This window comes from Myotis daubentonii, chromosome 15 (genome assembly GCF_963259705.1).
Source record: "Myotis daubentonii chromosome 15, mMyoDau2.1, whole genome shotgun sequence".
In the NCBI taxonomy this organism is placed as follows: Eukaryota; Metazoa; Chordata; class Mammalia; order Chiroptera; family Vespertilionidae; genus Myotis; species Myotis daubentonii.
Window position 1 is genome coordinate 41,030,670 of NC_081854.1, and position 288,358 is coordinate 41,319,027.

The following is a 288,358-nucleotide window of genomic DNA, read 5'->3' on the forward strand; positions in this document are numbered from 1 at the left end:
GGTTCTTCTTCCAAAATAGCCTTAAGAGACAATGATTAAAAGGACAAGAGGGAGATTTTACCTCAAACAGGCCATCTAAAGACCATTTCAAGAAATTGGAATTTCAAGAAGTTTAGAACAATTTGGAGCAAATAATGATAATATATTAAGTTAAAAAGATGTGGTAAATAACATTTATGTTCATATTTCAATTTTGTAAAACAATATAAACTGTCCATATGTACATTTAATATATCCTATCTAATAAAAGAAAAACATGGTAATTAGCCGTACATCCGCTACCCTTCCCATTGGCTAATCAGGGCGATATGCAAATTAACTGCCAGCCAAGATGGTGGCCGGCAGCCAGGCTACTGACACGAAGAGGAGGCTTGCTTGCTTCAGTGACGGAGGACTCCAATGTTCCCCACCTGCCGCTGCTGGGCTCTGAGCTGCTAAGAAACATTGTTACAAATATAGAAGCTAAACAAAACCCCAGAAACCTGTTTTCAGTCAGCCGGGATCTCAGAGCTGGAGTCGCAACAAAGTTTCAAATACAGAAAGTAAACAAAGGCAGCAGGTCGTTATCTCCCGAGGGGTCCCAGACTGTGAGAGGGCACAAGTGGGGCTGAGGGACACCCCGCACCTCCCGCCCCACCAATGCACAAATTTTTGTGCACCGGGCCTCTAGTATATCTATATATCTATATCTATATCTATATCTATATCTATATCTATATGTATATCTATATCTATATATTTTATGACTTCACAGAGAGGAAGGGAGAGGGAGAGAAAGAGGGAAAGGAACTTCAATGATGAGAGAGAATCATTGATAGGCTGCCTCCTGCACGTCCCACACTGGGGATAAAGCCCCCCACCCGGGCATGTGCCCTGACTGGGAATTGAACTGTGGCCTTCTGGTTCATAGGTCCACGTTCAACCACTGAGCCACGCCATTAATCATGGAGTAATAATCCCATTTCCAACTCCAGTCCGTCTGCCTCTCCTACACCAGGCAGCTTCGGAGGGCTTTGGGCCACTGGGAGTTTGTGGACTTGGGGAAAGTACTTGGCAGCCAGCTCACAGGACCCTGCAGGAACTTCTTGAGCCCCTGTGAGAGGTCAACTCTGGCCCATATAGAGGACTGCATCTGGGAACCCTGGAAGCAAAGGAGCTGAACAGGTAGGCTGAGTGGGGGCATCACCTGAAGAAATGAAAAGCAGTGGTTACCAAGAGAAATGGGAAATGGGTGTTGGGAAGGCCATGACTAAATCTACTATGGGAAGCAGTCATTTAATAATATATATATATTTATTGATTTCAGAGAGGAAGGGAGAGGGAGAGAAACATCAATGATGAGAGAATCATTGATTGGCTGCCTCCTGCACACCCTCTACTGGGGATCGAGCCCACAACCCGGGCATGTGCCCTTGACTGGAAATGAACCTGGGACCCTTCAGTCCATAGGCGGATGGACACTCCATCCATGGAGCCAAACCAGCTAGGGCTAGTGTCCCTTTGAAAGTAACAGACCAAGTTTTTCTCTCTGCCAAATTCTTAGCACATTGGCAGCTTTTCTTATCTTCAAAAGCCAATTTGGTTTTTGGCAAATGATGTATAAAAGGGCCACAGAGTAAAGTGTTATCAGTCAGAAGCTTCAGCAATTGTCAGCGCCTACTAATGTCGTTTCATATCTGTTCCTGTCACCTTTCCTGTCCCTCCGTGCCATGGGAATGTCCTGAAGCAAATCTCAGACATCATATTCTATCCATAACACTTCAGTATGTATCTTTTTTTCTTTTTTAAAAAATATATTTTATTGATTTTTTACAGAGAGGAAGGGAGAGGAATAGAGAGTTAGAAACATCGATGAGAGAGAAGCATCGATCAGCTGCCTCCTGCACCCCCGCTACTGGGGATGTGTCCGCAACCCAGGTACATGCCCCCGACCGGAATCGAACCTGGGACCCTTGAGTCCACAGGCCGACGCTCTATCCACTGAGCCAAACCTGTTAGGGCCAGTATGTATCTTTAAAAGATAAAAATTCTTTTGTGAAGCACAACCATAAAACTTATTACTTTAAACAATAATTTAAAAATATTCAATTAGTACATTCAGGCCTCCATACTTGTGGGTTCTGCATCTGGAGAATCAACCAACCGTAGGTCAAAAATATTCAGAAGAAAAGCATTATTTTTTGCTCATGTATACTATGTATTTAGGCATTGTGTCTGTACTGAAACTTTATTTTGTTATTCCCTGAACAATATAGCATAACAACTATTTACATAGTATTTACATGTACTAGGTATTATAAGAAATCTAGAGATGACCTAAGGCATATGAGAGGATGTGCATATATTATATGCAAATACTGTGTTATTTTATATAAGGGGCTTGAGCACTGTTGGTTTTGGTATCTTAGAAACAATCCCCCACCAGGTACCGAGGGATGGGGATCCAATGTCCACACATTGAATTTATTGCTACGCCTCTAGAGTAGAGACTAGAGGGCCTTTCTTAGTGCCTGACTCTCAACTCCACATCTTTGAACTGGAGTTCATTATACATTTCTTGACCCAGAGCATCATACAGTTTGTCATCGTTCATAGCTCATCCTTACCTACCTTTATTTTCTGATTTAAGAAGATTGGATTTGCTACCTCTTCTCTTACCCCAGCTCCGGTTGCAGCCAGTGTGGCTGCTGCCTGTTAAGAGCTCACTGAATTCTGCACCCTCTTTAAGTTTTGTTTCTGTATCCACCTCATCAGCCCCCATTCCAGAGTTGTTTGTTGACCAATCGAATTTAGAACTCCAAGTAAAACGTTAGCAGTGTTCTCTGGTCAAGTTTCTTATTCCCTTTTTAAAAAAATTACACTTGGCATTCAGTATTATTGTATTAGTTTCCAGTGTACAGCATAGTGGTTAGACATTTATATCATTTATGAAGTAATACCCCTGATGATTCTAGTACCCACCTGATACCATACATAATTATTACAATATTATTGACTGTGTTCCCCATGCTGTACTTTTCATCCCCATGACTGTTTTGTAGCTACCGATTTGTACTTCTTAATCCCTTCACCTTTATCACCCAGCATTAAAGGTTCTCATTCTTATTGATGTTTTTCAGGTCGCCATTGAGAACTAGCCAGTGAGAAATTAAGCAAGTGTCTCTCATGATAAGTTTTCAGTTGAAAAGCCAGGACTATAATTCAGGACTACATTCCATTCTATTACTAGGTCAGAAACAGGCAATACGTGACTTGGACGCTGGTGTTTGGTATATATCTTAGTTGTCTCAAGTGGATGTCCTGTCTACTCTAACTTCTTACCTTCTACTCTCCTATTTCTTCATACCTATAGGTGAGAGATCACTGCGGGGAGGGGGGAGGGGGCTGGGAAAGAGCTCATTTACACACATACTGTGGTGCAACAAATGGATTGTGACACCTGCATATCTTGAACACAAAAGTATCTTCACAGTCATTGTTCACTTGGTATATAAAATGCTAACATCCTTTGGCTTGTTGGAGTGGGCCTTGGGGCTTTCGGGTAAAGGTATTGTTTAAAGTAACCGGCATTATTTCCCTTACTATTGAGCAACCTAAAGATGTAGATTACTGTGGCCTCTCAGCTCAGTTAGCCCATTTCTATTGTTGACTTGTCTTTGTCTTATAGAAATGTTTGCAGCTTTTATTACATTTGAAATAACCTATTCTGCAAACTACTAAATGGAAACAATTTATAAACTTGCCTAATCCTCTGTATAAGGTAGCTTTAACAATTCTATATACTTCTTTAAAAACAGAATGCAAGCTAGAATCTAAATTATGGCATTCTATCTTGAAGCATTATTATTTTCCGAGGGGTGACTATAAAAAGATGACTATCTTTTTCCCCTCTCCCTTATAGATTCTGATGGTCTTTTTTCTTTTTAAGTTGATTTTTAGACAGAGAGGAAGGGAGAGGGAGAGAGAGGAAGAGAGAGATCAAAACATCGATAAAAGAGAGACACATCTATTGGCTGCCTCCTACATGCCCCCTACCGGGGATCGGGCCGCAACCCAGGCATGTGCACTGGCCGGGAATTGAACTGGCAATCTTGCAGTGCACGGGATGATGCCCAACCCACTGAACCACACCAGCCAGGGCTCTGACGATCTTTTAAGACTTTGTCAGTAGGAACCTTCTGTGTGATCTTGGGAGTGCAATTGGAAATATCCCAAAGGCGTAAGCCAGCCATGCCTTTCTCAGCTCATAAAGCAGAGAGGACATAGCATCCAGTCTAACCTTTCCAAGTGATATTTATGCATCTCAATCCCACCGGGATTTTGCAAACTCTCAGAGGTTCCATGGCTGGTTAGGGTCTGGCCAAGCTGGGCAACCAGGGCTGAGCTAATATAATCAAGCCTGGAAGTAAAATTTCATTTTCAATTTATTTGTGAGAGCATTATTGTAGGCCGCTTCCAGTATAAAATCGCACTGTGGTAGGCAGAAGAGTGGCCCTCCAAAAATGTGTCCATCCTAATTCCAGGAACCTGTGAATATGTTGCCTTACGTGGTGTCTTAGTCTGTTCTGGCTGCTGTAACAAAATTCCATAGTTTGGATGACCTATACACACAGAAATTTGTTTTTTATAATTCTGAAGGCTGGGAAGTCCAAGACCAAGGTGCTGGCAGTCAGAGAACTTGCTTCCTGGCCCAAAGACAGCTGGCTTCTTGCTGTGTCCTCACGTGGTGGAGGGAGCGAGGGAACTCTTTAAAAAATTTTTTAAAATTGATTTCAGAGAGAGGAAGAGAGAGAAACATCAATGATGAGAGAGAATCATTGATTAGCTGCCTCCTGCACACCCCCTACTGGGGATCAAGCCTGCAACTCAGGCATGTGCCCTGAATGGGAATCGCACCCGGACCTCCTGGTTCATGAGTCGATGCTCAACCACTGAGCCACACCATCTGGGCGTGAGGGAGCTCTTAATTCGTGAGGGCTCCCCTCTCATTACCTAATCACCTCCCAGAGGCCCCATCTCCTAATACCATCACGTTGGGCATTAGGTTTCAACATATGAATTTGGGAAGGGGACGCAAACATTCAGCCTATAGCACATGGTAAGAGAGATTTCACAGATGTTGCTAAATTAAGCACCTTGAGATGGGGAGATTACCCTGGATTAACCATGGTGGGCCCAGTGTCATCACAGGAGTCCTTAGGCGAGGGATGGAGGAGGGTCAGAAGCAGAGGAGACAGAGTGTGAAACCTGGTGTTGGAGTGGTGTGCTTTGAAGATGGAGGAAGGGGCCATAAGCTAAGGAATAGGGGCAGCCTCTAGAACAGTGGTTCTCAACCTGTGGGTCGCGACCCCTTTGGGGATCAAATAACCCTTTCACAGGGGTCGCCTAAGACCATCGGAAAACACATATATAATTACATATTGTTTTTGTGATTAATCACTATGCTTTAATTATGTTCAATTTGCAACAATGAAAGTACATCCTGCATATCAGATGTTTACATTACGATTCATAACAGTAGCAAAATGACAGTTATGAAGTAGCAACGAAAATAATTTTATGTTTGGGGGTCACCGCAACATGAGGAACTGTATTAAAGGGTCGCGGCATTAGGAAGGTTGAGAACCACTGCTTCTAGAAGTTGGACAAAGCAAGGAAATAGCTTCTTCCTTAGAGGATTCAGAGTAGACATTGATTTTAGCCCAAAAGACCTATTTTGGACTTCTGAACCTCCAAAATTTTAAGGTAACCAATTTGTATAGTGGTGAGCAAACATGCATGCATACATACATACATATATACATACATACATAAATAGCATTGTTGTAGGTTCTTCCCCAGGCCCAGGAAATATATTGGTAGATTAAGGCAGGAACAAGAAGCAAAGAGTCCTGAATTCCACAGAAGGTGAATATCCTGCTTGACTGTAGCCTGGCCAGCTGTTGGAAGAATAAGTTGTCCTGGCCAGTTTGGCTCCTGTGGACTAAAGAGTCATGGGATCGATTCCTGGTCAAGGGCATGTACCTGGGCTACAGGTTCTGCCATTATCCAAGGCCCCCTGTCTGAGGCGCATGCAGGAGGCAATCAATCAACGTGTCTCTCTCAAATCAATGTTTTCAATGTTTCTGTCTCTCTCTCCCCCTCCTCTGTCCCTTGTACTCGCTCTAAAATTAATGGGGAAAATATCCTCAGGTGAGGATTTAAATTAATGACCAAAGAAGTGTGAAACAAGGAAAATTTTTCAAAAGCTAGAACTGTGGCCAGGATTTCTGGTCATGCAGACAAGCAGTTCATAAGGCAAAAGTGACAATCCTGCTTTAGGAAAATGATGACAATATACCTCAAGGTTTACTTTCTTGTGGATGGAGTAAGCCTTCGTTAATTCTTTCAAACTATCACTCTTTTTAACTCTCCGGCTCTTTTAAAGTCGATACTCTAGGTTTAAATAAATCTATTGTGAGAAATCATAAAATAAATGAAATGATAATAACTGAATGTAATTAAGAAAAAAAACCTGGACTATTCTCCACATGGAAGCAAAAACTCCTGTTAAAAGGAAATATGGGTCAACCAATTTGTTTGACTCTACTAGTTCTAGCTAGAAATGCTTTTCAAAAACTAATTAGGTATGCATTTTGACTTTTCTGTAGGCTGTTCTTGGCTCCAGCTACATCGTTAGGAAGACTGGAGCAATCTCCTCAGTGAACTGAGACCGCCTCCTTCCTGGGGTTATTTTGTACCAGCAGTGCTATTGGCAGTATTCCATTCCAGTATGTTAAATGTTATTCCTTTTGTGGTATATGGGGTTTCTATTGTGCATTGTCTTCAAGCTCCATGGGATGCAGGGAGTGGCTTGCTCACACTTAGCTCAGTAACAAAGGGCTGCTCATATTGATGAGAACTGGGGAATGCCATGTGGGCTCTGGAGACAAACTGGTTCAAATCCCAGCTCTGCCACTTTCTACCTGTGTTCCCTGTGGCATGTTACTTAGCCTCTCTGTGCCTTCCTTTCCTTATCTGTAAAGTGGGGGCAATAACAGCGCCCACTTCATAGGGTGGTTGTGAAGATTAAAATTAGTTCATTAATGTCCAGAATAGGCAAATACAGAGACAGATAGTAGAGTAACGGCTTCTAGGTGCTGGTGTGCTTGGGGAGAAAATGAAAAGTGATTACTAATGGGGACAGGGTTTCCTTTTGGGGTGATGCAAATGTCCTAAATTTGAGTGTGGTGATAGTCGCACAGCTCTGTGAATGTACTAAAAACCATTGAATTGTAGATTTTGAATGGATGAATTATACGGTATGTGAATTATATCTTAACTAGAGGCCCGGTGCACAAAATTCATGTACTGGGGGGGGGGGCATCTCTCAGCCCAGCCTGCACCCTCTCTCAGTCTGGGAGCCCTTGGGGGATGTCTAACTGGGAGCAGGCCTAAGCCAACAGTCGGACATCCTTAGCACTGCAACGGAGGAGGGAGAGGCTCCCGCCACTGCTGCTGCGCTCGCCAGCCGTGAGCCCGGTTTCTGGCTGAGCGGGGCCCTCCCCTCCCCTGTGGGAGTGCACTGACCACCAGGGGGCAGCTCCTGTGTTGAGCGTCTGCCTCCTGGTGGTCAGTGCACATCATAGCGACCAGCCATTCCACCATTTGGTCTATTTGCATATTAGCCTTTTATTATATAGGATAAAGTGGTATAAAAATGAGTCACATAAAATGCTTAGAACATTGTCTACACAAAGTAAGAGCATTATAAATGTTAGTTGTTATTATTATTATTATTATTATTATTATTATTATCACTAGAATGTGTCTCCCACTGAGCTTATTAGAGTCTATTCTGCCATTACCCAAGCCATACACTGTCCTTTCTAAGGCTCCTTTGGGTCCCTGACTTGTGTCTCTTGGTTCTTGTATTAGAGTTCTCCAGAGGAAGAGAGCCTATATCTATAATGCAGACCTATTCATAACAAAATAAGGAGGAAATAATCATGGCACTTATGGTCCTCACTTCTGTAACTGGTTACATGGTTGTAGCTGGTATTAATAACTACCTTCTACCACCCATTGTGTATTCCCTTTGCCTTCAGTAAGCACCTCAACTGGTCATGGTTCTTTACCTGGCAGGTGACTCAAACCTTCTTCCTGAAGGGTCTGGGTCAGTGGTCAACCTGCCTGGACTGGATTGTTGTTCTCCTTTGACCTTGATCATGGGACATGGTAATATAAAGAAACACTCTGCGGGATTGCAGACATTCTCTTCCTTTTGTTCCCTGTGGAATGGCAGTCCCGTTTCCCTTTGGTGGTCAGGATCAAACACCCAACATTGTAACTCCTTTGCCCATGGATTCAGAGGTATGAGGAGGCCAGAGTGGCTGGTGGCAGGCTTAACTTCCCATTCAGTGGAATCATTGTTGTGTCTCCTGGTAGGAGCATTTTTTTTCCCTCTGAAACTAAGACTTCTAGGCCAGCAAAGTATAAGATTGTGGGGACAGGAAGCACAGATGTTGCTGGTAGGTCACTTGGGGTAAAAGCGGGTGGAGCCACTCCCACCCATTTCCACTGTATGGTTCCTGGATCAGTGAATCCAGGCTATTGGAGAGACAGCACCATATATTAGACACTGACTCAGAGCATATATAGCCTTCTGGAGAACCTTGCCCTAGCCCTACAAGGCATAGCCATCTAGCTGGTACTGTAACTGAGTCTTTTAAAGAGACTGCTCCAGGATGGTGGGGAACATTGGTATGACCAGTGAATTTCATGAACGTGCTCCATTGCTGCACTTCTTTTGTTGTGAAGTGATCAGAAGCAATGCTGTGTGGAACACCATGACGGTGGATAAGATATTCTGTAAGCCCATGGATGGTGGATTTGGCAGAAGCATTGCATGTAAGGAAGGCAAGTCTGTATCCGCAGTAACTGCCTGTTGCAGTTAATGACAAAACGCTGCCCCTTCCAGGATGGAAGTGGTCCAATGTAATCAACCTGCCACCAGATGGTTGGCTGAGCACCCAGACAGAGAATAGTTTATATCCAGGGCTGGCAGATTGGGCACTTGGCAGTGACTGTGGCCAGGTCAGCCTTGTTGAGTAGTTCATGTTACTGAGCCCATCCATAAACTCCATCCTTGCCACCGTGGCCACTTTGTTCATTAGCCCATTGGGTGATGACAGGAGTGGGCGGGGAAACGGGCTGACTGGTAACCACAGAATGGGCCACTGGCTCCACTTGATTATCACATCAAGGAGGCTCTGCTCAGGTCACTCTTGGTGAACATTCATATGAGACACAAATATCTTCATATTTTTGATCAGAGAGGTCCATCTACATACCTTTTCCCCCAGATTTCTTTGCTACCAATTTTCTTTTTTAAATGTATTTTTATTGATTTCAGAGAGGAAGGGAGAGGGAGAGAAAGATAGAAACATCAATGATGACAATCATCGATGGGCTGCCTCCTGCATGCCCCACACTGGGCATGGAGCCTGCAACCCAGGCATGTGCCCTGACTGGGAATCGATCTGTGGCCTCCTGATTCATTGACTGATGCTCAACCACTGAGCCATGCCAGATGGGCACTACCAATTTCCAATCATGTTCCTTATAAATCTGTGACTATCCACCCAAACCATGACTACAGACTGTGAATTGATATGTAATTTCACGTATGGTGATTCCTCCTTCCAAGGAATATAAACAACCAGATGAACTGCCTGAAGTTCTGACCACTGGAAGGACTTCCTTCCATCATTATCTTTCTGGAATGTCCCAGAAGGGGATTGTTGCTGCAGCTGTCCACTCTCAGGTAGTACCTGCATATCATACAGAACCATCTGCAACGGAGGCCTGAGTCTTTTCTTCCTCTGTCAACTGGTTACAGGGCTCTCCCCACAAAGTCATAGATGCTGCCTGGGAAAGAGAAGGCAATGTGGTAGGAGTGGGGACCCTGGGCATTTGGGCCACTTCATCATGGGACGTGCCTTCAGGGCCTGTGTCGGCTGATCACACATATACACTTCCGTTTGATGACGAAGTGTCGCTGTGCACCCAACTTAATCGCTTGGTGGGCCACACACCCAGTGTATGATGGGAAGCTCAGAGTGCCTGGTAACTTGATGGCCCATGGTCATGTTCAAGTCTCTACTAAGGCCCAGTAGCAGACTAAGAGCTATTTTTCAAAATAACAGTAGTTACCTATGGATGATAGCGGGGTCTTGCTCCAAAATCCGAAAGGTGTTGTGATTCACCCTTCCTCCACCTTTTCGTTATATTTGGGCCTCAGCAGATTAGATGATGCGCACCCACAGTGGTGAGGGTGATCTTCTTTCCTCAGTCTACTGATTCAAATGCTGATTGCTTCCAGAAACGCCCTCATAAGCATACCCTTAAATGATGTCTTACCAGCTATCTGAGCATTCCTTAGCCCAGATAAATTGATGTATAAATCCCACGTGGTAACCATTGGCCACATGTGGCTGTTTAAATTAAAATTTAAAATTCTGTTTCTAAGTCACACTCACTCTATTTCAGGTGCTCAATAGCTAGTGGCTACCATGTTGAAAAGCACAGATATTGAACATTTCCATCCAGTGGCCAGTGTTGCTTTGGAGACTAAAACCAAGGCATGAAAACATGGTCGGACTTCACAGAGATCACAGGACAAGCCTGTGGAACCAGAATCTTAATCTCAGAATATTTGACAGTGGCAAAATGACAGAGGGCCAAGGAAGGGGTGTAGTGTTTTTAAAACTTCAGCTGGCCTCCTTGGATCCATATTTTATTATGTGCATGCAATTCCATTTCCTCCCCAGCATTGTGATTCTCAAAAGCTTCCTGCACAGCTTCCTTCTCATGTGGAGGATCCCAATTTTCCTTATGAAGTTGCTAAACCTTCTGAGAATCTGATGCAAGTATTATGACCAGTCTCTACCCAACCCAATTCCTTTTTCTATGAATTAAATGAAGTACTGGAGAAAAGATGTGAAGATATGATTATAGTTTATAGCTCTCCATTAAGCAAAGATCACTTATCTGTTTCCACAGACAAATAAAGTTCAAATGAATCCATTTTCTGGAAAGATGGGAATAGATGTAGCCCGTAGTTCTGAGTTTTGTGTGAGTGAGAATCAACTTTACAGCCAATTCTGATAGCACTCACATGGCTCTATCCTATATAATAAAAGAGAAAAATGGTAATTGGCGTACGACAATACCCTTTTCATTGGCTAATCAGGGCTATATGCAAATTAACTGCCAACTAAGATCGGCAGTTAACTGCCAACAAAATGGCGGTTAATTTGCATATGTAGGCACAATGCAGGGAGGCGAAAGGGAAAGCAGGAAGAAGCCCCCTGCCACTGACAGTGATCGGAAACCCAGGGGGGAGCTAAGAGCTGGGGGCAGGGCAAAGGCGGCCCCAGGGCCGCCTTTGCCCTGCCCCCCAGCCATGATCGGAGAATCAGGTGCCTTTTCCGCCCTGGCCAGTGATAGCAGGAAGTAGGGGTGGAGCCAGCGATGGGAGCTGGGCACGGTGGAAGCTGGCAGTCCCAGGAGCTAGGGGCCCCTTGCCTGGGCCTAAAGCGAAGCTCACGATCATGGGGCCGCTGCAGCTGCGGGTCCCTGCTGCCCGGGCTGGACGCCTCAGCCAGAGGCGTCCTGCAGGGGCAGGGGCGGAGCCCGCGCGATCACAGCGCCCCCCGCTGCCACTGCAGGTCCCTGCTGCCCGGGCCCGACGCCTAGGCCAGAGGCGTCAGGCCTGGGCAAGGGGCCGATCCTGCGATTGGAGGGTGAAGGGGGTCAACGCCTGAGGGCTCCCAGTATGTGAGAGGGGGCAGGCTGGGCTGAGGGACACTCCCCCCACACACACACCCAGTGCACGAATTTCGTGCACCGGGCCCCTAGTATTATAATAATTATTGCTAACATTTACTGGGGTGTTACTGTGTATCAGGCACTTTGCTAACTGCTTTGTATGCTTTATTTAATGACTAGTCGCCAGGTGCACAGATTCATGCACATTGAAAGGAAATCAGAAGAAATATTTTAATATTGCTATTCGCCCTTTCTCTGTAATAGAAGATTCAACCAAATTCACAATCACCAATGACAGATTGAAACACACGCATGCGATTGGCGCCATGTAGATCACGCAGGCAGAACAAAGGGTAAAATATATTAACTGCAGAAGTGTTTGACTATATTCTGTGCAGTGAGAAAACCTGAAGTCATTTTCAAGGTCCACCATTTCTTACTTCTTTGCAGTTGGGTCAAGTTTCTAAACATTCTAAATCTTCGTTTTCTGGCTAATGAAAAGAAAATAGGATTCCACCAAATCGCCTATCTACCTGCTGCAGGACTTGTGAGGATCAAATGAGATGAGGCACAGGAAAATGCTTCACAGACATTTGGTTAAAGTGTGAAATGTTTGCCCCTGGCTATAAAGCACATCGTGGTCCTGGGCTGAAGAAACTGCAAGGAGGCTAGTTCTCGCTAGGGAGAGGAAGCTGGGCATTGCTACGTGATGTCATCACCCAGTGCCCACAGCGACCATTTCTGGGCTGGGCTGGGCTGGGCAGTTGGCCGCATTTTGTGCCATGGGGTCTCGGCAGCATCGGCTGTGATTTGGTGGGGTGTCGCTCCAGGGTGGTGGTGGGGCCTGTGTCCCACTTGGGGGAAGCCGAGTGTTGCTTTGTGGGCGCCAGGTCCGCGGTGCCAGTGAGCAGCATGGCAGCTCCTGCATTGAGTGTCTGCCCCTTGGTGGTCAGTGCACATCACAGTGTCCAGTCGGATGGTTGTACACTTAGCATATTAGCCTTTGATATATAGAGATAATCCTCCAAAGAGATTATTGTTATTAACGTCCCTTTACAAGTGAGGAGGCAACTAGAGGTTACACCTAGCAGAACAAGATTTAACTTCAGTTCATCTGACTCCAGAGCTTATGCTCGGAACCTTGGCACTGTACTTTATCTTGATTATGTCCCTGGCATTGTATTTATTATTCTGTTGGGTTTGACCTATTTCTTATGTGTCTCCTTCAAGACTGGGAACTTCTAAAGTTCAGTGCCTTACTTACTGAAATGTGTAGTTGTTTTGGGTTTCCAAGGTCCTTCCTATTTTTGAGCTCCCTCCTCCCGTGCCATTGTGTAAGTTTAATTTCCCTCGTAGAAACATAAAAGTGCAAGAACAACTCTTTCCCTCTCTTGAGCCACCAGAGCATGAACTAGGACCTGGCTTAGCAATTACTTTTCTCATGTGGGGCAGGCACAGAAGATCAAGCTAGCAACACGAAGATGGTGAGATGGTTAGACCTTGTTCATGGTGATGGTGGTGTCCAGCAGTGGCCTATGGTGGAAGTGGTAGGAACATCCACAGCTGCCCTGTTACCTGTCCATTTTCTAAGCCAAATTCTCCTGCCTCCTGTCTATTTTTTCTTCCAGAATATTCTCTTTTTGAGCAGTAGAGTTGTTTCTACTGCTTGCAACCAAAAGTCATGACTAACACAGTCATCTTTGAATCCCTAAAAGAATGGGACAGTACATTAATAAGTGTTTATTGAATGAATGAATATCATAAGTGAATATCATAGAAGGATGGAATAAAAGGGAGGAGCAGGATAAGACTGAATATAAGAATCATGGAAAGTGAGGTGGGGAGGACTATTTCCCATTTGAATATTCCTCCTTTTAACTTGCCAGGTTATACTAGTTGTAATGTAGAAGCTCTGACAAAGACAAGGCACAGGACATGAAGTGTCATTCTTAAAAGTGCAGTTAGGAAAGAAAAACCCTCTACTTAAGTCTGAGGTGCAAGCCTTCAACTTTCTCTGAATCTTCCTATAAATTCCACTATGAGTCTCATCAACAACTGCTTTCAAACACAGTAACTCTGACCACCTCCAGGTCTCCAGTTACCCAGCTCACATGGTGACATCCTTGCAGAAACTTGCCCTGTGTCCTGTCTCCTGCAACTTTGAAGAAGAGCAAGGATTAGTGTGGCTTCACCTTTTGTGAGTCATGCCAAGACATTAGAAAAGGATTTGAAAGGCTTTCGTTCAGGCAGTCATCAAGAAGTATTTTATACAAGAAGTAGTCTATAAAATTAAGCCTCATTGATATGATACTCCAGAAGGCCTCCAAGAGAACATTGACTTCATGCCAAATACAAATGAATGAATGGAGCAGTGTGTGCAAGAATGCAAGAAAATTGTTGAAAATTTGTATAGAAAAATGTTCATCTCTATGGCAACACATCAAAACAGTTAATTAGCATTATTCTTATGCATTAAAAGAAGTTGTTCTTTTCTTGAATAATTATTTGATGGTCTAAACCTAGTTGGACTTTCTTAATTTGGTTCTACACCCTGTTACACGTGTATCAGTCAGGGATTCCTAGGAGATGGCAGACACTCAAGATTCTGCCTGCTCTTTATGATTTAAAAGACAACTGCATAAAGCAATTATCATAAATCTGTATTGATGTGCACATAATTTATAAAGATGTAATCTGTGTAACAATAATAGCACAAAGGAAGGAGACAAACTATATAGAAGCAAAGATTTGTGTGTTATTGAAATTAAGGTGTATTAATCAGAGCTAGATTCTTTAGCATAAGATGTTAATTGTAGTTCCCAGAACAAACACTAAAGTAATAATAATAATTCAAAAATACAGTAAAACTAATGACAAAGGAATTAAAATGGCACACTAGAAAACAGGGTTGTGTTTGAAGAAGAGTTAGCAGACCAGGAAGCTTGGAAAGAGAAACTTGGGGAAGACTAATTATTTAATTATATTTGGGGCATTTTCAGGTATTATTCTTTAAATATTCTTTTTGCTCTTTTTCTCTCCTTTTCTTCTGGGACTCCCATTATGCAGTGTGGGAAGATAAAATTAGAGATGTGGGTGGGATCTTAATGATCATGCAAAGCCCTGTAAGCTATTAAGCGATGGCAAGTAGTTTGAAACCTGTTCAAAGGGCAGAAATACAGTGAGTTCTCTCCTTCCCTTCTTCCTTTCTTCCCTCCTCCTCTCCCTCCCTCTCTTTGTCTTTATCTTTCAAATGTTTGATTATGATGTGTCTTGGTTTGAGTACTTTTCTGTTTACTCTTCTGGAGTTTGTTGAGTTTCTTGGATATGTAAATTAAGTTTTAAATCAAATTTGGGATATTTTCAGCCATTATTCTTCAAATATTCTTTTTGCTTCTTTTTAATTTCTTCTGGGACTCCCATTATGCATATGTTGGCACACTTAATGGTGACTCAGAGGCCTCTGAGGCTCTAATCATTTTTCTTTCTCTTCTTCCAACTGGATAATCTCAGTTGACCTATCTTCATGTTCTCTGATTTTTTTTCTTCTTCCTGTTCAATTATGTTGTTAAACCTTTCTAGTGAAACTTTCATTGCAATTATTGTGCTTTTCAACTCTAGAATTTGTATTTTGTTCTCTTTTTTAAAAAATAAATTCTATCTTTTGATGTTTTCTATTTGGTTAGGTAGCATTTTCAAACTTTAGTTCTCTTTTTAGTTCTTTATAAATGTTTCATTTCATTATTTGAACATGTTGAAAATAGCTGATTTAAAGTCTTTGTCTAGTAAGTCCATTGTCTGGGCTTCTTCCAGAACCATTTCTATTGATTGCTTTTTTCTTATATATGGACACTTTATATAATTTAATACAGTAAGTCTGGAAATAAGACCCCCTCCACACTCTCCCACCATGATTTGTTGTTCTTACTGCTTGCTATTATTGGTTTTGTTGTTTAGTGTCCTTTCTGAAGCATTTCTGTAAAGTGTATTCTTTGGTCATGCTGGACCATTGAGGTCTCTGCTTGGTTTGCTTAGTGTCAACTAATTATTAGACGGAGATTTTCTTTAATTCCTAGAACCAATAAGTCTTTGTCAAAGGGCCGTGTGTGCCTGTAGAGGCTTGCTTTCAATACTCAACTGCAGTTGATAACTCCATCTTAGTCTTCACTCCCTACTTGTGCAGAGCTTTACGGTCATCCAGAGGTGAGAATTTAGGACTTTATCATGTCGTTATTGAGCATGCACACAACCCAACACATGTATGGCTGTCGAAAGGCCCAAGAATGTATTGGAGCTTGTCACAGTGTTATGAAAATCTCGGAACCTGGCTTTTCCTTTTAAGCTCTTTTAAAAATAAAGCATAGTTTGCCCCAGCTGTTGTTCACTACCTCAAGCAACCATGAAATTAAACAATTGTCTATAAATGTTTTTGACAAATGTCCCTGAGGAAAAGGTTTTTGTTTGTTTGTTTTGTTTTTTTAATGGGTGAACTCCAAGTCAGATGAAATAAAGACAACCTTGCAAGTGTCTTCCAGGGAACCATTATACAGGTCAAATCATGAGAATTCTCTGGGAAGGTGGCTTTGAAGGAGTCCAACCCAAACCCTTCTGCTGGCTGCCAAACTACTGTATTTCTCCATGATTTCAGGCTGTTGGTTTTCAAGGTTACCGTAGAAGTGGAAAGAGAGGGTTAGGACTAGGGCAAGTTAAAATGGCATAATGCTGCCAAGATGTGGACACTTTTCTTGAATAAATACTCTCTGGATTGCTGCAAGATATTAGCTATCTTACAGAATTCTGAAAAAGTTTGCCAGTTTTCTAATTGTGTTATGGAGGAGAGAATCTTTGGAAGTTCTGTAGATTCATGAGCCTACTTTAAAGGTAGTGAATCACCATCTCAGAGGATAGGGGCAAACGTGTATATTTTTAGAAGCATCTCAAAGTGATTCTTACCAAACCGTAAAATTTGAGAAACCACTTCTTCAAAACTGTTGCTTGACCACCACATTTTAAAATCAGCCATATTGAGCGGGTAAAACAGTGGAATTTACATATCAGAAATTTTATTTCTAAAAAATATTTATTGTTGAAAGTATTACATATGTCCCCCTTTCTCCCCCCCGCCCCCCATTTACCTCATCTATTCCACCCCTGCCCCTTGCCCAGCCCTTCACCACACTATTGTCTGTGTCATGGGTTATGCATATATATACATATAAGTTCTTTGTGATACCAGAAATTTTAAGGACTTCAGAACCTGCAACTAAGGATCATATCATTTTTTTCTTGCATTCTCCTCTCCAAAAGAGAATAGAAAACCTCCCTAATCTTAGGGAGCCCATGTCCAAATAGTATAGAAGTTGCCATAAGAGCTTAATGCTCTTACTTTCTATAAAGTAGCTATTTTTGCAACTCCCTGTGTGCTACTAGAGAAGATGGAAGGTAATGTGGTTTAAAGAGTTTTAGCCTTTGTGAGAACCATTTAAATAACATTGCAAAACATGGGTAGAAGTTTAAAACAGCCATTTCCTGTTCTAATCCCTGCTTGAAAAATCAACCTGCGTAACTAGAAATAATAAATCAAATTAATGAAGACATAAATTATGGTCTTTTACTTCTGAACTAAAGGCGGATAGATGGATGGAATTGAGCTCACACCCGATTTCTTAATAATGCATTAAGCAGTGGGGAGAATACAGTTGGCCAAAATGAATGCCTACTTACAGCTCAGTCTTTACTAATGCAGCCTGGAGAGTATACAGGTAAACAGTTTTCAAAAAGACTCATAATAAGAACCTGTTTTACAAGGTGGGTATGGGGATTGAGATGGCCCTGTGGAAGCTTTTTAGGAGTACAGCTCTGCCTAAGGCTTCCTGGCCTGGCTCTTTTGCTCAGTAGCTAGGCAGCTTTGGGTCCAGTTTATTAACATTTCTTTTTTTTAAATAAGTAAATAAATATTTTTTATTGATTTCAGAGAGGAAGGGAGAGGGAGAGAGAGAAACATCAATGAGAGAGAATGTTAACATTTCTAACCCTCAGTTTCCTCATGTGGAAAGTGAACATCAACGTGTTGAATAATTTATAGGGCTTCTGTGAAGATTAATACAATAGTCCAAGTGAAGCTCTTAGTATAATGCCTGGCATGCCCTAGGTATGAAGCATGCATTATGGACTGATTATAGTTATTATTATTATTATGGTGATATGGATAGAAAGTACTTAGCTTAGTGGCTACTGTGCAGATGCCCTAAATCTGTGTGGCACAATATGGTAGCTGCTGGCCACATGTGGCTACTAGAAATGTGGCTGGCCCAAATTAAGGTGTGCTGAGAGCCCTGGCTGGTGTGGCTCAGTTGGTTGGAGTGTCATCCCATACACCAAAAAGTCAAAGGTTCAATTCTAGAAGAAGAAGAAGAAGAAGAAGGAGAAGGAGGAGAAGGAGAAGGAGAAGGAGGGGGAGGGGGAGGGGAGGGAGAGGGGGAGGGGAAGGGGAGGGGGAGGGGGAAGACAAAGATGTGCTGAGAGTGTAAAACACACATTGTATTTCGAAGGAATAAAATATCTCATTAAAGGTTTCTATAATGATGGAATATTATCTCAATAATATTTTGGGTATATTAGACTAAATTAAAAATATTATTAAAATTAATTTCACCTGTTTCTTTTTCTCTTCTTAAATGAGGGTTTTAGAAAGCTTAAGCCCTGACCGGTTTGGCTCAGTTAATAGAGCGTTGGCCTGCAGACTCAAGGGTCCCAGGTTTGATTCTGGTCAAGGGCATGTACCTTGGTTGTAGGCACATCCCCAGTGGGGAGTGTGCGGGAGGCAGCTGATCGATGTTTCTCTCTCATCGATGTTTCTAAATCTGTATCCCTCTCCCTTCCTCTCTGTAAAAAATCAGTGGAATATATATATATTTTTAAAAGCTTAAGTTTTCATAGGTGGCTTGGGTTAGTGGCTTCCACATAATTTCCTATAAAACATACCTTATTTGGCTTACATTTAACCAATTTATTGAATGTCTACTCTAAACCAGGCTATTTGGAAACGAATGTACGAACTACACATGAAAGAGAGCCGTGCCCAAGGCTTCAGGGAGGAGGTGGGATCTGAGCTGGTATTCACTCTCTCCAGCCATCAGCAGGGGAGTCAAGGGTCAGCTTTACTTCGTTCAGAACCTTGAATCACATTTTAAAACATGGAAGACATCATCGTACATCTCTACCCTATGTAAACCTGACAGCCAGACAGATCAAGGTAAGGAGATGCTGATATCTGAACCTTAATCTTAATATTTGGCTTCATGTGCTTATTATTTGTCATATAGTGAGTAATAGGTAAACAGTGATGGAAAAGTTGTTTGCCTTTTCACCTCTGGGGACAATTCAATTATTGGTTAAGTATAAGTGGGCTTGTTTAAGTAGGTTTTGTACGTGATACGATCTTTTTTTAAAAAATATTTTTATTTATTTCGGAGAGAAAGGGAGAGGGAGAGAGACATAGAAACATCAATGATAGGAGAGAATCATTGATCGGCTGCCTCCTGCACGCCCCCTACTGGGGATCGAGGCTGCAACCTGGGCATGTGCCCTGACTGGTAAGGGAACAGTAACCTCCTGGTTCGTAGGTCGATATTCAGCCTTTGAGCCACACCGGTTGGGCTGGCTTTTTATTTGCAGTTTGGAGGCTCAGAGTTTTCAGGGTAGAATTGGAGGCTGGGCATGGAAGCCAGCTGCCTCCAAGCCTCTGATTTTGCAGCACTGCCCTGTTCATGCTGATGTCATGTTTCCCTATCACCCTGGACTTGCCAACCCATGTATAATAATAAAAGCATAATATGCTAATTAGGCCAGATAGCTGAACAACCTTCCAGACATCATTCCAGATATCCTTCCGGATGAAGCCGCGGCAGTGGGGGCCGAGGCAGAGGTGGTTAGAGGGCAATCAGGCAGGCAGGCGAGCAGTTAGGGGTGATCGGGCAGGCAAGCAGGCAGTTAGGAGCCAGCGGTCCCAGATTTTGAGAGAGATGTCCGACTGCCAGTTCAGGCCTGATCCTGCAGGAATTCCTGTGGGATTGGGCCTAAACCGGCAGTTGGACATCCCCCGGTGGGTCCCGGATTGCGAGAGGGTACAGGCCGGGCTGAGGGCCCCCCTACCTGCTGTGCACAAATTTCATGCACCGGGCCTCTAGTTTTGTTAATAGAGAACAATACACACACTCTTGGAGCAGAGAGAGAAGATGGATTATGCTGAATTGATTTCCCAGACTAAATTTAACTTCGTAATTTCTTCAATCCTGATAAAGCCAGAGGTTTTCTATAGTTAAAAGATACTCTTCCCACTTGCCAGTGGAAGAAGGAGAGGTGGTCCTTGAGGACAGCAAGGCACATGGAGTCGTGACTGTGGTCAGCAGTGGAGCCGGCAGGGTGGGAGGAACGATGCTTCCATGCCATCAAGTTGGTTCAAATCTTGTCATTTGTGTTCAGGGTGGGACTCAGGTTGGGAAGCCCCCAGGGTTACAAGTCAGTCACACAACAAACCCTCTCTCTCATCCCCATCCAAACTGAATCCAAACCCTAAGCCAGCCTCAAAATAGACTTGGTCTCAGAATATTCTTGATCATTGATTCTTCCCAATATTCCTTTCCCGCCCTCATCCTACTCCTCCTGAACTAACTGGCTCCTCAGGGCACATTGCCTAGATGAGTTTTACTAAAATGTGTGATATTAATAAGTACTAACAGGATTGAGCACAGTTAACTGGGTGTCTTTATTGCCGTATTTCTCAGAACTTTAAATAAGCATTTTGACTCTCTAGGAGGGAAACATTGTAGTTGCTCAGGCTATTTGAGCATAACACGTCTTATTGATCATCTTACAGGACTGGTGTTGGGCAGAACACTCTTATTGGAATGGTTTTTCCAGAAGCAGGGCCTGAAATGGTTGATTCTTATTAAGAAGTTTTAAGCGGTGAGGAAAGAGAATGAGCCAAGCCAAGACGTGGGTTCGGATTAAGGCTAGTCTCCGCCTGATCTCAGGGGAACTCTGAAATGTGAAATGTATCACAGAGGTTGTCCCCCACACATACCCAGAGGCATGGGGACGAGACTGTCACACTCCCACACTCATCAGTCATTGGTTTAAGACCGCACCGCCCTCTGACGACACTGCATCACTTTACAGGCCTCTCTGGGCAAGGCAGCCATGGTCAGCCAAGGGCTGGAAAAGGGTGTAGGTGTGAGCAGTTAGCAACCAACATCCAGGAGCTGGAGGACAGGTGCCCTGGCCCAGTTAGGAGATCTGCTACAGTCACTCTAGGGAAAACCTATGCCAAGCCCCAGTTCTTCCCATGGCTTCTCCGCAAGGTTGCACGAGAATCAGACCAGTTTGGGGAGCACCAGACATTATTCAGTTGGCCATTCCCACTCCCCATCTCCATTATCTCTAAGACAGAGGTAAGCGGTTTTAGAGATAACTTATCACAATGAAGGGGAAATTCCATCTTGAAGATGTAAGACTATGAAGTCAGAATGAAAGGTTCTCATCTGTGCGAATGCATATATAGGAGAGAGGAGATTTCTTAGGGAAATGGGTTTTGAGACCCCTGGGGGAAAATGGGCTTTCTTGGTTTAGAAGGAACAGGTGGGGAAGATAGAAAAATTCCCATGCCCCTCAGTCCTTTTTATTTTAAAATAATCCTATACGTACAGAATTTGTTTTGTGCAAGAATAGCACAAAACCCTTTTTCCTGAGCCATTTGAGAGTAAGTTGTCAACACAATGCCCCTATCACTCCCAAATAATTTAGTGCTTCCTATAAGCAAGACAATTCATTGTATACTTATAGCACAACAATCAGAAAATAAACATTGATTCATTACTACCATCTAATACACAGACCCCATTTGAGTTTTGCAAACTATCCCAATGTTCTTTTAATTTATATATATATGTAAATATATAATGTGTGTGTATAATGTGTGATATATATATATATATATATATGTATATATATATATATATTATATACTAGAGGCCCAATGCATGAAATTTGTGCAAGAGTAGGCCTTCCTTCCTCCGGCTGCTGGCACTGGCTTCCCTCTGGCACCCAGGACCCAGGCTTCCCTTGCAGCCCCGGCTTCTTCTGGAAGGTTGTCCAGTCAAATTAGCATATTATGCTTTTAATATATATACTAGTGGCCTATTGCAGGAAGATTCCTGCAAGAATAGGGCTTCCTGAGACCGGAGCGAAGCAGAGAAGGGGCGGGCCTCACTCCTGTCTCCGCTGCCCCTCTTGCTTCCCTCCCATCTCTGCCGCCTGCTTGCTTCTCCGCAGCTTCACTCCCTTCTGCAGCGCTTGGCTTCCTTCTATGCTGTCTTCAATCTTCGCTCCGTGCCTGCTTATGCAAATTAACCCCATCTTTGCTGGGCTAATTTGCATACTCGCTCTGATTGGCTGGTGAGTGTAGCGGAGGGATGGTCAATTTGCATGTTTCTCTTTTATTAGAGAGTGTGTGTATGTGTATGTGTATATATATATATATATACACATACATACACACACATATATACATACTATATATTATTACCCTCTGTGCCTCCAGCTCATGTTTGGGGCCCAAGCCCAAGGTCTCTGGGGAATCCTGGGGCCTGAGCCATTTCAGTGCATGGATGATGTGTGGCCCTTCCTCCCGTAGCCTTTATAAGCTTTGGCTATTGTCACATAGAGGCTATTGCAGAATCTTAGGCAGCTGCTGTTAGGCTTCAACATGTTTGTCCTGGCAGAAATTTGGGGAGTAAAAATGGGGGATTTTCTGCCCAACTCTGGCCAAGGGAATTGGCCGAGGTGGCCGAATGGGCCTGGCTGTGCCTTCTCCTCAGAGGTCTGGGCCGCAGCCCCCAGAGCCCTTCCCATAAGCTTTGAGGTTCTCTCCCATTTGTTCTCCCAGCCTTTGGAATGGGTGTTGCTTCTTGAGGTTACACTGTCTGTGTTATGTCAGGTTTCCCTTTTCACCTTTTTATTCCTCCAGTACTTGTTGAATTCCCTACGTTGAATTCTCTGTTAAAATAACTACTGTGGTTGCTGTTTTCCTGAATGGATCCTGACTGCCACTCTTGCTAAAGATTGTAATGCTTCTTGGAGCTCAGAACAAGTGAGATAGGTTGGAATAAAGATCATATGCAAAAAAAAAAAAAAAAAGTAAAAAAAATGGAGTGAATCAAGCCAGGCTTGATTGTCATGGGAGAGAAAATCTACACCTGGATTGTGGGGAGCATCTGGAAGACTTGCTGTCTCTTCCTCATTTCCGCATACCTGTGTCTCTGTGCATCACCTTCCTTAGGCCTCGCCAGACTTAGGTTACCCTACCAGATTGGGTGAGTGTGTGTGTGTGTGTGTGTGTGTGTGTGTGTGTGTGTGTGTGTAGGGAGTGGGGGTGATGGCTTCAACATTACTAACCTGCCCTTCATCCCTGGGCTCCCATAGAGAACCATTTCCTTTCTGTAGGTGTCTTGTCAGAGAAGATTACTTGACCCAAATTTCTAGGTCACCAACAGCTTAAAAGAGACACCCACTGGTTCTGGCAAGCTCACTTTCAATAGAAAGTCCATCAGAAAGTAAATATTTGCAGCTGCATCCCTGGTGGAGGTGGAAATTGAAATTCAGGGTTCTGTTAACACCTCTCTTCCTTTCTCACTCACATGACCTTCACTCCAGAGTGCTTATGGCACACCTTGCAGTGGGAGGTTGGGCCTTCACTTCACGGACGTGTGACCTGTGTCGTTGCACAGGCCCTCATACTTGGTTTAATGCTCAGCTGACGCCATCTTGAAGTTCATGATAATTTTTCTTTTCAACAGGGGGCCCTGCGTTTTGTATTGGGGCCCAGTGCAAAATGAAAGCACTATGTGATGGGAAGTGGTCTCTGGTGACCTCATTTCCTATTCTTCTCCCCTCTGCTGTCCTGTGCTTTGTCTGCTTCAGCTGTATGGCTTCCTTCTGGAAACACACCAGATGTATCGCCACCTTTGTGCTTTCAGAAACCCTCTTCCCTCTGCTGTCCTCCTGGCTCAGTTCCTCCCTTTGTCAGGGTTGGCTCAAAGGTTGTTTTCTTAGGGCGGTCTACCGTGAGCACCTCAAAATTTCAACTCTACACCCATATAAACTAGACTTCCATCATTTTGGTGACTTAGCAAGGCTCTGGGGAGTCCCGGCCTGTTTTGGGGAGGTCTTCCTTACTGCACCCGCCCCCCCTCCCCCAAGCTGGTCCTCCAGGCTCAAATGGGGATGTGCATGTGGAAGATGGACCTTTGGCTCTGCCCCTAATGAGTGGTGAGATGCTGGACATTTATTTCCTCCTGTGTCTCAATGTCTGGAAACCAGATGGGCATGCCTGGATGGTATTTTAGGCTCCTGCCAATCTCCACTTATTCTCAGAATGACTCCTGCATCCCTGGGAGCCTGAGTTACACCTTTGCCCAGGGGTGCTCATAGCCAGTCTCTTAGGGTGAAGGCTGAGGAAGCACCGAACATTGAAGCTGGGGCAGAACAGGAAACTGGCTACCAGTTCTGGCGGGGCTGGAGCTACCTGTGTGGGATATAAGGCACTCAGCTTAAATGCCTCCCATCTTCACCACCTCGGTTTTTGCTAAGGGTTTCTTAACCTCGGTCTACAGAATTCATGGAGTCATTAAACGTGTTTGAGAAAATAATGAAGTCTATATTCTTATTAAATAGCCTAAGTGGTATTTAGGGTTGTTTTTGAATGATGGATATAGGCAACACATAAAGCATGATAGTATTAACAGTACCAATAGAAACTGAAGACATTTTCATGTCATATTGCAGTCATTGCAAGAGAGCTAGAGAAGTCGCTGGTGCCTGTCAATTTTTCAACTTACTAGACCTTGTTATTTATTCCTAGATATTTTACTCATTAGAAAACATTACTCCGAAAAGAGCACCACAACTTCACCAGGCTTCTTCCAAAGGCACCTGTGTACAAAAAAGGTGAAGAATCCTGTAAGGGTCATGTTCATTTCCTGGTGTTCTGGGATTTGGTTTTGAAGGGGAATGTGACTGACTTCCTTGTGCCTGGAGCCTCGCCCTCTACAGGCCCCTTAGGCAGGGCTGTGACAGGGGCAGGCGAGCGGCCTGGTCCAGGGTGCAAGGTGGCCACCTGCGCCCCAGCCCACCATTCTCCCGCGGGGAGCACGAGTCCGCCACCCAGTGGTGAAGGACGGAGAGCGCGGGTTCTGCATCCATGCAGCGCTCCCAGGACCTCAAAGGCTGATTATTCCCCCCAACTCCCATTTAAATTTCTTCCCTTGCATCTCCCTCCAGGCGCCAGCATGCATTCCCCCCTACCCCCCTTCCCGCTCCCGGCTCTTTTCAGATGATGCTGGGATGCAGCCCAAGGTCACTGGGCAGAGAGAGTTACCTTTCTAACCAGGCACATGTGCCCAAACCTTCCGGTCCCAGGAGGCTTTCATAGGGGTGGTGACACCCACCTGCTTTCTTATCTCTAAGCCCTGTCAGAACTACCCTCATGAATTTTGCCATACCATTATTATTTAAATATGCAGTGACTTATTTTAATGGGCTCACGGTTTTAAAAAATAGAAATAAATGCATATAAAAAGAAAACTTAACATCATTCTCCCCAACGTATATGGTGACTATAAATAAAATAACAACAAAGACAAAACAGTTACATTGTTGTCAATACATTCTAATTAGGCTTTGGTTCACTGCCAAAGGCTCCCATCTCCAGCAAAAGGTTAAAGGCTTTCTCTTTGACCTAAGCAGTAGGATGGGGGTGGGGTGAAATTAACAAGGAAGGAACTTACGCAGGGTGGCATTCTGCTACTATTACCGTAAGGTCCTCCTAGCTTTGGGGGTACCCTGAAGGAGGGAGCAGAGCGGATGGTGGCATCTCAGCATTCAGCAGCAGCGCCCCAGGGACTGGCCGTGCAGACCAGGTCCTGGGCTAGGCGCTCTCCGTGCTGGAGGAATGGGTTATTCCTAGGCTGTATGGTTGATGGGCATTTTGGAGCGCTTCTTCTTTCCCCACGTGGACCCGCGAGTCCGCGTCCTGGGCTGTGTTCCCTGGATGTGTGGCTCAGGGAAACTACAGAGATGGGTGAGATAGCAGACAGGAGGGGCCGTCTCCTTGCTCAGCAGGACCCTGCCTGGGGTTTGGACCAGGATTCAGCCCTCAGGACTCCATGTTGCTCCATTCAAGACTGACTTACCCATGGGCTTTCCAAAGGAGAGGAAGAGTTTGAATATGGACCTTGTAGAGCTGGGGTGGCCTCAGGTACTGATGAGAATGTGTGTGTGCGCGCGTGCACGTGTGTGTGTGTGTGTGTGTATGTGCGTGTGTGTGTGTGTGTGTGCGTGTGCACGAGCGCGCGCAACTGCAGGCCGCTCGGCACATAAGGACTCTGTCCGAACTCTAACATGGCTTCCAGCAGCATGAGGCATGTCCCTGGGATGACCCCAGTGTGCCTCACTGCGCACCCCCCCCCCCCGCCCCCCCACACACACTCTACTCCCTCACCTCTAAAATGTCTGCCTGAGAAAGCTCGAGGATGCCAGGAAATTTTGCTGCTTGTTCTAGGCCCTCCCGGCCACCCTTTCTTAGAGCCTTTACTGAAAAGGGCTTACAATTGTGAGTCCTTCCTCTGTCCCTTGGAGATGTATAGTATCTCCCACATCTTAGGAGTGTCTTTCCCAAGGACCTGAAAGCCATTCCTATTAGGAAGGATAGGGCCGCTACCTCCCAGTCTCTGAGAGAGGCTAGAACCCTAACTTTCATAATTGCCAGCTAACCCACACAGCTGGCCCAGTCAGCACTTACACTGACCAACCCTTTGTCATTTTTACTTGAGTCCTCACTCCCTTTCCTCCCTTTAAAACACCAAGTCACGCCCAAGCCGGCTTGGCTCAGTGGATAGAGCATCAGCTTGCGGACTGAAGGGTCCTGGGTTTGATTCTGGCCAAGGGCAAATGCCTGAGTTGTGGGATCAATCCCCATTGGGGGGGGTGCAGGAGGCAGCCAATTGGTGATTCTCTCTCATCATTGATGTTTCTATCTCTCCTCCCTTCCTCTCTGAAATCAATAAAGAAATTTAAAAAAAATTAAAAAAAACACCAAGTCACATCTGCACAAAATCAGAAAGGAGCTCAGTTCTTTCCTCTACTGTCAGTAGTTACTGAGTAAAATCTGTTTTTATGGACTTAACTAGCATCCAGCTTTATTTATTTGTAATACTGTGTATAACTATATAGCAAGATATTTATGTCAGTGTCCCTACTGTGTGGTATGGACTCTCGGTAGAATGTGTGGACAGATCTCCAGAAAGCTATCCTGAACTCTAGAAATAGATCACAAAGCCCCTGTTTCCTGATAGTCCATCAGGAGATTCTCTTTGTAGGCAAGGAAATGTATATTCTGCATTCAAATCAGTTTAATAACATTCCTGGAGGCCCTGTTCTGTGTCAGGCACTGGAAAGGGCTACTTTATGCACAGATTTTATGCATAGATGAGGGCTTGTCTCTGGCCAAAGTAACCATCATACATGTATATAAACATAGCATGTTTGACAAACATTCCTAGCAGGCGGCTGTAGAGACGATTGCCCAGTTGGTTGGCAATTGACTACAGCACCAATACTAACCTGCCCCTCCCTATTGACCCCAACATCCATCATTACTTGTGGCCTTGCCTCATACTTTATTGAGAAAGTAGAGGAGTCAGACAATGACAATATGTCCATGCTGTCGAAACATCAGCTTATATCTGTGCCAGACTCTCTCTGCCATGGATAAGTCATCCTTACTCCTAATATAGGCCATCCCCCTCCATTTGTGTAAAATATGTGTATAATTGTTTTGTTGGGCCTATAACACAGAGAAATATAAGATATGTGACAATAACAGTACGAAGGAGGTAGATAGAACCAAAGTTGCATTGGAGAACGGCAATGATACCAGATGGTAATTGGAATACATAGGAACAAATAAAGAGAATTGGAAATGATAAATAAGAAATTTAATATAACTCTGTAAATATATACTTTCCTTTCTTTGCTTAGTTTCTTTAATAGACAAAATTATATATACCGTATTAATTATAACTGTATTGTTGGGCTTGAAAGGCATATAGATGTATTTAGTATCACAATGACAGCACAAAAAGTAGGAAGAGTGAATAGAATAAGATTAAAGTGAATAGAATAAGATAAAACAAAAAAGCCAAGAAAAGTAATGGACAACATAAAGTAAAATAGCATTTCATTTTAACTATATCAAGAATAACATTAAATGTGAGTGGAGTAAACAATTCAATGATTAGGCTGTTATTATTAAACTGGATTTAAAAACCACACAAGATTCATTTATAGTCTGTCTACAAGATACACATTTTATATTAAAAAATACAAATAGATTAAAAGTCAAAGGATAGAAAGATATGTATCATGTAAACAGCAATTGAAGAAAGCGGGAGTGGCTATACTAATATCAAATAAAATACATTTTAAAAAAATATATTTTATTGATTTGTTACAGAGAAGAAGGGAGAGGGATAGAGAGTTAGAAACATTGATGAGAGAGAAACATCGTTCAGCTACCTCCTGCACACTCCCTACTGGGGATGTGCCTGCAACCAAGGTACATGCCCTTGACTGGAATCGAACCCAGGATCCTTCAGTCCGCAGGCCGACGCTCTAGCCACTGAGCCAAACCGGTCAGGGCTAAAATAGATTTTTTAAAAATATATTTAATTGATATTTTACAGAGAGGAAGGGAGAGGGACAGAGAGTTAGAAACATCGATGAGAGAGAAACATCGATCAGCTGCCTCCTGCACACCCACTACTGGGGATGTGCCCGCAACCAAGGTACATGCCTTTGACCGGAATCAAACCTGGGACCCTACAGTCCACAGGCCAATGTTCTATCCACTGAGCCAAACCGGCCAGGGCAAATAGATTTTTTTTTTTAATATATTTTATTGATTTTTTACAGAGAGGAAGGGAGAGAGATAGACAGTCAGAAACATTGATGGGAGAGAAACATCGATCAGCTGCCTCCTGCACATCTCCCACTGGGGATGTGCCCGCAACCCAGGTACATGCCCTTGACCGGAATCGAACCCGGGACCCCTCAGTCCGCAGGCCGACGCTCTATCCACTGAGCCAAACCGGTCTCGGCAGCAAATAGATTTTTAAATTAACATTTTACTAGCAACAAAGAAGGACATTTTGTAATATTAAATGGGTAAACCTATCAGGAAGATATAAGATTATGCACCTAATAATAGAGCCTAAAAGTAAATAGAGCAAACACTGGAAAAATTGAAGGAGAAAATAACAATTTAACAATAATAGTTGGAATCTTTTGTATTCCGCTTTCAATAATAGAACAACTAGGCAACCACAAGCAAATAGAAGACTTGAGGACATTATAAACCAGCTAGACTTTACAGACATATCTAAAACACTCCACTTCACATAGCTGACTACTTATTTTTCTCAAGGGAATATGGAATAATCTCCAGGATGGACCACATGCCAGACCATGAAACAAGTCTCAATAAGTTCAAAATACTCAAATTAACACAAGGATTGCTCTTCAATCACAATGGACTAAAGTTAGAAATTAATAGCAGAATGCTATCTGGGATATTCACAAATATGTAAAAATTAAACAGTACTTCTAAGTAACTAATGGACCAAAGAAGTAATCACAAGGGGAATTAGGAAGTATTTTGAAATGAATGAGAATGAAAACATAGCATCCCAAAACTTATGGGATGTATAAAAGCAGTACTTAAAAGGGAATTTATAGCTATTACTACTTATATTTATTTACTTACTTTTTGTTTTGTTAATCCTCACCTGAGGATATTTTTTCCATTGATTTTTAGACAGAGTGGAAGGAAGGGGTAGAAACAGAGAGAGAGAAACATCAACCTCACATCAATTGGTTGTCTCCTGAGCCTGCAACCGAAGTACGTGCCTTTGACCAGAATCGAACCTGGGACCTTTCAGTCTGAGGGCTGATGCTCTATCCACTGAGCCAAACTGGCCAGGGCTCTTATTACTTATATTTAAAAGAAGAAAGATCTCAAACCAATAACTTAACCTAGACCAGTGGTTCTCAACCTTCCTAATGCCACAACCCTTTAATACAGTTCCTCATGTTGTGGTGACCCCCAACCATAAAATTATTTTCGTTGCTACTTCATAACTGTAATTTTGCTACTGTGAACAATATGTAATTATATATGTGATTTCCGATAGTCTTAGGCGACCCCTGTGAAAGGGTCGTTCGACCCCCAAAGGGGTCGCGACCCATAGGTTGAGAACCGCTGACCTAGACCTTAAGAAACTCCAAAAAGAATAGCAAACTAAGCCCAAAACAAGCAGAGAAAGGGAAATATTGCCCTGGTCAATGTGGCTCAGTGGCAGGAGGCAACCAATCAATGTGTTTCTCTCACATCTATGTTGTTGTTTTTCTCTCTCTCTCCCACTCTTCCACTCTCTAAAAAATAATCAATGGAAAAAATATCTTTGGGTAAGGATTAGCAAAAAAGAAGAAGAAAATATTAAGGATTAGAATAAAAAGGAATGAAAAAGAGAATTGAAAAACAATAGAGAAAATAAAATCAAAAGTTGATTCTTTGAAAAACTCAACAAAATAGATAAAACTTTTAGCTAGACTGAAGATGGAGGAAAGGAGAGGAAAAGGGGGGGCGGGAGAGAGAGAAAGGGAGAGAGAGAGGGACTTCAAATTACAAAAATCAATAATGAAAGTGGGCCCTAACTGGTTTGGCTCAGTGGATAGAGCGTCGGCCTGTGGACTGAAGGGTCCCAGGTTCGATTCCGGTCAAGGGCATGTACCTTGGTTGCGGGCACATCCCCAGTAGGAGGTGTGCAGGAAGCAGCTGATGGATGTTTCTCTCTCATCGATGTTTCTAACTCTCTATTCCTCTCCCTTCCTCTCTGTAAAAAAATCAATAAAATATATTTTAAAAAAAAGAAAGTGGGAACATTACTATGATCTTATAGAGAACAAGTATTTGCCAACAAATTAGAGAATTTATTTGAAAGGGCACATTTCTAGAAAGACACAAATTACTAAAACTGATTCAAGAAGGAATAGAAAATGTGAATAGACACTGAATACTAATTTCAAAAACCACCCACAAAGGAAAGCCCAGACCCAGATTTACTGGTAAATTCTACCAGACAGTTAGAGAAGAGTTTATATCAATTCTTTGCAATTTATCCAAAAAATAGAAGGGAGGGAACACTTCTCAACTCAGTATATGAGGCCACTATTTCTCTGATATCCAAAACAAACACATTCGAAGAAAACTACAGACCAATATCTTTTATGAATATATAAACAAAATCCTTAACAAAATACTAGCAATTCAAGTCCAACAGCATATAAAAAAGATTATACAACATGATCAAGTAGGATTAATTCTAGGAATGCAAGATTCATTTGATATTTGAAAATGATAATGTAATAGAATAAAGGGAAAAAACACAAATTTTCAGTAATTGCAGAATGTGAATTTGAAAAAATTCAATACCATTCATGACAAAAACATTCAACAAAGTAGGACTAGAAGGGAATTTCATCCTAACATAGGACATCTAGGAAAAACTCATAGCTAACATCATACTTAGTGCAACACTGAAAGTTTTACCCCTAAGATTAGGAACAAGACACGCATGTCTGCTCTCACCACTTTAATTCAACAGTGAATCGTAGGCACTAATCAGGGCAGTTAGGCAAGAAATGGAGATAAAAGGCATCCAGAACAGAAAGGAAGAAGTAAAACTATCTCTATTTGCAGATGGTGACTTTGTATATAGAAAATCCTAAGGAATTCACTTTAAAAACTATTTGAACTAATAAATAAGTTCCAAACAGTTGTACAATACAAGATCAATGTACAAAAGTCAATTGTATTTCTATGCACCAATGGTGAAGAATCTGAAAATAAAATTCCATTTAAAATAGTAACAAAAGATGCCGAAACTGGTTTGGCTCAGTGGATAGAGCATCAGCCTGCGGACTGAAGGGTCCCAGGTTCGATTCTGGTCAAGGGCATGTACCTTGGTTGCGGGCACAACCCCAGTAGGAGATGTGCAGGAGGCAGCTGATCGATGTTTCTCTCTCATCGATGTTTCTAACTCTCTATCTCTCTCCCTTCCTCTCTGTAAAAAATCAATAAAATATATTTAAAATAAAATAAAATAGTACCAAAAGAAATAAAATACTTCAGAACAAATATAACAAAACGTGCAGAACTTATATTTAAAAAATAACAAAATATTTTCAAAAGAAATTAGAGACCTAAAATTTGGAAAAATATCCCAAGATATTCTGAAAAATATCAGGAAACCCAATATTGTTTAGACCACAGTACTCCCTGTTATGGACTGAATGTGTCCTCCTGTCCTCCAATCCATATGTTGAAGCCCTAACCCTCAATGTGATGGCAATGGAGATAAGGCTTTTGGGAGTTAATTGAGGTTAGATGAGGTTATGAGGGTGGGGCCCTGGTCTGATGGCATTAGTGCCCTTATAAGAGACACCAAAGAGCTTGCTCTCTCTTGGTGAACACATGAAGAAGTCATGTGAGCACACAGAAATGGCAACCTTCTACAAACCAAGAGAAGAATTTTCAGAATGAAACTTACCTTGACAGCACCTTAATCTTGGACTTCCCATCCTCCAGAACTATGAGAAATAAATGTCTGGTTTTTAAGCCACACAATCTATGATATCTTGTTATGGTAGCCTGAACAAACTATTGTACTCCCCAAACTGATCTATAGAGTCAATGCAATCCCTATCAAAATAGCAGTTGACTTCTTGGAAGAAGTTGAGAAGTTAATCCTAAAATTCATCTGGGAATTTCAAGGACCCAGAATAATGAAAACAACCTTGAAAAAAGAATAAAGTTGGAAGACTAACAAAGTTCCTACTTTTTGTGCTATTACTGTTGTACATATTACATCTACGGACTTCAAAACTGACTGTAGAACTAAATGAATCGAGATGGTGTGGTACTAGTATAAGGATAGACCTATATAGATCAATGGTCTACAGTGGGTGTCCAGAAACAAACCCTTACATTTGTGGTAAATTGATTTTTGACAAGGCTGCCAAGACCATTCAGTGGGGGGAAAGAATAGTCTTTTCAGAAAATGGTTCTGGAAATCATGCAAAAGAATGAAGTTTGATCTCTACTTCACACCATATACAAAAATTAACTCAAAATGAATCAAATACCTACATGTGAAAGCTAAAATTATAAAATTCTTAGAAGAGAACAAAGGAGTATATCTTTATGGCATTGGATTAGGCCGATTGTTCCTTATCTATGACATCAAATACTCAAGCATCAGAAGAAAAAACATATAAATTAGACAATATGAAAATGGAAAACTCTTATGCCTCACAGGACACCACCAAGAAAGTGAAAAGACAACTCACAGAATAAGATAAAAAGTATCCAGAATATATAAAGAACTCTTGCAACTCAATAATAAAAAGACAAATAGCCAAATCTAAAAATGAGCAAACAATCTGAGTAGACATTTTTCCAACGAAAATATACAAATGGCCGATAAGCACATAGTACGGATGTATTTTCCTTTTCCATATTTATAACCAGCTCTTCCAGCAACAAGTGAGGAATGGTAAGTAAGGTCTTTCTGCTGATTTGCAAGCCACCTCTATCATACACCAAATTTCCTTCCAGTCGTGGATTTGTTCCTGGGCTTTTTGTTCTGTTGCATCCGTCCATTTGTCTCTCCTTGCGCTGATATTTCCTTGATTAGCCCTCAGGGGAATGTAGAGCAAAACCGCAATGAGATACCACTTCAACCACTAGGATGGCTATAATTAAACAAACAAAAACCAGCTAATAACAGGTGTTGGTGGGAGGTAGAGAAACTAGAACCCTTATACACTTCTGGTGGGAATGTAAAACAGTGCAGCCACTTTGGGAAACTGCCTGATAGTTCCTCAAAAAGTTAAATATAGAATTACCATAATTCCACTCCTAGGTATTGAGATTAAAATATGTGTCCACACAAAAACTTGTACATGGATGTTCATAGTAGTATTATTCATAATAGCCAAAAGTTGAAACTTAAAAATTAGCCTGCTATCTTTGGTCAAACATTTGATTAACTCGTCCCTAATACTGTGGCAGGACCAGATCAAATTATTTCGAGGGCCTAATATGGCCTGCGAACCAGACGTTCCCCAACTCTGATAAATGGAAAAAGACTCACAGCCGAAAGGCTTTTAAAGGATTACACTGATACATAACAAGACAAATGCAAATAAAGACTACATATAACCAAAATATATATATACATAAAAAGACTACATAATTTCTCTCCCATCCAATGGGCAAGCATTCTAAAGTTTGACTACACACTCTGCGGACTCTCATATATTGCTGGTGGGAGTGCAGAAGGGCACTACCTCTGTGGAATGGCATTTAGTCCTACCTAACACAATTATAAATGCATTTACCTCTTAACCCAACAATTTCATTTTTAGGAATTTATCCTGAACGCTCTCATCATCATCTATAATAATAAAAGCATAATATGCTAATTAGACTGGATGTCCTTCCAGATGAAGCTGGGGCTGCGAGGGAAGCCTGGGTCCTGGGAGCCAGAGGGAAGCCAGTGCCGGCAGCCAGGGGAAGGAAGGCCTACTCTTGCACAAATTTTGTGCATCGGGCCTCTAGTATGAAAATAATATGCCTCTGATGACCCATTCTGGGATATTTTGTAAATGCAAAATACTGGTGATAATCTGAACAGACACAGGTGGGGTGAAGACGAGAGACATCTCAGAGGTAGAATGAACAGCTGATTGGTTTGGGGAGTGTGGGAGAGGAGAAATACAAGAGGGTTCCGAGGTTCCTCTCTGAGTATTTAAAGTTTCATGATGTCACTGCAGATACAGGAGCCACTGGTTTTATGGGCAAGATACTGGATTTGGGCTTGGCATGCTGGCAGGTAGGAGGCTCACATGTGGCCAGAAATACTTCTTTATTTTTTATTTTTTAATATACTTTATTGATTTTTTACAGAGAGGAAGGGAGAGAGATAGAGAGTTAGAAACATCGATGTGAGAGAAACATCGATCAGCTGCCTCCTGCAAATCTCCTACTGGGGATGTGCCCACAACCAAGGTACATGCCCTTGACTGGAATCGAACCTGGGACCCTTCAGTCCACAGGCCGACGCTCTATCCACTGAGCCAAACCGGTTTCGGCAGAAATACTTCTTTAGAGTGGCGAGAAGTTAGGAGATGGAGCTATGGATTCAGAATCCAACCATGGGAAAGAATGAGACGGGTCCACCTTGTGAAATATCTGCACCTCAGAGGTAGTGGGGAAAAGAAAAGATGCCAATGGTGGGGGGAGAGGGGAAGAAGATGCTGTCCAGGAGGCTGGCAAAGAATTAGGAGTGTGAATGTCAGGGAAGGGCCCGAATCCACAGGGGGTTGTGTTCAACAGCCAAGAGTGAGAATGGAACAAGAGCTGCCATCATTAAGATGCCGCTGGACATGCCCTAGCCAGTTTGGCTCAATGGATAGAGCATTGGCCCATGGACTGAAAGGTCCTGGGTTCAATTCTGATCAAGGGCGTGTACCTCGGATGCAGGTTGCAGGAGGCAACCAATCAATGTGTCACTCTCGCATCGATGTTTCTATCTCTGTCTCTCCCCTTCCCTTCCACTCTCTCTCAAAATCAATGGAAAAAATATCCTCGGGTGAGGATTAACAAAAAAACAAACAAACAAACAAAAAAGATGCTGGTGGACGTACTCACATCTATGCACTGGGGCCAACTCAGGTCTGCAGCAGGTGAGCGGAGAGGCCCCCACCTCTCTGCAAGGCCCCGAGACTCCACGGCTCCAGCTGCCCTTGCTCCCTTTCCATCTTTGATCTGGGGGGTGAGCGTGGGAACATGGAGGTGGGTGGTGTGGATGGGACCTGGTGGACAGGGAGAAAAACTCCAGCCTCAAACACCAACTGTGTTCTAGAAATTGTGCAGATGTACCAAAAGAGTGGATGGGACCCTGACCCCCAAGCAAATACCTTGGGATTGTTAGAGCCATCTATACCAATTCCAAATGTATATATTCCCTCTGCTCTCTGCACTTGGCACCATAGCAGTTTGGAAAGTTTTGTGTTTAGTTTTGTTTTTGTAATGAATACAAATACTCTCCAGCTTCACATGCTGTTTTTTCCTTTCCCTTTGTGGGGAGCATATGGATGGTCTCTTCTCTTTCCTTGGTGTCCCCGCTCAGGAGAGCGTGGGTACTTGGCCAAGATGAAGGCAATGAAGGTCACCCTCCACACTGCAGTTTGGTCTCTAGCATCAAGCACTGAGGAGTTTCTCGATGACCCCCAACCACTCACCCCCATCCTACCTGTCTAGACGCACCGCACCCAGCAGATTTGTTCAAACGTTATTCCACTCACCTTGAATAACTCAGGCCCAGTGGTAGCAAGGCCAACTTAGGATTCAGAACCCCAAGCAAGTTATTGTCCTCGTATATAATTGGCCCCTTTGCCCTGAGTGCTTTATCTGAAATGGCCAAGCATGGACTTCTAGATTCAGTTGTGAGCAGCTGGTCTCCACCAGATCCAGCAACAGGGCATTGAGTGATAAGATGGCACTGAGGGAAGGCTGGGGCCACGGACACCTGTCTTTCCATCCATGAGGCCCGAACAGGGGAGCCTGCCTATAGCCATATCCATCATCCTGGCCATAGCCATAATATGTCACCACCAGCAACTCCCACTACACTCATGCGCGGGGCCAGTCAGCCCACAAGGTGCTTTTTTATGGGCTCTCATTTGGGTTACACAACAGCCCTTGAGGCAGCCAGGCCAGGGTTTTTTAAATCCCTATTTTACACAGAAAGAAGCCAGATTCAAAATAGGCAAAAGATGGAAACAACCCACGTGTCTATCCACTTTTGAAGGAATAAAGAAAATGTGCTATATCTGTACAGTGGAATATTACTAAACCTTCCAAAGGAATAAAATACGGACACATGCTACAACATGGAGGAACCTCCAAAACCATGCTAAGTAAAGGAAAGCAGACACACAAGGTCACATCCTCTATGATTCCATTTATATGAAATATTGGGACTAGGCCAATCCATGGAGACAGAGAGCAGATCACTGGTTACTGGGGCTGGAGTTGGGATGGGGATCAGAAGGCAATGGGGAGTGAGTGCTAATGGTATGGAGTTCCCTTTTGGGTGATGAAAATGTTTTGGTAGAGGTGATGGTTGCACAAAATTGTGAATGTACAAAATGCCACTGAGTTGTACATTTCAAAATGATTAAAATGATACATTTTATGTTATCAAACAAAAAGAAGCTCATAGAGACAGACAACAGAATGGTAGTCACCAAAGGGGATGGGGTGAGGGGGGCTAATTGGGTAAAGGGGGGTCAAATATATGATAATGGAAGGAAACTAGACTTTTGGTGGTAAGCATGCAGATATAGAATTATGCTGTACACCTGAAATTTATATAATATTACTATGCAATGTTTCCTCAGTAAAAAATCAAAAACTAGATGCTGTGGGACATTTATTCTTTTTAAACATTGAACCACATGAATGCACTACTTATTCATATTACTTGTGTGTTTTTTTGTTTTTTTTATATATTTCTTTATTGATTTCAGAGAGGAAGGGAGAGGGAGAGAGAGATAGAAACACCAATGATGAGAGAGAATCATTGATCGGCTGCCTCCTGCACACCCCTCACTGGGGATTGAGCCTGCAACCCAGGCATGTGCCCTTTTCCGGAATTGAACCCAGACCCCTCAGTCCGCAGGCTGACGCTCTATTAACTGAGCCAAGCCGGCCAGGGCCATATTACTTGTTTAATAATTAAACAAAAAAAATCTTGAGAAAGCAAAGAAAAGAAGCTGATGTTCACTAGCTAAAGAAATTTGCTAAGTCCCCAATGTTAGGACACACAGTAGATTCAGGACTTCTGACTCAAAAACCAATGCTTCCACCACTGGTAACCACAAAGCTGATCTCTTTTTCTATGAGTTTGGGCTTTTTCTTAGATTTCACATATAAGTGAGATCAAGCAGCCAACAAACAAACAAGAAAACCACACAAAAAATAAAAAATAAACCCAGGGTTTGTCCCACAATGAACGAGGTACATATTCAATAACATGAAGAAGAAAAAGATACATATTACCTTCAGATTTCCTAATACAGGTAAAATATTTAATGTTCAAAAGAGTGTTTAAAATGTAAGCATGTATGTATGTTTTCTGTGTGTGCATGTATGCTTGAGGGGAATTTGTGTTTCTACTTACTGGTATAATTATTAGTAAATATCTGTGTGCTAAGTGCTGGAGATCCAAACTTACACCAGAAACATCTCCTACCCTCAAGCACTTCCAGTCTAGTTAAGGAGGGAGGGTGACGGGACTGGGCACCATATGCTGAGGCAATAAATGCGATGTTATAGGCAATAAAGGAATCAGAGAAGATTGAGGTGGCCCTTGAACCTAGGGGTCAGGCCTGCCAGGCAGAGAGATATAAGGATCTTTCCATCGGAAGGAAAGGGGTGAGTTTGAAGAGGTAGTTAGGGTCGGCATCCCAGGTTCAATTTGGATCTCATCATTATTGCAAGAGAGAACCTCTGACAGTTTTGGAAGGCAGCTATGCTCACCACTATACCACCAACGCTAGAACCTCTGACAGTTTTGAACAGGGTGATGACATGTGCTAAACTGAGTTTCAGTTCTTCCGTGGTGTTGAAGACAGATGGAAAAAAGTGGAGCTGAAGGAAGAGAGATTGTTAGGCCATTGCACTAGTCTAAGCATGAGGGGAACATCTGAATTAGAGAGTGGAGTTTTATTTCAACAAACATGTGTTAAGCACTAACTATGTGTCAGAAGCTCTCTTGCCTTACCAACATATCAAGATTTATTATAAAGCTACTAGAGGCCCAGTGCACAAATTCATGCACAGGTGGGATTCCTCGGCCTGGCCGGCAATCGAGGCCCATCAGGGTCATCTCACTCAGTCCCAATCAGCCGATTGGGGCCGGCTGGGGGGAGGGACCGAGGGCGGTTGGCCGGCTGTGGGAAGTTGGCTGTGGGAGCACACTGACCACCAGGGGACAGCTCCTGCATTGAGCATCTGCCCCCTGGTGGTCAGTGTGCATCATAGCGACTGGTCAACTGGTCATTCGGTCAACGGGTTGTAACAGTCACTTAGGCTTTTATATATATAGGTAATAGAAAAACAATGTAATATTGGCAAAGAAAGAGACAAACCCAATCTTCACAACAGTATAGATGCCCCAAAACTCATATAACTATACATTTAAAAGGCCAAATTTTACTGTATATAAATTATATGTCCATAAAAGAACAGAATGACTTTATGTGTGGAGGGTCTATTTCTGGACTCTATTTTGTCCCATTAATCTATTTGTTGGTTTTTCTGTGAGGACCACACTGTCTTGAATATGTAGTTTTCTATGTATTAACTTGTGAAGTCAGGAAGTGTAAGTCCTGCAACTTTGTTGTTTCTCAATATTGCTTTGAACAGTCTAGGTCCTTTATATTTCCATATAAATTTTAGAAGTCATTCATCAATTTCTTTTCTTTTTGGTGAGAATATTTAAGTTATAATTTCTTAGTAACTTTCAATTACATAATAGCTTATCAATTTCTTTAAAAACTCTCAACAAACCTAGTGATATAATAATTGAGATTGTGTTGAATTTATAGATTAATTGGAAGATTTGAGGTCTTAATATTGAGTCATCTAATCCATGACCTTGGAACTTGATATAGCCATGAACTCTTTATTTATATATTCTTTAATTTCTCAGCTAGACATCTTGGATGTTTCACATTTATTTTCACATGTTATGCTTTTGACATTATTATAAGTGGATTAAAATTTTTCATTTCCTTTGCCCTGGCCAATGTGGCTCAGTTGGTTGAGCGTCATCCCATGCACTAAAGGGTCACTGGTTCAATTCCTAGTCAGGGCACATGCCCAGGTTGAGGGTTTGATCTCCTGCCTGTGGGAGGCAGCTGATAAATGTTTCTTTCTCACCTCTCTCTCTCTCTCTCTCTCCTGCTCCCTTCCTCACTCTCTAAAATCAATAAAATACATATTTAAAATAAAATTTTTATTTTCCATTTGTTTGCTGCTAGTAATTAAAATACAACTGGCTTTTGTAGTTTGACCTTGGATCCTGTGAACTTGCTACATTCACTTATTAGTTCTAGTTGCTTTCAAATTATTTGAGATTTTTCTATGTAAATAGTCATATAATCTGTAAGTCGAGACTATTTTAAGCCTTTGATTCTTCTCTGTATGCCTTTCATTTCTTTTGTTTTGCCTTGCATCACTGGTAGGACCTCTGATACAATGTTGAATGTAAGTGATGAGAATGGGTGTCTGCCTTGTTTCCAGACTTAGGGCTAGGGATGTTCATACATCTTTCATGGGGTGTAAAACAGTATAGCCACTTAGAAGTTGATTTACAGTACAGTTTCTTGTAAATGGGATACTTGCATATCTTATGACCCAACAACTGCAAACCTAGGTATATAGGCTATAGAAACTTTTCTTCATATAGGCTAAAGAATTAAAAATAGCAAGTTAATTGTTGCACACTATACACACCATTCTTGTTGTTTTCCGTTTACAATGTTCTGGAGGTTATTCCTATCAGTACACATAAATCGATCTCATTCTTTCTTATGGCTACATAGTATTTAACTGTCTGAATACACCATTTAGTCCTCCCTAATGAGGAATATTTGGGTTGCTTCTAGTCTATAAACAAGATTGCCATTAATGTTTTATGCATACACCTTTATATAGTGTATCTTTTAAAATATACATATATTTTTTATTGATTTCAGAGCGAAAGGGAGATGAAGAGCAAGAGAGAGAGAGAGAGAGAGAGAGAGAGAGAGAAAGAAACATCAGTGATGACAGAGAATCATCAACCAGGGATCAAGCCCACAACCCGGGCATGTGCCCTGACTGGGAATCGAACCGTAACCTCCTATTCATAGATCGACGCTCAACCACTGAGCCATGCCAGCCGGGCTGTACTGTATCTTTAATATCAAATATGAAATGACGTATGGCAAGAAATGTATTACAATCCTGAATCAATAGCTAAATTGCTTGGTTGACTTGAGACAATGGGAGTTTAAGGCAATGGTGAGAAATCCAAATGGGGGTGTCCCACAGATACTGTCAGCAGGAAGAACCTGAGGTGTCTACAGGTGTGTGTTTGACTGCTTTTGCGCATGCAAGGTATTTGGAACAGAGTAGGTGTGGAATTGGTGTAAGGGTGACTATGTATTTGCCATTTCACCTAAGGCTTCCAGGCCTGTTGGGAAGCAGTTCCATAGCAGATGCATAAACTGAGCCCAACTCTTGCCTACTCCCTGAGGGTGAGCCAGGAGAGGCCTGGAAGGGAGAGAAGGGAGAGACAGCTCTCCTGACTTTGGGCATTGCTGATGTCCCCCACAGCACTGGCCCCAGGAGAGCATAAACAAGGGTGGCCCTGAAAATACCCTTTCCTGACAGACTAAGGCCAGCCTCGGTACCAGGGTCCTTTGATTACAAATCACGAGGGCAAGGGAGATCTCCGATTGCTGGGCAAGTAATGATGCGTGCACTTCTTCCCTCTTATAAATAAAACTGGAGAGCACACCATTTTCCCTTCCATCTAGCATAACCAGCGGGCTTTTCTCCTTTTTGGTCCTTATTTTCCCTTGTGTAATGGAGACGGCATCCTCTGTTCTCTCCTGAGGGGTGAGTGAGGCCAGAGTGAGAGGCAGGTGAGGCAGGAGTCCTGGGTACAAAACCCAAGGGCATGCCAACCACCCTCCCCCTCCGTAATCAAGATAAAGAATATTTTAATGCAGGATTTTAAAAATTCAAAATTAATGCAAAAAAATCATAATGAATAAAATCCCAAAACTTTATATATTAAAAACAAGATCTCACCCCTCACTTTCACCATCCTGCCTCACTCACCTCACTAGTCCCAAATCCAATAAAAGTTTATTTGCAGAAACAGGTAGCTAGCCTGCAGGCTGTGGTTTGCCAATATGATTTTTTTTAAAAAAAGAAATGATTTATAATATATATTTTCATTGTGGTAAAATATACATATTACAGAGTTTACCATTTTAATCATTTTAAAATTTACAGTCCAGTGGCATTAAGTACATTCCGTGTTGTGCAACAACGATTTTTTAAATATTACGTTAAAATGTTATCTATTGCCCTGGCTGGTGTGGCGCAGCTGATTGGATCTTCCTCCCGCGCACTGAAGGTCGCCTTGGATTCTCGGTCAGGGCACAAAGCTAGGATGCAGGTTCGACTGCATGCGGAAGGCAACCCATCCATGTTTCTTTCTTTCTGTCTCTGTCTCTCTCTCTCTTTCCGTTCCTCTCTCTCTAAAATCAGTGGAAAACATATCCTCGGGTGAGGATTTTTTAAAAAGTTATAGATTGTCATTACCGAGTGCGGAAGCATCCTCATAAATTTTGCGCCGGATGCCAGTGCCTCACTCGCCTTACTCTATCTAGCCTTCGCCCTGACTCCGGCCTCCCCGCCTCCTCCCGGAGCCCGAGGATGGAAAACTGCAATTTTCTCCCATAGAGCAACAGCAGAAGAGTTATCCCAGCGGCGATCAGGCCACCGAGAACGTCCGTCCAGTCACCGGAGACAGGAAGACTTGCGCCGTCCGTAGGTGCCCGCCCTCTTGGCTCTCCTCCTGCGACGGGGCACACCTGGCGGGCGCGCCCTCTACCTGCGCGCAGGACCACGGGGCAGGCGGCCGGCAGCGCCGGGCCCGCCCCGCTCGGGTCTAAGGCTTCCTGCGGGCCAATGGGGACGGGGGCCTCTCTGGCTCGGGCCGTGTCCCACGGAGTGGCCAATGGGAGCGCGACATGCAAATGAGCAGGTGCGGTGGCGGCCGGCCCGTCAGGGCGTCCGCGGCTCGGGGCATGTTAGAGGCGCGCTGGCGGCCGCCGAGCAGACGCCCGGGCTTCGAGCTGCGAGCTCCGGTCTCCCGCCATGGTCCCCGCTCCGCCCCCCGCCGCCTCCTTCTCACCCGCCGAGGTCCAGCAGCGCCTGGCGGCCGGCGCTTGCTGGGTCCGCTGCGGGGCTCGCCTCTACGACCTCACCGGCTTCTTGCGGCAGCACCCGGGGGGCGAGCAGCTGCTGCGGGCGCGGGCCGGCCAGGATGTTAGCAACGACCTGGACGGGCCTCCGCACCGGCACTCGGCCAACGCGCGCCGCTGGCTCGAGCAGTACTACGTGGGCGAGCTGCAAGGAGACCCCCAGGTACGGCGGGGCCCGGGGTCACAGACCCCTCCCCCCTCGTCTGTCCTCCCCCAACTCTCCGCTCCCGGCCAGCAAGCCCCGTTCACCTGCCCTCTAGGAGGACTCAAGGTGACAACCTCCGCCCTCACCTCTGCTTCTCCTCCCTTCTCTCCAGCAAGCAAGTCAATGCCCCTGACCTCCTCGCCAGGAGTTTGCCCTTCCTCTCCAGCCCTAAAACCCTGACCCTCTTCCATCTGCTGCTTCCCCACCACCCAATGACCCCCGCCTTCCTATCTGTTCTTCCCGCAGCCTCTGCCATCTGACAGTTTGGACCACCTTTTCTCAGCCACTCGTCTGCCCAGTCTTTCCTTCCTATTCCCTTATTGGCCTCTCCCTGTTTGCAGCTGCTCTTTATTTCTGTTTGAATAATAGCTTCCAAGCTTACCTGGTCTCCCTTCCCCATCTCACCCGACTCCTGCTCCTAAACTGCACAGATTAGCTACCCTTCTCAGCTAGTCGGGATTCCCTGGTGCTGCCCCAGTCTTGCTCTAGGCCTCCTCTGGGTGGGTGGAAAGGTCAGAGCAGTGGCTTGGGCGGACTGTGTCCTCCCACCCCTCAAACTTCCCTTCATTCCTTGTCTTGCCTACTGGTTTGGGTGTTCAAAAGGGTGAAATGAAAGGGCTAAGCCAGTTTGCCGGGGAGAAGGGATTAGCTCTTTGCGCTGCATGCTGCTGTGCAGTACAGGTTCGTGATGGTAATTAAGCTTCTAAGTGAGCCGGGAGTAGATTTTATTATTCCCATTTTAGGATGCGGAAACTGAGGCTTCAGGTGGCTCTGTAATTTATCCAAGGCCAAATAGCTAGGTATCTGATTCCAAAAAGTGTATCTGATTCCAAAATTGATACTGCCTCCATTCCAGGGCTCCAGGCAGGCTCAGGCCAGAGGTCAAGCTGATCCCCTGGGCCTTCTCCAGGCCTGGCTGTAGGACTGGTGACATCATGCTTAGACCACCGTGCTTGGACATAGAGCAGTAGTTGTTCCCTCCTTCTAGCTCTTGCTTTCAAGATGGCCCCAGCAAGTGCTTTTAGATCTTTGGATGAAAGGACTTGCCTCTCACCGTTCCAGGTGGCTCCTCACTGAGCCATGTTGCCTAATTTTTCAATCATCTATTCACTCACTCACTTGATCCCTTAATAGTTGGCAGCACTGAGTGAGGCACTGGGGAGGCACCAATGGGTAAAACCAATACCAGTCTTTGTGGAGCTAACAGGCTAATGAGGAGGAGGAGGTATGTACTAATTGCACAGTGATTATTTAATTACCTGATGCAAGCAGATAATGAATCTGGAGGGGAGGGGCTCAAGGAGAGCTTTCTTGAGAAAGTGACATTTACACTGAGAGGTGAAGTGTGATGGGAAAAGCATTCCAGCCAGAGGGAACAGCACATGTGAAGGCTCTGAAGGGTAAGGCCCTGGCATAGTTAAGGGACAGAAATAAAATTAATGTGACTAAAGCTGATGGGCAAGGAGATAGAAGTGGGAGGAGGCCAGAGATCAGCTGGAGCCACATTCTTCTAGGCTGTGGTCTTGGAACTTGATTCTAATAACAATGAGAAGCCAGGGAAGGGATTCAAGCATGGGCGTGGCATGGTCAGATTTGCATCTTTGGAAGAACACCGTGGCTGCAGTGCCAGAAGAAATGGAGGGAGCCCAAGTAGTGTGCGGAGACCAGGCAGGGGGCTGCTGCATAGCCCGAGGTGAGAGGTCATGGTAGCTGCCACTGTGGAGGCTGTGACTGAAGGGAGAGGGGGTTTGAATTTGGGAGATTTCATAGGTACAGTGCCAGGAGTTGGCATTCTGCAGTGGGAGCCCAATTTAATCTTGGAAGTTGATGTTTAGTGCCAGGTCATGCTGAAGGGGCAGAAGGTTTAGCCATAGATATCACTAAACCTGAGTGCAGGAAATGAGAGGTTGGAACCAGAGGACTAGAGGCTTCTGGGCTTGTGATGGCACATGGGAGCCACCCTACGTTGTAGCTGTGTCTACAAACAGGCGCCTTAGGGTGCGGCTTCTCCTCCCTGTACCATCATGAGCATCACTCCTGGCCAGCTGCCCTAGACGGCTCCACCTTCCAGCTCTGCTGACTTGATTTTGCTTTGCTTTTGCTCAGAGAATACTGAGTCCAAATTTGTTTCCTACCCCTGCACTTGCCTCAAGAGCCCCACTGTGTCCATGTTGCAGGCATCCTTATATCTGCCCCAACCTGAGGATGTGGGAAGGAAACTAAAAACTAACAACACACAAACCTGTGGCCCAAACTTGACCAACAGCCATATGCACCCAATTCTCCAGATGCTGTCAGCTTCTGTTACAGATGTCTATTCTAGAAACTAGTATAGGGTTGTCTTTAAATTGAGGGAGAGAGGTAATTCGAGGAGAAATCTTTCAGGGAGAAGCCCTCTTCTCAAGGCCTGAGTGGAGACAAGACATTTCTGTTCTGTCTAGCTAAGCCCTTCTAGAAACCTCCTTGCCTTCTATACCTCCCTTTGCTCCTTCTGCTGGACCAGGAGGTGAGAGCCCAGCTCCTGTAATGTGAGGACCAAGAGGGGTGTTGATGGGGAAGGGGAGTGTCATGAACCCACTCTGTTGTTTGGGGCTCATTTCTGATTGCTGCCCCTCTAGAGGTCTTTGGGGGGAAGCTTCCTGGAGCTCTATGAAATCTCCAGGGAGAAGGCCTGGCCCCATTGGTTTCCCCTGTTCCCTACTTTGCCACACCCATCTGTGTACATACTTACACACACATTCACACTCACACGCAGGCACACACACAAAACAAGTCAAACTCGTTTGAGCCAGCATACTGTGGGGATGAGACAAGGTCTGCTGTTGTCTTGACCTTGGACTGGAGAAAGCGAAGCTGCCCACCATGAGCAAGTGAGAGGTCCTCTTCTCACCTTGGCCTTCCAGGGCCAGTAGGGTGTTTTCCCAGCTGAAGCTCACGTTGTCAGTGGGGCATGAAGTTCATTTACTGAGCTGAAACGCATTTAAAAAAAAAAAAAAAGAAAGAAAGAGGAAAGGAAAAAACTTTAGGTCCAAACCTCCCAAGACCATATGCACTGTTTCCCAGATTTGAGTCAGCCATGAATCACGGTTCCCATTTTTTCTGAATTGGCATACCACTTGAACTATTTATTTAATATTTATCAGTAACTAGACTCACCTTTTAGCTTACCATTTAGTCATTGTAGGCAATACCATCAGTGAAATCACAGTTTTTACGCACTTTAAAATAAATATTGACCTATTAAAATAAGAAATGCTTGTCCTCGCCCTAACCGGTTTGGCTCAGTGGGTAGAGCGTCGGCCTGCGGACTGACAGGTCCCAGGTTCGATTCCGGTCAAGGGCATGTACCTTGGTTGCGGGCACATCCCCGGTGGGAGGTGTGCAGGAGGCAGCTGACTGATGTTTCTCTCCTATCGATGTTTCTAACTCTCTATCTCTCTCCCTTCCTCTCTGTAAAAAATCAATAAAATATATTTTTTAAAAAAGAAATGCTTGTCCTCATACCCCTCTAAAATCATCTTGGGCACCATCAGTGGAGTATATATCACACTTTGGAAAATACGGAGCAGAGCTTCTTTTTTAAAAAATATTTTTTTAATTTCAGAGAGGAAGGAAGAGGGAGAGAGAGATAGAAACATCAATGATGAGAGAGAATCATTGATTGGCTGCCTCTTGTACACTCCCCACTAGGGATCGAGCCCACAACCCGGGCATGTGCCCTTGACCGGAATCGAACCTGGGACCCTTTAGTCCACAGGTCAACGCTCTATCCACTGAGCCAAACCAGCTAGGGCTGGAGCAGAGCTTCTTTTGTGGATCATTTCCTGACATTGATGAAAGAGATGAAGTTGTGTTTAAGAAGGCACAGGTTGTGCATTTTTCTGGTGAGAGAGCTACAGCTTTCATCACAGTCCAGCCAGAATCCTTCCCTCACCAGAAGCTGGCCCCCAAGAGGATAGTGCCTGGGAAAGGGCGTCTCACACTTCCCCATCTCACACACACCTGGAGCGTCTTCCCCTGGGCAAACATCTGACCACACCCCAGATAAAGCCCTCTGTTTGAGAAGAGCTGGAGGGAGGCCAGCCTCAGCTCCCCACCACTGCTGTTGGCTTCCTCATGATGTCTCTGAGTGCCATGGCCGAAGCCCACAGGGTGCATCCACCTCTGAGTGGCTGAGAAGTCCACAGATTCTGCCAGGCTTTCGGGTCTGCCATCCACAGCTTCAGGGCTACATGAGGATGGATGATAGGGAGTGGATCTAAGTGAAGGAAGACTCGGGGTTCCCACCCCACCCCGGGCTCCAGAACATCTTGAGCACAACCCAACTTGGAAAGCTCGTCTGAGCTGAGAATTCAGTTTTCAAAAAATGAGGCTTGGGGAACTTGCCAAACTGCCCCCACCTGCAGAGCACTGAGGACGTGAGAAGTCTGCTAATGGAAGGGGCTTGAGATTTGCTTCCCCTCTAAGAGGCCTTCTCCATTGAGCCTGCCTGTCCAATCAGCCATCGCCACCCTTTGGTACCTGCCAGGGACTTCTCAGCTCTGGCTTGCTGTGGTGCCAGGCGAGTCTCGTCTGGAGGACGAGCCTCGGGCCAGCGGGTAGAGCATCCAGGGACCCAGGTAAACACAGGCTTCAAGAGTGCTGCCTGGTGTCACCTCAGAATTCAGTGAAAAGGGGGCTTCGAGACCCAGATTGGGGGGAAGATCAGAAATTAGGATTCTCTGAGGGAAATAAAAAGAAACAAACAAGAATCCCAGAAATACCCGAGAGTCGTTATCTTTGGGAATATTCCAAGGGAAAAACCCAAACTGATACCTGAGCAGCACCCATCATCTTCCCTTCGTGTGTTTTTTTTCCTTAAGACACACACTCATCGTTGTCCACATGCTGTCTTCATTCACTTAGCCAGTGGTTCTCAACCTTGGTTGCACATTAGAATCACCTGGGAATCCTTTTAAAATCCTGATTTCTGGGCCTCATCCTTCGGAAATTCTGTTTCTTTGTTATGGGGTGGGGCCACAACATTAGTAACAAAGAAACAGAATTGCCGGAGAACGAGGCCCAGAAATCAGGACTTTAAAAAGATTCCCAGGTGATTCCAATGTGCAGCCAAGGTTGAGAACCACTGACTTAGACAAACGGGTAACAAGCACCCTGTTCCTCTGAAACCTACTCTGGTGCTGAAAGCGCCCTTAGCAGAGTCATTAGGACCTTCACCTCACTAAACCTGGTAGTCAGTTCTCACCTTTTCTCACCTGGCCTGGCAGCAGCTCTTGGCATGGTGGTCACTCCTTGATACACTTGCCTCACTTGGCTCCTGGACACCACAACCTTTTGGTTTTGTGCCCGCACTAGTTTTCTGTCGCTGCTCTAACAAATTACCACAAACTCAGTGGCTTAACCCAAATGTGTTGTCTTACAGTTCTGGAGGTCAGAAGTAAAAAATGAGTTGGCAGGGCAGCCTTCCTTCTGGAGACTCTAGGGAAGAATCTGTGTTCTTGCCTTTTCCAGCTTTGAGAGGCTGCCCATTTTCCTTGGCTCATGGCCCCAGCCAGCAGTCGCATCACTGGGACCTCTCTGCTCTCCGACTCTGACTGTCCTGCCTCCATCTTTCAGTTTTAAGGACCTTCGTGGGTACACTGAGCCCACCCAGATAATCCAAGATAATCTCCCCATCTCAAGGTCCTCACCTTAATCACGCCTGCAAAGTCTCTTTTACTATCTATGTGAAAGGCAACATATTCCCAGGTTCCAGGGACTGAGACACAGACTTTGGCGGGGTGCATCATTCCACCTACCTCACCGCCAATACTCCTGCTCATTACTCCTCAGTCGCCATCGCTACTTTCTCGCTCTTCATTTCTAAGAAAAGTGCACAAAGCTAAGATGGAAGCACATGGTGTATGCTCTGCTGTACAGCTTCTTTCACTTGATACTATGGGAGATCCTGAGGTTTCTTTACTCTTGACAGAAACAGTCTCCATTGCCTGTTCTGTCCTAGATAATTCACAGGCTATAGAAGGGAGGAATGGGGATAACTGGAAAGAGCAGAGCCCATGGGTTGGCCAGACCACATGCTGACCTTCGTGAGCCTTCTTAGTCTTCCCTCCAGGACATCTCTCCATTCCTATCCTAGTTTGGTCAGAGCACCATTATGCCCATTGTGGCAGCAACCCCTTAGGTAGGTCTCTTCCTGCCAATGCCTCCTGCACCCCACTGCCTGTGAACTTTTCTAGAGAACGTGGTTATGTTACTGCAGTACTCCTAAGTCTTCAATGGCTCCCCATTGCCACATCCTGTAAGTTGAGTTGAAATGCTATTTCTTCCACAGATCCCTGCCTTATCTCTCCATCTAGAACTGGTTTTTCTCCTCCCAAATTCTCAAAGCACTTTACCTGTACCCACAATTATAGCGTTCATAATGTTCTTCCTCATTTATTGTATTTTCACTATGTGTCTTATCTTCTCTATTAACATAAATTCCCGAAAGACTAGAATTGTCTGATTCATCTGGTTTTCTCTAGGACACACTAGCACACTGGTGCATGCCAACAGGAACTAATAAATGTTTGAATAAAAGAATTAAAGGGCTGCTTGGAAAACAGGTGTGTGCATGACTGAAAAGGAAAGTGGTAATATTGGCACACACAAGATACTTCAAGAAGTAAAATATAAAAGTATCTAGTTCCTTCTTCGTTAAAAGGGTTGGGAGTTGATGGAAAGGATGGGAGGCCATCAATCGAGTCACTCATTTCTGCCTTTGCCCTCAGTTACTTGCCGTCAGAGAGAGAGTTGGCAAAACATCTTCCACACCAGGCTGCTGCAGTTTACTCCTGCCCATGGAGAAGGGTAGAAGTGAAGTTAACCAAAGAAAATACCAATCGAGAGCCCTCATTGCTCTCAGAGCTGTGACCAGTCCCCTTGTGGCTGTCCGTTGCTGGATGCAAAGGCAGGAGCCGGGTTGCCTGACTTCCTGCTCTCTTTACTCCTTCCTGTGTCTTTTCATGCGAATCTCTCTATAGCATGTAGTCTTAGAACAGACCAACCTTCTCCAATTGCCACTCATCTAAGATGGGCAGAAGGCTTCTAATGTCCGTTCTCCACACCTGCTCTTGCTCACCAATGGAAAAAGAGCTTGGTCAGAAAAATAAAATTGGAGAACAACAAACTTGATGCTAGCAATACTTAGAAAGTTTAGCATTGAGAAATAGAAACCTCAGACTCGGTATGTTTTGTCATGAAGCATTGCCCCAAAACATACTTATCCAAATACTTTGTTTTCTTACCTTGATAGTATATTGCCAGGTAGTTAAGTAGCAGTACCAGATAAGCAAATTAGGGGGAATTCGTTTTAATATATTTGAACTCCAATGCATACAGAATGTCTTAAAGTCCTATTATAGGAAAACTGATAGCCAGAAATCCTGTTAATGCAAATCCATGTGACTACACACTTAGAGTGAATTACACAGTCTATACAAACTTGATTGATAATTGCCTAAGTGAATTAGTCATAATTTCTCCTTTAAAAGGAATAGAATTTAAAAGGAGTAGAATTCTAGTTCTCTACATTTTTTCTGTGGACAGTAAAACCTTATTTTAAAATGGAAAAGTTGGTTTTATTAATGTTTAATAAGTATACATTGCTTATTATTGCATGATGCTCAGATTTCCCATTGGAAAATGGAATCAGTGAATGTAGGGATCTCTAAGAAGGGCTAGTTTTAGTTTCATAGATTCCAAATGTTAATAATCTATAATAACCTACTTAGTCACTAATAAGTAGTCTTATGTAATAATCAAAGTCTATGAAATGGGCATCATTTATCCACAAAGATTAAAGGAAGACCTCAAATTTTAAAGTCAATTCAAGGCCCAACTTGGAGACTGGCTGCCACAGAGGAATGGGCTGATTAAATACAGCTTCCATGATCCTGTATCCATCACTGTAAACCAGGGAAAAGGCCAGACCAACTTGATTTAGTGCAGTGATGGCGAACTTATGACACGCGTGTCAGAGGTGACACCCGAACTCATTTTTTTGGTTGATTTTTCTTTGTTAAGTGGCATTTAGATATATAAAATAAATATAAAAAAATATGTCTTTGTTTTACTATGGTTGCAAATATCAAAAAATTTCTATATGTGACTCGGCACCAGAGTTAAGTTGGGGTTTTTCAAAATGCTGACACACCGAGCTCAAAAGGTTCGCCATCACTGGTTTAGTGGTTGCTTTCTCTTGTCCCAGGCAAGACCCTTTCGTGCGCCCCACGTAATGACTTGTGTGGGTTGGAGACAGGGTGCCATAAAATATTCAGTTGTTCCTTGAACCTAAGTGGTAAAGTCCTTGACTCTCAAGATAAAAGGTCATTTAGAGTGAATCTGCTTTAAATAAAGACCAAAATGTTATAGAAAATGGAGCAGTGGGGTGGAAGAAGGAAATTGATTATCTTTAAAAAGGAAACTAAAACTTCTTTTTTGTTTTTGTTTATTTTACTGTGGCAGCAAAATTCAGATTACAATTGCACGCCAATTCATAGTTGAGCAAATAATGAATCAAGTAGTGTTTTTGTGCACTTGTGGTTTTTCTGATAAAATTGTATAAAGCATAATGTAACATTCTCAACTTCTCATTGGCTATTCATAGCCTGATCATAAAGATTAGCAAGAGTAATCCAGCCGACATGGCTCAGTGGTTGAGTGTCTACCTATGAACCAGGAGGTCACAGTTCGATTCCTGGTCAGGGCACATGCCCTGGTTGGGGGCTCAATCCCCAATAGGGGGCTTGCAGTAGGCAGCTGATCAATAATTCTCTCTCATCATTGATGTTTCTCTCTCTCTCTCCCTCTCCCTTCTTGTCTGAAATCAATAAAAAAAAAATTTTTTTTTTAAAGATGAGCAAGAGCAGTTAAGGCCTAAGGGTCTCTCTTAATCCTTTGATAAACAGGTCATTGTCTTTGAAGGCTCTCCTTGGTGACTGCCTGTATTTCCGTTTTAACTTTGCCAGATCCTTATTTGGCAATGAAGTTGTGAGTAAAACAGTTTTCTATAGCTCTCACTGACTTCAGAAAATTTTCTGTATTTTTGCATTGATTTTCAGTTGTACTTTACAGTCTGTTTGCATTTTGTTGCATTGATAGCTGCCCCAACACTTTGCCTCGGTGGACTGAGGGGACTTGTTTGAGTAGGAATGAATAGCTGCATGCGAAGGTGATTTTTGCTGTCCTTTGCAACTCAAATCTTAAAGGACTCAGATCCAAGAACACTTGGATAGCAATAAGCCCTGGACAACTAGTAGTAACACACCCAAGTTTGTATAGCCATTAACATTTTACAAGTATTTTCCCATATATTTCTATTTTGAACCCTTAAAGTAGGTGGGGTAGATGTCAGTTCTCCCATTTAATAGATGAGGAAAACAGTAGCTCTGGGAGATCCTGGAATTTGAGTCTCTGGGTGCCCACTATTTCCATTGCATACCCATTAGGGATGAATCTTAGGCATGAGATTAAACCATCAGGTCTTTTGCTTCTTGATTTATTATCACTCTTTACATATAAAGGATGTTTGTATATCCTTTTCCCCATCATATGTATCACTATCTGTCCTCCAGTTTTCATTTATCTTTTGACTTCTTTAATGTTTTTCCCTCCATGTAAACCTTTAAATTTTCCATGTAGAAAAAGATACCAAGCTTTATCATTCTTAGAAAGACCACCTCTAGTTTAAGAATGTTATACATTATAGCCGAAACCGGTTTGGCTCAGTGGATAGAGTGTCGGCCTGCGGACTGAAAGGTCCTGGGTTCGATTCCGGTCAAGGGCATGTACCTGGGTTGCGGGCACATCCCCAGTAGGAGATGTGCAGGAGGCGGCTGATCGATGTTTCTCTCTCATCGATGTTTCTAACTCTCTATCTCTCTCCCTTCCTCTCTGTAAAAAATCAATAAAATATATTTTTTAAAAAAAGAATGTTATACATTAAAAACAAAATATTTTCATATACTAATAGTTTTATGCTTAATGTTTTATTGTTTGTTTGTGTTTTTTTTTTATGTTTACTTTGAATTTATTTATTATTATTTTTTTTTATTGCTTAAAGTATTACAAAGGGTATTACATATGTATCCATTTTATCCCCCCGCCCTAGACAGTCTATTGTTTGTTTTTGCTCAAATGTTTTGCCTATCTATGATTTTTTTGGTATAAGGAACAAAATAGAGATTATTTTAGGTTTATATTTTTCCAAATGACCAACTGGTTATCCCAGTAGATTTATGAAATATTCTATTTTCCCCACTGATTTAAAAAAACACACACACACCCCAAAACACTTTCTCACACATCAATCGTGCACAGATATATTTTGGTCTATTTTTGGACTCTACTCCTTCCCAATGAAATACTCATTTTTAAAAAATTAGGTTCCGGCCATTAGGTTTTTCTCCTGTTCCATTCCAGCCAGGATTCTGCTCCCATCTGCTGCGTGAGAGAAAGTAAAGGGCGGCACAGGAGCTGAGTGTCATTTCAGGGCCATGTTGCTGGCCTTGGGGAAACACAGAGAGTGACTTTCAGGGCTGAGGCTGCCTGCATGCCATGACCCTGCGGTCCTGTGGCTGGAACAGGGAGGAAGCAGCTCAGGGAAGCCCACGCAGGCGACAGGCCCCGGTCAGCACGCTCATGGGAGGGTCCGAAGTGGGTGTCCAAGCGGTCATGGAATGGTAGGGATTTCAGCCGGGAATGCGGGCATGGGGAGGGGTGAGGAGGGAGCGTTTGGAAGCAGCCTTGCTGCTGGCATTCAGCATGCAGCGGGTCCTGTGTACCTTTCCTGCACTGTGTCCACAGCCTGTGGTTGGAGGAGGGGCCTGCAGGTCAAGTTCTCTGTGTGTGTGTGAACAGCCGGAGGCTAAGAGAGCAGGGAAACAGCCGTGTCTGCTAACAGGGAACCTGCCACCTCTCTTGCAAAGCCCTGCAAATCTCAAACTTCTTGTTCCTCTGGCCAAGGGAACTGCAAACTTATCCCCTCAGCTTCCTTTCATCATAATGGCATGAGCAGCTTATTAAAACAGATCCTTGAGACCTGCTGGCATGATGAAAATGTCCTGCATCTTGATTTGGACATTGGCTATCAGGAAGTATATAACTGTCAAAACTTATCAAACTATATACACTGGAGAATAGTAATTTTTCCCCCATCACGATTATCCCCTCGATGCCCAGATCCACTCCCAAACCCCCTCCACCCATGAAGACTGTAATTTTTTAAAATATATTTTATTGATATTTAACAGAAAGGAAGGGAGAGGGATAGAGAGTTAGAAACATCGATGAGAGAGAAACATCGATCAGCTGCCTCCTGCACATCTCCCACCGAGGATGTGCCCACAACCAAGGTACTTGCCCTTGACTGGAATCGAACCTGGGACCTTTCAGTCCGCAGGCCAACGGTCTATCCACTGAGCCAAACCAGTTAGGGCAAGACTGTAATTGTTAAAGGGTGTCCCAAAATTCACGCAAGAAGTAATTTTGATAGAAAACACAGGTTTCTAATTAAAAAGTGTACATTTTTGATTGATTCATAAAATATATAGTATAGGGTTATCTACGGAATAGGATATCGGGTAAATGGCCTCCACGGCTTTGCTGGCACATACGCACTCTTTTGTTATTGCCTGAGCAGCCGCATTTTCGAAGAATGGTCCGATGATGCCTCCAGCCCAAACTCCGCACCAAACGGTGACACATTGTGGATGCATTTGTTTCTCAACAATCACTCGTGGATTTTCTGAACCCCAAATGTGACAATTTTGTCAATTAACCAAGCCATCAAGATGAAAATGAGCCTCATCGAAATTCAGCCACATTTATGCAAAACGGCCATGGAAAATTTCAACAAAAGAGTGTGTATGTGCCAGCAAAGCAAGGAGGCCATTTACCCAATATGCTATTCCATACATAACCCTATACTGTATACTTTATGAATCAATAAAAAATTTACAATTTTTAATTGTAAACCTGTGTTTTCTATCAAAATTACTTCTTGCGTGCATTTTGGGACACCCTTTATGATATGAAAATTATACCCATTTTTTTAAATGAAAGCAAACACATTTAATACATATTAGTAATCACTCTTAAGGATGTGACCTCATGACTACTAGAGTTAGATGCTGGTATACACAAATCTTTAGAGATTTCTTTTAAAAAGTAGTCGAATGTGAATGTTAGAACGTGATGTCGGGGATACAGGTATTCAAGGCGAGGTTCTTTCAGCTTGACTGTATGTTTAAACTTTTTCATAATAAAACGTGGGTGGGAATACCAAGTCGTTACATGGTGGACATCACTCACAGATATGTTCTCAAAGGATGAGTGGAAAAATAAAGTCAAGCAAAGCCACAGCACTGTGAAAGGGTATGTGCAACACGGCATCACATTTCCTGTGATACTGATTTGTTTCCTAGAGCAGCTGTAACCAAGTACCAGGAACTGGGTGGCTTAAAGCAACAGAACTCTGTTCTCTCGCAGGTCTAGAGTCTAGAAGTCTGGACTGAAGCTGTCAATAGGGTTGGTTGCTCCTGGGCTCTGAGGGAGAATCTGTTCCTTTAACAGGGCCAGCCATCCTTGGCTCATAGATACAGCACTTCCGTCTCTGCCTCCAGCTTCACGAAGGTGCCCTGGGAGCTGTGTTATGTTTCCAAAAAAAAAAAAAAAAAGACAAAAAACGACTCTAATAGCCACATAGATTCCAATATTGAAGACGGTGTGAAACGTTTGATGTTTCACTTAAGTGGGAAAAAACACATGTAACTAAACTGAAGAATTAATTCGAATAAGGATTGATATGTTATATGTGTGTAAATAGATTCTTGGGAACCTCCCCGAACCAGTAAGATCAGAATCTCTGGAAGCAAGACCCCAGAAATCTGTGTCTTGAACAAGCACTCTGTGGGACGCAGCAGCACACAGAGTTTACAGTCCATTGTTCTAGAAGCTAAGGGCAGAGGGAAACGGAGATGGAAACTGGAGGCACCCAGAGTGGCTCGGTGGTCAGGTCTCTGGAGATTTCTAAAGGTCAGAGTCCCAGTGTGGGGCTGGGGGCAGAGCAGGTGTGCACGGCACTGAATGGGTAGCCCCCTTGTCTCTCCCCGCCCCCCACCTGCAAGAGGAGGAGCCTGGGTCTAGCTCTGGGTCTGGCTCTGTCTCATTGGCTGTGTGACCTTGTGTGAGTCATTTAACCTCTCCCAGTTTTGGTTTCCTTCTTCTCTGCGGGGTTTTGTGTGGCTACAGTGAGATCCGTAAAACAGAACATGTGTAGCTTACGCTGAAACAGGATAATTACAAGCCCCTTCAGCCCCAGCTTCTGTTAAGAAAAGGTAGACTCCTGTTAGGTGGTGAGGATGGGTGTTTTCATCACATCCATGTGCTCAGACCCTCTTGGACTCAGTGGTGACATTCCAGTTCCTCAGAGTTGCCCGGTCCCCAGCCTGGGCAGGCGGAGTCTGCATCGACCGGCTGCCCTCATTCCATCTTCACCTGGATAAATGCAGCCCTGGGGACACTCACCCTGGTCAGGGACAGACAGTCTCCAACAATGAGGCTGGCAGAGACACAAGTGGTGCCAGGGGCGTGCAGGGCTGCCACCTTCTCCCCACTGTTCCTCTCTCCATTCAGCTGCAAACATAGTGGGTGCCTCTTCATGCCCAAACTGCTGTTGGTGCTGGGGATAAAACGAAAATTGGTCACTGCCCTCATGGGGCACACCTGTCAGTGGAGGGAGGGAGACAGATGGGACAGCTGCAGGTGGTATATATACATATATATATATATTGTCTGTGTGCATATCCTATCTAATAAAAGAGAAACATGGTAATTGGCGTACGACCGCTACCCTTCCCATTGGCTAATCAGGGCAATATGCAAATTAACTGTCAGCCAAGATGGCGGCCGGCAGCCAGGCAGCTTGAAACTAACATGAGGCTTGCTTGCTTCAGTGACGGAGGACTCCAGGAGGACTCCAACGTTCCCCGCCTGCCGCTGCAGGCCTCTGAGCTGCAAGCAACTATGTAACAAACATAGAAGCTAAACAAAACCCCAGACACCTGCCAGGCTTCAGCCAGCAGAATCGCAACATTGTAAACAAAGGCCAGAAACCTACTTTCAGCAGTGGAGGCCTAAGAGCTGGAGCCAAGCCTCAAAGCTAAAGCTGGCCCAGAATAAATAAAAAAAATAGAAAAAAAGGAGCAGTTGGGAGCTTCAGTCACCCCCAGCCTGAAAACAGCCCTCAGCTCCTCACCCAGACTGGCCAGGCACCCCAGTGGGGACCCCCACCCTGAAGGGTGTGTGACCAGCTGCAAACAGCCATCATCCCCTCACCCAGGCTGGCCAGGCACCCCAGTGGGGACCCCCACCCTGATCCAGGACACCCTTCAGGGCAAACCAGCTGGCACCCACCCATGCACCAGGCCTCTACCCTATATGGTAAAAGGGTAATATGCCTCCCGGCACCGGGATTAGCGTGACAGGGGGCAGAGCCCAAACCCCCTGATCGCCCTGCGGCTCTGTGTGTGACAGGGTGCAGCGCCCCAACCCCCTGATCGGCCCTGCTCTGTGTGTGACAGGGTGCAGCGCCCCCCCCCCCCCCCCGCAACGGGCCCTGCTCTGTGTGTGACGGGGTAGAGCCATAACCTCCCCATCGGCCCTGCCCTGAGTGTGAGAGTGGTGGCACCAACCCCCTGATCGGCCCTGCTCTGTGGGTAATAGAGGGCAGCGCCCCAACCCCCTGATGGGCCTTGCTCTGTGCGTGGCAGGGGGCTGCGCCCCAACCCCCTGATTGGTCCTGCTCTGTGCGTGACAGGGTTCAGAGCCCCAACCCCCCTGATGGGCCCTGCTCTGTGAGTGACAGGGGGAAATGCCCCAACCCCCTGATTGGCCCTGCTTTGTGTATGACAGGGGGCGGCGCCCCAACTCCCCAATCGGCCCTGCTCTGAGCCCGACCAGGGGCTGCACCTAGGGATTGGGCCTGCCCTCTGCCACCCGGGAGCACGCCTAAGCCAGCAGGTCGTTATCTCCCGAGGGGTCCCAGACTGCGAGAGGGCACAGGCTGGGCTGAGGGCCCCCCCTCCCCCCCGAGTGCACAAATTTTTGTGCACCGGGCCTCTAGTATTATATATAACAGAATAGATCATATATATTAGAATAGGGGGCTGTGACAGAGTGGCTTAATCTAATGGATGAAAAAGAGCTATCATAGAACTGGGTGAGAAACATTCCAGTTAGAGGGAACAGGAAATGCAAAGGCTCTGGATATGGCATCGGAAATCCCAAAGGAGGCTCTGGTATTATTGGAGGCTGGGGTTAGGGGAGCATGGCGTGGGTGAAGTGTGGCGGTAAGCAGAAGCCCTGCCTCAGTCGGGCCCATGGGTCATTGCGGGGGGGAGGGGGGATTTTATTCTGAGGATGGGTTGGAGGATTTTAAGTGGAAGGCTGACAAAGTTAATCTATATTTTTAGTTCGTTCTGGCTGCCATGTGGAGGGTACATTGAAGGGGGTCAGGGTGGAAGTAGGACGAGAACTAAGAGGCCATTACTCTTGTCCAGGTAGGAGGTAGCCTGGATGGGTGGCCATAGGGATGGAAAGAAGTGGATTGAAGTTGGAAATGTCTTGGAGGTAGAACCAACTTGCCAATGGATTAGATGTTGGGAATAAGGGAAAGAGATATTGTGATGCCAGAGTTTTGACCTGAGCAAGCTGATTTATGGAAATGATGAATACTGGGTTGAGAGCCCAGGTTTGGAATGGGGCAATGTTTGCTGCAGCCACATTAGGTTTGAGATACAATGAAACACCCAGGTAGAGATTTCAAATAGGGGTTGAATATATGAGTCTAGAGCTATGGTTTCCAATATGGTAGCCACTAGAAACATGCAGCTATTTAAATTCAATTAAAGTTAAATAAAATAAAATTCAGTTCCTCCGTCATACTAGCCCAGTGATGGTGAACCTATGACACGCGTGTCAGAGGTGACACCCGAACTCATTTTTTTGGTTGAGTTTTCTTTGTTAAATGGCATTTAAATATATAAAATAAATATCAAAAATATAAGTCTTTGTTTTACTATGGTTGCAAATATCAAAAAATTTCTATATGTGACACGGCACCAGAGTTAAGTTAGGGTTTTTCAAAATGCTGACACGCCGAGCTCAAAAGGTTCGCCATCACTGCACTAGCCACATTCCAAGCGCTTAGTAGACACACGTGACAAGTGACTACTCTATTGGGCAGCACAGATAAGAACATGCCCATCATTGCAGGGAGTTCTGTTGCACAGTGATGGTCTAGAGCCGTGGCCCAGCGTCACAAAGCATTTCTCTCTGGAATAACGCATCCTCATTGGGTGGCTCTGGTCCCGGCGGCTGGTGTCCCTGTGTCATTCACGACACTGATGTCATTCACACTGGCTCCTTCTTTTCCTCTCTGCTTGCCCACACCAGATGGTGTGCTCAGTGATGTCCCTGACCTGTGGCCATGTCAGAGAGGCTCTGACCACCCGGAAGGACACTTGTCCTGGGTTTGTTCAAGGACATCCTTCCCTGGAGCCGACGCTTATTACAGTGACAAGTATAAACATGGGTTGAATGAGGATCCAACGTAGGGATAGGCCAGGGGTGGGGAACCTTTGTTCTGCCAAGGATCATTTGGATATTTATAACATCATTCGCTTGATATAATTCACTGACTATAAATTTATGTGGCCATGAAATAAAGCTCCTACATTTATTGGATTTTGAGTCCTGCCTGCGGTTGCCTTGGCAGGGCCAGACCAAATGATTTCGTGGGCTGGACATTCCCAGCCCCTGCTCTTGGCAATAGCTCACAGGAGACACCAGTTTTAGGGCTAGCTCTGTAGACTTGGCTAGTTTAAGAAATGGGCAATGGGTGTGGAAGTTTGTCAGGTTAAATAAGAGTGGGAAACAAGGCACAGGCTTAGAGTCCAGCCACCTTGTCTTCTAGAACTAACCATGCACTGAGGCCAGCCAGTCAACTGCTATGAGCAGAAACATCCCCAACTATTTCTTTTTCAATCCTCACCTGATGATTTTTAAATTTTTATTGCTTTGATGGGGGGGGGGCATCAATGTTAGAGAGAAACCTTGATCGTTTGCCTCCCGTACATGCCTTGACTGGGGATTGAACCCACAACCTAGGTATGTGCCCTGACTGGGAATCAAACCTGCCACATTTCGGTGTAGACGGCACTCCAACCAACTGAGCCACTGGCCAGGGCTCCATCCTCAACTATTAATGGGAGAAAATTCCATGTCTTGGCAGGGGGAGGGGGAATTGATTGAGTCCATGTTTCTGAATCAGTATTAGTAGGTGTAGGACAGGTTGTCTTTGTTGTTATTATTGTTTTTGTTATTGTCCAGTGACTTATATTGTTTTTGACTATATAGTCATTTGTCATTTTGTAAACAATGATGAAAACAATTATTTTTCTTTTTTTAAGTTATGAGAGTATAAAAGGAAAATTTAGGAATACTGTTTCTGGAATAGTGGCAGATGAGGTCATTTGTCAATCAATGGCCTTGTTTTTCCTTTAAAGAACAGCAAAATACAGTATTTTGAGGGTAATTCTTCCAAATTGGAGTGTTACGTGATCGACCTGAAATGTATTTTATTATGAAGGCTGGGTCAGGGAAGAGACCATCTATTTCAGGTGGCTTAAGTGTCTTTTTCTGTGGATAGCACATTCCATAAGCCTACCTGTGGTGCCTTGAGGTCTAAGTCCTGAGAGACCACCATCTGGAAGTGCCCCATCAACTCCACAAAAGGATCAATCCTGAGGAACTCGTTTCCTGCATGCTGCTGCGGCTGCTCATCAGCATTGAAACTCTGGTCCCACCCCTCCTACCACTGCATTGCCAGGTGGGACAGGAAGGCAGGACCCAGGAGGTGAGCCCCAGAGAGCTCCCCATGTCCACCAGACCAAGCCCAGGTCACCCCCCAACCCGGGGCTCCCAGATGGGATTGACCCCTCAGGCTGCTCCAAATCCCAGAGTCCGGCATTCATTGGAAAAAAAGCCATGTGTCCCCTTGGCCCTTGGTGGCCTCCTGGAAATGGTGCCCTCATGTGAGGTTAGACTCAGCAGTGGCTCTCAACCTTCCTAATGCTGCGACCCTTTCATACAGTTCCTCATGTTGTGGCGACCCCCAATTTCATTGTTACAAACTGAACATAATTAAAGCATCGTGATTAATCACAAAAACAATATGTAATTATATATGTTTTCCGATGGTCTTAGGCGACCCCTGTGAAAGGGTCGTTCGACCCCCAAAGGGGTCGCGACCCACAGGTTGAGAACCGCTGGGTTAGAGGCTGGAGAGGAAAGGACGGGTGTGGATGCAGATGGCCGGTCCATGGCAGGATCTGAGAGAGAATCACATCAACAGTCTGAAACGGTGTGGGCGCACTCTGGCGAGTTTTGAGTAATAATGTATTTTCAATCCACCGGCCCCCTTTTCTGATGTCCGGGATCCCCCACCTCTGCTGGCTTCTACTTCCGGTGACAAGGTTGCTGGTGATGTCATCCAGGGGGGCTCATTCCATGAGTCGAAGCAATGTCAGTTCCAAGGCAAACCGGGGTCAGGGCCCCAAGACTGGCCTTCTTGTCCCGCTCCCGCATCCCCTGGGTGGGAGAGGGTGGTCACGCTTTGCCTCTCTTCTTCCTGCCGCGAGTACTGGGATGGAGGCTGGCAGAGCTAGGAGCCTTGTAGCGACGGCGGGCAGGCGAGGAGTGGCTGTGCTTTGGGGACTCTGTGGCTTGTCAGTTGCCGCATATGGCTTTTGTCTTTTTGTTTGTTTTGCGCACAGGTTTTATTTTAAATGTTTTAAGGATAGTATAGGCCACAGGACCTGGCTGGGCCTGGCTTCTGATTTGGACCTCGTCAGGCAGCGGGCGGCTTATTGGAAACGGAAGCAAGCAGCTCCTGCTGTCTTCATTGAACCCCAAATTCCTGGCTGCGGACAACAGCCAGCTCTGAGGAGTTTGCTCCGTGGGGGCCTCAGCGGTGGGCTTCACACAGAGGCTTCTGGCCAAGGAAGGTTCTAGGGGCAGCTGTGGCTCCAGCACCATCCTCCTCCTGCTCCTTCCCACCTGCCCAGGTCCTGTGCCACCCAGGCGTCCAGGACACCCAGAGTCCCCACCTTCTTCTGGGCCACCATGGGCTGGGGGCAGCTGGACGCGGGGCCTGGGGCCCCATCTCATTTCAGAAAAGGGGTTTTCAGGCCAAACCCAGGCTTCGGCATAAAAGGCCATCTGTCCATCCCTCGGTGCCCAGCCCTGGCTCTCCCAAACAACATTCCTTTATGCTGGCTCCCCCGCCCCCCGCAGCCCCCGCCCCCCAGCACACTGCCTCCTTTCACCGCCTCTGTGGTCCGCTTGTTTGTTTGCCTTGCAGAGTGCAGGCTCTCTGTTGTTCTTCTCTTTTCTCTCCCCCTCATGTACCCTCCAAGCAAGCCCTCTGTGGGGACACAGGGTGTGGGCACTGGAGGGGGGCTGGGGTCTAAGGCAGAGTCCAGGCCTGGGGCTTGGAGTACCTGGTGGTCCTCCAGAGGGGGCGGCGGAGGGCGCAGGAGGTCTCAGCGGGGACAGCACTGGAAGGCGCTTCCTGTCTGGCTCTCCCAGCCATCATCTGAGAGTCCTTGAATTAGTGACTTGGTCCCCTGTGCCTCAGTTTCCCCATCTGTGGAACCCCTTGGGGAGAATTGTGTTGATATCATTGAGATGCCAGGGTGGTAATGACACTCACCAGGGAGGTGGCACTTTGTCCCAGGAGCCACATGGCTGGAACCAGGGGGTACAAAGTAGGCCAGGAGGCTAAAGAGGGCTGCGGTTTGCCTGACCCCCCAGTTCAGCCTGCCTCCCACACACATGGGGAAAACTGGGGAGGGACTACTCAGGCCCTGCAGAAGTGGGGCAAGGCCACCTTGGCTCCAGGACAGGAGATAGTGGGCTGGAGAGGGCGGTCCTGGATGCCCCCTTCAGGAGCTGCCTCTGCAGGCCTGGTAGGATGGCTGTCCTGATGAGCAGGCCCCAGTTTCTGACACCCCTCAGCCTCCCAGGAGAGGGAATCCTGTCCCCACATCTCCCTGGATGCCTCCCGTGGCTGAATTCCTTCTCCCTCTGCTGCCCTGTCTTAATCCCCGGGGAGACTGGGTCAGGCCTGGGTTAGTTTGTAGGGCTGCCATAACAAAGAGCCCCTAATTGGGTATCTTAGGCATCAGAAATGTCTGGAGGTGAGAAGTCTGAGACGAAGGTGTAGACAGGGTTGGTTCCTCTGGGCTGCGAACCAGGATCTCTTCCAGGCCTCTCCCTTCCCTCCCCCCTCATTGGGCTGCTCTGCTAGAAATCCCTGGCATTTCTTGGCTTGTAGCTGCATCACCAACCTCTGCCTTCATCTTCACATGCCTTCTGTGTGTGTCTGTGTCTACATGTCCCCTTTTTATACAGACACCAGTCACACTGGGTTAGGGCCCATCCTCATGACCTCATCTAACCAATTACATCGGCAATGACCCTATTTCCAAACGAGGCCACGGCATGAGGTATGGGGGTTAGGACGTCCACAGATGGATTTGGAGGGGAGGCCTCTACACTGGGAAGTGAGACCCTGGAGGTAGCTTCTTTGGAGCATGGCCTGCGTCTCCACTGCGATTCCTTCCCCTTCGTGGATTTTGTCTCCTTTCCGGACACCCCAAGGGGACGAGACCCAGTAAAACCAGCAGCCGCCACCCACTTCTGCTCCCTGGCCCCCTGCTTGTCTTGAAGCCAATCCTCTCTGCTAGACTGGAGGGAGGAGGAGGCCTGGGGTCCCCCTTCATTGGACCTCCTGGGGCTCTGGTCCTCCTGGTACCGGCCTGTCACCCCCCACCCTCACCCCCCAAGCATCTGGGTACAGCTGACCCTGCAGCCTGGTTGGCCCATGTGGGTGCAGTCTGGGATTCCATCTTTGTTTCTCTGTACCAACATCTCTAGAGAAAAAGTACTTTGTGGTTTTGTTTGTTTTTGTTTCTTGGTGCCTCATGCGTTAAGGAAAATGAATGTGAGCATCTCTCCTTGTGGAGATGAAGACTATGCCTACATGTTTGCTATGCAAACAAAATGGGTCCATATTAGGCACCACACCCCACCTGCCTCACTCATTGGTGTCACCCGCCCAACCTCTGGGGACAGAGCAGGAACTTGGGGTGCCCCTGCCAGAGAGAAGCGCCTTCTCGTTCCAAGAGGAAGATCCTCAGGGGGCGCAGCATGTTGGTAATGGAGCTTGGCCAAAAGCTTTGTTCTGAATTGCAGCATCTAAGACTAGACCCTGACCTTGGACTCTTCCCCTGACTCAGGCGGCCCTGAGTGACAGGAGTGTTCCATGGACTGGCTGAGCCTCAGGGAGCCGGTGGGGAACAGCTCCTGGGTGCTCTGAGTTTGGGTGTGAGGGTACTGAACACAGTGTGAGAGAGGCGTGCGGGGGCCGGAGCCAGGAGAAGGGGCGGTGGTGGTAGCAGAGCCATCTCCACGAGAGGAGAGCAGGGCCTTGGCTCATCTGAGAGGAAATAATACCACGTGACCAGCCAGGCGCTGGCATTGTGCAGGGAGAAGCCACAGTTGGCGTTCCTGTCTCTCTGGCTTGTCTCCCTGCGGCTTGGGCTGTGGCTGGGGTGGGGGTGGGGGTACCTAAGGAGATCAACATGCCTTCCTCGCTGCCCCCACCTCGTGGCCCAGCATGTCTGGTGGTTCTCAGTGCTGAATGGGCAGCGCCTGCTTCCCATCCTCCCTCTCTCTCCTGGTACACACAGGCATCGGCAGCTCTCCTCCGACCTGTCCTGCCCACACTTTGGGGGCCTCTCTGGGGCTGGGTCCCCAGAGGTTAAACAGGCCACCATCTGCTCCTTAATGATAATTCAGCAAGTATTTGAGTGCTGATCTTGTGCAGCTCCTGGGGACCTCACAGCGGGGCCTCTGCCCTCACGGAGCTGCTACTCCAGCTTGGGAGACACTCCCAGGGAAACGTGTAAGATGCTTTCAGCCTGAGCGCTATCCACTCACCACAATCCTCCAAACAGCCACATGCCAGACCACACAAGGGCTTCTAGCCAAGCCCCAGCCTTCCTTCCCAGAGTGGAGGGGCCAGAGGGCCCAGGGCAAGGAGGGGTCTTCATCTCTGTTTTTTTTATTGGTGTTGTTTTTTTGGGGGGTTTTTTTTTGCCCCAGAACAGGCTTCTGTCCCTCATGTGGACCCTCTAAGACAGTGGTTCTCAACCTTCTGGCCCTTTAAATACAGTTCCTCATGTTGTGACCCCAACCATAAAATTATTTTTGTTGCTACTTCATAACTGTAATGTTGCTACTGTTATGAACCGTAATGTAAATATCTGATATGCAGGATGGTCTTAGGCGACCCCTGTGAAAGGGTCGTTCGACCGCCAAAGGGGTCACGACCCACAGGTTGAGAACCGCTGCTCTAAGAAAACCGCCGCCTGACACAGGTGGGTTGGACACCCATGAACACTTGGGCTGGCCATTCTTGTGAAAGCCAGTGTGTCTGACCACAGGATTATTCACTTCCCTCACCATGTGAGACTTATTCATCTGAAGGCATCACCCGGATTGATTCTCAAACACTGGAAAAGAGCACACGTCGTCTTCGCTTTCTGATGCTTTCTGGGTTTTAAAGCTCCCTGTGGCTTGCTTCCAGGGTCAGGAGAGTCTTTTAAATAATGCATTGTGGAAGTTTCCAAGAAACTTTTTTCCAAGTTTAAAGTTGGAGTAGTACCCTGGTTCCCAGGAATGACCTTTACACACGTCTGATTCATGCATGGTGTTTGCTTGTGGAATTCAAGGGTGAGCCTGGCTCAACTATAAAATAAACACTGGGGTGTAGAAGCCTGGAAAACGTGGCCCAGATCCTGCGACTCCCAGGAGGACTTGGCTCCTGAGACTCCAGGTTCAGAGATGAGCAGCCCCTGAGTGGGAATGGGAGACCTTCTTCAGGAGGGTCTTTGTCCCATCTGCATAGGGGGAAGGTGGTTGGGCCTTTAGAAAGCTCACAACTAGACGCAAGAAAAATAGTCAATGGAAGACGCGTCAGAGGACACTTCCTGGTACCTGAAGGCAGTTCTGCTAATGGCAGCGCCGGCATGCTGCCTGCCCTCGCTCTCCTTGAAGTCTCCTCCTGCATTGGAGTGTGTGCAGTCATGTGACGAACAGCCTGGGCTTCTGCCAGGGCGGGGTGTAGTCCCCATGAGGCCACCCCAAAAGCACCTTGTTTATATGGTCAGTCTGGGGATTTATTTGCCAAAAGCCTGTCACCCATGACATTACTGCCTGGTGGCTCCAGGACTTTTAAATTGTGATTAAACCGGGGCAGCAGCAGGAGGGAGGAGAAGGACGGGAGAAAGTGACCCCGACTTGCCTCTCTTTCTCCCCTCTGTTCCTCGGGGGGCAGCGCCCCAATGGTGTTGGTTCACAAATACACAAAAATGTTTGCGTGAGAATGTTTACTTGCACATGGTTCACTACAGAGGGGAAATGAAACAGCCTAGGTGTTCATCAATAGGGGATTGGTGTCCAGTCGGCAAAGCTCAGTGGTTAACTTCTGGACCAGGAGGTCACGGTTTGATTCCCGGGCAGGGCACATGCCCAGGTTTCAGGCTCGATCCCCAGTTGGGGGCGTGCAGGAGGCAGCCGATTCTTTCTCATCATTGATGTTTCTCTCTCTCTCTCTCCCTCTCCCTTCCTCTCTGAAATAAATGAACAATATTAAAAAAAAAAAAAAAGACTTTTAAAAAGAAAGTGACAACTGTCTTGAGAGCATCCCTGACTGCTCTGTTCCGGGGATGGCAGCCTGCGAGCCGCCCCCCGCCCTCCACGTCCCTCACACCACCTGGAAACTTTCCAGTTGAAGGAAAAAACGCTCAAAAGTATTGTTTCCATTTTTTAGCCAACATCTCTCTGCAACGCTGGATTTTTAGTCATTTATAAAGTAAAACCTTAGAACTGGAACAAAGGGAAGGTTTGATCTACTTTCTGTTACCCCTGGATTAGAGATGAAAGATGTGCCAGAGGACTCCAACCACCTGGAACCAAAAATAAACAATTATGTACAACTCATAGTCACAGAAGAAAATGTTAGAGAGTGTAATTCTTTTACATTAGTATTTTTAAGTAGAATCTTTTAAAAAAAATGTCAATGTAGAGTTGCCAACTGCCCTTCCTTGGGAAGGACCAACTTTTACTCTGAAAGTATGCGTTTCCTACCTATTTGGTATTAAAATTTCCTTTTATTTTTTTTAATCCTTACCCTAAGACATTTTTCATTGATGTTGAGAGAGAGAGAGAGACAGACAGACAGACAGACAGACAGACATCAACAGGTTGCTTCCTATACACCCCCCAACCAGGGATTGAACCCAAAACTTAGGTATGTGCCCTGACCACAAATCAAACCCACAACCTTTCATTGTACAGGACAGCCCTCCAACCAAACGAGCCACACTGGCCAGGGTGAAATTTCCTTTCTTTTATGAAATGCTGCTGATGGTAATTAGGAAATATTTTTATTTGGCAAAATAAAATGCCTGCAATCGCTTATCAGTCTAACGTACTTTTCGTCCTACTCGTGCCTGTTCTGGGGACTTGGCCAAAGGGCACTGAGAATATATGGCCCAAATTATTGGAATTTTGACCCTTGTTCCTGGACACTGTCCTCTCCAGCCCAGAGGGATGTTCTAAGTCGGCGTGTTCAGTATCCTGGGCCACCACTCTCCTCTAAGCAAACGCGCCCACCCATTTGTTTTCTGTTTCCAAGAAGGGCCAAGCCCCAGCAGCCCAGCCCACAGCACTGCAGGAGTCCCTGGCTATCTTGCAAAGGTCTAGCACTGAAACATGGTCCACTCGGGGAAATACGAATGGAGCATTTCATAGCATCAGGAGCCCCTTCTAGGCACCTGGGAAAAGGACACAGTAGTTTCCCACCCTATTGGAATCCGTAATGCCATTGGACAAACGGGATAACTACCCAAACGTCCAAAGACGACAAGAGGCAGGAAATCATAAACACCAACTGTCGCCATGAGACACGCGGGGAGTATGGTTTTCTGAAAGTTAGAAAATAAAGAGATGTGTCTGGCCAGCATGGTTCGGGAAGAAGCGCACAGTGGTTGAGAGAATATTCTGGAGTCTAACCTCTCACTAGCTATGGCACTGCCCCAGGCATAGGTCTCCTCATCTCTCAAGGGTAATAATCTTGCCTCCTTCAGACAGTTGTTCTGAAGATTAAAGGGCTGGATGCGGAGTAAGCATCCGTGAATATTGGGGATGTGCCCAAAACCGCTGTCATCCTCCTGGACGGGGTGACATTTGAGAAGGGAAATGCAAGGCATGTTTAGAAGGTGGAAAACCTTTGCTGCTGGCTAGAGGGAAATGTTGCAGTTAATCCAAAGGCTTAACAGGAAAGGCGTTTGGAAATGCAGGGGAAAGACTTTACACAGAGGAGGCTACAGGGAGCCGGGCTTCCTGTCCCTGCAAACCCCCCTTGCTGATCCCATTTCTCAGGCTTTCTCTGCTTCCCAGGGGCCACTGCCTCCCGTTCATCACCACCCGGGTGTCCCAATCTTCCTTGCACATCTCTTGTGGCCCTCCAGGGAGCAGGCCCTCGGGGGCACACAGCTCTCCACAGCACGCCAGCAGCCGCCGTCCGTGAAGTAAGCTTCAGCTGGCCATGTGCTAAGAGGGCCAATGGGAGCTCAGTTCCCATGGCCTGAAATGTGGCCTTTCAGGCCAGCCCATCTAGCACTGGTCCCATCACACCCGCTGGTCACACCTGCTTTGGAAGAGGAACATGGACCACCCACTGTGCTTAGAGACCCTGGTATGTCCTAACAGAGTCTTGGGGAAAAGCAGATGGCAGAGGGTGGGCGTCTCGGCTGCCCGCAAATATGTACAGTCCTGCAGATGAAGGAGAAAGCGCCTGTGTGGTCCTAGAGCAGTGGTTCTCAACCTTCCTAATGCCGCGACCCTTTAATACAGTTCCTCATGTTGTGGTGACCCCCAGCCATAAAATTATTTTCGTTGCTAATTCATCACTGTTATGAATCATAATGTAAATATCTGATATGCAGGATGTATTTTCATTGTTTCAAATTGAACATAATTAAAGCCTAGTTATTAATCACAACAACAATATGTAATTATATATGTGTTTTCTGATGGTCTTAGGCGACCCCTGTGAAAGGGTTGTTCGACCCCCAAAGGGGACGCTACCCACAGGTTGGCGACCCACAGGTGAGAACCGCTGTCCTAGAGGGAAAGAACCAGGAGTGGTCCCTGCAAACCCGAGGCCGACAGCCGAGCCAAGGACTAATGCTCTCAGAACACAGTCAGACTGGAGGGAGCGGATGAGTGGGCTGCACGGATGGGTGCTGTGCCCCGTGCCAGAGGCGACCACCTTTTCTGCTGCTTCCAGGGATTAGTTTAGGTGGATGTACCCCAAATAGCTCTGTGTCTGCCACTCAGGGGTGTCTGGAAAGTGTAGCTCAGACAAAACCATGAAAAGATAAGGCACGTGAGGACCCCTTCCCTGCAGGCCCCAAAGTGAGCCTTCCGTCTTGTTGAGATGGTGGAGTTGCAGTAAGTGGGGTTGTGGGCACAGAGGGGTTGGATCACCCAACTTAAGAAAGGGGAAAATAACTATTCAGAAGGGAAGGAGAATCAAGAACTCAGTGATCGGGGGCACCCTGGGGTATTCTGAGGGTAGGACACAACTAGAAGTGGCAAGATTATTATATGACATTTATTTTGGACGCTGAGGGAGTTTCATTGTCTGATATACTATAAAGTTCTTCTTTGTCCTTAAGAGATCATCAGAGATACTTTTTTTAAAGAATGCAGTTTTTAGCACAGGGACACAGACGAAAAATACTGAGATAGCCCTGGCCAATGTTGCAAAGTGGTTAGAGCATCATCCCAAGAACTGAAGGGTCTCAGTTTGATTTCTGGTCAAGGGCACGTACCTGAGTTGCAGGTCCACTCCCTGCCCCTGATTGGGGCATGCTCAGGAGGCAACCAGTCGATGTGTCTTTCTCACATTAATGTCTCTCTCTCCCTTCCTCCCTCTCTACTACTCTCTGAAAAGCAATGAAAAAAATATTCTCAGGTGAGGATTAAAAGTAAAAATAATACCAGACCAAGGCAAGACCATGCAAGCTGCCTTGATTTGGGTTACTGATGAGTTTCCCTAGGAAATGCCAGTATCACTGTCACCATCAGGTTCTCTTGGTTCATCTGAAAGCAAAAATGTAAGAATCATGACAATAGACACCCCACTGGCTGCTCCTGGGTTCTTGCCGATATTCAGCTTCCAGGGCCTCGTCCGTGGCCACCAGCATCACGGTGTCCTTCGGTCACAGGGACTCAGAGGGCAGGCCCCCGGCAAATGGTCTCCCCACCCTTCCTGCGACGAAGCATGAGTTTTAGCTACGTGCCAGCCTGCCCTCTCCAGCCTCACCCGGTGACATCAGAGCCAGCTGGGACCATGTGATTTTCCTAGCGCATTCTGTTACCTTCTGACTTTGCCTCTTTGCCGCTGTGATTTAACCTTGAGCCCATTTGGGCACCCCTCTGCCAGTTTCACCGTGTGTGGCTACTGACCCACACATGGGAGTTCCTGGAGGGAACCGTGTCCCTCGCTCTCTGCTGCCTCTCTTTCCTGTGGGCACATGGACCTCGCTGGCCCAGCCTGTGACCCATGGGCTCTGTGGAATTACCAGGGAGGGTAGTCACTGGGCGTGGCACAGTGAGCCCGCCGGTGATTTCCTGTGACTCCCTCTGCCTGACACCTGCCACGGGCAGGAGGGAGGCTGGCAGGGACCTTCTTGCCCAGAACACTCCCCCTAATAGCTCATTTTCCTACAGTCTCTCTGCTGCTGCTCCCACCCCCACCCCCACCACTGGATCTTTCTGCCTCTTGTTTTTGCAGAAATTATTATTTTTTTTAAGGAGAAGAAAAATGTAGAGAATAATACCACGCACATCATTGTCTACCGTGTTCAAAATGTTCTCAGTACTATCCTTGGTCTCTGTCCACCCTGCCCCACCATAGGCTCTCACCACTCCTGGCTGCCTGAACGTGGGGCAGCTGAGCTCTCTGCCCTCACCCACTGTGAGTCATCACCTAATCACCGCGTCCCTCCTCTCCCCAGGGTTCCATGGAGAACGGGGCTGCAGTCTCTGCGGACACACAGAAGACAGACCCAGCGATGGAGCCAAAGCTCAAAGTGGTAGACTGGGACAAGGTAACTGGCACAAGATGGGGTGGAATGGTGATGGGGGGCTCCCCTGGCCGAGGAGAGGGTGTGTGGAGCCAAATGCTGTAGTTATTTGTGACGCTTGCCCAGAAGGATGAGGCCGGGAAGCAGATGCCCACTGCGTACAAGCATCGCCTGGGTAGCACGTGTGACCAAGTCTGTGACGGGCGCAGGAGAACTGTGCACGAGGAGGTTTGTGCAGAGCCAAGCCCAAGCGCCCATGGGAGGGTCCCCATGGACCCCTGACACCGAGAAGGGCACAGTGCAGGGTCAGCAGGCCCAGACAGCCAGCTTGACCGGTGCCCAGGCAGAGCTGCCCAGGCACCAGCAATCACTCGCAAGGGTCACCGGGGGACCTGCTGGGGCGGCTGGGGCGGCGGGGGCCGAGCGAACTACCTGCGCTGTTCGTCTGCAGAGCCCGACACCAAACCTCCCTTGGTGTTCAGAGGCCAGCATCTCGGGGGGTTAGGCAGGCCCCCTTTGTTGGTCCCAGGTGGAAGGAACCTCTCCATGTTCTGGGGGCGGGGGAGGGGGGAGGGGGGGTAGGAGAAGCAGTGTGGCCTGGGGGCCCTGCAGGGAACCAGATGTAGGAGCCATTTCCCTCCAGCCTAGGTCATAGGACTGACCCAATGTCATTTTGCCATTTCTTCCTGGAAAAGACACAAGTGGGTTATCCATACATGTCCCTGCTTGTGTTGGACCCCAGGTGAGAGACAAGCAGGACAGGCCCCTGAGCCAGGCTGCTCACAGTCTGGTGGAGGGACAGACCCTCCCCCACCATGTCAACAGTTAGCACAACTTGGGGAGTTTCGAGAAGCATGCCCCAGGGACACAAAGCTTACTGTTTGCCGGGCCCCTTTGGCCAGGACTCCTGAGGCCCTGACTCCAGCAACTCGGGGATGGTGCCTGTCACAGGGGAATTGCACCGCCTTTGAGGGAGCCGTCAGCCCACAGCAAGGACATGCGTGTGTGCTCTGTGGGAAGGGCTGGGACAGGTTGTTCCATGCCCATCCCCTTCCAGGGGCCTGTAACCAAAAGGGAAAGAGAAGACCGGAGAGGAGAAGGCTAGCCGACCCGAGACAGCAGGCCCCCAGGGAGCTCGCTGGAACCTGGTGGGCTGGCTCTGAGCCCCAGGTTGGCCACAGGTGCTCAGTGCCCAGGCCAGGGCTGAGGCTGGGGGTCTTGCTACAAACGGCTGACTTCTCTGGAAGTTTGGGGACTTGGGCTGGCTCTGCATGTGGGCAGGACGGAGGGGAAGACAGCCAGCTTGAATGGTACAGAGACCCCAAAGCGGTGGAGTCAGGACCTCACCCTGGGAGAGGAGGAACTTCAGGGGGAGATGAGGAGGGTGGGGCTGAGGGCAGGACAGAGAAGGCGCAGCAGCGGCAGTCAGCCCAGGGCTCAAGGCCAGGGGGCGGGACTAAAAGGAGCCATGAAGAGGGATCCTTGGCACCAGCATCTGTGGGCTTGGAAAGAAAATACTTTCCTGAGGGAACTGAGCGGGGTTGGATCAGTATCCTGCTGCGGAGAAGGATCCTCCCAGTTGACCTGGGCTGCAGGTCCAAGGCTGACCCCAGCCCCGTCACTGCAGGGGGTTTGGGTGGGTGGGGATCAAGGCCACCCAGCCTGTTCCACCATCACCTGTACCCCGACCTGAGCTGAGCGAATGAGGGGCCCTCCCCTCCCCCTCTTCCCCCAGGGCCTGCTCCTGGCTCCTTGCCAGCATGTTCAGACAGGTCGCACCTGACTCACCTTCCCCGCCTCTGTCATTCTTTCACACACCTTCTGTCTTCCTCCCATCTGGGCTGAGAGAGAGGGGCAAGGGCTGGACCAGGAGAGGGTAAGGAGAACCACCCTAGCAAGGAGCTCCCAGTCCCCCCAAGAGACCCAGGCTGGGGAGCTGGGCTTCCCAGGAAGAGGGAACAGTGCTTTCCTTGCCTTTTTTTTTTTTTTTTTTAACTCATCTACCTCTAGGGCAAAGGGATTTGCCAAAGTTAACCCTTCCTGTTTTGCATTCAAGGGGAGCGCCTCTGGCACTGCTGAGGAAGGGAGCCTTGGGCTCCCATGGCCACACCTCCCCTAGGAGGTGGGACAGGGTGGGACAGGGTGGGCCATGCTGGAAAGAGGCAGAGGACCTGGGGTGCTGGGGCACAGGGAGGAGTTACAGCAGAAGGGCCAGGAAACCAGCCCAGGGGCCCCCCACCTTGCTTAGAGGTGTGGTATAGTCTGATTTTCAGGTTCTGCATAGAAGGTTATTGGAACCATTTCTTTTTTAAAAATATATTTTTTATTGATTTCAGAGAGGAAGGGAGAGGGAGAGAGAGGAAAAAAAAATCAATCATGAGAATCATTGATCGGCTGCCTCCTGCACACCCCCTACTGGGGATCGAGCCCACAACCTGGTAGGGAATCGAACCCTGATCTCCTGGTTCATGGGTCAAAGTTGAACCATGGAGCCACATCAGTTGGGCAGTTAGAACCATTTCTAAGTTATCCCTCTGATCACTCAGGCAGGCAGGATCCAGGCTTCCTTGTAGGGTGAGAATCCAGGTTCTAGCCCCTCACCCTGCACGACAGCCCACACGTCTCCCCGTTTTCTGGAGCCCAGCCTGCCTGGGGCTTGCCCAGTACAGGTGGCAGGAGCTTCCCACTGTTCCCGCTCTGGACACACCTGTCCCATTTGTCCCACCCGCTCTTCTCACTGCCTCACTGTGTCAGGCGCAGAGGCCCCCCCCCGCCCCCCCCCCCCGCAGCCATCTGCCCACCTTGGGGGCCAGCTTTCTGATGCCAGATGAAACGGGTGTGATTTAAAGTGTTGGCGGAAGTCCCTGCCCAAATCCCTCTGGGCAGCAGAGTTAGGGCCGAATGAGCATTCCTTTTACTGAGCTCTTACCGTGTGCCCGACACTGCAGGCCTAGCACTTTAAACTTATGATCCAGTTATCTAATTTAATCCTGAAGAGATAAGATCTTCAGACCCCAATTTAACAGTGAGGGGGAGCTTCAGTCTCCTGCCCAAAGTCACTCTGCGGGTACATTTAGCACAGCCAGTGCCTGCGGCTGAGCCCCTCCCCTGCGGGTGCCCCTCCACGTGTCCTGCCCACCTTGAGGCCTGTGCTCGGGAGAGAGGGTGGCAGAGGGAGGGAGGAGGCTGAGCAGGTCCCGGGAGGGAGTTGTCTCCAAAGCTTTGCACATCCTCTTCCCCTCCCCTCCCCGCAGGCTAAGCCAGACTCCAGCAGAACCTGCCCTCCCTCCACTGGGTGGAAGCCACTCTCTTCCCTTAAGAGACAGGTAGCCGAAACTGGTTTGGCTCAGTGGATAGAGCGTCGGCCTGCGGCCTGAAAGGTCCCAGGTCCGATTCCGGTCAAGGGCATGTACCTGGGTTGTGGGCACATCCCCAGTAGGAGATGTGCAGGAGGCAGCTGGTCGATATTTCTAACTCTCTATCTCTCTCCCTTCCTCTCTGTAAAAATATTTAAAAAAAAAAAAGACAGGTAGACTCATCAGGCCAGGTGTGTCACAAAGCAAAATGCAGCCGTGGGCTCTCCAAGTCCCCTTGCCATGCGCGCGTGCACACACCCCTTAGCATAGGGCTGCTCCAAGTGTCCCCGGAGCCTGGCCGATGTTGATATTGGCCGCTTGGGTGAACCTTTTGGGACCCTCAGTTAGTCACTTCTCAGGAAAATAGCCCCTGGATCTGCACAAGGGCCCTCTTGGCCTGTCCACCTCTGGGCAGCCCTGGCTCACCTCCCAGCATCACCCCTCCATGTCACCTTGGCCTCCTTTCTCCCCTTGACCTGCCCCAGAAGGATGCCCGTCTACCTGGCTGCCTGGAGGGATCCACAGCAACCTCCCCAAGACTGTCCTTGCTGGGCCAGGGTGTTGAGTTTTCTCCCTGTTTGCTCCCTGGCCTAGAGACCCTGCCCCCTCTGCCAAAGAGCTCAGGAGTGCTCAAAAAATACCCCCGCACCTCCTCCAGGGAGAAACCAGGTAGGAGGGCTGGGCACGGCTCTCTGATCGGCTCTCTGATCCTGCGAGGGCGGTGGACGGGGCAGGCTCAAGTCGGAGATGCCACTGGGTGACCATAGGCAGCTATGTTCTATTTCTCCCTCAGCAAGTGGGAGGACGTTATTCCCCTCCCAACAGTGTGGGGTTGTCAGGAGGACCTGGGCGAGGGTACACAGGGTATCAGAAAGCCAGCGGCCAGTGCAAGACCAGCCCACTTCTCTTTAGGATTGGGGGCCGCGGGGGCGGGGCTGGGGGGCTGGGGGGGGAGAGTGGGGTGGCAGAGCCCCTTTGCTGTTCTGTCCCAAGCACTGAGGTCACACTGGCATTCTGCATGGTATGTGGCGATCCTCCCTCGAAGGGGGCTTTGACCCCTTCACCCCCTGCTCCCGGCCACTCTCAGCTCCCTGAACCCTCAAAGGGGGAGCCTGAGGCCTCCTCCCAGCTACCCCATCGCCTGGGTACAGGGAGGAGGACCCTGGTCCAGAACCACCTCTGTAGACTTGAACGTAGGCGCTTCCAGTTAGAGGAGCCACCTCTGCTAGGCCACCACGGGCCCCCATGGACCCCCACACTGAACACCCCTGCTGGGTCCCTCACAGCCTCTGTGCTGGCTGACTCTCACCGCAGGGTCCTGAGCCAGCTGACAGGCCTGCCGGTTCTGGGTTACGATGCACTGAGGTGCAGGTCCCACCTCCAGCATCTGCAGCTGTCTCCTCATCTGTAAAGTGGGGTCATTGCAGGCCCTAGTTCTCCTCATCATGGCTCACAAAGGAGAGTGGCCGTGAAGTCTGAGCCCAGGGGGCTGTGACCAGGATGCAGGACACTATGTCCTGGGATTCCTATCCAGCTCCTTGTCCTCACTCCCCTCCCCACCAACCCCCACAGGTTGGAAGCCCATCGCAGCCTTCCTGGCTCAGAAAGCTGCCCGGAGCTGTGAGCTCTGGGGTCTGGGCGGGCATTTCTCTAAACAATTGCCTCAGCCTGCGACTGTGGTCGTGGGAGGAGCTGCTGGCACGGAGCAGCTGCCCCCTCTCCCTGCATGTGCCCCTTCTGCAGAGCAGCAGGTCCCAGCTCCTGCTCCTGCTCTGGGGCTGCCCCCGGAAAGTGCTCTGTGCCACCTGGCTCCGTGCTCCCCAGGACGAGGGGCACCTGGGAAAGGGGGAGAGCGAGGGAGGCCCCCTCCCCAGCCTGGCAGCACGCATGCCCTTCCACCCACCCTCTGGGCGGCAGGCTGCCCTTTCCCCCTGCCTGGCCCTGCTGCAGCTGCATTCCTGGCATAGCCGGGAGAGGCCAAGGCCCTCCCCCTCCCTTTGGGGCAGGGACAGAGCTGGGTGGGGGAGGGGAATGGGACACACACAGTTGGCACTAGGTGCTTTAACCAAACTCTCCCTGGACTTGCATGTGTTTGGGGGGGCCCAGCCTGTTGCTTGGGGCCTAGCAGTTCACCAAAAGACCCCTCACCCTCATCTATGCAGCCCTGCTCTAGCTGGGCAACCCTGAGTGAATCGCTTGCCCTCTCTGAGCAACGGCCCCACAGCTGTGTAAAGGAAGATTTGCTGTTGTGAGGGAGCTATGGAAGCCCCAATGGCTGAGAACTGGAGGTGTGACCTATTCAGACCCCGCCCACCCCCCAGCATCTGACCTCCTACAGGGGCTGTCAGACCTTTGCGGATGCCTTTGATGCCTCCCCAGCCCCACAAGCCTTAGGAAGTAGGGGTGGGAAGAGGGCAGGACCAGGCATCAGCTTGGGAGGAAGAGAGCCATTTGTGGGAGGGCTAGCCAAGGGGTCCTCTGCCAGGAAGTGAAATTTACCCCGAGGCCCTTCCCACTCATGGGATCTGAGCTGTCGTTTTTTGCATCCTCCCTTCCCATGATGAGTTTCCAGCCAGCCGCCACGTTGGAAATGACCAGCAAGTGAGAGATGTTGAGCATATTAGCACCCCGCTGAGACTTCCTCTTCAATAATCAGAACTGGAAGGGAATTGAGAAAAGACACCCATCAGTACTTGTACCGTCTAAGCAGGTTGAGCACACAGTGAATGCCCCAGCTCCTGGGAGACTGTGTGGAAGGGGAGGGGAGAAAGGGGGCTCCCACTTCAGGGCCAACCAGCCCCCTCCCAAGAATCACGTAGGCCCCCTGGGCCTCAGCATCCTCATCCATAAAATGGGGAAGAGTCAGTAGGTGGACTTCTCTACTTACATGGAAGCTCATTTTACTTCCCCTGGAATAGTGGGCTGAGGCTACCGTGGTAGAAGTACAGGTGTTGGCCTTTGGGGACGGAGGGAGATGTTTGCAGAGTAAGAGTGAGCCTTCTGGGGAGTCTTCCAGGGTGGTGCTTTAGCCCCCGGAGTGCGGTGGCCCTTCATGGGCACCAAGAGCGCTATCTCACAGAAATGCACCGGGGGCTAGACACGGAGCCTGGGTCTGAGGCCCTCCAAGGCCAGCGAGCTGGTCAGGCAGCCTCCAGACCAACTCTAGGCTGTGAGTCCGCCATCTGTATGGTGACTGCCTACTGGTCTGTTCAGGGAGGATCCAAAGTCATGTACAAAGGTCAGATGGACAGCAGGGCATCAACGGAAAGGCCCTGTGTTCCAAGGGGCAGGGGGCCCGGGGGTGGTGCTGGCTCTGTTCCCACCACCCCTGTATACAAGCTCTTCTAGCTTCAGCTCTCCACACCTGCTCTTCCTCCTGTTCTGTTTCCTTTACAGTAGGGTGGAAGTTCCAGGCTGGAGTCCCTGTTTGCTGCCTGCCTAGACATTTTTTCCTGGGTCTCAACTGAATCAAGCTTATGAATCCTATGCTGTTTCTACTCTCTATAAAATGAGGGCAAATTGAATCAACAGGTGAAAATTTGCCCAAACCACAGCAAGGCTCAGACAGAGGCCTGACAGGCCGCACGCACCCCTGTTCAATAGCTGGAAGCATTCATTGTCTAAGGCAGTTAATTCGAGTTAAGTGTACAAATGAAAGCCAGGCATGGAGTGCCACGTGTGACATACAAAAGTAGAACATACGAAAACCCGGGTTTTCATTTGAGAAAGATGGTAATAAGTTAAGGATGTGTATTGTCATCTGTAGAGTAACAATGCGGGGCGGGGGAGGGGGGGCACAAAAGGGCATAGCTAAAAAGTCAATAGAGGAGATAATATAGAATATTTTTAAATACTTCATTAATACAAACAAGGCAAAAAAAGAAGAATAGAGGAGACAAACAGAAAACAAATAGCAAAATGGTGGTACTACCGCACATTAAATAAAAATGGATTAAACACTTCAAATAAAAGGCAGAGATTAACTAGATTAAAAAAAAAAAAAATCAAGACCCAAGAGCTACACATTAAATGTAAAGATGTACATAGTTTGAAAGTAAAAGGATGGTGGGGGTGATAAGGACACATATGTAATACCTGAATCAATAATAATAATAAATAAAAAAAAGGTAAAAGAATGGGGAACGATAGACCGTGCCAACCAAGCATAAGGAAGCCTGGTGTGGCTCTATTAAGATTCAGGACAAGGAGTATTACCAGGGACCAAGATGGCTGCTTCCCAATGATTACGGGGCCAATTCATCAGAGAGACATACCTGGGTAACCTGGGGCAAGTTCCTCTGCTTCAGTCTCCCCATCTGCAAGATGACAGTAATGACAGTGCTTGCCTAGTTAGAGGTATGTTGAAGATCAAATAATTAGGTGTTTAGAGTCATGCCTGCATGTAAGAATTGCTCTGAGTGTTAGCTCTCAATGGTGTTGCAATTGGGGCAAAACCTCAAATTCTCCCCATGACCCTGGCCTCCCTTCTTTTGAGGTGGGGCTCTGTAGGCTGCATAAGATAATGTGTAAACATAGAGCAATAGCTGGTTCCTCCAGTTTTTTGTGTGTGTTTTTTTCCTGGTGGTGGTGGTGGTGGTGCTGGGTATGTGTGTGTAGAGACCTGAGACAGAGGAATGGAAGGAATGAGACAGCAGGCACCCAGTAAATCCATTTCCTGTTAGACCCAGGGGAAAAAGTCAAGGAGATATGGGGACTGGGTAAAGTCAAGCGACTCAGTGGGGTTTGGATGGCTGCCTTGTTTAATGGGTGCTGGATGGGATGCTTCTGGGCTGACCAGAGTCCTCTTACAGCCTGGGAAGCAGGGAGACAGCCAGCACCCTGGAACTGCCAAGTTCACATAACAGGAAACCACAACCATCTTTGGGCCTTTTCCTCTAGCTGCAGGCACAGAGAGACCGATCAGCGACCTGCCCTGTTTGCCCAAGAGCCCTACGTCCCCGCTCCAAGGCTGTGATGGCAGGGCTAGCTTCGCCTCCAGCGGGGCTGAAAGCTTTGGTGGGGGGGCCTGTGCAAGGATGAGAGTCCAGCCGCAGATAAGGAAGGCAGGTGGCAGAATCACGGTTGCCTCTTTCTCCCGGGCTCTGGGCTCTTCCTCTGTGCATCTCCTTCTCCTCTCCTTTTCTTCCCTGACACCACCCCCTTCTCACCCGCAGTAGCCACCTAACTGCCTTGCGCTGGAGATCTGTTGACATCCACTATGTGCCAGACACAGAAGATATTCTGCCCTCTCTCTCTTACGGGTGGTGGGCACATCGGCTTTAGGACAAGAGAGCTGAGGGGCTCTGAGAGGCCCAGGATCCCACAGCTGATAAATGGCAGAGCCAGGCTTTGAAAGTGGCCCCTCGCTACAACTTCACTGTCCTTTACTGGTTTTGGTTTCCTGATTTTGGTTCAGGTTAATCTACAATACATTGACTCATCATAAATCTTCAAGGGCTTCCCATTGCCTAGAACTGCAGCTTCCAAACTTGTTGATCTTATATCCCTATAAGTAAAACATTTAGAGCACATGTTCCATTATATTTCCATTTTAGTTATGTATAAATTATTTGTATGTGCTAATGTACTAGTAAATGATGTGCATTGCCCAGGCCAACACCAAGAAGAATGCCTCTGGTAGAGGAGAAAGCCTATGGTAGTACAGAATGTATTGGCTCCTGTACTTGCAGTGTCCTGGGCAGGCCTTCAAGCTTCAGGCATGGATGAATCTGGATGCTCAGGTGTCATCACCTGGATTTGGTGTCTTTAGATCCCAGATTGGCCACCTTCTGGATTAACTGAGTCCTCAGGCAGGCTCATACCCGCCAACTTAGCCACTCCAGCAGGAAGAGAGAGTGTCTGATGGCTTATTGCGCCAGCTTAGGTCATGAGCCTGTCCTGGATCTCATTTCTCTGGCCGGGAGCTGAGATGAGTGGCTTGGTTAAGTCCTGAATCACTAAAGCGAGAGGGCAGGTAACCTTATACCGACCACATGAGGTAAAGGATGGTGACTGTGATACTATAACCAGGAGACGGGAGCATGAATGTGTGCAGGTGTGACTATCAAGTGTCCGCTGACTTTGTCTCCTGCAGGACTTGGTAGACTGGCAGAAGCCCCTGCTGTGGCAGGTAGGCCACTTGGGCGAGAAGTACGATGAGTGGGTCCACCAGCCGGTGACCAGGCCCATCCGCCTCTTCTACTCAGACTTCATCGAGGCCCTCACCAAGACTGTCTGGTGAGCCCCGCACTGAGCCCATGGAGGGCTGTCCCTCTCTCCTGAGGGTATCAGGCAGATACAATAGGGGAGGGGGCATTCTCCCCCAATCCCAGCCCAGAGCTGTACTATAGGTTCTTGGGGATAGTGGAACATGCCGTAGGTATAATCCATTCCTATGCGTGGTTTGTTCATTGAGTGAGTGGCACACTGACATACAGCCAGAAACCAGTCTGAATGCCACCCCTGTTCTATTCCAGATTCCTACGAAGGGTTTCCAGCCTCTAATGCCCATGGGAACAATTTTGCCTGCAATTAGCTCCTTTGCCACAAGAGGTCAGCATCTATTCAGCTGCACAGAGTCTGTAGCCACAGGGACACAGTTCTTTTCTGCCAATAACTCATTTCAGAGACTCACGCAGATAGACTCATGGCCTTCCTTCTGTTTTCTCCTTCCCACCCGCCCCAGCAGTGCCCCTTTGACCCCAGGTCTCCACATGCTGTCTACGCGTGCTTTGGTACCATATCATCCCCCCTCTAGTGAAAAGGTGTGTTGGAAAAGCTGGCCCCGGCGAGCCCCTGAGCATGTCTGTCTCTCACCCTGGTGGCCCTCCTGCAGGTACAGCGTCCCCGTCATCTGGATGCCCCTGATGCTGTACCTCAGTTGGTCCCACTACCGAACCCTCGCCCAGGGCGATGTCCGACTCTTCGCTTCCTTCACCACAGGTAACGTTGGTCCCTCCCTAATCTGCTCCCATGGCTCCTGGAGGTGGGAGACCTTGGTGTTCCTTTTGGCACTAGGTCTCTGCAAAGACAGAACCCAAAACCACATCACAGTCATTGTGAAGTGAGACCTTTCTGTAGAAACAGTCTTCCAAAGAAAAACGTTGTCAGACTCCCTCAGCCCCAATCCTGAGTGGATTATAAGGAGACGAAAAAAAGAGGAGGAAGAGATGGAGGAGGAGGAGGAGGAGGAGGAGGAGGAGGAGGAGGAAGAGGAAGAAGAAGAGGAGGAGGAGGAGAACAGCAATGCATTAGCAAAAACTAAATAAAATCATTTGTCAGGAGACAGCAATAAAAAAAGAGGTTTATCACTGAGTCTAATACTAGAAAAGGTATGATCTGGGATTGTCAAGAAACTAAATGAAATCATTCACCACGTGGCACAGCTAAGAGCTAGACTCAGAATGGCCCGTGAACACAGCACAGCTTAGAACCTGGAAGAGAAAGATCTGGGAATGTCCTGCAGTATCTCCTGAGCAAAGGTCCAGGCAACAGAACCCCTGACTTGGAGTCACAGCCCCACTGACCTCTAATGAGCATTTTCTACGTGCCAAGCCTGGTGCCTTCCAGGGACCATCTTGGTTAACCCTCCCAACAGCCTCATGAGAAAGGGACTATCATCATGCCCTTTCGAGGTGAGGCAATGGAGCCTCAGAGAAGTCAGACAAGCAACTCGGGCTCATGTGGCTAGGATGTAGATGCCAGGTGTCCCCCAGCTCCAGGGATCAGGGGACAGAGAGCAGGGCTGTCAATGAGCCCAGGGGACTGAGTCTCTCAGGGCAGCCATGGGTTTGGGTGCGGCCACTTCTCTCAGCTTGCCTCCCAAGCTTGCCGCCTCCCTTGGGCCTCCAGGTCCATGCCGCCTGCCCTGGTGGTCTGATGTCCTAGCACAGCCTGCCTCAGGGTGGTGGCGGGAGGCTCAGATGGAGGCCAGGAGAGGGTTCAGGCAGGAGAAGGGTACTGGGGTAGCTCAGGTGGGCTTTCCTTTCCCAATCACGTGTAATGTTCCTGACGCTGAGCCCTTGGAGCGCCCCCTCTCTGCCAGAGGCAGGTTCCTTCTGCCCTCACTCTGAGCTTCTCTCCTGCCCATGGCTCCTGGGAGTGGCAAGCAGAGGACCTGAATGGTGTAGATGAGAGGGGCCACGGCCACAGTGATGGGAGCCTCCGTTTTCCTGCCTGGACCAGGATGTGGTAGGGGATGAACAAGATGCAGCAAGTTCCCCAGAGCCCAGAGCTGCTCCCGGTCACCAAGGGTTAACACGCACGCCCCGAGAGCCAAGGTTACCCTTTTCTGCCCACGCTGAATAGCTCAGGCACAGCACAGGGCTTGTTGCTCAGAAAGCCTGCTCACTGAATCGCCCACTGTCCACCCAGGGTTCCCTAACAATCAGCAACAGTGGCAGAGCCGGCAGGGCTGGCGGCCGGAGGGGGAAGGGGCTGCCGGAGCCTTGGCCCAGGTCCCTCTGCAGGATTCCTCTAGAGATGCCACTCGGTACCAGCTCCGGGGCAGATGCGCCAACAGGGATGATGCTGGGGTGAGGGCGTGGGCGGAGACTTGACCTATAGGAGGAGGCTCTTCTGCATGACAGGGAGGGTGATCTGAGGGCTTGGTCAGAACTGCAGGCCTCTGCAGAGAGCTGAGATGTGCTGTTTAATAAAGGTCCAGTGTAGAGCCCATGACCATGATGGCAGTGTAAGATATGTGTCCACAGGCCTCCCTTACCTCCCTGCTCGCCAGGCAAGGCAGAGAAAGTAAGAGCCACAGAGCTAGGCAAGGGGCGGCTGACAGGTCCCCACACAGCTGCTGGGCAAGGGGAGCGCTAGCATCCATCCGTGCAGGGAGCCGAGAAGCAGTGGAGGCTGAGCAGAGCCACCAGCTCACGGCTGAAATTCCTAGATGTGTGCATGAATGTGTTTGGAAAAGCAGAGGGGCTCTGCAGTTCAGGATGTGCCCAAGTGCGGTGCCTGGAAGCAGGTTAAGTGAGTGGTAGGCCAGAACCACATGGCATGGGTGGGGATGGGGGCCTCCAGGAGGATTGTGTGGGGAGGGAGCCCAAATAAGGTCAAGATAAAAGTCTGTGGCCAGTTGGTGTGTTTCTCTCCTCCTCCTCCTCCTCTCTCCTTCCCTTCCTTCCACTCTCTCTAAAAGTTAATGGGAAAAATATCCGGGGGTGAGGATCAACGACAACAAAAAAGAAATGAACAAAATGGAGAAAGGAAATAAGAGCCTCAAGGACTGCAGGCTGGCATGAGAGGGTGGGTGTTGGGAACCTCACACTGGACAGGTACATCTCCAGTCTTCTCACCTCCGTGCTAATCATCTTCAGTTTTTTTCACATCTTCCCCATATGCTATGATTTCAAGTCGTGCCCATTGAAATTTCTCTGTGTGTTTTCCTGTCCCTCTTGCTCTCCAGTCCATGGTGGTTCACATTTTCCATCAATGACTGCCCAGCTCTTCTGGCTTAATTGGGATCATTCTTCCCTCTCCCCCATGCCACCAAGGCAAGGGGTCTTCTCAGGGGTCTTAGCCATCTGGACTTAGTTACAGCAAAACGTCACAGACTGGGTGACTTATAAACAGCAGAAATGTGTTGCTCCCAGATCTAGAAGCTGGGAGTTCAGATCAGGGTGCCAGCCTGGTCAGGTAAGTGTCCTCTTCCAGGTTATAGTCTTCTTGTGACCTCACATGGACAAAAGCGACAGGAAGCTCTGTGGGCCCTCTTTATTTCTTTTTTCTTTTTATCCTCAACCAGGATATGCTTAGAGAGAGGAAGAGAAAGAGAAAGAGAGAGAAACATTGATGTGAGAGAGACATTGATTGGTTGCTTCCCATACATGCCCTGACCAGGTCGAACTCACAACCCAGGTATGTGCCCTGACTGGGGATTGAACCGGCAACATACCTTTCAGCACACAGGATGATGCTCAACCAACTGAGCCACTCCAGCTGGGCTGTGGGCCCTCTTTTATAAGGGCACTAATCCTATTCATGAGGGCTTCACCCTCATGAGCTAATCACCCTCCAAAGGCTCCACCTCTTAATACCATCACTTTGGGGGTTAGCTTTCAACATAAAAATTTTGAAGAGACACATTCAGATCATAGTACCAGGCCCATGTCCATCACCAGCCACAGATGCTCCTCTTAGTCCCCGTAAGGAAGATCTCAGATCTCTGGTCAGTGACCCCATTGTTCCCTGAGAGGACCCCTCCAAGGCCAGCATAGGTCCTCATGGCCTCCTTCCCATTTGGACCCAAGAGCCCCAGCAGTGTGGCCTGACCCCATAGCTGCTGGACAGAGGCCTGCAGGTCCCAAGGTGATGGGGGCGGGGGGTGGGGGTGAGACGGACGTCTAGAGCCGCCAGGCATTGTTGCCTGCTGGGGCCATCCGCCCTGACCTTCCTCTCTCTTGCCGCCCTGCAGAGTACTCGGTAGCCATGCCTAAGTCCGTGTTCCCGGGCCTCTTTGTGCTGGGGATGCTCCTCTGGAGCCTAACAGAGTACCTCCTCCACCGCTTCCTGTTCCACATGAAGCCCCCCAGCAACAGCTATTACCTCATCACGCTGCACTTCATCATGCACGGCCAGCACCACAAGGTGAGCTCCCACCCGGGGCCTTGCAGCTCTCCCCGATTCACAGGAGCTGCCCATCTCTCTGGGAGTCGGGCTAGGAACAAGGGACAGCAGGGCATTTGCTGTTGCTCGGAGGAAGGACTGGGGCCTAACCTGGACCGGACATGGACAGAGTGTGCGTGTGTGTCTGTGCCGTCATCACCGACACCGGGCACTCTGCAGGCACCTTCCGTGGGCCATCTGTAACCCTCACAGCAACTCGTTCGTTCACTCGACGAGTGTTCACCGTGTGCTCACTCTGCGCCAGGCACTGCTCTAGACACCACTGAACAAAGGAGTCAACAACCACTGCCCGTGTGGAGCTTCCTTCTTCCCGTTCCACAGAGCAGCCAACGGGCTTGGGGAAATTAGGAAACTAGGAACTCACCCAAGGCCACACCTGTCACTGCCAGGATCTTGTGCCTCCTTCTGTGGATTCCAGAGTCTGTGCTCTCGACCACCCACCACACTGGGGCTCTTCAAGGCCAATATCATGGCCCCCGTGGCAGGGACTGGAAGCCAGGTCTGCCCAGAGGAAGTTGCAGCCCACTGTCCCCACCCCGTGCTGTTCTCAGCCTGTCCCGGGTGCCCATCTCTTCCTCCTTCTCTCCCTCCTTCTCTCCCTCCCTCCCAGAGCTGGCTCTCCAGCATACTGCTGGTCCTGCTGCTCCCGGTCTGCGGGAGAGAGACCCTTATCGGCATATCACTCTATGACTGTTACCTGCCCTTTCCCTTTTCTTCCAGTCCAGAGAGGGTCTGTCTTTCTCAGAATCCTCACCAGCAGTCACACAAATCTAACCTCTATACCAGGCCCTTGGCTTTTAAAGCTCCAGAGCCTAAGGCCTATTTCTCTTATTGTTAAATGTGACAACACCCCCTTGGAACAAAGAAGAGCCTCTGTTAGGAAGAAGGGTGGGGAGAAAGTATGCTAACACTTCCGGCATCACCCCACCATGTGAATCCACATTAGCCTCCCAGACAGCATCAGGCCCTGGTCTAAGTGCCCCAACTGGTCATCGGAGGTGGGGCTCCTCTCTAGCATCTAACAAATTCCAGAGCCAAAGTGGCCCCTTGAGTATAAAGCGGGACTCGAAACCGTGAACATCCTGCCCACATCACATCCACGCCCGTGTTCCTGCGCAGTGTTCCAGGTCCTAGCCTGGCTTGGAAACCGGGAACAGGACAGTCTCTCTAGGACTCCCTGGCATAGTGGCCTGCCTTCCCCAAAGCCACTGAGAGTGCCAAGTCGACCCATGATAATCACTGCCCCGCCCTGGGACAGCGGGGGGGGGGGGGGGGGGGCCTGCTCCGCCCCATGCCCCGTGGGGAAGTCTCTGTTGTGGCTACAGGCCGGCCCCCAGCTGCATTCTGACACTGAGCCCTCCATCCACAGGCACCCTTCGATGAGTCCCGCCTGGTCTTCCCCCCTGCGCCAGCTTCGCTGGTGATTGCCTTCTTCTACACAGCCTTGCAGCTCCTCCTGCCCGAGGCGGTGGGGGGCACTGTGTTTGCGGGCGGCCTTCTGGGCTACGTCCTCTACGACATGACCCATTACTACTTGCACTTCGGCTCGCCGCACAAGGGCTCCTACCTGTACAGCATGAAGGCCCATCACGTCAAGCATCACTTTGCACATCAGAAGTCAGGTAAGGCTCAGCCAACACCTCCCAGTCTCACTCGCTTCATCACTTGCTTATTTGACAGCTACCACTAAGCCTCTACCGGGGCCAGGCACTGTTCTGGGTTCTGGGGATCCACAGACAGCAAGGCAAGCCTGGGGCTCCCATCCTGCTCTCTGGTGTGGGGGGCAGAGCAGAGACAAACAAGGAAATCACTCAATAGTAAAAGAGCACTTCAGACCACGATAAGTGCCACAAAGAAAGTAAAGCAAGATGATGTTAGAGGAACCATATAAGTCAGGGCAGGGGCCCAGCTCTGTCTAATAAAATATGCAAGTCACAGATGTGATTTTTAAATTTCTAGTGGCCACATGAGCCAGTAAAAATACATGGGTGAAATTAATTTTAATAGCATATTTTATGAAGCCAAATACAACCACAACATTATCATGTCAACATATACTCAATGTAAAATATTGTTAATGAGATATTTTACTTTTCTTTTTTTCTTATGTTAAGTCTTCTATGTCCAGGGTGTATCGTGCACTTACAGCACATCTCAATTCAGGTGCTAAATTTTCATTGGAAATATTTAATCTGTGTTTAAAGTTTATAAAATTTACAGTAAAGATTTTAAAATATATATTTTATTGATTTTTTACAGAGAGGAAGGGAGAGGGATAGAGAGTTAGAAACATCCATTAGAGCCCTAACCGGTTTGGCTCAGTGGATAGAGCGTCAGCCTGCGGACCCACGGGTCCCAGGTTCGATTCCGGTCAAGGGCATGTACCTTGGTTGCAGGCACATCCCCAGTTGGGGGTGTGCAGGAGGCGGCTGATCGATGTTTCTCTCTCATTGATGTTTCTAACTCTCTCTCTCCCTTCCTCTCTGTAAAAAAATCAATAAAATATATTAAAAAAAAAAAAAAAGAAACATCCATTAGAGAGAAATATCCATCAGCTGCCTCCTGCACACCCCCTACTGGGGATGTGCCCACAACCAAGGTACATGCCCTTGACCGGAATCGAACCTGGGACTCTTCAGTCCATAGGCTGACACTCTAGCCACTGAGCCAAACTGGTCAGGGCTACAATAAAAATTTAAAAAAATAGATTCACATACCTGAATTGCTCTGATATGCTTGAAAGATTTCCAGTAATTGAACTGAGTATACATTTTTGTTTTTGTTTTTGTTTTTTAAATACATTGTTATTGATTTCAGAGAGGAAGGAGAGGGAGAGAGAAAAACATCAATGATGAGAGAGAATCATTGATCGGCTGCCTCCCGCACGCCCTCTACTGGGGATCGAGCCTGCAACCCAGGCATGTGCCCTTGACCAGAATTAAACCCGGGACCCTTTAGTCCGCAGGCCAATGCTCTATCCACTGAACCAAACCGGCTAGGGCAAGTATACATTTTTAAATTGAAATGTAAGTTAATTAAAATTAAGTGAAATTGAAAATCTAGTCCCTTTGTAGCTCTAGCCACATTTCCAGTGCTGAGCAGTCACGTGGGCTAGCGGCCACCGTGTTGGCTGGCAGAGCACTAGGTCACGTGGTCCAGGCAGACGTCACTGCGGAGATGTCGTTAGAGCTGAGACCTAAATCAAAAGGAGCCAGCACCCAACATCTGGGGAAAGAGCATCTCAGGGTGACAGGTGCAAAGCCCTGAAGCAGGAACAGACCTGGCATCTTCACAGAGAAGGAGGCGGCCGAGGCAGGCAGGGGCCAGGCTCTCCCAGGAAGTCCTGGAGATAAAGGATTTGGGTTTAGACTACAGGCATCCTTGGGAAACTGGTACCCTGCTCTGACTTCTGCCAGGATGGCCCTGAGAGTTGGGAAGGCCAGCGGGGACAGATGTGAAAATCTTCCCCGGCTCCCTTTCCAAGCAGATTTCTGCCCCTCCTTGGACAGTGCCTCACCTTCTCCCTATTCGTCTCCCTCTCTAGGATTTGGCATCAGCACTAAATTTTGGGATTACATTTTCCACACTCTTATGCCGGAAGAACCCCACCTGAAGATCCAGTGACAATTCCCTGCCCCACTGTGGCCCCTGTCCCACCCCCGCCCCATCCAGACCCTGCAAGAAGGTTTGCCTGGCCAGGCAGGATGGGCTTTGTCCGGCTCTTGGGCTTGGTGAAGGGTGCTGGGGAGACCCTAAAGACTGAGGCTTCCCTCCCGACCCACCACGGGAGGGTCACGTCCACTTGGTGGCCACATGGTCCTCAGGGACTAGCTCTTTCCTGCAGCATCCCAGCCTTCCCACCGGCACCTCTGCCCAGAATCGGCCCACAGGACTGCTTGAGGACCTGGCCAAGGGGAATGACGGCAACGGACCCCTGTGACTTCCGGGCAGGTCTGTGATCCACCTGTGTCTTAGCACCTCGGGCTTCCTGGGAGCCACCCCCACAGCAAAGAGTGGGGTCTGCAGGGCCTCTGCCCTAGTCTCCCCACCTTCCCTCCCCGGGGGCGGTTTGATGGCTCTGGCTTTCTCCCGATGAGTGGAGAACACTGAGGTGGACGAAGGGCTCTCACAGGAAGAGACAGCATGATGCCTCCCACAGGCCATCCCGGACCCCAGGGCAGTGCCTCCGTCCACTGCCAATCACAGATGCCAGCTGTACCGCCAGGTGCCTCAGGCCGAGACACAGGCCCGGCCCTCACCTGCCTGTGCAGACGGGCCGAGGCTAGCTGGCATTGGGCTCAAGGCTGGCGGGAGCCTGGGCCCCTTTCTTTAGGAACCACCAGCTGCTCTAGCCATCTCCCTGCCTCCAGAATCACAAAGCTTTGCTCCAAGGTCAGCTAAAGAGGCCTCTCTATGCGGGGGAGCCCCACCCCATTCCCAGCCATTCTTGACCTCCATCTGGCACAGGTGGGCCCCTGCCCCCCACTCAGGACCCTTCCAGCCAGTGCCTCCTTAGGCCAAGAAGGAGCCTTTATTCGGTGCCTTATCTCCCTCCCCATTGGCTTCCCTAGCCAGCAGATGAGGTTCCAGCCCCTTTTTCCTCATAACCAAAACCCTCACTGCTCATGAGAGGGTCTTATTTATAAACTATATAAATGCTCAAGTAGCTGCTCAGATCGCCCTTTCTAATTCTATGTGTTGAGCTTATGTAAACCTTTGGTCCTATTTTTGTTCCCTTCTTACCCACAAACCATTACTACTTGAAACGTTTAAAAAACTCGATGAGCATAAAGGCTAAAGAGAAGCAGTTTGACCGCTCCTGTGATTTGTACTGTTTACTGCGGAGTTATTTAAAGATTTTGGAATAAATATACAAACTACAGTTGTGAAATAAAGGTGTAAATAAATTGTATATTTTGAAAAATAAAGACATTTAAAAAGAAATGAGCGGTTGCTGCTACTTGGTGTTCATTCGCCAGACTCCATCACGGAAGGTGGGGGGTGGGTACGGTCCGTCCAGCAAGGAGGGGTGTTTACCCTTGACCAGGTTGTGTAGACTTGCTGACCATGGTGATAATAAAAAGCTGAGCAACTCTTATTTTCTGACTTGGTTTTATTCCTGTTTTAAAATGATCTGCAGACAGCCTTCCCCCTTACTGCCTGCCCATGGGGTGGGCTTTTGGGGCGTGGGGGGGGGGGTGTCACCCCCATCAACCGCCTTGGCACAGCACTGGGGAGACGTCCCTCTGGAACTTATCAGACCCCAACTGAGATTCGGTTGGCTTTCCTACAACAAAGGAGGAAAACTCTAGCAACCAGCGCCCACGGTGGGAGCTAGAACATCAGGCCGGCTCGGTCTAGGTGAAACAGATTCTCAGGATGTCTTCCCACCCGGCACATCAGAGCCACCTGTGGAATCTGTTAGCCTACAGATACAAGGTTGCCACACTCAGAGTCTGGTTCAGCGGGCCCGGTGGAGGTGGGCTCTGGATTTTCCTCCCCCAGGATGCGGAAGCAGAAGTGGGAGCAGAGGCAGAGGCAGAGGCAGATGTGAACTGATGTTGGCGAGGTTCTGGCAACATGGAGGGAACCCCCAGCCTCGCTGCCTCTCCCTGCTCCGACAGCCACATGGTGGCTTTGTCCCTGCAACTCCCAGCCTGGAGATAAAGGCCACCGGTCTGAGCCAGCCATCACTCAAGCTCCTGGAATCTATGCCTGGAACCAGGCTGCTCAAGGAGCAGAAGTCACAACCCCCATTTCCAGGCACTGGAAACCTGACTGTGGAGCATCACACCCAGGGGGAAGGAAGGAGGAAAAGGGAGGAGCAAAGGAAGAGATCCGTGAGTTGTAAATATGCAACTCCACCAGAGAAGAGTCTACGTTGAGCAAAAATGTAATTGGGGAAAAAAACTTATTGAAAAGAAACTAGTAACAAATGGCAAAAATCTAAGTGAGCTTGTAACATGGCAATCAGAAGATTTGGGAGGGGGGAATAGTATGAAACCTCACACACACACACACACACACACACACACACACAACTAAGCCAACCTAAATGAAGGTCCACTCAGTGCACCCTTGGATGGATTCCCCCAGAGCGTCCTGTTGAGCCCACAGTAACGCTCCAGGGGGTTCCACAGGCCTGTGGAAGAGAGTGAACTCCACCTTACAGGAGAGACGACTATAGGAAGTGCCACAGAGCCCTTCATCTCAAGCCAGTTGGCAACCATAGTGCGGTCCATACTCTGTGACCATCTGGTAGAGTTAGAGAATTTTTATCAGCAAGTGCAAGAGACATAAGAATCAAAGATTAGATGCTAAAGCAAGCATGGGATATTATCAAAATGCCAACGCATCTAGCATGATGGGAAAGCCTGAAACTTAGGGCACAGGATTATGTTTATTTCTGTGGTGGGAGAAGACACAAAAACCATCAAGAAAGTTGAATGCTCCCTAAGGCAAAGGCCATTTAAATTCTGATCGGTGTAAAGTGACTCTCAATGATCCTCAGCAATTTACCTTACCTGGTTCCCCAGCAACTACCAGCTGCCCTGGCAGAGGACAGGCCCATCGCCATTGCACACATTTCTTTCTGGCATTGTACTTCCAGACATGCTTGCTGTCTTTGAGCGTTTCCTGGCTGACCTGAAGAACTGCCCTCTTAACTGGACTTTGTTCCGCTTCTCCATTGGCTCTGGCCTCCGATCTCTGCCTTTGAACTTTGTACGATTTCTTATTGTGCCAGCACCGTGCCCAACTTGTAACAGGCGCCAATAAATATTAGTCTTGCCTCTGATCTCTGGCAATTTTACATTATTGGGTCTTTGCTTCTCCACCTGTTCCCTGGCCTCTGCTGCCCTCTGGTGATAGCAGGAGGCTCTGCCCTCTTGTAACTGCCCTCATAGTGACTGTTTGGGGATCAGATGGCTGTGATTGTAAAATTCCAGCACTTTTCCACCTGACCTGTCTCTTGACTTACTGTTTTGTCTCATCTACAGTTTAGGCTTCTAAGAGGAAGCTGAGATTGGGTATATGAACTTTCCAGTTCTAACTTTCTATAACAAAATAATGGCTGCAAAAGATTGACTGGATCTTCTTTACAGTGAGGTAATAACAGCACCATGAGTAAAATTGATCTATTAAAGATGCTATAGGATGGATGTGAGATTTGGAAAATGCTAGGACTGTCATCTTCACTCCACTTCAGACACCGTATAAGCTGGTACTGGGGGGGAAAAAAGAAGAAATGGTAAGAAAAAGAAGAAAAGAATCTTGTTTTGGCAAAAGTATAAAGTGGGGATCATGTCTTCATTCAGGTTCCCTAAAAAGCAAAACCTAGAATGGGAACGTGGATGCAGGTAGTTTATTTGGGAGGCAATTGCAGAAATAAGGAGTGTGTGATTGGGAAGGATTAGAAAGGAAAGCAGGGCAGCCATGTAAGAATGAAGATGTCAGGTTCCCCTACAGACTCTGCAGGGGCATCCTGAGAAGCAGACAGAGACCTGCCAGAATGGTCCACCCAAAAGACAAAAGCCTGGAACATCTGTCCACCAGCTTCCTCTCCTGTGAGTTGAGGGTTGTCTTCATGGGTGTCAACTGCCTCCTCACTTACGGGCTGCCCTGGCTTTGACAAAGGTCCTGGAGCAAGAGCAGAAAGATGGATGTGTGCAACTGAAACGGATGCAGTCAGCACAAGCTCACGTGAGCTTGCTAGGAACCACGCACCAGAACTATGGCTGAAATTAAAGCAGAACCGTCCATCACACCTGAGGTGAAGACCAGAGATAGACAGAAGGGATATGACAAGGATCATCAGATGTGTCTGCTACACACCCTGCAGTTCTATATCCTCAAGGTAAGACCAAACCAGAAATAACCCACCTGCCAGGGCACTGCAAGTAAGATTGCCTGCAGGGAGCAGAGAAAGGCTCTTTGGAGGACATAGAACCACCATAGCCCTCATGGAGGTCTAAGGCCTGAGCTCATGCAAACTGGTTAGTCTGAAACACCTTGAGTCAAAAATTTGCTATAGCCTGGCTGGCATGCCCCAGTGACCGGCTGCTTCCTGCACGCCCCACACTGGGGATCAAGCCCACAACCCAGGCATGTGCCCTTGACCGGAATCAAACTTGGGATCCTTCAGTCCACAGGTGTCGGCTAGAGTCACAGGGCTCTCAGAAGAAGCATTTACAAATGTTTGTGGAGAAATGCAACTTCAATCCAGCCCTCAAAATATTCCCATGGATAAGATTCCAAGGGCTATATGCTTACAATAAAAATAAAACAAAAAATAAAATAAAACACAAGGAAAGAAGGCACCCTGAGTAAAAGCTGATGGAAACAACATGCAACAGAAAAGCACCCACAAAGACATCAGATATTGAAATTATGAGATATGCTAGATATCTTCCATTTGTTCTCCAGATTCATTCTCCATCTTTCCCCATCCCGCTCAGTGCTCTGTGAGGCTGATCTGTGTGTCCTTTGGCTCATTGGCTGCCGGTTCTACACGTACAGGCACTGGTAAGAGGTTGGCGGGATGGAAGAGTGTGAGGGGGGTCCAGGTGTTTATTCCCAGAGCTCCTTGATTTCTTTCAGCAATGTTTTCTGTGCAGGTCTTTTCACCGACTTACATTAATTCCTGAGTGTTTTGTTCTTTTGGCTGCTATTGTAAATGGAATTGTTTTCTTAATTTCTTTTTTGTACTTTTCATTGCTGGTGTGTAGAAACATTACTCATTTTTGTGTGTTAATCATATATCTTGCAACTCTGCTGAATTCATTTATTAACTACAATAAAAACTTTTATGGTTTATCGCATTTTCTTCATACAAAATTATGGCATTCGCTAACAGATATTTTAATTTCTTATCTAATTTGGATGTCTTTTTTTTTTCTTGACTAATTAATTGCTCTGGCTAGAACTTTCAGTAAATGTTGAATAGCAGTGGTGACCATGTGCAAGCATCCTGTCTTGTTCCTGATCTTAGGGGAAAGCTTTTGGTCTTTCACCATTAGGTATGATGTTAGTTGAGGGTGTTTCATAAATGTCCTTTATCATTTGAAGACGTTGCTTTCTATTCCTGGTTTTCTGCATGTTTTCATCATGAAAGGGTGTTGAATTTTGTCAAATGCTTTTTCTACATCAACTGAGATGATTATATGGGTTTTTTCTTTGTTCTATTAATGTGATCTATTACATTGATTTCACATGTTGAGCCACCCTTGCATTCCTGGGGAAAAATGCCATTTGATCACGGTGTATAAACCTTTCATATTTTAGGATTCGGTTTTTTAGTATTTTTTTTAGGACTTTTGCATCTATATTTGTCACTGATACTGGTTTGTGGTTTTCCTTCTTGTGGCATCTTTGTCTGGCTCTGGTATCAGGGTAATGCTGGCCTGACAAAATGGGTTAGAAAGCTTCTCTCCTTTTCTCTTTTTGGAAGAGTTTGAGAGGATTGGTATCAATTCATTTTAAAATGTTTGGTAAAATTCACCGTGAAGCCATCTGGCCTGGACTTCTCTTTGTTAGGAGGGTTTTGATTACTAGTTCAATGTCTTTACTTGTTATGGGTCTGTTCAGACTTTCTATTTCTTCTTGATTCGATTAGGTAATTTGTGTCTAGAAATTTGTCTATCTCATTTAGGTTGGCATAAGATTGTTCACTGTATTCTCTTTATAATCCTTTTTATTTCTTTTTTTATTGTGGAAAGAACACTTAACATGAGATCTACCCGCTTGACAAGTCTTTTTTAAAATATATTTTTATTGATTTCAGAGAGGAAGGGAGAGGGAGAGAAAGAAACATCAATGATGAGAGAGAACCATTCATTGGCTGCCTCCTGCACACCCCCTGCTGGGGACCGAGCCCACAACCCGGGCATGTGCCCTTGACTGGAATCGAACCTGGGACCCTTCAGTCTGCAGGCTGATGCTCTTTCCACTGAGCCAAACCAGCTAGGGCCAACTCTTTAAATGTACAGTATATTATTGTTGACTATACATACAATGTTGTACAGCAGATTTCAAGAGCTTATTCATTGTGCTTGGCTTTATGCCCATTGATTAGTAACTTCCTGTTTTCTCCCCATTCCACTTTTCTTCCTGGCAACGCCCATTCCACTTTTTAAAAAATATATATATTTTTATTGATTTTAGAGAGGAAGGGAGAGGGATAGAGATAGAAACATCAATGATGAGAATCATTGATCGGCTGCCTCCCGCACACCCCCTACTGGGGATCGAGCCCACAACCCAGGTACGCGTCCTTGGCTGGAATCGAACCTGGGAGCCTACAGTCCTCAGGCCGGTGCTCTATCCACTGAGCCAAACTGGCTAGGGCACATTCCACTTTTTGATTCTATGAATTTGACTGTTCTAGATACCTTATATAAGTGGGTCATACAGTATTTTCTTGATTGGTTTATTTTATTTAGCATAATGTCCTCAAGTTTCATCCATGTTATTGCATATTGCAGAATTTCCTTCTTTTTAAAGGCTGAATAGTATTCCATTATATGTATAGGCCACACTTTCTTGATCATTTCATCTGCAATGGATGTTTAGATTGCTTTCACATCTTAGCTATCTTGAACAGCACTAAAGTGAAAATGGGATGCCGGGAGCCGGTCCATCCTTGCTGTTTCAAGGGACCTGGCATATATGGCATACTGTTCTTTTTTTTTTATTATTTTTTTATTTTTTAATCTTTATTGTTCAGATTATTACATTTGTTCCTCTTTTTCCCCCCCCATAACTCCCCTCCTCTCAGTTCCCGCCCCACCCTCCGCCCTCACTCCCCACCCACTGTCCTCATCCATAGGTGCACGATTTTTGTCCAGTCTCTTCCCGAATCTACCACACCCCTTTCCCCCTCAAGAATAGTCAGTCCATTCCCTTTCTATGTTCCTGATTCTATTATAATCACCAGTTCATTCTGTTCATCAGATTATTTATTCACTTGATTCTTAGATTCACTTTTTGATAGATGCATATTTGTTGTTCATAATTTGTATCTTTACCTTTTTCTTCCTCTTCCTCTTCTTAAAGGATACCTTTCAGCATTTCATATAATCCGGGTTTGGTGGTGATGAACTCCTTTAGCTTTTCCTTATCTGTGAAGCTCTTTATCTGACCTTCTATTCTGAATGATAGCTTTGCTGGATAAAGTAATCGTGGTTGTAGGTTCTTGGTATTCATCACTTTGAATATTTCTTGCCATTCCCTTCTGGCCTGCAAAGTTTCTGTTGAGAAATCAGCTGACAGTCGTATGGGTATTCCCTTGTAGGTAGCTGGGTTTCTTTCTCTTGCTGCTTTTAAGATTTTCTCTTTGTCTTTTGCTCTTGGCATTTTAATTATGATGTGTCTTGGTGTGGTCCTCTTTGGATTCCTTTTGTTTGGGGTTCTCCGCGCTTCTTGGACCTGTAAGTCCATTTCTTTCACCAGGTGGGGGAAGTTTTCTGTCATTATTTCTTCAAATAGGTTTTTAATATCTTGGTCTCTCTCATCTTCTGGCACCCCTATAATTCTGATGTTGGTACGCTTGAAGCTGTCCCAGAGGCTCCTTACACTATCCTCGCATTTTTGGATTCTTTTTTCATTTTGCTTTTCCCATTGGGTGTTTTTTGCTTCCTCGCATTTCAAATCATTGACTTGATTCTTGGGCTCCTCTGGTCTGCTGTCGGGAGTCTGTATAATATTCGTTATTTCAGTTCGTGTATGCTTAATTTCTAGTTGGTTCCCCAATATAACATCGAGGGTCTCATTAGATTTCTTGAGGATCTCACAACATTTATCGGCGGTCTCACCAGTCTTTTCGAGGGCCTTACTAAGTTTATCGGCAGCTTCTAGACAGTTCTTAAGAGACCTTAAAAGTGTGGTTCTGAACTCAATATCCTCCATTGACAGTTTTGTCCTGTTTCTTTGTCTCCGCATTTTTTATGCTTTCTTGGTACACCCTCTAGTGGTCTTTGTGTGCAGTCTTGTTGCCTTTAAGCCTTGATTGATGTCGGCAATACCGGGGGTGAGTTGACCCCCAGGCTAACTGGCTATGAGAGTCCGCTGGGTCTGCAGTGGGAGGGCTTCTGTGCTGGATCTCTAAGGCGGTGCTAATCTAGCCTTTGCCTGAGGCTATCCGGCAAATGGTTCTGCGCAGGGCTTGGGCGGGGCGGGTCCCAGGGGATCTACAGGGCGGGCCGGAGCGAGCAGTTATGGCTGCTCTCAGTTCCTTCCCCAGGGGCTCTGCCTCTCAGAGTCCCAGCAATGGCTGCAAACCTCGGAGAGAAAGCTGCCTTCAAGTTCCGACCGAAGCCAGACAGTCCCGCTTCTCCCGTTTGAGTCTTGCTCCCCAGAGACTCGCCCGGATCTGGAGCTCAGAGTCTGAAACTCCCTCCCAATTGAAAACAACAACCGCGCCCTCTGCCACCAGCCCGCTCCGCGCGCGCACTCCGCACCTGAGTATTTCACTTCAGCACTGCGCCTCCTCTGAGTCTGGGTATGATATTCTCTTTCCTCCTAGTTGTAGAATTTCCACTCAGCCAGCCTTCCTGTGGTTTTGGATGATGTCCGTTCTGTCCTTTAGTTATATCTCTGAAGTGGTTGTTCGAGGCAGCGATCTCCTACGTTAACCTACGCCGCCATCTTGGTTTCTCTGATGGCATACTGTTCTTAATATGTTTGCTCACCTTCTTGGCACTATGTGTTTTAACCAAGGTCACCTCTCTGAGAAAGGTTGTTTCCCCAGGTAGGGATTTTCCCCTGAAGTTAGGGAGGGAATAAAACCCCTTAACTAAGTGCCAGGCGGGTAATTAATCACTTTAACTACGAACAATCATGCTTAAGCTACATAATCTTTACTCCCTGGAATGGAGATAAACACCCTAACCTTTGGAATAGAGATTGATAAGATTGGAATCAACTGGTATAAATACAGATGTAACAAGACAACAGGAGACAGAACCTAGACACAGAACCTACACAGAACCTAGAGACAGAACCTAGCGAGAGAACATGGCAAAAGATCCTGGACAGAAACTGGCCACAGAACCTAGAGACAGAAGAACTTCGCTGGAGAGAACATGGCAAAAGATCCTGGACAGAAACTGGCCACAGAACCTAGAGACAGAACCTAGCGAGAGAACATGGCAAAAGATCCTGGACAGAACCTGGCTACAGAACTTGGTTGGAGAACCTAGACAGAACCTGGCTGGAGAACCTAGCGAGAGAACATGGCTACAGAACCTGGCTGGAGATCCTAGACAGAACTTGGCTGGAGAACTGGCTACAGAACCTGGCTGGAGACCCTGACAAGAGAACCCGGCTATGATGATCACCTGAACGCTGCCTCTGTGTCATTCCTTCTTTGCCGACTCCGTCCACACCTTTGGAGACCCCTGGACCTGCTGGGGTTGGACCCCAGCAATGGGAGTGCTAGCTCTTTGAGATCCTAATTTCAATTATTTTGGATAAATACCCAATAGAACTACTACATTATAATGTAGTTCTACATTTAATTTTTCAGAGAAACCTCTATACTGTTTTCTACAGTGACTGCACCATTTTGCATTTCCACCAATAGGGTTCAAGGGTTCCAATTTCTACACATCTTCACTAATACTTGCTGTCTTTTGGTTTTGTGGTATGTGGGGTTTTTATAACTGCCATCCTGACAGGTGTGAGATGATATTTCATATACCTGTTGGTCACTTGTATGTCTCCTTGGAAAAGGTGTTTATTCAAGTTCTTTATTAAAAAATATATTTTATTGATTTTTTTACAGAGAGGAAGGGAGAGGGATAGAGAGTTAGAAACACTGATGAGAGAGAAACATCAATCAGCTGCCTCTTGCACACCCCTTACTGGGGATGTGCCCGCAACCAAGGTACATGCCCTTGACCAGAATCGAACCTGGGACCCTTCAGTCTGCAGACCAACGCTCTATCCACTGAGCCAAACTGGTTAGGGCTATTCAAGTTCTTAACCCATTTTTAAAAAATCTGGTTATTAGCTCTATCTGGTTTGGTTCAGTGGTTAGAATGTCAGCCCTCAGACTAAAGGGTCGTGGGTTCAATTCTGGTCAAGGGCACGTACCTCGGTTGCAGGCTCCAGGCCGGCCCCCAGTTGGGGCACTTGCAGGAGGCAACCAGTCGATGTGTCTCTCTTATGTCGATGTTTCTCTCCCCCAGCCACCTTTCACTCTCACTAAAAAAATAAATGGGAAAAATACCCACAAGTGAGGATTATTTTTAAAAATATGGTTATTAGGTTTTTGGTGTGTGTGTGTGTGTGTGTGTGTGTGTGTGTTTTACTGTTGAGTTGTAGGAGCTTCTTATATATTTTGGGGATTAACCCTTAATCAGATATGTAGTTTGAAAATATTTTCTTCCATTTCATAGGTTACCTTTTCACTCTATTGATTGTTTCTTTCGCTGTGCCAAAGCTTTTTAGTTTGATATAATCCTACTTGTTTGTTTTTGTTAACTGCGCTCTTGGCGCCATATTCATGAGGTCATGGTCCAGACCAGTGTCCCAAAGCTTCAAAAGTCTTATAGTTTCAGGTCTCTTGTTTAAGTCTTTAATCCATTTTTAGTTGATTTTATATATATATATATATATATATATATATATATATATATATATATATATATTATTGATTTCAGAGAGGAAAGGAGATGGAGAGAGAGATAGAAACTCAATGATGAGAGAGAATCATTGACTGGTTGCCTCTTGCACATCCCACACTGGGGATCGAGCCCACAACCTGGGAATGTGGCCTGACCAGGAATTGAACTGTGACCTCCTGGTTCATAGGTCGATGCTCAACCACTGAGCCATGCTGACCAGGCCAACTTAAATTTCTTTTTCTATGTGGATATCCAGTTTACCCAACACAATTTGTTGAAGAGACTATCCTTGCCCCAGTGTGTATTCTTGGCACCCTGGTTGAAGATCAGTTGATCATGCAAGTGCGGATTTCTTTGTGAGCTCTCTATTCCATTGGTCTATATGTGGGCCTTTATGGCCAGTGCCATAATGTTTTTATTACTATGGTTATCTATAATAATAAAAGCATAATATGCAAATCGACTGAATGCCCGAACAGCTGAACGACCATCCGGATGGCCATTCGGACGATCACACTATGACACCCACTGGTGCCAGGCCAGGCAAGGTGGGTGCAATGCGATTGGTCAGGGGCCCGGCCATCACCCAATGATTGCCCTGCAGATGGAGGCCCAGGCCACTGTCCGACGGGGTGATCAATCAGGGGGCTCCATGATCACCCCAAAGAGGGAGACCCAATGCTGTGGTGGGTGGGCGGAGCCTCCCTCTGCAGGGGCAATCCATCATGGAGCCCCAGCTGGGTGGGCGGGGCCTACCTCTTTGGGGCCATCGATCGAGGGGCTCCTGGACTGTGAGAGGGCACAGGCTGAGCTGAGGGACGCCTCCCCCCCCCCCCCCCCGCACCACCACTACCAGTGCACAAATTTCTTGCACCGGGCCTCTAGTGTAATATATTTTGAAATCAGAAAGTGTTATACCTCCAGTTTTGTTGTTCTTTTTCAAGAGTGGTTTGTCTATTCACACATGGTCTTTTGTGGTTCCATATTTAACTTCAGTATTGTTTTTCTATCTCTGTAAAAAATGACATTGGGATTTTGATAGGGATTGTATCGAATCTCTAGATTGCTTTTGGAAGTATGGACATTTTAACAATATTAAATCTTCTAATCCATGAACAAGGGGTGTCTTTCCATTTGTTTGTGTCTTGTTTAATTTTCTTCATTGATGGTTTGTAGTTTTCAGTGTTCAATTCTTTCACCACCTTAGTTAATTTATTCCTAAGTATTTTATTCTTTTTGGTGCTATTGTAAATTGAATTGTTTTTCTGATTTCCTTTTCAGATAGTTTGTTGTTAGTGAATAGAAACATACTGGTTCTTTGTATGTCAATTTTGTATACTGCAACTTCACTGAATTTGTTTATGAGCTTGTGTGTTTGTTGTTGTTGTTGTTTTTTAACGGAGTCTATATAGAAGATCTTGTCACCTATAACAGACACAACTTTACTCCTCCTTTTTCCACCTGGATATCTTGCCTAATTGCTCTGGCTAGGACCCCCATCACTATGTTGAACAGAAGTTGGGAGGGTGGGCACCTTGCCTTATTCTTGATCTTGGAGGAAGAGTTTTCAGTTTTACATCATTGAGTATAACGTTAGCTGTGGGCATGTCATATAGGTTCTTTATTATGTTTAGACAGTTTCCTCCTGCTCCTAGTTTGTTGAGAGTTTTGTCACAAAGGAGTGTTAAGTCTTGTGAAGTGCTCTTTCTGCATCCTGTGTCCTAGTTACAGTACCTCTCTGGGACGCTATATTCCTTCCTGAATCCCCAGCCCCAGGCAAGGGCCTGTCACCAGTGAGAACAGCAGACCCTCAAATAACATAGACTTGTTCGATGTGGTTTTGTTATAACATGGATGTGAAGAAAAGAAAAGAAAAAGATAACACTTTATAGCCAGGGCCACTGTCTGTGTGGAGTTTGCACGTCTCCCCATGTCTGCAGGGCTTTTCTCTGGGGCCTCCAGTTTCCTCCCACATTCCAAAGATGTGCCCGTGAGGTGAGTTGGTGAGTCTACGTTGTCCCTGTCTGAGGTCTGAGTGAGTGTGGTGTGTGTGTGTGTGTGTGTGTGTGTGTGTGTGTGATGAAAGCACTTCCTGGCATCCTGTCCAGGTGGGTCCTACCTTGCGCCCTGAGCTGCGGGGAGAGGCTTCAGCCACCCAGCCCTGAACTGGGATGAGCAGGTTGGAAAATACAATCCTATCTGGTTTTTTTAGTCTTTCTTACACGTACATGTTCACATTTTTTCCAATGTTTACTGTAAGTGTTTGGGGTGTTTATTAGAAGTTTGGTGATGTTTTTGTGACCAGAAATATGCTGTAGAAACTTAACTCTTGTGCATACCATGTAGCCTATGGTCAAATTGGTTTCCTCATATGAGGTTCCCCTTTAAGTCAGTCCAAGAACCTACAGGGAGCCTTCAGTGAGGACTTAGTGTGTTCTAGAAATAGTTGCCGAGTGAATGCAGGAAGGAGGGGGAGGGTGGAAAGCGCAGGAGGAAACTGCCAGGAGGAAGGGAGGAGACTCCGCTCTGAACTTTCTAGAAAGGGGCTCTAGGATCCAGGGCACCTGAGCCGTGGGCTCAGACTTGAAAAGCTCCCGGGCTGGTCAGACTTCACTGTCCACGTGCCAGCCTTGGGGCGGTGGCCTCTGGAGGGCGCAGGACCGAACGGTTCAGGCACAACCCCAACCCCAACGACAGACAGTCCTGAGGCGGGAAGAGGGAGCGGGAGCGCAGAGCGGGAGCGCAGAGCACGGAGCCCCGGAGGGAAGCGGGCACAGGGACTCGGGACTCCCTGGTGGCCTCACGTCCACTGACTTCTCCGCTGGGCATAGGCAGCCCCTGCTTGGCTGGAGCGGGCCTCCTGGACTGTGCACCGGGCAGAGTGGACGCCTTCGGGAGGGACAAGGGTGAGTCTGGTGTGGTCTCCGGGCGCGGTCCGCCTTGCGGGGCCAGGGGGCTGCGGTGGGGTCCCTGGGCGGGGAGGGGAGATGGGGGAGTAACGGAGGGTGGTGTGGCCCACTGTTCGATTTCCCCGGAACTCGGGTCCGGGTTAGTTTCATTTCCTGCGCTCTGATGGTAGAGCTGCCCGCGCGCGGGTCTCTAAATGACTCACTGCTTTCTGCCAAAGAAGAGGTGGAATGGATGGGGGTCGGAGGGGCCTGGGAACCCGCTCAGAGGAGCCGTGCAAGGAGCCCTAGTAGACAGTGGAACTCCAGGCTGCCTGCGGGTGAATTGCCTAAGAAGCCTACTGAGTGATAATGCCCTCATCAGGAAAGGATGTCTGATACCTCTTTATTTTATTATTTTATTTTATTTATTTTGAGGAGAAAAGGAAATGCCATTAGATTACTTATGGATTTATATTGTTATGCCACTTAAAGATTTTTTCGCTTTTAAAAATAGTAAATTTTCCCTCTCCTTGTTAGCAGCTTTCCATATTATAAATAGCACTGCAATGAACATCTTAGTATATATCTTTCTATACACAGACAAGCTTTTCTACAGCATAAGTTCCTAGAAATTCACACTGTTGAGTCAAAAATATGTATATACTTCTATTCCCTCTTATCCTTTTGATATCTTTATCAATAGTTAATAAGCCCTAAGCAGTTTCAGTTATTGCAGTTTTTAATAGATTTGCATCTTGTAGGTAAGTCCTCTTATTTATTTGTTTTTAAAAATCTGGTTATTCCTACCAATTTCCTCTTTGAAATTAACTTTAGGATCATTTTGTTTCAATACCAAACTATACCATTGGGAGTTTTATTGGAATTGCTTTAAATTGGGTTTAAATTGGGGAAGGATTGTCTGGCTTGTCATTTCTAATCTTCACAGCCAGAGATATAACAGTTCTCTCCATTTTTTTTTAAGCTTTGTTTTGTGTGATTTTCTTCATACCACATCATCACTTCTGTAAAATGTATTGTTTTAAATTGTCACTTTTATGAGTAAGGTATTTCCCCATTATCTTTTTTTAAAAATATATTTTATTGATTTTTTTACAGAGAGGAAGGGAGAGAGATAGAGAGCTAGAAACATCAATGAGAGAGAAACATCGATCCGCTGCCTCCTGCACATCTCCCACTGGGGATGTGCCCGCAACCCAGGTTCATGCCCTTTACCGGAATCGAACCTGGGACCCTTCAGTCTGCAGGCCGACGCTCTATCCACTGAGCCAAACCGGTTTCGGCCCCATTATCTTTTCTGATTAATTATTGTGGAGATACAGCTTTTTTTATGAAGCTGGTAATAGGATAATTGGAGCTTGAAGCTATGAAACTGAAATCTGCAAGATTCCTTGAGCAACACTTTCACATCTGGACCAGAGAAAAGTGTAAAGCTCATTGCCCTCATGGGTGCCAAGAAATGGCTTTGAAGGCATTTGCTTAGCAACTGGGAGTAGCTGGGTAGTATGCAATCCACTGAGTCTTTTTAGACATGCCTTAATACTGTCACTTCCCTTGCCAGGTCCATATAACTTTAAGGCAAGAAAAACAAAAGTGTACCCACTGGTTGCTCAGTTGGTTTCACTTCTGCTTGTTTTTCACTCATCACTTTAAAGCCAGATTTGGGTGTCAAGCCAATGCAGTTCTCCAAACTGTTATCTGATCTTTAACATGGTGAAAATAGGTGTCCCACCTATTTCTTGGAGCTGCTGAGATTAACTGTTTAAAAGTACTTTGGAAACCATTACCATGGTCTTGTACTTATTTAAGTGCAACTTCCCTGAGCCTAAGTATCTCCAACTATAAAACAGTGAACTCATGGTTCCAAAGTTCGTAGCATATACTAACTGAATAGGGAGATTTGTGATCATTGTTATTATCATCACTCATTACTGAAACAGGTTGCCTTTAGTTACAAGTACAGCAAGCATGATTCAAACTGGCTTAAATAATAAGAAAGGTCATTGGTTCATGAAACATGTAATTGAGAAATGGGGTAGACTTCAGGGTCAGTTCAAACCTTTGCATTTTCTTTCCTTTTCTTTGCATTCTGTCATTTGTAGGTTGCTCATCCCAAGGCTTTAGGATTGGGGCTCCATGCTTTCTCACTCATTCACCCATATTCAGTTGAAAGAGAGAGGGAGGGGAAGAGAAATTAAGAGTTAGAAGCTGGCTTCCTGGGCTGTTTTAGGGGATCCAGGAATCTCCCCAGCAACCATTCCCCTCCACTCAAGTTAGCCCGCGTGCCCAATTTTGAATCAATCACTGTGAAAGGCTATTAGGAATTACCTGATGGCTTAGAGCACGTTTTCTCAACCCCAGCACTATTGACCTTTTGGGCTGGATAATTCTTTGCTGTGGAGGGGTTGTCCTATGCATTATAGCACCCTAACATCTACCCACCAGATGTAAGTAGCAATCACATTGCCAGAAGTCCTCTGGAGGCAAAATCACCTTTGGTTGAGAACCACTGGCTTAGATACATCAGGTTTCACCTCTAGAACCAGAAGTGGGGCCAGCTCCCTACACACTCACTGCTGAATGGGGGAGGAGCAATAAAATCTGGGCAGTAATAGGAAGTAGGAAAACGGGTGCTGTGAGGGCAACACCGATGTTCACCAGGATTCCTTTGTCCCTGGGAAACCCCTGAGTCTTTAGTGCAAATGCCTCTGAGGGAGCGGCACTTACATAATGAAGTCATGGGTGCATAGACAATGGGTAGGCTATAACAAATGCACGGCTTTCTAAAAACGCAGCAGAGAGAGCTGGGGACGAGCACTAGGGAGACAGGGATGCTCAAGCATTGGGAAAAGAGATAGAAAGGGAAAGCTGAGATTGACAGAAGCCAAGTTCTGTTACAATCCTGAGTATCTTTGGCCAACTGTGGCCACGGTTGCAAATTGGGGCTTCATGGGCAATAATATCCAGTTGGCAGACATGTTTTATTTGACCCACACAGTTGGACTGCACATTTTTTTACTTGGTTGCAAGATTTTATATTTTTTAAAGTTGATTTGAGAGAGAGAGAGAGAGAGAGAGAGAGAAATATCTATTTGTTGTCCCACTTATTTATGCATTCATTGGTTGCTTCTTGTGTGTGCCCTGCCAGGAGATCGAACCTGCAACTTGATGTATTGGCACGACGCTCTAACCAACTGAGCTACCTGGCCAGGGTTGGTTGCAAGATTTTAAACTGAGAGATTTAACATAAAAATCCAGATTTCTGTCTGCTCTTTCTTTTTTAAAAATATATTTTATTGATTTTTTTACAGAGAGGAAGGGAGAGGGATAGAGAGTTAGAAACATCCATGAGAGAGAAACATCGATCAGCTGCCTCCTGCACACCCCCTACTGGGGATGTGCCTGCAACCAAGGTACATGCCCTTGGCCGGAATCAAACCTGGGACCCTTCAGTCCGCAGGCCGACGCTCTATCCACTGAGCCAAACCGGTTAGGGCTCTGTCTGCTCTTTCAAAACTGGAAGATCTTCCACCACTGGACCATTTATCCTTGCTGGCTAACCCTTGCCTTCTTTAGACAGGGCCTGAGCTTTCCAACCCACCATCCTATCGTCACCCCTATACTTTGGCAGGATATTTTTGTTAGAATAGGCTAAACTGATATAATGACCAGACACCAAAATATAATGGCTCAAACACAATAGAAGTTTATTCCTCATTCACTTAACAGTCCGTGGCAGATGGTCCAGGTCTGTGAGCAGCCCTCCTCTAAGTGATGAATCGGGGATCCAGGATTCTTCCTTCTTGAGATTCTACCTTCTTTCTCGGGACTCCAACACCCCTAGGGCTGTGTCATCCTATGCATCCAGCTGATAGTGTGTAGAGGAGACAAACCCGCCTCAGCCCAAAGTAGCACATATCATATCCACTCTCACCCCATGGACGAGAACTAGTCATATGGCCACATCAAGCCTCTAGGAAGGCTGGGAGATATAGTCCTAGGTGAGCCGACACTTCCCAGCCACAGCTCTGTTATTATGGAAGGGCAGAACAGATATTGGTGGACGTCAAGCCATCTCTACCTCATATGAAATTGTGGGGAGAATTCTTCAGCCATTTAAATCACAGACACCCCGGAGGTTCCTGTAGCCCAGTCGTAAATATGCAGGAGATTTCTGGGACTTGAACAGATTGCATCAGTTTCTTCCAGGTATGGATATATTGAAGAACGTCATCTCCTGGGCCCAGTATGTGTACGAACTATGTGAAAAGATGCAACACTGCGAGGGACAGTACAAACGTCTAAGGAACCGCATCCACGGCCTGCTGCAGCCTCTGCAAGAGCTCCAGACCCAAGGAGAGGAGAATCTGTCCCCTGGGATCATCACTGCCCTGAACAATTTCCAGGCTGCCCTCGAGGAAGCCAAGAAGAAGATAGATAAGTTTAGCAATAAGTCCTTTCTCCATAAGTTTCTAAACTCAGGGAAGAACAAAGAACTCTTTACAGATGTGAACAATAGGCTGAACGATGTCTACCAGGAGCTCTCACTGGCGCTTCAGGTGTATCAGGGGGTGTCTATTTCAAGCATCAGCAAAGAAGCCTGGAAAAAAGAGGATCAGCAGGATGCAGAGGAAGATTGGCGAGTCTTCCAGACTCTAACTGGTAAGGCTTCTGTTGTCATGGGGAGTAAATGGGGGCATTTTAGTCTCGTTTCGATTTACCAGAGAAGCAGGAAGGCTGAAGAGGTTTGAGCAGATGTCATTCATGTGACTCAGAGCTCCTAGCATCCATGGGCCCAGATATGGCGGGCGGCGGGGGACCTGGTGAAATTTGGGCAAGCCGGAGTAGGAGAGAGGTTGGGGGTGTTGATACTAATGTCTTCTTTGCTTCTTCATTCTCTTTGATGTAATACCTAGAATTCCAGAAGCTAATTCCTTCCAGCCTTACTTTTTCCAGGACCTTCTGTTAATATGTAAATTATCAGGAGGAAGAACTAACTAATTAACTAAGCAAACATGAATTGAGGATAGTCACGTGCCACTCAATGGCAGGGATACATTCAAAGAAATGTGTCATTCGGCGATTTCAGCGATGTGGGAACATCAGAGCGCACTTACACAAACCTAGATTGTCTAGCCTACTACACACCTGGGCTATACATTATAACCTATTGCTCCTAGGCCACAAGCCTGTACAACATTCGACTGTACAAACCAACAAAAGATTAAGTCAAGAGAATAGAATGCAATCAGGAGACATAGTAAACACGAGATATATGAGGTTGCTGCTGGCATAATATTGCATATGGTTTCACAGTAAAATTTTTATAAGTAGAAAGAGTACACTCTAAAATGACAATAAAAAGGATAGTATTGTAAATACATAACCCAGTAACCTAGTCACTTATTATCAAGTATTATGTACTGTACATAATTGTATGTGCTATACTTTTATATGACTAGCAAGGTAGTAGGTTTGCTGAGACCAGCATCACCACAAACACCTAAGTAATCACTGTGGGACATCACTCGGTGATAGGAATTTTTCCGCTCCATTATAAGCTTATGGCCCACCATCATATATGCAGTCCATCACTGAACTCAACATTATGAAGCACACAACTGTACCTACTGTATGCCAGCTAGTGTTCTACGTTTCTGAGACATAACACAGAGAAAAATAGACAAAATCTCTGCCCCCTTAAAACATAAAGTCTGCAGATAGAGGTCTAAGTCATTTTATTTAAAAGCAATGAAAGCCATAAGCAGGGCAATGAAATAGAAAGTGACAGCGGGTGCAGACTGAGTGTTCAGGGAAAGCTTCTCTAACCGGTGGCATTGGAATGGACGCCTTGAATAATGAGAAGGAGCAAGCCATATGAAGATGAGGGAGAGGAGCATTCCCAGCAGAGAAAACAGGAGATGCAGAGGCCCTGAGATGGGGAATAAATGGAACAACCAGAAGGAACAACCAGAAGGCAGGATGGCTTTGGTGGGGTAGACATGGAAGAGAGAGTAGTATGAGATGGATGTGGAGAAGGAGGCCGGAAGATACAGGAGCAAGGTCATACAGGGCCATGAAGGCATGAAAAGAAATGTAGATTTTATTCTGAGTCATAGGAGCCAGGAAGGGGAGGTCTTAAACGTGGGCCTGTCATGATTTGACTTGTATTAAAGAACATCACTTGGGCTGCCATGTGGCGATGGACTGTAATGATACGTATTAGTCAGTTGCTATACTAATACTGCAATAACAAACCACCCCAAAACTCAGAGGCTTGAAACAATAGTCATTCCTTCTCCTGCTCACAGATCTGTGGGTCCATTTGGAATTCTTCTGATCTCAGGGGCCTTGGCTGGGCTGGGCTCCAGGTAGCAGGTCTAATTTGGGTCTGTTTAACGTGTCTCATTCTGTAGCCAAGGTTGTAGGAGCAGTGAGTACTTAGAGAATGTTCTTTTGGCAGAATTGCAAGAAGGCAAGCTCCACAGTACCAGCACCTTGTCCACTCTACTTTTGTCCACTAATATTCAAAGCCATTGATATAGCCAAGCCCAACATGAAGGAACAGGGAAATACAGTGTGCCTGCTATGAAGCTATAGTGGTGTGGATGTATAAGACTATTACATAGGAGTGAAGAATTGGGACCAATCATTCAACATACCCCAGAGGGCAAGAGTGGAAATGTGAGCCTAGTTAAGAGCCACTTTGAGACTAGGTAAAAAATGATGGTGGCTTGAACTAGAGTGGCCCTTGAACTTGGTGGACTTTAGTGGAGGACAAGGCCTTAGGGATGAAACATGGGCTAGGTTGGAATAGGGGAGACAGTGGGGCCAGGGCCACCAGAAGAGGGAACAGAGCAGAAGGACAGAAACAAATGTGGCCTTGTTACCCCTTTGCAGATCCTGGTGATAGGAATTCTAAACTCTTCCCTTTTGTAAGGATTGTGGGTGGAGAGAGAGGAAGTGAGGAGAGGGTAAAGGACATTTGAATGAACCTTCTGGGCACTGGAGACCAGCAAAATAACTGTTCTGCCACCTTGATGTGGAAGGTGGTCCATCCCCAATCAGGTCAGCAGGGGACACTCAACCAGGACAAACTGCGCCTAGAAGAGACCTGTGGGCAAAATGGGTTCTTTTCTGGACGAGGGAAAGTGAGACACCTGTAATCCTCCAAGCAAACACCCAACAAAGAAAAACAGAATCAGGGGTTGGGGGCCAGGGGAAAGAGGTGTGTGCAGGGGCCAATCCAGCTGAAAGACAGGACTGGCCCCCAGCCTTCCTAATCTTCAGCGCTCATTGGCCCACTTCCTGGGAAAGGTGGGGGGCATGTTGGTGTCATCAACTTGGAGGACAGGATTTACTTTCTGCTCTTGCTTTTCAGTTGTTTTTTTTTTATTGCTTAAAATATTACAAAGAGTAGTATATTTGTCTCCTTTTTTCCCCCCTTGACTTTCCCCCAGCCTCCCCTACCCCCCAGTGTCTTATGTCCATTGGTTATGCTTAAATGCATGCATACAAGTCCTTTGGTTGATCTCTTCCCCCCCCCCCCCCCCCGCCCCAACCCTCCCCAGCCTTCCTGCTATAGTTTGACAGTCTGTTTAATGCTGCTCTGCCTCTGTATCTATTTTTGTTCATCAGCTTATAATGGTCTTTATTATTCATAAATGAGTGAGGCTTTTCAGTTTTTAAAAACACTTTTATCAAGTAATACATTCACAAGGTACAAAAAGGGCCCAGCATGAGAAGTAAATGTCCTTCTCACCCTTGACCTCAAAGGAACTGTTTCCTTCCCAGACATAATCTTCTTTACCAGTTCGTTGAATAGCCTCCCAGATATTTAAGGATATAGATTTTTTTTTTATCACTGTTACACTATCAATAGCATCCTAAACACACTGTTCTGCTTCTTGCTTTTCTCATTAAATCTTGAATATTCATCCATATTAATTTTCATAGAGTTGCCTCGTATTCGTTGGTATACATGGGCCAGATTTATTTATTCATTCATTTATTTTAAAATATATTTTATTGATTTTTTTACAGAGAGGAAGGGAGAGGGATAGAGAATTAGAAACATTGATGAGAGAGAGAGAAACATCAATCAGCTGCCTCCTGCATACCCCCTACTGGGGATGTTGCCCGCAACCAAGGTATATGCCCTTGACCGGAATCGAACCTGAGACCTTTCAGTCCGCAGGCCAACGCTCCACTGAGCCAAACCGGTTATGGTGGGCCAGATATATTTAAACAACTCCCTATTGATGAACATTTGAGTTGTATCCAGTTTTTCACAATTGTAAGTAGTCCTGCCTTAAGCATCTTCGCATATATTTCAGGATATCTTTAGGAACAATTCCTATAAGTGGGTCAAAAAATATGAGCACTTTACTTTTTTTTTTCTTTTTTTTTTTACAGTTGTCCCCAGCCTCCTCCCCTCCCCCTGGCACTTAAAATTTTGATAGAGATTGCCAGATTGTCCTCTACAGAGGTTAGATCAATATCATTCCTACCAACTATGTATGAGATTGTGGTTCTCCACACTTTTCTTCATTAGCTTTAGCACTGAAGGTCCTATCAGTTTTTAAATGTATTTCTGATTATATAAATAATGATAGATGAGATTATGCTATGGTGTAAAAAAAACAAACAAACCACACAACAGTGTCTCAAAGAAAGAAAACTTTATTTCTTATTTAGGCAAAGTCCAGGAGACTCCGAGGTAGCAGCTGTCCTTTCCAGGAACTTTCAAGGTTATGGCACTTTCGCATTGACACAAACTTCCTTCGCATTTCTTTCACTTCATTTCTTAGTCAAAGCGAGTGACACGGCCATGCTTCAAGGCATTCACTATGTGCTTAGAAGTAGAAAGACAAGCCCTAACCAGTTTGGCTCAGTGGATAGAGCGTCGGCCTGCAGACTCAAGGGTCCCAGGTTCGATTCTGGCCAAGGGCATGTACCTTGGTTGCAGGCACATCCCTAGTGGGGGGTGTGCAGGAGGCAGCTGATCGATGTTTCTAACTCTCTATCCCTGTCCCTTTCTCTCTATAAAAAAATCAACAAAATGTATTTTTTTTAAAAAAAAGAAGTAGAAAGATGAATATTCGTGAGCAGTGGTAGTAATCCCTACTGCAATGAAGATGGTAAGTTAAAGAACATGGGACCTCCGTGTGCTTTTAATTCGCATTTCTATTTTTGAGTATTTGCTACTCTTTTTTCCAGCAGGAAGTGACATTATCGAAGCTTTCGTGGAGCAAGTGAAAAATGCAGTGGAAGAAATCATGAGGCGCCGTGAGTTACCTGTGACCCGCTGCTTCTGACTGCCCCCAAACCAAAGTCATTTGTTCAGTAGGAACTCCAGTCTTCCCCCACCCCACCACTACCCATTTTCTAGGCTGGATGGTTGGAAACAGCCCACAGGTTTGCGGAGGTGCTCATAACTTAGCCCAGGCTTCTTTCTGTCCATGGAGTAGCATTTGAAGGGAACTTCTTAACCCTCAAGATACCTTTTAGTACCAGTCTAAGTGCTGACAACTGCCTCTAGATCAGGGGTTCTCAACCTGTGGGTCAAGACCCCTTTGGGGATCTAACGACCTTTTCACAGGGGTCGCCTAAGACCATTGGAAAACACATATATAATTACATATTGTTTTTGTGATTAATCACTAGGCTTTAATTATGTTCAATTTGTAACAATGAAAATACACCCTGCATATCAGATATTTACATTACGATTCATAACAGTAGCAAAATTACAGCTATGAAGTAGCAACGAAAATAATTTTATGGTGGGGGGTCACCACAACATGAGGAACTGTATTAAAGGTTCGCGGCATTAGGAAGGTTGAGAACCACTGCTCTAGATAGTATCAAAGCTTCTTTTGCTGAATTCCCAAGAACAAATGCAAATCAAATTTAGAATACTCATTCATCACTCATTTGACCAATCTGTATCTGCTGTCAGAGCCTTGTACGTAGAGCCAAGTCAGATGCAGAGAAAGACCCTGCCTTAGGGGAGCTCACAGCCACAGGGTAGGAGGGAGGGAGAGGAAAGAGAGTCGTGTGAACACATACCAGCAGTGGAGTCACTCAGCTTGAACTATGTATCTCACTATTAGAGCTGAAATGACTAAACAAGATGCTAAATGTTCAAGTGCCGAGCTCACGTGGCAGTAGGAGTAGGAAGGGCTCCCAAACGAGAGAGACGGATTGAGATGGAGGTTTAGGCTGGAGAGACAGACAGGAACTTGAAGAAGAGGGGCAGGAAGTGCATGACACATTTTTGTTAACCATCCAGCTGTGTCTCTACTGGTCACTCAGAGGCTCTGGAGCCTCTTCCCCAGGCTGAGTGAGCCAGAAGGTCCCGCCAGGGCCAGCTTTGGGTCATGGCGTAAGGCTTCCCACTTACATTGTTTGCAGAGACACCTCTTCCCTTAGGACACCTTCCTCAGCTCATTGACTCTATTTCCTTCTGTCCTACGGTCAGAATTACAGACATCAATAAAGGCGGTCCTCGCATATAAAATCAAGGAGATTAAGAAGGAGGAGCTTTCTGATTGGATCTCTCTAAAGAAAAATGAGTTCAGCGAAGTTTTTAAAGGAAAATATTACCACTCTCCAGTGGCCATAAAAGTATTCAACAACGTCCAGACCAGAAACCCTGGGTAAGAGCTTTGGTATAGTTACTATCTCATGTATCATTTCACTTCCTCTCTAAAACTCCCCAGGGAGAGAGGCGTATTGTCTCCATTGGGTGGGAGAATGGGGCCCCAAAGGGTGAAATGACTTGCCCTCTACTCTTAAGGAGCAGAGCCTAGACTTTAAGTGCATGTCTTCCAACCTCAATTCTAGAAACTTCTCTCTTTTATTCATACATTTAGTTATTTAAAAATTTGTATTCCCTTCCATTCCTATTTCTCAGTTCCCCATCCCCTCCACAGGCAATAAAGTGTGTTTTGTTTGTAGGTGTTCTTGTAAAATGTATGTTGTTGTTATGTGTGCGTGCATCTTTTATTTTCACAAGCGGTCATGTTATATGTCTGTTGCCTACTGTTCTTACCTTTTCCACTCAGCATCAGGGAACTAGTATTGTACTTGTGGCCCTTTCCTTCTGACTGCTGTCTGCGGTGTAGACCCACATTTTACCTATTTTTCCAGTGATGGAACCCAACCTGTTTCCAACGTTCCCCCGCCAAAAATAATGCCACCATAAGTACCCCTTTAGGGACCTGTACGAGAATTTCTTTGGGCTGTGTTGCCAGGAGGGGACTCAATGGGTCATGCGGATATGAAATTGACTAAGTACTACCAGAATGGGTTGCAGGTGCCTATACTCTCTCCAGCAATGTGTGAGAGCTCTAGAGTTACATATCTCTACCAACTCTTAGTGTTATCCAGCTTTCTCGTTTTTCTCATGCTTATGCTTATAAAGTAACATCCTATCGCTATTTTGATTTGCATTTCTGTTTACTAATGAATTTGAACATTTATTCATATGGCTTTTAGCTATGTGGGTTTCCACTTCTCTATATTGCCCTTCTTTCTGTCACGGTTGCTGTTTTTGTCACGTCCGTTTGTAGAAGATAAACATGTATATTGTGGCAATTAATCATTTCTAAGTTTGAGATATTGCAAAGGTCTTCTCTCATCATATTGTCTATACTTTAATTTTGCCAGTGGTGTCCATCAACAGACATCTTAAATTTCGATGTTATTAATTCTACCAAAATGTTACCTTATTATGTATTTGTGCTCTTGAGGTGCCCTTCCATTCCCCTAGGCATTCCAGATTTCTTCTATTAACTGAGTTTTATTTCTCACATTAGGCTTTAATTCTCCTGGAATCCACCTTTGATATTATGTAAGGCCTAGCTTTATTTTTTATCTATACAATGAATCCATTTTCTCTACACCAGCTATTAAATGTTTTTCCCCATTGACTGTGGTGCCACATTTGTTGGATGTTAAGTTTCTATTTAGACATGGATCTGGCTCTAACCTCTCTATTACATTCCACTGGTCAATTTTTCTTTGCACCAATCACACCGTTTTGTTTTTATGATGACTTTTTAGTAATTCTCAGTATCTAGTAAGGTAACTCCCTCCATCTTGGCTCTTCTTTCTCAGGTTGACTAAGCTAAATAAATATCACATTCCTCAACATACACATTGAGATTTTGATTGGGATAGTATTTTTAATAACTTTAGTGAAACATCATTTACATACCATAAGATTCACCCATTTAAAGTGTATAACTTAATGGCTTTTAATATATTTACAGAGTTGTACAACCATTGCCATAAAGTGATTTTTAGGACATTTGCATCATCCCACAAGGAAACCCTAGACCCTTTACCAGTCACTCCCCATATACTGCTACCCCCACCTTCTCTAGCCCTAGGCACCTACTAATCTACTTTCTGTCTCTATGGATGTGTGTGTTCTGGATATTGCACACATGGAATGATACGATATGTGGCCTTTTGTGTTTGACTCCTTTCACTTAGCGTGATCTTTTCAAGGTAAATCTATGTTGTAGCATGTATCGTGCATGCTAATTCTACTGCTAAACACTGCCATCAGTGGCCAAGCTCATCTCACCCCAGGATGCTGACAATCCCCCACACATGCACAGATGGCCCCTACACTAAATGTTCTCAGAGGGACCCTCCCATCTTGAAATCTTAATTGTTCCTTTCATCCTCATAGAACAGTGAGGCATGTTTTCAATAATGAGGTCACAACCATGAAGAAATTTGATTCTCCTAACATCCTGCGTATATTTGGGATTTGCATTGATGAAACAGGTACGGAGTGCTTCTGGGGTTGGGCCTTCTTTTGGTGGTCTGTCATATATCTTATAATGCATTGCATTTTTAAAGAAGAGCTGGAAGGGTGGGATCTACACAGTGTTATTATGATCAGTGTTCGTTTTTCTGCATCCCAAGATGTAGGTTCCCATATCCTTTCAGGAAACAAGGACTTGAATTTGGCTTCATCCTGAGGGCTGATTTACACTAATGTGGCCACCTCCTTTTCTCCCAGTCTACTGGGGCTCTTGTTCAGATACTGGCCTGAGTGATGGAAGCATCTTGTTGCAATAAAACATGATAAAGCTGACTGATCAGTATAAGGAATCTACCCTGGATCATCATTAGTGTAGATCAAACCCAAGACTCAATTAACCTGCCCCTTGACCAAGAGCCTCATGCGTCAGATTCTTTTTCATTTTAATTTTTTAATGTGGCTGCATTTTCCCTCATAGCATGGCCTCTCCTGTGGGTTATGCATTGTTGCTCTTGCTTACAGAGGGGACAGAGCAACCCCTTTAAGTGTTTTATTCCCCTTTAGACGTTTCTCTACAGCCTCCCTCAACTAAAGGAAAATTTCCAGTGATATCTGGTCTCCTGGGTGATGGCTGAGGTGACTGACTCATTCTTTGTGTGTCGGTTCTTGCATCTGAGGGTGTGAACAAAACAGAGCCTGCCCTCTGGGATCTGGACTTGAGTAGGGGAGACATTACTCAAATAACAAGAGAATGTATAATTACGACATGCCAAATACTATGAAGAAGAGGTATGGGAACTCTGTGGGTATCTGACCCATTCAGTGAGGTCAGGATGCAAACTGTGTGAGATGGGGAGAGCGTGGGGGAAAAGCAGTGCAGCGCTGATTTCTGTGTCTGTAGAGATAGGGGGAGATGGGCTGCAGAGCAGGACCTCTGAGTGGGGCTGATCTTCTTTCCATCAGTGACCCCACCTCAATTCTCCATTGTCATGGAGTACTGTGAGCTCGGGACCCTCCGGGAACTGCTGGATCAGAAAAAGGATCTCACATTGGCTGAACGCATTGTCCTGGCCGTGGGGGCAGCCAGTGGCTTATACAGGTACCATATGGGTTGAAAGGATGCTGAGAAGAACAGAATGAGTCCTCCTTCCCTACTGATATCCCAGAGAGGATGAGAGAACAGGCCAGAAGCCCAAAATAGTCTCCCCTTCCTTAAGTTTTTGTTGTTGTTAATCCTCACCCGAGGATATTTTTCCATTGATTTTTAGAAAAAGTGGGAGGGGGAGAGACAGAGAGCGAGAAACATCGATGTGAAAGCGACACATCAATTGGTTGCCTCCAGCCCTCGCCCTGACCAGGGATCGAGCCCACAACTGAGGTACAAGGGGGAGAGGCACGGTACTGACCAGCCTCCTTGTTCCGGTAATAACTGTCAAGCCGCCCGGGAAGGTCTTGCGAAGGTCACTAACGCTCCCTGCCTCTGGTCACATCAGGCTGCACCGGTCCGAAGCCCCTGAGCTGCATAGAAACATCAGCAGCAGGAGCTTCCTAGTAACTAACAACTACCAAGTGAAGGTGAGTGTGGCCTTCCAGGGCGCTCTTTGAGTTCAACCTTGGTGACTGTTTGGTGCCGGGAGAGGGACACCTGTTGCCCAGAAAAGCTGTGCCTGCTTGTTTCTCTGCCTTAACTCTGCCTTAGAACTGAACTCATAACCCTTTCCTTGCCTGGACAGCTTTCCGGGTGCCCACCATAGGTCAGACTCAATCCTGCCTGTTAGGATGCCTGTCTTCACTCACCACCTGCTTAGCAGGGATGGGCTAAGAGTCATTTCCCTTATTTTTATAAGAGACTGGGACCAAATGATCTTTAAAATATGTTTTTATTGATTTCAGAGAGAGAGGAAGGGAGAGGGAGAGAGAGAGATAGAAACATTGATGAAAGAGAAACACTGATCGGCTGCCTCCTGCACACCCCCTATTGGGGATCGAGCCTGTACCTGGGCATGTGTCCTGACCAGGAACTGAACCAGCCACCTCCTGATGCATAAGAGGAGGCCCAACCAACTGAGCCACACTGGCTGGGCGAGAGTCATTTCCCTTTAGATTCCTGGACACCACTTCTACATCCCCCCAGTACCCACCAGGGGATCTTCTCAGGCCCAACTAGGCATTCAGACTTACAGGACTGACATAGGCCACACTTGGCATTTGGAGTCACTTAGAAGGGTATCATGCAGGAAACGTAGCTTACCAGCACAGCAGCGTCAAATCTTTCTCTCCAGTGGAGTCCCCACAGCTGTCCCACAGTCACCCAGGAGGTGTTCTCTTTGCCCTGCCCCAGGTGCTAGAGAAAGAGGCTCCCCTCGGGTGGGTGTGGGGTCCTCTAGCCTTAGAAGCCTCATGACCCTCGGAAGTCATATTATAACAACTTCTGAGGCACATCTTCAAGTGTCCCCATGGAGGCATGCCAGTTATAAGATTCACCACATGCCCTAACCAGTTTGGCTCAGTGGATAGAGCGTCGGCCTGCGGACTGAAAGGTCCCAGGTTCGATTCCGGCCAAGGGCATGTACCTTGGTTGTGGGCACATCTCCAGTAGGAGGTGTGCAGGAGGCAGCTGATCAATGTTCCTCTCTCATCGATGTTTCTAGCTCTCTATCCCTCTCCCTTCCTCTCTGTGAAAAATCAATAAAATGTATTTTTTTAAAAAAAGATTCACCACAAATCCCAGCATCCCTATCAGCTCTTTATAGTCTGCATACCCTGTCAATAAGCTTTACCAATCAGTGATCATTTTTTGTCATCAACATATTACATAAGAGCATAGGTGACAGTCTGCTTTTATCAGGTTCCCAAGAGAATGGAGCTAAAAAGTCGGATTCTAATAAGGAAGAGAAAGGGTTTAACTCAATGTCCATAATTCCCAAATGCTAAAAGAATATTTTCTTTGTCATCCACAGATGGCTTTCTTTCTTCCAGCATTATGAGTTTCAGAGACAGTCCCCCCAAAACAGAAGATAGTTCTTTTCTGCCATTCCTCCTCATCAGTGTGATATAAGTGCTCCCAAAACACCATGACTGTATCACTCAGGGTCCTCATCCCGCCGGACTGTAACATGTGTTCTTCAGCCTTTCCTCTCTGGCATCTAGCATGGTGACAGGTGTCAGAGGATGTTAGTGCTCAGTAAACATGTAATGGAAAGGGGATGAGCCTGGCCAGTGTTGCTCAGTGGTTGAGCGGGGACCCATGAACCAAGAGGTCACTGGTTCGATTCCCAGTCCAGGTACATGCCTGGGTTGCAGGCTCAATCCCCAGTGGGGTGTGTGCAGGAGGCAGCCGATCCATGTTTCTCTGTCATTGATATTTCTACCTCTCTATTCCTCTTCCATCCTCTCTCTCTAAAAAAAGTCAATGAAAACGTATTTTTTAAAAAGGGTGGTGGATAAGCCCTCTACGTGTCTTATCCTTGCATATCTAGCCAAGTTTGGGGGTGGCACACCTCTGCACACTGATGGCACTAATGACAGGTGTACATGGAGAAGGGAGACTATCTGCTCCCATTAATCGCGTTGTGGCTTCTTTAAGAGCATGGCATTGGCCATGCAGGGTCAATGGGGGGAACTCAGAGTTGTCATGTAAAATCCACAGTAACAGGCTGGCTGTTCCATAGGGTCAGATCAACAGAGAGGGTGCCCTATGTCATTTTTCCAACTGCTTCTGAGAGAAAACAAGCCATGTGGTAGCTCTATGCACCTCTTCCACCCTCACTTAGTGGAGTTAAGTCCTCAACTGAGAAAGCACTGCATCTAATACAGTGAGACTAGAACAGCTACAACTTACCAAGTCTTACAAGTGCTTTATAACCATTATCTCAGGTAATCCTCATTGTCCCATTTTATAGAGAAGAAACCTTTGTGTTTCTCTTGGTCAATACACCATAATAAATTAAACCCATAATGCCAGCCAGTATGGTAGCCACAGAGAGAAGACATCACTGGAAATACAATTCAAAGGTAAAAGACTCTCCCCGACAATCATGTGTAGTACCAAGCCCTTGCCCACTACTCCCAACCCAAGATCGTGTTGTTTCTTTCTATCTCTAATTCAACTTTCTATCTAGCTTTCAGGATTTGAGTTGAGCAAAACACAGACTTCCATCGGCAGAACAACTAAGAGAAAAAAAGAAGGGAGAGTCAATTCCACAGCATATATCTCACCTCAGATACTGGAAAACCCGTACAATAAATATGACATAGCCGCTGAAATATACAGGTATGTTCATGTTCTTGCTCAGACTCTAACTCAGATGAACAGGACAGGAAAGCCCAAGTCAAACTCCACATCCAAACACCATCATACCTCTACTCTGTTGAATGGAATTGGGTGGCAATCAAAAAAATTCACTGAAGTTTCTAGAAATGGCTAAGAGGTCTGGGAAAACAGGAACATTCTGATTGTTCAGCTTCTTGGTTTTCTTTCAGCTTTGGAATTGTCCTCTGGGAAATCGTCACTGGGAAGACCCCGTTTGAAGGTAACCAGGGTGAAGGTTGGCTCAGATGGTGCTGGGATTGGGTCCTTTTCCAGAAGACTAGAAATTCCCCATCAGTGCTGTCCTGGGTGTTTTGTTCTCCAATGTGGGCACTGCCTGGGCTGGTCATTGAAGTCATTGGAAGCTCTTGTTTCTTCAGTACTTAAAGTCCCTAAGTCTGATGCCAGCAATCCTCATCCAGAGAGATGTGTGAGTGCCAGAGCAATATTTCAGCCTCTCATCCTCTTGTTTCCATGCCAGGCTGTGATTCTGGGAAGATCCGCCAGCTGGTAGCTAAAGACAAGCACCAGGAGCCACTGGGTGAAGACTGCCCTTCACAGTTGCAGGAGATCATTGATAGTTGTCGGGCTTTCGAGCCCTCCAGGCGGCCCTCTATTAAGGGTAAGGTCCTCTCTGATCCGAACAATGTGAGCCGCATGTGTTAGTTCACATTTGTGAAAGATTTCCTTTATGGTTCACAAGCAAGGGTGATTTTGCCCCTCGGGGGACATTTGGCAATGTCTAGAGACATTTTTTGGTTGTTACAACTCAGGGACGATGGGTGGGGTAGATCATACTACTGGCATCTAGTAGATAGATGCTACTCAACATCCTACAATACAGAGGACAGCCTCCTACAACAAAGAATTCTACAGCCCAAATATCAATAGTACAGGACTTCAGAAACTCTGTGTTAAGGGATGGTGTTTAGTCTAAAGTGGGTTGGGGAGGTAGATTATTCCAGCTTATATTCACTATATTCATATTCTCTCATTCTCTCTCCTCTCTCTCTCTCTCTCTCTCTCTCATTCTCTCTCCTCTCTCTCTCTCTCTCTCTCTCTCTCTCCTCCCCCTTCCTTCTTTCCTTCTTCCCTCTTCTAGGCTCCCTTGCAACTCAGGGTCAGCCTGGTATTAGAGAATCTAAAACTGAGACTAATTCGGACTAAGATGGGAGTTTACCCCTCCTTTGTATTTGAGAAGCTACTTGTATTTGAGAAGTTGACCAAGTAAGAAGGAACATCATATCACTAAGGCATGAATGCAGATGGTGGTTTAGGCTCCATCCAGCCAGACCAAAGGGAGTGCAGTTTATGCACTGTTGTGCAGTGTAGAGACATCTTTGTGCTTCTAGCTTGGCTTTCAGCACCCTTTTATTGTCTAACTTTCTGCTCATTCATTCACAGAAATCTCAGAGAAGCTGTCTATCTTTTACAAAGCTGTGGACTGAAACAGAAACTAAGGAGTCGCTGGACAAGAAACTGGAAGAGGCGAAAGCTGGGCATCTTTCTCTCTCCTGTCCTCAGCATGAAGTTATTTATGGATTCAGGGAAGCAGCACTTCTCTGTTACAAAGAGAAAACAGTTCCCAGTCATGCAGAGCACATCCCCCTCCAAACGATATTGTCAAAAGTATGTCTCTGATAGTAACTGTGATAGATGTTTTACAAAAACGTATCTCTCTCTGTATGGACACCTCTTAGCACTGTGACTTTGCAGCTCCTCCCATGGCAAAGTGGAATCTACACATGAAACTAATATATTATTGTATGTCAATTATATTTCAATTGAAAAGAAATACCCTCTCTTACAAACTGAAAGGTTTATAGATAATGCAATGATATATCTGGAGTTTAATTTAAAATAATTCAGGGGGAGGGAAAATAATCTTACCTAATAAACATGTAAATTGACTGTTCCTCCGCTATGCTCACAATCAGGAGAGTATGCAAATTAACCCAACAAAGATGGCAGTTAATTTGCATACATAGGTGCGAAACGGCAGAGTGGGACGGAGCAGCGAAGACTGAAGGTGGCTCCGGCCAGAGTGAAGGCCTGGGTCCCGGGTGCCGGAGAAAAACCGGTGCCAGCAGCCAGGGGAAGGGAAGGCCTATTGCATGAATCTCTTCATGCAACAGGCCTCTAGTTATAAAGAAAAAAGTAAAATAAGATTAGCTCTGAGTTGCTAGTTGAATCTGGATAATGGGTACATATGGGTGAATATGCTTAAAACTTTCCACAATAAAATGATTTTTTAAAAGGGGGAAAAAATAAAACCTACTTCTCCACTCCTTGAATCTAGGCTGGTATTGCGACTGGCTTTGGCCAATAAAAGGTGGAAGCGATGGTGTGCCCATTCCAAACCTAGGCTTCAAGAGGCCTTATACACTTCCACTCCCTCTCTTGGACCCTGATCCAGACATGAACCGGGCTACTATGCTGGAGAATGAGAGCTACATGGAGCAGAGACAACCTAACCCAGCTGGCCCAGTCAACACCAGAAGAACCACACAGCTGAACCAGACCAAACTGTCCATTCAGCCCTAGCCAGTTTGGCTCAGTGGATAGAGCGTCAACCTGCGGACTGAAAGGTCCCAGGTTCGATTCCGGTCAAGGGCACATGCCCGGGTTGCAGGTCCTGGTAGGGGGTGTGCAGAAGGCAGCCAATCTGATTCTCACCAATGATGTTTCTCTCTCTCCTTTCCTCTCTGAAATCGATAAAAATATTTTGTTTTTAAAAACTGCCCATTCACAAAATTATGATCTAAATAAATTATTGTTGTCTTAAGCCACTAAGTTTTGGGATGATTTGTTACACAATGGTAGTAACTAAGCAAACACTGTTCAGTCTTCCTCTTGACCATTGAACAAAATACAAACTCCCCATTTGGGTACCCATGGCCTGTATCTCTGACCCTAACCTTGCTTCCTATATGAAGTTCCAGAGTTCTACCAGATACTGCAAACTCTAATGCCTATAGTGTCTCAGAGGAAACCCCCATGAGTGTGCTAGCCTGAAGCGGAGTTCGGTGAACAGACGAGCATTGTTCAGGACAGCCGCTGCTCACTTCAGTGTTTCCAGAGCTTTCCAATTTGTCAAAAGAAGCTGAATATTCAGATTTCTCTGTAAGTTGTCATATTTTTAAATGTTGGCATCTCATCAAAAATTATTTTAATGCCATATAGGGCAAACAAAATATGTTCGTCTGGGAACTCCCATATTTTAATCTCTGCTAGATTCAAACCTGTGTCTCCTGAACCTGGTCCTCTTGTTCTGGAATTTTATACTTTTGCTCATGGTGAATGCTTTACAAAGCATACACTAACCCTACCTCTAAATACCTGCCCCCCCCCAAAAAAAACCCCCACAAAACTCATCCCAATTCATTCAACACCAAATGCGTGGGCTGTTGTTCCAATCACTGAGGAAACACAATAAACAAAATAAATTTGGAGCTTATATTCTAGTAATCTCTGGAGGGGGGGAAGATATGGCTAATTTCTTTTGTATATTTTACTATTCTTTTAAAACTAGAGCATCTATAATAAAAAAGCATAATATGCTAATTAGACCAGACATCCTTCCAGACAACCTTCTGGATGAAGCCACAGCGGCGGGGGCCGAGGCAGAGGCAGCCGCTGCAGCAGTGGGGGCCAAGCCCCTTGCATGAATTTCGTGCATCAGGCCTCTAGTCCTATATAATAAAAGGCTAATCTGCAAATAGACCGAACAACGGAACAACCGAATAACCAGTTGCTATGACATGCGCTGGCCACCAGGGGGCGCATGTGGACAATGGTGGGCATCGGCCATGGCGGGATGGTAGAGCAGGTGAGTGGGGGCGCCAGACCAAGGTGGGGTGCCAGTCGCTGTCATTGGAGCGAGCCTCTGGTTGTTACTAAAAATTCTTTGCTCCTGTGCCCTGCAGTCCTGCCTGGCACTTGCACCTGCTGCTGGTGCCAGAGACACTGCTCACATCCACTGCTGGTGCCAGACCCACTTGCACCCGCAGCCAGCACCGGAGCCACTGCTTGTACCCGCTGCTAGCACCTGGAGCCAATCCCAATCGCTTGGCTGCTGGCCCCAATTGCCCCTGAGTGCTTCTCCACCTCCCCCTGCTCCTGAGGGGTGATCAGGGCAGCAGCCATCGCTTGCACCCACTGATGGTGCCAGCCCCACTCACACCCACTGCTGGCACTGGCCCCAATCACTCCACCATTACACGGTTGCAAGCGGGGCCAGCGCCATCAGCATATGGGAGCGATGAGGGCAGGAGCAGGGCTGCCAACAGACAGGGGACCAGGGGCTGCTGCCAGAGGGGCCAGGTGGGGGTGCGTAGGATGGGCCAAGACCCACCCCTATGCCCACCACTGCCTTGCGGCCCACAGTTCCTTTCAAGGTGCACGAATTCGTGCACTGTGCCCCAAGTGATTTTATAAATTAAAAATGTAGAATAAACGTGGGCGGGTTGAGCATTTAAAATTATTTTTTTTAGAGTTTTTCTTTAGGTTCTATATTCATCTTTAAAATCCTTTGTTGTCTTTACTGTAGGGCTTACAACGAAAATTCTCCCTTATAGATTAGTTATTTGTACTCTGGCAGACCTACAGGCAGAAGTGGATTTATTGTGAAACTAATAAAGCTTAATCTCCAGGGTCCTTCACTTTGCACAGAATATCTTCCAAGGCCCTGTAATTCATTCCCCCCCCCCACACACACACACCATTTATTTATGAGAATTTTCAAATACACAGAAAAATCAGTATAATTATACTCTGGACAACTATATGCCAACCACCTAAAATCTACAGCTAACGATTTACTATATTTAGTTTATCACATACTTATCCATCTATCCGTGACTCTCTCTATCCATTAATCCATCCTAGTTTTTTATGCATTTGAAAGAAAATTTCAAATATCAGTACACTTCATTCCAAAACACATCAGCATTTATATTAAACTTAAGTTTAATATTTGTTTATGGGGCTTAGGGGGATAAGCAAACATTTCTATGTTGTGAAATGCACAAATCTTAAATATACCATTCAATGAGTTTTGACAAATGCATACACATGAATAATCCAAACCCCATCAAAATAATGAACATCATCATAATAATAAACCATACACATTTAAAGTGTGCAATTTGCCCTAACCGGTTTGGCTCAGTGGATAGAGCGTCAGCCTGCGGACTGAAAGGTCCCAAATTCGATTCCGGTCAAGGGCATGTACCTTGGTTGCGTGCACATCCCCAGTAGGAGGCGTGCAGGAAGCAGCTGATCGATGTTTCTAACTCTTTCTCCCTCTCTGTAAAAAATCAATAAAATATATGAAGCCCTAACCGGTTTGGCTCAGTGGATCGAGCATCGGACTGCGGACTCAAGGGTCCCAGGTTCGATTCTGGTCAGGGGCGTGTGCCTTGGTTGCGGGCACATCCCCAGTGGGGGGCGTGCAGGAGGGAGCTGATCTATGTTTCTCCCTCATCGATGTTTCTAACTCTCTACCCCTCTCCCTTCCTCTCTGTAAAAAATCAATAAAATATATATTTAAAAAAAATTAAAAAAATATATGAAAAAAATAAAGTGTGCAATTTGATGTTTTTTATGTAGATACCACCACAATCAAGATAATGAACATATCCATCAAGTCCTAAAGTTTTCTCATGCTCCTTTATAATCACTCCCTTCCACTCCTGATTGGTCACCATGGAGCAGTTCTGATTGGACAGGGCAGGTCTTAGGCGCTCCCTCACAGTCACCTAGGAAGACTTAGAAAGCAGAGCCTAGTGCCAGCAGCTCTGCTTGGTATACGGAGCACATGAGAAGCCCCTGCCAGCAAACAGTGGCTCAGCTCTTATTATTTGTAAAATGTGGGCCCTTGGTTGATCATGGGAATCCATCTCAGCAGATATATTCCTTCTCGTGATTCACATCCAATGAATCTTCTTAGGTTCCACCAGCCAATAGAAAGGTTGGTATTTTTCACCCATAAAGCTTGGAATTTCACTCCTAAAGGGAACACAGCCAACACATTTCTTTCTAACTATATGTAACCTTTGAAAATTGGAGACAAGACTATATATTTCTGGCTTTGTTTGTTCTCTTCCTCTGAACATGGCCATTAGGTGGACATGAATGAATATGCTTTCGGAACCATCTAGTAACATTCTGTAGAGTTTTCACTAAGCAGCCGTTTGTGTTGCACACATTTCTTTAGCCATGCGCTATATTACCTATTCATTTTTTCATTGCTATATTACCTATTCATTTTTTCATTTAAAATCGTTTCAAAGAATATTCAGTATTTTACAATGTGCCTATGTATCCATTAACATGGGAAGTCACTCAGATATATTTTAAGATTAAAACAGAATCCCATCTTTCTAAATTTAACCAGATGAAGATTTTAAACAAACTTTATGATGACTTCTCTGGATAGAGTTTTCCTTTTTTTGCCTCTATAATTTTCTAATTAAAAAAAAATGTTCTAATTGTTTTACATTGAACAAGCAACTTACATTAAGTGAGAATGACTCAAAATGTCTTACACTCAACTCTGTAACTTAATGTGTTTGCGAAAGAAAAATCCTTTCTCCTGGAGTAGCCAGGCTAAAAGCTATAGCAAGAAAAGGGGGAAAAGGAAAAAAAATGCTAATGCTGGTTTTGCAGGAGAAAAACATTGTAATTATTTGTATTGGCCAAGATTTTCACTTATGCTCTCGTCTGCTACCAATTCCACTGAAAATTGGCAGCCGAGTAAATAAAATTCTGGCAATGTGCAGTCTGTGCCCAGGTTTAGATTTTAGCGAGATTTCATCTTTCAGGGAGATGTTTGAAAAATATTAGCTGTTTAAGTGATGTGACAATAGTTTAGTAGCAGGCAATTTACTGCAGTGATTTGGGATTGAAGATATCAGGTAAGCAAATCCGCATGCGCTCTCCAAACCCAAGAGAGAATATATACGAACGGGATGGGGGGGGAGGGGAATATTTTGAAATTATTGTTATTAGTTACCAGTCTTTGGATAAAGACAGCTCCTTTACTAAACAGGGAGAAGCAGCAGGAGCCACAGTTTTAATATTGTCATCTTCTCCTCAAAATGTACCGAGAAACTTTTTTCCTACAACTTTTCTTCCGCCAGAAAGTTCAAATAAAGAGCGGCAAGAGCCTTCCTCCAGCGCGTTTGAGGGCTGGACACGTGGGGACGGGCCATAGCTTTTAACCAATTGGACGAGGCCTCCTCGCGCGCGGTCCCGTCCGTTGGCGAAGGACCAGCCAATGAGAGCGCCGCTCTTTTACCCAGCGGCGACCAAAGGAAGAAGAAGAGAGGGTATTGGTCGACGGCCGGGACTGCTGCCCAATAGGAGAAAGCCCCGCCCACGATTTAGGCGGGCAGCTTGAGCGGCTGAGGCGGGGAGGTTGGAATCGGGAGACGTGAGTTCTGCGGAAGAAACGGACTGCGGCGGACTCGCGAGCCCGACCGCGTCTTTCCGGCTGCAGGTGAGGAGGGCGTTTACCTCTCCCCGGGCCTTGCGCTTCTGTCTCCGGGATAACATCCGAGCTTGGTCTCTGGATGCGGAACGTTGGGGCGCCCCAGTGGAACCCCGCGCCCTGAGAAGGTTCGGGCGCTCTCCGCGGCCCCAACCGTCAGGGCCAAGACGCCGGAATCCCGGCTGTTGCGGGGTTTCTGAGAGGCCCTCGGTCGGGGTGGGGGCGGGGAAGACAGGAAGTTCGAGCGGTCCCGGAAGTTACCGAGTTCGGAGGCGAGTTCGCTGCAGGCCGGAGTCTCCCCAGCCCGTCTCCCGGGAGCCGAGCCTGAAACTCTTGGGTTGCAAATAATTGTTCTCGGTTTGAGCGCCGGTTAGTTGCGTCACTTCCGAGGTGACTGAAGAACCTGATTTTTAGTTTTTTTTAGCTTAGCCTCACAGCAACACTGCGGCGTACATACTTTTATTATTATTTTACAGGCGAACTAGTGAGGGGAAACCCGCCTAAGGTCCCACCGGTAGAGTAGGTGTCGGAGCAAGGATCTGAGCCAAGGTCGGCCTGCCGGCCTGACTCCCTGGCGCCGCTTCTTGTTTTGTTAATTGGGTGCCATCTCGTCCCGGCTAGTTGTGGACACGAATTGAAATCTGAGTTACAAAGCTTGGTAAGATGACTAGTGGGAGGTTAACATTTTAAACTCCCAACTCTGATGGCACAAGTAAATAGGCTTTTGCTCTAGGCCAGAGGTTTTCAGCTGGTGTGTGTGTGTGTGTCAAGGATTTTTAAAGGATGCAGTACTTGACTATTTAGTCAGGGCACTGGCCTTTTTTCCCCTTAGATTGTCAAATTTATTTTTTCTAAATATATTTTTATTTTATTTCAGAGAGGAAGGGAGAGACACCAATAAGAGAGGATCATTGATCCGCTGCCTCCTGCACACCCCATACTGGGGAATCGAACCATGACCTCCTGGTTCATAGGTCGATGCTTAACCACTGAGCCATGCCGGCTGGGCTAGATTGTCAAGTTAAAAAAAAGTGACAATGGTCAACACAACATAGGGGTGTACATATTCTTGAGAATTAGTGTTGTGGGGTTTTTTTTCCTATATATACCCGTAAGTGGAATCCCTGGGTTATAAGGCGGTTCCTTTTTTTTATTTTTTTGAGGTGCCTCCATACTGTTTTCCATAGTGGATACACTCATCTGCCTCTCATGCTGATTTAAGTCTTTCTGGCTTAAACCTCCCGTTTTCCCACAGCATAGTGTGGAATCAGCTTGCTTCTTGAGGCACATAATCCCCTCTCTTGAGTTTCATCTTTTCAGCCCTACCCCATCACTTTGGGGGAACTGCACTTTTCTAAGTTATCTGTCAGCTCCACATTGCTAAATCTAATGACCATCTTTTCCCCTTAGTAGCAGTGGACACACTTGAGCATTATCTCCCTGAAACATTCTTTTAAGAAATGCTATAACTCTTATCCTTTTCATGTTAGCGTCTATAGTTTTAGTCCTTGGCCTGCTTTTCTTCTGTCTCTCTTCCTTCTTAGATCATTTAATCTCTCTCATGTCTCTTCTGAGGATTCTCAAAGCTATCTACTTTTTTGTCAATACTCACCCAAGGATATTTTTTTCCATTGACTTTTTAGAGAGTGGAAGGGAAGGGGAGAGATGAACATTGATGTGAAAGAGACACATTAGTTGCCTCCCACACACACCCTGACCAGAGCCACCAGGAATCCTTCAGTCCTAGGACTGACTCCTGGGACTGATGCTCTAACCACTAAGCAAACTGGTTAGGGCTTTTTTTAGAGAGAGAGAAAGCGATCCTTGCCTCCTGCATGCCCCCTACTGGGGGCGGGGGGGGGGGGGGGCGCAAGCCCAAAACCTGGGCATGTGCCCTGACTGGGAATGGAATCTTCAACCTCTTGGTGCATGGGATGACGCTCAACCATACTGGCAGGGCAAAGCTGTCCACTCTTGTCCAAGCCTTTGTAACCATTTGTTTACACTCCCATTGTAGCTTATAAACTAGTCACCTGGTTTGCAATCTTGCTTCCCTAAAGCCCATTCCTAACACAAGAAGAAGTTCTCTAACAAGACCTTCAGCGATAGTGTCCTGCCCCATCAGGCTCATCCCATGTTGTCTGCTCTTCCTTACTGTACTCGTTACACTTGTCTGCCTGGTTTCTCAAATGCACCAAATCCATGCTTGCCAGGGACCTGTGTACTGATTTCCTTCTGATACTTCCTTGGCTCTTATATGGCCAACTTCGTTTAATCCTTTACTCCTCAGCTGAGTTCTATTCTTTCTGAGAGGCTTTCTCTTACTATTGTGTCTGAAATTATGCTTTTTGTCTCCGACTCTCAAAACCAAATATCACAACGTCTAATTTTCACATTCTCCCATTTTCTAGAATGTAAACTCTGTTATACAGCGTCTTGTCTGTGGGGTGTCTACGTAACAATGCTTAATAAATATTTGTTAAATGGAATTAGAGATGGGAAACAATGAAAAGGATGGAGTAAATGAAGGTTACTTAACCTTTTTGGAGAAATTAAGTAATTTCCACTTAGTAATTGAATTAATTTGGTAAATGTCCATATTCAGGTCATGACAAAGAACCGCAAGAGGTCTGGGATATTACTTTCAGACTCAGTAGTTCAATCCCCTTATTTCTATTTAAGAAGATCGTACTATGGTCACATGACTTCATGTTTTCAAAGGATGACCTGGACAACTGGTTGTGCTTGTTATGGGGGGAAAAAGTGGATGATTACCAAAACACCTCTGACTTAACTAAAATCTTCTCAGTTTTGCCAAGAATGATCTTAAATAGAATTCTACAAAACTAGATATGATTATATCAACTATATGACATGTTTTATCTATTTTTACTAATACCTTTTACAAATACTGCTTCCTCAGTGATGGCTCAAGAAGTAATGGAATATGATGTTCAGATGCAGTTAGATCATAATGCTCTAGGACAACTTGCTCCAGCTGAACTTGTCAGCAGCCTACAGGGACCACCCTTACTTCAGCCTGCTCCTGCTGAAGTGGTCAGCAGCCAAGAGGGACCACATCTGCTGCAGCCTGCTCCTGCTGAAGTGGTCAGCAGCCAAGAGGGACCACGTCTGCTGCAGCCTGCTCCTGCTGATGTGGTCAGCAGCCAAGGGGAACCACACCTGCTGCAGCCTGCTCCACAGGTGTCCATTGACCTGACAGAGGAAGTGGGAGAAGAGAATGTGGAGAACATCAATCCAGGAACTTCAGAGGAGCATAGGCAGGAATCTGATGCTAACCCTACCATCCGAGTGTCTTCATTGCACACAATGAGCAACTTCATTAATGGGCTACAGAGACTTCATGGCATGCTAGAATTCCTGAGACCCCCTTCAGACTACAATGTGGGGCCAGTAAGAGCCAGAAGGAGGAGAGGGACTGCTTCACGCAGAGCGAGAACCGGAGGGTCTCAGAGGACGGACAGTGCCAGGTAAATAATAATGTGTGGACTATGGGATTAGTACCAGATTGGGAATTTTGAACTTGGGCTCTAGTCATAACTCCAGTACTGCTTAAGATAAGATAGGCATTGTGACTTTTGGCAAGTCAGGTAACTTTGCTGAATCCCTATTTTCTCACAGGTCAGATGAAACTAAAAGTGTTTGCTTTATTTACCTAACAAAGTAATTGAGAGGGTATGTTATACTTAATTTTTTTTCTCTTATCTTTTTTTTATCCTTAGCTGAGGACATGATTTTAGAGAGAGAAAAAGGGTGTGGGGGGGAGAAAGAAACATGGGTCAGTTGCCTTTCCAATGTGCCCCAACCGGAGATGGAACCTGCAAGCCCTTTATGTGTCCTGGCCGGGGTTTGAACCAGCGACCTTTTAGTGCACAGGACAGTGTTTAACCAACTGAGCCACTCTGGCCAGGCAAGGGATAAGTTATACTCAAATGCTTTGAAAACTGATGGTAGTTTATTGGCAATGACTTCTGTAGAGGCTGTTTTTTCTTTAGATCATTTGCATCTTGTATATAAATGTGTGTGTGTGTGTGTGTGCGTGTGTGTGTATTTCTTAATTTGCAAGTTCACTCCACTCACCCAATATCCATTGTTTATTGGCACTCTACATAGTGGTGAAGGCTAGATTTAGAGAATCCTTGTGAAAAGGAGAATGTGAATTAAGAGCTTATCTGACGGAGTGGGAAGCATTCCATTCCTCCTCACCTGACACTATGTTGAAGAGTTGAAAATTTTTTTTTCATAGTTTTTGGTTTGAATTTACCTCTTGAAGGGCTAAGCTGTCAAGTCTTGACAGGATTATTATAAAGAATAACAATTGTTGCCAAACCGGTTTGGCTCAGTGGATAGAGAGAGCGTCGGCCTGCGGACTGAAGGGTCCCAGGTTCGTTTCTGGTCAGGGGCATGTGCCTTGGTTGCGGGCACATCCCCAGTGGGGAGTGTGCAGGAGGCAGCTGATTGATGTTTCTCTCTCATCGATGTTTCTAACTCTCTATCCCTCTCCCTTCTCTATAAAAAAATCAATAAAATATTGGGGGGAAAAAGAAAAAGGAAAAAAAAAAGAATAACAATTGTTTATGTCTTACCTCTTTTTAAAGTCCCCCTGCTTTATTTGAAAGACTTTCTTTCATATTTGGTCTTTTAAATATTTTCATGTTTAAAGAGGTTGAATTCATTTTGTGGAGTCCAAGAATTTTTGTTCAAGGTCTCATAGCTACCACACAGAAGTAGAGCTGGTAATGAACCTGGATTGGGCTCATTTTCTACATAGATATAGAGGGAGCTTAATACTTTTGTCTTAACACTATGAGAATAGTGAGATGGTACTAAAAAATAGTGGCTAGGGCCTAGGCCATCTATTTTTACAAATGAGGAAGCTGATGGGATAACTTGTGATTTGTCTGAGGTAACTCTGGAATTGGGATTGTGCCTTCAGGATTCAGCATCCTTTTCCATGGATCCTGCTGATTACTGAAGCAGGGCCTGCTATTAATGTGGTTCCAGTCTCTGTAGGGCCTGGTCACTTCTGGATGTGACCCATCAAAGATGGTGGGTGTCTAGTTCTGTATTAAAGAAGAGTTACAAATGCATCCAACTCTGTTATTTTAAGGTGTCATTCTTTCAGATTATGAAGGCAAAAATAAGACTTCACACAGTTGTGTGACAGGTGACAGTACCTGGTAGTGCAGTTTGGGGCCTCTGCTGAAGTGAGTAAATGGGTTGAGACTTGGGAGTGTTGTCCCCAGGGACTGGCTCACCAAGAGGCCTCTCACAGTATTCTTCAGCCTTGGCTGTTCATACACTCAGTTGAGTGATTTCTCTTGGTCGGGGACACTTGTGTTAACCACCTCACAGAATGACACTTATAAACCAGGTGCCAGTTTACAGAGAGAAATAGAAACTCTACAGAGAATAAATTATCTTGTTGGTATGTTCAGCATGATTCTCCTAGAAGGTATTTACACACACAAGTCAAACAATAATTAGAAAATTGCCAACATATGTAGAATCTGTGCTCAGGTTACAGAATTTAGATGCTGAAAGATATTAATCAAACTATTTGACTGACAGTCACATGTTTGTCTCCATAAAGTGGAATAAACCTAAAAGGCCAAAGACTGTATAGTTCAGTGTAAAGAACATGGATTCTGGAGCCAGATAAATGTGCATTAAAACTTTTTTGCCATTTTGATTAACTATTGTACTGGAGGTTCCAGGTTAGGCAGCGAGAGAGAGACAGACAGACACACACACACACACACACACACACAGACACTAGATTACAGAAACAAGGCATTTGTATTAGAAAGAAATGCCCTGGCTGGTTTGGCTCAGTGGATAGACCATCAGCCTGTGGACTGAAGGGACCCGGATTCAATTGTGGTCAAGGGTACATGCCTGGGTTGCGGGATCAATCCCCAGTAGGGGATGTGCAAGAAGCAGCCAATCAATGATTCTCTCTCATCATTGATGTTTCTCTCTCTCCCTCACCCTTCCTCTCTGAAATCAATAAAAATAAGAAAAAAATATTTTTTTAAATAAACAATACTATAGCTATTTGCAGATGATATAATCCTTGTATTTATCATCAAGTTGTGAAAAAAGCCAGACCCAAGAGGCCACATATTATATGGTCCTATTCAAGAAAATACAGAATAAGCAAATCCATAGAAACAAAGTTAATTAGTGGTGCCACAGGCTGCGGGGGAAGGAGAAAAGAAAATGACTGCTTATGGGTACACAGTTCATTTTAGAATCTTGTGGTTATGCTAAAAATCACTGGTTCTCAAATTGTGAATCAAAGGCTTCACAATTGCTACTACTCATTTTAATTTATTCACATTTCTTATAAGGGTGAATCTTCTATCTATGGAATGGGTTACCAAATGTTTATTTTGTTCCATTTAATCATCCATTTTTTTAATAGAAGGCCCTAGTTAGTCAAATTTTACCAATCCTATGAGAAATCAAAAGTTTTCTATATGAGCAATCTCCAATAATGGTTTCTGGGTAATAATATACCTTAATGCTATAAAAACAGTTATTAAAACTTAAAGTAGGTCACCTTTCACTAATACTTTGTGATTATTAGCTTGGTAGTATGTTCTAAAGTTCAGAACATCTTTTAGGTTTTTAATATCAAATGTCATTATTAATGGGGTGGAGTATGGCTTGCTACCTTGGAAACAAGGAAAACAGATATAAAAGTGGTTACAGTTAAAACTCAGTCAGCCAGAATGAATTGGAATGTTAAATCTGCTCCCAAACTCTCCTTATCTTGAGTTCTTTTTTGATATGTTGTGTTTTTAACCTTAACCAGATATTAAGCTTGAGAAGAAAAATAATCCTAAAGTATAAAAAGCCAGGGGCCGTCATGACCGAAATAACCAGACGGACAACTGAACAGCAGGCTGCGTGGGGTGACCAGGCCAGCAAGGGGGTTAATGAGGGGCGACCAGACGACTGAACAGCAGGTTGCTGGGGCAACCAGGCCGGCAGGGGGGTTAGGGAGGGGCAACCAAATGACTGAACAGTAGGTTGTATGGGGCGACCAGGCCAGCAGGGGGGTTAGTGAGGGACAACTGAACAGCAGGCTGTATGGGGCAACCAGGTCAGCAGGCAGAGGCGGTTAGAGGTGATTAGGCTGATGGGGGATGGGGCAGTAAGGGGCAGGCAGGCAGGCAGGCAAGTGAGCAGTTAGGAGCCAGCAGTCCCGGATTGTGAGAGGGATATGATCGGGCCTAAACTGGCAGACATCCCCTGAGGGTTCCGGGATTGGAGAGGGTGCAGGCTGGGCTGAGGTAACATACACACACTGCACGAATTTTGTGCACCGGGCCTCCAGTCCTATATAATAAAAGCCTAATATGCTAAGTGTCTAGTCGTCCAGTTGTCCGTTCAACTAATCAAAGCGTAATATGCTAAGGCTGCTCAACCGCTCACTATGACATACACTGACCACCAGGGAGCATATAGTGGACCAGTAGGTTAGCTTGCTGCTGGGGTTTGGCCAATCGGGACTGAGCAAGATGGGCCAGACATGCCCTGGAGCCCTCCTGCGGTCCTTCCCCAGCTGGCGAACCTCCTGCATCCCTCCCTGGTCCCCATTGTGCACCAGTGGGGTCCCTCGGCCTGGCCTGGGCCCTCTTGCAATCCAGGACCCCTCAGGGGATGTCAGCTGGTTTCGGCCCTTTGGCAGAATGATCGGTCACTAAGACACACACAGACCACAAGGGGGCAGATGCTCAAGGCAGGAGCTGCCCCCTGATGGTCCCACAGGTGGAGAACCGCTCAGACAGAAGCCTGACTCCATGTCCCCTGAGGGCTCCTGGACTGCGAGAGGGCCCTGGCCAGGCTGAGGGACTGCGCACGCGCCCCCCCCCCAGACCCCCCCAGTGCACAAATTTCGTGTACTGGGCCTCTAGTGTCTAAAAATAAGAGCTGAAACAATGACTGAAGCCAGACTTCATTCTGTATCCCAAAAGACCTGATCTGCCTAACTGTAGCAGCAGAATCCATGAGACCATATTTGACCAACAGGGCCCTTTTTCTTCATGCCCATTTTCTCTTCCCAACCCCCTAATATTGACAGATTGCTGAGTCATATCCTTTAAAAGGTATTAACACATGGCCAAAGGGGCCAGTAAAGTAGAATTAGCTTTTAGTAGAAGAGTCAGGCTCCAGTGTGGGCTAATATAATTAAGTGGAAGAAAGTATACAGACCAGCCATCATCTGCCTAATTCTGCTATTTTGTTCAAAGGAAGCATTTAAGGGCCTGGAGATGGGTTCAAATGACTAGGATTTACCTCCAAATTACATTGGGTTATTTTTATGATGGTGGTCTATTGTACATTCTGTTGCCTTTCTTTGTAAATAGGTCCAGAGCACCACCGTTGGATGCTTACTTTCAAGTGAGCAGGAGCCAACCTTCTTTGCCAACTACTTCTCATGATTCAGGGGCTAGCAATCCTGTATCTGAAGACTTGCAGGTACCAAGTAGTTCTGATTCTGACAATGAAAGTTCCATAGAGTATGAAGAGGTGGTTGTGCAGGTAGAACCTGAAGCTGCCATTTTGGAAGGTGAGTGTTTATCCAGGTTTGGATTCACAAGGCTAATATATAGAAAGCTTAGACTCCAGCCCGGGTTGGTGTGGCTAAGTGGTTAGAGCATTGGCCCGTGTACCGAAGGGTCTCCAGTTCAATTCCCAGTTAAGGGCACATACCTGGTTTGCAGTTTGCACCCCTGGCTCTGATCATGGCACCTGTGGGAGGCAAGCGATTGATGTTTCTCTCTGTCTCTCCCCCTCCTTCCTTTCCACACTCTCTAAAAATCAATGGAAAAAATACCCTCCAGTGAGGATTAACAAAAAATGCTCAGACTTCAAAAGGCTAGAGTCTCTGGATACGTGTTTTGATACTTTTTCTTTTTCCCCGCAAATGCAATAGATTTCTGCTTTATAGTGCTGCTTTCACTGGCCATAGTTATATAGAGAGGATTTGATCTGACTTGCAATTTAATATGATTTGTGACCCAGTGAATCATTTATTTTGTAATCACATTTTATATTCCCTTTCATTTTCTTAGACATCTGAGAAGGAAGTAGATGTTTGTTTGTTTGTTTGTAAAGAAAAGCTTTGTAAATTTAGCACCCTATCTAGTCTTCTACTTTTTAAGTCCTAGTATAATGTTATGTATTGTGCAAGTGGAACTTTGTTTAGCAACTGGTGGGCAGAGACCCCAAGATCATAGGTCTTGCTTACATTTAAACCCTCTGATACCCGAGATTGTGGGCTTTTCCCACTAAATGGAACCAGGGCCTTTTGGAGAAATGGCTTTCCAGGTCTGGGATAGGAATCTCAAATATGAGTCTAGGGCAGTGGTTTTCAACCTTCCTAATGCCGTGACCCTTTAATATAGTTCCTTATGTTGTGGTGATGCCCAGCTTCATTGTTACAAATTGAACATAATTAAAGCATAGTGATTAATCATAAAAACAATATGTAATTATATGTGTGTTTTCTGATGATCTTAGGCGACTCCTGTGAAAGGGTCATTCGACCCCCAAAGGGATCGTGACCCACAGGTTGAGAACCACTGGTCTAGGGCATTTTATTAGGCTAGAAAGCAAGGAGACAATCTAAGTCTCATAGAGATATGTCATAAGAACAACCTAGAAAGGGTTCTTAGTAACCTAAAATAAAATAGGACAGTTTGAGCATCAGAAAGAATAATGAGTGTGTATTTGGATTTAAATAGGTTGAAATGCATTAAATCGATGAAAATATATAAGTTCATAATTATGTATTTTTTAAAAATCTCATTTATTACCCTGGACAGGTAGTTAGTTCAGTTGGTTGGAGTGTTGTCCCAATATACCAAGGTTGGCAGTTCCATCCCTGGTCAGGGCACATATAAGAATCAACCAATGAATGTATAAATAAGTGGGACAACAAATTGATGTTTCTCTCTCTCAAAAAAAAAAATCAATAAAAACAAACTCGTTTATCAGTCATTTTATTTTAATAAATTATAAGAGCCCTAACTCATTAGTCTGAAAGCTGAAAAATAAAGGAGTAAATATTTATCCTACCTTTCCTTGTGTGAACTGTATTCAGTAAAACCAAATAATTGATGAAGGAAGTTTTAGGGTTGTTGTTTTTAAAGACTTTCTTTTAGAGTAATTTAAAAGAAAGGTTCACAACAAAACAGAGCAAGATACAGAGATTTCTCATATACCCTCTATCTCTGCACATGCATTGCCTGACTCTCCATTATCAGCATCATTCACCAGAATAATGCATTTGTTATACATCATAATTACTTGAAGTCCATAGTTTACTTTAGGGTTCACTTTTGGTGTTATACACTTTATGGGTTTGGACAACCATCATTATAATATACAGAGCATTTTCACTGCCCTTAAAACTCTGTCATTTTATCCCTCCCACCCACGCCAAAGAAAGATTTTTAAAATAGAAGAATTACCACTCTAGCTGGTTTGGCTCAGTGGATAGAGCCAACCTGCAGACTGAAAGGTCCCGGGTTTGCCCAGGGTTATGGGCTCGATCCCCAATAGGGGCGTGCAGGACGCAGCCGATCAATGATTCTCTCTCATCATTGATGTTTCTATCTCTCTCTCTCCCTGTCCCTTCCTCTCTGAAATCAATTAAGATATATTTATAAATAAATAAATAGAAGAATTATCTAGTAATAGCAGAAATGAAGGGGGTCGGGGGTCATTTTGTGGCTCCTAATAAAACAGTGTATTCTGGTAAAGATCATTAGTGGATCCTAAAGTCATTAGGGTTAAAGGTTAATGGAATTCTTTTATAGGGACCAAGCTAAAATCTCCAGAACTAATGTGCCTCTTGATATGCTATAGTCAGAAATATCTACACCACTAAGAAGTATTGTTGCAAAACAAAAAACATGAATTTATTTAAGACTAGATATAATAACTAATTCACACAGTTTACAGAAAGGAGTAGAGGAACAAGGTAAGCAGTATCTCAAAGATGCAGTCATTCAAATCTAAAATGTATGACATTTGGGACATCTACAAAAATACCTAAATGTATATGAAAATCTAGTTTTGTAAAGGGAAAAATCTCAAATCAGTGGGGATAAGAGACTTAAATTCTTGTTAAAACTGGATATCTAACTGAAAAACAATAAAAGTGGATTCATTCCTTATACTATAAACCAGGATATAGTAAATGGATTGGAGACCTAAGGTAAAAAATGAAATCATTTTGGTATTAGAAGAGTATATGAGTGATAAAATCCAGGAGTAAGGAGTACTTCAAAATCTAGAAGCAATCCAAGAAAAATTACATGAAAAATAACTAAAAATTAAAAATCACCATTAATGAAGGTGTGAAAGATTGATGAAGACCCTGATAGTTTAGGGGTCGGACTGACAACACCTGAAGCCAATTGAGCCTCCTGATGTGCTATAATCAGATGCACAACCTAAGAAGTATCTTGCTGCCCCTCCTCTTCCCCAAAAACCAGAATTGAATCTGCTGAAGCCGCTGCATCTGTCAGTTTATAGGAAATGTAGGCAGAGCCCCAAGGAAACAGCCAAATCCAGGATGTAGCACTTTTTATAAGACAAATGACCAAATTCCCCCAATATATAAGTGACAAGGAGGGGATAAAAATGAGTAAAGGAAAATTGTTATGAAGGAAAAACAAAGACTTAGAGACATATAACAATCAAGCTCATTTTGGAAACCTTGTTTAAATCCTGGTTGGAATAAATTCACTGTAGTAAATACGGTTGGGAAATTTTGAATATGAACTGAGTGCCTGGGTATTAAAGGTATTAATGGGTTAGTGTTAATTTTATGAGCTACAATAATAATGTTATGTAAAAGTAAATCCTTACCAGTTAGTGTTACAAAAGTTTTTACAAGTGAAATGATATTTAAGAGTTTGTTATTAAGTATTCCAAAAGAAAATAGGGCTAAGCTGGAAAAAGATTATAAAAATAACTGATTATTTTGAAATGGGGTGATGGGTACCTATGGATAGTTAAGCTGTTCTATTTTTTATATATGTTAGAAAATATCTAAAATAAGTGGGGGGAAATTCACTGATGCTGCTTGGGAAAATTGTTATCCCTTTTACACTAACACTACCAATTAGAAATGGTGAGTTCAGCCTCTCCTACCGTCTGATACCTTATGACACATGTCTTCTTTTGTTATTACCTATTCTATTTCTGGAAACAACTTGGCAGAACAACCAGGAGGTGTTTCAGCAGAGCAAGAAGTTATATGTAGTGGTGGAAGAGACACATTCCCCAAGCAGGTAATAATGAACTTTTTTTGAAATGAAAAGGAGACTGCAGGCTAAAATGAAAAACTTGCAGGCTTTATAGGCAGGAGATGTAGGAGTAGATCTTATCTAAGTTAGTCATTTGTGTGACTTCTTTCTCTTAGTTTTAAAAAAGGGTTAGTGGGTGGGGGGTGAAGATGTGAGGGTAACTTGTCCTGCCTAACTAACAAAGTTAAGTATCAGTTAAAATAATATATAGGAATGTAGTTTATGAACTATCTGGCAGAAGGTGATAACTATGTGATAAGCAATTTTTAATTTAAAAAATAACAAATTATTGTACTTAAGTTATTTACATCAATTGTGGACTTGGCCAATCCCAAAACATCATTGATCTACTTTTTGCAAATTTGTGTATGGTCTCTGTTTTTATTTCTTCCCTCTAGAAAAAAAATTTTATGTATATGTCAATTTATGTGTAAAAATGTTTTAAATTTACCCAAATGGGATTATATTATATCTTGTTTTTATTCTTTTTCCCATCAACTACATTTTGGAGAGCTTTCTATTAGCACATAAAGTTAAACCTTATTTTTATTAATCCCATCTAATAAAGAGTTGATACGCAAATTGACCATCACTTCAACACAAGATGGTCGGCTGGGAAGGGCAGTTGGGGGGGCCAGGCCAGCAGGGGAGGGCAGTTGGGGGTGATCAGGCTGGCAGGGGAGCAGTTAGGCGTCGATCAGGCTGGCAGGGGAGTGGTTAGGGCCAATCAGGCAGGCAGGCGAGCGGTTGGGAGCCAGCAGTACTGGGTTGTGAGAGGGATGTCCCAGATTGGAGAGGGTGCAGGCTGGACTGAGGGACACACACCTTCCCTTCCCCCCTCCCCCACACACGAATTTTGTACACCAGACCTCTAGTAACTTAATAATAGTGTTCCATCATATAAATAAAATTTTAGTTAACTCTTCCCTTGTCATGTATACTATGATCATTCCCTTTTCATTCTTTTTTGTTTATTTATATCCTCACTCAAGGATATACATATTGATTTTGAGAGAGGGCAAGCGGAGGTGGGGGTGGTGGGACTTGAGGGGTGACTTTGATGTAGGTGCCCTGACTATGAATCGAACCCAAAACCTTTCAGTATACAGGTTGATGCCCCAACCAACTGAGCCACACTGGCCAAAGGCTCTTTCTAATATAAATCATGCTGCACTGAACATCCTTGTAGAAATGTGTTGGCAAATTTTATGTCTGTATTCATGACATATATTCCTAGCAGAGAGATTGCTATATCAAAAGAAAAATATGTATTTTAGTTTTAATAGATAATGCCAAATTGCCCTCTGGAAAATTTGTGCCAAGTTTCTACTTGCAGCAATAATATGTAAGCATGCCCATTTCTCCCTCATTCTCAACAGTGCTTGGTGTCATCAGACATTAATTTATACCACTTAATAGATTTAAAAATTTGCATTTTTTTAATTATAAGTGAACAATTATTGACCATTTATAATTTTTTGTAAGCTGTTTGTAGTTTGTTTTTCTGGTATTTCTCTGATTCACAAGAAACAAGTACTTTATAACCACTATAGTTGATTATGAAACCTTATTTTGGAAAAGTAGCAAATTTACTGTTTCCTGTTGATTATCTGGGTAACTGGTGTGTGTGTGTCTTTCTAAAGATAGCCCTTTTTCTTCATTTGAATGAAAAAAAAAAATCCAAGAGTTTCATAAGGTCAAAGGGTACTAATATTTTTGTGCTTTATGTTGGATTTGACTAGATTGCATTCTAAAGAGAATGACAAGTGATTCATAGGTGCTGTAGTTTTTCTGCAATGTTTTCAATTGGGTTTGTATCATTTTTGTGTGGTTTTGTTAATTTGATAGTTGTGCATCCTCTTCAAGACTGATTTTGCATTTTCTCTCATTTGAATGTGTTCTGGTTTTCATCCAGCAGTCTCCCCAGAAGTCCAGTTCGCTGCTCCCTTCAGCTTCTACAGATGAGGAAGAAGAAGGGGACACTTGCACAATATGTTTAGAACAGTGGACAAATGCTGGGGATCACCGGCTTTCTGCTTTACGCTGTGGGCACCTCTTTGGGTTTAGGTGCATTTCTAAATGGCTCAAAGGACCGACACGAAAATGTCCCCAGGTAAGGACTGTAGATAGGGACTGTGCATGTGCACAGTCATGTTAAATCAGGAGGATTCCTGGAACTCGACTAATTGTGTACTATTGGGCTCTTTAGTGCAACAAGAAAGCCAAGCACAGTGACATTGTTGTCCTTTATGCCCGAACCCTGAGAGCTTTGGACACTAGTGAACACGAGCGCATGAAAAGGTAGGTAAAAAGCACCTGCCTAGCTGGAATGTTCCCTTTTGGTTCCTTGTAGAAATAGGTTGTATGAGTCACTCTTAGTGTGATTCTGATGCTTTACTTGGGTTGTGACTGGGGATCTCTAGGAATTGCTAGCAGTCTGTCTCATATTGTGATTTATAATATACTAGAGGCCCGGTGCACAAAAATTTGTGCACTCGGGGGGATCCCTCAGCCCGGCCTGTGCCCTCTTGCAGTCTGGGACCCCTTGGGGGATGTCCACCTGCTGGCTTAGGCCCGCTCCCCAGGGGGGAGGATTGGGCCTGAGCTGGCAGTCAGACATCCCTCTGGCAGCCCAAGAGCCCTCAGGGGATGTCCACTTGCTAGCGGGGAGCAGGCCTAAGCTGCAGTCGGACATCCTTAGTGCTGCTGAGGCGGGAGAGGCTCCTACCACCACTGCTGTGCTGGTAGCTGTCAGCCTGGTTTGTGGCTGAGCAGAGTTCCCCCTGTGGGAGCACACTGATCACCAGGGAGCAGCTCCTGCATTGAGCATCTGCCCCTGGTGGTCAGTGTGTGTCATAGTGACCAGTCATTCCCAGTTGTTCTGCTGTTAGGGTCAATTTGCATATTACCCTTTTATTATATAGGATAGAGGGCCGGCTGGTTTGCCCTGAAGGGTGTCCCGGATCAGGGTGGGGGGTCCCACTGAGGTGCCTGGCCAGCCTGGTTGAGGGGCTGAGGGCCATTTTCAGGCTGCCCACTGCCCCTTCAGGGTGGGGGGTGTCCTGCTGGGGTACTTGGCCAGCCCGGGTGAGGGGCAGAGGGCCATTTTCAGGCTGTCCACGCCCCCCTGGCAACCCAGGCTCCCAGTCTCTCCTTTTTTTTCTGGGATTTACTTATCTTCTATAATTGAAACTTTGTAGCCTTGAGCAGAGCCCAGGTCTGGTTGGAAGCAGGTATCTGGGATTTATTTATCTTATGCAAATGAAACTTTGTAGCCTTGAGTGGAGCCGAGGGCTGGCCAGGGAAGGCGGGAAGCTTGGCTTCCTCCATCGCCAGGGACAACCCAAGCCTCCTGCTCGCTCCAGCTCCATGGCTGCCACCATCTTAGATGGGTTAATTTGCATACTCACTCCTGATTGGCTGGTGGGTGTAGTGGAGTGGTTAATTTACATCTTTCTCTTTTATTAGTGTAGATATCTGATCATCTTCTCAAAGAGGTCTGCATTGTTTGCTTTCCATACAGCATTAAAAATGAGGATTGAGGTGACAAATAATTGTGGTTTCAGCTATACCTGAATTAGACTCCAATGAACTTTCAGTTATACAAGTCAATTACATTGGTTTTTAATTTTAGTTTGCCAATTTAAAAAAGCTTCTATTTGCTCTGACCGGTTTGGCTCGGTGGATAGAGCATCAGCCTGCAGACTCAAGGGTCCCAGGTTCGATTCCAGTCAAGGGCATGTGCCTTGGTTGCGGGCACATACCCAGTGGGGAGTGTGCAGGAGGCAGCTGATCAATGTTTCTCTCTCATCGATGTTTCTAACTCTCTATCCCTCTCCCTTCCTCTCTAAAAAATCAATAAAATATATATTTTTAAAAAGCTTCTAGTAATATACGGAGTACTAACCAGTGTTGCAAAGAGACATGAAAGGGCAGCAGGGAGAAGACTCTACCACTCCTATGTGCTTGGCACCTCTTCTAAGCCTCTGCTTTCAGAGCCTGAGTGTTGTGTGTTAATTGGAACAGGTAGGTTCAGAAGGAATGGAGTAGCTGTTCCTTCTGCAGGAGCACTTAGGTATTCCCATGAAATTGGAATCAACTCTAAGACTTCAGCCTTTGGTAAATATGACCTGTGGAGATCAAGACCATGGTGTCTTAAGCCCTCTTGAAATGAAAAGCCAGAGAGAAACATACAACTCTATAATACCTTATACCTGGCTTGGGCAGCAGATCCAAGCAGAAATATATTCTGGTTTTGGTAGCCTGTCCAGATTCTAACCTAGGGATTAGATTTACTGCCCATCTCTGTTGCCATTTTTTGCTTATGGTATTCCTAAAACCTCCTACAGCAGCACCCTATACAGAAGACTCAAAAGTGAAGCTTTATACTGTAGTGCAATGAAAGAAATTGTTCTTGGAAGCCCAAGAACAATCGCTAATAACACTTTAAAATATGCTTCAAGAATATTAAAGAATAAAAATACCACTGAGAGTTCAGGGACATGGGTTCTCGTTCACACTACCAGTAAGTAAGTACACAGGCACAACCATTTAGAGAAGCCCTTGCCAGTGTGCTTCAACAGTATGCTTTAAAAGTAATTCTACTTCAGGCATTTATTCTAAAACAATTAAGGATGTGTGGAAAGATTTACTTAATGAGTTTTTTCATTTAGCATTGTTACTCCAAGCCAAGAGAATTAATTAGTTGAGTAAGCTCTGGCATATCTATGTGATGGAATGCTATACCTTCATTAAAACTGCTATTGAAGTGCATATAATATGTTGTCATGTGAAAGTTCATTTTTTTTTTTTGTGAGCTAGAAAAATACTACAGATAGTCATTTGAGGAGTGGGACTATGGACGATTTTAATTTTCTTCGTTTTTTTCTTCTCACTCACTCGAACAAAAACTTATTTACAGCATTTTAAAATGGCAGTTGTATTACAGATACAATAAAAGCTTACTTGTGAATTAAGTTCTCCTTAATTCCATCCTTTTACCCAGAGGATGGATGGATGTGTGTGTGTGTGTGTGTGTGTGTGTGTGTGTGTGTGTGTGTGTGTGTGTGTATATGACTTAGGATGTTTTTACACTTTATGCATATGCTACTGGGTTATAATTTTCTATCTGTAGCTTTTTTTTTCTTTCTTCTTTTTTTTTTTTTAATATATTTTATTGATTTTTTACAGAGAGGAAGGGAGAGAGATAGAGAGTCAGAAACATCGATGAGAGAGAAACATCGATCAGCCGCCTCCTGCACACCCCCCACTGGGGATGTACCCGCAACCCAGGTACATGCCCTTGACCGGAATCGAACCTGGGACCTTTCAGTCCGCAGGCCGACGCTCTATCCACTGAGCCAAACCGGTTTCGGCAGCTTTTTTTTTCTTAATGTTTGATACATGTAACTCTAGTTTATTCATTTCGATTTCTGTATAGTATTTAGTTAGAATTTACTTAATGTGTCTTTTGTGCTGGTGGATAATTAAGGTGGTTTCCAGTTCTTGTTAGTAAAAGCTATGCTGTAGAGCAGTGATGGCGAACCTATGACATGCGTGTCAGAGGTGACATGCGAACTCATTTTTTTGGTTGATTTTTCTTTGTTAAATGGCATTTAAATATATAAAATAAATATCAAAAATATAAGTCTTTGTTTTACTATGGTTGCAAATATCAAAAAATTTCTATATGTGACACGGCACCAGAGTTAAGTTAGGGTTTTTCAAAATGCTGACACGCCGAGCTCAAAAGGTTCTCCATCACTGCTATAGAGAGATGCTCAAGAGCAGGGGTCCTCAAACTTTTTAAACGGGGCCAGTTCACTGTCCCTCAGACCGTTGGAGGGCTGGACTATAGTTTAAAAAAAAACTATGAAACAAATTCCTATGCACACTGCACATATCTTATTTTGAAGTAAAAAAAACAAAACGGGAACAAATACAATATTTGTATTTGCATGTGGCCCACGGGCTGCAGTTTGAGGACCCCTGCTCAAGAGTTTCGGTCTAGAAATGGAATTGCATAGGTTACATGTAATTTCAACTTTACTAGATACTGTCAAATTGCTCTTCTAAGAAGCTGTTACCAGTCTATACTTACACCAGCAACAGTATAAGATAGTTTTCATTATTTTCATGCCCCTACCTACTTTATATTATCAGACTTAATTTTTTTAAAAGTATATTTTTATTGATTTCAGAGAGGAAGGTAGAGGGAGAGAGAGATAGAAACATCAATGATGAGAGAGTGTTATTGATCAGCTGCCTCCTGCACACCCCTTACTAGGAATCAAACTTAAGTTGCATTTCCTCAGTTACTAATGAACATACTCTTTGTGAATTGTGTTCATATCTTTTGCTCATTTCTTTTGAGCAAAACATTGTTTCTTACTGATTTACTAGAGGCCCGGTGCACGAAATTTGTGCAGAAGGGGAGGGTCCCCTCAGCCCCGCCTGTACCCTCTCCAATCCGGGACCCCTTGGGGGATGTCCAACTGCCAGTAGTTGGACATCCCTCTTACAGTCCTGGACTGCTGGCTCCTAATCGCTCACCTGCCTGCCTGGTCGCCCCTAACTGCCCCCTTACCCCTGTGCCAGCCTGATCGCCCCTCACTGCCTCTGCATGCTGGCCTGATCACCCCTAACTGCTCCCCCTGCTGCCAGCCTGGTCACCCCTCACTGCCCCCCCTGCCAGCCTAATCGCTCCCAACTGCCCCCCTCTGCCGGCCTGGTTGCCCCAACTGTGCCCCTCCCCACCCCTGCTGGCCTGGTTGCCCCTACTGAGGATTGAGTCCAAAACGCAGGCATGTGCCCTGGCCGGGAATCGACCCGTGATTTCCTGGTTCATAGGTCAGCAGTCAACCACTGAGCCACACCAGTTGGACTATACTAATTTTTTGTTATTTGTATACATTGCAAATCTCCAATGCGTGGCTTGTTTCTAACTTGTTTATGGAATCTTTTCTTGAACATGAGCTTTTAATTTTAATGCGATTATCAGTCTCGTGCTTTTTTTGTCTTTACTGCTTCAAGGTCATAAAGATAGAATATCTCCTAAGGGTCTATAAAAGTGTTAATATTTTATATAGACTTTTAATCTGTTTAAAATCTAGTATTTGGATAACCACTTGTGACAGCATGATATATTGATAAAAGCGTCATATGCTAATTAGACCAGACATCCTTCTGGATGACCTTTCCAGCAAAGCCGGGGCTGCAAGGGAAGCACAAGTCTCAGGTGCCAGAGGGAAGCCCATGCCGGCAGCTGGGGGAAGAAAGGCCTACTCTTGCACGAATTTTATGCATCAGGCCTCTAGTTATTAAATAATATGTTCTTTCTTATCAACTCTATCTTAAATTAAGTTTCTGTGTATGAATGGACTACTCTTTTGTTCTGTGATCTGATTGTTATTTCTCCAATATATAATTTATAGTAGCTTTAAAATATGTTCTTCTACTTTGTTCCTTAAAATTGACTTTGCTGCCTACCTGGTATGCCTCAGTGGTTGAGCATTGACCCATGAACCAGGAGGTCATGGTTCCATTCCTGGTCAGGACACATGCTGGGGTTCTGGGCTCAATCCTCAGTAGGGGGCATGTTAGGAAGCAGCAGAACAAGGATTCTATATCATCATTGATGTTTCTATCTCTCTTTCTCCCTCTTCCTTCCTCTCTCTGAAATCAATAAAAACATATTTTTAAAATTGATTTTGCTATTTTTTTAAAATATATTTTATTGATTTTTTACAGAGAGGAAGGGAGAGGGATAGAGAGTTAGAAACATTGATGAAGGAGAAGCATCATCGATCAGCTGCCTCCTGCACACCCCCTACTGGGGATGTGCCTGCAACCAAGGTACATGCCCTTGACCGGAATCGAACCTGGGACCCTTCAGTCCCCAGGCCGACACTCTATCCAGTGAACCAAACCAGCCAGAGCGATTTTGTTATCCTTGGCACTTTGCTCTTCCATATTAATTTTACAATTAGTTTGCTAAGTTCCAGGAAAAGCCCCTTGATATCTTGATTAAAGTTGCATTAAATTTTTAGAGTAACTTGAGAAATACCATCGTCATAATTTGAAGTCTTTCCAGCCGTGATCATTACTATATAATATCTTTCCAATTACTCACTGTTTTCTTGTGTCTTTTACAAGTGTACTTTGCTTCATAAAGTTCTTACATACCCTTTAACTTTATTCCTAGGTTGCTATTGTTAAAATTGCTGTTGTGAAAGAATTTTTTTATTATTGTTAATTTACCATTCAGTTATATGGTATATGGGGAATGTGATTGATCTCCTTTTCTTGATATTGATTCTAGCACCTTACTGGACTCTTGATAGTTTGTAGGTTCTCCTGAATTTTGCATGAAATAAACAGAGCAGCTTTATTCCTTTCTTTCCAGTTTTCATCTTTTTTTCTATCCTGTGTCATTGAAGTAGAAATTTTTTTCCCTTTTTTTGTATTTCATATTTTCAAATTGTCTTTAGGTACATGAAAATTTATGATTTTTATTTTTGGTGAATGTGCCTTTCATTATGCATTGTTTATCTTTATGCTTATTCATGCTTTTTAATTCTAATTGGTCTTTTGTTAGCATTTTTCCTATTACATGCATCCTATGTTTTTTACTTCAGCCTCTTTTTTGTAGTATTATTTGAGTATCTAATCTTGTAGCTTGTTTTTTCTTTTACTCCAACAGTTAACCTTAGTCTTTTAACATGTCATTTTACACTTTCATAATTGGCTCTAATCAAGCAGTGAGCTTAGTTCTGATCCCTCATTTTGCATTTATAGTCCTCATTGCTTAAGGAGCCAAAACTCCTGGTCATCACTGCCTACTTTAACACCAAACCTAGCAGGCTCATTAGTTTAGCTGTGCATGCTACATTTCTGTATTGTTTCTGGATTTGAGATTTTTCTCTTTTTATATTTTATTCATTCATGACGTATTTACAGCAAAGTGTTTGTATCATAGCATGAACTTACTATGCTACCTTGATGGGAAGTCTTCAGTAGCTTCCTAATTTCTACCTCTTGCTGGCTTTCCCCCTCTAGTACCTTACTGCAGGAGCAGATGTTAAGGAAGCAGGCAGAGTTAGAAACAGCGCAGTGCCGGCTCCGACTTCAAGTCCTCACTGAGGAATGCACTAAGCTTCATAATCGTGTCAAGGTAAGTTTGCCCTTTCTAATCCAAATAACTTTTGTTATAGGAATTGAAAGGGAATCTAATTACTAAGGTTCATTTCAGATACAAATATGATTTATCAAAATTTTCAGCAAGTAAATATGACCAACTTTAGTTTTGATTAAAGCATTTGTCCAAAGCTTACGTGCTTTATCTTCCAAGATCAGACGAGATCAGGCACGTTCAGGGTGGTATGGCCGTAGACCAAAGCTTACATGCTTTATGATTAATTCTACTGCAATCTGAATTTTTAAAAAGATTAAACCAGATAATGCAAAACGTAAGTCCTTTCATCTTCCTGCATCTACCAATAAAATGATCTTTTAAACAAAAACAATTTTCAACCCTATTGTTTATGATTCTGTGCTCTCATTTTTTTCATTTGCTTATTGTAATACTGCAAAAACTACAGCACTTCTCTAGGATTTGTGTTAACATTTTCATATAATGAATAAGAAACCTTCTTATGCCGGTCTGGTGTTGCTCAGTGGTTGAATGTAGACCCAGGAACTATAAGAGTCATCGGTTCCATTCCTGGTCAGGGCACATGCCCAGGTGGTGGGCTCACTCCCCGATGGGGAGCTTGCAGGAGGCAGCCAATTGATAATGTTTCTCATCAATGTTTCTATCTCTATCCCTCTTTCTTCCTCTCTCTCTTTAAAATTCAATAAGAACATATTTTAAAAAAATTAAAAAGAAACCTCCTTGTATTAGATCAAGGAATTTTGCATAAGGGGAATAACAATCAAAAAAGCTACATGTGGCTCTGGCCAGTTACCTCAGTTGTTTGGAGCATCATCCCAACACACCAAGGTTGTGGGGTTTGATCCCTTGTCAGGGCACATACTAGAATCAACAAATTAGTGCATGAATAAGAAGTGGAACAACAGATTGATCTATCTCTCTCATCAATAAAGATTAAAAATTTTTTAAACCAAAACAATACTAAACAAAAAAGCTTCACATTTATAAAATCTTTTTCATTTTAGGACTTGCAAAAACTTATTCTGCAACATCGGGATCAGATCTTACTGAGCTCCCAAGGACAATTCCTAAGCGGCTCGCCCTCCAAACTGCCCGAGCACAAGTACTATTTCCAGAAGACCTTCACAGTGTCTGAGAGTGGAAACTGCCGAATTATGACCTACTCTGATGCTCTGAACTGCCTGGTGGTGTCACAACCTTCTCCTCAAGCTACCTTTGTTCCAGGTGAACAGTGTAGAACAGTGGTTCTCAACCTTCTGGCCCTTTAAATACAGTTCCTCATGTTGTGACCCAACCATAAAATTATTTTCATTGCTACTTCATAACTGTAATGTTGCTACTGTTATGAATCGTCATGTAAATATCTGATACGCAGGATGGTCTTTAGGCGATCCCTGTGAAAGAGTTGTTCGACCGCCAAAGGGGTCTCAACCCACAGTTGAGAACCGCTGGTCTAGAACAAGCATGTCAAACTTGAGGCCCACAACAAATACTCATTAACAATTACTCATTTATTTCAGCCCTTTGTATTCAGTGTGTCTCTATTGAAATAAACCCACGTTTCTATAAAAATTGAAGCTTTTGGTTTTTTGCAGCCCACATAAACTTAAACCCTGTTTATTTGGCCCGTGTTAGCCTTTGAGTTTGACATGCTTAGTCTAGAACAGGGGTGGGCAAACTTTTTGACTCGAGGGCCACAATGGGTTCTTAAACTGGACGGGAGGGCCGGAACAAAAGCATGGATGGAGTGTTTGTGTGAACTAATATAAATTCAAAGTAAACATCATTACATAAAAGGGTATGGTCTTTTATTTCAATAGTTTTATTCATTTCAAACGGGCCGAATCCGGCCCGTGGGCCGTAGTTTGCCCACGGCTGGTCTAGAACCTCAGTTTTCATGTACATTATTGAACTCCATTTATTTCTCTTCTCTCTTTTTGGAGTTGCCAGTGTTCTTGTATCCAGAACACTGTCCACAGCCGACCAAATCAGCTTTTCTTAGTCAGTTTCCTGCTCATGTAGATACGTCAGGGTGCTGCAAAAATGTCTTTACTGTGTGTTAACTTCCTTCTGTAAATTAATTCCCCAAGAGAGCAGAAATACTGAAAATCCATGATAAAGTAAAGAGAGAGAAAATGAGATACTTGGAAATGTGCATTAGTGGTACAGTCCAAGAAGTACTATATGTCCCACCGAAGTTATAGGTGCATTTTATTTTTTTTTTTTTTAAACATATTTTATTGATTTTTTACAGAGAGGAAGGGAGAGAGAGAGAGAGAGTTAGAAACATCCATGAGAGAGAAACATCGATCAGCTGCCTCCTGCACACCTCCCACTGGGGATGTGCCCGCAACCCAGGTACATGCCCTTGACCGGAATCGAACCTGGGACCCCCGAGTCCGCAGGCCGACGCTCTATCCACTGAGCCAAACCGGTTTCGGCTATAGGTGCATTTTAGATTGGAAATATTTGAAAAAAAACAAAACACTACCCTGAGGACTAATTTAAATTAAAACAAGATTTAATACTTATTTTTAGAATTATTCAAATTGACAGATTCCTGCCTGGCTGGTGTGGCTCGGTAAATGAGAGTCAGCCTGTGAACTAGAAGGTCACCGTTCGATTCCTGGTCAGGGCATATGCCTGGGTTGTGGGCTCAATCAATGATTCTCTCTTTCTTCACTGATACTTCTATCTCTCTCTCCCTTCCTCTCTGTAACCAATAAAAAATGTATATATATATCTATATCACCCCAAAAGTTTTCTCATGCTTTTATGTAATCTATCTTCCACCTGTCCCTTTCGAGGCATTCCCAGGCAACCACCGATTGACTTTCTGTCACTATAGATTAGTATTCGTGTTCCCTTGTTGATTTAGTGCACATGTTCTAGAATTTTATATAAATAGTCATAAATAGTATTGCTCCTTTTTTGGTCTGGCTTCATTCAGCATAAGATTTTTGAGGTTAATTTGTATTATGTGTGTATTTCGTTTATTCCTTGTTATTGCTGGGTAATATGCCATTTGTGTGTGTGTGTGTGTGTGTGTGTGTGTGTAAAATGATGTATCATTTACCTGTTGATGGATATTTGATTTTTTACAGAGAGGAAGGGAGAGAGAGATAGAGAGTTAGAAACATCGATGAGAGAGAAACATCGATTAGCTGCCTCTTGCACATCTCCTACTGGGGATGTGCCCGCAACCCAGGTACATGCCCTTGACCAGAATCGAACCCGGGACCTTTCAGTCCGCAGGCCGACGCTCTATCCACTGAGCCAAACCGGTTTTGGCTGTTGATGGATATTTGAAATGGAATATCCCTTTTTAAAAAATTTTTTATTGCTTTCTGAGAGGAAGGGTTGAGTCCACAACCTGGCCCTATGCCCTGACCAGAATTGAACCTTGACTGCTTGGTTCATAGGCCGATAACTCAACCACTGACCCACACTGGCTGTGCTGGAATATATTTTTTATAATAAATTAAAACCACAGGAAATTTTTATTTTCTTTGTTTGACTAGCTTTTCCCCAGCAACTTACATGCCAAGAAAGGTAGACAAAGGAGCTTCTTGAAAAAGTTTGCTTTGCCCAAAGTTGACTATCAGTGACGTATCTCACTCTCCTTTGTCTTTGACAGGCTTTGGTGTTAAGATGTTCAGTACTGCCAACATGAAAAGCAATCAGTACATTCCCATGCATAGCAAACAGATCCGAGGACTGGCTTTTGGCAATCAGTCCAAAGGCTTACTTCTCTCTGCTTCCCTAGATAACACTGTTAAACTGACCAGGTGAGTGCTTTGGGGAGGAAGATAGGACCTGGGCTATTGAATGTTGAATAGCATGGAAATTAATATTTGTGTTATGGTGACCTTAGCTTAGGGTTTTTGTTTTTATTTTGGTCTAAAGCATTGTCTTTTGAGACCTATTTAATTCAAACTGTATTGCTTTTAAAAGTGGACACAGCATGTAAAAAACAATATATGTAATGTTCCATTTCTTTAAAATTATATGTTACAAAATACATCTTAAGCCATGAAGATAAGAATAACATCCTTGAGATGATGAAATGACAATATGGAGGCAGCCTTAATACCTGACACCATTGAGTTATCATACCAGCTTAAGACTGCTTATTGCTGGATCATTTTACCTAACAGGAATACTGGGAGCTCGCTCTCCTTGGGTGCCATGATGACTTCTCTAATTGGTAACCCTCAGTTACTGCATTTTACTTTTTTTTATTTCAGAGAAGAAGGAAGCGGGTGAGAGATAGAAATATCAATGATGAGAATCATTAATCAGCTGCCTCCTGCACACCCCCTACTGGGGATCGAGCCCACAACCTTGGCATGAGCCCTGACTGGGAATTGAATCGTCACCTCCTGGTTCATGGTTCATGAATCAATGCTCAACCACTGAGCAACACAGGCCAGGCTCAGTTACTGCATTTTATATTTTACATGCTTTGTGAGGGCTGTGAACCAAATCTGAGAATGATCTGTGCCTTTATCTTTTAGAAATTAGTTCTGATTAGAGATCTGATAGTTGGCTTCCTGTTTAATTTCTGCACCTAAATCTGAGGAACATCGTGATAGTGCTTTTCAAAAATGCTTCTGCTTAATTTTGCTCCAGAACTGAATGTATTATGTTTTGCATATGTATGTGCTGTGGTTTTTCTAGTAGTGTTCTAAAATTAGGATGGGGAGGGGTTAAATACCAAACTGTTATTAAATGACTCTCTCTAGATCAGCGGTTCTCAATCTGTGGGTCACGACCTCTTTGGGGGTTGAATGACCCTTTCACAGGGGTCACCAAAGACCATTGGAAAACACATATATAATTACATATTGTTTTTGTGATTAATCACTATGCTTTAATTATGTTCAATTTGTAACAATTAAAATACATCCTGCGTATCAGATATTTACATTACGATTCATAACAGTAGCAAAATTACAGTTAGGAAGTAACAACGAAAATAATTTTATGGTTGAGGGTCACCACAGCATGAGGAACTGTATTAAAGGGTCGCGGCATTAGGAAGGTTGAGAACCACTGCTATAGATGATATTTTCAACATGGAATATGATCACCTGTGTAATAAATAGGTAACTCTGGAGAAGGTAATGGAAATAAGATGGGAATGTACTTTGTCTATGTCCCTTTAATTTACTTTTACTTCGTTACAGCTCAAGAGGAACATGTGTGTTCCCCCACCCCCCAAAAAAATATTTTGGAAGTAGGAGTTATCTGGGCATTCCTTAGAGGAAATTGGAAATTCAAATAGTCTTAAATGTTTAGCATTGAGATGATGATCTTTACATCTTAGTTATATTTTCTATTTTTTTAATGCATAATTGTAAGAGTCTCTTATAACTTCACAGCCTGGAGACAAATACAGTGGTCCAGACTTATAATGCTGGACGTGCTGTCTGGAGCTGCTGCTGGTGTCTTGATGAAAACAATTACATCTACGCTGGACTGGTCAATGGTTCAGTTCTGGTATATGACCTTCGAAACACGAGTTGTTATGTCCAGGAATTAGTACCTCAAAAAGCCAGGTAGGGAGCCATTCACTTTTTTCCTGTGGGTAACTTCTTTCTCTTGGACAGTTATTGTATTAATTCTCCCTTTCCAAGAGTGTTTCACAGTTGATCACAATTCCTCACAGAGGGCAGTTCTCTCTGAGTCCACTGATTTATTCTCACTTAAATATCAGTAAGATCCTTAAAGTTTGTATTCATGATATTTCACATGGTAGAAAGCTCTGGTGCCAAGTATAACCAGCTTCATGGAATTACTCATTATCCAACATGGCAAAGTGAAGTCAGATCTATGTTCAACACCCAGGTCCACTACATATGAGTGATCTCATTTAGCCTGTTGTGTTCTTCATCTATAAATTATGGTTAGCAAACAGTTGCTTTTATAGCCATATGTCTAACACACGAAGAAAACAGAAAAAAGGTAGCTCAATAAAAAGTGTTTTAAAACTTCCCTAATGCACAATTAAACCAACTTGTTCTAAGGATACCATATTACTGTGACTTATCATTTGTAATCCAATTATAGAGTTGGGAGGTTTGTGAGGTCAGCTCAAGTTCTGAGGGTGGGTGGCCATCAGCATCACTGTGGTTTTTCAGAATGTGTTGAGTACCATTTGGGCAGAATACTCCTGGACACAAAGTTTTCAAACAGAGAGTGGTGTTTATGACCTGAGCCAAAATGAGAAGTGTCTTAAGAAAGAATTTCCATTTCCAATTTGAATATATATTAAAAGAGGGCCATAGGATCTAAATATAAAGATAGCACTACAATAATTATTATTTACTGAAACCTAGGTACAACACTTTGGGGTTTTCTTTTCATTTGGATGGGGTAGAATCATGCTTCAGTGGTGTGTTCTGTGGTCCTGAAGATGATTGATGTAAACTTACACAATTGTCAACCCCAGGCAAACAAGGTAACTGCCATTGATGTAGAGGACTACATGGAGTAGACAATAAAATACAGCAAATGGCAAGGAAATAATATTTGTAAATATTGTTTATTTCTGTTTGAGTTTGCTTTGGTTAGCTTCATTGTAACAGGGAAATGAAATAAGGCAGGCAAAGTGATCATTTTGGCAACTTGAACAGAAACAAGTTCATAAAACAATCTATAGGCTTATATTTCTGAGAGAATTCTTGACATAGTCCTGGATATATGCTTGCAAAAAGAGATTTAGAAAATCTATAAAGAAATAATTGTTTGAATTGACATTAGTTGCTTTAAGCTATATTTTAATCGAGAGGTCTGTCGGCTACAGCTTGGAAGCTTTATTTTATTTAGATGTATGAGCTGTGTTTCTTTTCTAACTTTATGTATGTGGCTAACTCTCTTTTCTTGTAATTGTGATCTTGTACTATTTAATTTCTTTATCCATTTGTCTTCATTGCATTTAGAGCATGTGGTGTCTCTTCTGAAATTGGATATAGACTATTGTATGGATGGCCTTTTATTTCTACGGAGTGAGTTGGTCATGTTTATCAGATGTCAGAGGATAGTGACTAAGATGATTTTTAACCTATTTTATAGAGGTAGAAATGCTCAAGGAAGGGCTCCTGATAGTAGGGTCTGGAATAGTCCAAGTATTAGAATGTGAGGCATGGCTTCCTTTTTTCCCTTCAGATGCCCACTGGTGTCCCTGTCATACATACCCAGAGCTGCCTCGGCTGTATTTCCATATGGTGGAGTGTTGGCTGGAACCTTGGAGAATGCTACCTTCTGGGAGCGAAAAACAGGCTCTTCTCATCAGCCTCACGTGCTGCCCATAGAGCCAGGGGGCTGCATAGACTTTCAGACAGAAAGCAGCACCCGACACTGTCTTGTGACCTACAGGCCTGGTGAGTTTTATGTCTTCTGCCTACTCCTCACTTCACTTAAGAGAAAGGCCCCAGTGAAGGCAGCCATGTAGGGCTCTGACTAGGGCCTTAGCTGTTCCTTATTTGGGGCCAACAAAGTTAAATGGAAAATAGACGAACACCCCTGGCTGGTCTGGCTCAGTGGATAGAGCGTTGGCCTGTGGACTGAAGGGTCCCAGGTTTGATTCTGGCCAGGGGCACATGCCTGGGTTGCAGGCTCAATCCCCAGTGGAGGGTGTGCAGGAGGCAGCCAAGCAATGATTCTCTCTCATCATTGATGTTTGTATCTCTCTATCCCTCTCCCTTCCTCTCTGTAAAAAAATCAATAAAATAATCTTTTTTTTAAAAAAAAGAAAGAAAATAGACGAACAACCATTGTTGTGTGGGCCTAGCTAACTCAACTCACTGCCTCCAGAACCAGGTTGGAACCCCTGACAACCAACACTACTTAAATTCATAGGTTCTTTTTAGCCTGAAAAGTATGAATCTACATTTTGATGAGCTACACTGATGGTTAGGCAGATGTTTCATCAGATATAGTCATTACAGTGCTATACTTCTGCTATTAGTGGCTATGTAGTCATTTACAATTTTGTTGGAGCTGTAGAGTTGCTTCAGCAGAGTCTTCTGGCTCTTTTTGTTCTTTTTTTTTTTTTTAATAGATTTTTTATTGATTAAGATATTACATATGTGTCCTTGTCCCCACATTACCCTCTACCCCCCCCCTCCCCCCCGCTCATGCCCTCCCCCTCCCCCGTTGTCCGTGTCCATTGGTTAGGCCTATATGCTTGCATAAAAGTCCTTAGGTTGATCTTTCCCCCATACCCCTGCCCTCCCCTACCTTCCCTCCAAGGCCCGACAGTCCAATCAATGCCTCTCCGTCTCTGGATCAGTCCTTGTTCATCAGTTTATGTTGTTCATTATATTCCACAAATGAGTGAGATCCTGTGGTATTTATCCGCTCTCCAGTTCCATCCATGCTGTGGCAAATGGTAAGAGTTCCTTTTTCTTCTTCCTCTTCTTAAAGAATGAATACCTTTCAGCATTTCATATAATGCTGGTTTGGTGGTGATGAACTCCTTTAGCTTTTTCTTATCCGTGAAGCTCTTTATCTGACCTTCTATTCTGAATGATAGCTTTGCTGGATAAAGTAATCTTGGTTGCAGGTTCTTGCTATTCATCACTTTGAATATTTCTTGCCACTCTCTTCTGGCCTGCATGGTTTCTGTTGAGAAATCAGATGACAGTCGTATGGGTACTCCCTTGTAGGTAACTGACTGTCTTTCTCTTGCTGCTTTTAAGATTCTCTCTTTGCCGAAACCGGTTTGGCTCAGTGGATAGAGCGTCGGCCTGCAGACTGAAAGGTCCCAGGTTCGATTCCGGTCAAGGGCATGTACCAGGGTTGCGGGCACATCCCAGTAGGAGATGTGCAGGAGGCAGCTGGTCGATGTTTCTCTCTCATCGATGTTTCTAACTCTCTCCTTTCCTCTCTGTAAAAAATCAATAAAATATATTTAAAAAAAAAAAAAAGATTCTCTCTTTATCTTTTGCTCTTGGCATTTTAATTATGATGTGTCTTGGTGTGGTCCTCTTTGGATTCCTTTTGTTTGGGGTTCTCTGCGCTTCCTGGACTTGTAAGTCCATTTCTTTCACCAGGTAGGGGAAGTTTTCTGTCATTATTTCTTCAAAAAGGTTTTCAATATCTTGCCCTCTCTCTCCTTCTGGTACCCCTATAATTCTGATGTTGGTACGCTTGAAGTTGTCCCAGAGGTTCCTTACACTATCTTCATATTTTTGGAATCTCTTTTCTTTTTTCTTTTTCGGTTGGGTATTTTTTGTTTCTTTGTATTTCAAATCTTTGACTTGATTCTTGGGATCCTCTTGTCTGCTGTTGGATCTCTGTAAATTATTCTTTATTTCAGTCAGTGTATGCTTAATTTCTAGTTGGTCCTTTTTGATGTCCTCCATGGTCTCACTATACTTATTGAGGGATTCATTAAATTTATCGGCGGTTTCCATAAAATTCTTGAAAAACCTTATAAACGTGGCCTTGAACTCTATATCTAGTCGTTTGCTTTCCTCCATTTCTGCCATTTGTGACCTGTTTCTTTGTCTCCGCATTTTGGCTGTTTCCCTGTGTTGATAGAGTGGCCCTATGCGCCAGGTGTCCTGTAGGGCCCAGTGGCTCAGCCTCCCCAGTTACCTGAGGTGGACACTCTTGGTGCACTCTTGGTGCCTTGGTTGTTGTAGGATCACTGGGAGGAATTGACCTCCAGGCCAATTGGCTGTGAGAATCAGCTGTGTCTGCAGTGGGAGAACTTGTGTGCTGAAGACACCCTTCTGGGGCAAGACTTGCTTCAGTGGGGCTTTGGTGCTCAATGAGTCTGCCCCCTGAGTGTGTCCCTTATGGATCTGAGGAGTTGCAATCTGGATGGTCCCCCTCTGACCACTGGGTACAGTGGCTCCTGGATCTAAGGAGGTGCTAATTCAGCCTCTGCTTGAGGCCGCACAGCAGGAGCCACGAAGAGGCTCAGCTGTGAAGCAGAGCAAGCCCCTGCGGGGCCTTGGGCCTTCTCTTGGAAGTTCCTGGTCTGCCTGGCTTGGCTGCAGTTAGGTACATTCACATGCAAAAGCCTCTGCCCCAGCCTGGGTGGGGCGGGGTCTCAGGGAATCAAAGGGCGGAGGAAGCAGCTATGGCTGATTCTCCGCCCACCCCTAAGGAGTCCAGCGTCTCAGTGACCCGATAATTGCTGCAAGCACCTCTGAGGGAAAGCTGCCCTCAAGTTCGCCCGCTGCCCGACAGTGCATCTTCTCCCCGTATGAGTCCTGGGTCCCCAGAGACTTCCCGGAACAGAGTTTAGAGCAGTCGGGAGCTTGTGATTCAAAAAGACAGCCGTGTCCTCGGGTGCACACGCGCGAGCCACCGCACTTCACCTCCGCAGCTCCTCTGGCTCTCAGTGTGCTTTTCTTTCCTTCTAGTTGTAGAATTTACACTCAGCCAGCCTTCCTGTTGTTCTGGATGATGTCCGCTCTGTCCTTTGCGGTATTTTTCAATTGTTGTGGGAGGCGGCAATTTCCCGGTGTTTATCTATGCCGCCATCTTAGTTTCTCCCTCTTTTTGTTCTTAGTCATCTCATAGGTCTCTGTCTCCAAGAAAACTTTGGGGCTCTATTTTGTTCTCTAGTTTTCATTTGCCTCCCAGCAGAACCGTAGATATATGTTTCCCCTTCTATAATAACAAATTTATAAAAATGTACAGTTCTGGGGCTAATAGAGTCCTCACCGGGGAAAGGGAAGAAAAATGTAGTCAGAACTGTTAAGGAAGATGAAAACCCAAGCCGAGGTCTGCAGGATACAGTGATAGTACTAAAAAGGATAGATAGTCCATTCTCAAATTGTTTCCCTCATAGGCAAAACCTATGTAGATAACCTGCTTCATCCTAGGCTAGGGTTCTGAATTTCATTTGTGCTATATTATTTTTGTTGTTACTATGTGTTTGTTTTTTAACAACAGACTATTTCTGTATGTATGTGTGTGTGTGTTGTGTTGTTGGTTTTTGTTGTTGTTAATCCTCACCAGAAGATTTTTTTCCCCCATTGATTTTTAGAGAGAGTGGAAGGGAGGGGGAGAGACAGAGGGAGAAAAACATCAATGTGAGAGCAACACATCAATTGGTTGCTTCCTGCACGTGCCCTGACCAGGGCCAGTGATCAAACCTGCAACCGAGGTAAGTGCCCTTGACCAGAATGCAACCCTTCAGTCCGCTGGCCAGAGCGCTAATCACTGATAAACCCACCTAGAGCTTATTGTTATGTTTGCTTTGTTAGCTATGCTTGATAGTTTAATAAATTGAGGCCTTTCCACTCAACTAAGTTGTAAGGGTTTGAGGTGCTTGGTTAATTTATTTGGACCATCTTCATGGAGCAATACGTTTTTCTATCCCGTAGATAAAAATCACAACACCTTACGAAGTGTTCTGATGGAGATGGCCTACACGCTGGATGACGCCGGAGAGCCAGTCTGCTCCTGCCACCCTGTACAGACATTCCTTGGGGGGCGCACTTGCAAACTACTGACCAAAAATGCTCTTTTCCAAAACCCAGAGAAGAGTGGCAGCATCCTGGTGTGTATTGGGGATGAAGCATCATATTCTGCCCTGGTGAGCCTTTTATATTTTTATAGAGAAATGTATAAAGCAAAAAGCCAAAGTTCTCCTTCATGATTATATACATCTGCATATGTGTGAGTGAGTATGTATGTTTACTTAGTTTATTTTTCTTATAAGTCACACTTTACTACTGCTTTCTATGGCTTGCTCTTTTTAACTTCCTGTCTTGGCTCTTTTCATTTCAATATCTGTAGACTCACTTCATTCTTTTTACATAAGCTAAAGTGTTCCTTGGGCTGCACTTTGCATCTAAATTTAAAAAAAACACTGCTGAAACCCCTATAAAATAATGATTCAGGCATCAGCTATATCAATAGATGAAAGGTTAGTGGGAAATTTCATAATGGGGGGAGGGGTCGGCCTGTTACCACCTGAACATATCGATCAACCTTAGGTGGGTGAGCTTACCAGATAATGTCCCTCTTGATGTAAAGCAATATGAAGCAGAGGGCGCCTTCTGTGAGATGTTTTTGAACTTGAATCCAAGCCTTACCTAAGAATTTAAGGGATAAAGGGACATGAAATCAGAAAAAACAAAAAATTGGATCGATGAAGCAGATATAGTAAAAGCTTAATCAGCTGTGTAATGGGTTTTAATACTTTAAATTTTTTATTTCACAATAAAAAGTATTTAAAAGAAAAAGAAAGCATCAATTAGAAGATGATAGGTTCCATGAAGACAGGAACAAGGATTTTGTCATATTGTTCCTATATTCCTAAAAGACTGCCAGCACATAGATTCAAGGGATGAAGGCTAGCAAGGCTAATTGCGGATTATAGTAGGTGATCATACTGCATCATGTCAGGTGTGCTGATTTTATGCATCCTGATGAGGGGTAGGGGATTTGCTACCCAGGCAGTGCTCTCTTTGCATCTCTTTCAAAGTGGATGAGAAAGAGTCCCCTCACTTAATTGAATGAGTTTTTACTTTTTATCTTTTTTTGTCTTCTATAGGTATGGGATGCTAGCAGCGGCTCCTTGCTGCAGGGTCTGCCGACTGATCAGCCTGTCTTGGACATCTGTCCATTTGAGGTGAACCATAGCAGCCACGTTGCTACCTTAACAGAGAAGATGGTTCAAATCTATAAGTGGGAGTGACCATGGTCTTGAAACTTACATTGCATTGCCACTGGTTAATGTTCAATGTTGTTTGCTAGCATCTAACAGCCTTGAGCAAGATCCCTCCTTATTGTCTGGCCTTGAACGTTTGGGAACATGATTCCTTTGGTTTAGTATGATTGTAAGACTCCAGGTTACTAAAACTACAGATTGTGTATTATGTCCATCAAAAGTGTAAGTGACTGTTATTGTCTACATTGTCCATTTCTTGGGTTAAAAGCCTTCATGAATCTTTGTGGAGAATCGATACTTTCATTCAGACTGTTTGCTGGACCGCAGAGAGTAGCTTCCCAGCAGTCATTTAGGATATGATTGTGCACCAACCATGTTCTAGGCCCTGTTTGAGTGGTCTTGTCACATGGGCTATTTGGTTTGGGAATGCTTGTGTCCCTAAAGGGACTAACCATTTGATGCTGCTTGGATGCAAGTGGATGCAGAATTTTTCAGTTGAACACAAGAGGGCATTATAGAACCTTGTGTAGGATTTTATCTATTTCTGACCTTGTGGGCTGACATTTTAGTAACTCAGTCTCATCCCCATAGAAGCGTGTGGTAGAGCACATCTGGTCTACTTTGTGGCAACCACGGTTATGTTCCTGTTGTGCAGTTGCTAGAATATGAGCAGGCTCTATGATGGAGGCAGCTGTAATGAGCTATTGACAACTTTCCTAATGCTGAAGGCATTCAGTTCATTGCATTGTGAGAGCCAAGAAAAGAGGCCAGTTGTTTGAGCAGTGGGGAAGACATTTTTGTAGCCAGCCTAAGATCTCAGGGATAGTTTTATACAAACCAATGCTTTGAAGACCATTCCTTTTCCCTCTCATTAGGAAAAGATGAGCAAGCAATATGTTAAAGCTCTTGAATCTCTTAGTATCATATTAGGAGTAATGGGCTAACTTTGCAAAAGAGACTGACAAAAGAGAAGCTGCTCAGACTGCTGCTAAAAATAGGAGAAGGGCCTGTCACTTTCAGTTCTGAAAGTTCCCATCTGAATAAAGCCACCCCTTTGGAGTGAGAGGCTGTTCTTGAGCATGTTTAGAATTCTCATGTAAAGCCTTCCCCATGTGAAAATGATGTCTGATTCCAAGTTTCATTCATATATACATACACACACACACACACACACACACACACACACACACACACATATATATATATATACACACACACACACATTTTTATTGATTTTTAGAGAGAGAAAGGGAGAGAGAAACATCTATGTAAAAGTGAAACATTGATCAGCTGCCTCCCACAGGCCCCCCTTCTGGGGATCGAGCCACACCCTGGTTATGTGTCATGACCAGCAGTGGAACCTGCAATTCTTCTGTGCACAGGATGACACCCAACCAACTGAGCTACACTGGCCTGGGCCCAAGTTTCTTTGATTTGCCTCCCTTCCTAAACTTTTCTAAGTGGGGAAATGGTTATTCATTTTAACTCTGGGTTGTCCACATTTGAGTCCTGCACTTTTCTCCAGTAGAGGGCTCAGGAGTGTGATTTTTCTTAAAATAATTGTTGTAGGAACGTTATTATTTTTATTTCGAAATAGTTCTGACCTGTCAACTCCTGAGCCATTGCCAGCATTTCTCACCAGGAAGGGGTTATTGCAGATTTCCCCAGGGTTCCAAATTCTACTTGTGCCTTTTAAAAATTGCATCCTCCTATTTATTTTAAAAAAAAAAAAAGCCAGTTTCCAGGGTTAGGGAAAGACCCCCCCTCCCCCTTTCCTCAGAGGATATACCCCTTTTGATATGTTGATGATTTGATTGCCCAGGCCTAAAGCTTCAGTGGCAGAATGGGATTTGAATTAAAAAGCAGAGCACATCTGGTTTCAGTAGACTGTCACAGAGAGGGATGCAGGTGGTCAGACCCTGTCTGCCTTTTGTCTTGGACAGCGTTAGTATTTGAAGTACACTCAAGGGATGCTGATTGATTGGCCTAAGCATAGGAACCAAGGGACTCATTACTAGGGAGGTTGGGTGAATCTCAACTCTTGCCAGTCCTTGGGTTCCTTCAGTAAATTTGTATGTTTTAGAAACAAATTCATGTGACTGGTTTCTCCAAAGGAAAAAACCTCACCTTTAGCCTCCCTGCCCCCCTGCACCTGCAGGAGATTGCATTTGTTGATCCAGGCACTGGTGTCCTGTATAGCGCCAGGCCCTGCCATGTTTCTTCATTCCTGTCTCTCAGGTTGTTTTCCCATTTGAGGATTTGGAGTTAAGCAAACTCAAACATCTTGTTTTATATATCCTTGTACCTGCTTTGAAAACAGAGCAATGTTTGTGTTTTATATTTTATTGTTAATTTGAAAATAAAGAATTTGCTGTGTGTAACAGCTCCTGGTGTCTTTTGTCTCTTTGACTGTCAGAGGCAGGAACATGACTGCCTCTTGGGAGAAGGCTATGATCCCAGCCTGGTAGATTTCTCCATTTCATACAGTACAAGGTCTGAGTTACACATTTCCCTGGACCTGAAGTAAACATATTATTTAAATTGATGAGCTATTTGAACCTTTAGCTAGCAATTCTATTTTACTGTTGCTAGTAGGGAGCTGTGTGCTTGCCTCTTACGAATCCCCCTTCACTGGTCTTTTGCTTATTCTGAGATCTAAGGGTCTAAATCCTGCAAACTGTATTTCCCAGACTCCCTTTGTCTGCTAGCTTCCTATTAGTTTCTTTGAAGCCAGGAGACTAATGTGGGAGAATACGAGAAGAAAGCTTTTTGTGGCAGCAGCATTGGACAAGTATGGGCTCCTGGGTTCTGCTCACTACAGTTATGGCTACTTATCTCAGCTTCTTTGTTCTGTTCAGGAATTTCTATTGCCATAAATGATGGTGTTTAAGCATTAGACTGGAAAGGCTGAAAATGTTTTTCAGCTGAATAGCAAATGGAGTTTACTAGATTCCAGGAGGACTGAATCCATAGGTAAAGTTTACTGTTGTCGCCGAAACCGGTTTGGCTCAGTGGATGGAGTGTCGGCCTACAGACTGAAAGGTCCCGGGTTCGATTCCGGTCGGGGGCGTGTGCCTTGGTTGTGGGCATATCCCCAGTAGGAGATGTGCAGGAGGCAGCTGATCGATGTTTCTCTCTCATTGATGTTTCTGACTCTCTGTCTCTCTCCCTTCTTCTCTGTGAAGGATCGATGGAATGTATTTTAAAAAAAAAAAAAGTTTACTGTTGTCTTGGAGCCTGGTGTTCCTTCAGAAAATGACAGAAGTAAATCCCAAATCACACAAAAAAAACCCACAATACTGTTCATTGGTAATAATCTCTACTGTTTATCCCTTAATAGTTTACAAAGCCCTTTCCCAATATATTAATTTTTAAGCAATGTTATAGGATAAATATTATTCTAATTTATAGGGGAAGAAATAGGTTAAAATATTAAAGGAAAATGACATTTAGGTATTTAATTTTACATATCCTAGTCTTCCCACTTTATACTTTCCATTCCTGTCAGCTAAGTAGGAATTGGGAAACCTGGGTAAAAGCTCACTTTCATTTTTTGTTATCTCTGTCTCCAGAATAGCCTGGGATAATTTCCCATAACTTCTACATTTAAAATGAAAATAGCCTGCCCGGCCTGTGTGGCTCATGAACCAAGAGGTCTCTGGTTCAATTCCTGGTTAGAGCACATGCCTGGGTTGCAGGCTTGATCCCTGGGAGGGGGTGTGCAGGAGGCATCTGATCAATGATGATGTTTCTATCTCTTCCTTTCTCTCTATAAAAATCAATAAAAACATACTTAAAAATGATGATAATGAAATTAAAATAGCCTGGCCAGAGTGGCTTAGTTTGTTGAGCATCACCCCTTGCACTCCAAGGTTGCTAGTTCAATTCCTGGTCAGGGCACAGGTTGTGGGTTCAATCCCTGGTTGGGGCATGTACAGAAGGCAATCAGTTGATGTTTCTTTCCCTGTCTCCCCTTCCTCTCTCTAAGCATGTCTTCAGGAGAGGATTTAAAAATAAAATAAAAATAAAGCAGGTAATCATGCACATTATTGTGACTCTTAACACTCTTCCAAATGCCCTCATTTGTCTTAGATTTCTGGGTACTGAGGCTGGGAACATTACTCTTCAATAGGAGAGTCTGACACGGTCTAGAGCTACCTGTTCAGTGCTCATCGCAGGTCAGGCGAAGAGGTAGAACTGCTCTGGCTTGTTCCCAGATCCATGGAAACTAGGGAGTAGCTTAGTAACCCAACTTGTGTGGAGAAATAAATCTGTGTGGTCATGAAAATCAGATCTCCAACTGTGTGGAGTGTAATTGACCAATGTCCCAGCTGCTGTACTTTGAAATCCACTGTGTTCACTCTGAGGCCACACTCTCCAAGCCTTACTCCCAAGCAATGACTGAATGTAGCAGAGAAGTTAAAGCAGGCTTATTCCTGGAAAGCTCGCCTCTTAATAAGTCTTCCATAGCCAACCCTGTCTGAAGATTGCTTCTACAGAACCCAAAATAACCCACCAGAAGGCAAATAGTGGAGTAGATAATAAAACCCAGACAGTCTAGGCAGGTTTTCCTAACCACAGTGCTATCTCCAAGGCAGAAAGTACATAGGAAGTGCTCAGAAAATAATCTATAATAATAAAAGCATAATATGCTAATTAGACCGGACGTCCTTCCAGGATGACACAGCCACTGCGGTTGCGAGGGAGGGATCCAGGCAGCTGCCGCCCAAAGCGGCAACAGCCTACACTTGTACGAATTTCATGCATCAGGCCTCTAGTCCTATCTAATAAGACAAACATGGTAATTGACTGTACCTTTGCTACACCTCCCATTGGCCAATCAGAAAGATATGCAAATTAACCGCCAACAAAGATGGTGGTTAATTTGCATATGTAGGCGCGAAGTGGCTGAATGAAGACTGAAGGTGGCTACGGCTAGAGCGAAGGCCTGGGTCCCGGGTGCCGGAGGAAAACGGGTGCTGGCAGCCAGGGGAAGGGAAGGCCTATTGCACGAATCTTTTCATGCAACAGGCCTCTAGTCCTATCTAATAATAGACAAAGATGGTAATTGACCATACCTTCGCTATGCCTCCCATTGGCTAATCAGCGTGATATGCAAATTAGCCGCCAACAAAGATGGCGGCTTATTTGCATGCTGCAGGCAGGGCGGGAGAACACGAGCCGCCATCCGGGCCCCGTGTGCGGCCCCGCCCCCAGCCAGGACCCCCATGTGCCACCTAAACCCCACCCCCAGCCAGGACCCCCGTGTGCCGCCTAAGCCCCACCACCAGCCGGGACCCCCGTGTGCCGCCTAAGCCCTGTGCCAGCTATGCCCCGCCACCAGCCAGGACCCCATGGCAATCTGAGAGCAGGAAAGTGCCGCCCCTGGGTCGCCATGGTGATCCAGCGATTGGTGAGCAGGAAAGTGCGGCCTGCAGGCAGCACCCAGGTGGGCCTGCTCCTGGGTCGCCATGGTGATCCCAGAGCAGGAAAGTGTGGCTGCAGGCAGCACCCAGGAGGGCCTGCCCCCAGGTCTCTGCGGCGATCCGGCGATCTGTGAGCAGGAAAGTGCGGCCAGCAGGCAGCACCCCACCCTGGCCACAGCTCAAGGGAGAGTATGACACGCAATGGAGGCCAGGAGCCTGAGATCAACACAGAGGGGTGCCTGCTCCAAGCCTCCACAGTGTGGCTGGGGGCAGGCCCCCAGCAGACACACACACACACACACACACATACACGGGATGCCTGCTCCGAGCCTCTGCTGCCAGACTGTGGCAGTCAGTAGGACATCCACTGAGGGCTCCTGGACTGTGAGAGGGGCAGGCTGGGCTGAGGGAACTCCGACCCCCCCTGCATGAATTTCATGCACCAGGCCTCTAGTCCTATATAATAAAAGGCTAATATGCAAATCGACTGAACAGTGGAACAACCAGTCACTATGACGCACACTGACCACCAGGGGGAAGATGCTCAATGCAGGAGCTGCCCCCTGGTGGTCAGTGCTCTCCCACAGGGGGAGCACCTCTCAGCCAGAAGCCGGGCTCATGGCTGGTGAGTGCAGCAGCAGTGGTGGGAGAGGCCCGTGGGGAGCGGGCCTAAGCCATCAGTCAGACATCACCCAAGGACTCCCAGACTGAGAGGGCGCAGGCCAGGCTGAGGGACTCCCCTTCCCCCCGAGTTCATGAATTTCATGCACTGGGCCTCTAGTTACTAAATAAATGAATATAAAAGTGACATGTTGATAAAGAGTAAATTTTCCCAGGGATGCTTCAAAATGTTGAGACTTTTGAGATAAGCATTAAAGGATAAATAATTTTAGGATGAAAGTGTTAGAACTTCATGGGTCAATGTTATTTCCAGTTTATCTTTTCATTAAAAAAATAAAGCATGGTTTTTAATGTTCTTACCTTTTTGTTGAATTTTAGGAGCTCTTTATATATTCTGGATATTAACTTTTTATCAAATACATAGTTTGAGAATATTTTCCCCCATTCTGTGGTTTGCATTTCCATTCTATCGATATTGTGTTTTGATGCATAAAAGTTTAAATTTTGATGAAGTCCAATTTATCAATTTTTTTTTCTTTTGTTGCCTAATTGTCTTACAGCTTTAGTTCTCACCTCTAGGTCTTTGATACTTTTTCAGTTAATAGTTGTTTATAAAGTGAGTTAAAAATCCAACTTCATTACTGTAACTTTGTAGTATATTTTCAAATCAGAAAGTGTGTGTCCTCATCTTTGTTTATTTTTTTTCTGAGACTTTTTTGGCTATTTTGGGCCTTTTAAGATGGGTTTTTTATTATACAAAAATATAATTGGGATTTTGATAGGGATTACACTGAATTTGTAGAGTGCTTTGGGAACTATTGATAACTTAACAATATTAAAGTCTTTCAGTTTACAAAGGTATCATGTTTTTCTACTTATTTATGTCTTTTATTTCAGCACTGTTTTTCCTTAATATGTTTTTTATTGATTTTAGAAAGTGAGGAAGGGAGAGGGGGAGAGAGAGAAACATTAATCAGTTGTTGCCTCCTGCACACACTCCAACCAAGCATGGAACCCACAGCCTGGGTATGTGCCCTGACTGGGAATTGAACCTGCGATCTTTCAGTGTATGGTACAACAATCAACCAACTGAACCACGCTGGCCAGGGCCATCAATGTTTTGTAGTATTGTGTACAAATCTTTTGCCTCCTTTGTTACATTTATTCCTAAGTATTTTGTTCTTTTTTTAAAAAAATATATTATTATTGATTTCAGAGAGGGAGGGAGAGATAGAAACATCAATGAGAGAGAATCATTGACAACCCCCCACTGGGGATCAAGCCCGCAACCCGGCATGTGCCCTGACCAGGAATTGAGCTGTGACCTCCTGGTTCACAGGTTGATGCTCAATCACTGAGCCATGCCGGCCGGGCAGTATTTTGTTCTTTTGATAGAATTGTTTCTTTAATTTTGTTTTGGATTATTCACTGCAGTGTATAGAAATGTCTTCATACACTGGATAAAAGATGCTTGCTAGGAGTCTGTATTATGTTTAGCCTCAACCTTCATGTGACAGTGTTATCTGCCCCCTGGCCAGGGGCTCCTGACTCAGACATTTCCTCCAGAGGAGAAGAGAACTAGTGATTTCCACCATCCACCCTGAGGGGGAAGGAAGAACAAGAGCCTCTTCATGTCACTTTTTAAAAAATTGATCCATTGGTGAAATAAGCCAATCTGAGAAAGACAAATATCACATGATCTCACTTATTTGTGGACTCTAATGAACAAAGTGAATTGATCAACAAAATAAGACTCGAAGCATGGAGGCCTGGAACAGACTGACATACCTTGATGTGGGGCTGGGGAAATGAGGAGAGATAAACCAAAGAACTTACATACTTATGTCCATAGCCCATGGACATGGGCAATAGGGTAGTGAAGACCTGGAGGGTTGGTAGGGGATGGAAGGAGGGGCTTAAAGGGGGAAGATGAGAGTGATCTGTAAAACATCAATAAAGGATCCCAGGTTCGATTCTGGTCAAGGACACATGCCCAGGGTTGCGGGCTCGATCCCCAGTAGGGGGCATGCAGGAGGCAGCCAATCAATGATTCTCATCATTGATGTTTCTATCTTTCCCTCTCCCTCTCTGAAATAAATAAAAACATATTTTAAGTAAATAAAAAATCATTTTAATTGTCTTAATTTTTTTTTTTTTTTTAGAGAGAGGAACAGAAACATTGATTTTTGCTGTTCCACTTATTCATGCATTCATTGGTCGATTCTTTTTTAAAATATATTTTTATTTAAATACAAATTCTTTGTATTTACCTACTTGGGGTTCACAGAACTTAACTATAGGTTGATATCTTTCATCAGTTTTGAGAAATTCAAAGCATTGTCTTTTCCAATATTGAGCTGAACCGTTATCTTCCTTCTCTCCTTTTGGGACATGAATTATACAGGGCGGGGCAAAAGGAGGCTTGCTATTGTCCATATAGAAAATAATACAATAATTAATAAGTAATAATACAAGAATAAATTCTGTGTTTCACATACTCACGCCATAAACCTACTTTTGCCTCTATTTTTTTTTCCTGTCCTTTTTTTTTCTGTTTCCTTTTGGATGTTTTCTATTGACCTGTTTTTCTTCAGCAATTCTGTCCAGTGCTATAGAATGTTTGTTTACCCTGCCCAATTCATATGTTGAAATCCTGGCCCCCAATGTTATGTTATTTGAGGGTGGGATCTTTGGGAGTGTGATCAGGTCATGAGGATGGAGCTCTTGTGAGTAGGATTGCTGCCCCTGGCATCCTTCCACCATGTGAGGTTACAGCAAGAAGACAGCTGTGTATGGACCAGGAAGTGGGCTCTCACCAGACAGCATATCTGCTGGCATCTTGATTTTGGATTTTCCAGCATCCAGAACTGTGAGAAATTAATTTCTATTGTTTATAAGTCACCCAGTCTATGGTGTTTTGTATAGCAACCCAAACAGACTAAGACGTCCAGTCTGTTTTTGGTCATCTAAGACATTTTAATTCAGTTCTAGATGTTTATTTATTTGTATAGAGCATCTGTCCCCTGGTGGTCAGTGTGCGTCATAGCTACTGGTCGAATAGTCGGACAAACACAGGCTTTTATATATATAGATACCTCATAATTTTTTATTCAATGCTGTACCATGCAGATTAAAAATTTTAGAGGCTTGTCATAATGTTATCTTTTTCTAAAAAGTTTTTTTTTAATGTATTTTATTGATTTTCTACAGAGAGGAAGGGAGAGGGATAGAGATTTAGAAACATCAATGAGACAGAAACATCAATCAGCTACCTCCTGCATACCCCCTACTGGGGATGTGCCCGCAACCAAGGTACATGCCATTTACTGGATTTGAACCTGGGACCCTTCAGTCTGCAGGCTGACACTCTATCCACTAAGCCAAATATTGTTGAAAGTATTACAGATGTCCCCCTTTTTCCCCCCGTTGACCTCCTCCACCCTGCTCCCCCCACCAGGCTATCAACAAACTATTGTCTGTGTCTATGGATTATGTATATATGCATATAAGTTCTTTGGTTAATCTCTTTCTTTAAAAAGTTTTCCTGCCGAAACCGGTTTGGCTCAGTGGATAGAGCATCGGCCTGCGGACTCAAGGGTCCCAGGTTCGATTCCAGTCAAGGGCATGTACCTTGGTTGCGGGAACATCCCTAGTGGGAGATGTGCAGGAGGCAGCTGATCAATGTTTCTCTCTCAGTGATGTTTCTAACTATCTCTCTCCCTTCCTCTCTGTAAAAAATCAATAATTAAAAAAAACGTTTACTTCTTATAGACAAAGTACTAGTGGGTCACCTTGACCCTACTGAGGCATATTTTAAACTTTATTAAAGTTGGCTTATGGTAGTTTTGCCCTTTCTTCAAGGGTAAGTTTCTTGTTCCTAGGCTATTGTCCTTTCTCCTCGAATTTGGCCTTTATTACTAGGGTGTAAACCTTCTGAGGCCTCAGTTAAAAACCCAGGTAGGCCTAGCTGGTTTGGTTGAGTGGATAGAGTGTCAGCCTGCAGACTGAAGGGTCCCGAGTTCAATTCTGGTCAAGGGCACATCCCCAGATTGAGGGCTCAGTCCCCAGTAGGGGGCATTCAGGAGGCAGCTGATTAATGGTTCTCTCTTGTCATTGATGTTTCTCTCTTTTCTTCTCCCTTCCTCTCTGAAATTAATAAAAACAAAACAAAAAAACACAGGTATTTGCCAAGGTCTCTACACCTCAGCAGGGTTTAACTCTAACTTGTATTTCCCTAGTACTTATGGGGCCACTGAACCTCTTTGAAATTGTTGCTCTGTCAGCTATTATTTTCTTCTGGATCTGTTGGCATCTTACTTGTATATGCACAGCTTATGAGTCAGCCTGTGACTTGAGAGAAATCTGTTCAGATTTTTGGCTCTTTCTCTGTGGGTTCTTCCTCCAGTATTTTGACCCTTAAATCCTGGCCACTTTGGGGGCTCTTGAACTCCTCCTACCTGTGTATTTTAAGCTCATAAGATTGCTGCTAACTGCATGGGTTCAATTCTTCTGAGTCACCACTTGGAAAGTATACTCAGAAAACAATCTGGATTGGAGCTGCCCTGTATACTTTTCTTTAAGATTATATGTAGCCCCTCATTTCCTAACTGCATTGGTTACTTTCTAATCCCTTCCAATGATATTTTATGTATCTTATCTAGCTTTTATGGTTTTTAGTGGAAATGAAAATTCTTAGGGTTAGAATCAGAAACCTCCCTAATGACATGTATATCTAGGGCCTCCAAGGCCCTATATGGTCTGACCCTTGACCAGTTAGTTCTCTTGACTCCTTCTAGTACCCTCTTTTCTCACTTCAATTCAGCCACTTAGACCTTCACGTTGAATACTTATTCCCACTTCAGGGCCTTGAACTTTTTTGTGAGCCTCTGTTTCTGGAATACTTCTGCTATGGTCTGAATTTTTTTTTTGTCCCCCCATCCCAAATTCATATGTTGAAATCCTAATACTCAATGTGATGGTATTAGGAGGAGATGGGGCCTTTTGGAGGTGCTTAGGTCATGAGAGTGGAGCTCTCATGAATGGGATCATCGTTCTTATAAGAGACCCCACAGAGCTCCCTAGCCCCTTCCACTATATGAGGACAAGTGAGAGGTTGGCAGTCTGCAATCTGGAAGAGGGTCTTCGCCACAAACCTACCAAGCTACCACCCTGATCTCAGACTTTCAGCCTCCAGAACTGTGAGAAATGTTTATATTGTTTATAAGCCATCCGGACTGTGGTATTTTTGTTACAGCAGCCTAAACAGACTAAAACAACTTCAGACCTAGTTCTTTATGTAGTTGTTATCTTTATGCTAATTGGTTCACTGATAACTTGCTCATAGGCTCCTAGATAGAGCCTTTCCCTAGCTGCCTTTATATAAAAGCTCCTCCCCAGCCAATAAAAGAAAATACCTTTTTTTAAAAAATATATATTTTATTGATTTTTCTACAGAGAAGAAGGGAGAGGGACAGAGAGCCAGAAACATCGATAAGAGAGATCGATCAGCTGCCTCCTACACGCCCCCAGTGGGGATGTGCCCGCAACCAAGGCACATGCCCTTGACCGGAATCGAACCCGGGACCCCTGAGCCCGCAGGCCGACGCTCCATCCACTGAGCCAAACCAGTTCGGCAAGAAAATATCTTTTATTTTCTTCATAGCCCTTAACACTGTCTGAAATTATCTTGCTCTTTGTTTACTGTCTTATTGTTTATCATATAAGCCAGTTCTTAAGCAATGCCTTGGTGTGTAAAAAAAAAATGCTCAACAGATACCTATTGAATGAATTAGAAATGTGAAGATAAAAACAACTAAGAGTACAATAAAGGGTAAAATGAATTCCTAGTCTGTGACAGAGGTAGTGTATTTTATCTTGAAAAGTCAGCAAGGCCACAAGACCCAGAAAGGTCACCCCTCTTCCCTCTGACTTGGGGGTTTGTGCCTTATGAGAGATCTAGGCTTGCTGTCACAGCCTGAGCTGGCCAGGTTCCCAGATTTCTCATGATTTCTCCTTGGTCATTTGTGATTTCCAGATAGGCTCATATACGCCTTCCTATCTCCCAGGGCAATCTGTGGCTGGGCATAGGGTTTCCTCATTGCAGACTGAGAGATAGGCAACTGTTGGCTTCTCTTAGCAGATTGTCAATTTCTAGCCTTAAACTAGCTTGAAATAATCTCCCACTTTAAAAAAATATATGTTTTATATTTTTATTGATTTGAGAGAGAGAGAATCATCAATGACAGAGAATCATTGATTGGCTGCCTCCTGCACACCCCACACTGGGGATCAAGCCTGCAACCCAGGCATAAGTCATAGGTCAGTGCTCAACTACTGAGCCATGTCGGTCTGGCATATCTCCCACTTTTGTCTGAGTACATGCAGATCCATCATTAAAAATTAATAGCCCCTGATGACTTTTAAAGAACTTCTGGTGATGCGTTTTCTATGCCTGATTGAGACTTACCCATGCCATGTATTTATTATTGAAAATGTACACTTATCTGGTCTCCCTGGGCTGCCTTGGTCAATCCTCAAGGTTAGCAGAAGTCTCAGGACCATTTTATGGAAGTAGCAGATGAGAGTTTGGTGGAGATGCCAACATGACCTTCTCAAAGATCAAAACCTGGAGTCAGCCTCAGTGGGCCGTTTGTATCCCCCATAATATTCAGTCTCAGGCATCTGACATCTCAGGCTCTAGTTATGTCTGAGATGTGGGTCAGCACAGCCAAAGCTGCATTTTTGAGCATGTTTAACCAGTTGGTATCACATGCTCCAAGTTGCTATCTTCCCCCAACATGCTGGATTGTCAGAGTGGGACAAAAGTGCACCCGGGCAATGGGAAGTCGCAGGGAGTCTGGTCCCAGGGTGGCAGAGTTTACCTTGGGCGGGTCATTTAATCCTGCTATGCAGAACTGTTGCCATTTCTATGCCATTCCTCAGTTTAATTAGAACCCAACCCAGTCCTCTTGCATGGCTCAGATGGCACAATGAATGCGAAAAAGCTTTGTGAAGATAGCACCTCTCCTAGGGAGAGGGAAGGGACCCTGGTGTGAGGAGAAACAACCAATACCTGTGGAAAGTGCTGCATACAAGTCAGCCAGCAAGGACAGTTACTCCGGCACAGACTTAACCTGAGGCCTCAAAGATGTTTTATTTTCTTTTCCTCTTTTTTTTTTTTTTTAAAGATTTGAGAATTGATTTTTAGAGAGAGGTGTAGATAGGAGGAGAGGGAGGGAGGGAGGGAGAGAGAGAGAGAGAGAGAAACATGGATTGGCTGTCTCTTGCATACCCATTGGGTGGGGGGTGGGGGGTCAAGCCTGCAACCTGGGCTTGTGCTCTGACTCAGAATCAAACCGGAAACCTTAGTGCACGGGACAACGCCAACTGAGCCACACCGGCCAGGGCTCTTTTCCTCTTTTAAACACGAGTTTCAGTTCTGGCTTACAATCAGGATTCATGCACAGAGGGCTTCACAGTTTATTTATAATGCTGGTTGTAACTTTGAATTCCATAGTGTGGGCCAGGCACTTCACTTATTTCTAATCTTCACAATTATTCTTCACATTAGAGCTCTCCCTCTGCTTCCGCAGACGAGAATAACGAGGCTCGGAGAAGTTCAAGGACTTGCCCAGTCTGCCCATGAGTAAGGATGGTCAGGGGTCTTTTCTTATCCCGGAACCTGCGCTCCTAGCCCCGATTCCATGCTGCCTTCTCTGCGACAGAAAGACTTTTGAGGCGGGTTGAAGGAAGCAGGGAGAGATGCAAGGAGAGGCTCTTCGATGCTAGGGTACACCCGATGGTGTAAAGTTCACCTCTATACCGAACAGGCAACATACTCTACCGGCCATCTTGGTTGAGGCAACCCCAATTCCTCTTTATTTTTCTGTGACGGCAACCAAGGAAATAAGGCCAAACCGCTCAACCGCGGCTTTTAAAGGAGCACCGGCAACTCCCCCGGCAAGGAGCGCGGCTTGCGGGGCCGCCCGAGTCCCCGCGTGGCCGTCCCGGGCACGGCCTCCTCGCGGGCTCTGCTCCCCGCTCCGGTCGGCGCGGCCCGGGAGGGGCCCGTGTGGTCCGCCGCCCCCTCCCTTGGCCCCGCCCCCTCCGCCCTGGCCCCGCCCCCTCATTTAAGTACGCGGCGCCGGCGGCTGCGTCGAGCTCGCCGCGGACCCAAGATGGCGGCGTGTGGACGTGTACGGAGGATGTTCCGCTTGTCGGCGGCGCTGCAGCTGCTGCTGCTGCTCGGGGCGGCCGGGGCCCAGAAACTACCGGGCCAGGCCGGCCACGGCCAGGGCCAGGGCCCGGCGCCCAACTTTGGGCCCGTTGCGGGGCAGGCTGGCGGCGGCGGACCGGCGGGGCAGCCGCTGCTCCAGCTGCAGCAACAGCAGCAGCAGCAGCAACAGCAGCAGCAACAGCAGCAGCAACAACCACCTCAGCCGCCGCAGCCACCTTTCCCGGCGGGTGGGCCTCCGGCCCGGCGGGGCGGAGCGGGGCCCGGCGGGGCCGGCGGGGGCTGGAAGCTGGCGGAGGAAGAGTTCTGCAGGGAGGACGTGACCCGAGTGTGTCCCAAGCACACCTGGAGCAACAACCTGGCGGTGCTCGAGTGCCTGCAGGACGTGAGGGAGGTGAGGAGGCGGTCCGGGGCCGGGAGGGCCAGGCGGGCCAGGCCTGGTGCGGGCCGGTGGGTGTCGCCAGCCCGGGGAGCGGCTGACGCCGGTCCGCTGCTCCGCTCGCCTCTGCGCTGCGCTCGCGCCTTCCCTCCCAGCACCTCGCCGGGCGCCTTCCGAGAAGCCGGCTCCTCCCCCACCCGCTCCCTCCCGGCGCGGGGACGTGGGACGCCGACCCCGGCTCGGCGCGCGGCCACGGTCGGCGGAGGTCCGGAGCGTGTTTGTGTTTGGTCCGGTCTTTTGTGTGATGCTCTCCGCGCAGTGGCTCCTCGCGCGGTTTTGCCTTCCGTTTGGATTTGACAATTTGTAGCAACCCTCCTTTCACCCGAAAATGGTTGGCGCTCTTCCGCTGTTCAAGAATGGGCTGTTTATTGCCAGAAGGTAGCGTTTGTTTAGGTAACTTGGGTTCGGGCTGATGGGTATTGTTGTCAGTGGCCGGATTTGCTGTCTTTACCCCATTCTTTTGTAATTCGAAAATTCCCGTGATCTTCCAGGTACTGAAACTAATGAATGGGTGGCTCCCCCCTTCTTCTTCTGTAGGTCTTTTTGGACTATATCGCAAGTTTAAGCTCTTAACTCCAAGTGCTGTAGAGTCCAGAGCTTGGAAAGTTGGGGCAACATTGGAAGCTGTAATACAGATACAGTATTTGTGATTGGGTTGTGGGGTCCTGTCTTTCTGACATCTGAATTAGATTTTAACAGTGCCTCCCAAGGCCATCTAGATTTGATGTTATTTGATGTGATTCAGTTAGGTGACAGAACATTTCTTCTCTAGATTTAATGCTGCAGACATATATGACAATTCTCAGTCAGAGTTTGAGAGCAAATCTGGTAGGGATACTTAAAAAAAAAAAAAGGTTTAGGTATATAGTCTTAGGCCCAAAAGTGGACGAGGAGAATGAAGTTGCTGTTTGATACAGTTTTGTTTGGCACCTTGTATCATCAGAGTTGCCCAAGGTGTTCATGGTCATAGGAAGACGAGTGGTTTGTAGAAAGGCGCTACTTTTGGCAGTCGTTTCCACCTCCACTCCCCAATCCCTCGGCGATATTTGATCTATATATTATATACACAATAATTCATGAGAGGAAAAGACATACATAATCAGGAGACAGAGAGAAAGGAAGTTTCCAGAGCCACCAGAAATGTGGGGCCTTCAGGTACTTCTCAGCCGCAATATGAATAAGTAGAAGGATGATCATCTCTTGTTATTCTTTATTCTTCAGCCATTCCTAGATAGATACAGCTAAGGCTCTTAACTCTGTGAAGCTTTCTGGATATTCGTTTGGTCATTGACGATCTATAGTAGAAGTTCCTTCAAACTAGCATCCTGATACTGGTTTGTGGCAAAACAGGACATTATGGGGAAAATGGTAAAAAATTGGCCCATCCGGGGAAGACATGTCTCTTTGTGTGCATCAGGGACATATGGAAACATCCACTTACAGGCACAGCCTTCCTTTGTCATGCATGTAGAAGTGTGTAGCAGCATGTGTAATCCACAAACAGATCTGACCCCTTTCGGAGTCTGTTTAATTTAGTAGGTACTATCTTCCTGGCATTACTTACTTTAAAGAACCTGGCCTGGAAATGTAGTCCTTGGTCCATTTGCCTGTAAGATTCTCAACAAGGATATTGTTTCAGGACCTACATTTTTCTTCCTTTATGGGATGATATATAAACTCTTTGAGGGTAGTTACTGGGTCCTATATTTCCTTTGTAACTTTCTAGAGTACCTAATTCAGTGCTAAGTCAGTTAACATTGTCGACTGATTGAGGATGAGTAAACTAATGGATTCAGTTTTATGCTTCAGAGGAAGAAAAGGTGTCATGTAAATTGAAGGTGGGGGTATTTTGGTGGTAAGAGGAAATCTAAATTTCCAATTTAATTGATTTTCCTCCAATTTTATATACATAAAAATAAAGAAGAATTCCATGAACAACAAGGTATATTCTTCAGAAGGTGGAGCTATTTTTAAACCACTTTTTAAAAAAAGACAGCAGAGGAAATTTTATTCCACTTAGTTTGAGAATTAGTTCAATCTGACTTATGTGTTTGAAAGAGGCTAACTTAAAGAAGCAAACTAGCTAGGCAGATTTGAAGTGAAATTATGGAATATGCTTTGTATTTGCTGTTCAGTGAATAGGACTATTTGTTGGTAAAGTAGACATGTATGTCTTTATCCTTTTGGCTACAAATTTGAGGAAGATTTTTCTCTGTACTTGCGATTAGAATTACAAAAAAGCAAAGCATGTGGGTATTTAAACAGTGCTGTATAGTAAACCACATTTTTTATTTTGGAATGACATGGGAATATATAGTGTTAGGTTAAGTCTATTTTTAAATTTATTTTTTGATTATAGCTTGCATTCAACATTTTTTGTGTTCCAGATATACAGCACAGCAGATACACATTCATATAGTTTACCAGCTTAAATCTTAAATTTAAATATGTTAAGGTTCTCTGTAGCAGTTTTGTAGCAGTTCACTTACAAAATGTAAAGGCATTATAGTTACCTTTAAATAATTTCAACTGATACTTTCAATTTGACTACTCCATCATATGCCAACAAATTAAAAATCTATGTAGAAACTGTAGTAGAACTAGGTACAGACTATGGATTAGTTCACAGCTTTTTCTTAATCAGTTTGGCCATTATTTTGAAGGTGTGTGTTCTGTGGGGGATTTTTCCTCCTTTTTAACACTCTCAGATGAGTCATGTTTTTTTAAAAGGTCAAGTACTTAGTAGGCCCACTGTTAAACAGTAGGTGTAATAGTAGTAATGGTGGGATAGTAGAGTCCTGGTGTGTGGGTGGGGGGGTATGTTTGTGTGGGTGTAATTTAGTAGTTCTAGTTAATGGGAAAAAATAACTATATAGTTTAGGGGAAAGGAAAAATACACTGTGGACTGTTTTAAAGATGGAGGAGTAGCAAGAGAACGTACTCTCTAGTTAGTATTTAAAGAGATAGGCAACTGCGGTATGTGCCCTTGATGGGGAATCGAACCCATGACTTTTGAGAGTAATTTTAAAATACTTAATGTATTTTTGGCTGAAATGTTGTATTTAGAAGTTTTAGATGGAGACATTGGTTCCTTAGGAGTTTATTAGTGCTGTGCATAGTTTTTCTTAGTTTTGTTGTTGTTGTAAGTTTAAAAAAAAAAACTTTCTAAATTGTGAAATTTCAAACATGCACAGAAGTAGAGAGACTAGTATGATGTTCCATGTATGATCACCCAGCTTGAACTATCTTTTGGGGGTGTGTCACTGAGTTTGGGATACTGGCATATTTTAGCAAATCCCAGACACTATGTCATTTCTCTTTAATACTTCAATGTATGTCTCTGATAAAGACTTAAAAATAGAAAAAAATAGAGTTCATTCTGGAAACCTCTTGCTACTCGGGTTCCACTGTTGGGCCCAGTGTGCGAGTGTGTGTGTGTTGGGGGGGGGGGGGAGGAGAGGGAGGGACCCCGAGATAAACTCCCCTGTCTTCCTGTTTCTTAAAGGAAGGGCGCTAGTCAGAGCCACTACAGATCCTTTGGGTTTTCAGGTCAATGGACTGGCCTGACCCGCATACCCCCGTGTCCTATCCTGTCAGGCTTTCTTGCAGAAATACCTACACCCGAAGAGTTCTTCACCTTTGTTCCATAAAAAAAAAAAACAAAAAAAAAACCACAAAACAAAAATAGAAAAAAATAAAATAAAACTAGAGGTCCAGATGGTTAGAGCATCTTCCCAATACACCAAGGTTGCTGGTTTGATCCTCGGTCAGGGCACATGCAAGAACCAACCAATGGCCCTGCCAGTGTTGCTCAGTAGAGTGTTGGCCCACGGACTCAAGGGCCATGGGTTTGGTTCCCTGTCAAGGGCACGTACCACGGTTGCAGGTTCCCCAGCTCCAGTAGGGGTGTGTGCAGGAGGCAACCAATTGATGTTTCTCTCTCTCTCTCCCTGCCCCCTCCTACTTCAATTGCACTCTCTCTAGAAATCAATGGGAAAAATATCCTCAGGTGAGGATTAAAAAAAGAAGAAAGAAAACCTAGAACCTAAGTGTTATTTTTAGTAGTAAAAAGCATCATGCCCAGCCAGCATGGCTCAGTGGTTGAGCATCGACCTATGATCCAGGAGGTCACAGTTTGATTCCTGGTCAGGGCACATGCCCAGGTTGTGGTCTCAATCCCCAGTGTGGGGCATGTAGGAGGCAGCTGATCAATTATTCTCTGTCATCATTGGTGTTTCTATCTCTCTTTCCCGTCCTCTCTGAAATAAAATAAAAATATATTATTTTCTAAAAAAGCATAATGTGCCCTGGCCCATGCTTCTCAGTGGTTAGAACATCAGCTCGTGCACCAAAGGGCCTCAGGTTTGATTCCAGGTCAAGGGCGCATAACTGGATTTCAGGTTGGCTCCTCACCTCCACCCTTACCCCCTGTCGGGGTGCGAGCAGGAGGCAACAAGTTGATGTATCTCTCTTATATCAATGTTTCTCTCTCTCTCTCTCTCTCTCTCTCTCTATATATATATATCTATCTCTGTCTCTATCTCTATCTCTCTTTTTCCCTCTCTCTCTTTGCCTCCCTCCCACTCTCTCTGAAAAGCAATGGAAAAAATATTCTCAGGTGAGGATTAGGAAAAAAAAAAAAGAGAGAGAGAGCGCATTATGAAATATTTCTTCTGAATTTCTTGGTATCTTCCCTTAATATATCAATTTCAGATTATAATGTTTGTGGACCACTATGTCTAACTTACGCACAGAGTGTAAATTTATTGGAGATGAACTATTTGATATATTGAGCAGGAGTTAACATTTCAACATTATAAACTATAAACCCACTTTCAAACTCATAGATGAACATTTTTCTTACACTATTCTTAACCATCCACTTAACTATGTCCTAAGATAGTATACCACACTATCTGTGTTATCTCATTTAATACTTTTGATAGCCCTGGGAGGTGGATAGTATTATCTTGGTTGAGAAACAAGGCGCAGAGAGATGAAGCAGTTTGTCCAACATAACATCCTGAGTGTCAGTGCTTGTATTCAGGAAGTTCTTTGTAACTTCAAAGATCATCCTTTTATTTATTTACTTATTTATTTTTTAAATTATTAGTTAAGGTATTACAAATGTGTCCTCATCCCCCCCCCCCATTAACCCCCAACCTCCTCCCACCCCCCTCCACAAAGATCATCCTTTTTCCAATCTACCATGGTTGGTTGCAGCTGGGAAAATTAGTATGTTACTGTTGAGAATGCCAAGGGTTCATAAATGGACACAAAATAAAAAGGGTCACCTGGAATTAGAATCTTCTTTTCTTCGCTACCAAAAACAGTTGGATTGCAACAGCTCCTATGCATTGAATTATTGTGGATTTCTCAGGCAGATAGGCCAGCATTATTAGACAAAGCTAATTCAATCACGAGTCTGAGCCTATGATGAGCAGACTTTCTGCTTAATGAAAAGATTTTAAAATTCTGTCTTGCCTTAAGCAGGATTTGTGCTACTATAACGTAAGAATTGAGATAGGTCCTTCCACTCTTTGTATTGAATCCATGGAACGGCACAAAGAGTAAATGAGAACTGGAGCTGGCGTTGTCATTCACTAGTTGTGGACTGTGGCAAGTCATTTTATCACTCTGAGTCTTGGTTTCCCTTGTGTTAAATGAGAGATTTGGGTAATAGTACAATTTTAAGATCCCTGTTATTTAATCTGAGTTTTCCCCTGTATGATAGTCCCTGTTTGTACCTCAGAGATATTGCGGGTTTGGTTCCAGACTACCACAAACAATAAAGAGAGTGGTAATTTTTTTGCTGGTGGAGGGTCTTGTTCTCAGTTTGTAAAAAATGCAACATTTGTGAAGTGCAGTAAAACGAGGTGTGCCTATAGTTTCTAGGATTTATGTGTGTACCATCTCCTGATTCCTTATTCATTCATGGGAGGAAATAAGTGATATGAATAATGCAAACAGCAATTAATCCAAACATTGTTTGGCTTCAGGATATGTTATGATTGCTGTGTTTGAGCCATAGGAATTTCCTCCTATGCTAACTATCTCTCAGTGGTTGGAAACAGTCTAACCACATAATCAAGGCATTATTGATCTCCTATTCTGCACCTATTATTGTGGAGGAACACTTGAGACACCACCATTGCTTACAGTTGGTTTGATAAATGAGACTGTGATCAAGAAACAGTTATGTAAGAGTGTTAATCACTTGGTGTCATACAAACAGTAAGTTCTTTGGAGCAGCGGTTGCCAACTGGTGGTCCGCGGACCACCGGTGGTCTGTGAGGTCCGAAAGGTTGGCGACCACTGCTTTAGAGCAATGAAAATAGCACAAAGTTAAGAGTTACACATGGATGAAACTCAGCTCTACCACTCAGCTTAAAAATCATATCACCTTTTCATTCTTACATAGGGACTGTCTACTTTAGTTTTGTTGTAAGTGAAGATAATCCATGAATTCTTGAGCTTGATGTATTGTTTTTCTAATGTATATTAAACAAAACATATTGTGAAGTGCACAATTTTAACGCATACCATCTGAAATCATCTTGTTTACCACCTACCATACATGCTTTGGAAAATACTAAGGCTGGATTGATTATCTCTTTTAAAAAAATTATTATTATTACTAGAGGCCCGGTGCACGAAATTCATGTGGAGGGGGGGTGTCCCCTCAGCCCAGCCTGCACCCTCTCCAATCCAGGACCCCTTGGCGGATGTCTGACTGCTGGTTTAGGCCCAATCCCTGGGATCCGGCCTAAACCAGCAGTTGGACATCCCTCTCACAATCTGGGATCACTGGCTCCTAACTGCTCACCTGCCTGATCGCCCCTAACTGCCCCCCCTCTGCTGGCCTGGTTACCCCTCACTGCCCCCCTCCCCCCCCGCTAGCCTGGTCACCCCCAATTGCGCCCCCACCCCCGCTGGCCTGGTCGCCACACGCAGCCTGCTGTAGTTTGGTCATTGCTCACTAACCCCCCTGCCAGCCTGGTCGTCCCATGCAGCCTGCTGTTCAGTTGTTTGGTCATCCCTCACTAACCCCCCTGCCGGCCTGGTCGCTTCACGCAGCCTGCTGTTTGGTCGTTACTGTGACAGCGTCCTGGACAATTTGCATATTCCTTTATTATTAGTATAGATTTTTAGAGAGAGTGGAAGGGAGAGGGAGAGAGAGGGAGGGAAGAGGAAAGAAGGGAGAAACATCGGCTTGCCTCCTGCATGCACCCAGACTGGGGATCAAACCTGCAACCTGGGCATGTGCCCTGACTGGGAATCAAACTGGTGCATGGGGAGATGCCCAACCAACTGAGCCACAGCGGCCAGGGCTGGATTATCTCTTTTTTTTTTTTAACTTTTTTTTTTTATTGCTTAAAGTATTACAAAGAGTATTACATATGTCTCCTTTTTTCCCCCCCGCCCTTGACAATCCCCTGGTCTCCCCTATACCCCCCAGTGTCTTATGTCCATTGGTTATGCTTATATGCATGCATGGATTATCTCTTAAGATGTTTCCAGCTCTGGTACTTTGTGATTCTGTGACCTGTAGAAATACGAAACATTGCAATGGAATCATAAGCACAAGTGTAAAAGGAAGATGTTTGTGATTAAGTATGATGAAGTTAAGGGGGCTATACTGACTAAAGTAGAGTTTGAGAATTTTTTCAGAGTTCAGATTATAAAGGGTCTTACATGCACCACTGGCTGGTTCTCTACGTAAAACCCAGAGATAGGATGTGTTCTTATCCCAACCTGAGATAAAAATATTCCTGCAGATAATTGAGAGTTACCTATAAAATAGTGCTGTCATTTATGGCAAGTACTTTTTAACCAGCCGCTTGATAAAAAGTGCTTTACAGCATATAGTTGCTTAATAATTCATTGTTCTTTGGAAGAAAATAAAATACTTGAACAGTCCAAAAGATGAAATGGTACATTATTCTTTTGTACCATTTCTCCTAATATGTTCAAAACAAATTTAGTCAGCAACAATTGAAAAAGATCTTCTGTCTTTTTGAGATATTACAGAGTTTTTTAAAAAGAATAAGTTAAAATGACTTATAGGATGTCATGCAAATTAATTTTTCTTCAGCAAACATTTATTAAATAACTACTATTTACAAAACACTGTTTAGTGTTAGAGGATACAAATATATGATAATAGCTTTCTGTGTGCCTTTTCATAAGAGATCAGATGTTTTCTAGGCATTATATTGTATTTAATCTTATGAGATTTAATTGTATTATTATTTTTTTTTGAAATATTTATTTTCATGAGGAATTTTCCTAGGGCAAGTAAGTAGTGGAATTAAGATTCAAAAGTAAGTCTGTCCAGCTGTAAAATAGCTGGACATTCCCCCTCTCCCTATTCCTATAGTCGTCCAGTGTGGTAGTCACCAGCTAAATGTAGCTATTAAACAGTTAAAAATAGGTTATCTGAATTGAGATCTGCTGTAAGTGTAAAATATACACTTGATAGGGAAGACTTAGCATTCCTCCCATGCAAATGCAGAGTATTTCATTAATATTTATATTGATTACATGTTTAAATGCCAATATTTTGGGTATATTAGGTTTTATTTGTTAATGTGACTACTAGAAAACATAAAATAATATATGTGGCTCACATTATATTTCTGTTGGACATCACTGGCCTACAAGAAAAAGATATTTTAACTAAAAACCATAATACAAGTTATAAAATAGTAAGTACTATAAGAGGACAAATTAAATGCTATGGGCATACAGTAGAGGAAATGGTTGGGAGGATTAGAAATAAAAGCTCTTTCGTACTTTTTATTCTTCTTAAGTTGGTGGTTCATATGAATTTCTTAATTTAGTTACCTTAAGATGCCTCCCAGTCTGGTTAATGCATGGATTTCATCTTCAGCATGCCTAATTTATGAGGTGTAATGGATTCTGTAGCTCGCTCTTTCAACTTGAGAGGAGCAATATTCTTATGAAACTGGAAGTCATAAGTGACTCATCTTTATTTGGTTGAATTAGATAAATTTGAAACTTAAGAAAGAATCTCAAGGATGGCCTTCAGAACTGTGCCAGTACTAACCCTTGTATCTGCATTAAAATAGTTTGTGGAGGAACAAGCAGTGTGGACTGGAATCTAAAAACAATGGATTAAAAGAACCAAGCATTTGTTTTAATTCACCTTTAATAACTGCTGAAATTAGAAAATTATGTTAGATTGAATAGATGGTATTTACAGAACCTATAAATTCTCCTATTGAAGGCTTGAATAACATGTATAACTCTTTATAGGGAGAGTCATGGTGAAAATAGGTGCTGACTTAAATCTCTGTATTTGTACATCTGTAAAACAGGACCACACTCTTAAAATGGTTTGAGGTTCCTTTGAAAAAATAATGTGACATATATTTAAAATAATAAGTAAGATAAACAGTGAAGTGAATGTGAATATAAGTTATAAATCAATTCAAATGCAAAGTTACAAAAAAGAAAAGAGCCAAAGAAAATCATACTTAAAGAAATGTTCTGGTATCTAGGAAGGTTTCATTTGTAAATTAAGTTTAAATTAGCCTGTAAGTCTCTTAACTTCCAAAGTTCCTGCACTGACCAAATTAGCTCTGTAATATGATAAACAACATGAAGTGGACAAAACCTACAGGGAACTGGGAGAGGATGTAATAGAGAGTTTTAATCATGAACAAAACCTGCCACCTGTTAATTAGTGTCATCTACTGAGCACACCTATTACTATGAAATAAAAATCAAAGAGGTAAGGTCCTATAGTCATGTGGAGCCCATAGTGGTGAGTGGAAAAATAGAGTGGGCTTTGGAACTATAATGTGCATAGATAAAAATCTATGTGTAGATAAAACTGTGTGTAGATAAAATCCTAGCTCACTTAATACTTACTGTGACCTTGCACAAGTTAATCTCTTGAATTTTCTTATTTATAAAACTAGTGACCCAGTGCATGAAATTCATGCACATTAAAAGGGAATTAGAGGAAATATTTTAATATTGCTATTTGCCCTTTCTCTATAATAGAAGTGTCAGAGATGAAAGAAAATTAGTAAAATGTATATGAAAATCTTTCTCCTGTCAGTCTGGGACACACCACGGGACCCAGAGTCAAGTCCCCGCCACCTGTGTGCACCTCGAAATTGCGCGAGACCCAGACCCGGCTGGCCCCAACCCCATTGGACGAGATCCAGACCCAGTCGGCTCCACCCCCGTCAAGCCCCGCCAGGTGGGGGGGGGGGGCGCAGCCTCAGGTCTCCCGGCCCGGCGCCAGGCAGGGGGCGCAGCCTCAGTTCCCCTGTCAAGCCCCGCTGGGTGGGGGGGGGCGCAACCTCAAGTTCCCTGGCCCCGTGCTGGGTGGGGCACAACCTCAGGTCCCCCAGCCCGGTGCCACACAGCCTCAGGTCCCTGCTGATCGCTAATTATGGCTCATTACGGGAACCCCGCCTCCTCTGTGGGCGCAGTCATCTTGTGTTACGGGAACCCTGCCTCCACTTTGGGCACAGCCATCTTGTGTTGGTGTGATGGAGTGAGGGTCAATTTGCATATCACCGGTTTATTATATAAGATTGAGGTATCAAATCTACTCCAGCAGGGTTATGGAGTAGATGAAAACATTTTAAAATACAGGGTGTCCCAAAAATATGAAGATATATACACACTTCAAATAATTATAAAGGCAGTGTTAATAAAGTACATTTCATTTTCAAATGTAATAGAATCAGCTGTTAACATGTGTATACATTTTTTTGGACACTGTATTTGCCCATAAATGGTCTTTCTTTTCCCTTTGTTGTTGCAGATGGAATCATTCAAGATAAGGCTTTATATGTTCATTGTCTTTTTTTTTTTAATCCTCACCCAAGGATATGTTTATTGGTTTTAGAGAGAGGAAGGGAAAGAGAGAGAAACATTGATGTGACAGAGAAACATCAATTGGTTGCCTCTCGTACATGCCCTACCTCAGTGGTCGGCAAACTCATTAGTCAACAGAGCCAAATATCAACAGTACAACAATTGAAATTTCTTTTGAGAGCCAAATTTTTAAAACTTAAACTATATAGGTAGGTACATTGTTATTAACTTAATTAGGGTACTCCTAAGCTGGCTTTGCTAAAAACGTCCTCAATCTGATTGAGGTATGTTCACTGAGGTTGACCCCTTCCAAGGGGTCCACACTAGTCTTGTATACTTGTTTCAGATAGATGAGTGTGGATGGGAGAGTTGGAAGGGGTCGACCTCAGCGAAGGTACCTCAAAACAATGTACCTCCCCCGCGCTGCGTCTCCTGTCGCCCGACTGACCGACACCCTCCACTTCTTCTAACGCCACTTCTTCAAAATAGACTTGCCCAGGCCGAAAACCGACTTCTGTGCATGGGCCACAAAGTTTCAATCGCACTGTACGTGCGTGCCCGCACGTGGTATTTTGTGGAAGAGCCACACTCAAGGGGCCAAAGAGCCGCATGTGGCTCGTGAGCTGTGGTTTGCCGACCACTGCCCTAACTGACCAGAACCCTCAACCTAGGTATGTGCCTAGATGGAAATCGAACGAACCCACAACCTTTGGGTTTGCAAACGCTTTAAGCAACAGAGCCACACTAGCCAGCGTTATGTTCACTGTCTTAAGAGAAATGTGAACGGAAATGCTGCATACCTACTATACAATCTTTCCAAGGCTCCTTCAAGAAAACTTTAGTTGGCCCTAACTGGTTTGGCTCAGTGGATAGAGCGTCGGCCTGCGGACTGAAGGGTCCCAGGTTCAATTCCGGTCAAGGGCATGTACCTGGGTTGCGGGCACATCCCCAGTGGGAGGTGCAGGAGGCAGCTGATCGATGTTTCTCTCTCATCGATGTTTCTAACTCTCTATCCCTCTCCCTTCCTCTCTGTAAAAAAATCAATAAAACATATTTTTAAAAAAATGAAAGAAAACTTTAGTTGAACTTACTCAAAGAATAAGATCAAAAACATTCATATAGTTTTACCAGGTATTTAAAATGTGTATATTTTCAGATTATGGAGTATAATGGGGTGAATTCTCTGGGTAAAAGAATTCAGTTCTACCAAATGTTTTTTAGTTCTTTTGGCCTACATAATGCCTAAATTTAGGCTACACTGCCTGTCAGACAAAGGGAAATTCCATTTTCTCATATAAGAGGGGAAAAATAGTTTTTACATTCTGGGACTGCACTACATAAAACAGATCTCCCTCCATTGAATGCGATGACTAAGAACATAGCTATTTTATCAGCTGAGAAAGAGCAGACATTGATTGTATCTTTTTTGCCCTTTGTAAAACCACATAAATCTAAGAATTGTTGACGTAAGAAATGTCCAAACCTGTAGAGATTTTTTAGGTTTATTTGAGCCAAATGGACAATTGCTGAGAAGCAAAATCTCAGTCTTTTAAGAAAATGCTCCAAAGAATGGAATTCTTTAAGAGTGTGTGCTGTTTTACATGAAATTCATTGGTGGTAGATTAGGGAGATTGTATAAGGAGTATAAGGGAGAGACACATACTTCTTTTACATCGGTGGGTATAGAATAGTTAACATTTGCAGCACATGGGAAACAAGATAACAATAAGGGTTCTGAGATTTCATGCTCTGGTGGGAGGTACACCCAGTGGGATCCAGAAAAGGGGGATTACTCTGACATTCCAAGGTATGTTTACTTAGATGCCAAAAGACAATACATTGACTCTTAAGCTAAAGATTGACTTTTATCAAGGAAGCTACAGACCTAGGACTATGAATCCTGAAAGAAGGGAAATAAACAAGGTGAACCTGATGATTACCCCAGTCTGGAGACAGGTTTCTAGGCTATAGCTCAGGGAGGGAGAAACCAAACAGAAAATGGTATTCTTGCAGAGTAGAAAAGAGAAATAAAAGTTCAGGGGATCTATGCTAAAATTTGCAAGACAGAGACCTGGAAAAGAGAGCTGCACAAAAATCTCAGAGATTCCTTTGAGTCAAATCCTATCCTATGTGTGTGTAGTGGGAAATGAAACACAAATGCCAACAGGCCAAATAATTCCTGAAGCTCACACAAGGCAAGGAACAGTTCCCTTAAGGATCAAACTGATCTGTGTACCAGACAAAATACAACACTCTAAAGGAATTCAAAATTCTCAGTACTCAAAAGATGTACTCAAATGGTGAAAAGAAGAAAAATTAACGAGTAGAAAAAAAAACAAGAAATGACCAATGAAAGAATTAGCAGATGAAGACCTTAAAACAGCTATTACAAATACATTCAAGGATGTAAAGGAAAACATGGATTCATAGTCCTAGGCTGCCTGTTGTCCAATGACTGAAAATTATTTCTTTTATTTTATCTAGTTAATTACTATGAGGACAATTTCTGTAAAGAAGTCACTATCTCTTGAATTTTAACTTACGTCATATCAAATGGAAATTACTGGGGAGAAATTGTTAGAAAAGGAGATTGAGAATTATTTATGAAAATTGCAAATATATGTATATATCCTTTGACCCAATAGTCCTACTTCTGAAAATGTGTACATAACAGTATGATGGATATATTGGAGGTGTTTTATTGAAGCATTTTTTGGTAATAGCAAATAATTGGAAGCAGCCCAACATCCTTCAGTAAGGGAGTAAATAAATTATTGTGCATCTGTACAATGAACTATTCTATAGTTAAATAAATTATAGTGCATCCATACAATAAACTATTATATTGCTGTGGAAAAGAAGCTCTTTGTGTCAGGTATGGAAAGATCTTCAAGATCTCTTTTACCACTCAATATAGTATACTGTCTTTTGTGTAATCAAGGAGGAAGAAAAAGAAAAAAATACTTTTTAATATTGAATATTCTGCATGGCTGCAGAAGAAACTAGGATAATGGAGGAATAAAGTAGGTGGGAGCCCGGCTGGTGTGGCGCAGTGGTTGAGCATTGACCCATGAACCAAGAGGCGGCTGGTTTGATTCTTGGTCAGGCCACATGCCCTGGTTGGGGCTTGATCCTCATTAGGGAATGTGCAGAAGGTAGCTGATTGATGATGTTTCTCTCTCATCAATGTTTCTACCTTTCTGTCCCTCTCCATTTCTCTTTAAAAAAATCAAAACATATTTTTTAAAAATGAAAATATGTGGGAAATTTTTCACGCATTTTATATTTTTTTAATAAAATATATGAGCCACATGTGTATGTTATCTATTTAACATTTTTTGGAGTTTATTTTAAATTTATCTTTTTAAAAAAATGAATTTATTGGGATGACATTGGTTAATAAAAGTGTACAGGTTTCAAGTGTACAACTCCATAATACATCATCAGTATATTACATTGTGTATTTACCACCCTAAGTCCAGTCTCCTTCCTTCACCATTTATCCCTCCTTGGCCTTCTTCTATTTCCCTCCACTCCCACCACCCTTGCCCTTTGGTAATCACCCTACTGTTGTCTGTGTATGTTGTTTGTTTGTTTAATCCCTCCACCTTTTTCACCCAGCCCTCCACCACCTCCTCCCCTCTAACAGCTGTCAGTCTATTCTCTGTATCTATGAGTCTGTTTCTATTTTGTTGGTTAGTTTTTGTTTTTTTTTTCTTTTTTTAAAAAATTGTTTTATTGCTTAAAGTATTACAAAGAGTATTACATGTCTCCTTTTTTTCCCGCCCTTGCCACCCCTGGCCTCCCCAGTGTCTTATGTCTATTGGTTATGCTTATATGCATGCATACAAGTCCTTCGGTTGATCTCTTACCCCCCTTCCTCCTGCCCCCCAACCCTCCCTGGCCTTCCCGCTGTAGTTTGACAGTCTGTTCGAGGCTGCTCTGCCTCTGTATCTATTTTTGTTCATAAGTTTATAATGGTCTTTATTATCCATAAATGAGTGAGATCATGTGGTATTTTTCCTTTATTGACTGGCTTATTTCACTTAGCATAATGCTCTCCAGTTAGTTTTTTTGTTTTGTTCATTAGATTACACATATAAGTGAAATCATATAGTATTTGTCTTTCTCTGACTGGCTTATTTCACTTACATAATACTCTCCAGGTCTATGCATGCTGTCGCAAAAGGTAAGATTTCCTTCTTTTTTACGTCAGAGTAGTATTCCATTGTGTAAATGTACCATGTATTTTATTATCATTCATCTACTGATAGGCACTTGGGCTGCTTCCATATCTTGGCTATTGTAAATAACGCTGCCATGAACATAGGGGTGCATATATTGTTTAAAATTAGTGTGGATATATTCCCAGAAGTGGGATCGCTGGGTCAAAAGACAGTTCCATTTTTAATTTTTGAGGAACATACATACTATTTTCTGCAGTGGTTGCACCCGTCTGTATTTCCACCAACAGTGCATAAGGGTTCCCTTTTCTCCACATCCTTGCCAGCACTTGTTTATTTATTGTTGATAGCCATTCTGCATCTCTCTGATGACAAGTGACGTTGAGCTTTTTTTCAGATGTCTGTTGGCCATCTCTATGCCCTCTTTGGAGAAGGGTCTATTCAAGTCTTTTGCTCATTTTTTTAAAAATGTATTTTATTGATTTTTTACAGAGAAGAAGGGAGAGGGATAGAGAGTTAGAAACGTTGATGAGAGAGATCGATCAGCTGCCTCCTGCAACCCCCCCCCCCTCCCCCCAGGGGATGTGCCTGCAACCAGGGTACCTGCCCTTGACCGGAATCGAACCTGGGACCCTTGAGTCCTCAGGCCAACGCTCTATCCACTGAGCCAAACCGGTTCGGCTCTTTTGCTCATTTTTAATTGGGTTGTCTTCTTGGTGTTGAGTTGTAGAAGTTCTTTTTATTATTATATTTTTAAAAGTTCTTTATATATTTTGGAAATTAACCCCTTATTAGATATATCATTGACAAATATGTTCCCTTATTCAGTAGGTTCATTTTTAAAAAATATATATATTTTATTGATTTTTTACAGAGAGGGAGAGGGATAGAGAGTTAGAAACATTGATGAGAGAGAAACATCGATCAGCTTCCTCCTGCACACTCCCTACTGGGGATGTGCCCGCAACCAAGGTACATGCACACTCGAACCTGGGACCCTTGAGTCCGCAGGCCAACGCTCTATCCACTGAGCCAAACCAGTTAGGGCTAGTAGGTTCATTTTTTATTTTGTTGATTGTTTCCTTTGCTGTGCAAAAACTTTTTATTTTGATGTAGTCCCATTTGTTTATTTTTTCCCTTGTTGCCTGAGGCAATACATCAGCAAAAGTATTGCTACAAGAAATGTCTGAAATGTTACTGCCTATATTTTCTTCTAGGTTTTTTATGATTTTACAACCTACATTTAAGTCTTTAATCAATTTTGAGCTTATTCTTGTGTATGTTGTAAGTTGGTGATTTAGTTTCATTTTTTTGCATGTATCTGTCCAATTTTCCCAACACCATTTATTGAAGAGACTGTCCCATTGTATGCTCTTGCCTCCTTTGTCAAATACTAATTGACCATAAAGGCATGGGTTTATTTCTGGACTGTATTCTGTACCATTGATCTATATGCCTGTTTTTATGCCAATGCCATGCTGTTTTGATTACTATGGCCTTGTAGTATAGTTTGATATCAGGTAGTGTGATACCTCCAGCTTTGTTCTTCTTAAGATTGCTGAGGCTATACAGACTCTTTCATGGTTTCATATACATTTTTGGAATATTTGTTCTAGTTCTGTGTGATATTGGTATTTTAACAGGAATTGCGTTGAATCTATAGATTGCTTTTGGATAGTATGGACATTTTAATGATGTTAATTCTTCCTATCCATGAACACAATATATGCTTCCACTTACTTGTATCTTCTTCAATTTATTTTTTTAGTATCTTTTAAGTGTTTATTGTTGAAGGCTTTTCAGATTTTGTTCTTTGCTGGAGAACACATTATTCCTGGAACCTGAACTTTTTTTTTTTTTTAAATATATTTTATTGACTTTTTACAGAGAGGAAGAAGGGAGAGAGATAGAGAGTTAGAAACATCGATCAGCTGCCTCCTGCACATCTACTGGGGATATGCCCGCAACCCAGGTACATGCCTTTGACCAGAATCGAACCTGGGACCTTTCAGTCCACAGGCCGACGCTCTATCCACTGAGCCACACCGGTTTCGGCGAACCTGAAGTTCTTGACTTTTGAGGCAACCCATTCTTTGGCTAACATCATTCAAAGGGGACAAGGAGATAGATTTATTGGGCAACTGCTATGTGCTTATGTACATTATTGTTTAGTCACCACTGTCACTTTAAGAGATAGATTTAGTTTTAGCCCCCATTTTGTTGTGAAAAATTTCAAAGTTTTTAAAAATCATACATTGAACACCCACATATACCCAACCACTGAAATTCTACTAAACAATTGACTCTTGAACAACATGGATTATAACTGTGTGGATCCACTTATACATGGATTTTTTTTCAATAAGTAAACAAAATAAAAACAAACCCTCCATATGCCCAGGTTTCATATTCTTGGATTTAACTAATCATGGATTGAAAACAGTATTTTTGATCCATGGGTGTGGAGAACTGGCTGAATGCATTGTTCTATGCCATTTTCTATAAGGGACTTGAGCATCTGCAGAATATAGTGTTCTGTGGGGGTCCTGGAACCAGTCCCCCATGGATACTAAAGGGACATTATTAAATTTTGGGGAGTCCAAAGTTATACTCGAATTTTCAACTATGCAGCTGGTAGAGGATCAGTGCCCCTAACCCAGCCGTGGGCAAACTACAGCCCACGGGCCGGATCCGGCCCATTTGAAATGAATAAAACTAAAAAAAAACAAAACCGTACCCTTTTATGTAATGATGTTTACTTTGAATTTATATTAGTTCACACAAACACTCCATCCATGCTTTTGTTCCGGCCCTCCTGTCCAGTTTAAGAACCCATTGTCGCCCTCGAGTCAAAAAGTTTGCCCACCCCTGCTAACCCCTGTATTGTTAAAGGGTCAACTGTACTTGCTTTATTTCATAAAGATGTTAGTTTTAAACACTTAATGTAAGCTATATGGAAAATTGTATTCTTATGTCAGTTTTCATTCATAGCTTTTCTTGTGCTTACTATAAATTAAACACCCTCCTTTGTAAAGTCAGAACTTTACAAAAAAACTTGTATCCTAGAATACAACTGCATTTATTTTGTATCAGTACTCCCCCCCCCCCCCCCCCTCACAGCTGTTGGGAAAACAAGTGTCTTTTCTGAAGCAAGTCAGCTTTAGTCTATTCTGATGAGCCAATATCCTTAGACTTTCCTTTTTCCCCAATTTCTAACGAGGTTATTTTCTCATTTGTTTCTGGATCTGTCCTTTCCATTATTATAAGTATCAGTTTATGTATCCCACATTATTCAAGATACACCAAGCTTGGGAAATTGAGATTTCTCCTGAATGGCAGACCCTGTGGCATGGCATGGCAGTTCCAATTGATATATATTCGAACTTTGCTATTGCTATGGGTTTAGCAGTGCCATGTAATAGTGATTTATAGATTGCATTAAGATAATAATAGGTTTATTTATTCTTTAAATTAGTTAGAGCATAGCAAGTAAAATGTAGCCAGAATGTAGAATTGTTACTCTAAGCCTGTATCCACCATCACCCCAAATATTTGTTTAATAATTTAGTTATAATAATAATAGCCTGTATAGCAGGTTATCAACCTTTTGAAATGTCTCTGTTTAGTTTACTTTTTAAAAAATTCCATTATTTTGTTTCTCCAAACAAAATATGGATGATTGGGAAACCAGTCTTTTGTGATGGCAAATTAATTCCATCAACATATTAAAATCTAGATATAGGTTATTTTTTGGATTCAGAAGATCACTGTCAGTTGCAGGTTTCTAAGAGAAGAGTTAATATAATTGGATATATGTTAAAATGCTGTTGATACTGGTAATGACTTTTTAAAAAATTTTTAAAATATATATTTATTTCAGAGAGGAAGGGAGAGAGGGAGAGAGAAACATCCGTGGTGAGAGAAAATCATTGATCAGCTGACTATTGGGGATTGAGCCCACAACCTGGACAAGTGTCCTGGCTGGGAATTGAACCATGACCTCCTGGTTCATGGGTCGAGGCTTGACCACTGAGCCATACCTGCCAGGTGATAATGACTACTTTTTGCCAAAAGGGCATTAAAACATTGGATCCTGATTTATATATTTTTTATTATGTGGTTAGATGACAAACTAGAATATTAATGAAATAATGCCACTTGATTGATGCAAACAAATTCATTGTATACAGGGTGGGGCGAAAGTAGGTTTACAGTTGTGAGTTTGTGAAACACAGTTTACTCTTATATTATTATTTATTAACTAGAGGCCCAATGCACAAAAATCATACAAGAGTAGATCTTCCTTCCCCTGGCTGCCGGCACCGGCTTCCCTCTGGCACCCGGGACCCAAGCTTCCCTTGCAGCCCTGGCTTCGTCTGGAAGGACGTCTGGTCTGATTAGCATATTACGCTTTTATTATTATAGACTAAAGGCCCTGTGCACAAAAATTTGTGCACTTGTGGGGGAGGGGGGTCCCTCAGCCCGGCCTGTGCCCTCTCGCAGTCTGGGACCCCTCGGGAGATAACGACCTGCTGGCTTAGGCCTGCTCCCGGGTGGCAGAGGGCAGGCCCAATCCCTAGGTGCAGCCCCTGGTCGGGCTCAGAGCAGGGCCGATTGGGGAGTTGGGGCGCCTTCCCCTGTCATGCACAGAGCAGGGCGGATCGGGAGGTTGCGATGCAACCCTCAGTCACGCTCAGGGTAGGGCCAATTGGGGGGTTGGGGCCCCGCCCCCTGTCACACTCAAGGCAGGGTCGATGGGGAGGTTGCGGCGCCCCCCCGTCATGCACAGAGCAGGGCGGATCAGGGGGTTGGGGAGCTCCCCCCTGTCACGTACAGAGTAGGGCCGATAGGGGAGTTGGGGCACCACCCCCTGTCACACACAGAGCAGGGCGGATCAGGGGGTTGGGGCGCCGCCACTGTCACACTCAGGGCAGGGCCGATGGGGAGGTTATGGCTCTACCCTGTCACACACAGAGCAGGGCCGATCAGGGGGTTGGGGCGCTGCCCCCGTCACACACAGAGCAGGGCCGATCAGGGGGTTTGGGCGCTGCCCCCTGTCACACTGATCCCGGTGCCAGGAGGCCTCTCGACTCTGCTGATCCCAGTGCTGGGAGGCATATTACCCTTTTACTGTAAGGATAGAGGCCTGTTGCACGGGTGGGTGCCAGCTGGTTTGCCCTGAAGGGTGTCCTGGATCAGGGTGGGGGTCCCCACTGGGGTGCCTGGCCAGTCTGGGTGAGGGGCTAAGGGCCGTTTTCAGGCTGGCGGGTGACTGAAGCTCCCAACCGCTCCTTTTTTTCTTTTTTCTTTTTTTATTCTGGGCCAGCTTTAGCTTTGAGGCTTGGCTCCAGCTCTTAGGCCTCCACTGCTGAAAGCAGGTTTCTGGCCTTTGTTTACCTTCTGTATTTGAAACAATGTTGCGATCCTCCTGGCTGAAGCCCTGTGGACTAAAGCAGGTTTCTGGGGTTTTGTTTAGCTTCTATATTTGTAACATAGTTGCTTAGAGTTGCAGCTCAGACGCCTGCAGCGGCAGACGGGGAACATTGGAGTCCTCTGTCACTGAAGCAAGCAAGCCTCATGTTAGTTTCAAGCTGCCTGGCTGCCAGCCGCCATCTTGGCTGGCAGTTAATTTGCATATCACCCTGATTAGCCAGTGGGAAGGGTAGCGGTCGTACACTAATTACCATGTTTCTCTTTTATTAGATAGGATTTTCTTTTTTTAAAAAAATATTTTTTTATTGATTTTTTTACAGAGAGGAAGGGAGAGGGATAGAGAGTTAGAAACATTGATCAGCTGCCTCCTGCACATCTCCCACTGGGGATGTGCCCGCAACCCAGGCACATGCCCTTGACCGGAATCGAACCCGGGACCCTTCAGTCCTCAGGCTGACTCTCCATCCACTGAGCCAAACCGGTTTCGGCTATTATAGATTTTCTTTTTGTTTTTTAATAAATCTTTATTGTTCAGATTGTTATAGTTATTCCTCTTTTTTCCCCCTATAGCTCCCCTCCACCCAGTTCCCACCCCACCCTCTGCCCTTACCCCCTACTGTCCTCATCCATAGATGTACGATTTTTGTCCAGCCTCTTCCCACACCCCCCACACCCCTTTCCCCTCCGAGAATTTTCAGTCCACTCCCTTTCTATGCCCCTGATTCGGTTATATTCACCACTTTATTCTGTTCATCAGATTATTTATTCACTTGATTTTTAGATTCACTTGTTGATAGATGTGTATTTGTTGTTCATAATTTGTATCTATACCTTTTTCTTCTTCTTCCTCTTCTTAAAGAATACCTTTCAGTATTTCATATAATACTGGTTTGGTGGTGATGAACTCCTTTAGCTTTTTTTTTTTTTTTTTTAATCAGTGAAACTCTTTATCTAACCTTCAATTCTGAATGATAACTTTGCTGGATAAAGTAATCTTGGTTGTAGGTTCTTGCTATTCATCACTTCGAATATTTCTTGCCACTCCCTTCTGGCCTGCATAGTTTCTGTTGAGAAATCAGCTGACAATCGTATGGGTACTCCCTTGTAGGTAACTGACTTTTTTTCTCTTGCTGCTTTTAAGATTTTCTCTTTGTCTTTTGCCCTTGGCATTTTAATTATGATGTGTCTTGGTGTGGTCCTCTTTGGATTCCTTTTGTTTGGGGTTCTCTGCGCTTCCTGGACTTGTAAGGCTATTTCTTTCACCAGGTAGGGGAAGTTTTCTGTCATTATTTCTTCAAGTAGGTTTTCAATATCTTGCTCCCTCTCTCTTCTTCTGGCACCCCTATAATTCGGATGTTGGTACGCTTGCAGCTGTCCCAGAGGCTCCTTACACTACCTTGATATTTTTGGATTCTTTTTTCTTTTTGCTTTTTCAGTTGGGTGTTTTTTACTTCTTCGTATTTCAAATCTTTGACTTGATTCTTGGGATCCTTTTGTCTGCTATTGGATCTCTGTATATTATTCTTTATTTCAGTCAGTGTATGCTTAATTTCTAGTTGGTCCTTTTTCATATCCTCGAGGCTCTCACTAAATTTATCGGCAGTTCCTAGAAAATTCTTGAAAAACCTGATAACCGTGGTTTTGAACTCTATATCTGGTAGTTTGCTTTCCTCCATTTCTGTCATTTGTGATCTGTTTCTTTGTCTCCGCATTTTTTATGCTTCCCTGTGTTGATAGAATGGCTTTCTGTGCGAGGTGCCCTATAGGGCCCAGTGGATCAGCCTCCTCAATTACCTGGGGTGGACACTCTTGGTGCACCCCTTTGTGGGCTGTGTGCACAGTCTTGTAGTTAAGCCTTGATTGTTGTAGGTATTGCTGGGAGGAATTGACCTCCAGGCCAATTGTCTGTGAGAGTCAGTTGTGTCTACAGTGGGAGAACTTATGTGCTGAAGACACCCTTATGGGGCAAGACTTGCTTCAGTGGGGCTTTGGTGCTCACTGAGTCTGCCCCCTGAGTGTGTCCCTTATGGATCTGAGGAGTTGTAATCTGGATGGCCCCACTCTGACCACTGGGTACACTGGCTCTTGGATCTCTAAGGAGGTGCTAATTTAGCCTCTGCCTGAGGCTACCCAGCAGGAGCTACGGAGAGATCTGCAGGTTCCTCTTCCTTGTTTGGGTTTTGGAGGTGCCCAGATGAGGCCCAGCTGTGAAGTAATGCAAGCTGCTGTGGGGCCTTGGGCCTTCTTTTGGATGTTCTGGGTCTTTCTGACCCAGCTGCAGTTTGTTAGGTAATTTTAGATCTCAAAGGGCCAGGTCATTCATATGCAAAAGCCTCTGCACACAGCTTGGGTGGGGCGGGGTCTCAGGGAATCAACAGGGCAGAGCAAATAGCTATGGCTGATCCTCAGTCCTTCCCTAAGAGGTCCCTTATCTAAGTGTACTGGTAATCGAGTTCCACCCGCTGCCAGATAGTCCAGTTTCTCCCCGTAAGCGTCTGGGTCCCCAGAGACTTGCTCGGAACTGGAGTCAGGGCTTTCGGGAGCTTGTGCCACCCTCTGGATTGCAAAAGACACTGGCGTCCTCTGTTACCATCCCCTTTCCGCGCGCACTCGAGCCTCCGTACCTCTGCACTTTACTTCTGCACCTCCTCTGAGTCTCAGTGTGTTTTTCTCTTTCCTTGTAGTTGTAGAATTTCCACTCAGCCAGCCTTCCTGTGGTTCTGGATGATGTCTGTTTTGTCTTTTAGTTGTATTTTTGAAGTGGTTGTGCTAGGCAGCAATTTCAGGTGTTTACCTATGCCGCCATCTTGGTTTCTCCTATTATAGATTTTCCATACAAAAACTGTAAACCTCCTTTTGCCCCACCCACTATTTATATAACATATAATATTTCCCCTAGAATGGTTACTTATTTTTCTCGTAACACTTGAGAATTCATCAAATCCTTAGCAGAGAAAAAGAAAGAAGGCAGCCCTAGCTGATTTGGCTCAGTGGATAGAGCGTTGGCCTGAAGACTGAAGGGTCTGGGGTTTGATTCTAGTCAAGGGCACATGCCCGGGTTGTGGGCTCGATCCCCAGTAGGGGGTATGAAGGAGGCAGCCAATCAATGATTCTCTCTCATCACTGATGTTTCTCACTCTCCCTCTCCCTTCCTCTCTGAAATCAATAAAAACATATTAAAAAAAGAAAGAAAGCAAAATCAACCAAGGTGGATTTTTGCTATCAGCACGGAAACAGATTATTCTAGAAATAGTTGTGTGTATAATTTTTGTAGCAAGATTCGGTCATTTTGCACATATTAAAAGTGGTGATGCCTTACATTACCTAGTGTTTATATGTATTTGTGTTTTTTATTTTTCCCCAGCAAATTGAATAATTGCTGAGCAAACACTTGAAGTTATTCACTGAAATGGACTCTTAATATCCAATTCTGGGTGTCATACAACCTAGTTTAGAAAATTACTGCTTGTTCAGGCTGATATGCCTGTTCTGCTAGTGTTGCCTTATTTTTTGATGAAGTAAAGGAGCATAAATAGTAACATTGACATGATAGTGTTCTTCAGGGAACTTAGAAAAAGGAGAGTCAAAGAGAAGACTCCGTGTATTTCAAAGTCATGGCTAAGGAGAGGCTGCCCTGAGTAGCTGACATTAATGTTCTTGGCAAATAGGGTTCTTTAGTGAAATGCCTAAACATTAGCTTAGATATATTTTGGGGGGAAATAAGGAAGTGACTGAAGATTATTGGGTAGGAGAATGGCATGGTAAAGTAATTAAGGAAATTATTCTTGTGGCAATGTGGAATGAAGTAAGGAAAATCTGAAGGAGCTTATTAAGTAAAATGCCTTTGTGATCAAACTGTGAAGTAAACATCTGAACTACAGTGGGCTAGTAGGAGTGGAGATGGAAATGGGATTGGTGGAAGATGCACTACCTAGGAAAAATTTAGAGTGTTTTTATTCATTCATTTGATAAGTTTTGGGTAAATATTATTTAATACATGTCTAAAACTTAATGGTAGGTGCTGGGGATATGGTAATTATCATACCCTTCACCTCCCGCTACTAAAGGACATGCCCAGTTCTCTCATTGACCCTGCCATCCATCTAGTGAAAAAGGTAGCCATTAAAGCAGTGATTCTCAACCTCTGGCCCTTTAAATACAGTTCCTCATGTTGTGACCCAACCATAAAATTATTTTCATTGCTACTTCATAACTGTAATGTTGCTACTGTTATGAATCGTAATGTAAATATCTGTTATGCAGGATGGTCTTAGGTGACCCCTGTGAAAGGGTCGTTCGACCGCCAAAGGGGTCGCGATCCATAGGTTGAGAACTGCTGCATTAAAGAATCAGAAAATAAATGGAAAATTATAGCTCTGATAAGTGCTGTGAAAGAGAGGTGCGTGGGCATTTGGCTAATTAGATTGTCAAGAAATTCCTTGAGAAAATGATGCTTGAGCTGAAGGATTGGTAGGACTTAACCAGGTGAAGAGAATTCAAAGTTGAACTGTTAGGCTACCTCTAGACATGTATAATCTTAGCTTGTGTGGAATTCTAAATGACAGCCAGGCCCTTCGAGCAATTTCCTGTAAGATGATGTAAATTTGGAACTGAATCTTCAACCGAATCTAAATTTTAGAGTGATCCAGCTTAAGAGGCTATAGTTGGAGGTATGAAAATGGTTGAGCCCTCTTAAAGAATGTGTAAATAGAAGAGTATGATTCCAGGGATTGAGCCCTGGGGAATGCTCAAAATTAAGGGTTGGAAAGAGGCTTGTTGAGGAAATTACAGGGAACAGGAGTGGTTGAAAGTTAAAAGAAGATTTAGAGGAGTTTAGTTGTGGAAGCCAAGGAGGAAAATTTTAGCTGTGGGAGCCCAGGAAAGGGAAATTTGAAAGGAGGTGGTAGTGATCACTAGGGTAAATAGAATAACACAGTTAATGACTGAGTAAAGAGAATGGTTTTTGGTAAATTAGTGGTAGAACAGTTTTTATAGAACCCAGATTTTGAGACTATTTTAGTGACTTGTCACTCTCAGAAGTTTGATAGTGTCAAGAGGTAAGACTATTTGGAAGGAAGCACATCCCAGTTAAAGGTTTGTTAAGATTAAGGAAATCTATTTTAATTTAAAGGCAAAGAGAAAGCAACTCAAGAGAGGGTGAAAGATTGGAGATGCTGGAGAGGAATAGGGTAAACATAAATGCTCATAAAGAAAGAAAGGAAGAGGAGATTCAAATCATGTCAGACATATGATTTATAATTTTTTACATACTTTAAGGCCATAGCCATGTTTGTTTGTTTGTTTTTAAATTTGTCAGTTTCCAAGAGAATTGCTTGTTCTCTCAGGTTTCACTTAAGATTCACAGAGTAAAGATGCTCTGCTTTTCTTCTTTTTTCCCTCCTCAGAACCTTTTCTGAAGTTAAATTTCAGTAAAAGTAAATATAGATGTTGAGCCTAAATTGTTACCATGTTAGTTAATTTTGAGGTACAGCCAAACCCTTAGGACCTTTAGTGAGCCTGGGAGGCCTCAAGGAAAGTAGACCAGAAATGGTTTAAAGGCCATTCTGGAATAGATCCAAAATGGTTAGGAAAAGCACCATAAATAGCTACTTTAAAGAAGAATTGTAGCTTTAAGAATGCAGGATGTCAAGATCACAAAGAGTGAACATTTTGGATCCAGCTATAAGTTTTTCAATAAATTGTGTAATACCTAAACTTTATTCAGTGTGTCATCTGATATTGTGTTTGTGTAGGAACACCATGTCTCTTGGGCTCTGAGTATATAAGCATGCTTAGAGCAACACATTATATTTCCAGTTCCTAACCCAAGTGCCTCTTATGTGCTCAATAAATCCTTGATGAAAAAAACAAAGTAGCTTTCTACTGACTGAATAATTAGAAACTTAATTAATTTAAGTTTCTCTGTTACCAGTGCAAACAAGGAGAATCTGGTTTTGATAGCTTGTTTTCAAACGTGGCATCTACTGCACTCTTTGTTTTGTTTTATTATTTACTAGAGGCCCGGTGCACGAAATTCGTGCACTGGGTGTGTGTGTGTGGGGGGGGGAGTGTCCCTCAGCCCAGCCTGCCCCCTCTCACATACTGGGAGCCCTCAGGCGTTGACCCCCATCACCCTCCAATCGCAGGATCGGCCCCTTGCCCAGGCCTGACGCCTCTGACAGAGGTGTCAGGCGTGGGCAGGGGACCCTCATTTCCCCCCATCACTGGTTCTGCCCCCAGCCCAGGCCTGATGCCTCTGGCCCAGGCATCAGGCCTGGGCAGGGGACCCCCAGACCCCTCCAATTGCTGGCTCTGCCCCTTGCCCAGGCCTGATGCCTCAGCCAGAGGCGTAGACCCCCATCACCCTCTGATCGCCTGATCGGGCCCTTGCCCAGGCCTGACGCCCCTGCCAGAGGTGTCAGGCTTGGACAGGGGACCCCTGTCTCCCCCCGATCACTGGCTCTGGCCCCCACCCAGGCCTGAGGCCTCTGGCCCAGGAATCATGCCTGGGCAGGGGACCCCCATCTCCCCTTGCTCCACCCCTGCCCAAGCCTGACGCTTGCTCCACCCCCGCCCAAGCCTGACGCCTCTGGCCCAGGCTTCAGGCCTGGGCAAGGGGACCATCATATCCCCCCAATCCCCGGCTCAGCCCCCCGCCCAGGCCTGATGCCTCGGCTAGAGGAGTTGACCCTCATCACCCTCCGATCACCAATCACCGGATCAGCCCCTTGACCATGCCTGAGGCCTCCGGCAGAGGTGTCAGGCCTGGGCAGGGGACCCCCAGCTCCCCGCGGTTGCAGGCTTCGCCCCCGCCCAGGCCTAACGCCTCTGGCTGAGGCGTCTGGCTCGGGCAGCGGGGACCCGCAGCTGCAGCGGCCTGGCGAACGTGGGCTCCGCTTTAGGCCCAGGCAAGGGACCCCTGGCTCCCGGGACTGCCAGCTTCAACCGTGCCCAGCTCCCATCGCTGGCTCCACCCCTACTTCCTGCTATCACTGGCCAGGGCGGAAAAGGCGTCTGATTCTCCGATCATGGCTGGGGGGCAGGGCAAAGGCGGCCCCAGGGCCGCCTTTGCCCTGCCCCCAGCTCTTAGCTCCCCCCTGGGTTTCCGATCACTGTCAGTGGCAGGGGGCTTCTTCCTGCTTTCCCTTTCGCCTCCCTGCATTGTGCCTACATATGCAAATTAACCGCCATCTTGTTGGCAGTTAACTGCCAATCATAGTTGGCAGTTAATTTGCATATAGCCCTGATTAGCCAATGAAAAGGGTATCGTTGTACGCCAATTACCATTTTTCTCTTTTATTAGTGTAGACTAGAGGCCTGGCACAGGAAATTCATGCACGGGTCCCTAGGCCTGGCCAGCCGTCAGGGCCGATTGGGGCCTTCCTTCGTTCCGCACCGCCCCCTGGTAGTCAGCACATGTCATAGTGAGCGATCGAACTCTGGGTCTCCCGGTCGAACTCCTGAGAGGACACTTTGCATATTAGCCTTTTGTATATTTAGATTACCAGCAGCATACAAGTTCAAAAACAACACAAAACTTATGCCACCCATTTTTTCTTTTTCTTTTTTTTTTTTATTGTGGTAAAATATTCATAATACAGAATTTGCTATTTTAACTTTTTTTTTTCACCTGAGGATATTTTTTCTATTGGTTTTTAGAGAGCGTGGAAGGGAGGAACGGAGTGGCCGGTGGATAAGGGAGGGGGAGCAGAGACAGAGAGAAAGAGAGAAACATTTATGTGAGATAGACCATCGGTAGGCTGTCTCCTTCGTTTGGCTGTGGGGGCAGGAGTGAACCCGCAATCGAGGTACGGCATGCCCTTAACTGGGACTCGAACCCTTGGACCTTTGGTGCACAGGCCAATCAATGCTCTAACCACTGAGCAACGCAAGCCAGCGCTACTTTAACCTTTTTTAGGTGTACAGCAAGCATGTCAAACTCAAAGGCTAACACGGTCCAAATAAACAAGGTTTAAGTTTATGTGGGCCGCAAAAAAACAAAAGCTTCAATTGTCATAGAAATGTAGGTTTATTTCAATAGAGACATGCTGAATAAAAGGGCTGAAATAAATGAGTAATCGTTAACAGAAAATAATAGAACATTTTAATAAAAATTAATATTTTTTCTTAAACATTAACTTATCAGACACTGAATAACTGCACAAATTAATAAGTGTAACGCAAATAAACCTACTTTTCTTGTTCTCCAAAAGCAAAATATTTCCTGTTGCGCACACCAAACAAGTCAGTACAAGACTAATGATGTGGCAATCAGCTGCTAAAATATTCACTGCTAGTATTAGTGGAGGAAATGGTGCGCCTGCGTGTAAGGTGTGTAAGGGAAACGAATGCAACACAATTATAGTAATCAGTCAGCGAACGTTGTAGTTCATTATTAATAACTAGGGGCCCGGTGCATGAAATTTGTGCACTGGGTGTGTGTGGGGGGGGGAGTGTCCCTCAGCCCAGCCTGCCCCCTCTCACATACTGGGAGCCCTCAGGCGTTGACCCCCATCACCCTCCAATCGCAGGATCGGCCCCTTGCCCAGGCCTGACGCCTCTGGCCTAGGCGTCCGGCCCGGGCAGCGGGGACCCGCAGCTGCAGCGGCCCCACGATCGCGGGCTCCGTTTTAGGCCCAGGCAAGGGACCCCTAGCTCCTGAGACTGCCAGCTTCGACCGTGCCCAGCTCCCATCGCTGGCTCCACCCCTACTTCCTGCTATTACTGGCCAGGGCGGAAAAGGCACCTGATTCTCCGATCATGGCCCTGGGGCCACCTTTGCCCTGCCCCCCAGCTCTTAGCTCCCCCCTGGGTTTCCGATCACTGTCAGTGGCAGGGGGCTTCTTCCTGCTTTCCCTTTCGCCTCCCTGCATTGTGCCTACATATGCAAATTAACCACCATCTTGTTGGCAGTTAACTGCCAATCTTAGTTGGCAGTTAATTTGCATATAGCCCTGATTAGCCAATGAAAAGGGTAGCTCGTACGCCAATTACCATTTTTCTCTTTTATTAGTGTTGATTATGTATAACAGGATATTGTAAAAATAAAGTTATGAAATTTTTATTGAAACGTTTCTTACATACTGTTATATTGTCTGGGCCACAAAAATATTCATTGTGGCTGTGTGCAGCTCGTGGGCTGCGAGTTTGACATGCTTGGTGTACAGTTTGGAATGAATTGAGTACATTCACATTGTTGTAAAACCATAACCACCATCCATCTCCAGTAATTCTCATGATCCCAAACTGAAATTCTATGTACATAAAAAAAATAACTCCCCATTCTCCCTTCCCCCAGCTCCTAGCAACCACCATTCTAATTTGGAAGGCAGCTATGCTCACCACTATACCACCAACGCAACCTAACACCATTCTAATTTGTACCTCTAACTATGACTACTCAACTACCTCAGAGAAGTGGAATCATGCTATATATGTCCTTTTGTGTCTGGCATAGTCACTTAGCGTAATGTCTTCAAGGTTCATCCATATGGTAGCATGTAGCAGAATTTAATTCCTTTAAAAGGGTGAATAATATATACCATTACATATAGGGTATACTCCCATTTTGTTTATTCATTCATTGATGGACATTTGGGTTGTTTTTACCTTTGGGCTATTGTGAATATTGCTGCTGTGAACATAGATGTACAAATATCTAAGACCCTGCTTTTAATTCTTTTGGGTAAACTCAGAAATGGAATTTCTGGATCATATGGTAAATCTATTTTTAATATTTTGAGGAACCGCCATACTGTTTTCCACAGCGGCTGCACAATTTTACCTTCCCAACAGTGCACAATCTCAATTTCTCCATTTCTTCTCCAACACTTATTATTTTCTGTCTGTTTTTTGTTTTAATGGATGTAAAGTGGTATCTCCTTGTGGTTTTGATTTACATTTCCCTAATGAACATCAGTTTTCATGTGCTTATTACTACTCATTTGTAAACCTTCTTTGGAGAAATGTCTAAGTCCTTCGCCCATTTTTTAATCAGGTGGTGTTTGGTGGTGGTGGTGTTGAATTGTAGGCGCTCTTAATATATTCTGGATATTAACCTCTTATCGGGTAAGTGATTGGTAGATATTTTCTCCCATTCCATGGGTTGCTTTTCACTCTGATGATTGTGTCCTAGGATGCATAATTTTTAATTTTGATGTTGTCCATTTAACCTATTTTTTTCTTTTGTTGTCTGTATTTTTGGTGTCACATTAAGACACTATTGCCAAAATTCAGTGTCATGAAGTTTTCCCCAATGGCTTTAGGCCATTCGTCCTTTTTTTAGTTAATTTTGTACATGCTGTGTAGGTAAGGATCCAACTTTATTCTTTTACATGCAAATATTCAATTTTTCCAGCACTATTTGTTGAAAAGACTGTTCTTTCCTCATTTAATGGTCTTGGCACCCTTGTGAAAAATCACTTGACCATATAAAGGGTGGGGCAAAAGTAGGTTTATAGTTCAAATAAATTCTGTTTGGGTGCTCGTAACTGTAAACTTACTTTTGCCCCACCCTGTATATGCCAACGTTTATTTCTGGGCTCTTTATTGTATATCATTTGCCTGTATGTTTGTGTTTATGCCAGTACCATATGTTTTGATTATTGTAGCTTTGTAATAAGTTTTGAAATCAATAAATATAAGACCTCAAACATTGTTTAAGATTGTTTTGTCTATTCAGAATTCCTTGAGATTCTATCTGAATTTTAGGATGGCTATTCCTGTTTCTACAAAGAAATGACTTGGGACTTTGATAGAGATTGCATTTAATCTGTAGGTCGCTTAGGAGATTGTACTGACAGTATTAAAAATTCTTGAATATGGGATGTCTTTTCATTTATTTGTGTCTTCTTTAATTTATTTTAACAACGTCTTGTAGTTCTCATGTGCAAATCTTTCTCCTCCTGGGTTAAGTTTATTCCTAAGTATTTGTTTCATTTTGATGCTAGTATGAATGAGATTGTTCATGTAGTTTTCTTTTTGGATTGTTAATTCCCCCTGGAGTTTTTAACTCTCAAGTTTGTCTACACTGAGTCTCGAGCAGTTGTCAGTTACAATTTAAGTGTTTGTATGGGCACTGCTCCAACAGTGAGTGGTCTTTTGCCCTGGGCCTCAACTTCCAGTAAACTGGGATTCTGTGTATTTGCCTGTCTTTCCAATGTTGGGACAGGGCTTTTCCTGTGACTTTAGTTCTCTGATAGATCTAAGAAGAGTTGTTGACTTTCAGGGTTTTTTGTGTTTGTTGTGTTTTTTAAATATATTTTTATTGATTTCAGAGAGAAAGGGAGGGAGAGAGAGAGATAGAAACATCAATGATAAGAGAGAATCAGTGATCGGCTGCCTTCTGCATGCCCCCACTGGGGATCAAGCCCGCAACCTGGGTATGTGCCCTTGACCAGAATTGAACCCGAGACCTTTCAGTCTGCAGGCCAACCCTCTATCCACTGAGCCAGACCAGCTAGGGCAAGAGTTCCTTCTTTTTTACCGCCATGTAGTATCCTATGGTGTAAATGTACCACAGCTTTTTAATCCACTCATCTACTGATGGCACTTGGTCTGTTTACAAATCTTAGCTATTGTAAATTGTGCTGCTATGAATGTAGGGGTGCATATATTCTTTCTGATTGATGTTTCTGGTTTCTTAGGATATATTCCTAGAAGTGGAATCACTGGGTCAAAAGTCTTTTATATTAGTTGCTGTTTTGCTAAATACACTATAGAAGAATATTTAACCATAAAACCTGTGTAGCTTTAGCCTTAGCTGGTATTTTCTTGGATGCTTGCAACTGGGAACTCCCTGTGAATTTATAATTATACTAGGGGCCCGGTGCACGAAATTCGTGCACTGGGTGTGTGGGGGGAGGGGAGTGTCCCTCAGCCCAGCCTGCCCCCTCTCACATACTGGGAGCCCTCAGGCGTTGACCCCCATCACCCTCCAATCGCAGGATCGGCCCCTTGCCCAGGCCTGACGCCTCCGCCAGAGGTGTCAGGCTTGGAAAGGGGACCCCCATCTCCCCCTGATCACTGGCTCTGGCCCCCGCCCAGGCCTGAGGCCTCTGGCCCAGGAATCATGCCTGGGCAGGGGACCCCCATCTCCCTCTGATCCCTTGCTCCACACCCGCCCAAGCCTGACGCCTCTGACCCAGGCTTCAGGCCTGGGCAAGGGGACCATCATATCCCCCCAATCCCCGGCTCAGCCCCCCGCCCAGGCCTGATGCCTCGGCTAGAGGAGTTGACCCTCATCACCCTCCGATCACCAATCACCGGATCGGCCCCTCGACCAGGCCTGAGGCCTCTGGCAGAGGTGTCAGGCCTGGGCAGGGGACCCCCAGCTCCCCGCGGTTGCAGGCTCCGCCCCTGCCCAGGCCTAACGCCTCTGGCTGAGGCGTCAGGCCCGGGCAGCGGGGACCCGCAGCTGCAGCGGCCCCACGATCGTGGGCTCCACTTTAGGCCCAGGCAAGGGACCCCTAGCTCCCGGGACTGCCAGCTTCAACCGTGCCCAGCTCCCATCGCTGGCTCCACCCCTACTTCCTGCTATCACTGGCCAGGGCGGAAAAGGCGCCTGATTCTCCGATCATGGCTGGGGGGCAGGGCAAAGGCGGCCCCAGGGCCACCTTTGCCCTGCCCCCCAGCTCTTAGCTCCCTCCTGGGTTTCCGATCACTGTCAGTGGCAGGGGGCTTCTTCCTGCTTTCCCTTTCGCCTCCCTGCATTGTGCCTACATATGCAAATTAACCGCCATCTTGTTGGCAGTTAACTGCCAATCATAGTTGGCAGTGAATTTGCATATAGCCCTGATTAGCCAATGAAAAGGGTATCGTCGTATGCCAATTACCATTTTTCTCTTTTATTAGATAGGATCCTGTTGACAGGAAATAAGTAGACTTTACATAGTAATTGTTTTTCAGACCTTTTAGTATCTCCCAAGGTGAGCCACTTTGCATTATAGACACAATAATTTTCTTTAAGGCTTATTTCAATGCAGAGTCATAAGTCAGTAACTTCAAAAAAGGCAAGCCAAATAAAAAGGGAAGGAAGATGGGGATTAATGCCAATCTACACTAATAAAAGAGAAACATGCAAATTAGTGTCACTCTGCTATGCCCACCAGCCAATCAGAGCGACTGTGCAAATTAACCAAACAAAGATGGCAGTTAATTTACATATGCAGGCACAGAGCGAAGACTGAAGCCAAGCCTCACTGCGGCCAGAGCAAAGGCCTGGGTCCCGGGTGCCGGAGGAAAACCGATGCCAGCAGCCAGGGGAAGGAAGGCCTATTGCGTGAATCTTCATGCAACGGGCTTCTAGTTTTATATATATACAGGTGTACATTTTTTATTTAAATCAGTGGTGTAAACCTAGTTATATCAAGGTAGGGTGATTTTTATAGATAGATAGGTAGATAGATAGATATATGTCTATATATGTATATCTGTATAAATAGAGAGATATAGATAGATATATTTTTTAATTGATTTCAGAGAGGAAAGGAGGGGGAGAGAAAGAGATAGAAACTCAGTGATGAGAGAGAATCATGGATAGGCTGCCTCCTGTACACCCCACACTGGGGATCAAGCCTGCAACCCGGGCATGTGCCCTGACTGGGAAACAAACCCTGACCTCCTGGTTCATAGGTCGATGCTCAACCACTGAGCCACGCCAGCCGGGCAAGGTAGGGTGATTTTTAAAAAAACATCAATACCTAGGTGCCTCAGGTAAATTAGATCAGAGTATCTGGGAGTGGTTGCTGGCATTGAATATTCTTAATTATTTAAGGTACTATTATTATTGTATTGCAAAAACAATGTTTTTATAGCTTTATCCATATACTTCGCTCTTTTCTCCTCATACCTTCGTGCATCTTTGATCTTCCTGGTGGGATCCCCTTCTGCCTATATAATACAGTCTTTAGAATTTCTTTTAGTGAGGGTCTCCTGGTGGCCAGCTGTCAGGTTTTGTTTGTCTGGAAATGTCTGTTATATTCTATTTTTTAAAGATATTTTTGGTGGATCTAGGTATCACTTATCTATTTTTGCGTAACAAACCATCCCACACTTCTTGACACAAAAACACTGTGTGCCCATGAATCTGTGGGTCAGCAATTTGGGCAAGGCTCAATGGAATTACTTTTCTCTGGTCTGCATGGTGTCAGCTGGGCTCATTCATACATCTATAGCCACTTGTCAAGTCAAATGGGGCTGGACAGTCCCAGATGGCCTCACATATATTACTGGTGGTTTACTAGAGTGAGAGAGGAAACTGGGCAACATATCTGTCATAATTCAGCTTAAACCTCTTCACATGGTGACTGGGTTCAAAAAGCAGTATAGAAATGCCAAGCCCCAGTGCACAAACACTCTGCCATCCTATTTGCAAAGCACTTCAGCTGTCAAACCTCAAATTCCAAAGTGTGGAGAAATGAGACGTCATCTGTTGATGGGAAGAATGACAATGTCATATTCAAAGGGGTGTGCATACAAAGTGGGGGGATTTGTGGCCTTAAAAATCTATCACAGTATTAAATTTTAGGTTGGAATATTTTTTTCTTCAAGCACATTTTCTTCTTTCCACTGTCTTTTGATTTACACTGATCCTATTGAGTACTTAGCAAATTCTTACTGCTTTTTAAATTTTCTGTCTTTGTGTTCCCTCATTCACTACAATATGTCTAGGTGTGAACTTACTTTTATTTGTCTAGCTTGGGCTTTATTGAATATCCTTGACTTGTTATCTTTTATCCTTTCTAGGAAATTCTCAGCCATTATTTGCCTCTGCCCCCACTCTATCTCTTCTAGAACTTCAATTAAGTTAGATTTTTTGCTGTTTTTCCATGTCTATATTTTTGTGTGTAAAGGTTTTATTATGTACAGAGTGGGAAGGGTGGGGACTCAGTTCTGGACAACTGCTTTCCTCTTGGCAGCCAGGGCATTACTCAGCTCCTCTTGCTTCCTCTTGGCATGAATGTGTATGTCCTCTTTCATTTCTTGATGAATTTGCCTGTTTGTCCTTGGAGATCTTGAGCAGCCCCAGAGCACTGTGCTTGTATGAAGCAAAGCTGCATACCTCTCAGATTATGTCCTACACAAACTTTCTGTGCTTGGTGCGGCATTCACAGCAATGTTCAGCTTGCTCATGTTCTTGGTTACTTTGTGGCCTTTGTTGAGGGCCATAACCATGGGGCAGTGCAGAGCCGTGGCTCCCGTTTTTCATTGGCTACTGCGTTGGAAGGCTCCATTTCTATTAACCTCTTCTAAATGCTACATTCTGGATCATTTCTTTCTATTTATCTTCCAGTTTACTAATTTTCTCTTCAGTATGCTTAGCTGCTTAACTCTTCTACTTTTTTTTTAACCAAATTAACCATAGATCATAATTTTTTCCTTTTTTTTAGAACTAAGGTACAATTCACATGCAATAAAATTTGCTTTTTTTTTTTTTTAACTTGGTGTGCAGTATATGAATTTTAACACATGTATAGATTTGAAATGTTTGGAGTGGACCAGCGTCGTGCACCTATGACATGAGGCTGTAATATGTACCCAGGAAATTTTTATTTCCATCTTGGTGCAGACAGGCTGAGACCAAAAAAGGAATCAGCATTGACAGAAAGGGGGGAAAGGCTTTTATCAGCTCTTGCTGGCAGTTTCTGCTGGTGTAAGGGTCCTCTGGTTATCTAAGCTATGCTGTACTCAAGGCTGCAAGCTTTCTGCAAGATTCCTGCTAAACACAGTTAAGTTTCCTCTGCCCCATTTTATTCTCTTTAACCCTTTCAAGATTCATTCCTTTTGTGTATAGGTGTATGAATGTATGTATATGTGTGTGTGTGTGTGTGTGTGTGTGTGTGTATGCTTTCATCAATATCACACTCTTAGTGTTGTTTTATAGTAAGTCTTGAAATCAGGAAGTATGAATCTTCTAATTTTCTTTTTCAAAGTTGTTATGATCTTCTAGTTCTAATCTGCTAGATCACTTTTTATATTTTCCTGTTCCCTGAAGATTTTTTTTCAAGTTTGTCTCATTTCTTTAACTTTTGTACCATGGGATTCAGCTTTAGTTTTTGAGTTTCTTTCTTGAACAATATTTGTGAAGATTGATATGTCATGGCTATCATTCTTTTTTAGAAATTTTTCAAACAACAAAGAAAACTTACTTTTTTAGTCTTGCAGTTATATAGATGCATTGAATCCTTTTGTAATTCTAAGAGACCATCTTTGTAGTTTAAGCTTTCATTGAACACAGTTGAAAATTCAAAATTTTCCATTTTCTGCCCTTCCTGGCAGAAAGGAGAACACTGACAGAAGAAAATATTTCGTGATGATATGGATTAGAAGATAAATGTAAAGAGACAACTAGCAGCATCTTAGTCTTAATGCTTTCCAGTATGGTAGCTATCAACCATCTGTAGTTATGGAGCACTTAAAAAGTAGACTTGTTATGTGGTATAAATATAAAGTATACGTGCGTTTCAAAGACTTGGAACAAGAAAAGAAATTTAAAATAGCTCAATTTTTAAAATTTTGATTACATTGTTGAAATAACATTATATATTTTGGGTTAAATAAGATATATTTAAATTAATTGCACCTGTTTCTTTTTACTTTTTAAATGTAGCTACTAGGAAATGTAAAATTACATATGTTGCTCATCTTAAATTTCTTTGGGGCAGCATTGGTCTATATAGCATCTCTTTTTGCTAGGAAAGAATGTGACAGTGTTTGTACATCTTATATGATGTTTTTGAACCAAAATTTATTAAACAAATGGACAAATACTGAAGTTAAGTGTATATACAAAGGTGACTAGAAGGAAATAGGTGATGTAGAAATGAAAATATTCTTTGAATTTATTCCAGGTTTTTTTTAAATTAATAATCTGAAAACCTTGGCCGGTATTTACTCAGTGGTTGAGTGTCAATCAATGAACCAGGAGGTCATGGTACGATTCCCGTTCAAGGCACATGCCTGGGTTGTGGGCTCCATATCAAAGTGGGTGTGCAGGTGGCTGCCAATTTCTCACCAGTGTTTCTATCTCTCTTTCCCTGTCCCTTTCTCTCTCTCTAAAAAGTCAATAAAAATATTTGTGTGTTTTTTAAAGGAGGATCTGTTATGGGTTTAGCAAGGACCTTCAAAGGAAAAGTGAGCTTTTGAGCTCTCCTATTATCTGGGCATCCCTTTCCTTCAGCTTTGACTTGGTAATGCCTACAGTATTGTTAGCTTTTTGTTTGCTTTTAAGAGACTTTTTTATCTTTCAACATTTTCAGTTATTTATATTTTGAGGGTTATTCCAATAATCTAACCCACCCTTATCAGAAATGGATTACTACATCTTTTTTTTTGGCTTCCCTATTCACATGCACACAAGATTTAGGATACTATTGACTAAGCACTTTGCAAATAGAAGATAATATGTAGAACTATAAAAATTAAATAGGTGAAGAGTCACATTTTAGGAGGTAGAACCTGAGTTAAGTCAGTAGGCACTGTTCATTTCAATTTAAACACACAAGACAGACAAACACTTGCTTTTGTTAAGTTAATAAAAGGATGAAACAAAATATTTTTTGTTATCATTGGGGCTTTTGAGTTGGCCAGATCTGATTGTGGCTGTCATAAGGTTGAGTGCTTACCAATATGGAAAATTCAGGCTTGGTATGAAAAAAAGTGGTTACCAAAACACTTACTGACGGCTGCTGTAGGGCCTGGATGACAGATCACCCACCCCATACTCATGAGTTGTGGCATGTCTAGTGGAAGTTAAAACTTTTACATCAACCTGAAGGTAGCGGAATTCAGTAATTTATTTATTTTATGGTTCAATTCTTTTACAATGAGCTGTTTTTCTAAGCTACCTTATGTGTATGTGGCAAAGCAATTGTAATTTGACATTCTCCAGTTTAAATCTACAGGTGAGATATAAAAAGATATCTTCGAATTATGTTGTTTCCTAAATATTTGTTTCCTTCCACTGAAACAAATCTTTCTTACCCACTTATTTTTATTACATTTACACACTGCGATAGCCAAGGAAATTATCATTTTTCTTAATAGTTAATAGGTGCCTTTGCTTGCCAGTCTTCTTTAAGGATGTGGTTTACTATGTTTCTCTGGGCTACACCAACTAGGAATGAAGGTATTTAAGTATTTTAGGAAGATCAAATATTTTGATAATTTATAGTAGGCTGTTGCTGTGATTCTTGGATCTTGAGGTTAGCTGTTTCAAATTAGATATGTTTTTTCTTGAACAGCAAACCAACGTTTTAGAGCAGTGTGTCAGCAACATGGCAGAGGTGAATCACATTGGTGTGATGGTGAATGAATGCCTAATAACTGGTACTTTTGTCCCCACTTATATTTAATCTTGTAGTTGATAAGGCAAAAGGAGAAATACATTAATAAATGTAGATGTGCCGTAAAGAACGAAATTTTTTGCCCCTTATGTGATTTGACAACTGTGTGTGCCTTTTAGTATGCATTAAAATCAGGACTAATGTTTACATTTTGTGCAGTGAATTATGTCTAGGATCATTATCATTTGAGATAGTCACTATAAAGTCAAACTGGAGTTATTCCAAGCATTAAATAGTTCAAAATGCTTTGAATTGCAAAATTGAGCGTGTTAATATTTACCAGTCTGTAAACATTTACCACATTTTTACATCAGCATTCTAGCCGCTTTGTTATGAAAACCTGAGCAAATTCTCTTCCTACACTTGTCTTTTTGTTTAATGCACTTTTTTTTTTTCTTTTCTGCTTTCTCTCTTAACTCTTATATCCTCATGGTAATTGTAGCAGCAACTACTATAGATCAACAGCCACAAAACTCTTTTTTGGTTGGTTTTGTTTCAGACCTATCTCTAAGATGACAAACAGGACGTGTTCTTTCTAGGACTGCTTAAAGTCATCATCAGCTTCTGGGCCTTACAGAGAGGCAGGCGTTTTATTTTTAACTAGAGGCCTGGTGCATGAAAATTTGTGCATGTACCTTGGTTGCCCTCTCGCAGTCCAGGAGCCCTCAGGAGATGTCCGATTGATGGCTTAGGGAGCGGGTCTAAGCCACAGTCTGGCCTCCCTCTGCGGGGACGGACGGCGCCAGCAGGTGAGTTGCGGGACCTGGCCCCAATCGCTCCGCTGCCCCCGCTTGTGGCTTCCCTCTGTGGGAGGTGACCAGTGAGGTGATGGGGGGAGGACAGTACCCCCAATTGCCCCTCCGCTGCCGCCGCAGGTCGCTGTCACCCCCCTATCACTGTCCCCTCCCTCTCCCTGCTGGCACCGACCTTGGCTGGCCTGGCGCCAGCCCCGCCCCCCACCAACCAGTCATTCCACTGTTTGGTCGATTTGCATATTAGGCTTTTATTATATAGGGTAGTTTCACAAAACTCCTGTTTGACTTGTTCTGTTGTGAGACCATCATTGAAATCCCCTTTGGGGTTTCAGCATACTGTAGCTGCAGCCAGGGATCTGATAATAGAATTTAATACTGAGATATAAACTCAAGTTCCATCTACTCATTAAAAAAACAAAGTGAAATAAAGAAGTGAAAAATTAGTAACTCTTCTAAGCCTTATTAAAAGATGGGATTTAGGCCCCGCCGGGTGTGGCTCAGCAGTTGAATGTCGACCCAGGAACCAAGAGGTTTGATTCCCGGTCAGGGCATATGCCCATATTGCAGGCTCGATCCCCAGTGGGGGTGTGCAGGAGGCAGCCAATCAATGATTCTCTCTCATCATTGATGTTTCTATCTCTCCCTCTCCCTTCCTCTCTGAAATCAATAAAAATATTAAAAAGAAGGGATTTCCCTGACTGGTTTGGCTCAGTAGATAGAGCGTCAGACTGCGGACTGAAGGGTCCCAGGTTCGATTCCAGTCAAGGGCTTGTACCTTGGTTGCGGGCACATCCCCAGTGGGAGGTGTGCAGGAGGCAGCTGATCGATGTTTCTCTCTCATCGATGTTTCTAACTCTCTATCCTTCTCCCTTCCTCTCTGTAAAAAATCAATGAAATATATTTAAAAAAGAAAAAGAGCCGAAACCGGTTTGGCTCAGTGGATAGAGCGTCGGCCTGCGGACTGAAAGGTCCCAGGTTCGATTCCGGTCAAGGGCATGTACCTGGGTTGCTGGCATATCCCCAGTGGGAGATGTGCGGGAGGCAGCTGATCGATGTGTCTCTCTCATCGATGTTTCTAACTCTCTATCTTTCTCCCTTCCTCTCTGTAAAAAATCAATAAAATATATATTTTAAAAAAAGAAAAAGAAAGGATTTAGGAGGCTGACAAATCCCATTGAGATTAGGTAATGTAGGATATGAAAGTGTGTCATGTTACTTTTGGAGAATATTAGAAGTTGCTGTCAAACGTGCTTTGGAATTAAACAGGCCCATTTGCCAGAGTATGTAATAATTAGCTTTGGTGTTTTAAAAATATGTTCTCTTTTCGCATATCTCCTTAAATTTGGGTGACTTCATTGCATTTAGCATATAGTGTGCATAATACCATTAGATTTCTTTAAAAGAAAAAAGACCTAGTTACTGTGTTATTGGAACCTTAAATAAACATGGGCTAGATTAAAGAGTAAAATTATTCTAATGTTTCTTTCACCTTGGTTTTATCAGAGTGAGCTTTAAGTACAGGTATATGTTCCTCACTATATTTAGGAGATATAATTCTATTGAAGCCCTATCCAAACTAGCTTAAGCTAAAAGAGAATTTGTTTCATATGGCTTTGGGCATAGCTAGATATTGGCGGCTCAACCTCTTAGGTGAAATGATTTCTCCTTAACATCTGCTTCTGGCTGACTTCTTTCACAGCCTCCATGGGATGGCAAGATGGTCAAAGTAGCTCTTACCCCCACGTAGCCATTTGTGCCAGCATTATTTGTAAATGTTTTATTTGTCATTGTCACAGTCCCTGAATCATTTAGGAATGCTATATGTGTATGATTGGAGTCATTTGCTGTACCCCTCTCTCAGGAATGAAGTCCCACCTAAAGCACTTAACCAAGAATAGGACTAAGAGTAGACTTTGTCTCTGGGGAGAGACAAAAGTTCACCACTTCTTTCATTAGAATAAAGACATACCTGTCAATTTGCTCATTTCACATTCTAAAGAGCTGGCATCACAAATTTCACTGAAACTACTGTGAGCCAGGCTAGAGCTGAGGGAAATGTTCACAACACAGGTAACTGAACTTAATGTGTTCCTCCTACCAAAAACAAAAGGAGATCCTCTCCCTCCCTCCCTCTCTCATCCTCTCATCTTAGAGGTCAGTGCCCATGTTTCATAGCCTGAACTACAGATTCCACTTTATCATAGTCAAGTTTTGCTGATTTAAACAATTCTCAACATTAGGTTTAATCAGCAAAACAAAACTTCATTATTAAAAAGTTCTCAAGGTTATTGATGAGAACAAACAAATGGAATCTATGGACAATAATTTGGTAAAGGCCAAGGAAAGAGGAGAGGTAGGGGGAGGGGGAGGTGGCAGTGGGTTGGGGGGGAATTCTGCAATAATATCAACATAAAAATTTTTAATAAAAACATAATGATTTTAAACCTTTCCTAGTCAGAAATGTTATTAGCATTCTGTGAAAGCAGAGAAAAGTAAATGATATTTAGGAAACTCACATTTTATTTCATCAACAAAGTAAAATATGCCCCTCACCCCCTTTGCCACTGTCCTACCATTCTTTATTTCTTATCTATAATAATAAAAGCATAATATGCTAATCAGACTGGACATCCTTCCAGATGACCTTCTGGATGAAGGTGGGGCTGTGAGGGAAGCCCAGGTCCTGGGTGCCTGCCGGCAGCTAGAGGGAAGTCCGGGTCCTGGGTGCCAGAGGGAAGCCGGTGCCAGCAGCTGGGGGAAGGAAGGCCTAAACTTGCATGAATTTCGTGCATCGGGCCTCTAGTACAGTGGTTCTCAACCTTCTGGCCCTTTAAATACAGTTCCTCATGTTGTGACCCCAACCATAAAATTATTTTTGTTGCTACTTCATAACTGTAATTTTGCTACTGTTATGAATCGTAATGTAAATATCTGATATGCAGGATGGTCTTAGGCAACCCTTGTGAAAGGGTCGTTCGACCGCCAAAGGGGTCGCGACCCACAGGTTGAGAACCGCTGCTCTAGTATTAAATAGTTGGAAAAGCTATATACCACAGTATCTCCCACTCATAGATCAAGAGACAGGATTGGATTCCTATGGTATAACATATGTAGTTTTAGTCAAGATTTTTTACTATAAAAAGTTCAAAAACACCAAAAATTTTGTGGAGAGAAGTCCTTTTTTTCTAGTAAGAAACTTTAAACTTTCTACTAAAAGAACTTCTAGTATTCAAAATCAAGGTTTATAAAATGATGAAATAACCTATAGGCTCTTATTGTTGCTTGTTTCCATTTTTTCTCCTGTTGGATTGCTTTTGCTTTCTTATAGCAAAAGCAAAAGGGATTTTTTGTGATTTAGGAGAATTAACTCTTACTGCAATATAAAATTAAGTAGGTGAATTATCACTAGTTTATAATTGTCCCTGTATGAATTAGTGACTATTTTGTTGTTGTTAATTATCACCCAAGGATATTTTTCCATTGCTTTTTAGAGAGCATTAGGGAGGGTGAAAGGGGAAGGGAGACATAGGAATATCAATGAGAGAGAGAGACATCGATTGGTTGCCTCCGCCCTGATCAGGGCCAGGGGTCGAACCTGCAACCCAAGTACATGCCCTTGACCAGGAATAGAACCCTCGACCCTTCGATGCGTGGGCAAATGTTCTAACCACTGAGAAACACTGTCCATTAGTGACTTTTTTCACATAAATCTTTCAAATCCTTGACTAATTGTTGCTGAGCCATTGGCCAACTTGTATTCAGGAATGGGAGCACATGCTAATAATTAGCTCAAGGGAAACAAAGTTAAATCTGTTGCCAATCCATATGTTTTGGAACATCTGATGTTCCGAAGCAAAATTCAAGAATGGGTTTATATATTCAAAACCAAGTTCCTTAGTTAGCAGAAATAAGTGAGAGAATTCCTGGGAATGATCCTTGTTCTTGCCATTGAAGGAAGAGTTAGCAGGAGACTTCTTTTCTGCCATTTTCTGCAGCCTGTGAAAATTTTGCCACTGCTGCACTATATTACAGAAACTGATTAACACACAGTTATTAACAGTTGGCTTAGTGTTTTATGCCTGGTTATTTTACACAGAAACACAAAAATAGTTGCAAGTCATTCTTTGGAGAATGGAATCACTTCTTAAAAAAAATTTTATTGATTTCAGAAAGAGGAAGGAAGAAGGAGAGAGAGTTAGAAACATCAATGATGAGAGAGAATAATTGATCAGCTGCCTCCTGAATGCTTCCTACTGGGGATGGAACCCGCAACCCAGGCATGTACCCTGACCCAGAATTAAATCGTGACCTCTTGGTACATAGGTCAATGCTCAACCACTGAGCCACACCCTCTATCTGAAATCACATTTTAAATGTACTGATGGAGTTGATGGTTTAAAGTTGTGTTACGTTTAAGCTTTTTGTTTGTTTTTTTTTTTATAGTGGATCCTTTCATGGCATGAATAATTGATCTATGTTATGTTTTGTTAATTTGGAACAAAGCCACTAAAAAAGGACAAGATTATGATTTGGGGAGTTTGGTGACCTGATTCAGTTTTCAAAGAAAGAAAAATTAAAATTTTTGAACATTTAAAAAACCACCACAGTGGTCATTTGCTGGGGTCCAGCCCCAGCGGGTCCAGGGGTCCCCAAAGGTGTGGACGGAGTCGGCAAAGAAGGAATGACACAGAGGCAGCGTTCAGTTGATCAGCAGCCTAGCCAGGATCTCTAGCCAGGATCTCCAGCCAAGTTCTGGTCTGGATCTCCAGCGAAGTTCTGCTTAGGATCTCCAGCCAGGTTCTGTGGCCATGTTCCCTCGCTAGGTTCTCCAGCCAGGTTCTGTCCAGGTTCTCCGGCCAGGTTCAGTCACCAGGTTCTAGCCAGGCTCTCCTGCCAATCTCCGCAGTCAGGTTCAGTCCAGTATCCCCTGCCATGCTCTCTCACCAGGCTCCGCCTCCAGGCTCCGAGGCCAGTCCCTGTCCAGGATCCTCCGGCATGCTTTCTCCAGCGAAGTTCTTCTGTCTCTAGAGAACGTTCTGTGTAGGTTCTGTGCCTAGGCTCTGTCTCTCTTGGTCCTGTCTTCCAAGCCCTATGACTTGCTGTCTTGTTACATCTGTATTTATACCAGTTGATTCAATCCTATCAATCTCTATTACAAAGGTTAGGGCGTTTCTTATCTCCATTCCGGGGAGTAAAGATTATGTAGCTTAAGCATGATTGTTCGTAGTTAAAGTGATTAATTACCCGCCTGGCACTTAGTTGAGGGGTTTTATTCCCTCCCTAACTTCAGGGGAAAATCCCTACTTGGGGAAACAACCTTTTTCAGAGAGGAGACCTTGGTTAAAACACATAGTGCCAAGAAGGTGAGCAAACATTTTAAGAACAGTATGCCATATATGCCAGGTCCCTTGAAGCAGCAAGCATGGACCGGCTCCCGGCAGTCATTTGATCAGTTTGTGAGAATAGTCCATCTAGTTGGTATTTTCAAGCAAGCTATAACTCATTTTTTTAAGTTTTTATTTTTTTTCTATTTTACCACAAAAATTTTATAAAATAAACAAAGATTTTTTTTTTCTTTTTATATTAGCATCTCATCTTTATTTGGGTATTTATCAGGGCTTGCTTAAAAACCTTTTGCTGAAGAAGTTATCAGTCTGGGGCATGACTACATAACATGACCTGCCCAATTAGGAATTTATGATTTATTAAAGCTCCCCCTTTTTGTCCACAAATTGTTTAACACTGAGTTAGTGTAATAGAATCTGAGAGTTGATGTCACAAAGAGTGTTTTGCCCTAGCTGGTTTGGCTTAATGGATAGAGTGCTGGCCTGTGGACTGAAAGGTCCTGGGTTAGATTCTGGTCAAGGGCACATGTCTGGGTTGTGGGTTCAACCCCCCATAGGGGGTGTGCAGGAGGCAACCAATCAATGATTCTCACTCATTATTGAAGTTTCCATCTCTCCCTCTCCCTTCCTCTCTAAAATCAATAAAAACAAACAAACAGAAAACAAAGAGTGCTTTGTTTGGGGCAAATTATGCTCAGAAAATGAAATTGTCTTTGCCAGTAATTTATTTAACACAGGTTCACTGTGGGATTTATAATTTATGATAATTTACAAATTTATAACATAGGATAATGTCTCTTAATAAGTCAATAAATAAATAACATACTCCAAATGATAGATTAATGATATCATTGTTCCAGGCCAACAGGAGATTAAAGAAATAAGGTTCAAATTTAGTTGAGGTGCACCTTCCTACAGATTGGTTCTTGGTAAAATCAATCCTTCCAGCAGGTGGCTTAGGTCTCTCACCTTCTGGGGCACATAGCTAGCAAGTGAACGCACAAGCATTGGCCATCAAGGTGAGCTGCTTTGAAGGTTATTACTGCAGGACTTTACATGGCTTGCACCACCGCTTACAAGTAGTAACCTGGCCAAGGCAGGAACATGTCCCTTCTCTTCCAATAATGATCTGTATTTAGCATACTTTGTCTTTCTCATACCAAAGGCCCAAGTACTCTTACTTCAATGGTTCTTGAACTTGAGCATCCATCAGATCGCTTGGAAGCCTTGTGAGAACACAAGATTCTCAGTAGCTTAAGTGTGGTGTCCAAGAATTTGCAGATGCTGATATTGACGCACTTTGAGAACCACAGGAGCTTGTGTGAATGATTTTACATATTTGCATTGTCCAGGCCAAAGCCCTCCATATTTTAATGTTATTTGAGTTTACAATTCACCTTACTCTACATACTTATGTTTATTGTGTACAAGGTATTGGGTGGGCAAGAAAATGGAGGAAGGGAGAGGGAAAGAGGAGCATCAATGTGAGAGTGAAACCTAGATCGATTGCCTCCTGCATATGTATCAAGAGGTTGCCAGTTTGATTCCTGGTCAGGGCACATGCCCGGATTGTGAGCTCCATCCTCAGCAGGGGGTCTGCAGAGGCAGCCAGTTGGTGTTTGTCTTTCACATCCATGTTTCTCTCTCTCTCCCTCTCCTTTCCTCTCACTAAAATCAATAATAAAAACATATCAAATCTTTGTCTTATCACAAAGACAGAACTATTACCCAGTTGAGCCATGAATTATAAAAGTACAATCTTTTTGAAAACTTAAAATTAAAAAAGACTTTTTTAATTTAGAAAATTTGTATGTTTTAAATTTGGAACTTATCACGTTTCGTGGCCCAAAATAGCACATGTGATTTTTGGCAGCTTCTGTCCTGCTCATGCCAATGAAAGCAGCACCATATGGTATGACTGCTGTTACATTAGGAAACGCACACCCTTTGGAGACATTGCCTGGCATAAAGCAGAGCCTCTGCTCCTCATATGCTTAACCTTTCAAGCCAAAATATTGACCAAGATATATTAAGATTTTAGGATATCATGGTATCCTATCAGCTGAGTCTTACAACTCTTTTTCCTACTAGCTTTAACATTTAGCCACATTATGAAAACACATACTCAGAACTTCATGGAGTCTCTTACCCAATCTCAGAAAGAAGCTTTTGAATGATTATTGCAAGAAAAGAAGGTATGGCCCTAACCGGTTTGGCTCAGTGGATAGAGCGTCGGCCTGCGGACTGAAAGGTCCCAGGTTCGATTCCGGTCAGGGGCATGTACCTGGGTTGCGGGCATGTCCCCAGTGGGAGATGTGCTGGAGGCAGCTGATCGATGTTTCTCTCTCATCGATGTTTCTGGCTCTCTATCTCTCTCCCTTCCTCTCTGTAAAAAATCAATAAAATATATTTTTAAAAAAAGAAAAGAAAGTATGTACCTTTCAGAATGCAACCAATAAGTGTTTTCCCTGTACAAAAGAGTAAAGTTCCTTTTTATTCACTTATTTAGTAGCAAATTTTAGTTGAATAGAGAAAATTTAAGTTTTATGCAGAATCTTTGTTGACTTAGACTTTCATTTGTTATTTTAGGGACATAATCACCTTCGCTGTTTTGTTCGGATTTCTTTTTCTTCACTTTTTCATTTCCTCTCCCCTTTCAACATTTCTCCCCTCCCAGCAAACCTAAGAAAAATGCAGGTCCTTTGTGTTCCTTATATGAGGTTGACTGATACTCATCCATGGTCACTGCCATGCACCTCACCACCACTGCCCAGGATACTTATCATCTAACTTTCCTAAATAGGTGCTTAAAGAAAAATGAAGCAGGCCGAGATTTCACATGAAGCTGATTGATTTATGAAGCAGAGTTACCTTTATATATGTTATGAGCAGCTCCTATCTAATTTTTAGAAATTCTTTAAAGATTGTCTTTGGGGGCAGGGGGCGTTTAAAGAGACAAAGTTGGTCCCAGGTTGCAAGGCACCCTTCCACCAGCAGCCTCCGGAGAGGACGGGTATAAATGGAGCAGTAGCTTGCCCGGCCGCCTCTCTCCGCTTTGGGGCCCAGCAGCCTGAAGAAAACCAGAAAAAAAGATTTTTTGAGTTTTTTTTTTTTAAACCTGAAAAGAAAAAAGAAAAGGAAAAGCAAATCCTCCTTACAGAACCCACAGGGAAGGGACTTTTGCAAGCTTCCAGCCTTCCCTTGCCTGCCACCACCACTGCCTCATTTGGGCGTCTGTTGGTCCTATTGGTCCAGCAGTCATGTGGTGAGCTGCCGTCATCCACATGCCTCCTCTCTGGCTGTGGGAGCCCCTCTGCGTGGCAGCCCCGCCCCCTCCTCGTGTGCTCTACCCCTGGGGTGGAGCTTAGAGACGGCACTGACAAATATTTACTATTTCTCTCTTCCCCTGGCTGCTGTGATCTTAAACCAGTATTTATAGAGAAATGCATGTCCTGAGGCTGTGTGGATACTGTTTGGTTGCTTCTTGAAGAATTATTTAATAGGAAAGGGAGTCCCCATTTAATAATTTTTAAAAATTTTATTTTGAAATTTGGAGGTTTGGAACAGGACAGCTGAAAATTACAAACTCCCTGGGAGAGTCATATTGTTTTTGAGAGCCTTGCAGTCTGGAATAAGCCATCCCTGAACTCCTCTGCCTGCTCCTCTGTCTCTGAGTCTGTGCCAGCTGCTCTCATCTTTTTTAAAAAATATATTTTTATTGATTTCAAAGAGGAAGGAAGAGGGAGAGACAGATAGAAACATCAACGGTGAGAGAGTCCTTGATCGCTGCCTCCTGCACGCCCCCTGCTGGGGATCAAGCTCACAACCCAGACATGTGCCCTTGACCGGAATCGAACCTGGGACTATTCAGTCCATAGGCCGATGCTCTGTCCACTGAGCCAAACCAGTTAGGGCGCTTCTCTCATCTTCACCCTGCCACCTGTGAGCCCTGGTGCCGAGAAGAGCCCCCTTCTGTTCTGTGTGGCCTCTTACAAAAAGTCCTCCTGGTGGACTCAGGTGGTGGGGACTGATGAGATGAACACTGCAGCCAGCTTGTGTTTGTTTTTTGTTGTTTTATGTACTAAAAATATTATTTGTGTAGAAAGCAGGCGCATAGAACATCTACTAAAGGAAAAACATAAACTCTGGAAAGCAATCCACCAGATGCTTCACAGCGTTGTGGCCGGGTGGGGTGACGGATGACCTGGTTTCTTTATTGTATTTTTTGTGCTTTCCATAATAAACATGTGTTGCTTTCACAATCTAAGTACATACCATGCACTCTCCACCCAGGAAATTGGGAATAATCTCTATCAATGTAATCCAGCAGGCCTCCAGGACCCTGACAGTCATCCCCCGCATAAATAAGGAATTTCCTTCTGTTGTCATCAATGAGTGGACAGACCAGTGTCCAGAGGGTGGGAAATACCTGGGGAGTCCACAGTATAGTCTTGGGGTAGTTGGCATCCACCGCCTTGATGATGCACAGCAGGGCCTTGATGCCAGTTCTCCACAAGTTGAATGCCTGCTTACAACTGTTTGGCCCAGTAACATTGAGGCAGTTTTTATTAGGTATAAGTCAATACCAGTATGTATTACTGATTTACTGTTTTTAAAAGCAGTACATCTTAGTTTAGACATTGACTTCTCAATGCCAGTGTTGCCTCCCAAGTCAGTGTGATAAGCAAGTGTCTCTTCACATTTCCTGCACTTGCATGTCACCGAGGCCGAGCGATATAAGTTCAGTCCTGCAGAGCCTGTGCTGTCTGTCCCCGTCTGCTGAGACAGGATCCCCTGCAGCTCCTGGGCTTTACCTATGTCAACTTCCAGCAGCTGGCTGACGCTGAACAGGCCTTTAATACCATGAACTTTGATGTGATTAGGGAGCCCCATCATGTCGTCTCAGAGGGATATCTCTTTGAGAAAGTCTGATGTGGGAAACATCTTCATCAAGAACCTGGACAAATCTATAGATAACAAAGCACTTTGTGTGACTTTTTCTGCTTTTGGAAACATACTGTTCTTCAACGTGGTATGTGATGAGAATGGCTGGGGGGTTATGCCTTTATTCACTTCAGGACCAAAGAGGCTGCGGACAAGGCCATGGAGAAGATGAATGGCATGCTCCTCGATGACCTCAGAGTGTTTGTGGGCAGATTCAAGTCTCAAAAGAGCAGGAAGAGTGTAGAGACAAAGCCAAGGAGTTCACCAGTGTGTATATAAAAAACTTTGGGAAAGAGGTGGATGATGAGAATCTGAAAGAGCTGTTCAGCCAGTTTGGTCAGACTCTAAGTGCCGAGGTGATGACAGATCCCAGTGGGAAATCCAAAGGCTTTGGCTTTGTGAGTTACTAAAAACATGAGGATGCCATTAAGGCCATGGAAGAGATGAATGGAAAGAAAATCAGTGGGAAAGTCGTTTTTGTAGGCCATGCACAGAAGAAAGTGGAGCAATAGGCTGAGTTAAAACAGAAATTTGAAGAGCTGAAAGAAGAGAGAATAGCTGACACCAGGCGGAGGAATCTCTACATTAAGAACTTGGATGACACCATTGATTATCAGAATTTAAGGAGTTTTCTCCTTTTGGATCCATCATCAGTGCTAAGGTAATGCTGGAGGATGGAAGAAGCAAGGGGTTTGGCTTTGTCGGCTTCTCATCTCCTGAAGCAATCAAAGCAGTCACCAAAATGAACGGATGCATCATGAGCTCCAAGCCTCTTTATGTTGCCTTGGCCCGTAGGAAGGGAAAAGGCTCTGCCTGCATACTTGACCGACCAGGATATGCAGTGGGTGGCCGGAAAAAGAGCACTCCCTGCAGGCCCATCTTAAATCAGCTCCAGCCTGCAGCTGGTGGCTACTTTGTGCCAGCAGTTCCACAGGCTTAGGGAAGGCCCTATTACACACCTAACCAGTTAGCACAGATGTGGCCTGTTCCCTGCTGCCAGTAAGGTGGTAGGCCTCCAAGCCTCCAAGGAATGCCAAGTGCTATATGCCAGCCTGGGCCTTGTCCAACTCTTCACCACCTGGCTCCAACTGGGAATGCTCTGGCCTCTTGTGGCTTCCCTACTACCTCTCAGAGAATCAGTGCCCCCACAGGTGTGCAGAATTTAGCATCTAATGCTGCTGTTGCCTCTGCGGTCCGCAGCCGTCACTCTGCCTGCCATTCAGCCTGCTGTCCATGTGCAGGGGCAGATGCTGGGAGAACGTTTGCTTCTGCTCGTCAAAACCATGCATTAGAACCTGGCAGAAAATATGGGAATGCTGCTGGAGATCAACAACATTGGGCTGCTGCACATGCTAGCGTTCCCTGAGTCTCTCTGCTCTGTGGTTGATAAAGCTGTCTGTGCGGTTCTACAAGCTCATCATGCCAAGAAAAGCTGTGCAGAAGGTGGGTGCTGTTGCTGCTGCTACCTCTCAGAAAAGGAAAAACCGATTGAAAAGCCAAATAGCCAACCCCCCATGGAATTCAGCTCAAGGTTTGAAGGTTTCCCAGCTTGTTCTATGGACCACAACACCAAAAACCACAAATTGCAAATTTAATAGGTTATTTTGTATCAAAAAGTCAATTATGAAGCACCTAGAAATTTTCAATTAAAAGACTGTATTCCTTGGGTCCTGTTATGTCCCAGACAGTGTTAAGTTTTACTTTTTCTATTGTGGGTGTTGTCTCCCCATCCCAGAAATTGGTTTTATTTTATGTTCCCAAGTCTTACGTTTCTCAATTTAGAAAAACAACTTCATTTAAAAAAAGAGAAGTAAAGTAAAGTTGTCCTCATAAGACAACTAGGCTTGTAACTTCATTCAGAAGTTCTCTCTTTTTCCCTTCAGGTCTAATTTATTGGTACTTATTTGTAATGAGCAGTTTCTCCTGGGGGAATTGGATTTGAATAAATAATGGTGATGAATTCCTTTAGAGGTGTGCAGAGGAACTCCTGAAATATAATTCTTGATAATCCTTTCCTCCATCTTAGTTCTTTTTCATCAAAAACCAACATAGTAGATCGCTTCTCAGCCCTTTGGCTATGATCAGGTGTAAAATAGTGGACTTAATTTTCTGAGACTAGTGCTCTTTGACATCCGTATTTAGTAATTTCTTGTCCTATCAGCTTGAAGTCATTGCACAATTTTGATCTTAATTTGGACTATTTTAGAGAATTAATGTTAAAAGGAAAAATTCAGGAGAAGCTGTTTATTTCATTGTGACCCCAGTGACTGACAATTTGCCTTTGGAAACCTAGAGATCAGATAGAATTTCTGTCAACCAAATACCAAATGTGTGTAGAATGCCAGTGTGTGTGTGTCTTGTATTGTGATAGCCCACCTTGTGATTACTGCCTTTCGGGAACTTCCCTAAATGTACCGAAGAAAAATTCTGCCCAGAGACTAGGGGTTTTTTGCGATCTACCAAGAATTTATTTCATTAGTATTCTAATATTTTTAGGAAGAATTTCAAGATATATGTAAATTAGAGCCAAATTTATGTTCACAAAATTAGTTGTGCCGTTGCCTGCTCTGTGACGTCATGGTTGCACCAACTAAGAATTAATTAAGAACATAGATTTGAAATTCTTACTCAATTTCAGGTTGAATAAAGTGTCCCTTCTGAGATATTTTTAGAATCGTAGAACTGCTAAAAGACTTGCTGTGTGAGTCAGGTTCTCATTCAGAAACTGGTATTGAATATCAACTTTCAAACTTTGCATTTTTCATTCTGAAGTAATTATTCTTCTTTTTTGAAAATGCAAGTTTAAGCTGTCATCTATGGATTAAGTAAATTCTTTATATGTATCACAAGAATACAACTTTTGATATCAGACCATTTAAATGATCCCTCTGTTTAAAAGTGGATTTTTTCACAGATGTAAACTGTTGTGAGTTGGTAATTATGCTATTGGAATTGTCAGAGAGCTTCAGAAAGATATGGCTCTAATTTTTATGAAAGAGGTTTGAAAAAATGTGTTTTTCTTTTTTCATCATAGTTCAAATTCAGAGCATTCTAATGACAGAGGATGGGATTCATGATTGACTATGATGAACAATCACATAGTCTTAGCCAGTCAGTTAGTTGCTTTCTTCATTATGCAGAAAGAAAGCTAATTATGAAAAAATGTTTGAATTTTGTTATAAATGGAAATGGTAGCCTGAAGTCAATACACAGATGCAAGACACTTTTGTTGTATCTTATCTATTTTGGTGGTAATTAATTATGTAATCCCTGTGTACTTAATCTTAAATTCTAAGGCAATGGTGATTAGTCATCTTTAGAAAAGAATCTTCTGTTCATTTTTTCTGTTTCTGTTTTTCTGATATTTTTAGAGAGTATTATAATTATAACTAAATTATTGGTGAAATAGGAAACAGCTTGAGGAGGTAACTTACATTTATAGGAATTGCTTTTGTTTTTTGTCTTTTTGTTGTTGTCAATCCTCACCCGAGGATATTTTTCCATTGATTTTTAGAGACAGTGGAAGGGATGGGGAGGGACAGAGAGAGAGAAACATTGACTGGTTGCCTCCCGCACATGCCCTGACCAAGAATGGGATTGAGTTTGCAACCGAGATATGTGCCCTTGACCAGAATCGAACTTGTGACCCTTCAGTCCATGGTTTGATGCTCTCTCCAGTGAGCCAAACTGGCTGGGACTTGATTTTAAAAATATATTTTTTTAATTGATTTTAGAGAGGAAGGGAGCGGGAGAGAGAAATAGAAACATCAATGATGACAGAGAATCCTTGATCGGCTGCCTCCTGCACATCCCCAACTGGGGATGGAGCCCACAACCCAGGCATGTGCTCCTGCCCCCTGACCTGAATCGAGCCCAGGACTCTTCAGTTCACAGGCCGACGCTCTATCCACTGAACCAAACCAGCTAGGGCTGCTTTTGTTTTTAATTGAGGCACCACCACCTCTAGGGGGCAGGGGGGACAAAATAAAACTAGAAAAACGTAGACATTTTAATAGCCCCAAAATGAACTAATAAAGAGGCAGTTTTAAAGCAGGGAAGTCAACTTTCTTATACACTAATTCTTTGTTCTGAAAGCAGGGACAATTTTTAGTAACCAGTTGAATAATTATTTTGTAAGTCATGGATATTGAAATCATTTGTTCAGTTTCAAACCTTTAGAAAGGAAGCATTAATATATTTACTTCTCTTTCTTTACAAACTTTATTCACTTGTGTTTAGGCCAAAATTCCCCTATATTATTTTATGTTTTAAAATGTATATTTGGTAATTTTTAGATAAAGTTTAAAAATTAAAATCTGGCCCTAGCCAGATTGACTCAGTGGATAGAGCTTTGACCTGCAGACCGAAGGATCCCAGGTTCGATTCCGGTCAAGGGCACATAGCTTGGTTGCAGGCTCCTCCCCGTCCTGGGCCCTGGTCAGGGCAATGTGCAGGAGGCAACCAATCGATGTTTTTCTCTCACATTGATATTTCTCTCTGTCTTTCCCTCTCTTCCACTCTCTCTAAAAATCAATGGGAAAACATCCTTGGGTGAGGATTTAAAAAGAAATTTGACTAAGGTTTTTTTAGTAAGTTACTTAATTAGATAAAATATCTGTGTGAGTTATGTCCTAAATTTTTATTTTTAAAAATCTGTCAGGAATTACATACATTGACTTGGATAGATGCTTCTGAATTTTTCATCAATAGCATAGCTAGCCTCCCACATTCATAATATTGTAAGAGTTCTCACCAGACAAATGACTCAGAGTAGACATATACATGTACACAGTACTATTTACTAACCCTTTTACTTTATTAGAATTAAAGGGCAGTGAGGGTATTTTCATTTTAAAGGTATAAGACAGGTAAGTCTTAACCTCACCATAGCCCCATCCCTGCCCTGCACTTACCTGAGACTGTCTAAGAACCAGGGATAAATGGGCCCTGGTTTGTGGGGGTCTTGGCTATCATCTTTTACCCTTTTAAAACTTAACATGTTCCTGTAGAAGTAACCGTACATTATTCTTGGCATTGAGTTTTGGGCTGCTCCTCAGAGCTGTGCCTAAAGTAGCATCCCAGTCAGTAGTGTGCTCCAGCACCTGGGACTGAGAGGAATATGACAATAGTAAGAAGCCCCTCCATGTTTACTACTGTGTGCAGGCAGATGGTCCTGGTGCTTGAGCAAAAGGAATCTGCAAGAGCTGGCTGAAACGAACCAAGAAAGATGCAGGGGACCTTGACTGACAACCAGCTGAAATGATCGGAACCTTTCTCTGAACCCAGACCAGAGGCAAATATTTAGGTCAGGAGGAAAAAGCATTTTTTCTTGACTGCAGGACTGGTTCCTTCCTTTATGTCCCAGCAAAAAGCTTTGCATTGCTTCCCATTGATTCTTCTACATTCAGTGAGGTCTTTGAGTCCCTGCTTTCTAGAGATGGATTTTTCCAAATCTTTCTGTGTTTAGGTATTTTGTATTATTTTTGGTCCAGTTAGTGTAAATTTCTTCAGCCTTTAGAAGATCAGTACTTTATAGTTTCTGAAGTAGCTGTTCTTATTCCTTCTTTAAATTAATAAATATTTAAAGATTTTAAAAAAGAAGATGTAACTATACAGTATTTCCCAGCTGTTACCCCACTACTCCCTGGGGAAGCCCATAGGTAAATAACAGTAAATGAAATCACCACTCTCTGTAATATGTTTAGCATAACATTAATTTGGATTATGGGAAATCATTATTGGACCAATGTTCAGATTTTATTAAAACTTTGTACCTCATCACATATTAGGAGATGCCAAATTTGTAAACCTAAGAATGGTCCATAGGGTTCCTCACTATCTCATTCAAGTTCTCTGCTCTCTGCCCAGAATGTGCCTTTCCAACGCTTACCCCTGTCTCATCTTCCACAACATACACAAAGCATCACAGCATCAAATCACAACCTCCTTTTAAGGCTCAACTGAAATGTACCCTCTTCCATTCAACTTATTGATTTCCTTTCTGTCCTACTCGTGGGGGTTGGTATTACTTTTTTCATGCTTTAAAATATCAGGCCCTTCCCTACCCCTACAATCTCCACACTCTGCTTTGTATGATGGTAGGTAGAGATTTGTGCTTTTTCTCTTCTACCACACTAATTTACTAGCATCTGTAACCTTTTTTTAATCTCCCACTGGACCTGATAGTAAATCCTTTTTGAAAAGATGGATGAATGATAAAGAATCATACAAAAGAACAACTCTTCAGTGAATCAGAACATAAAGCCTTTGTTGATCGCTGACATTTTAGAAAAAACTATACCTGGATACAAATAGGAAAAATTAATCCTGAGCCCAGAATAAGGCACTAAGAAGAACTTAATTATGAATCTGAGTAAGAGTCAGTGTATACTTAGTGAAAGTTTATCAAGACTAAAAGACTGGGTTTATCTAACATTACTAACTATATTATATTGAATTTGCTTTATTGATGGGTAGAAGTGGGTGGTTTGGACCAAGTTAATAAATGGATTGCTTATATGGTTTCTTATAAATAAACTCCCAGAAGAATTTATTTACTACTGTAGTAGAATGTCTCATCAGAAGGAGGCATCTGGTTGTTGCCCAGCCTTCAGATTTTGTTAAGACCATGAAAGCACTCACACTATTAGCATTTTTTTGGTTTGTTTTCTCCCAGGCGATTAATAAACAGAGTTTATTGTCACTTAATTTAGTGCCAGGTATGATCTGCTGGGTAGTTCAACTTCAATCTATGTAACTTTAGAATGTTCCATATTTTAAGACACAATCCACCTCCCAAGCAGAAACAGACAATATCCAAGTTAGTTTTGTGAATCTTTAATATCTCCTGCCAAACTCATTAACTCAGCCTGCTTACCTTGGGGAAATCATAGTTCCAGACTTGTACTTTCTGTAAAAACCATCCTCTTTAAATGAATGTGATGGTTGAGCATTCAGACTCGAACTTTTCAGTCGTGTATTCTGAAACCTGTTTGCTGTGACTTTGACCAGCAGAGAATGATTAAGATGAAGAAGGAAACCAAAATCATAATATGCAAATGATCGGCATTAAAGGATGTGGAATTCAGTAATATTTCTACTTTTATATTCCACACCTCAGATTTTATAGATTCATAAAGCTAGAAAGAATCTCAACCATCTTAAACCAATATTTCTTCATCTTTTCTTGTCTTGGATTTTTTTGAGATTATGATGATGGCTGTGGATCTCTTGTCAAAAAAAATGTACTCACATATAAAAGATTATATTTAGATTTAAGACATTTTCTCTCCTAAAGTCTGTTAATAGCTCCTAAGTGGAAGAAGTCCCTTTTCTAGTCCAATGTTCTCAGGGGTCTGGAGAAGTTAAGTGACCCACCCAAAATCAAACTGCTTCTCTACTGACTACTTCAGTTAGTCGGTCATTCTTCCACCATTCTGTTCCTTTCCTTAAAACCAATTCTGTCCCTGGCCGTTGAGTGTAATCCTGTGAGACAAAAGGTTGCCAGTTCCATTCCTGGTAGGGCACATGCCCCAGTGTGTGCAGGTGGCAGCCAATTCACATAGATGTTTCTCTCTCTCCTTTTCCCTCCTTTCTCTAAAAAAAAATCAATTTAAAAATCTTAAAACAAAACAAAAATACCAATTCTGAATTTACAAAACTTAAAGGAAGGACTGGGGGGTGTTAAGCTTTAAAATCGACTGTTTCAGCTTTGGCTTACTCAACTAGGAGATTAAAGTACTATAATACCCAAAACATTTAAATCATTGATTTAGAAAAGCCAAATGAAGTTAGCAAGGTTGTTCTTTTTAAAAAATCCTCACCCAAGGGTATGTTTTTACTGATTTTAGAGAGATAGGAAGGGAGAGAGGGAGATAAAAACATCAATTGATTGCCTCCCAGGGACCAAACCCGCAACCCATGTATGTGCCCTGACTGGGAGTTGAACCCGAAACCTTCCAGTTTACGGTACAACACTCCAACCAACTGAGCCAGACTGGCCAGGGTTAGGAAAAGTTTTTTATAACTTGCTGTGGTTATTCAAAGGCTAATCCAGAATTTCTGATTGATCTAATTATTCCACCAGTTTCTTACCTGGGCTACCTACATCTAAATTCATCATATATCTGTCAAATCACTCCAGAGCAGTGATTTTCAACCTTTTCATCTCATGGCACACATAAACTACTAAAATTCTCGGACAGCTATTGTGTTGCCTGTTGTCGTATTTTTTATTTGACAATCTAAGGGAAAAGAGGTTGGTGCCCTTGACTAAACAAGCATTACATGTTTTAAAAATTCTTGCAGTACACTGGTTGTAAATTGCTGTTTTAGAGCACTAGTTCTGTTTATTCATCATGTCTGCCTTTCTTTTTCTTGTAATTCCCAAAGACCCCCAGCTCCCCATCACTGTGCTTAACCTGACCTACTGAGTCTTTTGGAGGAGGTTCCAAACTGAAAGCATAAACCCAGTTTTATCTCCTAGGAGTGTACCTTTCATCACATTACTCAGTTTCTCTGTAAAACTGAACACATTACCACTTATCTTCCAGCCTGTCGTGTTGTAAGAAATAAATGTAGCCCCTAGCTCAGTTAGTTGACAGCTTTCACTATTTCTTGCTATAACCATCACATTCTTCATTGGAGTCAGGCAGGTGTCTCCCTTTCTCCCTTCCTCTCTCTAAAGACAATAAGTTAAAAAATGACAACAGCCAAAAACAATAGCTATTCAGTGTGAATGAATCAAAATTATAACCTTTTGTCAGATGGGCAAAAAACATATATTTCTTGGTGTGCTGAAGAATTTTAGTAATTAGTTTATGTGTGCCATGAGATGGAAAAATTTGAAAATCACTGTTCTGAACCAATATTATGTCCTTTGATTGTAAAAGCCCTTTTAAATTCCTAAAATTAATTATTTGCCATTACACTTAGAAATTCTTCATAGCTCTTTAGTTCTATGAATATCAATGGCTTAACATCATAACCTTGTTCTTAAGGTATTTCTATGTTGTCATCTTCTCGTTCTGAATCTAGAATGAAAGAAAAATAAGAAAAGTCGATTGTCAATTGCAAATCAAAGCAACAAAAGCGATGAAAGCCAAACAACCAGTCTCCAAATTTGCAGTTCATTTGTCTCTGTGGATTAGGTCATTCCTTTATCAAAAGTACAGTACTCTGTAATTAACAAAGAAATTCATTAAATTTGATCATAATTGTTACCAATTGCAATTTAAAGGTTTTGGAATTTGTTTGATAGGTATATTAGTCACTTTTTTCTTTAAAATTTCAAGGGCTTATAATGACAAATGTTTATTTTTCTTGCTAATGGCTATGTGGGTCAGTTAGCATGGCTCTGCTCCGGGCTCCTGGTTGGATTTAGGTCTGCTCCGCGTGTCTCCTTGTACTAGCAGCATCCTAGACATGTTCTTCTCAGGAATGTGAGAGCACAAGTCAACCACCCAAGCACATTGAAAGTTTACGCTCATAATATCTCCTTAGCTAAAGCAAGTCCTAGCCTAACGTCAGTAAAGCAGGGTGTGTGTGCCAAGTCCACAGCAGGAAGGTGTGCAGTTACAGGATAAAGGATCCAGATATCAAATCCTATAAAGAGTGACAACTGAGGAAAATAACTCAGTCTACCACTATATAGGGAAGCAAGTCATTAAAACAATCATATATTTGCTATTATAGTTTCCTTTGGACTGTAAACATGACAACACTTTTTTCCCCCATGGTAACTCACATGTTATTTGACTAGGTTATTTTGAAAATTCTGCAATGCTCTGAATTTCTTTCAAGAATGCCCCTTTAATATAAAGTTATTTAGTAGAAATGAATATGAGTAAAAATTTATAGTGATATTAATTGCCTTCCACGTTTTGTTTGAGAAAGAACTAGGATTGCTGATTGGTTGAAAAATCTAAAGGAGGTATAAAGTAGAAAACTGCCTAAACAAAAAGCATTCTTGCCTGGCCAGAATGGCTCAGTGGCTGAGCATCAACCTACGAACCTGGAGGTCACAGTTTGATCCCGGTTAAGGCACATGCCTGGGTTGCAGGCCTGATCCCCAGTGGAGGGTGTGCAGGAGGCGGCCGATTGATGATCTTCTCTCATCATTGATGTTTCTAACTCTCCCTCTCTGAAATTATATATATATATTATATGTATATATATTTAAGTTAAAAATAAAATAGATAAAGGAGATGTGTATTTCAAAGCTATGCAATATTAGGCATAACCTAGTCCAGCTTTTTTTGTCATGAAATTGGAAGTTTATTTTATCTCTGGTACATGTACCTGGCTTTACAAAACAGATGTATTCATGGGAATATACTAGTATATATAATTTCTGTTTTTTTTAACTTTCTATTTTTAATTATAAACTTGCAAGATTATAGACGTTACAACATTATAGAAGGTACAAGCATAGTACACAGAGCTCCTGTGTACCCATCACCCAGCTTCTCCTAATAGTGACAGGAGACTAATTTTTAAATCATTGATGGACCTCCTTTGCTCTCTTAAATAAGCCTGTTTTCTTAGATATTTAATTTTCTTTAAAGGACATCCTTATTGTGCCTGATCCTCTTTAGCTTTCAGAATTATGAAGTGTCACATAAGGACCCTATGTCACTATGGCTTTATCTCTAGTACATTCTTCTTCATTTCCCCCGTTTTCAGATTGTACCATTGGTTGGGAAAGGATTATATCTCACCCACTTTTCTGTTGTATTTTTCAGTAAAAGCCCCATTTTACTCCTTATTTTGAAGAAACATATTTAGTTGAATATTCAAACTTCTTGTTTTGAGTTTATTTTGGTGGTGTTTGAAAACTTGAGATTTGAGATTTTTTAAAAACATCATCTTTCCTTTTTTTCCTTTTAGCCTGAAAATGAAATTTCTTCAGATTGTAATCATGTAAGTATGACTTTTCATAATCCACCATATGTGTTTTATATATATGATGAGAAAATTTGGGATCCTTTCCCTGATGTTTTAGGAAGCATTATGTTTTTCTTAATTCTCTTAATCTTAAAAAAAGGCTGATAAACCTTGTATAAGGGCCATGATAAATTTATAAATATCCCTCCTTTGTAGAAACCAGCAAGTTCTGCCAAATAATATTTCTATACTTGAACTTAAAAATTTTTACAGCTACCATATGAAATAATTGTTTCTGTGTTTATCAAGTTTACAAGTTAAGATTTCTGTATTTTAAAGTTGTTTCATTTGGTCATTATAAAGTCATCTAGTAGTTGCAGAAGTGACTATAGGTTCCTCAAAGCCTAAAATATTTACTTTCTGGCTCTTCACAGAAAAAGTTTGCTAAACCCTGCTCTGGCCTATGGATAGAAATATAAATTTTAAAAACTTTAAAAAAAAGCCCAGTCATCTTAAAATGCATATATGCTTTATTTCAGCATTTCTACTTCTAGGGATTTATGTGTAGTTAGTAATAATTAAAAGAATGGATTAAAAATGTGTCTATAAAAGGCTGTTTTATATATATATATATATATATATATATATATATATATATATATATATATATATATATATATGTATATATATATGTTATTTATATATATTTGTTATATACATATATATATTTGTTATTTATATATATGGCATTATATATGAAGCAAAAGATTGGGGGGGACCTCAAAATTCATCTGTAGACTCAATCTGGCAGAGGGGAAGCCCCAAAAGAAGCTGATACGTGCCTTAGAACCCCAAGGGCTGGAATAGTAAGTATATGAAAGGAAAACAGGGACAAATAGTATATAGAAAACAGGAGAATTGATGTCATAAAAAGAGAAGATTAGGACCCAGACACAGAGGGAAGAATGTGAATATTTAAGGAGAAGATGGCCGGCCTTCTACAAGAGGAGAGAGGCCTCAGAAAAAAATCAGTACTATTGACACCTTGTTCTCAGACTTCTAGACTCCAGAATTGTGATAAAAATAAATTTCTGTGTTTAAGACAGTCTGTAGTATAGTGTTATGACAGACCTGGCAATCTAATAAAACACGTGGGTTGGCATTATAATTTTTCCCATTATTGGTAACGGAACAAATTTTTAAAATTGAATAACTTTCTACCTAGTAGAGAGTTCAGGGATAAATTAATGTCATTAAAGCAAGAGATAAGAGAGTATGAACAATTTTTTTTGGCCAGTGAAATTGAAAATGTTGATGCAATGGACAAATTCCTAGAAAAACAAACTTACTAAAACTAACATAAGTTGAAAATCTGAATAACCCAATGTTTATTTTAAATCAATAAAGAAAAAAAAAGATTATGATACACAAAAAAATTGGGTCTGTAAATAAAAATCTTCCCAAAAATGAAACTTCCAGGACCAGATGGATTTATTGGTTAATTTTCACACACATTTAAGGAAGAATAACACCAGCCTTTCAGACAGTAAAAACGTGGAAACATTTTCCTGTTTGTTACAAGGCTATAATAACCTTAATATCTCCTAACAAGTATATATCAAGAAAAGAAGCACAGGCCAATGTCAATCATGAATTGTAGATGAGAAAATGCTAAGCAAGTTAGTAGCAAACTGAGTCCAGTAAAATATAAGAAGGGAAATACATCAAGACTGAATTGGTTTTACTCTATAATTGAGGTTAAGTTTAATATTTGAAAAATAATCACAGTGAAGAAGAAAAAAAAATGTTAAATCTCAGTAGACACATTAAAAAGCATTTGGTTAAATTCAATAATAGTTTTTTAAGCTTTTATTATGGGAAATTTTCTAAAATGCATAATTAGACTAAAGATTTCATGGATAGGTTAATTTACAAAAATCAGTTGTATGTTCTGTTGACCAGCAATGAATAATTGAAAATGAAATTAAGAAAACAATTTCATTTATAATAGCATCTAAAAGAATCTAATACTGAGGAATAAAGTGTAATAAAAGTAGTGTAAATTCAACCTTATGGTGTCAAGGGTTTTAAAGGAATGAAGACAGATATACCTGGAAACTAGACTCTGGGTGACTCTCCTTCATAAAACTGATTTATGAAAGTTCTGCTGATTGTGAAATCTGTGACTAAACCCCAAAATCTGAGCTTTTGGATTAGACTTTTTGGGCTTAAGCAGAATTTAGCTTATGCTACCTATTTATATTTTCTCTGAAAACTACAGCAGGGATTTTGGTTTTAGTTTTTTTCTTGACTTAAAAAAAATGTTTAGTAAAAAAAAAAAAAGAATATCTGACTAGTAGTTTTACTTTGTCTGTACCTTTTTTCCCTTTTATCTACAAATGCAGTGGCATTTTGTTCCCCTTTTCTGTTCGTTAACTGAAGTCTGAATATGCTTTATCTGACTCTGTACAATGAACTTTTATCATTTATTTGTGTCATAATTTATCATAAAACACTTATATTTATGAAATTGTTGGTAAATTTCATGTAAGTCTAACTGAAGTTTGTTTCTTCTCTTGTACCTAGTTGTTGTGGAATTATAAGCTGAACCTAACAACAGATCCCAAATTTGAATCTGTGGCCAGAGAGGTTTGCAAATCTACCATATCAGAGGTAGGTTGTAAAAGAATTTTGTGGGTGTTTAATGGCATAGAAGAGAAAATTACATCTCTATCAGACTAGTCATTAAGGGAGGAATGACTCATTCAGTTACTTTACTTTTCTTGGAATTCACATCTGTATTGGTTGATAGATAGACCAAGGCCAGTGTAATTAGACTTCTTTTTGTTAATGTTCACCTACACTTACAGTAGGATGCTGTTGATTCAGGCAAGCTGATAATCAGGCTCTGTTGGTACCCAGAGAATACAACTGCTTCTGTCTTCAGCTCTGCTCTCACACTTTCACAGTCTGCTTATGTCTGAGGCATACCAAAATGGTTTCCCCAAGAGGCTTATAAATATTCCTAAGTATTTTGGCTATATAGTTGGATCAATGGAACCACAGAGGCATATGCTTCAAATAATAGGAGTTAACCTTAAAAATATGTATAAAAAGATTATGTCAATTGTTATAAATGGATGTTGATACTAAAGACAAAAATAATGAAAATGTGTAGTATTGTATGGATGTTAATTGGGGAAATTTTTCAATTCTCTTGGCTTAATGTGAAATATAATATTAGTGAAATTTGTGATATAGAAATTCTTATTTTATTTTTTGTAATCAGTAATAGAAATTCCAGAAAGCCAGAGATTTCTATATATTGAAATAGAGAGAGCACACAGTTGCTATTTTTCCACCTCAAAGTTAATTATCATAAATCTTGCAATATGTAGATCTATCCTCAAACTACCCTATTTGGTGACTTAAGTCGGGAACATTTTCTCCTGAGCTTTTAAGGAAGACCCTGCTCCAACCATTAAGCCTTCAGCTTGTGTTCCTCACTTAAGTCATTATGGGATTTTGTAGAACCCGTTTCTTCCTCAAACCTTCTAATCTTCGATCAGATATGTTTTATTCTTTTATAGCAGTGACCTTTCTTCATATTTACTCTTGGGCTTCAGAATAGAATGACCTATCTTTGAAACATTGATCTTCAGCTTCTAGCTTCAATATTCTGCTTATCACATTCCCTTAGGTAGCGACATAGCTATACATACCAGTTTGATTGCCATGTGGAAATTTAGCTTAGAGTATATGCAGATACATCAGAATGATTTCACTGTGCTTGCTTATTTTATATATATATTCAAAGGTTTTAAAAGAAGACGACTCTGGAATCACACACACACACACACACACATACACACACACACTTCCTTATAATGTGTATGTAATGATGGCCCTCTTGTAACTTTTGGGGGGTGCTTTGATTCTGTAAAAGATTCAGGTAACACGGACACTTCTCCCTTTCTTGAGGGAGATTATATCAGAGTCAAGAAAATTAAATATCAGGAAAAACGTAGTTGCCAACTAATTATTTTATCCTACATCTCCTTCCTGTCTTTCTTAATTTTGGAATCCTACTTCGAAGGAAAAAAACAATATCCCAAGAATACCTGCAAATTACAAACCAAATTTTTAATATACCCCCATGATTGAGCCAAATACTGCTTGCTTTCCCCAAGCCTTCATGTCAGAAACAGAGTGGATCTGCACCCCAGCCACTTCAGAGTTAACGCTCACCCATAAATATATTGATGATTTAATGCTGTTTTTTGCTCTTAATCTTAGAAATTTTCCTTCTGTCATATTAAACTTTTATCCAGTAGAATGGATGAAGAAAAGTATAAACTTCTAATTCAAATGCTAAACATCCTATTGTAATTGGCAGTAAACTGAAATACAAATAGGTATTACATCTCTGTGTTTCAGTAAAATCTCAAGTGATTAAAAGCAAATATACATTTAATTTCTTCTTAGGGTTCAATTCAAATTGTGCTCTTGTTCTTTCTTCAGATTTGTAAACTGCTGATTTCCCAGCATTAGAGCCTATCTGAATACTTCTACTTCATTAAATTTTCAAACCCAGGTGTCTACCACTACCCTGTTGTGTGTGTTTTTTAATACATGTTTTTTTCAGGGAGGGAGAGGGAGAGGGAGATAGAAACATATTGATGCAAGAGAATCATTGATCAGCTGCCTCCTGCACACCCTCTACTGGGGATCAACCCTGCAACTGGGTCATGTGACCTCCTGGTTCATAGGTCGACACTCAACCACTGAACTACACCAGCCCAGTGAGATTTTCAAGGAGCTATTCCTCCTTTACTTTTGAAACTGAACACTGTTTTGCTCACACAAAAAATATCCTTTTCCTGGGAATAATATTGATGGCCATCTTTTTAGGCATCATAAAAAAGGAATTCCAGGTTAGACTGAAAAAATTGCATTCATATTGTCTGTTGAAGAACTATGCTGCCTCTTGAAGCCAGTGTGAGACTGTTTACTTAAATTCCAAACTTTGCTTTTTTAAAAGTAAACACAACTTTCTGTCTTGAACTGAGTCTTTGACTTACTCTGGAGTTAGACATAGAGAGACCCAGTGGCCTATAGGATAATAAGTGTATGGTATGTCCTTCACCCAGCACCTTTTGGGAAAGAGATTGTATTTGTTTTGCCCTATGTACATATTTACAGTAGGTGACGTAATAGTGGAGAATGGTCTCCATTGGTTTGAAAAAACCAGTACAACCAAAATATTTCCTTCTCATTTATATTCAGAATAGATATTTACATTTATCTCCTTCCTCTTGTCAAAACTACCATTTTTGTCTGCTTTTTTTATTTCTTTAAATGTAATAATAGGCTTTTCCCAAACAATCTTCTTTGCTTTATAATTCAAGCTTGTAGCCCTATAAGTAGATTTCGCTTTTTTATGCCTGAATTTCAGCATTTTTTGGCTAGCTTGCTTCAGTGGCATTTGTGGTTTGGTATGCACTTTGCAGGCCACTAGCCGTGTGGAATCATTGTGTGTTTGATCCGCTAGATCATATATCTAAACCTCCCAAATTAAGTTTACAGTGGCTTCCCCTTCCCAGACTTCTTGCCAAGCTGCACTGTACATCCTTTTAAACATGATTCCAGTCCAGACCATAGTGGTAAAGTTGAGATTTTACTAAATTCAAAAACACATGTCCACATTTATAGTTAGTTCAGAACTCATTAACTTCATGTCAGGAAGTAATATTATGCCTTTCCTCCTTCCTTTGGCCATTAGGTTTACTTAATGATAATAGTTTGCTGTGTAGCTTGGCTTGGGACATGCAACCTGACTTCAGTTCTACACCTGTTTTCCAGACTTATTCTCTAGATTAATCTCCTTAACATCTATTGCATTCTTTGCATGTATAAAGGGATTTCTCAGTAGAACCATTTAGAATATTTATTTTTTATTATTTTTTAAAATTTATTGATTTTTTACAGAGAGGAAGGGAGAGGGGTAGAGAGTTAGAAACATCGATGAGAGAGAAACATCGATCAGCTGCCTCCTGTACACCCCCCACTGGGGATGTGCCCGCAACCGAGGTACATGCCCTTGACCGGAATCGAACCTGGGACCCTTCAATCCACAGGCCGACACTCTATCCACTGAGCCAAATCGGTCAGGGCCCATTTAGAATATTTAAAGCTCCTTTTAAGTATATGTCAGTAAAGCTGAAATATGTCAATAAAGCTCTTTTTACTCCATTTGGACATGAGTTCTATCTAGCATTTGTATATGTCTGTATTTTCTTACAAAACACATTAATAAGGTATTTCCTAGAGGGCACAAACAGTATGAGTAGGCATGACACACTATCAACAGGAAAATATCATTCTTTCTTTTTTAAAAGCTGTTTGATGTGAGAATAGAATACTGTGTAAAACAGCCGCTGTCTTTTGAGCAGATTAAAGAATGTGCTGATGAACCAGTAGGAAAAGGTTACTTGGTTTCCTGCTTGGTGGATCACAGAGGCAACATCACTGAGTACCAATGTCACCAATACATCACCAAGATGACGGCCATCATTTTCAGTGATTACCGTCTAATCTGTGGCTTCATGGATGACTGCAAAAATGACATCAACATTCTGAAATGTGGCAGCATTCGGCTTGGAGAAAAGGTATGTACTACACTGGTTTCATCAGAGGGGTTTTAGGAACTTGAGAAATGAAAAGCTTTGTATAACTAGCATGCAAAAAATTTAGGGCTAGAGGTGACCTTAAAGTTGAAGTCCAGACAGCCCCAAGGTCTAAGGCTAGTTTACTTGTGAGTGCATTTTATCTGTTTGTGACAAAATGTTCCAAAAGTATGGAAAAGTAGGGGAATTAATATCTGCTAAGATTAGTGTTACCTTCAAAATACTAAAACACTTGCTGGTTCCCTATAACATTCTATGGCAAAGCATTTTGTAGTCTTGTGGGAATAGTAGTTGGGTTAGGAGAGACTTGAATTCTCAAAACTTTTCTCTGCATATACCTCACTGTTGCCATAAAAAAATCACTCAAGCCCAGCCAGTGTAGCTCAGTGGTTGAGCGTCAATTCCTGAACCAAGAGGTCACCGGTTTGCTTCCTGGTTAGGGCACATGCTGGGGTTGCGGGCTCAATCCCCAGTGAGGGTGTGCAGGGGCAGCCAACCGATGTTTCTGTCTCATCGACGTTTCTATCTCTCTGTCCCTCTCCCTTCCTCTCTCTCTGAAAATCAATGAAAACATTTTTTAAAGTCACTCAGCACACCAGTACAAAAGACAATATTTATTTATCTATTTATTTACGTATTTTTAAATATTTAAATATTAGAAGATTTTAAGGTATATGAAAGTACTTCTAGCTTGTCATAAGAAAGGTACTCGCCGAAACCGGTTTGGCTCAGTGGATAGAGCGTCGGCCTGCGGACTGAGGGGTCCCAGGTTCGATTCCGGTCAGGGGCATGTACCTGGGTTGCGGGCACATCCCCAGTGGGAGATGTGCAGGGGGCAGCTGATCGATGTTTCTCTCTCATCGATGTTTCTAGCTCTCTATCTCTCTCTCCCTTCCTCTCTGTGAAAAATCAATAAAATATTTAAAAAGAAAAAAAAGAAAGGTACTCTACAAATGTGATATATTACCTTCTCAGAAGAACTAGTTTTAGTAAAGACAGGAAAGAAAACTACCTAGCTGGCTTTTTCTTCCTAAATTATAGCTGAACTTATTTTTGTCCTTATTGGTCTCTTGTCTAGAAGGTCAAAATGGAGGTTTGACCAGGTTTATTCTGAATTTGTTTGCTCAGAAAAAATGAAAGAAACTCCTGAAAAGTAACAGATGCCAGAGGGAGAGGTAGTCTGGGGCGGATATGTCATCAGCTATTAATTGCCACTATTCATTAATCTGCTGTTTAGGAAATGTGAAGAAAAATAAAGGCCATTTGTCTCTTGTCCCCTATTTGTTTAGTGCACCAGGCCTTGCAGGCTTCTCTCATGGAGGGAAGGGGCATAGTATTGTATGCCAGAAGGTTTTAGTGCTGGTTCTTGTCTGACTGTCACCGAGTAACCTTTCTTTCATGCCAGCACAGGGCTCTGGCCCTTTCACAGGGCACCTCTGAGTCTATCTTGAGAGCACTGTGAACTTGGCAGGCAGCTAAAAAAAGGCCGGTTTAATAAAGAAGGCAGATTTTTTTTTCCTTTCCCAGCAGATTCTAGAAGTGGCACAAAAGCACTAAGTCACCCTGATAATGCAGGGTATTGCATCGGGTATTGAAGATTATATCCAATTCTAACCCTCACTCTTCAGTATCTTCACCTACGTGTTCCAAACACACTGTTCAGGAATCAGTGATGACACTTCTTTATATTTGTGATTAGTGGTCCATGTGGTAGAGTGGAACATTACAATTCACCTTTCTTTGTAGTAGTTCTTCCCTGTTGACTCCAAGAGAATCACTAGTTAGCTTCCCACTAGCAATTGGAATTGTCAATATAAAACCTACTTTCAATGGCATGTACGAATTAAGTCTGCAGTGATTGAAATGACTGCAGAAAATGCTAGAGCCCAAAGACATGATAGTGAGGGCTGTTTTTAGCTTTGTTAAAATAACAAAAGATGTTTCTATGAACCATCAACATGCATATTTTGGTCATTTTTATCTTTTGCTATAGTGACCAGTTAGGTGAATTTCTGTTTATACCAGGCACCCCAACTCTGCTTGTATTTTGGGGACAGTAAGATGACTCATGCCTGCACTTCTGTAAACATGTTCTTTCCTATATAATCCACTCTGCTGCTACAGCCAAATTTAAAAAAGGAGGCATGTCCTCAGCCCTTTTCTGCCTTTCTAACTATAGTTTACTTCTATGTAGCTGGTTATTTAGATATGAAAATTATCCTGGAAAATTAATGAGTCAGTTTCTGACCACAAAAGAGAATAGGCTCATCAATTTCAAATTTGTTGCCATCGAAGCTTGCAAACTCCGCTGTGACTGGCTTTGAACTGACCTGCTCTAAAAGTCAGAAAAAGGGTCATGATTAACCTGTTTGTACCCTTCTTTGTATGAACATATAAATGTCATGATTTCAAAATTACGATGATGTTTTCAAATGTTAATATATATAAAATTTAGAACAAAGACTATATATTAAGATCTTTAGAATTTTCTAAATAAATATTGTAAAAATGAAAGTGCAGATCTCTAAAAGTAAAATGTAAATGATTTCCATTGTCTGCAGAGAAAGTGGAATGTGGCATCCCATACAGGAACTTAATATAGACATGTGCCATATTATTACTATTATACTTTTTACTCAGTAGTTGAGCATTCCCTGCTTTTAACCAATTACTTTGAATAATTCAGACATTGTTTTCTTCTTTGGGTAATGATGTAGATCACAAAAGACACCAGAAACATTGAAATAGAGAATTCATAGCAGAGATGAAAGCTGAGTTCTTGCCTACTTTTTCTTTTTAATCCTCACCCAAGGAAATGTTTCTATTGATTCTAGAGAGAGTGAGAGGGAGGTGGGGAGAGAGGAAGGGCGAGGGAGGGGGAGAGAGAGAGAGAGAACGGAAAAGAAAAAGAAACATCGATCCGTTTCCTCTCATAAGGACCTCAGCAGGGAATCAAACCTGCAAACTGTCTGTCTCAGGATGATGCTGTATATAATACTTACTTATATAATAAGTGCCTGATATGTTTCTGTCCAACTCTGTGTGATCATTGGTTTGTTTTTCTTTTGGGAGGAGGAAATGGTTAGGCCTTGCCTAAGTGGGTCATAGACAGACTTGACTGTCACTCATAAAGTAGGAAGAAAAAATAAGCCTTACTCCAGATTTCTGGGGTTTGTGTTCACTTTTCTCCCTGTTGTCATCCTTTTGTCTCTTGTCCCTAAGAGTTTCGTCTGTTCAGAATTAATCTTCAGAGATCTTTTTGATCATCTCAGGTTTGTAAGCATTACATAGAATCATACAGGAAGTTCCATAGAACCCCAAGGTCTTAAATAGGCACCTTACATTCTGCAACTCGCATGAGTTAATAAACCCTCTAAGCCTCTGTTTGCTCATCTGCCCAATAGATACACCACTCTTATCCCCTCTTCACAGGTGTGTTAGGAGAGAACATGAACATTTCATGCAGCTACTTGGAAAGTAGTGTGCTAGGGAACAAACTCTATCAAACAAAATAGAAAAAATGCTATACTCTTTTTGTTGAATTGAAATTTTACTTAAAGTAGATATTCCTCTATCTGGTTTAAGTAGTCTTTTTATTATGTACAGATGATTTCATAGACCTGGTATCTTACTATAACAAGATTTTATGTGTGTGAATATATAAATAAGTGATAGCACTATATTTTCTTCTGCTTTGAATTACTGTATTAATGGTTATACCTCTCAAGTTGTTGAAGCATATCTTTTGAGTATAGAAGATTAGGATGCTTGAATAGAAAATATTTAGGGGAAATTTCTCATATTTTGAATGAATGAATGGATGAATGCTTGTGGATGCAATGTACAAGTAAATTGGATGAGTTTAGGAAAGCTCTCAAAAGCAGTTTGAATAAAGGGTGGTAATCTCGTTAAAATTGCAATAAGATTAATTCAAAACATCAAAGTGAATATTATACTACAGATTGTATATATTTGCATCTTTGTGGGCAGTGTAGAATAGAAAAAAGGAGGAACAGGGTCTCTATAATATATTTTCTCAATGGATTCTGTGACTTGTTTTCGTATCTTGACTAAAAGCACTATTACGTGGGAAATACCCTTGCAAGATAGATGAACAGAGGTTTCTGCAATGTTATTTCATTATGGACATCAGCTATGATTGAGCATTGGGCTACTGTGATTCTTTTAAATGTTTCTGACATTTTAAACTTTAAAAACTCAGGTTTCTATTTCCAGTGCTAACTAACTATACTTAATTTCCCAGGATCTCTGTTTCCATTTGTACCATGCAAGTATTATATTCTAACCAAAGATTATTGAGGACATTTTCTATAATATGTGGTTGGCTCCCACCTGATTTCTCAACAGAACATCAATAAGCTAACTATATGTTGAAATGTGTTGTTGTTTTTAACCAAATGATGTTTAGTAGAAAGTCATTGTGGTGAGAGTTTTAAAATTAGTATCCTCACTATTTTAGGATGCACATTCACAAGGTGAGGTGGTATCATGTTTGGAGAAAGGCCTGGTGAAAGAAGCAGAAGAAGGAGATCCCAAGATTCAAGTCTCTGAGGTTTGCAAGAAAGCCATTCTCCGCGTGGCTGAGCTGTCCTCAGATGACTTTCATTTAGATCGGCATTTATACTTTGCTTGCCGAGATGATCGGGAGCGTTTTTGTGAAAATGTAAGTCAGTTCAGAAACTATTCTTTTCTTCCTTTTCTTTTTAAATATTTTTAAATACTCTATTCCAGGAAACAAACAAACAAAAACTTAACACAAACATCACATGTAGAAAAGCTACTAAAACTGGAAGGTGGAGTTGGTCTCAGGGTAACAGAAAATGATGCTGGATGCTCAGCTTTGATTTAACATCCAGTTAATATTTGGCTTCTGACAGTCTCCACTCTTATCTAACTTCTCATCAGTTCTTGGGAGTTTATTTTATCTATAGGAATCCTAGTTTACCAGGGAATTCCATTCACATCTATTCCATGACTAAAACTTTGCCGTATTACATGTTTATGTTTCTGGTCAAGATTAAAAAAAAAAAAACCAGCACCACACAGGTTAAACCAAATCCCTTATTGCTACTCACAGACTCTACAGAACAACTCTCTAACATTGTAAATAGAAGAATCTCCATCTTTACATCAAAGAACTGAGCATGACTTCTGTACATTCCCACTCTGCCTGCTGTTTTGATATAACAGCTTTCACCATCAAAGCCATGAAATATAAGTTTTACATTGTAAAAAGGAAGGCTCATTGCCACTTCTCTTGATTCCCTAATTAACAATATATCTGGGACTAAATGACAATAGTCAAGACATCTAGGAAACAAATTTTTATCTTTACTGCAGGCACTATTTTCTTTTAAAGGCTACTAAATTTTATAAATAGTGGAGCCATTTGTTCAAATGTACTCACATTATATTAATTTAACAGAAAATTCTATATAGGATTATGGATACTGTCTAGCATAACTACTTACCTAATAATCATAACAATGGGTATGTTTCACCTTGTAGACACAAGCTGGTGAAGGCAGAGTATATAAGTGCCTCTTCAACCATAAATTTGAAGAATCCATGAGTGAAAAGGTAAGTATTACTTTAAAACAGACCAATATTTTATTCATTTATTTTATTTATATATATATATATTTATATATATACTAGAGGCCTGTTGCAGGCAGATTCCTGCAAGAATAGGGCTTTCCTGAGGCCAGAGCAAAGCAGAGAAGGGAGCGAAGTCCTTCTTTGCTGCCTCGCTCCCTCCTGTCTTCGCTGCCTCACTCCTTCCCTTCTCCACTGCCTCGCTTCCTCCCTTCTCCACTGCCTCGCTTCCTCCCATCTTCGCTGCCTCCCTCCCTCCCTTCTCCACTGCTTTGCTCCCTCCCGTCTCCGCTGCCTCGGCTCCCTCCCATCTCCGCTGCCTCGCTCCCTCCTGTCTCTGCCACATCGCTCCCTCCGGTCTCCACCATCTCGCTCCCTCTCCGCTGCCTCGGCTCCATTCCCTCCGCTTCGCTCCCTTCTGCAGCGCCTCGCTTCCTTCTATGCTGTCTTCAGTCTTCACCCCACTGCCTATGTATGCAAATTAACTGCCATTTTTGTTGGGTTAATTTGCATATGACTGATTGGCTGGTGGGCATAGCGGAGGGATGGTCAATTTGCATTTTTCTCTTTTGTTAGTGTAGATATACACATACATACATATACACACTAGAGGCCTGATGCACAAAATTCGTGCAAGAGTAGGCCTTCCTTCCCCTGGCTGCTGGCACCGGCTTCCCTCCAGCACCTGGGACCTGGGCTTCCCTCACAGAGGGAGGCCCTGCCCACCCACCGCAGCCCACAGGTGGCCTGGGCCTCCCTCTGTGGGGCGATCATGGGGCAATGGCCAGGCCTCCGACCAATTGCATTGCACCCGCCTTGGCTGGCCTGGTACCAGTTGGTGTCATAGCATGGTCCCTGATGGTCATTCCACTGTTCAGCCGTTTGGTCAATTTGCATATTATGCTTTTATTATATAGGGGTTTTTTTATTGATTTCAGAGAGGAAGGGTGAGGAGGGGGAGAGAGAGAGAGAGAAACAGACATCAATGATGAGGGAGAATCATTGATTGGCTGCTTCCTGCATGCCCCCTACTGGGGATCGAGCCCGTAATTTGGGCATGTGCCCTTGACCGGAATCAAACCCAGGACCCTTCAGTCTGCAGGCAGACACTCTGTCCATTGAGCCAAACTAGCTAGGACTTATTCATTTCTTAAAAGCTTTCTCAAATCATCTCAAATAATATTCTTATAAACTGATATCAAAATAACTGATTAGTAAAGCTTACCCTTTTCAGAGGCGATACACTGGCTTTTAGTAGGGAACCAAAGCATATTTTGCTTAAGCCAAGAAAATGAAGCGTTACTTGTGATATCTGGACATTTGGAAGCCAATTTGGAATCAGTTTGGGGAGTAAAATTGGAAAAAAAGAATTTAAAGATTTTTTTTTAGTGATTTTTTTAGAGAGAGAGAAAGGGAGAGGGAGAGGAGAAACATTGATGTGAGAACAAAACTTCAATTGGCTGCTTCCTGCACCTTCCCTACTGGGGATTGAGCTCAAAACCCAGGCATGTGCCCTGACTGGGAATTGAACCAGCAACCCTCTGGTGCATGGGGCAATGCCCAACCAACTGAGCCCCACCAGCCAGGGCAAAATGGAGAATTTTATATCAGAATTACACTGAAGTCAATCTTACATACTCAGGAAGTTTAGGATAACCAAACCAATGTGCTTCATAGGTAATTAGCTATTTAATTTTTCAGCAGATGTTTCATTAAGCATTTTCATTACTCTTAGTATTCTGTTCCTGGATGAATGCAAAAAAATTTTTTATTCCCTTTAAAAGTAATTATTTTTGTTGTTTTTTTAATTGTGCATTTTCTTTTCTGTGCAGCTGAAGAAATGTTTTTCATTTCCAGTTCCTTTACTATTGAGTAATTATATTTAAAAAATATAGAATGGAACTTCCAAAGTATTATGTTAGTTTCTACTTTGATTCTGGTGAAATTTACTTTAGGAATATTTTTTTTAAAATATGTTTTATTGATTTTTTACAGAGAGGAAGGGAGAGAGATAGAGAGTTAGAAACATCGATGAGAGAGAAACATCGACCAGCTGCCTCCTGCACCTCCCACTGAGGATGTGCCCGCAACCCAGGTACATGCCCTTGACCGGAATCGAACCTGGGACCCTTCAGTCCGCAGGCCGACGCTCTATCCACTGAGCCAAACCGGTTTCGGCTGGAATATTGTTAAATAGGAAAAGAATACTTTGTCAAGATCTTGTATTAGAATCTACCAAATATGTATGTGTTTAGGACAGCTGTTGCAGCAACCATCAGCAGTTCACTGTAGAAATCTAGGGGTCCCCACCCATTTACCTCTGCCTCTTGTCACGCTAGTTTAGCATGCTTGTGTTAAATTTTAACCAAGCTTAAAAGAGGCATCTTGGTAACAACGGCGGTTGTTGTTGACATGTACCTGGCCATGAGAGGTACATGGGAACAGCTGAACCACCTGAGCAGTCTTACAACTCTTTCGCTGCCTTCTTTACTCAGTGTCGAGAAGCACTAACAACCCGCCAGAAGCTGATTGCCCAAGATTATAAGGTCAGTTATTCATTGGCCAAATCCTGTAAGAGTGACTTAAAAAAATACCGGTGCAATGTGGAGAACCTTCCCCGGTCCCGGGAAGCCAGGCTCTCCTACCTTCTGATGTGTCTGGAGTCAGCTGTGCATAGAGGTGAGAGTTTATTTCTTTTTATCCTTTTAATTCCTTTTTGGATTTACATTTTAAAGCTTCATGTACTGTTACTTTTCGCCTATATTTGCTCTTTTGAGTACATCTGTGCCTTGTTATTTAAGAGTCTTTTTTTAGGAATTGAAGGGTTGGCATCCTTATACCTTGTTGAAGGCCCTTCCTCCTAGCTCAGTAATCTCCAATTTTGTTTTTCTTTATATCTCTGCTTGTTTCTTTTTTTTTTTTTTTTTTTTTTTGCAAAGTAAAGAATATTTCTCAAATCCAAATATTTTAGTATTTTAAAATACCTACAGGGTGTGGCAAAAATAGGTTCACAGTTGTTTGTATTGGAAAAATAATACAATAATTAACAAATAAGCCCTGGCCAGTGTGGTGCAGTTGGTTGGAGCACCATACCCCAAAAGCTTGCCAGGTAGATTCCCAGTCAGAGCACACATCCAGCTTGCTGGTTCAATCCCCGTTGGGGTGCACACGGGAGGCAACCAAAGAAGTTTCTCTCTCACATTGATATTTCTCTGTCTCTTTCTCTCTCCCTTACTTCCTCTCTAAAATCAATTAACATACCCTCAGGTGAGAATTTAAAATTAATATAAATAAATAACAATACAAGAATGAACTCTGTTTTGCATACTCACAACTGTAAACCTATTTTTGCCACACCCTGTACTATACCACATTTTTAGGAAAGAGTAGTATAATGGTTTACAGCGGTTCTCGACCTGTAGGTCTCGACCCTTTTGGGGGTCGAACGACCCTTTCACAGAGGTCGCCTAAGACCATCGGAAAACATATATATAATTACATATTGTTTTTGTGATTAATCGCTATGCTTTAATTATGTTCAATTTGTAACAATGAAATTGGGGGTCACCACAACCTGAGGAACTGTATTAAAGGGTCGCGGCATTAGGAAGGTTGAGAACCACTGGTTTAGCAGATGAGCTTGGGTCAGAGAGAGATGACTTCCAAGTTATGGCTCTGTCACCAAACTAACTGGCTAGGTGTCCATTGTTTCCAATTTTTAATTTCTCTAAACCTCATTTTTCTTATCTATAAAAAATATTACCTATGTTGAGTTCATATGAGGATTGAATGAGGCTGTTTGGCATAGCACTAGGTATATAATAAGTGATAGGTAATGTTATTATAACAATGATGATGTTAAGAAATTAAACAGTAAAAGATGAAAGGATTATCCCCCGTAGAGTCAGACTCATGATCTGTTTAGTCCAAATGTCAACCCCTGACAAAGGATCCAAGAAGGATGTTTGAAAAGCCAGGGTTGTCTTTAATATTTGCTATAGACTACAAAAATGAAATTTCTACCTCTCATTGAATAAGTGGTGCTGGGAGAGTTGGTTAGTGATTAAGAAGTTAAGTGGGGGGGGAAATCAGTCATTAAAGAAAACTCAGAACTTTTTGGTAAATTTTTTTTCATATCTGGATGTTTGAAAGCAATGAAATAGCAACTAGAGGCAATGCATGGTCTTGGACTGAATACCAAACAAAGGGCATTTTGGAGACAGCTGGGGAATATTGATTATGGTCTGCATATTAGGTGAATCCTAAAATGAAAAGTAGAGATTATTGACTAGTAAAGGCATATTATAAAACAGTATGCATAATGTAATCTAATTTTGGTATTTGAAAAATAGAGAGTTAATGTCCTTAAACTGCAAATTGACAAGAAACACAAAAAAGACTCAGTAAATAAATGGCCAGAGGATATGAACAGATAATTCAGAGAAGTTATACAGATTGCTAAAAAAAGACTGATCATATTAAATGTTGACAAGAATATGGAAAAACTGGAACTATTATACATTGCTGATGAAAATTTAAAGTGGTACAACCACTTGGGAAAATAGTTTGCCAGTTTCTTAAGAAGTTAAACATACATCTCCCATATGACCCGGACATATGAAAGCGAATGTCCATGTAAACTCTTACACATGAATACTAATAATAGCTCTATATGTACCAGTAATAGCCCCAAACTGGAAATAACCCAAATGTTCATCAGTAGTTGAAAGGGATAAACAAATTGTAGCATATCTACATTATGGAATAGTATTACTTAGCAATAAAAAGGAATGAATTGTCAATACATGGATAAATCTTAAAATAGTTATGCCAAGTAGAAGTCAAACAAAAAAGAGTCCATATGATATGATTCTATTTATATAGACTTTTAAAAATTACAAACTATTAAACTAATCTATAGTCACAGAAAGCAAGTCAATGGTTGACTGGGGTTGAGGCTGGGGGTGTAGATAGGAAAGGAAGGGAGGGATTACAAGAGAGCATAGGGAAACTTTTGGAGTTGATAAGTGTGATCAATATCTTGATTGTGGTGATGGTTTCACCAATGTATATGTATATGAAACTTACCCAGTTGTATACTTTGAAAGTATAGTTTCTTACATGTCAACTGTATGTCAATAAAGCTGTGTTTTAAAACATTACTTAAGTTTTCCCAGTTGGCATTTATAGCTGAAGGAAGGTGGGAAGCTATAGTGAATATTTAAATGGTAGTCTTTCCACAAGCTTTTACTGTGGGCCAATAGAGATTGTTCTAGGCTTTCATTTTTACCCACATAGTTATCTTGTTGATAAGACTTTCATTGGTACAACATTTGCATGATTAGTTTAGTAGTATAAAATCTGTATAATACAGAACACTGACAGGATAAACCCTAATCTCTGGAGTCTTAAACTCATTTTATGCTGATAAAGTTTTTGCTAAATTCTAAGCTTTTCAGTCTAAATAATAATGTGACTGGTTTATTCCGGGGGGAAATGTGTACTTTTCATATGTGGTGATACTTGATCCTAATGCTCACCATAATGTAATGGCTTAAATCCTAACTTAGGACGACAAGTGAGCAGTGAGTGCCAGGGGGAGATGTTGGATTACCGACGCATGTTGATGGAAGACTTTTCTTTGAGCCCTGAGATCATCCTGAGCTGTCGGGGGGAGATTGAACACCACTGCTCCGGATTACACCGAAAAGGCCGAACCCTGCATTGTCTGATGAAAGTAGTTCGAGGGGAGAAAGGGAACCTTGGAATTAACTGCCAGCAGGCGGTAAGGAAAATTTTTCTACTGCCATTTTGAATGTCACATTTTATCAGCTGAAGAGCCTCTTCCTGACACTGTCCCAACTGTATCTGGATCATTTATGATATCACAGTGAGTATCGGACATGGAATATTGTTTCTTCAGGCATTGCATTGTAAGAATGTGGATTTTGCTGCAGAGCAGAAGTTTGAGCTCATCTATAATAATAAAAGCGTAATATGCTTATTAGACCGGACATCTTTCCAGATGAAGCCAGGGCTGTGAGGGAGCCCGGGTCCCAGGTGCCTGCTGGTGGCCAGAGGGAGGCTTAGATCCCAGGTCCTGGAGGGAAGCCAGTACCGGCAGCCGTGGGAAGGAGGGCCTACTCTTGCACGAATTTCGTGCATCGGTCCTCTAGTAATCAATAAAAAGAGCTATATACTTAAAGAAATAGATAAAATGCATTGTTTGCTAGAACTTTTTTTAAGATAACTTGCTAAATTGGATTGACTAAACTCATAATCAAGGCAAACCAACTTCTAGTACCTCAGCAAAGGTCCTCCACCAAAAGAGAATTTTCCTGTCTCAGTGGGTTTAATTGAGTTGAGGCTGAAAGATCTGAAATGAATTGGAATTTTCTGTTTCTTTTTATTGCTGATGTATGACAGGTCATGAATTCCAGGCCTGAAGGATCAAGAAAGCATGTTGTTTTCAAATTATACTACCTTTTCTTGTTAGACTAGGGCTGTGGTTGGCAAACTGTGGCTCGCGAGCCACATGCGGCTCTTTGGCCCCTTGAGTGTGGCTCGTCCTAAGCCTTAGGAGTACCCTAATTAAGTTGATAACAATGTACCTACCTATATAGTTTAAGTTTAAAAAATTTGGCTCTCAAAAGAAATTTCAGTCGTTGTACTGTTGATATTTGGCTCTGTTGACTAATGAGTTTGCCGACCACTGGGCTAGGGTAACTGTATGTGGAAGGGCCTTTCTTTTCTACCTCCAAACTCTACAATCAGTTCTGTAAAGATAGTTAGAAAAAATTAGCATACTTGGCTTGGGGAGATAAAGTTATTCTTGTGCAGGATTCATAAGCAGTTAATAACTAGAATTCCAGTACATAATGCAAAGTTAAGCCCTAGCCAGTAGTTCAGTTAGTTAGAGCGTCTTCCCAATATGCCCAGGATGTGAATCCAATTCCTGGTTAGGGCACATATAAGAATCAACCAATGAATGCATAAATAAGTGGGACAACAAATTGATGTTTCTCTCTCTTTCTAAAATGAATAAAAATTTTAAAAATAATAATAAAGTTTAAAATATAAATACAATGCCTCTGTTTCTGTTTCATTAAATTCGAAAGTTGAGGCTTTGTCCTCAGAGAAACTTTAAAAAACCATAATTCATTAGTCTTTTATTTTTCTGTTTGCATTTTTATTAAAAATTGTATATTACTTGTATTTTTCTGCTAATCATTAAAATCACAATTTTTAGTCCAAAATGCCAAATTTCCATAGAATTTTGATTTGGAATAAAATTTTACCTTAGCTCCTATGACCATGACCCAGAGTAGACTGTAATTATACCTCCCATGGTGGGAAAAGTAGACAAATGTAATCTCTTCCCCAAAATACCAAGCCTAGTGAGACTGAACGCTAGCTTCTGGATATAATTCCTCAGAAGCAGTCCTTGCTAGTGATTGTCCGAGGAAAGAAACCTCTGTGACAATGTATGTGCCTGGGCCCCAGACCAAGAATTGATCAAGATACCCTATATTTGCATTTTATCCTTAATGCTGCATGGAAAGGGGAGGGAGTGGTTAGGAATAAACCTATATATTCTTTACTGAGGCTACACTTGTACTAAGGTGTACAGAAAGAAGAAAATAGGTTGGTTAGACTTTAGTTCAAAGCATCTAGCTAACCTTCAGGGATTTCTGAAATTTAGCTTGATGAAAGAGCTAGTGAGTGACTCAACACCTGAAGGATAAATAAGCACGCCTGCCCTAACCGGTTTGGCTCAGTGGATAGAGCGTCGGCCTGCAGACTGAAAGGTCCCAGGTTCGATTCTGGCCAAGGGCATGTACCTTGGTTGCAGGCACATCCCCAGTAGGGAGTGTGCAGGAGGCAGCTGATCGATGTTTCTCTCTCATCGATGTTTCTAACTCTCTATCCCTCTCTCTTCCCCTCTATAAAAAATCAATAAAATATATTTTTTTAAAAAATAAGCACGCCTGCCTCGTCCTTGTGCCCAGAATAAAGTGCTTTCCCAACCCAGCGCGCAAGCCTTAAATAGTGAGTTATGTGGCTTTGCCCACATTAAGTTTAGCCAAGTGGGAAACAAACACTTTATTTGGGTTTTTATGGACTCGTGGTTTTTAGGAATTGAAGGAAAAGGAATCATTTTTCTTCGTTTTCCACCACATTATCCATCCTCAGTCATAGGGAGGAATGCTTTGAAATAATATATTTTAGATGGGTTTCTTTCTTTTTCAAAGTTTTCTTCCCTGATACAGTAGACTTTTATACCTGTCTGTGGTTAACCATTGATTTTCCCTATTCTTTGCTTGGCTGTGCTTTGATTCAGTGATCTCTTAACAAATAGTAAACTGTGAAGCATAAAAGCAAGTGTTACCTTAATGAGTACATACTTTGCCAAATGCACCATAATCATGAGCTTACTAAACTCTCTGTGGTTATGGCTGAATGAGTCTGGGCCCAGTCTCTCCCAGGCCAAAGGTGACTGTCCAGTCTGTTCTCTAGACTAATCATTTCCCAGAAGCACTTCCCCAGGTTTTTCCTAAGCAGTCAGGTGCTGGAGTAGATGTATAATCATGTAGAAATTTACATTCTTAGTGTTAATTTCCCACACTGTTGTCACTGGATTCCAGAGTGCAGTGATCTCTTGAGTCCTTAGCCTACTAGAATCTGTAGGGCATTCATTGCCTCCTTTTAGTAGCTGCAATCTGGTGCATTCATTGTGAATTCTCCAGGTTTGTCTGTCAGTCATGAATCATAGATATTTAATACAGCTCTTGCAGAGACTTTCAGACTCCCATGATGCTTATAATTTCCCTCAGAAAAAGATAAAAATATTTGTTCTTTGTCAATAAATGTCATTACTAAAATCAATAATCCTTTGACAGTAATCTTCCTACCAACTACCCACAGCATTTTGTAGCTTTTCTAAATTGCCACCAAGAATTGGTATAAATAACTTTCATCCCAGAATACTGGAAATCTTTCATATATCGCTCATCTTGAGTATTGACTGATTTTAGAATAGATAGGATGGGGTTTTCTTTGTTCATTTCTTTTTGTTCTGTGTTCTGATCAATATGTGATGGGGTTAGTACTTTCCTAGAGCCCCTGTGGTATTATAGGTCAAATGTATGGGGATCAGAGAAAGCTCCTACAGAGAAAGGCTAAATCTGTGACACAAAAAGGGCTCCAGGTCTTTAACTTGGAAAAAAGGAACCCAAACCGGGATTATAGTTTTCAGATGTGCTCTCTGTTATTCAAGATTCCCACCCCAAAACACCATCTGCTACCCATCTGTAGTAATAATGATCTTTTATACCTCTCAAATGCCTGCAGTTTATATAACCTTCTATATATTCTTATAATCCTGTGCAGTTAAATAAACTGAAACTTAAAGGTTAATCAACGTGCCCACGTTCTCAACACTAATATCTGGCAGAGCCAGAGCTATTAATAGAACTCAGGTCTCTGTTCCTTAATTTAGAACTGTTTCTTCTGTACCCCAACTGCTTTTTCCTCAAAGAGAGGGGAAAAATCTAGGGCACATCTCATACTTTTGATTTATTTCATGATGAAGCATGGACCAAGCAAAAGTAAATGTTAAAGACTGTACTCTCATTTTCAGCTGCATAATGACAAATATTTTTCTGTATACTTATTAGCTCTGGATTACCCCTTTGTTATATAAATGAGAGTTGAGGAAAAACAAGAGATCATAAGTATTATATTCTTTTTTTTTGTAATGAATATTTCTTGCAAGCTAAATGAAATCTCACATCTATCTTTAATAAAGCAGAGTATGCTTGTTGTAATGCCAGTGTCTTTGCAGCAAAATTTAAATTTTAGATTCTTGGGGCCAAAGTAGGTTTCTAACTGGAAATTATTTACTCTTCACTCAATTCTTGCTTGGCCTCTAAGTGTCAGATTTAGTCATCTGATTACTACATAGGCAAATATAAGGGAAAGGGTAGCCTTTATATTGTAAAGACCTTTGGTTTTGCAAATGTCCATTGATGATTCAGACTGGTAGGCAAGTAATCCTCGCAATAGCTTAAACGGGAAAACTCGATCAACGAGGTAGAGAAACCAGTTGGGAAGGATTGGGCAAGAGCTCTTTTACTTGGCCAGTGACACTTGTACCTTGTGACGTGCCAGGCTTCGTAACTGATTGTATGAAGCGGTAACAGTGCTCTTCCCTGATGTGTAAGTGACTTACTTTCTTCCTTCTTCTTCTTCTTCTTTTTTTTTTTAATCCAGCTTCAAACACTGATTCAGGAGACTGACCCTGGTGCAGATTACCGCATTGATAGAGCTTTGAATGAAGCTTGTGAATCTGTAATACAGACCGCCTGCAAACACATACGATCAGGAGACCCAATGTAGGTTATGTGGTTTGTGGTATTTATCCATATTGTATTTTATTTGGCAGTGTAGCACAGGGAACGTTCCCTCAACATCATAACTGGAATTTTGTTAAACAGCAACACATACCAACCTTTGTTAAAACTAGTATGGGAATTAAGACGTCAGCTCTGCCTCGTCCGTGATGTGGAGGCCCCGAAACCCAGCATTGTGATGATATTGTTGACAGTGACTGAGCATAGGTGGGCCTGTACGTTAGGTCACTCTATACTTTTCATCCTGTTTGTATATTGGCTACTTGATCACCATCAGAGAGTAATTAATTTTCATTGAAATATAAAACAAAATGTGGTGGTTGGATAGGGGAATCATGGGCAAAATGAACTCTGAGGTTGTATACAAGACCTAGGAAAGCTGTAAAATTCTATAATGAAATATTTAAATCACATGCATTCATTTTCTTCCATATGATATTCAAAGAGCTCTTAAAAGCAGGTTGCAAGTAAGAGCAGGTTTCCCATTCTTAAAAAATCTTTATACCCTACAACAGGCAGTTCCCAACAGTAAAATGAATGCAAACCTGTTGTCATTGTCCTGCTGTGCATGCACTCCTGCTGTGCGTGCTGTGGGAGGGGATTAAAACAAGATAATCTTCCATAAAGGTTTTTGTGTGGTTGGAGAAGATAGACAAACACACTTAAGACTAATTAAGCATATTTACCCATATAAAAATAATTGCATTAACTATACAGGGGGCAAGGGAGAGGGAGGAAGAAGTAAACTACTGCAGATTAAAATAGATTTAAGATACTATCAATTAAATCCAATGTGTGGACCTTTTCTGCATCCTGATTTGAATGAACATGTAAAAAGGAATGAAATAATTGGAAATTTTTAAAAATTAATTTATTTTGGTAGGTGATGCTATTACATTCTCATTATAGGGAAACATGCTAAAGTATTTACAATGGAATGATTTGCTTCAAAATATCAGCAAGGGAGGACAGTTAAAACAACCTGGGCCATAGGAAGATAAAGCTATGCAAAGGAAAGGTGTGTGTGTTGGAAAATGTTTATAATCAACAGTTAAAAATAAAGCAGCTACCCACGGATCTTGTGCAGGTTGAGTCCTAAGTGCTAAGTGACTCAAGCTGATAGAAGGCTTAATCTCTGTCAGGGCGAGTAAGTGCCTGATTGCCCTAGGAAATGGCAGAATGGCTTTTTCTAGACCAAGGGAATACTAATGTGAGAATTCTGCACATATTGTCAGAACTCTTCTGTCTCATGTTGCAATTTCACCCCTGTTTTATGCCCAGGATCCTCTCGTGCCTGATGGAACATTTATACACAGAGAAAATGGTAGAAGACTGTGAACACCGTCTGTTAGAGCTACAGTATTTTATCTCCCGAGATTGGAAGTGAGTATTTTGAAACCAGTGTAAGTGTAAAATCTCAGCCTGTTTCCTGTGCAGTCAATATCCCTTGTATTTTTTTTTTAATAATCAATAGGAATTTGTTTTTGTTAATTTCTGGGATAGCCAACAACTTTAATCCCCGAAAAACCTCTTTCTTACTTTCAGAACAGTATCTAAAAACAGAGGCAGCCCCTGCAGTTTGTCCCTAAGTGTCCCCATTCACTGCTACTTCGTGTTTTGTTTTTTTAATACATTTTTATTGATTTCAGAGAGGAAGGGAGAGGGAGAAAGAGATAGAAACATCAGTGATGAGAGAGAATCATTGATCGCCTGCCTCCTGCAGGCCCCACATGGGATTGAGCCTGTGCCCTGATCAGGAATCATACCATGACCTCCTGGTTCATAGGTCGACACTCAACCACTGAGCCATGCTAACTGGGCTTCACTGCCACTTGGGAAGTCAAGATCAAATGTTTCTGATACCACAGACATCATCTATCCAGAGAGAACTTGGGCACCTTTGGGGCAGCAATAGTATCTTCAGATATGTTTCTAAGTAGACAATAGTAACATTTTTATTTTTATTGATTTGTACCGGGTATGGGAATTTGCTTTTATTTCTTTAACTACTCAAAGTTATTGAATTTCTTCTATCTTAAGAGGCTCTTATCAATAAGTAACAACTTGATTCTCTTCTGATCCTGTTAGCCAAAAAATAGGGGGAGGAGATGAGATAGAAGAAGGATCTATTGCCGTCAGAACCACTGTCATTTATTGGCTGCAATTCCCTCCTCTCTCCAGGTCTTACTCTCCCTTCCCACCTCCAGAGCAGCCAGTAGGATCAGGCTGCTTCTGCTCCCACGTTCAGCTGCTCCCGGACCCAGCTGTTTAAGCCACTGTGCTTTGGTCATTAATTTTTTCTGGGGGTTAATGGATGCTTTACCCACATGCTTTACTAGAAGACTATTTGAAAATTCAATGTGTTTTTCTTTCTGTTTCCTGAAATTTGCTCTGGAAAATACTACAGAAAGCTGGGTGGGAATTTCCTTGTGCTTACTCAGGCTATCTAAACTGAAAGAGCAGAGTTTACTGAGTTTACTACCTTAACAAAATCATGTTTTTTCCTCTTTTGTAATTCCTTCAGCCATGATCAAAAGATGCTTCATAGTCATAAAAGCTGCTCATTAAATATTATTAGCCTTTTTCCTTCCACTAAGTAGCACTCCCTCAAAATTGACTTTGTGACGTGGACAGAATTAAGCATTCATTGATCTCAGTCGGAGAAGCAGCAGGCTCGTTGCCTAATGCACTGTCTCCAGAGTCCAAGTTAAATGTCAAGTTTTTTAAATTGATAAGCATATTCAGGTAAACTAAATTTTAATGGTCTTACCTTGCATAGGGAATAGAAGAGGAACAGTTTTACTAGAAAGGAAGTTGAATGAGAGATTCTGTTTATCTTACCATTTCCTGCTCTTACCAAATCTAGTATATCAGGTAGGATTGAACTTCATGTACGCTTAGAAAAAAGTATTGAGTAAGAAGTTGTGGGTTGCCTGCTGACAGCTACAACCCTTATTTTCTCATTTTAGCCAGGGCATGCTAGTGCTTAGTCTGTTACTGAAATGTTGTGTGCCTTTCATAGCCAAGATAACCTCTTTGAGGTAGAACTTAAATCTTCTGTACTAAGGTTAACAAACTTCTGCCCATTGACCACTGTGTTTTCACAAATAACAAATTCAAGAATATACTTTTGCTTACCTGCTGTTTCCGCTACCCTGGAGATGATTATTAAAATTATTATTTTTTTAATCCTCGCCCGAAAATATGTTTTTATTAATTTTAGAGAGGAAAGAAGAGAGAGAGACATTGATCAGTTGCCTCCCATATGCACCCTGACCAAGATCAGACCTGCAACCTTGCAGTGTATGGGACAACGCTCCAACCAACTGAGCCACCCGGCCAGGGCTGGAGGTGATTATTAATGCACATACAAGCACATTGTAAGAGCCTTAGCATGTGCTAGAAGGAAGGGTATAGTAAGAGTGGTTATCTTTTAACTCTTAACTCTACAGACTGGACCCTGTCTTATACCGCAAGTGCCAGGGAGATGCATCTCGTCTCTGCCACACCCACGGCTGGAACGAAACCAGTGAGTTTATGCCTCCTGGAGCTGTGTTCTCTTGCCTGTACAGACATGCCTACCGCACGGAGGAGCAGGGCAGGAGGGTATGCGTCACTATTGACTTCATTTCTTCTTCTTGTCATTTGTTTTTTAATTAGTTTGCTATATATTGTTCTGATTTCTGGCATCCTAGGAAAACTTCGTTATTCTTGTATCTGGGGGAGAGGGGTTGCTACACTACCAAAAACTTCTTCATTCAGTGAGTGCACACAGAGTGTCCTACCAGCTTCTTTCTGCCTGATTTTATGTTTTTAACAAAGTGAGTCAGGATATTTCCAGTTTTTTCTTTAGATTACCAAAATCTAAATCACAAATACACACTTAAGTTCTGCTGCCCCCAACATTATTTAGCTTTAAAGATCCATTAGAAGCTCTTAGCCAAGATACAAATTGTTTTTCGTCTCCTGCTCTTGGCATGAGAACACATATCGCCTATAGTAATAGACCTCTCTCCTAGCACACTGGTTGTGTGGAGCAGAAACCGCCATAGCCCAGGCTCCTGGTATTTGTCTGCCCTGGATGCCACCTCTTGTTGGGGTATTTGGGTGGGTTTGGCTCTTGGGCAACGTTCACTGCCTTCTGGTGCCACTTGACGTGCTGCTTGCTCTCCCAGATGACCTTTTAAAGCCATCTGAGGTACTGATTGCATTTCAGTCCTGCATTTGTTACAGGAAATAGAGATGGTATTATTTCACATGCATGTTAACAAATACCCCTTCTGGGCTTAATGCAGAAGTCTGACTAAGTGCAGGATTCAGAATGAGGAGACCCAGGTAGAAAGAAAGGTTGTACTTCAGTTAACTGCAGTCTTAACCCAGCTTTTATACTGCTGTGTAAGAAAATATGGGAATTGTTGTTACCTTTTTCTTCATATGATGAGCTTGTCATTAATCACAGGAGCTGGCATGTTGGTAGTCACTATAGAAGGAGGTACCTGTCTTACAAACAAAGGGTTGGAAGCTGTCTTTTTAAAATATATATTTCTTTTAAAAATTGAGGTAAAATTCATCTAACATAAAAAGAACCATTTTAAAGAGGAAAAACTCTTTAGTATTTAGTATATTGACAAAGTTGTGCAACCACAATATCTAATTCCAAAACATTTCCATGTCCCCCAAAAGAAACCCATGCCCATTAAGCAGTTACTCTTCATCTCTCCCCCGCCACCCCAGGCACATGGCCCTTTTAGGAAGAGAGAATATCTTTACCTGTCAACGACCGCTTTCTCACAACCTTTCCAAAAATACTAGTTTTCATCTGTTTCACCCTCTTCTAATTCTAACTCATCTGGAAGAGTCTGATTCTAACCTGTGGGGACTGTTGGTTCTGCTGTTATCTGCTTGTCTGAGTTTAGGTAAATTTGAACTCAGTTCTCCTAACCTCCTGAATTAGACCCAACATTCTCTACATTCTTGGAGTCATAGCAAATTAATCTTGCTGAACAGAAACTTTCTAATGTAACCTAAACAAATTCAGTTCACTTTTTATTAGGATATTCTGAAAAAAAGATGTTGCTTCATATAATATATGAGAATAGGCCCAATGTATAATCTCATTCCAAAAAGGGTAGGTTTTTAGAAACCTCCTAGAACATTTAATTATTATTCTGGAAAAGATTTAAGGTATAAAGCAGAGGTCCTCAAACTTTTTAAACAGGGGGCCAGTTCACTGTCCCTCAGACATTCCACATATGCGCACTGCAGGCCCGGGACGAGTCGGCTGCTAAGCAGGACAGGCAGCGGCGGCAAAAACACCCGTAGTTTGAGGACCCCTGGTATAAAGTTATTTGTCAGTTTCCTGGCATTATCAGGTGTCTTGGTTTTGGTACCTTTAGAATGCTTTGCTTGTTCTTATGTAGCTCTCACGGGAGTGCCGAGCTGAAGTCCAGAGAATCCTACATCAGCGTGCCATGGATGTTAAGCTGGATCCCGCGCTCCAGGATAAGTGCCTGATTGACCTGGGCAAATGGTGCAGTGAGAAAACAGAGACTGGACAGGTAGGTGACATCATCATCATCATCTTCATGATTACCATGTTATATAGAGTACAAACCCCCGAAAAATCCATTTCTCTTTACTTCATGGACATAATTTGTTATATTACTTAATGATCTCTCTATAAGAAATCCTTGGGGAAATTTTCTGCTTGGTCTCTGTAATTAAGAATAACTATACTTTCCCTAAGCATTTAGTTTGTTTTTATATTACTTTGTAATTGATTGTTTTCCCTCTTTGTGTTGCCTCTTAAAAAGCCTAGAGTCAAAGAAAGGTATGGCCTGCCTCTAGCAATATATAAGATTTTGTGGTAGGCGTTTTATGTACTAACTTACTACTTGCTCCATCCCACTTTCTTTAACATAATTTCCTCTCCTTTCCTCTTTTTTGACTCATTTTTTTATTCATTTTATTTTGTGGTTTCCCCCCACCCCCCTCATTTTTACAAGCCACATTAAGCCTTTTTGAGGGAGGAATACATGTAAATATTTGTATGCACGAATGGTGTGCGTGACCTACAACAGTCCTACAGGATATGTAGGAATCGACTTTCTCCATCGAGTAATTGATGAAATTGAGGCTCTGGGAAGTGAAGTATATTGACTCCCCTATCTAAAACTAAGGTCTATTCCTAGCCAGGCATTTGTTTCATTATATTGTAACCGCCTTCCATAAGGAAGAATAGAGAAGGAGCAGCCCCCAAGAATTACATGCATGCTGTAAATGGTTCCTTAGGGTTTTGTGCCTAGCTAAAAAAAAAAGAAAAGGAAAGAGGTACATTATTACATTCTGTCAAATTAAGTGGGAAAGTGGCTTGTCTTTTATCTCAATGCAGGGAAGCCAAGCAGTGAGGAATAGCTCCTTGTTTAAAGCCCCGTTGGTACTTGAACAAGGCGTGAACCCAGGTCTCCAGGTCCATTTGCACCACTCCAGAACACTCGCTGGGATTAAACTGGTGCAGGAATTAGACGTTTTTAGGAAGCAGTGGCTGCTTACACAGATCTGTTGAGCCTGGGAATGTCATTTTTAGCAGTTTGCTTTCTGGGCCTACTATAGCTCTGTCTAGTTTATTGTTAGAAAATGCTTTTTGTTTGCTTTCTGCTGCCTCTGTCTAATGAAACAAGGGATATGGTCATACCGAATCCCAGGAAACAGTTTCCTTTCATACTGCCTGTAAGTAACATTGAGAAAGCTGCATTGTGAAGCTAAACTTAGGACATGGTTCCATGAATGGGATTTTTCCCTTAGCCATTTATTTTTCTCCCAAAAGTATTATGCATTTTCCTTTAGGGTTGTATAATTCCTACAGCCCTTCTCCTTCCTTCCCATTCTAATTTCAAAATAGAGATTCTTGCAAAATAGTAAGTTAAACTTGGTCCTTTAACTGAGAAATAGCTGTTGGTGTGCTTTGCAAAAATGAACAGGTGTTAATACTTAACAGCCTCTAAATTTCTAAGAGAAATGGTAATAGACTGATGCTACAAGGTAGCTCCAGCTGTTTCCAAAGCCCAGACAAGACAGCTTTTAGAGACCCAAGCCCTAGTGTGCTCACTTGTTTGGCACTTTCCCTCAGAGAGTCCCTTATGTGGGCTAGAGTTAGAATCCCAGACTTGCAGGAACTTCCAGCTCTTTGTTGTGTTGAAGATGCTGGGTCTCAACGTACTTTGCCCATAAAGAGTCTTAAAATAGTTCATGTCTTTCACTGTGAATTTATTGTCCAATGATCTTAATCAAAACACAGAAATAAATGGAGTGACAGGGTGTTGATGGAATGGAATAAAGGCCTGATAAGATTTTTAGACTCTGAGGACACCTGAACATTGATTCTTTCTGGTTGTCTCGATTTGGCCTTCTGGAGGATTCACATGGCTGAACCCTCTTAACCACCCTGTTACATCAAGTAGTTATCTTTCCAACCATCCCAATTTGGGAAATAAGTAAAACTTTAGTGTTCTGTTCAGTGAAGTAGTTTTAAAACAAAAAGAAAAGAAGGACCACTGAAAAGGAAGTAGACACTGATATCTCAGCTTCCCTTGATCATTTGTGTAATTGACAAACCCCAAGGGATTGCTTTTTGTTTGCAGGAGCTTGAATGCCTCCAGGACCATCTGGATGACTTGGCTGTAGAGTGCAGAGACCTGGTTGGCAACCTCACCGAGTTAGAATCGGAGGTAAGCAGTTTGCAGCGCTTAGAAGGAAAGTGCCCTGTCAGCAGCCTTTCCTTTGTTCTTAGTCCTACTGTTTCTAGAGTCTTGAGAATACAGATTCTCTGGAAAACAAAAGAAAACTGTCACTTTCTGTTTGCTTTATAACGAAGAATATTGTGATGCTTCCTGAACTTCACCCTTTCCTCATTTCTCCAGAAAAACTATCTGTTTAGCTCTTTGGTTTACTTCATAAATTCAATTTATCACTGTGATTAGACCAATCTTTTCTTTCCCCTCTAAGAAAAGATAGCTGTATTTTAAATATCTTAATCATATTCAAGAAGGCTATAACATTCCTGTTATCTTCAGCTCTTTCAATTAGATCATTTGCTAATGTTTGTGTGTTTAATAAAATTAAAGCCTGGGATTTACAGTTAAACATGGAGGATTGAATACATATGTTTATCCCTGTTCCATCCTGAAATCCACTAAAATAGACAAATAAAATTTAAACCTCTTAAGCTTAGGTATATTATTTAAAATTCAGAGCTTATTACTGGGGAGGGAGGCAGCTAAAAATGTTTAAATTGTTTTGTGGGGCAGAGACCCCAGAAACAGAAAACTCCTTTTTTAAAAAATTTTTTCAGAGAGGAAGGGAGAGGGAGAGAGAGATAGAAACATCAATGATGAGAGAGAATCAGTGATTGGCTGCCTTCTGCACGCCCCACACTGGAGACAGAGCTCACAACCCGGGCATATGCCCCGACCGGGAATCGAACCAGTGACCTCTTGGTTCCTGGGTCGACACTAAACCGCTGAGCCACACCCAGCTGGGCAAAAACTGCTTTTAAAAAAAAAAAAAAACAAGCCTTTTAGAACTATTTAAATGGTCAATACATAAAATTAGACATTTCTCAACTAGTCTTTTTTCTTTCTATTTTTCAAAGGTTTATTGCTTTCTTTCATGTTCTGACAACTCCTCTCCCATTCACGTTGTCCTTGTGGGCTTATAAGGACATTCTGGGGTGTGTGACTCTTTAAAGGAAGCTGTTATTTCAGCAGCTAGTCCTATACAGTGCTTACTCTCTGCTTAAGGGCATTGAGGGTGTGTTCCAGGAGGCAGTGGTTTGAGGACAGTGGTCTGGTTTAGGAGCTCATAAACTAAAGATAGATGTCAGTTGCCCTTGTTTTCATTTTGAACTGCTTAGCTTTTTGGAAAAACTTGAAAGGCTTTATCTACTCTAGTATTATTATTAAATGCTTTTTTTCTCCTCTCTTCTTAATTCTGCTTCTAGCAAACTTGCCTTTCAATGTATAATGGAGGTGCAGTTAGTTCTATCTATGCTGGGGCTCTCTAACTTAGACTAAAATAGTCTCCAAATGTACATAACAGATTATTTGCCCATCAGATGCTACTAAATTCAGAGAAAGAAACTGCTTGCTCCTTTTCCACCCCTGGTTCTTCCTAAGGCAGAATTAATATATTTAATCTTCTACAGGATATTCAGATAGAAGCCTTGCTGATGAGAGCCTGCGAGCCCATAATTCAGAACTTTTGCCACGTAAGTGATGTCTGGAGAATCAAGGGTTAGAAATAGAATTGAATTCACTAGGACTCTGGACCCCAAGTGTGTTGTATCAGCTCTGTCTTCAGCATATGTTACTCCTGAGTGGCCAGCTTTGAGAAGTTGAAGATGTAAACAAAATCAAGAGGGGGTGCCACCATCCTCAGAGGCCTTACTTGGTCGTCCTTTGTAGGTGCCAGATACGTGCTGCGCAGCAGATGTTGGGATGCCCTTTAGAGAGGGACGGGGAAGGCCCCGTGGGCATGGCTGAGTTGCTTCCAGTACATCAGTGCAGGACTTGTTAGCAGTAACAGTGGCTTCCCCTTCCAACTGTCTTCTTGTACCTGGATATTGAGCAAATTCTGTTACTTTATTACTTTATTCAAGTATTAGATTATCTAATTGTGGGAGCAAAACACATCCAGGAACCATGAGGACCTGACAACCAGGAAGCAAAGGAGTAAAAGCATTGACTGCGTAGTGCATGTTCCTGTTGGAGCTTCGTTCAGGGCCGCTTGCTGTGTGAATTTTATTCCCTAGATGTTTGTCCCTTGTAACTTCTCAGGCTTATTTTGACATAATTTAATATATACCTTGTTTGCATTTTTTATGGACTAGACTATACTATGTGTTTATTAATTGTTACAAATGAAGTGTAAATGTGCACTGCCTTTTCAGGATGTGGCAGATAACCAGATAGACTCCGGGGACCTGATGGAGTGTCTGATACAAAACAAACACCAGAAGGACATGAATGAGAAGTGCGCCATTGGTGTCACCCACTTCCAGCTGGTCAGTAACACTGGGCAGAGCCTTCTTGCCTTGACTGCTCTTGTGAAAAATTGTTTTCTCCAAATACATGCCCTGTTTTGACTTGTTTTCAATAAATGTGTTTTTTTCCTGCTATGGCCAGATGCTTTGTTAGGCTCCTGAAAATTCAGTGATAAATACAATGGAACCTCAGTTCTCGAACTTAATGCATTCCTGAAGGCTGTTCGAGAAATGATTTGTCAAAAACCAAATCATTTCCTCCCAGTAGAAAAAATATAAATTGAATTAATCCATTCCAGACCCTCCAGTGATTCCCTGCTTTAACCTTTCTTATATATAGTACATGTCTAGTGTACTGTTTAATCTTTAAAAAAAAAACACTTATTTTCTTAAATTTATCGAACCATCCCCTATTAGCTTTGAATGAATCACTTTAGCATTCATTCCCGTGGTGTCTTTCCGGTCAGCATGCAGCATCTTTGTTTGTTCATATATTACTGCCTCAGAAATGGTTGTCACTGGCTAACTGCTTTTTGTTTATCAAAATCAACAACAGTTTTTCTACCTCTCCAGTTGTCTATGATCATTGTTTCTTTCACACCATTAGCAATATTAGCACTCTTGATGGTCTCTTTATGTTTTAAAACTGCTAATCATTGCTTTCCTCAGCAACAAAAGCATTCTCTCCTTTGTTTGTTGCCTGAGAGACGCTTTTTGTCATGCAGAGGTATCAGCATAAAGGGTTGTCAGTTTGACAACAAAGACATTTTTTCTATAAACAACTTGGTAGAGAACTGAGAGGGAGAATTTCCAGAAATGAGGTTTGACTGTATACAGTTGGTACCCTTAGGGAGTGTGTAATCCATTGGGGATAGAGACAGTAAGGAGGCATTTCCTGCCTCAGTCACATTCCTTGCTTTCATGATGTATTTTAGCCTTTCCTTGAATAGTCTCAGTGAGACCTGCTGTTTTGGGTCACTGTTCATTGCAGCAGCCCAAATATGTACCAATACACTGGTCTCTAAGCCTTCCCCCCCCCCCCGCCCCCTAATCATGTTACCCAGATCTGTCATAAGAAGGTTAAGTCATGCTCTTCTTTGTTACCACATGTCTAACAGAAGTGTTTCTGGTAAAGCAAGCATTTTCTTGCCAGGAAGATGCAATCCAAGCATCTGTGTAAAATTCCCCTCTTCTGGGGCATACAGCCTTTGACAAATGGGTTCAGGGCCTCTGGGGTGGAACACACAAACCCTGCCCTGTGGACTATGTTCTAGTAAGAGGAAGACAGATAGAACCTGTGAGCCTGTGGAGAAAAATAATGCATGAAAGGGTTGGAGGATGAAGGAGACAAGGGGCTGTGGAGGGAGGTAGTTGAATAGAAACGCCAAGGCAGTGGCAGAAACCAGGGGGAGATCTGGGAGAAGGGTCCTTTGGCCGAGGGAACAGCATGTGTGTGATGGGAATGGCAGCGGACTGCTGTGCGTGCAGCAGAGGGAGGAAGGGGAGGTTAGCAGTTCCAGAGCCTGTGGAGACAAGGACAAGTCCTGCAGAGGCCGGAAGGCTGGCTTCTGCAAACTACGAACAGTGTCACCCAGCACTGCTGGTTAGGACTTGCTTCCAAGCTTCTGACTTTCTTTTTCATTGTTGTTTTTAGGTGCAGATGAAGGATTTTCGGTTCTCCTACAAGTTTAAAATGGCCTGCAAAGAGGATGTGCTGAAACTTTGCCCCAACATAAAGAAGAAGTAATGTAGCTTTTCATTGATTCATTCTGCTTCTCTGAAATGCTTCTTAGCTCCTGAATGAATATCCAAGCTGTCAGGCAGCCTCCCGCTGTCTGGTAGCCCAGGAGGCCTCCTGCTCACCCTCCGAAAGTGTGGCCAAACACTGCCTTGTCTGGACATCATCCTTATAGCTGCTGAGCCACCACTGGTGGGGGTAGTTCTGATGTGGGAACCTCGTAGACTAAGGAAGCATTTTTAATTTTCCCAGTTGGGGCTATGTCACTGGTGGAGCAGATAGAGGTTGTGTACTTGGGATCAAGTAGCACTGTGACGACGAGGTTAGCTGATTTCCTCCCAACATAACTCCACTCGGTCGTGTCTTCAGGGAAGGAGTGGCTTTACTGAGTTAGAGATATAGTGAAAAACAAAACCTTATTCACTTAGGAGTTACATCTTAATGAGGAGAGTGATGCGTTTGTGGAGCACGACTACCTAAATCCTTCCCTGTCACACTTTGCAAAGGCACATTTCTATTTCTATTTCTATTTCTATTTCCCCTCATATAAACCAAGTTCCCATTTTGCTCCGGTTTCTATACTTTTCAGGAATCAGTTTCACAGGACGTACATCAAAGCCATGGTTCAAGTTAAGAGCAGCCTTCCTCTCTGATCACATGTTTTTTAACAAAACAAGTGTTGAACTGTCCTCGCCTCTGTGGCCTCCCTGCCACTCAGGAATATAGTCAGCATTTGGGCTGTGGCCCAACTTTTATGACATATACAGTCAAATTGTTGCTTTTAGAGTTCTGAGAACACAGACTTAAAGGAAAGGCATTCAAAACATGGTGAAAGGGTCATGAGTTCTGGGAGGGTGTGTTGTGCTGGCCCAGCCCAGCTCTCAGCCGCCTGCCCTTGGGTGGCTCCAGCCAGTCCCAGGCCTCCTCCTTCCCTTGGCAGGGTGGACGTGGTGATCTGCCTGAGCACCACCGTGCGCAACGACACTCTGCAGGAAGCCAAAGAACACAGGGTGTCCCTGAAGTGCCGCAAGCAGCTGAGGGTGGAGGAGCTGGAGATGGTAATGCCTCAACCAGAGCCGCAGACCCAGAAGCCCTGGGGCAGGGGAGAGGAAGTGGGTGAGGGGCCAGGACTAATTGAAAGGTTTTAGCCACTATCGGGCTAAAGTTTTACCATATGACAGCTTCTTGTTTTACTTTGTATTTGAACGAGAAAATACTTTTACTGTGTGAAACAAAGTCCAGAGCAAGACACAGCTGTAAGCATGCAATACAGTCATTGCATAGTAATGCCCGCGGGATCAAAGGTCTCTCCTTTCACTCTGCTGTTCCTGCCCCAGCTTGGCCAGAGGCTGCTTTCCCTCATGATGGCTGCCTGCAGCACTGGGCCACCTGCCCCAAATTTATCTCCAGCGGGAAAATAAAAACAAGAGAAACCTCCCCCAGCATGAAAAAAAGATCTTTCCCTTCAATTTGATAGTGTCAGTTTGAGGTCTGTGCCCAACCCCTGGACAGCAGCCGTCTCCGGGGGAGTGCCAGGCACTGATCACCAAGATGAAGCGGAAGTCAACCACAGTGTGCACTATGAGAGGAAAATTCTATTGTGCAGAGAAAGTCCAGGGCCATGCAGCTAGTTAGTGGCAGAACTGAAACTAAATCCCCGTTCTCCTGCCACTTTGCTGTGTAGAAGTTGTGGTTACCTGACAGGATCCAATCAAAAATATGTAGAACATTTGACATCTCCAGCTCAGAGTAACCTCCCTTTTCCATGCTGGTTCCCGCTCCTGCAGACAGAGGACATCCGTCTGGAACCAGATCTGTACGAAGCCTGCAAGAGTGACATCAAGAACTACTGTTCCACGGTGCAATATGGCAACGCCCAGGTAACTTTGTGTTGTTTTTTAACTGCAAAAGTAATGTGAAGGTGACATTTTACTTTATTTATTTTGTGTGTGTGTGAAGGTGACATTTTAAAAATTAACTCTTTAGTGGGATAGGCCTCATCACATCCTATCCAACCTAATCATCCTCTCACGAGTTACGCCAGACTTTTCCCAAAGTTTCTCTTTGTCTCCTATTTATTCTCTTTCCTCTTTCAGTTTCCATGTCTGCCTAATAATCTCTTAATGATCCTTCATATGCCTCCTCCTCTCTCTAGCTTTCCCAGCACTCTGCAACTCTGTAGTTAGTTATTCCCTCACCATGTTCCCATTGCAGTGCCTCACTAATGGCCACCCAAGTATCACCTAAGAAACTTTTTTTAAAAATACGTGGAAACAGGGACCTACCCAGAATCATCAGGAATGCAGTGCAAGCAAATAATTTTTTTAGAATAGTCCAAGGATTTACTTTATTTTTTCCATCACCATTTATCTCCTTTATGCCCTCTTCCACCTCCGCTCTCTGCCCCTTGTAATCACCACACTGTTGTCCATGTCCTTGAGTTCTCTCTCCCTTTTTCCTTTTTTGTTCAATCTCTCTGATTTTTTTTTTTTTCATGTTCTCCCAGTAACTCAACTGCCCCTTCTAGTTCAGGGCATCGCCATGGAGCTTTCCTTTGAGATAGTGGCTTCATTGTCTTCTTGTCCCTGGTGGTGTTGACGCAAAGTCTTAGGGCAATCTGATTCTCACTTCTATTAGTTAATCTGCCTCTGAGTTTTCTCTTTATCTTTAATAATCTGTATTTTCACTGTGATATAATTAGGCATTCTTTTTTTTTTATTTCCTTATTCTGGTTGGCTTTTTCAGTCTCAGAATTCATGCCATTCTGCTGTTTTCATTCCCAAGATCTGCAGTTGGTTCTTTTCATAACCTGTTCTTGCTTATCATTTAGCATTTCCTTCTGTGTTGTTCTGAGGCTATTAAACAATATGTTTTGATTGTGCTGTTACCTTTCCCTCAGTTATTTGATGATTCTTGGTTGTGCCTTGAGAATTTCACAGAAGTCTCGTGACTTTATACTACAGCCCTGGCTACTGCAGCTTTCCATCTGCTTCTCTTCTGCATCGTTCACAGAGGATAGAGGGAAGGAGTCAGAATATACTTAATTCACTACCGTCAATCCATCCTGTGCTACTCCATGCACCCGCTCTTCCCTCTGGCCATCACCTCACTGTTGTTTGTGTCTGTGGGTTACTCATATGTGTTCTTTGGCTAATCTCTTCACCTTCTTTCATCCAGTTCCCCCCTGACAGCTGTCAGTCTGTTCCATGTAGTTATGCCTCGGACTCTAGTTTATTTGTCAGTTTCTTTTGTTCGTTAGAGTCCACATATAAGTGAGATCATATTTTTCTTTCTCTGACTGGCTTATTCACTTAGCATCATATACTTTATGCTTTTATGTTAATCCACTCGTCTTTTTTACTGTACTTGTTTGTTTATATAAAGTTTGCCCTGTGTGGGGTAAGAATTGGGTCTAATTTATACCTGGCATCTAATGCTCTATTCTCTTGTGGTAAGTAGTGAGTTGAACTGAACCTACTGGCTTGTGCCTGCAGTCTAGTCAGGGTTATTGCTCTAGCGAAAGCCAGAGAGCCTCCTGTTTGCTTCAGAAGGAATCTTGACGAGGATCAGCTCGAGAAGGCAAAAGAAGCCAGGGATCCTGAGTGGGTTTCCTTCCCTTTAGAGCTCAGTGCAGCCTGCTGTTCATTATTTTTATATGGTTGGTTTACTATGAGCTCTGAAGTTACACATCTATCAATATAATTCTCCTTGGTAAGGAAACCCTGATTCCTATTACCTAGGAATTAGACATGGAAGGTACTTGGATAGAAAGGGGGATGTACTAAGATCTGAATGCTTCAGTCAGAAGATGTGGATTATCAATCCTGGTGCACCCCTTAACTTGACCATTACTCTGCGCCCTAGATTATTGAATGTCTGAAAGAAAACAAGAAGCAGCTAAGTACCCGTTGCCACCAGAAAGTTTTTAAGCTGCAGGAGACAGAGATGATGGACCCAGAACTAGATTATACGCTCATGAGGGTCTGCAAGCAGATGATAAAGGTAAGAGGTCCAAAACCAAGCACTAAGCACAGGGCGAGTAAAAATGACAGCATAACCCTCTTTATGTTATTGTTTTTTTTAATATATTTTATTGATTTTTTTTTACAGAGAAGAAGGGAGAGGGAATAGAGAGTTAGAAACATCGATGAGAGAGAAACATCGATCAGCTGCCTCCTGCACACCCACTCCTGGGGATGTGCCGGCAACCAAGGTACATGCCCTTGGCTGGAATCGAACCTGGGACCATGCTCTATCCACTGAGCCAAACCGGTTAGGGCAGCATAAACCTCTTTAAATGTCAGAGGAAATTCATATGATCTTCCCGTTTTCATTGTTTATACAGCTAAGACGTGGTTCTCAAAGTCTGGTCCCAGACCAGCACATCAACATCCCCAGGGAATCTGCAGATTTCTGGGCCCCACCCAGATCTGCTGAGTCAGAGTCTGGGAGTGGAGCGTCTGGTTTAAAGCTCTCCAGACGATTCTGATGTACGTCAAGTTAAAAAAAACAACCCTGAGCTAAGATAACTGACCTCACTTAGACCTGAGCCACGAATAACTAGAGGTCCAATGAATATTTGATTGGTTTTGGGGGCGATTCATGGTGGTATACTGAGAAAGCCACCTTCAAAATGTCCTGACATTAATCCACCACCATCGAAAGGCTTTTCCATTTGACAAGTTTTTGGTTCATTTACTTCTGCAGTGAACATTCTCTACAGCAGGGCTGACTTGAGAACCTAGACATCAGTTCCTGGATCTATCCATATATACAGAGATTACACTCAAGGTTCTGACCACTTACTTCCGCTTCCCTTTAAGATAAAATGCTACTTTTCAACCTATCAAATAAATTCCAAAGAGAATTGTGAAAGTTAGAAGTCTTTTGGTGGGCCTGGTAGAATTGAGTCCTCTGTAAAAATGGAAATATCAGGTTGGGGTTTGCAGAAACTTGATATCTATACTAATAAAAGAGAAAAATGGTAATTGGCGTACGAGCTACCCTTTTCATTGGCTAATCAGGGCTATATGCAAATTAACTGCCAACTAAGATTGGCAGTTAACTGCCAACAAGATGGCGGTTAATTTGCATATGTAGGCACAATGCAGGGAGGCGAAAGGGAAAGCAAGAAGAAGCCCCCTGCCACTGACAGTGATGGGAAACCCAGGGGGGAGCTAAGAGCTGGGGGGCAGGGCAAAGGCGGCCCTGGGGCCGCCTTTGCCCTGCCCCCCAGCCATGATCGGAGAATCAGGTGCCTTTGCCGCCCTGGCCAGTGATAGCAGGAAGTAGGGGTGGAGCCAGCGATGGGAGCTGGACACGGTCGAAGCTGGCAGTCCTGGGAGCTAGGGGTCCCTTGCCTGGGCCTAAAGCGGAGCCCACGATCGCGGGGCCGCTGCAGCTGCAGGTCCCCGCTGCCCGGGCCGGACGCCTCAGCCAGAGGCTTCCTGCAGGGGCAGGGGCGGAGCCCGCACGATCGCAGCACCCCCCCCTCCCCCCCCCCCCCCCCCGCTGCCACTGCAGGTCCCCGCTGCCCGGGCCGGACGCCTAGGCCAGAGGCGTCAGGCCTGGGCAAGGGGCCGATCCTGCGATTGGAGGGTGATGGGGGTCAACGCCTGAGGGCTTCCCAATATGTGAGAGGGGGCAGGCTGGGCTGAGGGACACTCCCCCCCCACCCTCCCCACACCCAGTGCACGAATTTCGTGCACCGGGCCCCTAGTTACTTTTATAAAGATCAGTCACCAGTTCACATCCCCATATTCAGATGCCATCCCCATACTAGAATTAGCAGGTAGAGATGGAATTTTTTACTAGTCCGAAATGGAGCTCTGACTTCAAGGACACTCACCAGTGTATAGAGACTGGCCCTGTAGTTAAGAGATAAACCAGATGGGTCCTTTCCACACATCCCTGTTCACACTGGTTACTGGGTAATTCCTGAGTTTCCCATTGGAATTGGGTAGATATTTGGCCACCTGGTACAATTAAATTCATGCTTAATAATACGCTCATGAGTTGCCACGTAATGTAACAGCCATGAGGGTAGGGAATCAATCCTATGTAAACTAGGAGACACTGAGGTAGGAGAAAGAAATGTGAGAGCTACAGTGGAAAGTAGGTACAGAATAGGGCTTGAGGCTGAATGCTTATTCACACTTAGTCATTTCTCTTGTACCAAGTGATACCTGCAGGCTGCTTCTGTCATAAGCTTCTCAACAGATGTTTGAGTAATACAGGTAATGCAGATGGTGTTAATTGCCATGTTTGAATAGCTGTTTTTATAAAACTTTGATTCTTTGCAGAGATTCTGTCCAGAAGCAGATTCCAAAACCATGTTGCAGTGCTTGAAACAAAATAAAAACAGTGAATTGATGGATCCCAAATGCAAACAGATGATAACCAAGCGCCAGATCACCCAGAACACAGGTAACATCCTGGCTTGGCTTTCCAGGCCCCGCACTTAATGGAACTGAGTGGGCGGATCCATGCCTCATAAAACTGTAGGTGCTTTGTTGCTTGGGAATTTTCAGGGAGAGCTTGGATGTACGCAAAAGGGCTTAATCCTCCCTTGAATAGTATCCAGGAAAACAGAACAAAAGCCATGGGAAAGAAGAGGCTGAAAAAATAGAAAACTGCCTTTGAAGGGCTTACAAAAGAAATCAGGGCTAGATTTCATGAAAAGTCTAGAGATTTAATAAAACTTCATGCATGTGGCAGGTGAGTATATGGATCATTCATTTTAGAGCAGAGAAATTTTATCTCTGAGTTACCTTGTAACTAAATGGCCAAGGTGAGTTGGATATTCTGTTCTCAGTATTTTCAAAGCTAACTGTATGGGGAAGGTTGATGTTTGTGAGGACTGCTCAGAAGATCAGTCTCAGACTCTGAGCAGCTGCTGCCCCGTAGAGGGATTCCTGGTTTGTATTTCTGACTAAAAACAAATAGAGCTCAGTATATATACATTCATTAAATAAATACATCAATGGTTTATTTGTGGTCATTGATATAATATGTCCCTCTTTGGAAGGTGGCTCTCTAAAAATTTGTGAATCCAGTTGGAATACATATTTTATCATGTTCTTAACACTTTCTGCTCTAGATTACCGCCTAAACCCTGTGTTAAGGAAAGCCTGTAAAGCCGACATTCCTAAATTCTGTCACGGTATCCTGACTAAAGCCAAGGAGGATTCGGAACTGGAAGGCCAAGTCATCTCTTGCCTCAAGCTGAGATATGCTGACCAGGTAAATTGGCCCGGGCTCTCCACCGAGGTGTGTTCATGGAGCCGCCTCTGTTCCTGGCACTGGTTCTCGTGGGAAGGCCTCAGCTCGCTCCTGCTGCCCCAGGACCTTTTTATACCTTCCCCACATCAGAGGCCAAGTCAAAAGCTGAAGTTGTCTAACAGCCTGACATGTTCTCCGTTGTCACGTGTAGCGCCTCTCTTCAGACTGCGAAGACCAGATCCGGATTATTATTCAGGAGTCTGCTCTGGATTACCGACTCGATCCTCAGCTGCAGCTGCACTGCTCGGATGAGGTAGGATTGGGAATGAAACCGGTAGTGAACAGAGCTGGTCAGAGAACTTTCATTGGAGCAAAGTTCTTTACTCTCTTTCCCTGAGCCCTGGCTCCAGGGTGAGTTGAAGGGACACCTTTAGGCTCTCCATGGTCCAAGTTCCTGGTTCTCTGTAACTTGGAATTAGTCCTGTCACTATGCAGGGCTGATTCTGTAGTTCTCTATTAAACAAAATCATTCTCCTGTATGTCTCTACATATAGTTTACTCTTCCCTTCTCCTGGTTCTGATAGGGAACCCAGAACACCCCAAGACTTGGCAGAAAGATAGATGTGCTCCTATAATAGCTCTAAAGAAGTGCCAGTCCTTGGAAATCATTTGACTTCCTAGCTAGAAAGGGCTGAGTGGAGAACCTTGTTCAGTGTATGTGAACTTGAGGGGGTCGTAGCTAAAAATACTTCAAACAGCTTACTCAAAGCTGTCCAAAAAAGATTAAGTTTTAATCTGTGCTGCAGGCTATGTTCCTGGGTCTCTCTCTCTCTCTCTTTCTCTCTTCTGTGTGTGTGTGTGTGTGTGTGTGTGTGTTTGAGTTGTGAGTCTGGGTTGACCCTGAACCTCTGGAAATGTGAAGCACTTGCTTTTAGTATTAACTTGGCTGCATGACCTTCCTCCTGTGGAATCAGGAAGTATGTTTGATGCTAGTCCTTGAGCAGTCCTGGGACAGCCTCTCGGGTCTTAGGGTTGACGGCATGAGGATATGCACATTGGCTGTTTTTTGGCTCTGTGCCAGTCCTTGTGAAGGAAAACAAAAACGGAGCTTGGTATCTCGTTCTGAATGGAGGGGAAGGAGGAGGAATCCGTTTGCGTGGAGCTCTGGGCACGTGTGTGGGAGCATCACCAGATCTGCACATTTCAGAGACCGAGGTTTCTGGTGAGAATGGGGTGGCCTTGTTTTGTGTGTCTCCTGGACAGATCTCCAATCTGTGTGCCGAGGAAGCAGCAGCCCAGGAGCAGACAGGTCAAGTGGAGGAGTGCCTCAAAGTTAACCTGCTCAAAATCAAAACAGACATGTGCAAAAGGGTAACCGCCATCACCACTCCCCCCACTTGCTTTTCTCTCCTCTTCCCCCTTTTTCCTTTAATGCTATATTCTGCACGTTTTAGTGATAAAATCTAAACCTTCCTTCCCAGAATGCTATGCTGTTCTCTCTTACCAAACTTTAATTTGACTCTTGACCATTAGTGGCCTATAACTTAAATATTCTGTCACATGTACTAATTATTTGTAAATGTCTCATTTCCATGACTAGGCCATTGTTTAAAGGGCACTCTGAGTAGAATACCAGAGCAAAATGTCAATTCCAATATATCAGTAAGTGCATTGCATTCATAAAACTCAAACTAAAAATTTAATTCATTTCAGAAACATCACATAAAAACAAATTTATCAAAATATGACTAAGCGCCCTAACCGGTTTGGCTCAGTGGATAGAGCGTTGGCCTGCGGACTGAAGGGTCCTGGGCTCAGTTCCAGTCAAGGGCTGATGCCTGGGTTGCGGGCTTGATCCCCAGTTGGGGACTTGAGTTTTATTTTTGGGTTTTTGTTTTTATTGTTGTTGTTTTACAGGAACCACGGTCTTTATTGAGAGCAAACTAATTTTTATTTAACAAATCATTTCCAGCCTGTCTTTACCTCCTATAATTTCATCATATACAATTGGAGGGTTTGCAGAGTTGATTTCACTTCTATTATGCTTATAAGTCTCTTGTTCAAAACTTCTTTAAACTCAAATAAGAATTATTGTTGCAGTAGCATTATGCTTTGTGAATTAATTTTTTCCTTTTGAGGATAATGGAGGTAAAGTGAAACATTTTACAGACATCTACTTTTGTTTGGGAATTTTCGTATAGCGTATTACTCTGATTTTCAGAATTCACATTTTCTGACTTCTTAAAGTAACAAAATAATTATATTACATCAATATGAATACTAGCATTTAGTATTTAATAATAATGTCAAAAGTACAAATCTGATCTTACAATCTCCTGCTTTGTTTAGCAAACAGCTTTTCATTCGCTAGGTAGGTCCCCAAGTATATTTGTTGAATTAAATTTTGTTGGATGTTAAAATGCCCTGGCAGTGTGGCTCGATTGGGCATTGTCCTGTGCCCCAGGAGGTTGTTGGTTCAATTCCCTGTCAGGGCATATGCCCAGGTTGCGAGTTGATCCCCCTGTAAGGGGTGTGCAGGAGGAAGCAGATTGATGTTACACTCTCACGTTGATGTTTTTCTCTCTCCCTCTCCCTTCCTCTCTCTCTCAGAATCAATAAACTATTCTTTTTAAAAAATTGGTTACTAAAAATCTGCACTCTCTGCATCATCACCACATTGCTGCCTGTCTCAGCTTTCTCTCCTTGACTTCTTTGTACCTAAAGTATTTGCAGACAGCAGATCTGATGCATTGTTTCCACAAAAGCTCTCTCTGCAATGCTCTTCCTTCCCAGGAGGTGTTAAACATGCTGAAGGAAAGCAAAGCAGACATCTTTGTGGACCCAGTTCTTCATACAGCTTGTGCCCTGGACATCAAACACCACTGCGCAGCCATCACCCCTGGCCGCGGGCGTCGTAAGTCACTGTACATGCTGACCCTGCCTGAACTGCCTTGGGCGGAGCGAAGACTCCCCCTGAGACATTAGGTGCAGCTACTCTGTTCTGTAGCTGCAGCTCAACCACAGACGACATCCCCTGAGAGCCTTTGTGGCAAAATGAACTTCGGAATAAATCTGCAGTGTGAACGGACCTAGCTGCGAGAGTTGAGTTCAGGGAAGCATAAGTCAGGCCACCATCATGGATCTCTTTCCCATCTTGTCCAGCTTCAGCTTCGTCAGTTTCCTCAGCGGCCACATTAGGCTCAGTGCACAGGTTTTATGTGAGGTAGAACCTGGGCAGGTGGGGAGTTGTTTCTGTGCCGTGTGTGCCCAGTAAATATAAGAGAGGTTTTAGGAGAGACTGGACAGTCCATGTGGGAATGAAATATCATCATTCTCCATGTTACATCTTGGGTCAGGTTTCCTAGAATGGATTTAACTTTGTTCATCCAACAGATCTGAAGTCTCTGGTGGTTAGATAGCCTTCCCCCCAACCTTACCGAAATCTCTCAGTTCTGTAGTTTTCAGACTGTTCTTATCCCTTTCCTTCCACAGAAATGTCCTGCCTCATGGAGGCCCTGGAGGACAAGCGGGTGCGGTTACAACCGGAGTGCAAGAAACGCCTCAATGATCGGATTGAGATGTGGAGTTACGCAGCGAAGGTAATGACCAAGAGCATCTGCTGAAGTGGCCATCTGTTCTGTCAGTTTCCAGTCTCTTCAAGGCACTTCACTGGTTTTCTAGTCCTTGTGAGGCCAGCAGTACGAGTATTAGAAAAATCTGTCAGGGTACCTTTGAGCCTCCTTGGCTTTCCATGAGCCTTGAACCGTCTTGCTTTGCATTGGGCTGTGTCTGCTAGGGTTTGCCAGGGCTGTTACTTCTGCCCTCAGGAGCCCACAGTCCACCACTGAAAAGTGAGTCACCCGAAGGAAGGATGTGACTTAAGCCAGCTGTGCAAAGAGAAACTAGACATCATGCCCACGAGAAAAGAAAGGTATCAGCCACTCCTGCTGTAGCTTGTTTTTCTAATTTTGCACAGTCTATAAGAGCAAAATATGGATGTGAGACTAGCCCTCGGCTAGCCTGGAACACGGAGCTCATAGGATGGAGAGAGACATTAGGACACCGGTGAAAGTGGATGGTACCCAGGCGGACTTGGCCGGGGGGGATTTTTCCTACAAATCTCAGACTCAGTGAGAGAATGATAACAATTCTTTTCATGTATACATTGCCTTGTTCACAAATCACTTTGATGGATATGTTACCTCATTTAAAACTTGAAACCTATGAGGTCAGTGGAATGATTATTCTCTCATTTTATGGTGGAGGGAACTGCGACTTCCTAAATTATGACTTGCCCAAAGCGCAAAAGTCAGGTTTCTAGATCCACGCTCTTTCTATCTCCCTCGCTGCGATAGATGATCCTTAGATCGAGAGAGAGGACTTCCCGTCACCCATGTGCTTAAAGGTCAAGGGTAATAGGCAAGCAGGAAAGACCACAGGAAGTTTTCATACCTAGACATAAGGGACTATAACTGACAAAAAAGCAAGGGATTAAGCACCCCTTACTCCTCCTCCTGAGGGAACACCGTCAGCTTTGACGTCCTTGGTTAGTTGAGGCAGTAGAGATGAAGTTACCCTTTTCTTTCCGCACTGGTTTCCATTTTTGAGCTGCTAAGAATTGCCACTGCTTGCTTTGGATTGACAAGTATTGGCGCTCAGATTACATTAATCTGAAGCCTCCTGCTCTGTTTTGTGTACATGGGCTGAGCATAGAAGCAGCCCAGACACCTCGGGGCCAGCCCTTTTCAGGCACCCAGCTAAGGTGAGACTCAAAAGAACAGTTTGTGCCTGGGAGCCTGCCGTAGCAGCTACTAGAGGCGCATTTGAGAACGCAGCGAGGAAAACCGAGGGTGAAGATTGGTTACGTGGCAGTGCCCACAGTGGGGAAGTGGGGAAGCATACTCAGTCCCTGTCCGTCATGTTTGCACATTACTTGTGATGTGGGGAGTGCTTAAGATATAATGGTGAGTGCAAACAAGTCAAGATAAAGAATTGGCATATAACACAATTTTAATTGTTTTCTAAAAGGCAGCAAACATGATGAATAAAACGAATCAGAGTACATAAGAACCTGTGACCTTTTCAAGTCACTAAACCACCTCCTAGTCCTTGGGCCTCCAAGTCTCCATCTGTGATGTGGGATAATAAAACCCACTTGCGAGGTGGTGTGAGGGCTGCCTGGTTGCAAACATGCTGAGCCCTTTCCAAGGCCCAGCACATCGCCCAGTCCTCAGTGGGCTGTTATTTTGTTGCGGGTAGAGATTGCAGTGATGAGACTCCCCCTCTTTGGGTTTGGCTGTATTTTCTAATCTTTATGTTCTTAACAGATCCTTTATTTTTATTTTTAAATTGAATTTATTGGGGTGACATTGGTTCATAAAACCATACAAGTTTCAAGTGGACAACTTAACAAAACATCACCTGCACACTGCGTTGTACACCCGTTCCCAAAGTCGTGTCTCTTTCTGTCCCATTTACCCCCCTCTACCCACCTCCATCTCTGCTCCCACCTCCCTTTCCCTCTGGCTATTACCACACTGTTGTCTGTGTCTATGTGTTATATATATATGTGGGGGGGGGGGGGGGGTTGCTTAATCACTGCACCTTCTTTCATCCAGTTCCCCAGCCCCCTCCCCTCTGACAGCTTTCAGTCTGTTCCATGTGTCCATGCCTCTGTTTCTATTTTGTTCTTCAGTTTATTTTGTTCATTAGAGTCCACATATAAGTGAGATCATGTGGTATTACTCTGACTGGCTTATTTCACTTACATAATCATCTCCAGGTCCATCTAACCTTACATAGTAGATACATACAATATTATGATTAAAAAAAAAGAGTTGTAGCTCTTGTCCCTTGCCTGTGCTCCTCAAAAGAAATGACATAAATTAAGCTAGGAATCAAGGTAGGGCAAGTTAGAGCTAGCACCACCCCAGCCCGATTCTCTCAGAGGGTGATGCTGTCGTATGTTACTCCAGGTGGCCCCCGCGGATGGCTTCTCTGACCTCGCCATGCAGGTGATGACATCCCCGTCAAAGAACTACATTCTCTCCGTGATCAGTGGGAGCATCTGTATATTGTTCCTGATTGGCCTGATGTGTGGACGTATCACCAAACGAGTGACACGAGAGCTCAAGGACAGGTAGAGCCACCTTGACCACCAAAGGAACTGTCTGTCCAGTACCTAGTTTGTACAGCCCTCCTGTATAGCGTACCCTCTCACCTCGTTCTTCTCAGAGGTGCCACCAACAAACACCCATGTTAGAGCAGCAGCAGGTACCACCGCATTGTCCCATCTCAGACTTCACCCATGTCATGGTGTCCCTCCTTCCGACCATCTGTGCAGCATCAGCCGCTAGCCACTTGGTTATCGTCGTTGTTGGCAGACTTAGGTTTACCTGTAGACAAGTCTCTCTCATACCAATGGAACCACAGGTACTTCCAGAACCAACTCATCTGACCTGCAACTCAAATGATTTCTTAAAAAACAAAAACAAAAAAAAATAACACACACACACACACACACACACACACACACAAAGGAAATAAGTTTTTAAAGAAAGGAAAAAATGTATATAGTAGCATACCTCCTCCAAGCTTGATTTGGGCAGTGGGTTCTTTCTTCTGTGTGACTGTGTATAATGAAGACAGGACGCTAAAGGGGAAACACTCCACCCAATATGCTACAACTGGGATGTCTTGCTCATTTTTCAAAAGCACCTTTGGGCCATGTCAGGGCCATGGACTTCACCACGTGGTGGGAAACCACTAACCAGCCAACTTCGGATCCTGTTTTCTTCTGCTGAAACAGTGATGCCTTCCAGTTTCCACCCTAAAGAGCCACTGCTGGTCAAGACCCCCATGGCCATATGTGTTCCTACGATCTCCTCACCTCAGTGAAGTAAAGCCGGAGCCTCCCTAGGCCAGGGGCAAATGGATTGGGGAGAAGATCAAAACTCTGTGATGCTGATCTGCACTGAGAGGCGGGACCCGGGTCCCCAGGCAGCAGAATCCCAGTGCCCTCCCTCCTCCAGGCTAGTGCAGGGCTCGGCTGCCCGGGGATTGCCCTGCTGGGGGGCAGGTGCTGGGAAGCAGCGCATGTCGGGGAGGGGCTGGGGGAGGAAGGAGGAGCCAGGGCGTGATTCACTTTGCTTTATTTTTCAGGCAACGTTGCAGGTCAGGGCAATGGCTTAGAAGAATGTAGCATGGTCTCAGGTGTGACTGCAGTCCAGCCTGACCTTTTTGTAGGCTCTGAGCCGCCTTCCTAGACAGCTCCTTTATGCCTCTACATGCAGAGGGCGTGGAAAGTTCTTACATTAAAAGATGGAGGCTTTCTCCATTCTTTTCCTTTCTGTCCGTTTGCTGCATACACCCACGGTAGAAGGCATTGGCTAAATGTTGTACTTTGGGGATTCGTCCGTCTTTTCAGAATCTGAGCTTAATGGGAGCAATATTCCTGGCCACTCTCCCTCACCCCACGGTGTGGAGGTGACAGGTTGGAGCATACAGAGGGAGGACGCAGGCATCATGGTTCTACCCAGCACGGCTGGCTTGACTTGGGGCATGGAGTCACAGTGGCTGCCTAGAGGGCGGCGTGTACAGTAGGAGATATATTTATATAATATATATTTTATTAACCTGTTAGACGTCCACAAAGTGTTATAAATCATGTGCCTAAAACTGTCCGCATAGACCATGGCGCCCTGCCCCCCGCCCCCTTGGCCACCGTCCGTGTGTGCCGTGGACCTTCACATTCGTCTCCCCTGAGAGGTGTTCAGTGCAGAGTGGGTCAGTTTATGGGTCAGTTGGTCCACGTTGCTCCTGCCCTGACCTGACTGGCGTGTATTTGATACTGTGGTCTTCTTTTTCTTTCATTTCTCCTTGCGACCTTTCCTGGAGGCAGTGGGTTCCAGAAGCCAGCTGTGTGTTGCCCCTGCCTGGGCTGACAAGTCACCGAGGGAGCCACTCAGCGGCTTGGCTCCCTCAGTCCTGCTCTTAGGTCTTCCTGATGCTCAGCAACTGAGACTCTTCCGTCTCATAAAACTTGAAACTCTGGGAGTCTGAGCAACACCCCTTCCACCCCCCCTGTTGGACCAAATTGAGCTGGTCCCACCCATTTCCCCAGGGGTTCCCACTTGGGTGGTGGAGGTTGCTGAGGCTTGGGATCGAGAAGTGGGGTGTCCTCTAAATGCAGGCCCCCTGACGTGTCTGGTGTTGTTTACAGGATTGGATTGATGTTCACCATTTGGAGGGGCCGGTACCATTCTCATCTCTGCAGTCTCCCTCCCTATACATGTCAAACATCTCCATAATTTAATGCCTCCATATTTCTGTTCTTTCTGAGCTGGGACGATCTCCTTCATTGTCTGCAGCAGATCTGGAAATTTGAGGAGTTTGATTCTTGAAACTTTTGTTGCCTTTAGAGATGGTCGGAATAGAAGGGGTACTCTGCCTCTGTCCGCAGTGGCTTGTAAGAAAGCATTTCCCCAGCCTCCTGGAGCAGTCTGATGTGATGGTTCTTGGGAATCCAGGCAGATTTCCACGCCCAGCACCACCTGCACCTGCAGCTGTACCTCTGCTGCTCTGCACTTGGTGTCACAAAACAGATACACAGGCGCCTCTGGTTGCCAGCCTCCGATCAGTAGAGAGTAAGTCACCTAGCCTAGAATTAGCAAAGGAGGAACCATGGCCCTAGTGGAAGAGCTGATGACAGACCTTGGCATTTATCTCTTCTGATGTCCAGCCCCTGAACAATAACATAAGCAGCAGGTGGGGGTTTGGCCAAGGCCAAGGCTCCTGGCAATTGTTGAAAGTGACAGTAGCCAGGTAACTCCCCTGGCCTTACCAGCTCTCTCCAGTGTCTCAGGGACTCATACCTGGTGTGCTCCACGATATTCCAGAGGCATCAGGAGGGCAGCCTCCTGGGCTGGAGGCACTGCGTACAGGCGGAAATCAGAAATCTGGGCAAAATGTCAAGAACAAGACGAATGCCCCCTACTGGAGCGTCTCCTGCAGAGGGTGGCTCCAGGAGGAGACCACCTGGTGCCCCCCTGGCCCTCTACTATTCCTGCTGTCCCAAGAGAAGCTGCTAGCAAGGTGCGCCGAGATGGGCGTCCTCGCAAAGGCTCCAGCTCTCTGCCTTCCCCGGATGCGTCTGCCAGCACTCCCAGCCCGTTCTGTGGTCCAGTCAGCTCGTTCGGAGCCTGTGCATCCTTAGAAGCCAGGGGAGCTCTAGTGTTCAGTGAGCAGGTGTTGACTTCATTGCCAGCCTCCAGGGAT

General features: G+C 43.6%; 4 protein-coding genes, 1 long non-coding RNA gene and 1 pseudogene across 9 annotated transcripts; all 6 read left to right on the forward strand.

Moving 5' to 3' along the window:
* Positions 1-42,870: 42,870 nt before the first annotated feature.
* On the forward strand, positions 42,871-90,563 carry FA2H (fatty acid 2-hydroxylase). The gene is made up of 7 exons (XM_059667481.1): positions 42,871-43,261; positions 71,560-71,652; positions 81,079-81,221; positions 81,820-81,926; positions 85,408-85,580; positions 86,989-87,241; positions 89,164-90,563. Exons 1-7 carry the CDS (start codon positions 42,992-42,994, stop codon positions 89,241-89,243), a joined length of 1,119 nt encoding a protein of 372 aa, XP_059523464.1. The 5' UTR covers positions 42,871-42,991; the 3' UTR covers positions 89,244-90,563.
* A 12,174-nt stretch (positions 90,564-102,737) lies between these two features.
* MLKL (mixed lineage kinase domain like pseudokinase) lies at positions 102,738-123,027 on the forward strand. Of its 3 annotated transcripts, none has more exons than XM_059667477.1 (11): positions 102,738-103,149; positions 107,349-107,811; positions 112,369-112,437; positions 113,633-113,810; positions 115,856-115,953; positions 116,897-117,032; positions 117,427-117,508; positions 120,055-120,206; positions 120,416-120,465; positions 120,724-120,864; positions 121,647-123,027. In XM_059667477.1, exons 2-11 carry the CDS (start codon positions 107,361-107,363, stop codon positions 121,688-121,690), a joined length of 1,401 nt encoding a protein of 466 aa, XP_059523460.1. In that variant the 5' UTR covers positions 102,738-103,149; positions 107,349-107,360; the 3' UTR covers positions 121,691-123,027. The 3 variants fall into 3 exon arrangements, with proteins under 3 accessions (XP_059523460.1, XP_059523461.1, XP_059523462.1); XM_059667478.1 differs by having other exon boundaries at positions 107,359-107,811; XM_059667479.1 differs by having other exon boundaries at positions 102,739-103,149; positions 112,372-112,437.
* A 4,574-nt stretch (positions 123,028-127,601) lies between these two features.
* Positions 127,602-164,285, forward strand: RFWD3 (ring finger and WD repeat domain 3). 3 transcript variants are annotated; one of them, XM_059667467.1, is made up of 13 exons: positions 127,602-127,743; positions 130,658-131,225; positions 136,134-136,336; positions 140,002-140,072; positions 142,003-142,200; positions 142,297-142,388; positions 149,145-149,259; positions 150,264-150,483; positions 152,897-153,047; positions 154,644-154,820; positions 156,430-156,644; positions 160,611-160,822; positions 161,786-164,285. In XM_059667467.1, exons 2-13 carry the CDS (start codon positions 130,660-130,662, stop codon positions 161,927-161,929), a joined length of 2,364 nt encoding a protein of 787 aa, XP_059523450.1. In that variant the 5' UTR covers positions 127,602-127,743; positions 130,658-130,659; the 3' UTR covers positions 161,930-164,285. The 3 variants fall into 3 exon arrangements, with proteins under 3 accessions (XP_059523450.1, XP_059523452.1, XP_059523451.1); XM_059667469.1 differs by having other exon boundaries at positions 142,006-142,200; XM_059667468.1 differs by lacking the exon at positions 127,602-127,743 and adding an exon at positions 127,947-128,392.
* On the forward strand, positions 150,500-152,310 carry LOC132217362 (uncharacterized). Its single transcript, XR_009448881.1, has 3 exons — positions 150,500-150,901; positions 151,124-151,463; positions 151,707-152,310. It is a non-coding gene; the product is annotated as an uncharacterized LOC132217362 (long non-coding RNA).
* Positions 164,286-176,089: 11,804 nt separating the features above from the next.
* Positions 176,090-285,600, forward strand: GLG1 (golgi glycoprotein 1). Its single transcript, XM_059667451.1, has 26 exons — positions 176,090-176,576; positions 237,374-237,406; positions 239,957-240,043; positions 243,823-244,038; positions 248,537-248,740; positions 249,586-249,657; positions 252,168-252,351; positions 255,243-255,457; positions 259,945-260,066; positions 261,366-261,467; positions 263,537-263,690; positions 265,505-265,642; positions 267,725-267,811; positions 269,287-269,349; positions 270,031-270,144; positions 271,778-271,866; positions 272,802-272,919; positions 273,649-273,741; positions 275,726-275,863; positions 278,164-278,287; positions 278,961-279,103; positions 279,294-279,395; positions 280,346-280,453; positions 281,876-281,996; positions 282,575-282,681; positions 285,058-285,600. The coding sequence occupies exons 1-26, from the start codon at positions 176,127-176,129 to the stop codon at positions 285,223-285,225; spliced, it is 3,552 nt and encodes a 1,183-aa protein (XP_059523434.1). The 5' UTR covers positions 176,090-176,126; the 3' UTR covers positions 285,226-285,600.
* LOC132217196 (polyadenylate-binding protein 4-like) lies at positions 225,819-231,052 on the forward strand (annotated as a pseudogene).
* Positions 285,601-288,358: the final 2,758 nt, after the last annotated feature.

What these genes read in the sequence shown, in the direction of transcription:
- FA2H (XM_059667481.1), top strand. Translation starts at nt 42,992, where the DNA reads ATGGTCCCCGCTCCGCCCCCCGCCGCCTCCTTCTCACCCGCCGAGGTC. An exon ending in AAGTGGTAGACTGGGACAAG is followed by an intron (nt 71,653 to 81,078) that starts GTAACTGGCACA and finishes TGTCTCCTGCAG; the next exon opens with GACTTGGTAGACTGGCAGAA. An exon ending in GCCCTCACCAAGACTGTCTG is followed by an intron (nt 81,222 to 81,819) that starts GTGAGCCCCGCA and finishes GCCCTCCTGCAG; the next exon opens with GTACAGCGTCCCCGTCATCT.
- MLKL (XM_059667477.1), top strand. Translation starts at nt 107,361, where the DNA reads ATGGATATATTGAAGAACGTCATCTCCTGGGCCCAGTATGTGTACGAA. An exon ending in AGTCTTCCAGACTCTAACTG is followed by an intron (nt 107,812 to 112,368) that starts GTAAGGCTTCTG and finishes TCTTTTTTCCAG; the next exon opens with CAGGAAGTGACATTATCGAA. An exon ending in GATTTGCATTGATGAAACAG is followed by an intron (nt 115,954 to 116,896) that starts GTACGGAGTGCT and finishes TCTTTCCATCAG; the next exon opens with TGACCCCACCTCAATTCTCC.
- RFWD3 (XM_059667467.1), top strand. Translation starts at nt 130,660, where the DNA reads ATGGCTCAAGAAGTAATGGAATATGATGTTCAGATGCAGTTAGATCAT. An exon ending in GAACACGAGCGCATGAAAAG is followed by an intron (nt 142,389 to 149,144) that starts GTAGGTAAAAAG and finishes TTCCCCCTCTAG; the next exon opens with TACCTTACTGCAGGAGCAGA. An exon ending in AACACTGTTAAACTGACCAG is followed by an intron (nt 153,048 to 154,643) that starts GTGAGTGCTTTG and finishes ATAACTTCACAG; the next exon opens with CCTGGAGACAAATACAGTGG.
- GLG1 (XM_059667451.1), top strand. Translation starts at nt 176,127, where the DNA reads ATGGCGGCGTGTGGACGTGTACGGAGGATGTTCCGCTTGTCGGCGGCG. An exon ending in TGCCCCAACATAAAGAAGAA is followed by an intron (nt 271,867 to 272,801) that starts GTAATGTAGCTT and finishes TTCCCTTGGCAG; the next exon opens with GGTGGACGTGGTGATCTGCC. An exon ending in CACCCCTGGCCGCGGGCGTC is followed by an intron (nt 281,997 to 282,574) that starts GTAAGTCACTGT and finishes TTCCTTCCACAG; the next exon opens with AAATGTCCTGCCTCATGGAG.